Genomic DNA, 204,741 nt, shown 5'->3' on the forward strand with positions numbered 1-204,741 from the left:
GGTCACACTTTAGAATAGGGTCCATTTCTCACCATTAACTATGACGTTTGCCTCAGGAAACTCCTAATTACTGGTTATTACTAGTTAGTAAAGTAGTTATTAAGTTTTGGTATTGGGTATAAGGGATGTAGAATATGGCCATGCAGAATAAAGCATTAATGTGTGCTTTATAAGAACTACTGTAATAAACAGCCAATATTCTAATATGCATGCTAATAAGTAACGTAATAGTGAGAATTGGACCTTAAACTAAAGTGTTACCATATTTCCTTTCTATGTAATACCCCCCCACCCCCCTTTATTATAATTATTTTTCTGCTTGTATGTCACAATATGAGGAACACTGAGCAATCTGTCTACTTCTTTCTTGCAGTATTATTACATTAATGGTACTAATATTTGTATATAAAAATTGCATATTTTTGTTCTTTCATTTTTATACACTTTTTCTAAAAACATAATTATACTGTAGCGTTTATATAATATTTTTCTTTATATCAATTTTTTTTTAATTGTTATTGTTTCAACTATTACTGATACTAAAATATAAATATTATCTCTAGTTGCTGATAAAGCACATTGAAAAAAAACTGCGAGCGACAGAGAGTGAGAGAGAGAGAGAGAGAGAGAGAGAGAGAGCGTCTGTGCATCCGCTGCATGTTCTCTGTGCCTCAGTCATTAGTACAGCAGTGTGAGTGAGCGTGTGAGACCTGCTCTCTCTGGCCGCCCTGCTCTCTGCTCTGTTGTTGTTTATGAGGGCCGAGGTAGGGCCGGGGAGTTGCTGAAATGACAGGACATGCCAACAAATTGCATCACTTCTGCCTCAGTAGCTGGGGACAAAGCAACGCCATATGCTCAGAAGCCGGCGATGAATGGGGCTCATTTCCATGGCCGCACCAGGCTCCCAGCATCCCCTCTGTCCACCCGGGAGACAGCTATGCCAGGACATGTGACACAGATGAACCAGTGTACTCAATCTCACAAAGACAAGAGAAAAAGAACTTGAATGCCAACTACTACTTGGATGCACTCATTAAAACGATAATAAAAGTTTATGTAAATTACTTATGCCAGTCCTGCATTACGGTATGTCAACACGAAATCCCCCCCCCCCCCCCAAAAAAAATATTTATTTTTTATTTAATAATTTGCACATTCTTGTTCTCTTTTTTTGCTGATGTCACACACACACACACTGTTCACTAATTTTATAGTACGTATACATACTGTCAACATCGTTACCTTGGTAACAGAGTTTGACGGTAACAGAATTGACAATTTAAAACTTTTTAGCCAAAAACTCCACTTGCTAGCATAAATGCTAAGAGCACATGGCACTAATGAAATCATGATTAAAAGACTTCTAAAGTCCGCGTGAACCGGAAGTTCCAAACGACTTTTCTCAAGTGTTGTGACACATTTCCGAGTGAAACGGAATATTGAACAGAGGGCAGGGTTTTACTTCAGCGCTCCTCCTCTCCATCTCTCGCCCATAGCAGAGTAACAGTTTGAGGGGAGTGGTTAAGCGATTAACCAACCCAAGCCGTCAAGCCTATGTCATCAAAAAAATAACCATTCCAGACCCGGAAGTAACTTTTCAAACTTTGATTAAAGATAACTTAGGCAAACAATTTTTTCCCGTGTATTAACTTGCACGGATTAATTGTTCACCACAAGACTAGTTATATCCGCTAACAAAGTAAATAGGGTCAATTTTGATTTCATGCCGACTTTAAACAACCCACTGTGTGGTCAGTGATAAATTCTGGTTTCCTCTTGATATTGTGGTAACAATTTAGACGATTTACAAAATAACTCTTGGTTTAAGAACTTTTTATTTTCAAATACTTCAAATATTTTCTCAGAGAGAGCACACATACCTTTTGGTGCTTCAGATCTGATCAGATATGTAAAGTGACATAGGCCTACTTTACTGTATCTTACATAATTGTGTGAGATAATTCCACGAATTTAAAGGCGATACGTAAAGTGGTAACAGAATAGACGCAATATTTATGGACACACATCTTTATAAGGAAAAAGTTATTTTTAAACAATTTAACGTTGTAGAATTAGGAAAATTACTATTTAGGGCTATTAAATATTACCAAAGGAAAAAAATAAACTTTTTACAGAAAATATTTTATTGTTATGGCCTGTTACATCTTGTGATCCATGACAATGAGTAACAAATTATTAAAATAATTAAAAATATAATCATTTGAAAAAAGCTGAAAAAATTATTACTTTGGACACCAAATGTAGCTATAGAATCACTCGTACTATAAATAAATAAATAAATAAATAAATAAATATATATATATATATATATATATATATATATATATATATATATATATATATATATAAAATGGGAAAAAACTGCTGCAAAAATACTATTTAGGTTGACTAAAATTAATAAAAAATAAAATGACATATTTTAAAAGCGTTTTACAATATTTTTTATCCAAGATTCATATATTATATGATTTTACAGTAAAAATAATTGTAGTGATATATTTTGGTATAGAAATATGGTTCATAAGGTTTTTGAACATGATATATGTTTCTGAAATATGACTAAACAAAGATTTTGCCAATCCAAAAATTGCCTTAAAAAATATACCACATTTCTTGTTTAAGGACACTGTACCGTTGAGCTGTCCCAACAGAGGCGCATCCCTCTCTGTAGCCAGTCTCTGCTCCTAATAATCACTCTAATTAGAGTCGTGTGCTGATAATCAATCAAAACGATGGGGCTAATCTGTTAACCTCTCTCTCATTCTGCACCTAATCCACCAGCTCATTAGCAACTGCTTACGTCACTAAAGCTGTTTAAATCGCAGAAACACTCCAAAACCTTCAACAGTGGCCAATTTGTGTATATATGACCGCTGATTAGTTATTTTGAGCGCTTAGTGACAAAGCCAATTACGAATGGCGAGAGAGAGAGAGAGAGAGAGAGAGAGAGAGAGAGAGAGAGAGAGAGAGAGAGAGAGAGAGAGAGAGAGAGAGAGAGAGAGAGAGAGAGAGAGAGAGAGAGAGGCAGAGAGAGATATGATTCTGTCAGTGTTAAATTGAGCATAGAAAGTCCACAGGGTTTAGGCATGTCTGCGCAGATGTTGTATGGCTGAGTTGTATTCATTACTTCCCTGAAATGATTTTAGATAGCCGACCTCCGAGCTAGGCGGACATTGATTAAATAATTCTCACATTTCGGGATCAAAACGGAAACCGACATTGATGGAAAGCGATTCAGTGTTCGGGCCTGTATAAATAGAGAATTCTACAACAGAAAAGATTCAAACATCTTGCAAAATGCGATAGGAAAAAAAAAAAACTCTCTTCTGGCTTCTATGCATGTGTTCTCCTCACTACTGTAACTTTTAGGCCAGAACTAGTTCAAGGTTATTTGTCAGCATATGTTTACTCCGGGGTGGAGGTGGGGGGAGCGGGTGGGGGGCTGACAGGGGTTGGGTCGGGATCCTGAGTCAGCCTCGCTTATGATGTTCGCTGGTGTATTCTCCAACCTTCTTCTCTGGGTTCGTGCCAGATGCTCTGCCAATCCTCAGCTTGGCACAGGTTGAGATCAGGCATGCAGGTGCTCACTCTTTCTGTCTCCCGCCACTCTTTATGCCAGGAGTGTGACCCTGAGGTAATTTTAGTGCCAGGGTTGTTGGGGCGCTGCCAGACAGTGGTGGTCATGTCAGATATGGTCATTAGTGTTGTGAAGATCTTGCCAGAGGATTTCCTTCTATGACCCGCTAAATGTTTGGGCTCTATGGTTTCGAGTAAATCAGGTGTCTGGAGGGTGAATTAATCTATCGTAGTGTTTGAAATCCCCAAAGTTAATGGCATATGGCACTTATTTCTGACACTGAGGTTTACTGGTAATGGGTTGTAGACTGTACACTTATGGAAATGTGGTTGAAAATGAGGTTGTTTACAGTCTTTAAAAGCGTATTAAGAAAAAATTAAATGTATTCATTTTATTCCATTATAACTAAACCATTAAAAGGTTTTCATTACATTATAGACCTGTTCTGCTAATTTATGAGAACCAGAAATTGTCTAAAATATTTATTAATTTATTCATAATTTTTTGAGTTTGAGTTTTAGAATATTAATTAAATATAATACATCATATTTTATTAAATACATAAATTATTTTATTAAATATATGTAATATTTATTATACAAAACCCCATTTTAGTGGTGAAATTACTGGAGAAATTGATGGGAAATGGGGATATATAAAGGTGCACACTTATATTAATTTCCCATAAATTCCTCCAGTAATTTAAACAGTAATGCTAATAAAATTATATAAATAAATTATATAAATGGATTTATGTGTGAGATTATATATAATAATATTTCATAAAATATCTAAACTAGACCATAGAAGACCTTACTGGAACTCCTGGCCTCTTTAGGGACAAAACTTGATTTTGTTCCCTCATACAAAAACGAATTACTATTTTAATAACATCCAAAATTAGGCTCCGTGGGGCAAAAGGAATATGTCCGCACACTGAAAATAACACTCCAAAGTAAGTAAGTAAGTAACTAAATAAATAAATACATTTATTGAAATGTTTTGATCTGCGATTTGAAGTTCACTACTACATGTTGCATCACAGATCCTTTTCATTTTTTTTATTTGTTAAGAGTTTTTTTGTTTGTTTTTTCAATTAAAAATGTGACTTTCACACCTAAATTAATTTTGTACAAGGGGATACAACGACTAACTATGATGTACTCTTTGATACTGCACAAGTAATAAAGAACAGAAAAACTCATGTTGGGTTTTCTTTCCCCTCTCCCTCTTTTATTTTCTGAAAGGAGATTAAATATTTCTGCATGAGGAAGTCTTTTTAAATCCTGCAGTCACTACTGCACTGGCCCCACACTTATTGCTTGGACACACCGAGATGCAGTGAGATCCTGAAAATCTCCCCCTGTCCCAGCTGTCCACAATGCATGGGGGAAAAAAATCAAAGTCATTTTCATGGGGGAGGCAGAGAGCCTGTAAAAACAAAGTGTTTTATGACCTGTTGCTTCTTTACAGGTGATACAACGCTGCAGAATGCAATATATGTAACAATATTATTCTTAATGAGGGTTTCAAGAAAACTAAACATTGATTCTCATGAAATCACTACAGCACAACAGAGTTCATATGGAAAGATGTAAATGCTTTGACGTGTTGCGGTGGGAAAGGGGCGGATATGCTTGTGTTCAGAGATGATCTCCTGACATCTCCATTGTGATCTGACGGGAAGCCGAGACTGCCAGAGTAACTCAGGACACGCATTTATGGCTGTGTGAAATAACGACTTAATTTTGGAGAAAGGCAAATGTTTTCCCACCCACTTTCCCCCCCCCCCCTCCGTCTTTCAAGCACACCAGCTGACTAAATCCATGAAGTCAAACACAATGTTTATCATTGCAGTAATGCTCTGTTTCGGATGAACGGCGGCGATATTATCACTGCCGCATTTTTAGCATAACTCCACTTATACAAACAGCATTTTGAAAGACTTCAAGTCATCAATCTCTGGGACCCACGTCCAGCTTTACAATGGTGTTTTATGGCAGATGGGCTGTCCGGGAAACTCAAAGGCTCTCAAAGTCAACTTTTATTCCTTTGGGATCCCCCCCCCCCCCCCCCAACCTTTCCAACTTGGATTTTAAACATGATTGGTGTTTCCAAGGAAAATTCGATCTAGAAGCCTAACTTGCAAGTGATTTTACCCATAAGCCCCCGCACCTTCTCACTATGAACACTTAATCTGCTATGGAAACGTCCGGCAGTGCTGTTTCACGACTCTAGTCATATTAAACATACTAAGCCGTATCCATATTGTCTACTTCCCCATGTACCATAAGGTGAAAGTTAACAGTTAAGTCTGTAATCTGCATAGCGGAGTGTGTATCTCTGTTTTATCAAGTATCAATTGTGCAAATTAATGACATCCCCAACTCAGCTCATGGCCACACTTGTTTATGACACCAGTCTATCAAACACATCCCAAGATCCGGATCGATCCGGTGTGAGTGTCTGCTTCTATCCCATTATCAAAGCGCTCTTACTGTACCAGACTATTGGGGATTACCTCTATAGACCGTAGACTAGATAGAAAGAACCTCACCGGCACCCCTGGCCTCTTCAGAGACACTTGGTGGGGGACAAAAACTTGCTTTTGTTCCCTTGGACAAAAATTAATTACTATTTTAATAACACAGCCAGACTTGGTGAAAATCGGCTTAGAGAAATGGTGATGTAATGATTGCTGGAGAGGAGTTTTGTAAGGGGGCTGCCTTGAGGGCCCTCCAAAATCTCTATTTGCCACATTGAAAAAGTGCACAAATCAAAGTGATCTGAAGGAAAATGAAACCCACACAGTAGGTTTAAGAAACCCCAGCTCATTGAGTGAATTCCTGTGTGTCGTTGTGACATCTGCACACAGTGTGTGCTTCCTTTACATCTCGCGTAGACTCGCGCATGCACTTCAGATTGCGCAGCTGAAAGAAATCAAGTGTGTTGAAATTTCACAAATGCAAATACATTTTCCGTTTATCCCCATTTGAAGCACTTTCGGGTTCGCGCTGGCCCGCCGAGTCTGCCGAGAACAAGAGGGAAAGTGATAAGCTCGTTTTTGATGAGCAACATTTCAATTTGCATGTGAACACACACGAATGGTGTTCTCTCTCTCTCTTTCCCTCCCTCGCTCTCTATTTTCTCTCCCACTCTCTCTCTTCCTGCCCCTTTCCCCTGACCGTGATTAATACACACATGTTGTACAAAGGGCTCCTTGTTAGCTTAATGGCAAGGCCTAAATGGAGACTTATATTTCCAGGATTATATCTGTATTCAATTGCAAATGATTTTTTGGGGGGACTTTTAATACCCTGCTCTCTTGTCTATGAATAATAGTATCATTTAAATGTAGCAGACACCTGGTGCAGGGAGGGGGGAGCTCAAGGCACCGAGTCTGGCTGGGCACTACTGCCAACTTCCCTCTTTCCCAGCCTTGCCTTATCCCCAACGACCAGCCTCCGATTTCACTCGCTTACCTTCAAATGCCATGCACTTGAAACTTTATTCTCCCTTCGGTAAAAAACGCAGGCTCTCCTGAAAGGGAGAGAGGGATGTAAGAAAGAAAAAAAGAAAAGCTGAAGAGATTTAAAAGAGGGAGGAAAGAAATTCTTATCAATCTTTTCTTAGATTTGGGGAAAAGTCATCTGAAGGAGCCGTGTAACGTTTCAAGGGACCCTTCCAATTAAATACTTAAAAAAAGGTACAATAACAGAAGCCTCTCCTATACTCAACGGAGACATTAATGCTCTTTTGTTGATTTATTGTACATTACCTTCTGAGGCAGAAGCGAAACAGGGGGTACTTTAGACGGGGGAGCCATTTGTATGCACCCTGCGTCTGTCCCGCGCACAATCCGGCCTGTATTGCGTTTTGCAAATTTATACCAGGATGTTGGTTTAGAGTGTTTCCCTGAAAAAAGGGAAAGTTTTTCAAGTAAGTGTCTGCTTTCATGAGCACAAGTGACTGAAGCTTACAAACAAAGCTTTGTTTCAAAACTCACAGATGTATGGCCGGAGCATGCTTTTGTCCTCCAACCCTGAGATTTTTTTCTTTTTTTTTTCTTTTAGATTGTCTGTACAGGGAGAACACAGACAAAAAAAATACTGGTGAGCACAGATATTAGCCTAAGCTTTCCCAGGGTTATATTTTCCCTTAAGAGCTAGTTTTCCAGCGTAACATTTTTTCTTGTTCTCAGCACTTTAGCTAACGGGAAACAATTAAAATAACTATTGTTTCCTTATTTGTGAGGCGCTTTGTATCAAGGATCTGCTAAATTAATAGATGCACATTTTTATATTAAACGTGAAAGCATTAACTATAAAATAATGCACAGTCTCAGAGAATTTTATTCTGGCAAACAAGTTTAAATTAAAGCATAATATCTTGAAAAGAATATATTATTTTGGAATGACCAGCCAAATATTGTTTTTTGAAAACGGTGGCTGATATCAACACCTCACATTTACATTCTTTCTTCCTCAAAAGTTTTGTCGGAGTCCGTTAGCTGTACGCAAACAGCATGTGTTAAGACTCGGCTTGCCAACGCTTCTTTTGTTGTGTCTAGACTACAGGAAATGCAAAATTGCATTTGTTTACAACCGTTAGGAAGTCAAAGCCAAGGCAACGATTAAAGAGCTGCTCCCAGGAAAAAAAAAGAGAAAAAAAAGGCTTGAACACGGGGCACAGATTTTCTTAAGAAAGAGAGCGCGAGAAAAAACACAAGGAATATACGAAGAGGGACTGCCTCATAAAAACATCTGTAAATCTTATCGCACTGAGCTTCATTGTTCTTATTCACTGTCCTGACATTTGCTCCTGAAGCTTGTAAGTGCTGCTGTTTTCAGATCTAATCTCGAATCAGTCATTCTCTCAGCTTTCTTAATGAGTCACATAAGGATGTGAGGGGAGGAAGTCGATCCCTAACCAGAAATTTCAGGTTACCACAGTAGTAGCCTTCACTTCAATTTTTTCTATTTTAAGAATGCTCTTCCACAATGTGCGGATCACGGCCTGTCATCTACACACCACCGCCTGCTTCCATTTGTTTGTTTAAGTTCCTGACCGTGTCTTACATATGGGACTTTACGTTTTTCACCCTTTGGGAAAATAACAGTGAATGACAGTGGCCTTGTTCTGTGTTAACGGTGCAGTGAGATATGTGTCTTCTCTGTGCCATGAGAATTAGTTGATATGACTGAGCTTCACCAATTCAATGTCGGACCAGACAGACGGCAAACACTACACTGTTGACTGACTGTGTCTACGTACTTTACACTGTCTGGTTATTCTGCTTATTCACTTAAGTAACAAAGTTTTATTTTAATTGTCAAGGCTGCCCGAAAAAAACAACTACAGTGACCCCCAAAAAATAATTGGTAACTTCAAGGAATTAGTTACAAAATATCAAACCAAGTAGCAAGAAATGATGCCAGACATTTTCTCAGAACTAACTTCACTTTTCTATCCAAGTTCTGCAATGACTTTTAAATGACTGGTCTCAAGATCATTTTTAGTGGATGTACAGTATGAAGTCAGTTCCTCTCAAGTTCACAAAGGTGTACTAGCAGAGTGTCAAAGTTTGAGGATGCGCTTTAGCCGTTCATTTACACGACAACCCTGTTTGGGGTGCCTGAAAACACTACGTTTTTGAAAACAGTCTCTGTGTCTCTGAGCAGAACCAAGCGTTTTAGTCGTTTTTGCGGACCCATGTGAATGGGGATCGTTTTGACAATGGTGTCGTCTGTACGCGAAAAACTCAAAGGAAAAACTTCTCCGTTTTAAGCATATCATTGTCGTGTAAACGTACCCTTACTCAGTTTGGACTTGTTTTCCGTTTGCACCATTTCCCGCCACTAGTTCGTTGTCATGGTTTCATCGCTGTCAGCTGTGTGTCGTTAATCACCTCATTTGCACCTGTATTTAAGTTCCCTTGTTTCTGTTTATCGCTGTTGGGTCTTGTCTTTAATACGGTTGTGTTGGATTGTTTGCCTCTATGTCGGAGTTACCCTGTGTGGATAATTAAAAACTGCCTAACTCTCATTTTCATGTGTTTTTACAACCTGATCCTGACACAGGTAGTTCATCACATTAACTTTGAACAATAGACAATTGTCTAATGCCAACAACTTTAAAACAAAGTGAAATACTTTGATTGAAAAATGTCCAAATTGAAAATCCCTTTTGAGTTTAATTATGGAATTGATATCAAATAAATGTATCACAATGTGCATGCACATTTAAGCCAATCAAGAATTTGGAGAGGACGCAATCAGAAATGATATTGGTCTTGTGTTTTAAAGTCTCAAGGCCACCTATACAGAATTGTTTCACCTGCCCAAGTTAGTTAAAATAAGTGGTACATATATGAAATTTTTTTTTTATCCTTTCTGAGGACAAGCTATAGTCCCAGCGCATTCAGAGAAAGCTTTGCCACCGTTTACATAATAGTGCGGATAGAGAAACAGGAAGTGACCTATAACAGCTGATTTAAAGCTATTTTTATCTACTTTTAAACAAAGCATTCAGACGGTTTATCAGATCTCAAAGTGTGATATATGTAAGATGTATTCCTTACACTGAAAGCATTGAGAACATTCAAGAGCATCTTATATGCTATATTGAGGTAATCTCAGGTCCTCTTCCATCAGGGACATGTATGGTGACTTCTCTGCGGTTTGCCTCAAGCGTCTGTTTAAGACATGGAGAGGAAGTCACTATTTCGGAGAGTTTACACAGATGGAGCCCACTCTTCAGTCAACACTCACATAAAAATCGAGCAAAGACTTGTTTTTTCTTTTCATTTCAGTGTACACAGATGCTTATGGCGACATGGAGGTGCCACAGTTTGTTATGAACTAGCAAACGTATACAGTGAGTTAGGCTCAGTCGTAAAATGCTATGGATGATTATTATTTTCATGTAAAGACACCTTAAATCATAACAGATCTTGATTATCGTTCAAATCAGTTTTTCTGTGTAACCACATTTGTAACAGGATAGTTGTTTACAAGCCAGTTTAGATCTCATTACAGCAATCGGACAGATCCTTTACTGTTTATGCCAGTGTGACTTTTGTTATTCATTCTGCCATTAAATTAATGTTAGACTTTGCCTTTCTGTTGCTTGTGAGCGCCTCTTGGTTTACTGAACTTTTGTCTGTGGTTTTACAGCAGAATGCTGGGAGACTCACATAAGAGGTGACTCATAAACCAGGCATACACGTCCGCTAGTCACTGTCTGTTTACTTCTGACAGCTCTTTACAATCGTTAACTGTAAATGTCACATGCATCTGTGATCTAAGGCCAGTGGCACGCAAGAGATTGTGCCATTAATTTCTTTTACTTTGTCAAGACAGCAACAATCATGGCCCCGAGCCCCTTCAGTTTATGCATTCAGAGGACTATTCAATGGCAACAGGCTTAAGTCAAAGCCACTAGATGATGAATGATCATGCTAACCTGGTTTTGCATCTCTCTCAGCATGTTCAGGGAAACAGCTTCCTAATCGTTATCTTGTCCCCAGCCTCCAACTGAGAGAGTAATTTTGGACATGGAAGGTTAGATGTCCTCCCATATGCTCCTTTATTGAGCTGTCAGTGAGGTTTGACTTACAGTTTTGTCACAGTGTCGAATACATCCAAACTCAGCATAACAAAAAAAAAAAACATCACACTTAATTGGTACAATTGGTAATTTCCACATTGTTCACTTTTTGCTATTATAACCAATCTTATACTGGCCAATTATCTTTTTTTTTTCTTTTTTCGTCTGGATCTATAAAATTAACAAATTTCATACAAATCAAATGACCTGAATACACCTCTATAACAATATGTTTTCAATTTCCTGAATTCAATTTTATTGTTATATTTTTGTTTATATATTAAAGTAAAAAAGGGTGTAGTGTGGGCAGTGTCCCTGGCAGATTTGAACTTTGGCATAAAGAGTTTAAAATGATATAAAATAAAATAAACAGTGAAGCATTTTTGTTTAAAAGTATTATTTTTTAAAACACTTCTGTCTGCCGAATCAGAAACAGTGTAGTGTGGCCAACATGAAGGAAGCATTTTTGTTGTCATGTGACAAGAAAGCAACAAACCAGTAAAGTTTATCACAGACCCTGCAGACTTATAATTGTTTCAAGGTCAGTAAGTTTTTCGATATATTCTTTTTTATTATTATTACATATGATATATGTAAAAACATTTTTTTTACCTTGATAATATGTTTGAAAACGTTTTAAAACCAAATTCTCATAAATATTTATGTGTATATTTTATTCCATTACTTTTTACATGATGTTTAACCACAATTAAATAAAATTGAACATGGTAATACAATATAATAATACTAATAATATAATAAATCAAATAATATAATATAATAAAAAAGAAAATATAAAATAAGATGAATTAAAAAGTTTCTATCAACTTTATAGTTTCTAATTTCTATCAACTTGCCAAATTGTATTTATAATTTGATTTTTAAAAGATTTCTCATTGACCTTAATGTGTGTTGCAAAGACATGTAAAATGGCGATAAACTTTAGTCTTAACACTGAGAAGTCATATGCAGTGTTTTACTTTTCTAATATATTCCCCATCAGAACCATCAGGAACATTGCATTACTTCCCATTGATCTGCCGAACTAGTGCGTAGATATCATATTTGTATAAAATACGCCCTGTAATCTCAATAGTATATTTCTAAATCCACAGACTGTCCATCTCTAACATTAGTTTTACCCTTGGATTAGATTTCACATCCTATGTCAGAAGATACTTCCTGTGAAGCGTTCAGAGAATCTGAGCTGATGGAGATTAAACTCATTCGTTACATGCTTTTCCTCTATAGCATGCCAATAAATGCTAATAGCAGGGTCTGTTCTTTTTCAGGTCATAAATGTAAGAGAATTACTTTGCGCCTGAAGTCTTCCCTCTGCCATCTCAGACTGCACACACTCGCAGCCAGTAATTAACTACTGTTTTTACTGGCTTTACTCTTGTTTTTGCTCGTTATTCCCTCGAGAACATAGAATACATAATATCCTGTTTGTGCCTAAAATTTGCTGTCTTTCATAAAAATAGTCGGTTGTCATGGCGACTCGGGTTAACAGAACTGAAACATCTTCTTTGCACGGTTGTTTACAAAGCAAAAACTTTGTGTACGTATTCAGCGGAGCGCTTTTGCAGAAGTGTTTGTAAATGACTGTAAGTACGGGGATGAAATCACTACACGTGGTTGCATATCAAGGCACACAAAGCAGCGAGAGTACTGATTTCCATGCTGCTTTGTTGGGTATATAGAGAAAAAGTACAACAACAGTGTTTTTTCGGACAGTCGGATACCATACTGTACCACGGTATCGCCAAGGGACCCGTATCTCACGGCTAAAAACGTTTATTTCGCCTTAGATGTATCAGGTCCAACTGGCCCCACAATAGACCCTGACTCACCCCTCATACATTGAGATTCAGTTTCTTTTCCCAGCTCAAGTCTCTCCCGCTCGTGTCAATCACAGGCTTTATTGGTGGAAGCGGACCTGACACCCCGGACCTCATGTGAAACCATGGTCGACAGGAGGCAATAAGCCGGAGAATAGCAGCCATCTCAAAGTAGTCCTCCATTTAGCAAGTGCTTTTTTTTTTGCTCTCTTTGCTCCAGTCCTGCATTAAAGATAGAGAAGAGAAATCAATAGAGGTTCACAGCATTAGATAAAAGTCGCGGACTTGAGAAGCAGCCGCGTTAGATGTGGTAAATTAAACCAATCAGAAATTTCCAGAGGCCCTCGGCACACAGAACAGTGCTATCTCACATCTGTCCATCTCACTGCCCCGTCTCTGCTTTGTTTGTTCTTCATGTAGTTTCGCCCTGACACTTCATTTGTTGATCTATCTGAGATGATGTGCTTTATACTCGGAGTCAAACCCTCTTCATCGTGTTTAGAGTAGGGAAAGATGTTTTTTTTTTTAGCTGTGGGATATGTTCTTGGTTAAAAAGCTACATTCGGGGCTTAAAGGAACATAGAAATAGCATGGACCATGAAAAGATTCTAAACATGATTTCGTTTTAATGGACAGAAAATGATAAATCTCAACAAACAGGACAAAATTCTTCCTTCTTTCCAGCAGAATTCCACGCTGGGACAGAAACAGCAGTTTTCTGCACCAACTGAAACTATTAGTATTTATTTATTAAAAGCTAAGATCTTCATCAAATGTTTGTGAAGATATAATCTGAGATTACAAGGTGAGACCCAGAGTACTGACGATTCATTTAAATCAGGCTCGTCTCATTCTTGTGAACGCAGATGGGGAATGTGAAGGAAAAACAGCACGAAAAAATAAAACAAAAACACAATTAACAACAACACAGGCAACAATTCCCTGTGGGAAACAAACATTCAGGGTTTCATATGCAGAATTTTAAATATTTTGTCCTTCTAGGCGCTCGTCTTCATCTGATCATTTTGTTTCATTTTGAAAAGCCCGTTCCTAATCCTACATGGCATGGATAACAGAAAAGCCGGGATAACAGCAGCCGTTTTAAAGACTTCCCTTGGGGGTGGATTTTGACAATTCCCACCACTTTGTAATTTTATTGATAATGAAGAGGATGGCGAGGAAGGGACTTTTGATTTTTGCCAGAAAAGCTAGTTAAGGACAATCAATAGTACATCATTGGGAGAGTTTTGTGATAAAAGCCCTCGGTTACCCTGGCAATCCATCACTTGGCCATACAGATAGGTCAAACGAAATTATATTGCGCTTATCTCTCTACACCAGAAGAGTAACAGAGACGCCGATCAATAGGCTTATATATTGTTCTACTTGTGTTGTAATGGAAATGATGTATCGCTGATTTAGAGCCCTTTGGCCGCTATACACCAGCGATACTGGTCAGATGTGAATGCTGTCTGATCCCATGAGAGCAGCTCAATATCATGATAGACACATAACTGAAGTTTTACTGTGTTAAATGTATAAAGTGCTACACCACAGATAAAAAAAAGTGTTATATCCTTTTTCTTTTTAAATTCAGTAGGCTATCATAACAGATGTGAAGTTATGCGAAAGGTTAACAGGAAAAAGAGCAGGTTGAATAGAGGTCCATCATTCTGTGATATCCTAGTGGTCGCCTAATGCAATAAGCTTACACAGAACAGCCCTTCTGCATTTCTCCAGGACTTCTGCTGGGTTTTACACGCACATTTCCAGCTCAATATCAGCGAACACTCGTTTCAGTGCAGCTCCTACATCAATATATCCACCTTATGGGACTCTGGAATCTGCAAGAAAGCGCATAGTTTTGAATTGGATGAACTATTTGGAGGATGCGTCCTCGGCATGAGTGAGAAGCAGACGGAGAACAGAGAATAGAACGAACAGTGTTTGTTGTCAATAGCCTACTTAACAAACAGTCTGCGAATCATTCGATAACAGTCAGCGAATCATTCGATAACGTTCTCGAAGTCCCCTCAGTATGCTAACTTTCTGGATTTTCCGCGCGCGCGCGTGGTTCGCCTCGCGCAACCGAATTCTTTAGTTTGTTCCTAATACAAAAACTAAAACAAAACAAAAAAGAAACGTGTAAAGTTAAAAAACAGTTTTTCTGTGTGGTATGTAAATGTCTAGGAAGCTATAAATGCTGGCTGTTACTTTTGTTTTGCGACGTACCGTCCCATACAGATTCTAACGGAAAGCGCTGGAGCTGCATACTGTTGCTATGGTGACCTCCTCAGGCGAACGAGACGTTTGCGATTGTCTAGTGCACTCTAATCTAACTTTTGTGGTTTATGAAACATTGTTTGAAAGAATATATACATTTAAAACCCCTCAACATTTTGTTTTGACGTTGCCTCTGGGGGTTTAAGCTTTAATTACACTCTCAAAACCCCTCAAATAAAAAAACAACCAAAAGCAAATATTATAATATATTCGCTTGTCAGAACAAACTTATCTTGCATATAAAAAATTTAACAACTTATTTAAGAGAAGAATATGCTTAAACTAGAATTAATACACTTTGAAAGAGCCTGAGAGGTGCTTGACTGTTATTCATACTGTCATTTATTTGAAAAGAAGGCGTGTGAGCGTGACAAGACTGGTTTTCCGTACTTACGGTGGTGTTTAACAAACTACGGATGGACTTTATGCCATGTGAAGTGCCACCAGAGCTGTAGACGCACTTGTTTGCGTCCAGTTTGTGGTCCTACGTGAACAGAGAGCAAAAGGGGGAAAAGTGAGGAAGTGAAACGGGCTAATTACTCAGTCCATCCCTCATTTCCATATCCAGAGAGAGTGTCTACTGGCGCGCGGCCAATCCCTCATGCAGCGCAACGTAATACATGACCCTCTATCATTATAACGCCGACATGCGCAATCTGCACAACGGTAACAACATCTAATATCTCTTATTCACTGACCCCGGGACTGTACGGGACTGCCAGCGTCCGATGTTTCTGCAGATCGGAGCGCCGACGCGAAGCGCAGAGACATGTCCCGAAGAAAGCAAGCGAAACCTCAGCATCTCAGGTCGGACGAAGAAGGAACACAGTCGGACAAAAGTCCGGATAACGGTATGTGAATTGAAATACGAATCTTTTATTCGGCTCTTTAGATACAAACAAGTTTCTTTTGTCAGAATGTTGCGATGTTATATTGTTAATTTTGAGCAGTGCTGAAGACACGATAGCCTTTAGAACATAGGCTATTACATTATCAATTTGAGAGAATAGGGGAATATAAAAATAACTTGATTTAGCAAGCAAGTTTAAACGATGCTCAGTTCAAGTAGACTATACGGAACTCAAGACAAAGTTTTACACCCTAAAAATAACGTTCTTCGATGGTTGCTACGTTCAACAAAGAGTCTTTTTAATATAAAAAGTTAGGTTTGTTATTTAAAACACCGGTGCGTTCTCTAAAGAACCAGAGAATAAAAAGTTAGTCTAGCCTACTTGTGGTTGTCTTATGACATGATTGTAAAATTCTATTCGAACCTTTATTTTTAATAGTGTTTCATAAATCACAAGTTAAGTGTGTTTACATAGTAAATATAGTGTTTATATAGTAGCCTACATGGAACCTACAAATATGTGCGTTCGGACATTTCGTGTCAAACGTTGATTATGTGTCATTTGACAAAAATGCCGAACACTTTTTCCCCCCATGCAGTCGTAATTTCTAGTCTTTCCAGTCTTCTAGCTGTTAACTAACCATTTCTGTTAATTCATTAGAAATAATTAAACATTTATGGACATAAAATGCTCTCATTATTTTTTATTCAATTTGCTTTAACTGTTCACGTAGGCTAGCCTAGGCCCTATATTTATTTATTTTAGTGTTTCGTGTAGACTTTCAAAAATAGTTTGATTTAACATGATTTAAAATAAATTATTAATTATAATCAGTAACGGTAGATTAGAGTTGTGCATCTAGGCTATTTGTGCTTTTGATAAAGCACCAAAATAAAAGATCTGCAAACCATACAAAAGTGTCCCATTGCAAGACCCAAACAAAACCTTCAACATTCGTCTGTTTGCGTGAGAATAAATCCTTTTGTCATGGTAATGAAGTTACTTATGAAAAAGCCTCACACTTGGTCTGGTGTCGAAGTTGTGTCTTTATTTAAATCGCGTTAAAGTATTTACTGCAACACAAAGATCGAACTAAAAGAACTGAATCAGGGTATGGGTTGAAATCAGACAGTGAAAGACGTGTATTGTTCTTCAGATCAGTTTTAATCAGACGAATCCATTATAAACAGGCCTAATCTGTTAGAAGAGTAAAGAAATTGAAGTGAAAACCTGATGCAACAATATTGATGTAGACAAAAATTAGCATAATGTTTAAATCTTGATTCTTGATCATTTAGCCTATAAATATATTTAAACTGTGGGTTAGTTTTCTTTATTATATATATTTTTAACAAGTTAATAAAAAATGACTTCTTTAGTCAATAAGCAAATCATTGCATGTGGGAGTTTTTTTTTAAAACTTTGAACAAATTAATTTTTTTTTTCAGAACATAAAACATCTGTTGTATATTCTGAAATTGACTAAAATTAGTGTACAGTAAGTGCAGAAATTTCAGAGCAAGCTCAAACACACATGGGCATTTCAATACATATTATTATCATTCAAAAAATATTATTAACAAACTTAAGTAACTTATGGCCTATACTTTCACCATCTGCAATTAGTTAAAACTCTATACATTTCTTCATTTCTACTTAAATTCATATTAAATTATGTTATATTCTAAGTTAATTTAAAAATGAAAAATAAATCATGATGATTTGACTTCAGAGTGTTATCCATGTATGAAATAGGTACTTTTCTCTTATTTTGTCGACGCCAACACAATTGACTTTCGTGTTTGCCCTTGTACGTCTTTCTGTTCGCCATTCATCAGGCCTCTACAGTAACGGTTGTCTAATAGCATTTTAGCTTTCTTCGTTTGGGGTCTGAGAAATTTATTTTAAAACTCTTATGTTCTAACCTTTGTCTGTCTCATGTCGAAATGATCCAGCTAGCTAACAAAACCACGGTTACCAACTGAGCACCCTAGGAATCTCCCAAGTTTTTTCATCTTAGAGGCTGATGTAGTAGGGCCCCACAAATGCCTTTTTTCTGATTGCTTTAAAAATATATATATCTCATGATCACAGTTTTGTCCGTCTTTTCACCGGGGTTTCGCCATCGTATATACTTTTTCTTTGTAAATCTATATCGACTATTCAGTGAATGCTAATATATCTGAACTAATGTATGAACATTTTAAGATGATTTGTGGCATGGCCTTAAGTTAATTGGTCGCCTCACTAGATCAGTTTCAGTTAGCTCTCACCTTTCGGTGTTAAGAGTTTTTCAGACCACCCACACAGTTACTGGAATTAGACGAGCAAATGACCCACATTGTAACTCCTCTGAGGAAGGCTTACAAAAACTGAGAATTTACGCAAACAACACCTGACCACTAAATTATTTGAGATATTCTGCCATCTTCTCTTTACTCATTTCATTTCTCACTGTCACTTTTCCAGAAATTTGTATTCAATATTATTCTTAAACGCTGATGTCATAAACACTCAGTGTGGCTATATCAAGGCGATAACGATGGGTAATCATACAGCGAATACACCTATACAATCTTCCATGGCATCTTTTATAAAAAATATATATATAAAAAGATAAAAAAAAAAAAACACTCACACACAAATAGAAACAGGCTGAAAATATAGGAAGATTTCTGTTTAGACACACTTTGACATCTCACTAATCCTTTTATGTGTAAAACTATTTCTGTTTATATTTTCCTCTGAATATTTCTGCATAAATTACTCAAAAAAACAACCCCTTAAGCGCTCACCAGTGAACCAATGACCTAAAACAGTTTAAGATCTTATCTGAACTTGATGTAGGTATTTTATGTGCTGTCTAAATTCAAATATCAGAACAAAAATCTCATCAAATGCTGCTGATTTATTTTAAGACAAATATAATATTCTTGGCTCCCATGATCATTACACTTTTTTGATTTTTTAACAACTTTTTTTAAGTTGTATATTCTTGCTCATTATTGATATACTTTATACTTAATAATATTATTGTCGTTATACTGATTCCATGAGAAAATGGCGCTTAACAGATTTATTAAGATAGCACTGCAGGCTTTGACTTCTAGTGAAAGGACAGATTTTTATTTTTCATTTTGACAGTTTTTATTTTTTATGATCAAATATGGTATGATTTAAAACAGTTTGAAGTTAATTGTGCATGTTTACACTTTTAAAGCTGAAACCATTTTTCAAGGTTGTACATCTTTAGCAGTGAGAGATAAATGTTTCACTCAACAATGTCAAGTGGAGGAATTAGTTCTTCAAATTCATCAGGAAATAAGAGTGTTTGATAGCAATGGAGAGTTCAGATTAGTCAATCAAAGACTCAATTTGCCCTCAACTGACAGTGCAGCTGTGAATTGTATAAAAACATTGGAAATCAATATCCCCTATAGAATTTCATTAAGCTCCCGTATATTCAATAGATAGGTCGCATAATTTGATGGATTGTGCAAAGAAAATTATCGTCTGAGTCTTTGGAGCATGAGCACAAAGAGGCTGGCTTTCAGTAATTGGTAAAGTGGTACAATTGATTTAGTTTATCTATATTGTTCACTCCTCCAAGAATAGCTGTGAAAAATCTATCATCTCAGAAATTTCTATTCACACGCTTTCTCTCTGTCTTTATCTCCCAGCACTTCGCTTGAGGGGAGGCGATGAGGAGGACAGCGGCACTGAGAGCCGCAGCGGGGGTGAAGAGACACACGTGTGTGAGAGGTGCTGTGCGGAGTTCTTCAAGTGGTCCGAAATGCTGGAGCACCAACAGAAGTGCACGGAAGACCCCCCTGTGCTGATAGTAAAAGAGAATGAAGAGAACGCCATTTGCCGGGAATCACCGACAGAGTCCCTTTTGAGTGCCCACAGTGACTCAGCAGAAATGGAGTGCGAGCTCAACTCCGAGCTGGCTGAGAAAGTCGACGAGATGCCTGAGGAAACCCACATCATTAACCTGGATGAACAAATGGATATAAGTTTGCCCGAGCATAAAACATCAAACCTCAGCCCTCTACAACTTGACAATGAAAACCCCACCTCTTCTCCTGCACCACCTACAACCAATCACTATGACATGCCCAGCACCAATGTGACCCTGGAGATTCTTCACAGCACCCGAGTGGCCGTTGCTCAGTTTTCCCAGAGCATTCACTGTGCAGGGTCTGCAGGCAAGCTGAACTCAGCTGCGATACCCATGATTCTGGAGCAGTTGATGGCGCTGCAGCAGCAGCAGGTTCAGCAATTGCAGCTCATTGAGCAGATCCGCAGCCAGGTCGCTGTAATGAATAGGCAGCCTACGCAAGCCGCCCTTAATCCTGCCTCAAAAAGCCTGCCCTCTGACTTGAACACTTACAATTTCCAGGGCATCGCTCCACCCCCTGTACTTCCATTATCTGGGGTCATGCCCTCTGCAGTGAATGGGCATGCCTCTGTATCCCAGGCGTCTATGCTTTCGAGACCACCGTTGCTGTCTTCCCAGCCAAGCAGTGGACAAATCGTCTCTAGAGCATTAGAGAGTGCCACTGCTTCCTTAACAAGCTCCAGCCCTCATCTCTTCAGCTACAGCGGGGCTTCCCCACTCTTACCCACTTGTAGTGGATCGCTCTCTAACGTTAGTAACACCCAGTCCGTAAGCACTCCCAGTCCACTATCAGCTTGCCAGAGTAGCCTCCTTAGCCCTTCTGCCAACCTACCATTACTACCTCAAAGCCCTCCCAACGGAGTCATATTTCCCAATCCACTGGCCAGCATTGCAGCCACTGCCAGTGCATTAGACCCACTTGCTGCTATGATGAAGCAGCGTAAGGGCAAACTGCCCGGCGTCTCAATTTTTGACAACAAGCCCAATTCTGAGGACCCATTCTTTAAGCACAAGTGTAGGTTCTGCGCTAAAGTGTTTGGCAGCGACAGTGCCTTGCAGATCCATTTGCGCTCACACACAGGTGAGAGGCCCTTCAAATGCAACATTTGTGGCAACCGTTTCTCAACAAAAGGAAACCTCAAAGTCCACTTCCAAAGGCACAAGGAGAAGTACCCTCATGTCCAGATGAACCCTTACCCAGTCCCAGAGTATCTTGACAATATCCCTACCAGTTCTGGAATTCCCTATGGGATGTCTTTTCCTCCAGAGAAGGCAGGACCTACTTGGTTAGACAGCAAACCTGTTCTTCCAACTGTGCCATCCTCAATGGGTCTGCAGTTGCCGCCCACAGTACCAATTATTGAAAGCTTAAGTGATTCATTTACAAGCACACCCTCTGAAAGATCTCCACATAGGCCATCACCAGCCAGAGGTGAACTTGCCCCATCGTCACCCAATCCCACCGGCACTGAGACAGATATGTCTACCATTGCAGCCTCCCCTAAATCAATCAGAGAAGAAGAGATCACACACAGCTTCAATACAGAGGAAGTGCATCTGCCATCAAACAGTATGACTAGAAATGGTAACAACCCCAACAGCCTGCTTTTACAATCCATGTCGACAGAAACACCTGTTAAGGGGAATGTATCAGAGCCCACTGATGTTCCTTCAGCTGTTAATAAGTCACCCTCTCCTCCACTCATCTCGGATCAGTTCAGGGCCAAGTTCCCATTTGGTGGTCTCCAAGACTCTATGCAAACATCTGAGACATCGAAGCTCCAACAGCTTGTGGAAAACATTGACAAGAAGATGATGGATCCCAATCAGTGTGTAATCTGCCACCGCGTGCTTAGCTGTCAGAGCGCGCTGAAGATGCACTACCGCATCCATACAGGGGAGAGGCCATTTAAATGCAAGGTTTGTGGACGAGCATTCACCACAAAGGGTAACTTGAAGACTCACTTTGGTGTCCACCGTGCAAAGCCTCCTCTTCGGATTCAACATTCATGCCCGATCTGTCAGAAAAAATTCACAAATGCTGTTGTGTTACAGCAGCACATACGCATGCACATGGGTGGGCAGATTCCAAACACTCCTTTGGCAGAAAGCATCTACGAGAAAGACACAGATATGGAGAGTTTTGACAGCATGAGCACTTATGATGACGACTGTCTTGATGATATTTCATTTGAAGAAGAAGCGGATGTTGTGGAGAACAGTGAAAACACCCTGAGCTCTTTTACAGACAGTCCACCACCTATCTCATCTCTGTCAACCAGTGTATCAGAATCTCAAAATGTAAGGAGTGACTCATCCATCAGTCTCAGCCAATCAAATGGAAAAAAGATGGTCAAGTACGGACATATGGATAATGATCTTCATGCTCTGGGTCTCTTCACCACTGGTGAGATGGAAAACCATAGCATGGGAACTAGATTAATGCCACATTCATCTAGTTCTATTCACATTCCACCCTATCTCAACAGTCAACCTGAAGGCCAACATGAGCACCCACTCTCTCTGAACCTCTCCTCTAAAATCTCAGAGGAAACAGCTTTAGTAAAATCTGAAACAACAGATTGTCCTGCAGCAAACGCAGTCAATGGGGTGACTCTTAATCAAACAGGAATACAGCCTATCAAGTCTACAGTAAAGAAAGAAAACCCTTTCAACGTGCAATGTTTCAGCAAGGAACATGGTAAGCTTAAACTGCAATATGATACAAATAAAATACCCTTCAAAATTGATTTGTTCAATGAGTTTAACTATACTGAGGAAAGCTTTTCCACACAATTATTTTAGGTTAGCACAACAAGACAAGAATAACTGAAATAAGCACAAATGGCAGGGCATGTCAAAACACCTCTAGGGCCCAGAAAATGTACCCCGTGTTAAAACAAATAATGTTTTGTTGAACAAACCTAAATTTAAGTTCTTGTGTTAGATAAATTCTAGCTAGCATTAGTGCATGTTAGCATACTAAATATATATGTAGGCCTATTATTATATGTAATGTATGGAATGATCATATAAGAAGAGATTGGTCTCAGTACTGACTGAAACAACACACACCATAGTCGTCATGTAGCCCACAACCTAAGCACAAGCTACACTCTTCAGTACATACCTGTAAGTAACCACACAGAAACTATAACATAACATTAAACACTAATACGTATTTCCCTTTACTCATAAACATCAAATAACTCTTAGATATCATTTACTCTCCTAATGCAGTCTATGTAAATTAGGAATCCACTGTCCAGTTAATAATGTCAACAAAAATGATTTATGCAGTCTCAACACAAAGGATTAAGGTAACATCTGTTTTACAAATGTAAGTGATTTTAACGTAATGAAATTAAGTTGTGGTGAAATTTTTAAGTAAACTGAACAATCAGCCAATTTTTTTCATTTATTTAATTACTTAAATGGTGAAGGTTTTTTTGTCTAAATTCCTATCCTAGACAACTGTAAGTAAGCCGTATTTAATTCACCTGAAATGTTTAAACACTGTGGTGGTACACATTGCCCAGCACCACAATATAGCTCAGTTAATGGTTCGAGTTTGGGGCTGGACTGGTCTGTTTGTTTAAGTAATGGAGGACAGGGGAGTGTTTGTAGAAAATTTAAAAATATATATTAATATATTTAAATGATTAAATGATTATTAATTATTACCAATTTTAAAAATATATTTGTGCAATTCTGTTTGCTTTTGCAAGGCCAGAAATGACACATTTCCCCTTAAACACCTAATGCATAATATTGCAGTATTTGTTTATTTGATTTCAGTGTTCATTTTTATTCTTTTTTTTTTTTTTTTTTTTAGAAAATGCTCAAAGGTTTACTGAACAGGATACAAAAAATTCGCCGACTGCAGTGAAACTGGAGATGAGTGCTTGCAGTAGACCATACATGCTAAAAGAAGGGCCTTTCCCTTCATTCGGCCTGCAGTCTCCCACCTCACGCTCTGAGGTGATGATACCGGGCGTCACCACACTCACTGGACCACCCCCTCCCCGACGGACCCCTAAGCAACACAACTGCAGTGCATGTGGGAAGAACTTCTCTTCTGCCAGCGCCTTGCAGATTCATGAGCGCACACACACAGGCGAAAAACCTTTCGGCTGCTCTGTCTGCGGTCGAGCGTTCACAACCAAGGGTAATCTCAAGGTATGTGACCATTGTTGATTATGTTATTTCCGATGTTCACTTATTCACAAGTATACTAATTAATATTTGTGAAATAAGGAACAGCTTATATAAATGAAACAGATGCACTTTTTCAAATCCGTTTTTATTTTATAATTTTCATGTAATGCTTACCAGTGTTGAGGTTGTGCGTTGCTCCCAACATGTCAAAAGCTGTTGTGCACGTTTCCTTTCAGTCCTCCACCATTCTGTCAATTAAAGGCAAAAATAAATAAATAATGATAAAAAAACAACAACAATGCAGATACACATGGCGGCCATCACAACATCATGGTGGCCATTTTTTTAAAAACATTCTTTAGGCTACAGATTAATACACACACATCTGCCATAAAGAGCGTACAAATATTTGTCATTGATTTCTCTTTAATTTCTGTTTGTCAACAGGTGCACATGGGCACCCATATGTGGAATAACACTCCAGCCCGTAGAGGTAGACGACTGTCTGTGGAAAACCCAATTGCCCTTCTGGGCGGTGACGCCCTGAAATTCAGCGAAGCGTTTCAGAAGGATTTAGCAGCACGGGCCATGAATGTGGACCAAAACTTCTGGAGCCGATATGCAGCAGCTATAACTAATGGCTTAGCAATGAGGAACAATGAAATATCCGTCATTCAGAGTGGAGGAGTCCCCCAGCTTCCTGCCATTACTGTGCCCACGGACAAGGCTAGCACTGGAAACAGCCCACCAATCACAGCCATGGAAAAAACAGGCTTAGAAAGGGGTACTGGACAACACTTCTCCATGATGATTGAGGACAAAAAAGACATCGGAATCAATTAAAGTAAAGATGACATATTCTTTCTCCTTGCATAAGGAACATTGAAAATAAACGTGTCTTGATTTTTGAAAATCTGAATAAACTCTTTAGAATGTGCTTGATTCATGTGGGAAAAGATTCTTTATCTTATACTATAATGGCACTTGTTTTTTTTATTTTATTGTTTAAACTGAGGCCACGGTTAGTTTTTCAATTATGTCCACTGACTGAAACCTTACACTTGATTCAAGGGCATTGCTTTGAGATAAAATGATTATTTTATGTTGTAAATATGTATTTTATTTTATTTTATTTGTTTTATCCTCTGATTTTGCTGTCAAACATTGCTCAATTCATGGGAAAGGGAACATGTTTGCATATATAATAGAAACTTTTCATTCCCACACTGTGGTCTTAATATAGCTACAGCTGAAAGTATGTAACTTAAATCCCCGAGCAAAAGATAAAGAGACATTTCAGAGTTTTTGAAAAGAGATGTGTTCTTCTTTGACATCCCACTGCTTTGCTGCTATGCATTAGATGCAAACCGTTTATTTTCATGCAAATTAGGTACACCACCATGAAAGCTAGTGTCATTTTAGCTGCCATCAACAATCAAACGTTTCATCTTACCAGCCTATGTTATTATGTTATTAATTTCGATTATGTGTTTTATGCTATTTTCTGCCTTATTTTACTTTTACATGCAAAATTAACTAGTGGGCCAACATGAGACTATGAAGTATAATATGAGTGCTAATAAAGACCTTGCATTAAAAACACCTTTACACTTCAGTTTAAAGTATAGTTATAAGGCCTTGTGATGCGGGACTATTCTATTTCAAAATTTAGAAGTGTTTTCCTATTAAGAACAAATTAAATAAATGTTCCAGAAACATTTTTGAACACGGGAAAAGAAAAGAAAAAGTGAAACAATATACTTGTCTGTAATGGTAGCTTATGTCTTATTTACTAAGCGTGTCATGTCAGGTCATTTTAGTGTTTTTTTATTTTATTTTGTTATTTTATTTTGTAGTGCTATTTTCCTTAAATAATATATTGTTTAGTGATGGGAGAAAAACATAAAAAATATGAATGAGCAGTTTTTTTCATAAAATAGGTAATGGTGAAAAGGGACGGGGTATTTGATGTGTCCTCTGCATGAAAAAGAGACACTATTTTTGTACTCAGATATGTTATAATGAATAAAAAGTACACCAGGTTTTCTTTTCTGTCTGAACATCAGTATTTTTTCATGGAACAACTGAGGTGGTCTCTCAAACACACTGACTGAACTGGATTTATTTCTAAGATGCAATATTGCTGCCACCCTCAATAAATAAATCTTAAACAAAATATTTTGTTTGTGTCACCTTTTTATTGTAGATATGAGATTATATTTTAGAGTATATGGGAAAAGGCTTCACTCTCTATCTCTTTCTGTCTCTCTGTGTGTCTGTGTTAAGACAAACTTTAGGCAGACAAAGTTATTAATAGTGTTATAAATAAAAAAATCATTAATTAAATATACTGTTATTTAAATGCAAAATCTTGGTCTCATTTGGGAAGTCAAACTTCAGCAGCAGCAAGACAGCAATGTGAAATGTGAAATAACCAAAGATAGCCAATTCAATTCAACCAAGTTAGATATTAAAATACAAATTAATAAAAAATAAAATACCTTCAAACCAATATTTCCTGATTACAGCAGATATTTCGATATTTCCCTCACTTTGGTCCGGACGTGACGACATTCATACGTAACCAAGTAAAGATGGCAGACAGCATCCTTTTGAATCCTGTACGGACGAATTCGAGAAAAACTGCGTATTATAATGCTGGTAGACCTTCCAGGTATGTAGACGGTTGGATATTGATCTTAAACACCTCTTTTTCAACACAAGACTGTCAGTTGAGTTGTTATAATAATGTATGTTTTGATATTGGGTTTGTTTATACCACGGTTCCGGGGTTGAGTGCTAACGGGCTAACAGTCTAGCGGCAGTGTAAATTCAGCAGCGCGAGCTGTCAGTGTCAGATTACAGCTGATAGGACACGAGAGGATACAAGACTCCCCGAGAGATGCATGTGGTGATTAAGTTGTGATAGTCATGTGAGATATTTGTCATTCCGGTTCCTTTTCATAGAACATCTTAGGTACAACATCCATTGAAGCATAACTTACTCTTGCTATGAGCTAACTTATTCTGTAGTTGTCAGTACATTACATTTATGGAGCATCTCATAAATTGAAGCATGAAGCATATGTGATGTTTAATGAATGTACCTAAGGCTCAGAAGAACCTTAGGTACATTCATTAAACATCACAATTAATGCTTCTTGTGCATTTGGTACATAAAACACAAAACACAATTCACGGTATATTCATAGAACATATCATGAACTTTGGGTGACCATCATATGAGGCTTTGTTCCTTCTATAGCATATCTCATACAGCATCTCATTTGCCTTCGGTATATGCATCACATGCCATGGTCTGCTGATGCCGATCTTGTCAAGATATCTCTCTGCAAACTTTTTTTTCCCCATGGTTTATGTGAGGCAAATGTATTAATTTAGAAACTAATGTCTATCTGGTTTTCCTGAACCGCATAAACAGCCTAACAGCAGACAGGATCTGTATTTATGGCATCCAGCTGTTTGTCAAATACTGACAGTCTAAGGACCACTTGGGGTGTTGTTGAGAGTATGGACCTAAACCAAAGTGATTGCTTAATTTGATTTCATTGTTTGGGGTAATGCTATTGCGCATAATAACTTTGCAAATCGTTTTGTTTTATTGAGGAGGAAAGAGAAGAGCAGAAGAACTGACCACAGTTAGGAGAGATTAATTGGACCACCAGCTACGTTTGGCTCATAAGTTGCTTATTCTGTTGTCCTTCTTGATCTATATGGGTGGTTAAGCAGATTTGATGATCTGATTTCCTTTAAATACAAATATCAGTGGCGGGCCTGCAGGCTACAGATCTCTTACATCGACCTAGCTAGACTGTATCGATTTGGTTTATGATTACAACGGTCGGCTAACTTGGTTGTCTTTTTTTATTACACCCATGTCTGCTTGACCACTGTCAAGACAGTTTAACCAAAAATGTTTTTTAATGGACATCAAAAGCTTAAATCCACATAGACACATGTCAGAGTGATGTGCTTTTGTTGACATACCTCAATAATAACTTGCCTATTGTGGCAGGAACCGATTAGCCTTTGTAGAGCTAATAGCCTATTCAAAGTCTCTTAAAATGGTGAATCTCACGAAACTTGTCAAGAACATGTCTGGAGCCTGGATCATATTTCACCCCCAAACTCAAAAGAAATGAGTTTTAATTATTATTAAATTATAAATTATGATGCAGAGTTAGCTACAACTAAGCATATTTGCAGGTCAATTTTTTAAGCATCCCGACCACCAGTCTGACTTTCTCATTTATCCTCATGTCGTTTCAAACCCATAAGACTTTTGTTCATCTTCGAAACACAAATGAAGACATTTTAATGGAACCTGAGAGATTTCGATCGCTCTATTAAAAGTCCATTCCGCCCAGACATTCACTATTCAGAAGGAAATAGTTATGTAAATCATATGAATCAAGCAGTTTCAATCGCTTGATATGATGAACATATTTAATTTAGACCATTATTCACACATTGATCATGCATTGACCACATTAAATATGAAACAGAAGGTCAAGCATACTGATTGTTAAGCAGATTTGATGGTAATATCTTTTTTTTTTTATCAGTCAGTGCAGTAATCTTCACTACACAATGTGAGCGTTCAGTGTTTTGCGGAGGATTAAATATGATTCACACTAACTGATCACTCAAATCTATTTCTGCCCTGTTCATTCTTTTAGAAGAAAAGGGACTGCTCCTTTTAAAATCCTTTGGACTAGAGTTTGTAGGTTGTTAATGCCTGCCATTGTAAGTGTATGTAAGAAATGCTTCTTTAATAATTTATCCAACTCAATATCACTAGCTTAGGAGGGCCTGTTCAGTCAGCATGGTCTGAATCCGGTCCATTTTTATACTTATTTCAGTGTGCAACTGCAAAAGGCTGTCAGTGTTTACAGTGATCACAGAGGCCTAATTGCATGAATTAAGTCTATCCACGGACAACTCTAAAATGAAAAGGGAGCTTGCAGGTTTTGACGCTAATGCTAAAGTGGATCTGGTGCAGAAACGGCCAGCCTTTTGTGTGGGTGGAAGCTGATATCCTCTTGGGACGTCGGCTGTTTCAGAGTGTCACAATAGCATTCTGCTGATCTGGGTTTGAGACTCGTCTCGATAAATGAGGAACACAGTGCGAGAAAGGAACAGTTCCCTTAACTTCTGCATTTTTTTTGTTTTGTTCCACTAATTCATGTAGGCGCCTTTAAAAATGTCCTTATTTCATTGCATAATGTCTTTTTATGTTTGATAGGTTATAATGAAAGTAGGAATGTTTTTTTTGGGTAACAATTTACAAACAGTGTATTTATTACGTTTGATATCTAAAACCTATACCGTTTTTGTAGCTTAGCATGTTTTTTAGCTTTTTGTGAATTTATATAAAAGAGAAATGATCCTACACAACTTTTATAATTTGTAATTTTGGCTAAAAATTAGGATGATGCCTAACATGAGGTGTAATGCCATCCTTTTTTGTAACAATGTTTCAGGTATCAGATTGAAGACGAATCCTTAAACCTTGATGAGATGCCATTGATGATGTCAGAGGAAGCTTTCGAAAATGACGAAAGTGACTATCAGACTCTGCCCAGAGCCAGAGTGAGTCAGAGACACAGAGGACTGGGCTGGTTCCTCTGTGGAGGATGGAAGGTCCTGTGCATCAGGTAACAGCCTACATGAGAGCTCACGTTAATATTTAAGCATTAATTTGCTTCTTTCAATATCTGAGTGCTCACAAATGATCTGGTTATACGTAGTATTTGCTTCTCCAACGTAAACCACTTTTTAAACGTTTACGTTTACCACTTTTACCGAAAACAAAACAAAAAAAATAGCACAGAAGGAATGTGAGAACCTGTTCTGTGTGAATGCCCTCATATTTACAAAACTCGACTGCAAATTAGGGATGTCACGGTGAGGAATTTTTCACACCAGTATATAAACTTGCTACAACATCGGTATTACCGATAACACTGGTTTGCTTATGAATGCGCACTCGCTTTTCTCTTTCGTTTTTAAATCGCGATCACACATACTCAATATGGCCAATAATTTCTGGGCATAAGGGAGGTGCTATCAATATGGGGGCTATCAATTTTTTTAATGCATGCTTGTTTTTCCTTTCACTTTTTAATTTGCTATCAACTGTACTCTGTGTATAGGGATTTCTGTTGTAAAAAAAGTGATTCATTTAGTTAATTTATCTATACAGTCTCTCTGAAGAAAACAGTGATGTAATTGTCCAGCTCAGTTCAGTTCTCATAATGGTGTCAATGCAGGCAGATCAATAATATTGTTGAATATTAAGTGTCCCCAACTAAGCAAGCCAAATGCGACAAAGGCGACAGTGGCAAGAAAGCAAAACTACATTGTGCTTTGTCAGTTGTCGATGACTCTCAGGATCTGTTGTGCACCAAATCCTCTGCCATCATCCTGTCAGTCATCTGTCCTTACTCTTGTCACGTGATAAGTGAAATCTGACTCCTGTTGCACTCTGCAGCTTGTGCTGTATATGGAGCAGAGCAGAGGCTTTCAGTTCATTATTTTAGCATCCATTGTCCGACTGAACTAAATGGGTTTTTATTTCCATTAAAAAAACAAAAGGACAGTTAACCTTATTAAAGTAAAAAAAAAAAAAAAAAATTATTCAGTGAAGAGCATGGAGTGATTCTTTTGTAGCGTATTAACATTAAAAACACAGACAGCAGCAGGAATATTAGGCTGCTGTCCCTTTAAGACTAATGCATGGATCAAATATACTCATACACATGAGTTCTTTCTCCATAGCCATAACCAACTATGCTTACCGTACTTGGATACTCACAAAGGCCATTTTGTGAATTTGTCCGTTTTAGCGCAAAGAGACGTGAAAGAGAATTAACTTTAATATTTGCATGCTGTCTCAGACACGCAGCTGTGTGCGCTTCGGGTGTGTGCACAAAACTTCTCACACAGCATGCGCGAGTTCTCTTTCACTTGAATGCTTAAATTGGCAAGGCTTGAAAACGCGTGCAAATTATAAACTTAACCTGTATCCGCCATGTTCATGAAAAAGTGGAAAAGACTATAAGATTAACGTCAATCAGATATTATGTTCAACGTTTGTGGAAATACATATGGAAAATCAATTAAAAAAAAAAAAAACCTTTTCATTGAAAAATCTATTATTTTTGCAAATCTGACTCCTGTTGCACTCTGCAACGCGTGCTGTATATGGAGCAATTTTGGCGTCTATTCTATTGTCTAACTGAACTAAATGTTTTTTGTTTGTATTTCTATAAAACAATTACATTACAGTGGCCAAGTAATGTAATCGGTGTGCAGCTGAACACCATGTAAGACTGGTAACACAGACTACAGCAGCAACCCTAATGCAAATGGATTGTTCTTGAATGTAAAGGGACTTTCACACCATGGGGACATCTATGAAGTTTTAATATTCATTCTAATTCTATGACAAGAGAGAAGTCAACGCCACAGCTATAACAATAACGACATAGAGGACTGATATTGTTGGACTTGCTTTCAGAATGATTTTTTCAAACTGATGAATGATAAAAACATTGACTGCCAATCAGAATCCATCCAAATTTAAAAAGAGCTGAAGCTTTCAAAGTGGCAGACAAAATAACTGCAATGCACACTTGTAATAATAAACAGAATGTTACTGTGCGTTGTTGTGGAAGCTAATAGTTGTTGATAAGCCAGGAATATTTTTTTATTTGATGGCTTTTATGAGAACATATTGATCAATTTGATTACTTGTGATTAATTTTATTGGTATATTTATTAATGATTTTAAATAGATTGACAGTCATAAACCGACGGATGGATGGATGGATGGATGGATGGATGGATGGATGGATGGATGGATGGATGGATGGATGGATGGATGGATGGATGGATTGATAGATGGGTAGGTAGATGAAAAGATTGATAGATAGATTGATGGACTGATGGATGGATAGTCAGACAGACAGACAGACAGGTAGATGGATGGATGGATAGATAGGTTGATAGACAGACACATAGGTAGATGAAAAGATTCATAGATAGACTGATGCACTGATGGATGTCTAGATAGATAGATAGATAGATAGATAGATAGATAGATAGATAGATAGATAGATAGATAGATAGATGTTTTGCTGAAAACGTTAAAAAAGATCTTGGCCTTCACCTTTTATTAATAAAATGTCACCATTGTTATGCAGCCTATTGTGTGTGTATGTAGTGCTTGTGCCAGGTTGGCTCAGCTCCTTTCTAACGCACCGGTAACTGTGCATGAAATACATGCACAAGCACAGGTTGTGTTTTTTGGTTGAGGTGCTCTCTGCGCATCATCAGTCAGAAGGTCAAACACGCCAACCGAAAATGTGCTTATCCAGCCAACAATATCAATAGGCTCAATGTCTATTTGGACGTGCATTCCCAGAATATCTCAATGCCTTTTGTGTTGCATCAATGACATGTGACGCAAGTGTGATTAAAAGATATATTAGTAATTTATGGTTATGAAAGTGTGTGCTTGACTCTTCTCCACTTATGCACTAGGTTATCAGCAGCGCATCTCAATTGTAAGCTTGGTATTGATTTTTTTCTTCTTCTTCCCCTAATGAACAAATGGGATTTCACACAGCTGACCAGTTTGCTGCTTTCCAGTAATTTTCTGTGTGCTTAGGCAAAGGATTATGAAATGAACAAATAATTCAAGCAGAATAACTCTGCTTATTCAAACGGCCCTATTATTTGAACTACATTCATTTGAGCAAATAATCTCTCTTATGAATCAGGGAGCTGGCACTTACAGACAGGAGACAAAAGGGGCCAACACAAATATTATTATATATTTTTTCAAGGTTTATATAATTTAGTTCAGTGCCAGCCAAACCAATCGGCATGACTGTGTAAACTGCGCAGAGTACCGGCAGAGTACCGTCACGCCGTTCAGCAGGGATGGCAACCGCTAGAATATAAAATGAATATGAAGGTCAACAAAGTGTTTGGCGCTCTCTCTGACCTTCACAGCGAATCGGAGCATTCGTTTACTAGGGAGGGGTTTATTTGACAGGGGTGTTACAGAGGACATCATCTACAGGTTTGTTGTTCCCTTTAGGTATCGCTAGGCCTGCATGGAACACACAGGAACACAGTTCACCAAAACTAAACACATCTTCAGCCCCCTTGATTATTTGCTTGTCTTTATTATCGATATGCGTAGTATTCTCAGTCGACATATATTCAAATATAGTATATTACGGAAGTAAAATGAGTTGCTTGTTGACATAAATACACAATTGCTCTGTTTAAGGGTTTCGAGAGCGTTCCGCCTCTTCTTATACTATTTTCTGCCACTGCCGTGTCAGTGTTACTTCTTAGTGGAAGTTCTCTGTATCGTCTGCTTGAAGTTCTAGTGAAACTAGGCTGCCTTCACTCTCTGTAACATCAGTTACATTAATGTTGCATTAACGTCAGTTGTATTTCAAGTGGAATCAACTGGATACGCCTGACTGGTGATGAATTACGCAAAAAGTCTCAGTGTTCATTTTCAAGTGCATTTTATGTGATTAACAGGGTGATAATTCACCAAAATCACCGTTTTTCAACACAACCCTTAAATTAGGAGTTATGACCAGCCTTGATATTTGTTAATTATTCGGTCAGGGATATTTTGAAATGAAGACCGTTTACTGGAATCCAGGCCCGAACTGCGCCTGTAGCACTGTGTCTCCTTTAAGTGAATTTGTCTAATCACTGGATGATCTTTTTCCTCCCGTGGTCTCTGTCACGCAGCTGTTGTGAATGTCTGGTTCACACATGTCGCAGGAAGAAAGAGCTGAAGGCTCGGACAGTGTGGCTGGGAAATCCCGAGAAATGTGAAGAGAAGTACCCCAGAAATGCCATCAAGAATCAGAAATACAACATCGTCACTTTTGTGCCAGGGGTAAGGCCATATATCTCTGATGCATGCGGTTTGTTGAGAATGCTAACTTCTTTTTTTAAATGCCAAAGTTTTTTTATCACTTGTTGCCGTCTTATTATTTTTGTGTATTTATGCCATTAATATAATTTTTTATATTTATTATTTCTTTTATGGTGCCTGCGTTTATTCTTTATCTCTCGCTAGGCTGTTTAAAGTGAAATCTCTACCCATTGTACGCACAGCAGATTTGCTCAGTAATCAGGTTAATGTGTAACTAGCTGTGAAGGAAGGGGGTGTAACAGCAATCTAACGGATCTTTTTCCACTGAGTGTGTAAGCGATCTACTGTATTATGACTGCTGGCGATGTCTTATTCAGAGGAACGCACCTTGTGTATGTGTCCTTGGCAAAGTATTTGCAGCTTGTACGATGAATTATGTATAAGCCAATCAGGTGTGCCACCAAAAGCTGTGTTAGGATGTCACATGTATTACTGTCATTACAAGTACTTGAATGCTTTTCGATTCATATTGTCATGGGCATATTATCAAATGTATTGCTGGTTGTTGATTTATTTGTGGTGCTTTCTCTTTCTTTTGTTTTAGGTTCTTTACCAGCAGTTTAAGTTCTTCCTCAACCTGTATTTTCTGGTAGTGGCTTGTTCTCAGTTTGTTCCATCGCTTAAGATAGGATATTTGTACACTTACTGGGCCCCGCTGGTGAGTACGTCTAACCTTATGAAGGTGGAGATTGAACTCCTAAAGTAAATTCATTCATCACTTTTGTTGTTCCTTTTTTTCCCGCTTGTCTTTCAGGGTTTTGTGTTGGCTGTCACCATGGTGAGAGAGGCAGTTGACGAAGTTCGCCGTTGCAGGAGAGATAAAGAGATGAATTCCCAGCTGTACAGTAAACTCACAATGAGAGGTGACCACAATGTGACACATCCTGATGATATTATACTTGTGTCATATGCACATGTTTTGAGCTCCATTGACTAACTCCAGGAGTTGCAGCCCTTGAAGCCTATACAAATAATTGAATAGTGAAAAGAGTTGATACTGTGTGTATCCAATTTTTTTTTTTTTTTTACATCATAGGTAATGACTTGATGTATTCAAATCCTCATCCAGTGGAATCTAAAATCATTTACCTCAGGTTTTGCAATTGTTGTAAAATGATTTAATCTATATTAATCTTACATTTTTTAAATGGCATTTAGTTCATTTTTAATATAAGTACAAAAAAGGTTCAATATTTCTCAAAGTACATCCAATTGCTGAAATTGAGTAACTATGCAATTCAATAATTTTATGACCATAATATTACCTGTATGAAGGTGCAATTCTCCTCATTTCTGTGAATGAGAGTGTTTCACTCATGGATGATATGCAACTGGTTGAGCTTCGATGATAATTTAATTTTACCATACAAAGAATGCAAATGACTTTTGTTAAACGCCCTGTCTGGGTTTAATTTATGAATAAATGATCCGTAAAGAATGTCTTTCTCCATCTAGTGGGAAACAGGAACTCTGCTAGGAGCTTTTGTGTGCATGTGTGTGAAGTCTTAGCGACTCTGTTCAGTCCCACTTAGCTCTGAATGTTCTTTTAGAAAAATCGAATTTAAAATAAAAATGAATTAAACATAGTTAACCCATCTAGATATGTTAACTTTTACAACCCTAATATTTTGATTACATGTAAATTGCCTAAGGCTTAATAATTCATTTCTAATTACAATTATTTGTCCATCTTGCTTTTCAGGGAAGGTCCAAATAAAGAGCTCAGACATACAGGTCGGAGATTTAATCATTGTGGAAAAGGTTTGTTGTCCTTTTTTATCCCGTCCTCTCTCTTTTGTTGTTCAAGGTATCAGCATAAACTTTCTGCTATGTGATCTGTCACATGAAATCCTGTCATTCTTTCAGTGGGACATTGTGTCTGTCTCTCCTCTTACTGTCTGTGGTTCGCTTTAATTGCTTGCTAGGGAAACGACCTTGTTCAATTATTCAACGCAACACTAAAATAGGTTAAGAACACTAAAAACGTTACAGAACTGGATTCACTGACACGTGCATATACAGTGCATATACTGTATATATATGAATAAATGAATATCTCTAAAGATTATAAGCTGTGTAGGTGGCCAGCTCGCTCAGTTTTGAAGCAAAGGTAGCATGGACACATTTTTAACGATGCCTGATGTTTTGTTTTGTAGAATCAGAGAATTCCTGCTGATATGATTTTTCTGAGGACTTCTGAGAAGACTGGTGAGTTTCACTCTTCACATACAAACAGAGTTTTTAGTCGTCCCTGAAAACTACTTGCCATTAAGCCAGTGGTTTCCAACACTGTGCCTGTATGCAGCCTGGAAGTCACTTGTAGAATTTTTTTTTTAAATACACATTTTATTCATTATTTTCTTTCTTTTTTTATAATGTTGATCAGTGTTGGGGAATGTTACTTTTAAAAGTAATGCATTACAATATTGCGTTACTCCCTTAAAAAGTAACTAATTGCATTACTTAGTTACTTTTTTAGAAATGTAATGCGTTACGTTACTTTTGCGTTACTTTTTCCCCCCACCTGGGCTGGGCTTGTTTTTTTATAACACAAAAGTTATATTTTTGGGCAAATGTAAAGACCCTTTCACACCAAAAGTGAAATAATAATCCTCAGGCTGAAGGAAATGTGTACAGTAGAGGAGAGCACACAAGCAAACCTTTCTATCTATCCATCTATAGTCATTTTTGCTTATTTAACTGCATCATCGAAGGTCAGAAGCAGGTACATTGGTCATTAAAGTGAGATTAAATGCATAAAAATGTATGTTTTAATTAATATATTAAGTTTTTGGAGGTTTGCATAGTACTCTGATTCTGCATTTCACTGATTTTACTCATTTTGAGGAATATTTAATATTTTTTTCTCTGCACTTTGATTTGTCTCAACATGAGGACAGGAGAGCTGTCAGTCAATAAATGGGAAAACAAAGTAACTTGCGTTACTTATTTGAAAAAGTAACTCAGATATTTTGTTGTAAATTTTAAAAGTAATGCGTTACTTTACTAGTTACTTGAAAAAGTAATCTGATTACGTAACTCAAGTTACTTGTAAACACTGATGTTGATATAGATATTCATATATTTACACACACATACATACATGCAGTAGGCCTTAAAACTTTTAGACATTTTATTCACACTTAAAATCTATTAACGTAATTAAATAAGATAATAAAAATATCAAACCATGTGGCCCAAGGTGAATACAAGTGTCTTACAAGAGTAACCACAGGTAGTTCATCACAGGAACTATATACAAGTTCAGCATATTATGTTTCATAATATTAAAGTGTTCAAATACTTTCTTAATTTTCATTTGAAACCTTACAAATATCTTTATGAGAGCTGTTTCTCTTGAAAAGTGTGCTTGTAAATTTTTTTCTTTAAGTGCAACTTTTTAATATTTTGTTGATGCTTTCTTGTTAAACGTATAATTTCTTGAATTCTGAGGAATGATGTTCTCTGTGCGAGAGTGAGCGAGAATGTGTGTGTACATTTACCAGCATTTGCCTTGACGCTGAGCCATATAAATGACTTAAGTCACATTATGACACATTAAGTTGTTGTACAGTTATTCATTGTACAGTTTTCAATAGCTGCTGAAATTGCTGTGCTTTCCATAGTGAAATTAAAATCAGAAATGTTTTTTGTCTGATATGCTTAACCAGTGTTTCTGGTTCTTTAGCCATGGTAGACTCTATATGGCCCTTTGTATTTACTTAAATTTGAAGCTTTTTAACAAATTGGATTTAAAACACAATTTATTCACTTATTTTCGTTCTTCATTTTTCACCTAATTAATTTTCTCCTGTTTGGTTTTTAGTTTGTCTGTGTCTATAAATATTTTACAGAGTTGATTATTAATCATTTCTTAGTAAGACATTAACCAAGTCTTAGTGAGCAGATCCTTTAATGTGTTTTATGGTTTACTGAAGCATGTAAAACAGCATATCCATATTTCACCCCACCCTCAAAAGATTATTATTATTAATTATTTTTACAGTCAGTGAAGTCTATTTTAAGATTTTAGGTTTTCATTGTGGCATTATCTTTATGACAATTCTTATTATAATGCAAAATCTCATTTCATGAAAAAAACAATTTAATGAAAATTATGTATGTGTGTATACATATATATATATATATATATATATAATTTTTTTTTTTTTTTTCAAAGAAATGACCGGACATGTTTTGACAGGCTGTACTTTGATAATGTAGGCAAACTCAGTACGGTATATGGAACAGGATGAACACTGAAGCATTTGCACTGAGAGCGACCTTTCCTGTCTACCGCCTACCGTTATATCAGTCTTGTCTGAGATCAATATGAACAATATGTTAAGCATTCAGAGTTCTTTAGTGTATAGGGGCCAAAGTTTTGGCTCATAACAAATGTGTCCTTCACACATTCATCTCCAGCCCTCTCACTATTCTGTCTGTGAAAAAGATTCAGAACACTCCAGAACAGGTCACTGCATGGTGGCAAGTTTAATTAAGAGTTTTGAAAGAGTAATGTGTTAAAGTAATGTCAGATGTAAGATGCAAATGTTTTGTTTTTCCAGGTTCATGTTTTATTAGAACAGATCAGCTGGATGGAGAGACAGATTGGAAACTGCGAGTCACTGTTGCTTGTACTCAAAGACTACCTGCCTTAGGGGTATGAGCATTTTCTTGCTAAAAAACAGTACATACTACATATTGCTGTGATCTTAACATGCATTAATAATACATTATACAAATATTTGCTGATATAAGATGCTTGACTAGTATAAAATACAACGTTATCATCTAGTCCGAGTCTTTCACATCTTAAGTCTATTAATGGTGCATTCATGCTTGGCTCATATCAATGTTTTTTTTTACCAAAGTAGTCTGTGAGGTATGAAGAAAAAAATGTCACAGTTGACCCCCCCCCCCCACTCCCACATCTTTTTTGTGGCATACATTTAGCTTGAATATGCTTCTGTATAACTACACAAATGGTTTTATTGCTCAAAACAAAGTATATTAAAAAATATAAATCATTTAAAAGTAAGATGATTTGAACCGTCAGACACATCAGCACCCACCGTCTTCTGGAGCGAAAGCAGCTGCATCCAAAATCACATTTCAGCTCCTTCTGTTCTGTTCGCGGATGGGTCGGTAACTTTACCCCCGTAGGCCCACGCTCAGACTCTCTCAGGCTGATGATACGTAGGCTCATGTTTGATATCACTGTGTATCTGATTTACTGGCCGGAGGGTTTGTTTCACATGGGCCGGTAACTTTACCCCGAGAGACAACTGGAATCCACCAAACGGTCTGTCTCCCAGTGCCATCAGCGTGGAGATGACACTCACCTCGAGCGAGGGTTCACGTTTGTATTTGTCTTTCCGAAACCACTTAATGTGATCACAGAATTAAAATTTCAGCAAGTCGCCGAATGATTGGCGCAGTAAAGCGGCGGGAGCGGTCGGATCGGGTGTCTGGTGGGCTTGACAGTCAGATCGCAAACATCCCTGTTTTTCATACTTGCAGAATGTCATCAAATGCAAAAGTCATTATAATTTGTTGGCAACCCGTCAGTGTTTTAATTGCGTTGTTTTGTCTGCATTTTCTGTTTGAAATTCAGACTTGTGGCAGGATGTCAGAATGGGCTTATTTTCATGAGAATCACTCTGATTGCTAGTCACTTTGAGTACTGCCATAACACTTGCACGAAACAAGAGGTTGGGTTTGGGCCGAGCCCAGAACTTTGCTCATTGGATGACATTTCTGCTGCTGATTTATTGCGTTAATGTTTTTCTTGACCTTTCCGTTTGCTTATCCGCAGGATCTCTTCTCCATCAGCGCATACGTTTACGCCCAGAAGCCTCAACTGGACATTCACAGTTTTGAGGGGAACTTCACAAGGGTAAGAGAAACTGCTATTAATAAAGGAATTTTTACGAGGCTTCGTTTAGCATGCGCTGTGACGTCACGGCCCCAATTTAAACCCGCTGTTAGGTTTTTGTAGAGGCATTTAATGTTGTGTTGTTGCCCAGTAAACTAAACCTAACCGCTGTTTTTAATTGCACATTAAAATAACATGGATTCTCAAAGTGTGCCTGTTCACATGACTATGAGCTGAAGTGTCTCTGGAATGTAAAACCGGCCAACGAGGCGCATTCCTCACAAGGCTGATGACATCACGGGTTGTTAGGCTCACTCCCAGCCCATTGGCCGAGCACAGTTCCTTATTAACAGCAGATTAGCGCAGCACCGGAGAAAGAAAGAGGGAGGAAAAAGGGACCCCCCACATGAAGCCTGTCTTTGTTTGAAGTCTTCGCTCTTGGCCACACAGCATGCAGGGGCAGAAGATCACTTCCTGCGCTGAGTCACCCTCCTGAGCCTGCTTTCACAAACCTGCAGCTATAGGGACACACTTCCAAACGCTGTTTCCCACAGTTCTTTACTGCCCACACACTTGCTGCACCTTATTGCCACTTCAGTGCTTTGTTTATTTAAAGGAGTATGTTGTCATTATTTACTCACCCTTTTGTTGTCCAGACCCATACGAATTTCTTTCTCGAATATTCTCTTTTTAATTAAAGCTAATTTAATGTCAATTTAAAGCTTTAAATCTCTTGCCCTCCATTCGTTATGATTGCATAGAAAAGTGCCACCAGTACATTATTCAAAATTCGATGAGGGTAAGTAAATCATGACAGGATTTTCATTACTGAGTGAACTATCACTTTAATAAAGTTTTATGATTCGGACATCAATACAGGCCCTTACAGTGACATTTAAATCCATTGATTAATCACTTGATTGATCTCTTCTGCTTTTATTATTCTCATTTGTATGTCACTTTGGATAAAACAATCTATAATTGTTAATGTGAATATGATCGTTCTTAATGCCTCACATGCACACGCATCTGTGTTAGTATCGCAGAGATCAGCCTATTTAAAATGTGATGCTCACTCTTTGTTTTTGTTTTTTTACACTTGACTCTACATGACTGTACACTTGAATTTCTTTCTTTGTTAGGATTTGGATTTGGGGGAAATTTCTAGTATGTATTATTAGCTGTAGCCTATACAGTATATACTACCATTAAAAAGTTTGGGTTCGGTAAAATTGTATAAATGTTTTTGAAAAGAAGACTCTTATCATCACCAAGGCTGCATTTAATTGATTATAAAAACAAAACAAAAAAAACCCAGTAAGATTATGAAATGTTATTATAGTTGTGCTGCCTAATTTGTATGAAAACCATGATACATTTTGTATGATTCTTTGAATTCAATCATTTATTTAAAAGAGAAATATTTTTTAACAATGTAAAATGTAATCAAAATAAGGTGTCCTTACTGGATGATAGTCAAAAAGTGCTTTTAAAAAAATAAAATAAAATAATAATACTAAGTTGACTCCAGGCTTTTAAACGGTAGTATAAAAATAATGATGTTCCAAAATAAACAAAACTTTTTCTCATTTACATAGCTAAATAAATGCATGTGTTCATATATTTGTAGAAAGAAAGGGAGTTTAACTAGATTTAGACATACATCGACCAGTTCACATGTTATAGTTCAAAGGGATGGTTTACCCAAAAATTAAAAGTTCTATCATCATGTTCATTCTTCTGCAGAACATAGAAGCTTTTGATAAATATTGGTAATCAAACAGTTTTGATGAGCATTAACTTCTATTGTGTGGACAAAAATCACAGGGACATTTCTCAAAATATCTTCTTTGATGTTCCGCTAAAGAAAGGAGGTCTGGAACAACATGAGTAAGTGATGACAGAATTAAAATTTGTGGGTGATCTATCCCTTTAAATTATGACGCAAATGTTTTTCATTAAACTGTCAGATTCACAGCTGCAGAAAAAAAACGATGAATACTCATCTTGGAACTGTTCCTTTCTATTTCAACGAAATCTTATAATTTGACCTAAAAGTTTTATATAACTTTTATCCTACGTGTGGAGTTATGATTTATGGTTTAAAACACTCCCATTTCTTTAAGCCTGTCTTTTGAGCCTTATCATTGATAAAAGGCCTTTTCTCTTGATAAACCTCTCTTCAGTTTCTGTCAGGTTGGCATTGCTACATCTGTGTTGTCCAGAAAGAGACAAATGACAAAGCAAGTGGGCCGTCTTGAATAGAGGACACATCTCTCTCGCTATCTGCATCAATGCGCATGTCTCAGCAGCCGCGATGTGTGTGGCCCTCTTTCTCACTGTATATTATGCCCTACTGACAGCGGATAATTAGATATCATCCGTATTCACCCAGCCGCAACATGTTATGTGGAAAAAGGCATTTAAAGATTTAATTTCTGCGCTTCTCCCCTGATTTATGGCCTGGGGTCAGAATTTCTGTTCTGTTCTGCTCCGCACAGAGCGTGCTAACACTAAACAAGGTCTTATTATGATGTTCAGCATGGTGCTGTTTTTGTAAACAAGGCAAATCAAGTCAACCCGATTTCGCCATTCCCTCTAAATGGACTGTGTCGCTAAACCGGGCATTAGTGTAATTCAATCTGTTGTCTAATTCCCTACTTGCCATTCGTCGTGATGAAAGTTCATCGATTCATTATTTGTGCTTTGAGTCTTTGTCATTTTTATTGACCTGCTTTTTAAAGGCCATAATTGATAACCGCTTTTCCCTGTGCTAGATAACCATGAAATCAAAACAGACTGAGATGTATAAACCCAGACTAATGTACGACCTCTGTTCCCAGGAGGACTGTGACCCTCCCATCCACGAGAGTTTGAGCATTGAGAACACCCTGTGGGCCAGCACTGTGGTGGCATCTGGTAAGCAAAGTCTTTTCCAGCGTGAATTTTCTTTCATAGAAATGTAAGAAAAACACAAGCCCTCAGAGGTCTGAAATATTCATCACAGGTCAAATATCTTTTGAGTTTATTGTGTTGTAGAAGAGTGTGCCGTTGATACTGAGGCAATCCGCCAGCATCACTCAAGACCCCCTTCGCTCTCCCGTTTGTTTGTCACTTGAGATCACCAGACTCATCTGCTACTATTCAAACAATCTCATGAGCGGAGAAATATGAGTAGCCGTTAATGGGAAGCCGAAGTGTCTGGCTTTTTGCAGTCCTATCCCTGCGGTGTCAATGAAACGTGTCCCCAAAGAACAGGTCCGAGATCGGTTTTTGCCGCTACGCTTTCTCCGACATCTCCTAGGGGTCTGTTGTTTAGAATCTGATCCCAGTTCAACAATAATAGCAGGGCTATTCCTTCAAGCGGCATGCGTTTGTGCCAGCGATCGGCCCTTCATTGATCTGTGGTTGCCCGTGTCTTGGTTCTCCAGGGGTTTTTAGAGGTTCTTCATATTCCCCAGCATGGTGTGACCTTCAGCCGAAGAAAGTCCTTCCATATCTCCCCGCAAAACACAGTCTGGTGACGTCATCCCATCCAACCAAGCAGACCCAACACAAAACACCATGGGGCGAGAAACCGATATGCCCTGTAGTCCTAGCCCATTAAAGACCCCCTTGAGAGCAGCCTAGGTTTCGTTGCTTTCCAAACATGAAACGATATGTCGAGCTTAAAGAAAATGAGAAATATTTAAACTCTGTTGCAGCACTTTATATATTGTGTTACAGTGTTTAAACAAAAGTTGGACTTCGGCACTTCCTCGTTTAGTGGTAGGCTGCATACTCCATCAGTAATTAGTTTACTTTAATGAATCAGTCCATTACCAAAGCAGCACCATTGATCTGACTATAATAGGCCTCATTGTAACGGTTTATTTCTGGGTGTCCCACATATTGAATCATTTGTCTGAGTCTCAGCTGCATCCGTTAACTGGAAACACACTTTTTGAGCTAATTGTTCGTTAGGCCGGTCATAGACACACGGCCTGTTTATTTATTGTTGTCCGTTTGCAATCAGCCATCCAATTTGTTTTTGTTTTTCCAGGTACTGTCATAGGTGTGGTCATATACACAGGGAAAGAGATGCGAAGTGTGCTGAACACGTCGCAGTCCAAAAACAAGGTGGGTTTGTTTGTTTGTTTGGTTATGAAAAGTATGAAATACTTGGTTTCTTTAATTTGTTTTTCTCCCAAAGGCTGATTGTTTAAAAAAAAAAAAAAAAAAAAATTCAATAACATAAGTATGAGTTGTGATATCTACAGTTGCATTGTCAATATTCACTAGACATTACCCAGGGATTGTTTTTCTTTTTCCTTTTAACCTTTCAATTTAAACCAAATAAAAATAGCGAACAGTTGAGGTGGTTTTCAACCCTGATCTTAGTGATGAATTTGGACCTGTCGATGTGAAAGGACAACCCCAGAGAGATTAATCTAGAGGGAAATTAACCAACCAAGGGCTTGCGTGACATTTGTGGCAGAGCCTTAATCCTGCAGAATTCCCCTTAATGATTAGATACAGTGGACGTCAATGCTGTAAAAGTAAACTTAAAAACGTCAAATCCCATTACACTCATTACCCCTCCCCTAACTGACCCCTGCTGTCTTTGGCCTTTTTTTCCTTTTTTAAACTTATCCACATAGTTCAGAGCTCTGGCTTTGTTCTACTCATATGTACACGACTGGTCCAAAATGTAGGGGTTGGTACCATTTTTTTATGTTTTTGAAAAAAAAAATTTGTCTTACTGTCACCAAGCCTGCATTTATTAAATCAAAAATACAGTAAAATCAGTAATATTGTGAAATATTACTACAATTTAAAATGGCTGTTTTCTGTAGGTATGGTAGGCATTTTTTTTAATATTTTATAAACACTTTTGTTATACTGGTTGACACCCTCTTCATATTCTGAGAGCAATCAATAATAGAAGTGGTCAAAATATTGTTTTGGTGCTCAAGAAACATTTCTTATTATCAGTATTGAAAACGGCTCAAACTGCTATTTTTGTGGAAACCACAATATACATTTTTTAGATTTTCTAAAATATGAATAAAAAAGCATTCATTTAAAAAAGAAAAGTTATAAATGTAACAAATATTGCTGACCCCAAACTTTCATCTACCCAACTCTTGTAGTGTTTAATGACTTGATCGATCTTAAAACAGCATGTCATGGTACTTTCTTAAATCTTACTTGCAAGGTGTGTGTTGTTAAGCCTTAAAGCCCCGATATACTCAAGGCAAAGTTCTTTTTCATCTTTCGCTTAGGGGTAAAACGAAGTTTGAAATGTGTGACCAGGGATATACTGTTAGCCCACACTGATGAGAGCAGCATTTAGAATACGTAAATATGTGATGCGAGCTTTCCTATCAATAACAAAATAAGCACAAAACTAAAACTGAGAAAACATCAAGATTATTTTTTAAAAGGATAAGAAAAGCATCTGATCATAGCAACAATATATTTGAACGAGCTCTGCAATTCAGCACATCAAGCTCATTTATATAGCACTTTACACAATAGATAGCTTAAAATCAAGCAGCTTTACCTTATTAAACATTAAATTGTGTCAGTGTGTCGTTTCATCAGTAGTACAACTTAATTTTTTACTATAAAGCAGCTCTCCAGTGTGTTCACGTTTTTACTCGCAGACGTCTGACCTCGACGGACTGAACAGGAGAAATTAAGCGGAAAAGATTTCCATTTGAAAGAAGGGGGAGCCTCCGCGCACATCTACCTATTACGTAATCGCCACGGGTCAATGGTATTACGAGGGTGTTTACCAGCCGTAGCGTACATTTACGGAAAGTTCGCATTGGCAAGCTGTTTCGAACTCCCAAAACAAGCGCCAAACCAAGTTCGTTTTGGCATGATTTTATTCTAAATGACGTCGCATCAGTTCGTCCATTGATTTCGCTTGAAGTAATTTGTAGCCTTTAAATGTATTAAATCTGATATAATTTTGCCAATGTTAAAACGTTTTCCTATTGAGTGTAGTTTAATATCGTTTAATATACAAAGTCAACTATAATCTAAACGTAGGTTGATTTCTCCCAAAAAAAAGTGTGAACACAGTAGGGCTGTCACAACATAAGATATGTACATTATTAATCTCCCAATTAGCCTTACATAGCAACATTTGCTTGACTAATGGTATTAGTTTGGGTCTGTTTTATGACAAATGGCAGACGAGAAGAGCGTTTGTGGAAACCTGTGTGAAAACAATCATCAATTTTGCAATATCATTTGATATATCATATGTGGATTTTCTATTTACAAATATTTTTTTTGTAAATATTAAAGTAAATGTTTTACTTATGTATTTTTTTTTATCATTTAATTTAGTGCCTTTATTTTCATATAATTTGTAAACGTTTTATTAGCCTGTGTGCTAGATATCATCCGAGAAACCCATATTGGTTAACCACTATTCTTCATGTCATGAAGTGTTTCAGACCCTGTCATGGATGCTGCAAGATGTGTGTGATAGCAGCAGCTCTAGCGGAGCTCATAGCTCTACCATGTTCTGTGTGCGAGAGTGGAATTCAATATCTCAAGGAGATGATGTCAGAGGTGCCAATACAGGGAACGAGACGGGGCGGGAAAGTCGATACGACTCGGCGAAAGTCACTGAGAACGTTTTCGCCTCTTATAATCTGTTGTGACATTCCTTGCACAAAGCTCTAAGCTCTCACTTGAAGCTGCTGACAGCACATAAGCTATCACTTTACACTGTGTGTGTGTCTGTCATTGTTGTAATATGGAGCGATATTCTCTTTGAGGATCGAAACCTTGGTGGTCTGAAGGATGTGACAAAGGGTCGGACAACCCTCTTCGCTGACCAGACATCTCACTACTTGAAGTGTTATATTCACTGGTATATTTAAGCAGTGTAGAAATGTACAAGCTCAGTTGGATATTTTATTTTATTTTATTTTATTTTATTTTAGCAGTGTAGATGCTCAGATAGATTTTGATTGATCTATTATTGTATTGAAAGCAATGTAGAAGTTCAGTTTGATTTTATTGTAAGCACTGTACTGTCGATGTCCAGTTAGATTTTATTTTATTTATATATTTTTTTTTATAATTTTTGCAACATTATTGGAAAGAGAGTGGCAAGAACACAGGAAAGTATAGAGTGGGAGGCACCACAGCTTAATAACCCAGCAGGTCACGGATATGACGAGAAAAAAAAAAAATCCTACCAAATTAATCAATAAATGAATGCCAAATATTGATTTGAGTTATTTTATAATGTGAGAGGAGATTGGTTGCCAGGGACAACAGTCAATTATGCAATTTAGCGGTCATATACAAAATTATTTGACCACATAATGCAGTGATTGACTAATCAGAATCAAATATTCGAGACATGTAATAAGTTGTGAACATACGTTTTTGAATGTGAAAAAATTCGGTAACTTTGATTATTTTAGTTGATATATTCGTTTCGTAAAGTGAACAAACTTCTTCTAGGCCTCGTCTGCGGCCCTGCGCCGTGAATGGCATGTTGCATTTAGCTGTATTGCATATCCAGTTTCTGGAGCACTAGCATAATGCCATATTGTTGTAACAGCCTCCGTATACTTGATGGATTTCAACCAATGAATATTCATTATGCAGGCACAAAGTCGTCATCAAATTTCACACACAAAACATACAGGCAGCGAGGGCAGGTTGAATCATTCCTTTCACTTTAAACGAGGCCCGGTTGAATAGAGTAAAATATGCACTCTCGATTCATTGATAGCATCTTCAGCTTGAGGTAATTGAGTCGCTTTTTCCTCTCGGCCTGAATGAATAACGGCTTCACCCGATCCCCGGCCAGCTTTGCAAAATTCAGCCTCTGCATTGTTTTGCCCCCATAAAGGGGGATTCCTCCCTTTCAGCTGGGGAACTATGTCCTCTGTCTTAATTTTTCTTCATTTTAATCCTTCCATTCCCCCCTTTTTCCTCACTAGCTGAAGCATGAAGCTCGGAGTGGGGCGGCAGGCCATCGGAGGGGTTTTAAACTACAGCTGATAAATCAGACAGCAGCTCTTCTCTCCCAGTGTCTCCCAGTTTACGCAGTTCTCCAGGGACTGGGGGGCCATAGCCAGTTTGGGGGATTAATTTTGCTTGCATTTTTTTTTTTTTGTCTTTTCTGTTCAATTTGTCCATCCCCTCTCCCCCCTCCCCCCGTCCCTTTCACGCAGATTCCTTTTCTCAGGGGACGGTGTTATGTGTTGCTGTTTTTATTAGCGCGCTGCCGAGATGAAAGACCTCAGTGTTTTCGCGCAGGCCGCGCTGTCGGCCCTCGCCAGAGGGAAACAAGAAAAACTTCTTTTTTGACATCATTTTCCCACATATTCCATTGGCTGAGGGGACATACTTGAGAGAAAAAGGGGAAAACTCCAGCTCTTTTGTCAGGGGGCCGTTTCTATGAAGAGGCGTTCTGCTTTTATTTTTCCGGTTTTGCCTCCTGTGCTTTTCACAGAGAGACGACAACAGCAGTGGGCTTCTTGGTTAAATGCCTCTCATCTCTTCTCTCCTCCACATACACTATTAGCATGAGAAAGGTCTGCGGTCTGGAACGGGCCTGGGGGGGCATTGATCAGTGCTGGCTTATGGGCAGGTTGTTTTATTTTTCATAAGAGTAACATTTCAGATCACTCCAGATGAGAGGAACACTTAAGGTTCTTGTTCTCAGAGGGGATATCACATGCTTTGGCTAAGAGTGATTTAACCACAAACTCATTCATTTTGTGATTTAGTCCTAAACAAACTGTAATAATATAATATATAAATCATAATAATCACTATAATGATCACTTTTTCCATCAAGTTTCCCTGGAAATATTCATTACTAAATATTCTTAAATATATCAATATGTATTGTGCATAGACTATTCTTAAATACTTCATCTAATTGGTTAGTTGCAGAATTCTGTAGTTGTCTCTATGAAGCCCAACATAGATGCCTCATTATCGTTTCAGTGGGCCGCTATACACACATTCTCACCTGTGAAAGGTTATCCCATTTCTTCGGGAATTAAAATCTGCTTTCATAACCAGAAGGTGCGTAATGTTGTGGCATCATTGATTCTTACTGTGGGTGACGACACACTGACCCTTACAAGATGGCAGGCACACCAACGTGTCTGGAGCGGTCGAATGTGGCATCTACGTATACATATCTATGGAAGCCCCTCCTTCCGAAAAGCACAATGTGCTCTGATTGGTCGGCTGGACCAGTGTGTCGTGATTGTTCAAACCGCTTCGAGCGTGTTACAGAAATGTCACACCCCTTACTATAACTGCAAGTTTTAACACATTACTAACGCAACTAAACCAGGCTTCGCTCCTTTTTCTTTTGCATATGCCGTGGACAGTAATTATTAAAATTAGGAATATTGTGATGTGTTCTTTCCCGGAAGAAAACTTAAAACTACAATTGAGGAATTTTAGGGAGTTCAGAAATGTTGCTTCCTGATTTAGAGAATAACTCCCTTTGGAGTTGACTTTGTGCTTTGTAATTTTGCAGACTTTTTTTTCATGCTCAGACAGTAACATTACACACTAAAGAAAGTTAAGTACGGTAATCTAGTAATAGGACACAGGTCAAGCAGATGATTTGCATATGAGGTCAAGAATTTGATTTCTATCTTTCACTCTTCCTCTGCAGGTGGGACTGTTGGACCTGGAGTTAAACCGCCTAACAAAAGCTCTGTTCCTGGCTCAGGTGGTTCTCGCTGTTGTTATGGTCGCTTTGCAGGGATTTCTTGGGCCCTGGTTCCGAAACCTGTTCCGTTTTGTTGTTCTGTTTTCATACATCATCCCCATCAGGTACAGTTATAATAATATCACCCAGATTATATTAATGTGACAAAGTACAGCCAAATCATCAAAGCTTCAGCTGTGTGGAATGAGATGAACAAACTTATTTTAGTACGTCATTTATATGTGTTGTGTAGTCTAAGAGTAAACCTGGACATGGGGAAGTCCGCATACGGCTGGATGATTATGAAGGATGAGAATATTCCAGGTACTGTGGTTCGGACAAGCACCATCCCAGAAGAGCTGGGCCGTCTGGTCTACCTGCTAACAGACAAAACGGGTACTTTAAGATGCCTTTTTTCCAATTATAATGGCACACATCTAACTTTTAAGAAAGATAGTTTGTGATTGTCTACTCATGAATCACCTTAAGTACCAGAAATATTTCCAGAAGTCTAAAATAACGCACCCTCATTATTTTATTTTTTTTACTTATGTTTTATTTTTCTTCTTTCTCTCTGTTGCTCGGTTTATTTTCTTTTGTTGGAACTACTCTGCCCATCCAAAAGCTTTATAATAACTATTGATTTCTTTCCTGATCTTAATCTTTGTGTGCTGTTTTTCCAGGCACTCTGACCCAGAACGAGATGGTCTTCAGACGCCTCCATCTCGGCACCGTGTCATACGGAACGGACACCATGGATGAGATCCAGAGTCACATCATCCAGTCCTACGCTCAGGTGTGATTGACATCTGTCACCTTATACATCACTGTTAAGACATTCTCTGTCATTATAGTGAAAACTGAAGTGTTTCACATCCTTCACAAACTGCTGTCGTCTTTGTGTGTGTGTGCGCTTATGTTTTGTGCCAACAGCTGGGTGACACAATGTTAAACCCACAGTAGCAATTGATTTTCATGCTTCACGGTCCTTCATTACTGTGATGATGGAGTGGCAGGCAGGTTTGAAATGTACCCATGATATGAGCGATCATAGCCTTATTATATCCCCCCTCAGGACATGTCAGAGTCCGTGTCCAACAACTTGTGTGAAATTGAGTTTGACAGGAATCAATAAACATAATGTAATTTACTGCTTAACATGCTTTGGTGTGCACAAGGCAGTTATAGCTCCGATTCTCTCTGGAGTGTTATGAGTATAAAGAAATTACTATTAAAAACAGCTGCTGCTTTGTAGAGGGCAAAACCCCATTGTTTTATGTGAGATCTTGTCTGTCCTACTGGGATTTTGAACTCGAATTGTGTTTTGAAATGGAAAAAATCTGATATTCCTCTATGTAAAAGACATGGTTCAGTTTAGAACCTTCCATTCACAAGCTTTTTTTAATTGCATTGTCACTTAAAATATTAGCTTTCTTAAAAAATTGTACTTTAAAGATGCTGTATGTATTTTTTTTACTGTACTAAAGCAGAAAAAAACAATGTTTGCCGAGTTTTAGGAAACATGGCAAATTCAAATACTTGTTCCAGATCGGAATGTCTGTTTTAGTTTTTGGTATGTGACTTGATCTCTCCAATATTTAGAATTTGACTGCGGTACCCATTTTAGCTGCTAGTTGTCAATAAGTTGGTCATTTTTGTGGCACTAAATGGAAATTTAGTTAAAAGAACTATAATGTAGAATTCAGAAATCCTTGTTTATAGTGACACCGGTGGCCATTAAGTGAACTGCAGCCAGCAACTTAATATGCACAAGAGACTGAACATGATTCAATTCCCCGATATATTCACGGCAAAGTTCTTTTTCATGCTTCGCTTAGGGGTAAAAAGAAGTTGGAAATACCTTTGCAGCGTTATACTATTAACGAACATCCAGACACTGTCTGAGAGAGCAATGTTTAGATCAATATGTAAATATGTGCTGCGCACTTTCCTCTCAATAACAAAATAAAGCCACAACAAACATGCCAGTGGTGAGAAAACAGCAGTTAAAAAAAGCATCTGATTATAGAGATGTGGATATATTTGCACTTGCTCTGCAATTCACCGGTATCATGTCGAGATGAGTTAATTAAAATGACACTGTTATTATAGTTCGATTATAATGTATCAAACTTTTCTTTGCATGTCACATTGACATTTTAGTAAAGAATAGCGATTTCAGCATAATCCTGTAATCTGGCATAAAACCGATGTAGGCATTCATTTCATGTATCAGTGAACGGAAGAGGATGAGCATGCGTAAACATCACATCCTTTTGATTTTCTCATTTTTTTCAAAATGGTCTCATTTTTTGTTTCGTTAAAAGCTATTTCCATATTGCCAATAAAAAAGCAATGAATACATACAAATCTTACATATTGCACCTTGAAAGTCGACATGAAACTGAAGTGATTTCATGTGAGTGACTGGTTGTCCCGATCTCGTGCTGAAAAACCCATTATCAGAGGAAAAAAAGAGATGTTGCTGGAAAAGGAAGGGGGAAGTAAAACATTTTTTATCTGCACAGAAAAAATATTCCCTTCAACCAATAACATTTGTCCATTTTAATTTCATGGTGACTGTAATACAAAGGTATAATATGAACATTTGGAGAACCTTCAGTTCACAAGTAATAATGACTATTTAGTAGCAGTCTGGCTTAAAAATCTTAGCTTTTCCATACAATTTTATTTCTCACACAGTGATAGTTTTGTCACCGTATCACACTGTTTTGCTAACATTTGAGATAAAATTAAAATATACATTTAAAGACAATAATTCTGACCAATACCAATAAGCTGATAATAATTGTAATGTTATGGCTGATAAACAATAAATGGCCAATATTTAATTAATCGTTTTAATTGCTACACGTGAATTTAGGCATAACAACATTATAATGTACACTATAAAAAAAATGATATTTATATTGAGGTATGCTAAAGATCAGTGTTATTAAATTATTGTTTTTGAATTTTGAAGATTACCTTTAAGTGAGCATTAGATGACAGCACAGGTCATCTAAATACAAAAATAGGGCTAAGTACTCAAATCAATATTTAAGACTGGCTGATTTTACATCTGATTATCCCATCACAGATTTACTGTATATTTATAAACATATTCAGATAGTCAAAAGCGGGAACCTAGCATACGTTTTGAGTGAGCCAGCAGTGGGGTGTCTTTATGTACCTGCGTCTGCAATTTGGAGGCAATGTGCAGGTTATCATCTCTTCCCCTCAGCAGAGCTCTGAGGAAAGAGGAGTTCATCAAGAGAAATCTCCTGCTCCAGTGGAGCACAGCAACCCCTGTCAAACACACACACACACAAAGACTCACAGCGGCGCTTATGTAAATTGATAAGTTTCAGAGACAGTGTGAGATTCCGACATTGTGTGGGGAGACACTGATGAAATCTTCACGCTTTTTTGCCCAGTGTGTCCTGAGTGAGAGCGAGCACAGGAAGGTGAATTTTCAGCATTCACTTCCTGACCCAGTCCACCTGGTCTTACACATAACGCTATCAGATTCTGCCATAATTCAACTGATTTCTGTTCGAATGAAACCTTTTTTCAAACAAATATTTCTTGTCGGGAAAGTATGTTTTTTATATATATATATATATGTATATTTGTGATCAGATTTTTTTGGGAAAGAAATGAATACTTTTATTCAGCAAGTATGCATTAAATTGATAAAAAGCTTGTTTCTGCCACAGAATAAAACATTTTAAAAGATAAACGCGAAAAGATAAACTATCTCACAGTTGCGAGTCAAAAAAACTGACTTTTTTCCTCAGAATTGCAAGTTTATATCTCACAATTCTGACTTCATAACACACAATTGCGAGATATAAAGTCAAAATTGCATGTTATAAAGTCAGAATTTTGAGATATACACATGCAATGAGTTTATTTTTTGCAATTATGAGTTTATATCTCACAATTCTGACTCTTTAACACAATATTGACTTTATATCACGCAATTCTGAGATAAAAAGTCAGAATTTTGAGACAAGTCGCAATTACCTTTTTTATTTTTTATTCTGTGGCAGAAACAAGTTTCTATAGTTTTCAACATTGATAATAATTAGAAATGTTTCTTGAGCACCAAATAACAATTTCTGAAGGATCATGTCACACTGAAGACTGATGTTAATGGCTGCTGAAAATTCATCGCAGAAACAAATTACATTTTACAATATATCAAAACAGAGAACAGTTGTTTAAATTGCAATAATATTTCACAATGTTACTGTATTTTTGATCAAATAAATGCAGCCTCGTTGAGCATGTGATGTTACTTCTGAAGCTGGAGCTCACTCTTGATATTTCTGCTTTGTGTCTCTCCAGGTGAGCTCTGCTAATGGCAGTAGTGCGAGTTCAACTCCCTCACGTAAACCACAGCCACCCGCACCGAAGGTTCGCAAGAGCGTGAGTAGCCGAATCCACGAGGCTGTGAAAGCCATCGCCCTCTGCCACAATGTTACACCGGTATACGAATCCCACGTGAACGGTGCCAGCACGGAACCGGAGAGTACAGAGGCCGACCAGGACTTTAGCGATGACAACCGCACTTACCAGGCCTCCAGTCCTGATGAAGTAAGAACGATGGGACATCCTGAAAGATAGCTAACATATATATTTATTTATTTACATACTTGTTGACGTCATAAAAATGTAGTACGTTTTTGCTAGTGCTGTCAATTGATGAAATTTTTTTATTAGATTAATCTCACATTTTTTTTTTCTGTGATTAATCGCGATTAATCATTATTAAAAACACTAAAGTTTTTAATATATTTTATAATGTAATAATTTCACAGTTAATCTTCAAATATCTTCAACATAAATATACATAAGTATATTTTAAGTACTCGTTTAATGTTCTCTTTTTATGAATGAAGGCCAGTATCCCTGATACTAATACAGCTCCTGTTGTCTCGATGAAAATAATTCCCCCCCCCCCAATTTTAAACATTAATTATAACCATTCAACATTAAAGTGTATGGAAAGCTATCAATTGTTTAACATTTTAAAAAAAATATTATAAATTAAATATAGATTAGTCCTATTATATAGATTAATCCTAATTAAAGCTATGAAAGTTCTTTAGTCGAGAGTTGTAATTTTCTCTATTGCCTTTGTTCTTTGATTAACTTTAATGACCGACAGGATTAGTGGCTGCTGTTCCTTTAAGACCAGCCGCTGCTGCACATCACGTGGATATCACATGCCTCTCAATTTCTCACAACTTCGTTCAAGCGCAAAAGAGAACTCTACTCTGGCGCTGTCTGTGCGCATGAGACTGGCACGTGTCTTTCTGACGTGCGTCGTGTGTGTCAGGACATTCACAGACAGTGTGTTTTCTTTTGTCTTATGGTGCTTGAATGGTTTAAAAGCATTTGCACGAATAAGAGCGTGATCATATAATGTAATGCTAGCCAAAGGATGGCAGAAAATACGGATGCTGCGTTAATTGCGATAAATATTTTAACGCGTTAAACTGGACAAAAATCAATCGCATGCGTTAAAGGGCCCCTATTATGCTATTTTAAAGTTTCCTAATGTTGTTTTGGTGTCTCCTACAACAGGTTTACATGCATCAAAGGTCAAAAAACTGTAATATACATTTGCACATCACCAGATTTTCAATGATTCTCAAACGAATCGCCAGATGAATCAATCTCTCTAAATCCCTCCTTTCCACGAGCTACTCTGCTCAGTCTGTTGTGATTGGTTTACCGCGTACAGCACGCGTCGAAAACTCTGCGTGTCCTGAGGCTTCCTACTAGGGCTGTCACTTTTGTGAAAAAATCCTGTTCGATTTTTGAGACATAAGTGTTCATTGAATCGATTGTAAAATCGATTTTCCATGTCTAAAGACGTTTCCATTTTCCAACCAAATATAGGCAAATCCACGGACAACTAACAGGCATTAGGACGAGCGTAAAGAGGGCGCTTGAGATGCGCACAAGTCAGCAATATTTCTGATGATTTATTGGCGTGAAGTTTCGTGCACAATGACAAACAGGAGTGCAACATTCAGGGATTGAAATTAACACCTGCCAATCCGCCAAATGCGGGTAAAAATGAACTTTGGTGGGTAACGCTATCAAATCACGAGCCAATTTGGCGTGTTTCTATGTTTACTCACTTTGCTGGGGAAGTTCGTGTAGCCAAATCTGCGCGGATTTAGTGCAAATATGCAACTCGTGAGTCATCATGATATATTAAATACAGCGTATTGCGCAGAATCTGCGCATTTCTGGCTTACTTGAACACACACGTCACTAAGCAACAAACAACGGTGCGCTTGCTCACTTGCATAGAAGTAATAGCGAATATTAAAAAGCATTTGGTTAACAGAAAAGACATTGTTATTTTCCAACAATGTTCTGTGTATTGTATTGATCTGTCCACCTAAAACAACTTTTTTGGTAAAAAAAGGCCTTTAAAATCGATTCCCTATTTTCATTTTCGAATCTTGGGTTGGTTGGTCCGATCGATTGTGCAATCGATTTTCGAACGTAAAGTGACATCCCTACTTCCTACACATTACACTAAAGACAGTAACAAACAATGAAGTCGATTTTACCATATCAATGCGAGCGCAAGTCCGATGATGATACATTAGAAGAGCTATTCATTTAACCCGAACCTCCATCGCAAGGACGTCTCGAGCAGGACGTTTCTCAATGATACACATCTCATAATGTACCTCAAACTGAGAAGTTGCAACTCCTCACCATCAGCATTAACAAGTGTGTGTCCATCAACCGGTTTTACTTGTACTAATTTATTTACAGAGTATTTTTCTAATATATATATAGCGGTGAACACGTGGAAACTTTATCAATAACAGTGCATGTATGCAATGTTACATTAGCCGAGCTGTAGCGTGAATGACTGATATAACATAAACGTTGGTAAAACAAATCTCGCTCCATGCTTAACCCTCTGGGGTCTAAGGTGTTTTTGGGGTCCTTGAGATGTTTTGACATGCCCTGATATTTGTATTTTTTTCAGTTGCTTATAAATATATGAATGGCAAAGGTGTAATTACACTCTATTTAGCACAAACATGGCTATCATAATATGTGAGCAACATGTATGTACATGTTTGCATTTTTGAGAGAATATTATTTATGCGTGGTTATTCAAAAAACTCAAACTTAAATTTTCTGATATAAGACCACAAACGACCAACTTCACATATTCCCACAATACTTTTGACTAATGGATGTTGTCGGCTAAAGTTTTTACTTCAAAATGATCTGAAAATCATCCGGGCTAATCGTTCACATTAAACAATAGATTGATTTAAATTTGTAAGACACTTTTTGTTTGGAAAGGCAATATGCAGGTGGGCGTGAATGATCCAACAAGGTCATGAATAATGTCCTCATTCACACCTGAGGAGACAAAGACCTGCTAATGCTGCATACTAATGAGCATTTCACTGAGCCACAAGAAAGAATGCAAAGACAACACACACACATATATACACACACACACACACACAGATATATATATATAACTACAGAATTGGTTCAGAGTTGGAAACATCTTGAAAAAAAGTGTATTTTTCCACAAACTTTGTATGCTTGCAAATTGTATAATATCCAAGGTAAACATTTCTAGTAATTGTGCAGTTAATTCTCATTCGTATTTTCAGAAAGTTTTGCAATATGTAGGCTAAATAATTTAAAGAGAAGGCTTATATTGACCTTTTAAGATTTTCTTTGCACCTTGTAAATTAGGTTTTGATGTGGCAGTAAAAACTGTTGTCTTTCATATTTCGTCTGTAACATATCATATTTTATACATTAGGGCATAAATGTTAATTTGCAGTTTAATATGTTGCTTATACAAAGACATTTTATTTCAATGTATTCAGTCGATTTTTACTCATCTCAGTAGGCAATATAGATAGTTTGCTAAAAGCGATATTCATTCACACAGACACGCGAGAGCTGTAGTAAACAACAGCATGTGCCGTTCATTCATTCAAACACAGAAACGCGATTCAAATTTAAACAGTCTTTTGCGGTTTACAGACACCATTTCATATCGCGATTAGAACAAAGCACTTACTGATCATCTGCAGCTGGATCCGTTGTTAGGCTACTCCAGCACGTTTGAGGTAAAATTTACAGGATTATCACGATATTATTATTCCTCACAGCGAGTGTGTTATCCAGCTGTTGTGGGCGTTGACTGGTTTGCATGTGTTGCTTCAGGTTATCTAGCGTGCGCTCTCGATGGGCGTGTCACATTAGCAGAGTAATGAGGCGAGAGAACGATAATGAGAACGGCTGATCTCTCGCTCTTTATATATAGATTACATAAACAGAGAATATTTATTTTAGTTTTGAATTAGATAATTTAAAACTACACACTTAAATGATTATAGAGATGTATATCTCATGTCTGAGTGAATAGTATTCGCTGAGTTTTGTTTGAGTTTAGAGACGTGCTTCAGAAAAAAAGTTCACGGAGACGGAGAGGCATAAAGCACTCCCTGTTTACTTTCTTTATTTTACAAAAGCACAATGTTTTATTTCGATTGTAAGTGGACACATAAAAAAGTAGACATTTAACAGCTTATTTTTTCATATTTCTTAAGGCTGTATGACCAAAACTGACGGAGTATTTTAGGTCTATTTTGCTGCCATGTAAAAAAAAAACGAGCAAAACGCGCCCGCGCGTTTGCCGACCCCAGAGGGTTAATCTTTCCTCAAAGTAGTGAGAACGACAATCTGCATTAATAGACACAGTTTTAGGTAATAGAGTCCCACAGCTGATTAGCAGAAGTATTTCAGTAAGACAGTGATAACACGAGATGGCCAGTTAGCAGGAGACCTACGGTACACAATGTAAAACTCAAAACTAAGTATTTTCAACACCATCTTTCAAGAGCAAGCGGTTTCCGAATCCTGCATTGAACTCCGAGATTTGAGAGGCAGTCGTCAGTAAAATAAAGAGAACACAGCAAAAGTTTAGGATCTGCTGTGGTATCATGGTAAAGATTAATTTTAACCACTGATTCTTCACATGCTCGTCCTCGGGCAGTGGAAAAAAAAAAAGTGGCTTTACCTTCACATTGTAGAGCACAGCGTCTTCTCGACATGATGCTGTCCAGTGTCCACAGGAATCAGCTGCAGTGTTTGAGGTTCAAGTTTCCCTGGTGGACAATATGCTAATGTTTCGTCTTGACGTCGCGATGAAACGACTTACGACTCGTTTGAAAAACAATTCATTTCATTGACTCAGAGTCGACTCTTACTTTTAAAAGACAGTAACTTTATATACGGTGCACTTTCAGATTTAAAACTTTGCAGGATGTTTTCATTCACTTAGAGCTATGTTACACACTACATGAAAGGTCATTTTCAAAAATCCATAATAGGGGCCCTTTAACAGCACCAGTTTTGGCAAAGAAAATACTTGCTTTTTTTATTAGTATAATTTTGTTTTTACCATTTTTAACCTCTCTTAGTCATTTTTGTCATTTTCACCTTGAGCGGTTCCAGAAAAAAAAACGACCCCCCCCCCCCCACACACACACACACACACACACACACTTTAGCAAAAAAAAAACTATTATATAAATATTTTATTTATTTTTTATTTAGAAAACAGACAGATTGCATTGACACTGGTCTTCTCATTCCTCTAACGGTGTAATCCTATATATCGCTGCTTTACTATTTATGACTCCCCCACTTTAGCCTTGAATTTACTGCTTTATTGGATGGTAATATAGACTCTGTGTTAGTAGAGAAATCTGAGAGGGCTCAATAAATATCAGAAGCAGAGGGGGCATGGGTAGGTCACACACCAGGAAGGACTCGGTCATCATTTGTGTTGAGAGATCGTAGATATTTATAGATCCGTTGTAGAGCAACAATATTTTGAATGAGTTGTTGGTAAGAAAAGCACTAAATAAATGGCAGAAAAGGCATTGAGGCCAAACATATGTCACAATGGCAGCGACCCTCAAATAGATGGAGGGATACTACGTCAGGCTCATTATAGTTAAACATATTTTTTTTAACGGAGAGGAATGAAGACCTGTTAAAGGTTCGGCTTTAAGGAATAATTCATCCCAAAATTACATTTCTGTCAAAATCATCCAAACCTTTGTGATTTCTTTTATTACTGTGGAACACAAAAGGTGAGGTTTAGCAGGATGCTTGTAGTCATACAATGAAAGTGAATGGTGACCAGCGCACATCCCTAAAATTGACAGAAAACACCATAAAAGTATTTTAACAGTAGTCTACAGTATATGAAATAAAGGTATACAAAAGTATAACCCATTGTGAAGGTATTTTTTTCCTTCACAGCCTCGTTTTTATTAGCATATTATTTCTTTAATCAGCTTTTTTGTCATTTTAGGAGCTTCACAGCTTATGGAGCATTTCTTTCTTTTCTTTTTTTTTGTGTGTGTCTGTAATAAAGAGAACCATATTGGTCTTGAACAAGGTGGGGTCAGTAAATGATGACAACATATTTGTGTTTAGGTGAATAACCCATTTAGATAATTCTGTACAATGTTTGCAGGATCTAATGAAGACGAACTAATGAAGAGCAGTCGTTTTCAAAAGCATCGATTGTTTTAAAGACAATGCTGCAGTCATTACATAAATTGAGAATATTACGGTGCTCTTTCATTTTTCCTTTATACAACCCAAGCATCTTTTTCTTCAGGACCTTCTGTAGAGGTAGATATCTTTTGAGAGTGATAAAAGGAAAAAGAAATCTGTCCATCTCCCTCTTTAGTGGAATTGCCTGTCCTCTCTTCTCCCTTGATGTGTCTACTTATTTATTTTCTTTAATGCCCAGGTCTTATCTCTCCAACGTCTTCACTCCGGGATTGATCAATATTTAATTTTCTCTGAGAGACTAGCGGTTAACACTAGTCTTTCTCTACGTGTCACTCTCACCGGCGCCTGTGTCTATGTGCGCTCGCTCAAAGACCTCCAGCCTTTTCAGCCTTTAATATGACAGACGCATGGCGATAATATTCCTAAAGAGAAGCCGAGTTCAGGGATTGAATAACCCAGATGCCTTTCCGCACACTTACTTTAAGTCATTTGTGACCTTTGACCCCCACAGTGTCAAGGGTCAGAGGTTTATCATGACCTTTAATGATCGGACATTCTCATGAGCAAGACCGTTTGTTATGTCCGATAATGAAGTTTTACTTATGGAGGGTAATGGAAGTTCACTGATGGTTTTATTAGTGGTTTTAGCTTATTCAGATGAGATGACAGTGTTCAGTGGCTGTTGACCTTTGGTTCTTCTAGGAAAAATATAGTATTGACCTCTAACCTTTAGCCTATTAAATAGAAGTTGTCACAAAAAGATGGGCCACTCGTACAAGAGAGTTATGGTATGCTCAATTTTTTTTTTTTACAATGTTTTTTTGTGTGTGGTTAGAATGAGGTTAAAGTAAATACGGTCTTGGTTTAGTTTTGATTAATAGAATGACCCAGTCAAATTTTGGAAGTAGAATTTGTAATCTGACTTTTGACTTAAATTTTGACTTAAATTCTGCAATGCAATGACATTTAATAATAATAAATGAATGACAGTTAAAAAAAAAAAATCTAGTTTTGCCTAGCACTAAAATGCTGAGCAAGTTGTCTCTAGGTTTTTGTTTTGTTGTTGTTTAAAAGGCCAGTAACCACAAACAACTGAAAGTCATGTAAAAGTCATTGTAAAAGTATGAAAAATGTATTGTTTTAATGGCGATAAGCGAAAGATAGACTTCAGATAAACGTCTCTCAGCATATTCCTAGATGAAGCTGCTCTGTCCGATAAAGCCATCTCCACTATGCCTTCTTTATGACGTTGTATCATATTTCCTGTCACATCTGGTCTCTTTATTAAATAACAGCCACGTCTTCATGTGGTCGTAGGTCACATGGTGCGGTTCCAATCCTCTCCGCTTCTTGAAGGCGCAGTGATCTTGGTTTATGATTACAGCTTTTCTTCCTGTACTGCTGAAATGATTGATGGAGTGTATTAAAGGCTCTCCCCTGTGTCGTAAAACAGTTCCCTGCTCGTCTCCTGAAGGCATTTCCCCACCACCTGAGTTACTCTTGTGTGTGTGTGCTCTTGAGGGCATCATTTAGCACTGTCAGGTTGATAGAAGACTGGATAATTAGTCATATCACAATGAAATGTCATAAACAAGAGTTCTAGCTGTGTTCAGATGTGTGTAAGAGCAAAGAAAGCAGATTTAATCACAGGACTGCAAAGGCATAATTTGCAGTGATGGCTACGATCTTTCAGCCTTGAGATAAACAGTAGGGTCAAGAAATCTGAGACGGAGGAAAAAAAGATTTATTTCATTTATTACATTTACTTCTAATTTACTTTTCATCATGACCTGTATTGTCAGTGTAACAGCTAGATCAACAGTTGAATTATTAACAGAAAGTCTGTGTTTGGTTTGTCCCTCTTTTGCTTTAAGCACTAAAGCTGCATGAGCTCCACAAGTTTGAGTAAAGGCTGATGATCATGAGCATGATTTGAGAATTATCCGAACAGTCATGTGCTCCAACGGAAGCAAGAAAATCAAGAATTCCCATGATCAATGTCACAAAAGTAATTTTGAGAAACTCAATTAGTGACCTTGTGAAGAACATGACATTTTTCCAAGTATCCGCCTTTTTTTTAAAATTACGTTTATTACTTTAGTAAGAGTGGGTGCAGCCATTTGTAAATGTTATGTGTCTGGCTTCCGGTGTCATCCGCTTCCAGTTATTAGCTGTACAAAAAAGCTTGTTATCCTGCTTGATATTGCAAACTGGTATTTCTTACCATATTATTTTAATGTAGTGGCTTAATTATAAACACACTGGTTTGTAGCTCAAGTTAAGCCATTTATTGCACTTTGTTATTCTTCTTGTTATTTCCCTATAGCGGCTAATGAACCGTAAGTGTCATTCATAGAAAATAGCTTACTTCCGTGTTGTAAAATAAGGTGGATAAATGTATTTTTGAGAAAAACAATTAACAAAAACAATCACTTGCATCCACAGTCAAAAAACACTTTAATTGTCTCATAATATACATTCTAATTTCTCAAAGAGTTTGAAATGGTTCGATAAAGGAGTCTTTCAACCCCTCCTTTCCGAGAGCCTACTCTCCTCTGATTGGTCAGATGGCTTAGTCTGTTGTGATTGGTCTACCGCTTACAGAGCGTATCGGAAGTGAAAGTCCATTACCAAATTTGAATTTCCACTTGAAAGCTTGCATGCAACTGGTCACAAAACCACACATCTTTCACAAAAAATAAAAAAAGATCTTTCACTTGTTGTGTAGGTGGCTCTGGTGCGCTGGACTGAGAGTATGGGTTTGACTCTGGTGAACAGAGACCTGACGTCCCTCCAGCTGAAGACCCCAGCTGGACAGATCTTGACCTATTACATCCTGCAGATCTTCCCCTTCACCTCAGAGAGCAAGCGCATGGGCATCATTCTCAGGGTACGTCCCACACTACAGCACTGTGTGTGTGAGCTTGTTCGTACAGTACGTGTGCAAAATTACATTTTTCTCAATTCAAACGTTAAAAAAAATAGAAATCTGGTTAAAATATAAATGTGAAAATGTGTGTGTATTTGAAAATGCTCCCTTTGCAGTCTGACTTTGTGTCCTTTAGTCTTTGCGGAGTAAGCTATTATATACTTCAGAACTCTACTGTGAGTGTGTTCTGCTTGTTTTTTGTTTGTTTATCTGCTACATTTCATGCATAAGAGTATTTATGACTAGCTTTTGACGTATTTGTGTGGGAGCAAATCACCTCTGACTTTTTCACTGATAACTTTAGGAGTGTTATCCTGTTGGTCGTGTGCTCTACAGTTGAACACACTAATGATATAGACATATTTTTATGTTTTTAAAAGTGTTCTCTTTTGAATCGATTATGTTTCAGGAGGAGGCTACTGGCGACATCACGTTTTACATGAAAGGGGCAGATGTTGCTATGGCGAGCATTGTACAGTACAATGATTGGCTGGAGGAGGAGGTAAGAATACATGAACCATTGTTGATGGAGAAAATCGCCATTCTGCTTTTTCATGCAGGCTGGTGAGCTTATGAATAAACCTAATTGTCTGTTTCTATGACCCTTCTTGTTTTTGTTTGTTTATTTGCATTTTTAATTGTTTTTGTATCCGATTCATAATCTGTATTTACACACACACAATCAAATGCAATCAAAAAAAATTGCAGTACCTATTATTTGTTCCTCAAATGTAATGTATACACACACACACACACACACACACATACAAAAGAGAAATGTCCCTAGATCTTACAAATTTGGATGTAGGGGTGACTAGTGCTACAGTAGTTGTCTAATTTTTTTTAGCTCAATTTAAACAATAAACAGTTAGGACACACAATTACGAAACTATAAAAATGTTAACAGGAATACAAAAATATTAAACCATTTTTACACATTGTATGCAAGTTATATACATACACTCATGGGTGTAATTTTCATCTAACAATAGGGGGGGACAATAAACAAAACATTTCTAAAGAGCAATTTTTGAAGGGGACACTAATAATACATCCAATTTTGTACTTGTAGCTTACACAAAGGGATAGTTGTTTAAATATGAGTCAGGTTCATAGGTTCACCACGCGGTCGTATTATAATTTTTTTAAATGATCTTGTGTCCTCCACATTGTATTTTAGGTTAACAGAAAAGCCCACTGATCTGCCACTTAACATCATATTGAGCAAATCCCAATACAAAGGTAGATCTACAAAATTAACCTAATATCAGTTCACACATAGGCTTATCACCGTGTTAGTTGTAGTGGGAGACTTACTATCCAACAAGCTACTGTATTAATAAACAAGCTAGGTAACATTATAATCGCTGACATGACTCATGGAAAAAAGATTGGATATCATAATTATTTTTTGTCATGACTAATTTATTAATGACAGCATCATCTGTATTAAAGAGAATAAGATAGCCTTGACGGCCGACTTAATGAGCACTGTGAGGCAATGGAGGGGGGACTCAAAATGAATCGTTTGTAACTTAAATCGTTTGTATTGTTTTACCAGGCACACAATTATGTTTTACCAGGTACACAATTATTTTAAGTGTATATCATTATTTTATTTACAATACACAGCATGGTTTTTAATGATATTTTTAGGGGGGACGACAACCCTTAACCCCTCGAGCATATGCATACACTACTGTTCAAGAGTTTGGTGTCATGAAGACTTTTTTTCTAAACAGATAATACTTTACCTCAGCAAGGAAGCATTAAATTGATCAAAGTGACAGTAAAGATTGGGAAAGAAATCATGGTTTTCACAAAATTATTAAGCAGCACAACTGTTTTCAAAATAATAGTACATGTTTCTTAAGTACCAAATCAGCATATTAGAATGATTTCTGAAGGATCATGTGACACTGAAGGCTGGAGTAATGAAGCTGAAATTCAGCTTTTGCCGTCACAGGAATAAATTACATTTTAAAATGTATTCAAATAATAAAGAAACAGTTATTTTAATTAGTAATAATAATATTCTACAGTATTCCGGTTTTTACTGTATTTTTGATCAAATAAATGCAGATTTGGTGAGCATAAGAGACTTAATTTTTTTTTAGAAAACTCCAAACTTCTGAACGGTACTGTGTGTGTATATATATACATGCATACATACATATTCTAAGTTATGAATTTATAGTATAAACAATATGTATAGTATATGACAACTTATGTTTACTAGCCCAGGTTCCCCCATATCTGTAATTCCAACACACTTCCTCAGTAGCAACCTGATGTGACGGCAGTGTTTTTGGTGTTGAGTCCCTTGAATGAATGACTTTATGAACAGATCCCTGTTGAATTAAGAATCAACACATATGATAAGGTACCGCCAAGCATAACAAGCAGCTTGTCCTATCCTTTGTGATCAAGGACAATCAGCTCAGCCCATCATCACACATGCATTTCTCGCTTTGATGATTACAATTTGTATTGGCAATATTCAGTCGATGAGGGGCGGAGATGAGGCTTATTAATTAATGAATGACCTCAATAAAGGCGTATGACTGGGAGCATCATGTCATAATCCTCATCGGCCTGTTCACGATGCGCTGTGTGTGTGTGTGTTAGACGCAGTTATGAGGACGGGTCAATAAGTAATCACTGCATCACTTTCGCCTGTTGCATTTTCATATCAAAAATAAACCGCTGTCCCACATCTTTTACAGTCTGCTCAAAGATTCCCATGGGCACTGTTGTATTTTTCACAATTGATCCATCCTGTGCGTGTGTTTGCATTTATCTATTTGTGTGACAGTGTTTTGATGTTTCCTGTAAATACAATTGTGTTAAAAGCATTGTTTATATCTTTGTTCCAATGCTTTCTGTATACCAATTGAGTTCATTGTCTCACACACCGTGGCTGTCGCAGATGTAACTGTAGTTGTGTGTTGCATTATGTTGTCTCAGTGTGGGAACATGGCCAGAGAGGGCCTCCGGACGCTGGTGGTGGCGAAGAAATCACTGACTGAAGAGCAATACCAGGACTTTGAGGTATGATAGACCAGCTTTGCTTCTACCCTCAGTTAGTGAAGTAAATTAAAATGTAGGTTAATATATAGCTTGATATTTTTCAGCTTTTTAGTATTCATGGATTTGCTTTTGAAATAGTTTGAAGTTGTGATTTTTGTACTCGGGCAGAGGAACCATCATTTCAAGCAAACAGTTATTGTTGACAAGTAGATTCAAATTGTTTCATGTAATAAATAAAATGCAGTTAGAGATAATTATAAATGATCTAGGCATATTTCCCACATGTTTTACAAGGAAACACTATATTTCATTATTTTTATTAATTTAGAACTAATATACTGTTCATATACTCTACTCAAAAATTTGGGGTGAGTAAGATTTTTTTTTTTTTCCAAATATTTTTGAAAGAAATTTCTTATGGTCACCAAGACATTATTTATTTGATCAAACACACACACAACAAAAAAAATAATACTGTGATATACGTATTAGTAACACTATTTTCTATTTTGATATATTTTAAAATGTAATTTATTCCTGTGATAGCAAAGCTGAAATATCAAACTCCAGTCTTCTGTGTCACATGATCCTTCAGGAATTATTCTGAAAAGTAGATTTGTTGCTCAAGAAAAAAAAATCTAATTATTATCAGTGTTGAAAACAAACAATGTTTGGAACAATTTTTTACATAAATGTATTTACAATAACTTTTGATCAATTTAATGCATCCGTACTGAACAAAAGTTGTTTTAAATCAGCAACCCCAAACTTTTACAGGACATTTTTATTAAATAATTTTAATATATGAATAATGTCACGTGTTGCTGTTGAAAACAAATCATTGAATCAGATTTTGGAATTGATTCATTGCTCAGTTTGAACCGACTCTAATCAAATTTACCAACGCTAATGCCTTTTTCTTCTGAAGCAAGGCAAATTTAAAATCCTTATAACTTATCTCAGAGTTTATCCATCTCTATGATCTATCCAGAGTCGTTATAATCAGGCAAAGTTGAGTATCCATGATCGCGCCCTGAAGGTGGCGGCAGTGGTGGAGAGTCTGGAGAGAGAGATGGAGCTTCTGTGTGTCACTGGAGTGGAGGATCAGCTGCAGGCGGATGTCCGGCCCACACTGGAGCTGCTCCGCAATGCTGGGATCAAGGTACACATACATCATACGGCCAAAAGTATTTGAACACCCAACCAGGCCCATATACATATTGAGAATTTAACCTTATAAAGCCTACTGTATATGTACTGTACATACTGTCTTTTTGATGTGAAATCAATAATATGAATTTTTATGAAGTAAATGTAAGAATAACTTTTTATATTGTTAGTAATATTTCAAGGTGAACTCTTACTGGAGTAAACCTGCTTAGGTTTACTTGATTATCCATGATTTATTTTTTTGTGTGAAAAATCTTATTAAAATGTGAGTATAAAATATGATGCATCTGGCCTTTGAGGAACACTGATTTGTACATCTCTCGGTCATCATTGTATTGTATTGCATTATATGGTTTGCCCCTCACAATGAAAACTGCAGAACATTGATTATAAAATCTTACTAAGACATAATATTGGGAGATACAACCAATATTTATAAACATCTCATTGATTTACATTACAAGCTATCAGAATTTCATCTTAATTTTTGGCCATATACATATCAGAAACTGCACTAAATTTAATTTTTTGCTAAATTTGGGTCTCTTTGAGGTGTTTTTTCATCCTTGAATATGAGCTCCACATAAAATGCTCTATATAATACTCAACAACACATATGCAGACGTTTTAATTATGATTTTATTTTTAATATTTTGTCTAAAGTTTCAATACATTTTTCCATAACATTTTTTTCTATGATTTCATATTTCAGGCTTTATAGGGTTAATATTGACCCTTGGGTTCTTCTTAATGTTTCAGATCTGGATGTTGACCGGAGACAAGCTGGAAACTGCTACATGTATCGCCAAAAGCTCCCACTTAGTGTCCAGAAATCAAGACATCCATGTCTTCAGACCGGTAAGATCAGAACCACTGATCATTTGGATTTTAACTGTAATGGATTTAGAGTGAAACCTCTGTGGTGTTTAAGCCTTGTTCAGACTGTCAGTCCAAATCAGATTTTTTTTCACGAAGAAAGTGTGGGCAAATCCGTTTCAGTCTGACCAATGATCGGATTTCATGTAGCTTTGATCTGCCTTCATGGCACTTTTTCATGCCATGTCTGACGTCAATGCAGAAACAAGGTTGTGTTTTACTGTCAATGTGCAGGTCACACAGAAAATAATAATATAATGGAGACTTCTCAGGTCCAGTGATGAGGTGTTTTTACTTCTTTCACTGTGCATGGAATCAAGCCTCTCATGCCATGTTTCTGCTACTTCTTTAGACATAGCAGACCTGCACATTGTCTGCCCATTATTGTTTTATTCTAAGACATTGCGGACCCCTCCATGTGGTTTTTGGTGTAGAAAACCAACGTTTATATTCCAGAAAATGAAAAAAAAAATAGCCATGAGACGCACAAATCTGATCTAAACAGTTGCGATACACAGTTTGGAACCAGGGTTGTCAAATTCTGTTGGCAGGTCAATAATTTAGGCTATGTTCAGACTGCATGCAAAAGTGGCCCAAATTTGTTTGCTCATATGTGACTCAGTTCTGTTTTGTTGCTGTTTTGTTGTTTCATTACATTGTGAACCGCGCAAACCACATTGAATCAGATTTTTCTAGATTCTGATTTGGGCCACTTCTATATGTGGTACTAAATCAGATACAGGTTGGATGTTTTGCAATGTGACCTGAATGGTTATATCGGAATTCATGCGACATTTATGTCATTAGATCACAGGCATCACAATTAAGTGCTCACGGGAGTCACTCCAAAGATTTTACATACCAGTAGTTCTTTGGTCACTCGGTTAATATGGAAGACAGCCGTGATGGTAGCCAGTGGAGGGACAGTGAGGTCTAAGTATCACAGTGACAGCTCTATATAAGCGAAACTCGAGGGAAATCTAGAAAAACTTTGCTCTCTTTCTCCACATCCTCGTCTTCATCCTCCTTATCAAATTTGCGGACTTCCATGGCACATTATAACTGAACTGGAAGGGCTGACTTCAGTGCTGACCTCCATGTTTACTTCCAAATGACAGTTTGCTGCGTGCCCAAACAAACAAAAAATCATATCTGAGCAATAAATAAAAATTGAGCATTAAGGCTTGCAGTGTGAACATAGCCACAGATCAGATTTGAGATTTCCATTCTATAGATCAGATTCCAATAAGTGGATTTGGACTGACAGTCTGAAAATGGTTTTGATAATAGGACGTGTCTTATGTATTTTTGGTAGGTGTCCAATAGGGGCGAGGCTCATCTGGAGCTGAACGCCTTCAGGAGGAAACACGACTGTGCACTGGTCATATCAGGAGACTCTCTTGAAGTAAAACACCTGAAATATTCCATATATTCAACACAATCATGTATGATCATTCAGGATTGATATACTCATACTGATTATATCTCTCTATGCGTGTCCCATCAGGTCTGCCTGCGGTACTACGAGCATGAATTTGTGGAGCTGGCGTGTCAGTGCCCCGCTGTGGTTTGCTGTCGCTGCTCTCCCACGCAGAAAGCTCAAATAGTTCGATTGTTACAGCAACATACAGCAAACAGAACATGTGCCATAGGTCGGTCCTCTTCGCTTCTCTCCTTAGTCTGTTGAGCTTTAAGTCCCATCATCTAGTAGCTGAGACAAAACCCACTTAAACCGAACTCTCTCCAAGCACATGAATCTTTCAGAGCGGTAAAGATGACTGTCTTCAGAGTGTCTTCTCATGTTTTCCCGCTATCATCTTTCTCATCTCTGTGCTCAGGCGATGGAGGAAATGATGTCAGCATGATCCAAGCGGCAGACTGTGGTATTGGTATTGAAGGGAAGGTAAGGTATTTCTCATTAACTTAAGATTGTCTTTTCCTGTTGCTGTAACTTTTCAATTCATCTTTAATGAACCACATTTTCCCCTACAAATAAATTCTCACTATCTTAATGTCTTGGTGTTTTACTTCTTTGCATCTAATTATTTTTGCTTTCATTGGTGATATCTTATATTGGTGATGCTCATTAGATTCTCACTGTAAAACAGACATTTTTAAATAATCTTCTTCCTCTTCCGCCATCGAAGTCTATGCAGCCCATAGAACCGCTTGTAGAAAAGTTATTTGATGTAGTCAAATAGTAGTAGTTCTTATAACATATGTGTTATAAGAAATTTGGCACACAGATTGAGGGCAGTCACCATAGCAAAAGTCTCTAACTCAAACCTTCTAACGCCACAAACTGTCCAAAGTTGCACTGATGTTTATGCTAACAACTTTTTAACCATAAGGGCTGGACACAAAATAATTTCCCTCGGATTCCTTGGCTCAAGATGATTCGGATGCAACCTGTAACATTTACGAAAAAACTATTTAAAAAACTCGTCATGCTGACAAAAATGTGTGGAATTTAGGTTGATTTGTCAAACCGCTTAGGAATAATGTGCAAATTACTTTGATGAAGAGCACACCAAAGTGGACGTGAGGCTATATATCCATAACTCTTTAGTGTATTCAGACCAAACTTGGTGTGTGTTATGACAACCATGACCAGTTGCATGTACCTGCACAGTTTTGGCACAGCACCACCTAGTGGTCAGGAGATATACATTTGTTTATTTTTTGCTTCTGAATATCTAAAATAATCTAAAATGGTCTAAGTATTAATTGTTGCAGTTGGTCTGATGCTCCCAGGCATGCTTGTATGATTCATGTCTTTTTTGTGCTTGGCCCCTTAATTGCTCTTTGCAGCTATATTTTTTTTACTGGGGATGCGCCGCATTTTCAGCCGCAGAAAATAGTATTTTCGTTTTTTGGCCAAAAGAGAAAAACTGCAAAAAATATATGCCGCCCTGCCCAGGTTTCATTCTCGCTCTAGCCGTTATCACTGTGTGACGCTCACCTCAATATTCTACTCTATGCACACTCTGCTCAGTTGGTCATGGCCCATGCGAATGCTCCACTCATGTACCGCTCATGCTTTTCGAAAGAAAAAAAATTCCGCTCAAGTGTTGCGCGAACATGAAATTTCTATTTAGTAGTAGACTTGCTTCTGTTTGCAATAGCCAAACTGTGTTGTAACATGGTTTGAGCCATGCTGGGCAACTCTGTTAAAATGATGCTACCCTCTCATTCACTGATACACTGATACGCTTATATATGAAATAATAATAGCTTTCTAGGACTATACATTATTTGGATAATTGGTCAAAAAAAAACTAAAAAATCTGTTAAATCTGATAGTTGCAAAGATCTAAATAAATACTAATATATTTAATATTAATATATTTTCTGTCTAATTTAACTGTGTTATTTTCAATAAAAGTGTGGTTATTTTATTGGCTTGTATTTTTTTTTAATTCATAAAAAAATTATATTAATACAATTATAGAAATTTTGTTAATTTTTAAAAAGCATTTTCGGTTTCAGCAAATGTTTTATTTTGTTGCATTCCTTTTTTGCTATTCTTTTTTTTGATTTTGAGGTCAAATGTGAAAGGTTTCGTTCCATTCTTCTTAGTTTTAGAAAACATAATTTACAGAGACATTTTCATATACAGTACCTTTAATAATTGTTCCTACCTAGTCTAAATAAAATGTATTTATTTAATAAATGATAACAAAAGAACAGTAACACTATACTATTTCAGAGTTCACATAAGTGCATTATGTCATTTTAAAACTAAACTTGTGTTTCAGGAGGGAAAGCAGGCGTCTCTGGCGGCAGATTTCTCCATTACCCAGTTCAAGCACATCGGCAGACTGCTAATGGTACATGGCCGCAACAGCTACAAACGTTCAGCAGCTCTCGGCCAGTTTGTCATGCACCGTGGCATGATCATCTCCACCATGCAGGTAACACACAGAGACAAGTAGAGCCTCATGTAAATGTTGTCATATAGTCTTCACTGAAGTGACCAGAGTCAATACAGTAAATTGGCTCGCATCTTGTGCTGACATCTTGATTTAAATTTGTGTTTTCCCGTTCAGGCTGTGTTTTCTTCTATTTTCTATTTCGCATCTGTTCCTCTATACCAAGGTTTCCTCATGGTGGGGTAAGTAAAGGCTACACGGCACTTTTGGACATCATAGTTGCCTTTTACCATGATTTCCTAACATTTAGCTTATTTGTTCCCAGTTATGCCACCATCTACACCATGTTCCCTGTCTTTTCTCTGGTGCTGGATCAAGATGTAAAGCCTGAAATGGCTCTGCTGTATCCTGAGCTCTATAAAGACCTCACAAAGGTAACAACATATCAGACATAATAACAGTAATCATCAGAACTAACCATCAGCTCAAATATCTGCATGATAAACATGGTATAAGTTATAGGAATGAAGGCATGAGTTTGTGTTTGCTGCATGACAGCGGTGCTGACTTTGGTTTTCCCTCCACTAGGGCCGTTCCCTGTCCTTTAAGACCTTCCTGATTTGGGTTTTGATAAGTGTATATCAAGGTAAATGGATGAACAATGTTGTTGTTATATTTTTGTTTGACTGTAAACAGCAACTCAACAATAACCTTTACTCTCGTCTTATGTTATGTTATTGTTTTTTTGGCATGAACTTTGTATCCTAGTTGGACCGGATGTGAAAATTAGACTGTCTAAACTTGTGAATTCTCAGAGCCACAGAAAGGGGGGATTTTTCAGTTTAAAGGGAATTAAATACATCAATTAGGGAATGTAATAGTCAATTATAATTACAATAATATATTGTTGTGCTGATACAATTATATATCAATATGTTGTGATTCTTTTTTTTTTCCTCACTGTACTTAGTCAATACTTCAGGTTCTTCTTCTTATTATTATTTATTATGTCTAAACATAATTTTATACAGTTCAATTAATAAAGAAGCAGGTCATAAATTATTATTTAAAACGTTAAAAAATAACTAATTTTAAATTGTTATAATATTTCACAATATTACAGTTTGTTTACAGTATTTTGATCAAATAAATGCAACCTTTGTGACCATGAAACTTTCAAAAACATACATTTTTAAACAAAACAAAACAACCCCAAAGTTTTGAATCGTAGTGTAAATAATCAATTTGTTTCAAATCCAATCAAGTCATTACTAAAATTTCAGGCAATTTAATCGAGAATTGTAATGGTATTGAAACGATCAAAGAAAATGAACGAGCCTGGTTCGAGTTTATATTTTTCTCTGAGTATTATGCTAGGAATTATTTCAACATCGAAAAGGTTTACACCAATTTCCTTTTAGGCTTAGGTTGGAATCCCAGGAGGAGTGATGCATGAGCAACCACCATTGTGCCTGGGTTCCTCCAGGTGGATTGTCTCAGTACCCAAAATTCACTGAACAAACATAAAAGAGAAATGTAAACTTAAAAAAGCCAGTCCAATCTGAGATAACATGACATATATAAACTAACCATAAACGGATACGTTCTCTTCAAATAGATCTGTGAACGTTTCATCAAAGATATAAACCTTGAAGCGCAATGTATCGTGTCTACCGCAAATTCAGCCGAGTTCTTTTCATGAATGTGATTTTCGGACCGCCGCCAGCTCTCACGCGCACACGGCTGCCTTATCCGCACTGTAAATCGATCCGCGCAGCGAGCAAGAGAGATCAGTGTCCCCGTCTGACAGCTCCTGCTTTTTAATTAAACCTTAATACAGAGAGACAAGAACAACAGGGAAATATGAGCAAAGATTTCATTTAGTCCAGAGAGTAACCCTGAGGAATGTCCTCCGTATGAAGAGAGGCAATTATGTGATCAGTTAGAGGCCATTAGGCTGGATTGCGCTGGCGTTTATGATTAAAATGAAAGCAGAGACGGTTACAGTAGGCTGAGGAGCCGAGTGAGCGTGGAGCCGAGTGAGTCGGGGTCAGGGCTCGACGCGCTCATGTGTGAATTGGGATCAGACCATGAGCGAGGGTCAAGAAATCACGGAAGAAACTCATTCTTGATGGACATCAGTAAACCTTATGGATTTGTCAGGTCTTGCAGTCTAAATGAGGATCTTTGATAGGATCTTTTTTTTATCGTTAGCTATTCCCGTGTTTCATTTAATAACCACTAATGTGTTTCAATGCACATGTTTTTATGCTCATTATCCCCCCGGTTAATGAGCTTAAGCCTAGTCCTAGACCTAGAATGCATGTTTGAGCTGTATCAACTGAACGCAACTTGCACTGACATATCTAAACATATGCGAGTGCCATTGTTTTGTCTCAAGATGCACACCAGTAATGTTTTTTTCTTTCTAAGGCACGTTTATAAAAGCTACTTAAATGTCCTAATTGAACTAAGGCCTAATCCTGGATTATTCTAAGCCCTGTCTGTGAAACCAGGCCTATAACACTAAACTGACATCTTAGCAACATCTCAGTCCTTGTTAGTTCAACTCAAACACATCTTCTGTCTGTCCACCAGGGGGCATCCTGATGTACGGGGCCCTGGTGCTGTTCGATCAGGAGTTTGTGCATGTGGTGGCAATCTCTTTCACTGCTCTGATCCTGACGGAGCTGCTGATGGTGGCGCTGACTGTCCGCACCTGGCACTGGCTCATGGTCGTAGCCGAACTTATAAGTCTAGGCTGCTACTTTGCTTCCCTCGCCTTCTTAAACGAATACTTTGGTAAGAACGGACAGCAGTGCAACACATTTTTTGAAAATTCTTATTTTATTGTTTAATTTATCTAAATGATTTAGCATATTATCGATATATTATTTACCTATCTACATGTTCTTCGCTTTAATTTACTTTTTAATATTTTCATTATTTTCATTTATACAGTGCATAATTATAATGCAAGTTGATGTTCTGATATTATTTTTTTTCCGAAGCACATTATACCAATTCCAAACCACATCAATCTTAATAACTACTATTCATTTTGTATTTAATCATTTGTAAGTGATATACAGGTAAGACTCGGAAAATTTGAATATTGTGCACAAGTTAATTTATTTCAGTAATTCAACTTAAAAGGTGAAACTAATATATTCTATAGACTCATTACATGCAAAGTGAGATATTTCAAGCCTTTATTTGTTATAATTTTGTTGATTATGGCTTACAGCTAAACCTTTTCACAATATTCTAATTTTGAATTTGGGGTTTTCATAAGCTGATTACAATCATCAAAACTATAACAAATAAAGGCTTGAAATATCTCACTTTGCATGTAATGAGTCTATATACCGGTAATATAGTTTCACCTTTTAAGTTGAATTACTGAAATAAACTTTTGCACGATATTCAAATTTACAGAGTTTCACCTGTATGATTGGTAAGGAAGGCTGGAAGTGAAAAGCGCCTTATATTCAGGTGTGCATAATTATCAAGCAGGTTTTCTTTTACAGGTAAAATGGGCTAAAGAAAGATTTAACTCGCTCTGAAAAGTCAAACGTGATTAAATGCTCATGAGAAGGTTGCAATACTATTGCAACACTGGAAATTGTTAAATTAAGGTGTGACCAATGGACAGCAAAACGCAGAGTCATACATAAACAAGCAAAGAAGAAAAGGCAAATGTTAACTGCAAAAAAAATGAGTAATTAGGGTAAATAATTCGGTGTGAAAGCATCAGGAACCCCTTAGTCTCCAGTGCCACTGTTTTCCAGAAGTGCAACCTACCTTGGAGTCCTACCAGGATCTCAAAGACTTTGCTAAGGGAAGGAATCCTGAAATATGACCCACACTTAATAAGAATCACAAGCTGAAGTGTTGTGAAATACATTTTTTTATTGGCTTTATAGACAGATAGGTTGGGAATGACTCTTGAGGGACCAGCACGACATCCTCCAGTACCACTGTTTGAAGAATTTATCTGGCAGTAACTTTTGAGAGTTGTTTTTTAGTCCATCTCCTACATCTTGCTCATTCAGACAGATAGGTTGTCTATAAACAGTCTTCATTCACGCTTAAGCTTGTAATTTATTATTAAATGTGGGCCATATTTCAGGATTCTTTCTGAAGATCCTGGTAGGACTCCAGTTGCAGGTTTGGAAAATGCTGGCACTTGAGACTAAAGGGTTCCTGATGCTTTCACGTCTACTGTAATTCTTTGCAGCTAACTTGTCTTTTCTTCTTGGCTTGTTTTTGTATGACTCTGTTGAACCAACGAGCGTTTTGCTGTCCATTGGTCACACCTTAATTTAGCAATTTCTAGTGTTGCATTAGTATGGCATCCTTCTCATGAGCATTTCATAATTTTTGGCTTTTCAGTGCGAGTTAAATCTCTTTGTATCCCATTTTACATGTACAAGAAAATCTGCCTAATAATTATGCACACCTGAATATAAGGCATTTTTCACTTATAAATGATTTAGTGCCAAATTTCATTGTAGTTATTAAGATATTGATGTGGTTTGGAATTTGTAAAATGTGCTTAGATAAAAAATATGATCAGAATACCAACTTGCATAATAATTATCCACGCACTGTACAGGTAAATTCAAACCAAGAATATGATTATATTGTCTATATATCCATCCATTTATTTGTCTGTCTGTCTGTCTGTTTATCTATTCACTTATTTATTTCTGTTTATTAATATTGTTTTTAATTTTAATATTAATTACATTTTTTTTTTTTTCTTGCCTAATTGATTTATTTCTTACCAGTCTGCCTGTTCCCATATATATATATATATATAGTAGTAGTAGTAGTAGAAGTAGTAAGTAAATTAAAAACACAATTCTTCTTAAAAAATGTATTCTTTTTATTGATTTATTGATTGAATATTATTCTATCTGTCTGCCTCTCTTCACCTTTAATGATATGGTCCGCTGGTCTGTTTCCTTCACACGTAAATAAAAGGCCAAATAAGTGAAAATGTCCTCTGTAACCGATGCCCTATAGGCTCCGGTTTCAGTGTTTCAACCAAACACACACATTAGTTGAGACTGGTGCGCTCACTGTAAGCTCAACTTTGAAGCTCTTTCTTCTTTCTCTCCATCTCTGTTTTGTGACTGTGCTTTAGGCATAGGTCGTGTGACCTTAGGAGCTTTCCTGGGTAGGTTTGTCTTTCCCCCGTGTTCTCTGTTGTTTCACCAGCCATCATTTCCTGCCTCCACAAACATATCCGTTCTCCTCCCTCGGGTTTCACTCTCGTGTGGTGTGGGCCCCTGAATGTAAAGGAGTCATTCAAATGTGCCGTAACCCCGTGATTACTCATTTTTCAGAACATTCCATCGTTGCAGTGCATCCCATCCACTTCATCCATAGCTTTTTTTTTTTTTTTTTTACGTGACAAAAGGCGCTAACATACGCCTTGATGATATAAACGAGCATGAGACCTGACGTTTGATTTTCTTCTTATGTTTTGTTTGTCTTCAGATATTTCGTTTATCACAACACGGGCGTTCTTGTGGAAGGTGTGCGTCATCACGCTGGTCAGCTGTCTGCCGCTCTACATCATCAAATACCTGAAGCGGAAGTTCTCCCCTCCCAGTTATTCCAAACTTTCCTCCTGAGCTCTCCATACGGCACGGTGTCACAAGGCATGCAGACACATTTATAAGCACATGTGACTGCTACATCAAACACTTTTGAAACGGATCTGATCCTTTTTTATTATCGCTGGATTTTATTCACCCAAAAATGCACAGCCTGATAATAATTTACTCGCCCTCATGTTGTTTTTGCTGTATTTTCTGTGGAACACAAAAAGAGAAGTTTAGCAGAATGGTCACGCTGCTCTTTTCCATACATTGGAAAAACTGTCATACTAAAATTGCACCTAAAACACAATCTTAACTTTTGTGTTTGATCTTAAATGAAACTCCTATCTGTTTGGACTGACATGAGGGTGAGTAAATAATGACCACATTTTCATTTTTGCGTAAACTATCCCTTTTTAGGTGTCAGCTCAAAAGTGCTTCATAATGCGGTTTATGTGCTAGTGACATTGTGATTTGTTTGTATATATGAACTTTGCCGTTGGACTAATATGAGTGTTCCTGTGCTCATCATTTAAAGATGGTGGGACAGTTGTAGGATAAAACGATGAGTAGTATTGAGTACTTGAAAAGGCTAAAACACAAAAAAGACAAGATAGAATAAAAGGGTTGTTTTGGGCACCCACACTGGAATGACTGGAATGGTCCCAAAACTGTCACTTTTTACTTACCGTAAATGTATGTCAAGGCAAAATCTGTTTTTTTTATCAAATAGATTATGGATTTTTAACTTTTTTTTATTGTTGGTATATAATGATACAATTTCATCTTTAATGAACGTAAAGTATTATTAGTATAATCATACCCATCAGCACTTTTCCGTCTGATTTTGGCAAATTTTTGCGTCGTTAACTTTATTATTAATGAGATCTGTGTGGGCGGGGCTTGGTAAATACCTGTGGTTGTGATTGGAGTGTTCTGATTGCATGAGTGTATACTGAAGTTGAATTCGGGCAGCTCTTGTTTCCTGTTGTGCTGTGGCTGCTGCTGCCATATGATCCTGCTGCAAAAAAAAACTGTGTAAATGTAAACCAGAGCACAGCGTGTGTTCTTACAGCGGGAACTATTTGTTCTGGGAACAACGGTCCTCTCAACCTGACATCCTAAATGACATTGTGTAAACTTCACAATCGACGTTTTGACATTTGACCAATCAAACTTGATTGATTGTGTGACTTGTAACGCCAAGTCATTGAAAACAAGAATGTACTTTTGTTGGATTGGTGTTATAAATGAATTATTTAAGATTGTAAAAACTGAATTGTACTGAAGTATTAGGATGCCCCGAGCTGCTTAGAGGTGCACTGTAATTTTTGCAATTCTTAAATCACCTATGGCACTTGCTCATCATCAGTTACTTTTTTATAGACAATGGCGCCATTTATTTCGGAGTTTCGCTATTTTTTGCTTTGACTGTTGGCTCAATAATGTGTAAGATCATCTTGCCTTATCTTTATGAAACAAGTCAGCTGGTATGAGGAATGAGTTTTATCATTCACTTTATTTTCTATACTGAGCGCGTGAGTGTGTGTTTACAATGCTGAATGAGACGATGCCAAGCAACGTGTGTGCCGTACGCTGTTCCTTTCTTGCCGGTGGATTCCGTTTGTGCTTTGAAGACGCGGAGTTGTACTGTACTCAGGAAAACCACTGATTTCTTACTATGTATAAACCTTCAGTTAACCCTGTAACAGCCTAACCACAATGGCTTATTTATTATTTGAGTATTCTGCTTTCGTTTCTCCTGCTTTTTTTTATTGACTGACACATAATGGAAAATGTGATGTTTCTGGGGCGTTACTGCGACTGTGCGTTCTCTCAGTGTCATCAGCACGATGGTTTTGGCAGTATAATTTAACATTTTAATGATTATTGATGTCTGATTATTAAAGAGCAATATGTTTCCATCTGGTCTAGTGGGTGCTTTTTTAAGGGCTCTGAATGTATACATTAGTGAACTATATTAGTGAATACAAAGTATACATTAGTGAACTAATAGGCACAAATCCCATGTATTTGTTTAAAGAGAAAACTATTACATGAATCAAATATACTTCTCTAGTATCAAATTGACTGTATGAAATGCAGCTAGTTTTAGTTATTTAATAAGCTTGTCAAATTAAAATGTTGATTTGACTTTATCAAGCTCGACCATTCAACTCTTTTTCTTAAGAATTGTCTTGTTTTTGGAGGGTTTTTCTATTATGGGAAATTTGAGTTATCAACTAAACCAACATTTGGTCCCAAACTCTTTGGTCCAAATAAGTTACAGATCAATGGCTGAATCTGTAACCCTGTAGCCATTTTTGTTTGATTGTTTTACTATCATACATTTTTTGTAATTTAATTGCTAGAAAATGAATACTGAATACCAGTTTAAAAAAAGATTGCTTCATATACACTCTTAAAAGGTTCTACTGTATATAGAAGGGTTGTGTCAGGAGCTTCGTATATAGAACCTTTTAGGGATTCCAATCATGGAATAATTTTATATACCGATATTTTGTTTTAAACTATTTTTAATTTTGATTAATTTGTATTAGTTAAGCAGCTCATAGACGTACCTAATCAGTTGGAACAAAATGAAATAAATGATTGCATAATACTCATGATTATCAGGTTAAGACATTTCTCCTTGTATAGAACTTTTTTGGCATATAGGGTTCTTTAAAATTGAGTCAAAAACCCTAGGGTTCTGAATAGATCCCCACCGATTTTTTATTTTTTGCTAAGAGTAGAATGTGAGTAAAAAAAGGTGTTCTTAAAAATGTATATTTCAGTTTCAGGCCCTTTTTTAGCATACTCGTGAAAAGTTTATTTCAAAATATGTCAGAAACGATGACAAACATACATGGGAAGTCGCAGTTTGAGTGAGTATAAGCTTGCATTTCTGAAATCTTTACATGACAGCACTGCTTAACGTACTGTGCCACACATTTATTTGTATGTATTGCTTCTCACCACTAGAGGGCGGCATTTACACAGTTTCACTGAAGACAAACTTTGGGCCCGCATGGAAACTACATCTGCTGGTAAGATTGCTGTTCAGCAATAGGCTTTCAGAGTTGTGTGTCCCAGGTTTCTGTCCACATGTAAAACATGCTATCGCTTGTAGTGTGTTTAGTCTGCTTTGTCAATTTTGCTCTTTATTTTATTTTAGTCTCTTTGAGGGATGTCAACATAATCTGATGTTATTGTAGTTTTTTGTATACCCAGACAGCAACATAGTGTCGGACCACACGAATCAGATGTGGACCGGATCTGGGCTGACACTATGTTGCTGTCTGGGTATTTAATCTGCATTTATATATATATATTTTTTTTAGGTATTAGACCAATATCTTCTTGGATTTTTACTTGGATTTTTCAATTAGATGTTCATCACCAGTCAGAAGAGTAGACACATTTGACTGAATAATCTAATCTAAAGTCTTTCATTCTTGAAATTAGCTTTGTAGAAAAATGCATATTATTATTATTATTATTATTATTGATATGGGTAAGTTGGATCAGATAGTGAAGGAAAAGCATCCAACAAGTGGCTTACGTACCGGTATATGAACATCTCAGATGATACAAGTCCATGTAGAGATATTGTGACTATTTTTATAGTTTATCTTATATATACACATACTGTATATATTCACTATAGTGTAAAAATTAAATGCAAAGTAAGTCATGAAAACATATGTTCTCCAAAAAAATAAGTTAGGCAATTTCAACTTTTTTAAATAACTCATATGCGATTTATTCAACTAGTCAGTTAAATATAATTTAAGTTGAAATTACTTGTACAACCAAATTGATTATACTTAAAAATGTAATTGAACTTTTTTTTTGCTAAATGTTTTTGAAAAAAGTGTGCTCACCAAGGCTTAATTGGAAATAAAGGGAAAAAATATTGTGAAATATTACAATCTAAAATGTGCTTTCTATTTTAATATGTTTAAATATATATATTTTTAATCTGTGATGGCAAAGCTGAATTTTCAGTCTCTTTACTTCAGTGTCACATGATCATTCAAAAAATCATTCTACTTATTTGATGCTCAAGAAACATTTATTATTATTAATGTTGAAAACAGTAAAATAATATTTTTTACGAATTCTTTGATGACTAGAAATTTTCAAAAATCAACATTTGTTTGAAAAAGAAATCCTTTGTAGCATTATAAATGATTTTTAACTTTGAATTGCATTGTTTTGATGTACAAAAGTAGTAATAAAGAACAAGCAGGTGTGTCCAAACCTTTGACTGGTTTATTGTACTTACTGAGATTATCAGCCTTGAAACACACAGACAATGTTATCGAGCCCTCCACCCAAACTCACCCACACACACTCTGTAGAGCAGGAAACGTGTGGTTTACTGCGACCCCGCTCTAGATGTGATGGTCCACTGACACTAACATGCCAGGAAGCTTTCCCTTTCATCTTATCTGTCTTTCTATCTTCCTCTCTTCCCCTTCTCTCTATATCTCCATCTACCTTTCTTCACTTACATCAAAACTCAATTTAGCTGTTCCTGCTTTTGCTTAAAATGACCCAATCCGCTGCACGTGCCAGTATAGAGTCTCCACCCTTTGATGTGTTTGTGCGCTGGACATTTCCGCAGAGGTTGTGGGGCAGTTGTGTTGTTTTATCAGCCACATGTGGGGCACAACACGCGTCACACTGTTTTTCTGCGGTCTCTAGAGTGTCTGTTTTTCCAAAGCATTGTGTTTCCTGTAGGTGGACACGGATTTGGGATACTCCTTTAGCTAAGCACTTTCTGTTGATGAAAACCTTCAGCTCTATTTGTCAGAATTATTTCTACAGTGAACATGTCATCTATCTATCTATCTATCTATCTATCTATCTATCTATCTATCTATCTATCTATCTATCTATCTATCTATCTATCTATCTATCTATCTATCTATCTATCTATCTATCTATCTATCTATCTATCTATCTATCTATCCATCTATCTTTCTATTGTTCTGCTTGTCATTCTATTTGTCTATCATTTTGTCTATCTATCTATACATTTTTCTGACTGACTATCTATCTATCTATCTATCGATCTATCTATCTATCCATCTATCTTTCTATTGTTCTGCTTGTCATTCTATCTGTCTATCATTTTGTCTATCTATACATTTTTCTGACTGACTATCTATCTATCTATCGTTCTATCTATCTATTGTTCTATCGTTCTATTGTTCTATCATTCTGCTTGTCATTCTATCTATCAATCTGTCTATCATTTTGTCTATCTATCAATTTTTTCTGTTTGTCTGACTGACTATCTATCTATCTATCTATTGTTCTATCTATTGTTCTATCTATCCATCTATTTTTCTATCGTTCTGCTTGTCATTTTATCTGTCTATCATTTTGTATATCTATTAATTTGTCTATCTATCGTTCTATCTATCTATCGTTCTATCTATCTATCATTCTATTGTTCTATCTATCTCTAGCTATGGTTCTATCATTCTGCTTGTCGTTCTTTCTATCTTGTTCTATCGTTCTGCCTGCCTGTCTGTCTGTCTGTCATTTTGTCTATAATTTTTTCTGTCTGACCATCTATCTAGCTGCATCTATCGTACTACAGTATATCATTCTATCGATCTATCTGTCTGTCTGTCTGAAAGTCAATCATTCCGTATCTATCGTTCATAAATCATTCTATCTGTCTGTCTGTCTTTCATTCTATCTATCAATCTATCTGTACTTTAAAATGTTGTGTTTTGTGATGTTAAAATTCTCCAGAATTCTTGCAGGCAAGACTGAGAAGGTCTATATGTTTTAACGATTAGGTATAATTGTTTTTGCCGAGTTTACTAAGTCACATGAAAGTTGGGGAATGTATTCCCAAGGGCAGCATTTGCTCAATACCACTCTCTTAAAAATCTATTGAAATGACTTTCCTGCCATTTGTTGCTCAGCTCGCTGTGTTGTTGATAAGTTAGTCACTGTTGTGTCTGGACCCCACAGTGGAGCTCTGGGCAGAGGGTCTGTGTTTGCTCACTCAGCCTGTGGGAGCCAATGAAATCCCTCCCCTCTGGAACACAGACACAGTTGCCCGGCAACAACCTTACACAACAGGAAACAGACTTGGGGATTCCGTCACTGTGCCGAGTCAAAGAGAGCATTCAGTGGAGACAGGAAGCCCCAAGGTACAGCGGGGGGGGGCAGTTCTATAACCAAGGCCATGTCATGTAAATACCACCTCAAATTGCTGTTGCTGTTTCTACTTTAAGCACTTTATATGTTCATCAGCTTACTTTTAAATGTGGTCTGGGTTTTATGACATGGACTCATAAGGCACTTCGTAAAAAGGCTAAAATAACACATTTGATTACAATCCCATTGTGACGCAAAAAACAACATGCTTTTCTTGTTCTGCATTATCGTCTTTGCATAGTTTTAGCCATGGTCACGTTTAAAAAATGATACATATTTTCAGTTGCTCATGGAGCCCTAGTCATCTGAAATTCAACGTCTGCATCCAAACCTGGTTTTATCTGTTTTATCTATTAAGAAGAAGAAAAAAAAAAGCTGGAACCTTGAGGTCTTTTCCAGAAGACCACCATCAAATCAGTGTCATTCCCAGTATACTCACCCACAACTATGATGATGAGGCCTGCCAGCCAGACGGAATAGTGACTTGTAAGAAGAGGTGAGTAGACCTATGACATCAATGACTCCCCCTTTCTTGACCAATCACGCCACAGACAGAGGAACGGTTTGGGTGCACATGGGGTTTGAATGTGGTTTTGGTTTATTTTAACAACTTTTAAACGCTGACACATCATTAGTGATGCACATGCATATTATGATTCATACCATTGTTATGAGTGTGCAGTCTTTTTTAAACATCTCCGAGACAGACAATTCAACATCTGTGGCATTAGTTATGGACTCGTGTTACATAGTCCCTAATGTCTTTGCCGTCTGTGGCGTGCCATGCGTTGATACATATATTGCGTTATAGCACATTGTCGCCCATGTATCCTGTTTGGAAACACACCGGTAATTTGTCATTTGTGTATTCTTGAAAACCTTATAGAGTAAACAGCAGTGCATCATGTTGACACACGAGCCAAGCTAACCGCATTATCACTCATTGTATTATCATTATCATTAGCGTTAGTAGTTCTTGAAGTCATAAAGTCACTGCCACTCCTGGCCATAGCAGTTAATAAGGTGTCTTTCGAATATAAATGAGAAATGTATGGCTAAATTTTAAAGTCCCAGTGTTGTAGTGTGAGCAAACCGGCTGACCTGCCTTTGTGGGCGTCTAATCAATTATTCATCTGCTCTCTAGAATACTTCACTCCGATTGGTCAGTCATGCCATCCAGTAGTCTGATATCCACTGTCCGCCATGGCGTGATTCCGCTATCCAGAAGCGCAAAACCGCCAAGTCTGCGATTCTATAGATTTCATTGAATTACTGTTTGATGTTATCTCTCATCTATGATTTTTCTGATCTACGCCTATAAAGTCTGAACTTTTTCTTGACAAGTGACTGTGAATTGACCAATGAAATCTGGTGGGCGGGGTTTACATCAAGGTTTCTCGTATGCATCTGGAGATGTCTAAAGCCTATGGCTGTGTCCACTCCTAATATAGTGCATTATTTGAAGGCACAGCCTTTTGTAGTGGTTTCCGAAACAATAGTGCACATTATTGGATGCACTCATTCTGTCCCATAATGCACCGCAATAACAAGTGTGCAACCTATACACCCAGCTTGTACCAAACGCTGAATTCCCATGTCTTTTTAGAAGATGGCATTCAAATGACCTCTGGTGACTTCAATTCATTTTAGTAATATTATTTTAATAGTGTATATTTTTCTTTGATTTTTCAGAATTTTTATTGTAATTCACGGTAACACTGATTTTTTTTTTTTTTTGAACTTGTAAATAAAAGAAAGATTATTAGAGTACGTTTTACAAGAAAAAGCTATTTCAGTCTTTCTATTTCAAAAAGTCCCATTCAATTGAATGGTACTTGCCATTTCTTTGTAATTATTTGTGAAATTTGCTAAAACTGATTCAAAGTAAATCCTACAACCACATTTTTACAGTGTGAAATAATAAAACTACGGAGCCCTGCACATGACATGCAAAAATAAATAAATGAATCGTGTGCACAATTTACTAATTTGTTCCCTCATTTTATAAACCGTGTGCACGATATAGCAAATCAATGGAACAAAATAGTACATTGTGCGCCCACCATTTTTTTTCTGCATGTCATGTGTGGGGCTCCGTATAAAACAATTCAAAGCTTAAATCAATATTTTATGTCCATGTCTTTACTTATTTGCTAAGCAGTCATTGTTTTTTGTTTTGTTCAGTCATTGCATTCAGTTTAATAATGCTGATGTAAGTTTAAATCTAAATCCGGTAACATGGACAACAAAAAGTCTTTGTAGGAACTATAAAACACACCAGCTTTTTTGGCGTATACTGCAAAGCTGAGGTGAACAAAATATCCGGAACTGTCCGGCTGTTGCTTAAAAACCCCTGCCCTCAACAAAGGGCAGACAGAGTGGAAAAACGACAGGCCAACTGACGTAGAACTAGGCGCACGTCAATCAGCACAGTTAGTGCTATTTATTACCTTCAGCCTGGAAGCTGTGTTTACTGCGGCACGAAGCTTGCTTTCACATAGCTGGGGAGGACAGGGAGGCCCTGCCCACATCCCCTCAAGCCCACTTAGGGCCCCTAACCAGTGGGTGAGAGCTTTCCATGAGGTCAAACAAATACATTTGACCCACAGAACAGCAGGAGAGAGAGGACTGTAAGAGAGGGTAATGGCACAATTACCATGTTCCCATGATGAAAGAAACAGCTAGTGTTTCATAAATGCACTAATTCCTGATGCAATTATATATCATCCTGTGCGTGTGAGGTGAAGGCTATTTGGCTCCCTTTTGTTACTCGACCTGGATGAATTCTTGGTGGGGGCAAACACTATGCAGCTACTTCAAAACATGCCCATGTCATTAGAGAGCTTGCAATGCTCAGCCACGTAAAAAAAGAAGCTATTTTTTGCCTAATGAGAAGACCATACTGTATTTGCAGATTATTTGCGCAGAGATTAAAAATACAGACTTATCTTTCTTGAACATATATTCAAATTACACAACGGTTAGGGTTAATTGCATGAATTATAATTGTATGAGAACCCTTTACATTGATGCAAACATTTGCCAACATTTCTTGGCTTTAAAAAAAGTCCTGGATGATTTCCGATGACGCAGCGAATCACACCCCACTGGAAAATTGTCAAAACCGAAATCATAGTTGCCCGAGCTGCCAACAACATCTTGTGATTTTCAGATCCCATTTCCCTGCACTGTGATGTCCTAAAAAAAAAACAACTGGAGCTGCAAGTCTGTTTATTCAATCACTATCAACGCACTGCTGTTGCTACGCGAGGATCCGTCTATTGATGGGACAAAATATACAATTAGCATGATAATGGTTTCTTTAACTGCCTTTGTTTTCAAAACGGACACATTTGATTTCCCTTTATTTCCAGTAGATGCACATGTGCACACACTGGCTCTTTCACTTTGCATTTTAGCTATAGATCTTTAACGCCATATTTAGTTTTTGACATGGATGAAAACGAGGCTGTGAGAGATAGAATTACAATGAATTTCAATGGATTTTTAACAACATGCCAATTGTTAAGCTGACGAAACGTCTTTCAGAATTTTTTTGTCTGTAGACAAAACTCCATGAAACAGTTTCAAAAGTTGTGAAAATTACGTGAACTAGGACCTTGGTACAGTGTAAAGACTGCAAGTCTATCCCTCGCAGCCTGGTTTTCATCTGTTGAATTCAATATGGCGTCTAATCTGAAAAAGATTTGTATGCGAGTCGTTCATTTGAATCGGTTCTTCTTTATGAACCTCTGCACAAAACTGGTCTAAAAAGATTTTTACACAAATCAGACTAAACGAATTAACAAATCAGTCTGAATCGGTAAAAGGGCGGCTCTGGAGGTTTAAAAAAAAAATTATTGCGTGCGGCGCTTACATGTCCAACTTGCAATGATTCTGGTTTATGTGTGGTTAGCACCAAAACTCGTTGAACTGAAAGCTGTCTCTTTTGGTGTAATTACCCAATAAATTAAAAAACTAATGAGGTGAAAAGTAGGTTTACTTAAAGAAATGTTGACTTAAATATATGACTTTATAATAATAAAACACAATTGGGTTTAATGAATAAGTAGCCTATTTTATTAGCCCAAAACATTTCAGCCAAGATAATTTAGTAGCTAGTATTTATTGTAAATACAAGTGATTTTTTGATTCTAAATTAGCTAAATTATGGCTTCAACTGGGAAATTACATTTTACATCTTTTTAAAATAACCTGCTATACCCGAATAAACTCATACTAAACAGTCATATTTACCTTCATATGACTAGGCTATACTTGAACGTTTTAGATAATGTAATATTCAATGCCAGGATGTTAGGGATATTAAAAACCCGCTGAATCATTTTTGAACCGGTTCTTTAAAACAAACTGTTCGAAAGAACCGATTCTCTGAAATTACATTGGACTTCGCTTCACAAGCAGATGCGCATGCGCACACGGCCAGCTCTTTTGCCTTGGGTTTCAACGACTCCACATCTGGAAATGTTGCGAGGAGAGAATCCCTCTCTTCATCTGCCGTTGAGCTTGAGACGTGGTGCCTGCGTCACTCCATAGAGGGGCGGGGCTTCTCGGAGGTGTTTCCCGGCTTTATATAGATACAGAGACCTTTCCATCGCAAAGCAGTGCGTCACCAGAACCCCTGGAAACTAACATGCAAGTCCAGAATAGTAAATATAACGAGTTAGAGAAACTGAATTAAAATAAGATTAATAATTGTTCTGCGTGGTTATTGCATGCGCTTTTAAAGTGCTGTCTATCAGATCATTTGATCTTTCAAATAACTTACAGTTTTTACGTGACTGGAATACACCTTTATTGCGGTAGAAGTGAACATTTTTTATCACAGATATCTGGAGTCAACATTATACTGGGACATAACACGGTGATCGGACACTGCGTTTTGGGAAAGTGCGTTGAACTTGGTGTGAGTTCACTCTACACTTCGCAAGCATGAAATCGGCAGAGGAAGGTAACGTATAAGAAGATTAAATGCAACTCACACTGTCGTATTTCACTCGAACGTGTTTCTGTATCATTGTTAGGTATAAAATATTAGCCTAATATTATCGAACCGTCATAATAATGGATGCACGTTTGCTTATGAGTTTACCTGTAGTGATAAAAAAAAAAAAAATCTACGATTGCTATCGTGCACTCAACCATTAGTATCTGTTACTAAGGGAGACTTGGGAGTGTTGTAACACTGTTGGTTTCAACGTCTCTAACGCAATGTCGTATTATGCCATGGCTCTCCAACTTTGACATAACGTTCCCATATTTGTCTGTTACAAATTAAAGTAATTTAGAAATGTACTGTATGTTCCTAAACTGTGAAAATGAATGTTAAATACAAAGACTGCTGTTGTAAACAACCTCACTAAAGAGGTGAGTTGTAACAGTGGGGAAGATAACACTGATAGAAAATAGACTTTTTACTAGTTATAATTATTATAGCATATCACTACCCCAACTTATATTTATAGCAAATAAAATACAAAAACAAGTATAGGAATAGGATAACAATTCTAAACCTATATTGTCTCGTTTCTCTGCAATCTTTATGTGTCCTAGGATTTTGGAAAGTTGTTGATACCTCCCAATGTATGATTTTGATGATGCATTTCATCCCAGTAGCTCATTTCCGAATGGTTATTGGTGGTTACAGCTCAACCTGTGATCAGTTTGGTGAAATTGAAGTTATTTCTTATGCAGTCGATGGACTGAATGAGTTTTCCTTAGTTTAAGAGACTGCAGAAGGGAGTGGGCCGGACGAAGATGAATAAGCAGGGACGTTATTTAGATTGTGGGTTTTTGCATCCCTCTCTTTGCAGCAAATTTGCATTTCGCAAGATAACTTACATTATAGTTCATAATGACAGCTCTTATACAACAAAACCAGTTCTCATTTTTTTTTGGCTGAAAAAAAATAATAACTTAAACCAGCTTTAAGATGGTGTCCTGGTCTTAACTGGTTTAAGATGGTCTCCAAGGTTGTTTAGCTGGTCTTTGAACCTGACCTGCTGGAAAGTGCCTAAAACCACTTTAAAACCAGCCAACAGACCATCATAACAAAGCTGGGAGACTAGAAAACCTGCTTAAGCTGATTTAAGGTGTTTTATTTCAGCAGGGTTACTAATGTACTTTTAGTAATCAGTAATTTAGTACTTTTATTTATTTTTTAAGCTATCAGAATCACATGGTGTAGCTATACTTACGGCTTGCTTACAAAAATCTAATATGTAGTTGTTAACTTGATTCAAAAACGATACATACATTAGGGATACATTAGCATGCTATCAGTATCCAGGGTGCTGTGTTGCGCTGTGGTCACATTTTCAAGTATCCGTGTTTTTAATCGTCCTCTAAAGTAGCGAGAAATCATTGCAAATTTTATTGCAAGCAGAGCCAGTAGTGAGACTGCGCCAGTTTGGGCTAACTTACATTACATATATTTCCACCAGGTTGGACTCACTGACTACACTGGCTCACTCAACTCGCACACAAATAAAAATAAATGCGTTCAAAAAAAATTCTGTTATCAGTAAAAATATGTCTTAATGGGATAGTAGATGTACAGACTTAAAAACTTGAATAGGCCAGATGACGCATTACTACTGCTTTTTCAAATGTTTTAAAAGTTTTTGGATCAGCTAAAATTGCTAAAGTGGTAAATGATTCATCTTGTACTCTCCAGAAAGCACTAAGCATTTGATTTTTTTTTCTCTAGTCAAGACATCTTCTCTTAGTCATGTTGCACTTCAAATGTTGTGTTGTTCTCGAATCTCAATATATACATTGCATTGAAGCAAATGTTTGCCCCTGCTTTTCGACAAAGATTGCTTATGAGTATTGGTTTTCCGTCTGGTTTTGTCCTCAGGAAGATATTTTTAACGCTTTGTTATTTTTGGCCTGGTATTTGTGTATCACTCACCTTGCTTCCTCTGCAGAGGTTGTGGCTTTTAACCACTAACGTTGTTTTTTTTACTCACAGCTATTGCTAATAAAGAGTAGAGTGTCTTTTTATAATGCCACCATTTTATACAAATCAAATGGCAGTTCATAAAAAATAAAAAGCTATTAATTAGAGGTGGAGGATTGTAAAAGTGCAGCTTTATGCACATTCTTCAAGAAATATCCTGCACCTATGCTCTTTTGTCTCTGTAGCTTATTTTTTTGTTGCAGTATCTCATGAAATTCTGATTGCACCTTACAGATGCCTACGGTTACAGCCAAAACACCAGCATTTCACTTCCTCTGAGCAACCCCTGCCCATCTTCCCAGTACCACAATCTCCAGACCAGCCCTTCATTGTCAATATCCATCAGTCAGCCATCCTCATTCTCCCCTCAAGATGACATGAGCTCGGTGGGCTACTTCCAAACATCCGGCCCCCGGTCCAATGGAGCTCCCACATTGGAGAGTCCACGCATTGAGATAACGGCTTACGGGCAGTTCCCCGAGGATGAAGTAGAGGAGAACAGCGTTCCCGTGGCCAAGCGACTCAATTCCATAGTGACATTAACATTGCCAAGTATCGACGGTTATCGTGATCCCACTTGTCTCAGCCCGGCAAGCAGCGTGTCTTCTCGTAGCTGCCATTCGGATGCATCGTCATACGAATCGGGCTTCTCGTACAACTACGACAACTCGCCGCAGAACTCGCCCTGGCAGTCCCCATGCGTCTCCCCGAAAGGTTCCTCATCGCTGCAGTCCTGCACCCTCGGGGTGTCTCCGCGCCATTCTCCATCCGGTTCTCCCCGTGCCAGCATCACAGACGACAGCTGGATTGGCACCAGAGGCTCTCGACCAAATTCTCCTTGTGGCGGTAAACGGAAGTACAGCTTTAACGGCGTCCACTCGCACAAGTACCACCCGTACTCGCCGAATCAATCCCCGGGGCTATCGCCACAAACCTCACCCCGTCTCAGTGTGACTGAGGACACCTGGCTCGCCAACACCAATCAGTACACCAACTCTGCCATTGTCGCCGCCATTAATGCCCTCACCACAGATGGATTAACAGATATTGGGGAGGGGATCCCTTTGAAGTCCCGCAAGACCAGTCTGGAGCACAGTGCCTCGATGAACCTGAAAGTAGAACCAGGTGGAGAGGAGACAGGATCCCTGGAGCTTTGCCAGGATGACTTCTCAGCACGCCTGCCCTTCAAAAAAGAGACCTACTGTAGTGGCTTCTTGGATGTACCCCAACACCCATACTGGTCCAAGCCGAAGCCTTACATCAGGTTGGTTGCATATAAACATTTTTTTAATATTCATGCACAAGTAGTTTGCTCTTTTGTCTGTGCTAACCAAAGTTCTCTCTCTCTCTTCACCTCATTATTGGACTCTCTCACTCTTATTCTCGAAGTCCATCGTTGCCTGCTCTTGATTGGCAGTTGCCTTCCAGTTCAGGGCCGTATAGCCTACAGATTGATGTCCAACCAAAGTCCCATCACCGTGCTCATTACGAGACTGAAGGCAGCAGAGGGGCCGTGAAAGCACTAGCCGGGGGGCATCCAGTGGTCCAGGTACAAGTTCATAATCTCTAAAACGCAGTAGGGTCTCTCAAATGCATAGTTCACTCTGTCATTATTTATTCATCCTCATGTTGTTCCAAACCTGTACAACTTACATTCTTCTGTGGAATGTTTCAACTGGTTTTAGGATGATGCAGGAACTGATTAGTTAGAATAAATTCAAAGTTTTCTAGGTTGATCTCTGCATGACAATTTAGAAAATATGTTATATACAATAGGTAAAAAAATAAAAGAAAAAAAATAGAATAATAAAAAGTTTTTAGGGTAAGATTTAAAAAAAAAAAAAACAGTAATACTGTGAAATAATATTGCAATTTTAAAGTAACTGTTTTCTATTTTAAAATGTAATTTATTCCTGTAATGGAAAAGCTGAATTTCCAGCCATTACTCCAGGCTTCAGTGCCACACGATTATTTAGAAATCATTTTAATATGCTGATTTGATGCTCAAGAAATATTTATTATTATTATAAATGTTGAAAACAGTAGTGCTGCTTAATATTTTTTTCTTAATTTTTTTTTTTTTATTTCTTTTTTTTTTTTTTTAATATATATATATATATATGCACTTTAAAACTGAAGCTGCCATTCATTGTGGAAACTGTCAGAGAATGGTCTTATTTTTAACTATTTATTTATAGTCAACATCCTGCAACATCCTCTCCATGTACTGTACTATGGTAGTATATTTTCACTCTCTCATTGTTTTTGTTTTTGTTCATGTAAGGGAACTTCCTTTTATTTGTTTTCTCTAAAGTCACAGTGACACACTGTGATTTAAACCCTTATATTGTCCGTTCTGCTGCCAGTTCAGGAAGTGTGAGTTGAGGTCTTCTGATATTTCACAAGACTGCAGTGTCTTGGTGTCAGTCCGTTCTGCTCATCGGTGAGTCACACACCTCATTTGCGTTCGTAGCTGAATCATGGGTATTCACTGCTCCAGTTGGTTGCAGATGCTCCCTAATGGATAACAGAATTCCTAAAGACAGGAGTCGTGGTTTAATCTGAAAAACATCAGTGTGGTTGGACGTGACTCTTGGGGTATGCGGACCACAGTCTCCACGACCACTTTATTTACTAAAATCGCTGTTAAAGGTGAACTCAACTTTTCAGAATACATCTGTGGCTGCTGGGTACTTCAATTCAAAATAACGAGGTGCTAATGATTGTGAACACGTGGCTCAGTGCGACTCCCGTCTAAAAAAAAAACAAGGTCCTCTCACCCTCGCGTTTTTTTCAGATCCATTGCCGTTTCCGGCCTAGTGCACAGACTGCCTTTTGTTTAGCTGAAGTTCGTCGTACTGCACTGACATCATGTGCAACAGCATCTTGTGGAGGCGTCAAGTCTTCGCTGCACACAGTTCTGGCAGGCAAGTGAAGGGGAGTGTTCGACGGAGCCTCAAACAAGCTTGTCCCATTCTGTAAACCATCAGATTAGAGAGCGCTCTCAGCTGCACATGTTCTTCTTTTATTGTACAGCACCTCCCTTCATGCTCTGTCACCACCGTTGTCCTCCTCCGAGGATCTCAGTCAGTGTGCAACTTCTTTTGTGACCTTAAGGGGAGTTGTTAAAGTAAAACATTTTGGACTTCAATTTCAATTGAAAGTTCTTCTCAAAAAAATCTAATTGACATGTGGCCACAGTTTCTCTAACATTCTTGTTTTATGTAAATCTTTAATGGTGAGTGGAAGTCAGATACAGTATATATACTTTTAAGACCTCCAGTTTATTTTTAAGACTGGAGAGTTAGGCTTCCCAACCCCCATTAATTCCGTCCTGATCTCAACAAATTAATCAGATTTTCAGAATTTTAAAGACCTACTTGTATGTGTTGCCTACTGTGTGAGTCACTATATCTTCATATTTAGTCTTAGAGCTCCCCTCTTCCCTCCTTCTGTCTCTCCACTTGGGGTTTGGTGGTTTCTGATGGTCAGGATTTTTGTACCCAGGCTGCTAGAGCCCCATCTCTCTTTTTCTCTCTCTCCCCCCTGCTCGGGTTCCTGGTGGTTTCTTTCAGATTTTTTGTATCCTGAATGCAGTTTGACCACATGTGCCGTCGGATTGACGGTAGACGTGAGTGTGTAGCCTCTGAAGTAAGCCTGCCGCACCACAGCTATGTGCTTCCACGTCTGCGCTTTAGTCTCTCGGGAAGTTAACTTCTTTAAGAACAGCTCTGTCAACAAAAATCACCGCTGTAACTGGAAGAAGTGACGAAATCCCTAAATATAGGTTGCTTTGTAAGGGCAGTGCTTCCACATTTCTAATATTCAGACTGGTTTTCATCTCGTAGGCCAACTGTGATGATCTTTATGCCTTTTTTTTTTGTACTATTAGTAGATTTTCTATCTAGTTAAGTCTTTTTATGACTTATTTTATCATAGTAATGTGTCTCATTCACTAATAATTGCGTACTCAAGTGTTTTTTCTTAAGTGCGCAAAAAGAAATACATTTGATCTTACCCTCAATATTACCCTTAATCATAAACTATTTTTAGATAGACCCTGACTACACATGATTGGCTGCATTCATATTGCAATGCTTATGCATACAGTACAGAGATGAGCCAAAACATTATGACCACCTGCCTAATATGCTGTTGCATGCAGCCAAGACCCGCCGAGACATGGACTCTACAAGACCCCTAAAGGTGTTCTGTGGTTTCTGATGTTAGAAGCAGATCCTTCAAGTCCTGTAGGTTGCGAGGCGGACCCGCCGTGGATTGAACTTTTTGGTCCCGCACATCCCACAGATGCCCAATTGGATTGAGATCTGGTGAATTTGGAGGACAAGGCAACTCCTTGAACTCTTCATCATGTTCCTCAAACCATTCCTGAACAATGTGTGGCAGGGTGCATTATCCTGCTAAAAGAGGCCACTTCTAACAGGAACACCATTCCCAAGAGGTGTACCTGGTCTGCAACGATGCTGAACGTTCACATGAATGGCTGGACCCAGAGTTTCCCAGCAGAACACAATCTCTCCACTGGCTTGTCGTCGTCCCACAGTGCATCCTGGTGCCGTCACTTCCCCAGGTAAATGGCGCAAAGGCTCCCCTGCTCCAGTTCTGACTTGTGTGCCCATTGTAGGAGCTTTCGATGGTGGACTGGGGTCATCATATGCGCTCTGATTGGTGTGAGGCTACACAGCCCCATACGCAGCGATGCACTGTGTGTTGTGACATATTCGTCCCATAACCATTATTACAATTTTGTGTGACTTGTGCCACAGTACACCTTCTGTTGGCTTGGACCAGATGGGATGGCCTTCGTTGCCCTTGTGCATCAATGAGCCTTGGGCGCCCAACACCCTGTCACTGGTTTATGGTTTGTCTCTCCTCAGACGACTGTTGGTAAAATCTTACCACTGCTGCCATTTCAGAGATAGTCTGACCCAGTCGCCTTGCCATAACAGTTTGGCCCTTGTCAAAGTTGCTCAGATCTTTTTTCCTTTCCATTATTACGCAAACTGATTGTTTGCTTGCCATTATTGGGATTTTTTTTAGAAGATTTGTATAAATATAGCCACAGAAGTCTGCAAATTCTTGTTTTGTTTTTTTACTTTATTTTTTTTTTGTGTGTAAGTGGGTTTTAGTTTGTTCTAAATTTGACCTTCAATTTAGAAAAAAAATGTGTCAACTTATGAATCAGGATTTCAATGTTTTAATGTGCCAAATACAGGCATATGCACTGTTAGTGAATGAGTTCAATGAGAAGAGCAGTTGGTCTTGCTCAATATCACATGAGACATAACCTTTTCCAGTAAGAATTTGCTCACTGGATGTGGCCAGTAACTCTTCAACGGAGCCTGTGTTGTAGATGTACTTTTTTTCCTCAAACTGTTTCCCGCAGATGTGCCACGGAGGTTGAGAGCTTGAGTGGGTGAGAACTGACCCACAGCACTTGGAGGTGTGGACATACGGCTCTGAACTCCGTGCCATGGGCGGATAGAGTTTTGGCATTCCTCTAGTGGGTGATAATGTAATGAAGTGAGGGGAGGGTTCTGGGAGTGGGATCTCTTTGGCCTCTGTCTTTCTGGCCTGTGCACTCCCTACTGCCTGAATAAACACAAATGCCAGGCTCAAGCATATCTACTTAAATAAATATACAGACTAGTCCAGACTTTCACCACAGATGCTGACCACCCTCTTTGAGGATCTCCATACATCAGCTGCTTAGACCAAATGAGCTTGAGCTTTGAATATAAATCTTCAAATTTAAAATCTTACTTAAATATTTACGTCAACGAATTATGTTTTTGTGTGTGTGTGTGTGTGTGTGGTTTTCCTTGCAGAACTTTTTTCAGCTTCTAAAATCAGTCTCTCTTAGTATACAATATAGTTGCTAAACAAACTCTGCCATTCAAAAGTTTTGGTTCTATACGATTTTTTTATGTTTTTCAAAGAAATCTCTTATGTTTACTATGGCTGCTATTATTTGATCAAAAATACAGTTTTTACAAACAGTAAAACTGTGAAATAATATTATGTAATATTATTACAATTACAAGTGACTTTAATATATTTTAAATTAGTCTTCAGTGTCACATGATCCTTCAGATATAATTCTAATATGCTGATTTAGTGCTGAAGAAACATTTCATATTATTATCAATATTAAAATGTTATAATCAATGTTTTTTAAAAATGCTTTTTTTCAGGATTCTTCGATGAATTAAGTTTAGAATAAAAGTATTGATCTGAAATAGAAACCTTTTGTAACTTTATAAATGTCTTTACTGTCGCTTTTGATCAACTTAATGACCTCTTGTTGAATAAGTATTAATTGCTTAAAAATCGTACAAATTTGTTTTTTGGTCTAATGAGATTTTAATGTGGGCGGGGCTACCTGCCACAATGCAAAATAAATAAAAATAGTGACAAAATGTAGCATCACATGTTAATTAGAGCATGGAAGTGATTAATGTACCAGACAAAATTGGCAATTCAAAGTTTGTTTTTCTCTGTACAGCAGTTTATTTTGTAAATTATTCAGTGTCTATTTATGCAGGGTCATGCTGGGTAGCCACGCCCACTTTGAAATCTCATTTGTCTAAAATCCCACTTTGCATCAAACATAAAATATCTTCTTATTGATTCTAATTGTGTCATGTTGTACATCAGTTTGTTCACACTGAACTAGAAACTGCTTTTGGCTAGAAATGGGTTACACCACTAAATTCATATTTGTATCTTTCAGCTTCACGGCTACATGGAGAGTGAGCCTTTGACCCTGCAGCTGTTCATTGGCACGGCAGACGACCGTCTTCTCCGGCCTCACGCCTTCTATCAGGTCCACCGTATAACCGGGAAGACCGTGTCCACACCAAGCCACGAGGTCATGCAGTCCAACACCAAAGTTCTTGAGATTCCTCTCCTGCCCGAGAGCAACATGAGGGCCATGTGAGTATATATCTCAGAAAGATGCTAAGCAAAAGATAAAAAACACAGAAAAGCCCGGTGAGGGAAATGTTTGTACTACATAATTCTGTATATCCACATGCATCCTGTGCATATTTCCTGCAATAAACAACACTGAAAAACCCCTCCGTTTTACCGCCAATTCCCCTGTTGTGAAGGCAGTTGCTAAGCAGAAGTGTGTTTTTGTGCGCGCACGCTTTCGACAGTGTCCCAGCGCTGTGGGTTTCCCTTGTATGAGCTCCAGGGCTTGTGTTACAGGAGGCCTCTGGTCGCGTGGTGCCTGTAATGGCGCACTGGGGTCTGTTCTGCAAGCCAGGCGGTAGCGGTCTTACTAGCTCAGCATTTTCTCTTCACTCTATAATGGATGTAACGCTTAACTTATACAAAAAAACCCACACCCCCCTCTGGATCCTGTTTCAGAGCTTTCTGATTAGCGTTCCCTCTTTGCCACGTTTCTGTAGTAAAGCCAAAAAATAGTGATGCCCCATGTTTCAGTGCAGTTTAAACAATTTTAAACTCTTGAGTATTTTATTTCATATTTTCCTTTGATTGGAGAGAAATTTATATTTTGTGCCTTGTAGAGTTATTACGCAGAGTGCTGGAAACTCAACACGGGCTTCACACTTTTCAAAGCAGTTTTTTTGAAAAAGGAATGACGAATGTTATTCAACAAAAAAATCAGGACGACAACTGGAACACAGTGTGCTCGTCCTCACCACGTAAACATGGGAATGTTAATATCTGATGTTCTATATATACTGTGTTGACAGATCACTCATACTCGGTGATCGTTTCTCCAGTTTTTCAGACTTTTTGTTTTTGCCAAAAAGTAAGCTTTAAGATTATTTCACACAGATGAATCGTAAATAAAGGGCTCTACATGTTTCTTCAATGAGATTCAAAACTTTTAAAGGCTTTAAAGCAAGTATTTACACACGTTGGCTTTCTGGTCTAGTTGGAGGATTTGAACGTTTAATGGAGTAAGTAAACTTTTCATGGATTTTTAACAACATCTCTGCCATGTCAGGAGCAGGGAGAGAGAGAGAGAGAGAGAGAGAGAGGGCATGTATTTATGCAGTGCAGAATAAGAGCCAGGCATAATTTTGGCAGAAGTGATAATAAAAAAAAATTCAGGCAATAAATTAAACGTTTACTCTGTTCCGAAAAATTGTTTATTAAACAACTGTCTAACGATATTAACCACACATTTTTGCACTTCTGAAAGGATTTGTTGAGTCTATTCCTCAAACATTAGCGTTCTTTCTCTGCCACAGAATCGACTGCGCTGGAATTCTCAAGCTGCGTAACTCAGACATCGAGCTCCGGAAGGGCGAGACAGACATCGGACGGAAGAACACGCGTGTGAGGATGGTGTTCCGTGTCCACATCAACCAACCTAATGGCAGGATGGTGTCCTTACAGGCGTCATCTAACCCCATTGAGTGCTGTGAGTCATGCCACTAAATCTCACTAAATCTTTTTTTTTTTTTTTGCATTTTTCTTTTTTTCTTTTATCCAATGCGACTAACATTGCAATCAAGGTGTATTTTTTTTTTATCAGTTCAGGGGATATTCACCCAAAAATAAAAAGTATTTTATCATTTACTGGTTACATTGTCAGTAACCAAACAGTTGATGGGACACATTGACTTCCACAATATTTTTTTTCTATACTATGGAAGTCAATTGGTCCCAACCACTGAACCAGCCCATGGAATCAAACCCATGATCTTGCTAGCACTATCCTCTACTGACAAGAATGCTTTAATTAGATGGATTGAATCAATAAATAAAAGACCGATTTTGCTCATTATATAAATTAGATCCCCCCCCGGGTCGATCAATTGCTATGAGGTAAATAAGAAATATCACTGGAAAATGAGCTCAGCTCATAAAATGTGATTGATTTCTGGATTATTCCCAGTTAATGGCAGAACATGAATGAAAGACATATGGAGCTATGGAAGAGCCCTGTCAGGTGTACAATTTCTGAATGTTTTAGAAAGTACAGAATGAACTACTACTGTATAGTGTAAATAGTTTGCAGTGTTCATGTTACCATTGCATATACAGTTATTATATCATGTCAATCATATCATATATCATATCATAATATATACATTACCATTCAAAATATTAGAGTCAGCCATTTTTTAAAATAAATGAATACTTTTTTTTTAGCAAAGATGCATTTAATTGATGATAATGTCAAAACTGACATTGTGAATGATCATGTATGTGAATGATCACAGTGTCCACACAAATATTAAGCAACACAGCTGCTTTCAACACTGATAATAATGTTTCTTGACCAAATCAACTTATTCAATGAAGGATACAGAGAATCCTATTTCTGAAGGATCATGTGACATGTGACACTGATGACTGGAGTAATTGATGCTAAAAATTCAGCTTTGCCATCACAAGAATAGCATTTTCACAATATTATTGGTTTTACTGTGTTTTTGATCAAATTAATGTGATATTTGTATTTTATAGTTATACTGAGATTTTAGCTCTTTACCCTACCATTATAGAAAGTACAGCTGTAAATATGTAGAGTTTTGAATGGTTTTGCACATTTACATTTTCCTCACTTTATTTCTCTCTTTGTCCTTACAGCCCAGCGCTCGGCACAGGAGCTGCCCCTCGTGGATAAACAGAGCATGGAAAGCTGTGCCGCCTCAGGGGGGGAACAGATGCTTCTCAGCGGGCACAACTTCCAGCCCGACTCCAAGGTGGTGTTTGTGGAGAGAGCACAAGGTAGGGAACACACTTGGAGGTGTGTGTGTGTGTGTGTGTGTGTGTGTGTGTGTGTGTGTGTGTGTGTGTGTGTGTGTGTGTGTGTGTGTGTGTGTGTGTGTGTGTGTGTGTGTGTGTGTGTGTGTGTGTGTGTGTGTGTGTGTGTGTGTGTGTGTGTGTGTGTGTGTGTGTGTGTGTGTGTGTGTGTGTGTGTGTGTGTGTGTGTGTGTGTGTGTGTGTGTGTGTGTGTGTGTGTGTGTGTGTGTGTGTGAGAGAGAGAGTGAGCAATTGGAATTGTTTTGAAGTGGCCTCTCTGTTGGGAGGTTTCTGAAGATAAAGCTGTAGGGACACAGGCTGAATCCCAATTCACATACTTCCCATATGTACAAGGAAATGCGTAAGGTGCTGACGATGGTACATAACATAGTTTTTAAGTATGATGTAAACCTGTACATGAGCATTGGTTTATAATTAGGCCCACAAGGAATCTCTGCATCATTTGCAAAGTATATCTCCCACCCCTTGCATGTTATTAAAAAATGTTTGCTTATTGATTATGCTTTTAGTTACCCCAATGCATGTCTAGTACACTTAATTCCATTTAACACATCACATTTGACCATATATAAATTAATTTAGCAGATTTCCCTCCTAAAAACAAAAACAGATTCTGTCTGGGCCTGGTTTATTATTATCAAGATATTATGTTTCGATCCATTGCAAACCAATCCTCTTGCATAGTGCTAGGGGATCAGGACAATATTAGGCCAACAATCATGTGTGGGTGCCATATGGCCACATTTGGCATGCTGTTTTCAATGCACCATGATTCGGGATGGATACTACTTGCATACTGTTTATGACAGACAGTAAGCAAACTGTGTGGAATGAGGCACTGCGTAACTACATTTAAAGTCTCATTTCTAGGCCACTTGCAACACCAAACCAAATTGCAAATCGATCTATATTTCGAAATACATATAAATGAGTGACTATTAGAATACAGAGAGGTTCAAAATCATTCTACAGCTATAATACATTTCAGCAGCTTCATTTCATTTCCAGTTCCCCTCTTCACAGGTAAAACAATGAGGCCATTTCCTTCAGCTTTGTGTTACGGATCGCCAAATATCCAGTGTTTCCCAAAACCTGTTCGCCATTGTTTGGATGAACACTTAATCCCCTCCCAAAATTATCCCAATGGGTTTAGCCAATATTGTGATGCGCTGCTCAAACAAACACATTTAAACTATTTTGATTCCACTAGTGGTGCAGAAATCAGTTCCAGTGGATAGTCCAGTAGAAGTAAAAAGATCCAATATGAATATCTGCCTCCCTGGGCTTGATGCGGTAGTTTATCTCTCTGTTATAATCATGGGGGTCAATGTTTACTCATAAGAGCTTTTATCCTGTGACGGGCCCCTAGAAGCTGTCCAGTATATGTGGAAAAGTCCTGCTTTGTCCTTAAACTACTGTCAGTTGTGTAGTAGTAGTTCAGTATGTGTGTGTGTGCTTTCTCCAGATAGAAAAACCCTCCTACCACTCTCTCTATCCCTCCTCCTTCCCCGTCAAAATATCGCTCCCTATGCCAGAGTGCCACATGTGGAGCACATTAATGCGCTGTATTTTTAACCCAACAGATTTACATTTCCAGAACTTTCCATTGCCTGTGCTGCCCAGGAATGGAGCCCAAATAGAGAGAGTGTGCAGTCTGGGCTGTCCCTTGTGTCTGGGCGTTTGTTTTGATTTTTTTTGTCTGTCTTTATTCAGATCTCTCTCTCTCTCTCTCTCTTTTTCCATATGGAAAATAGAAGCAGTAGCCCTTGACTGTTGATACCTGAGATTTACAAACAGTCATTTCCTTGATGAGTTTGTCAAAAATAAAATAAAAAATGAAAAAAAGAGAGGAGGTGCAGACAAGGCCGAGGCCGAGTAATGTAAACACTCTGGATATTTGGCGATCCGTAACACAAAGCTGAGGGAAATGGCCTCATTGTTGTACCTGTGAAGAGGGGAACTGAAATTAAATGAAGCTGCTGAAATCTGTTGTAGTTGTAGAATGATATTGAACCACTCTGTATTCTAATAGCCATTAATTTAAATGTATGTATTCTCATATAATTGTATAGATAGATGGATGGATTAAGGTTTTTGTGGATTTACTAATGAATGAACATTTGTTTAAGTTACAGCATCAATAACATGCTGTCAAACCCAGAGACATTTTTGGCTTGTGCATATTTGCGTAGGTGTTTGTGTAAAGGAGAGAGTGAGATAAGAGGGCATGTGTGTGCTTGCCGACAGAAGGGTGTGTGCTCTTGTTTTTGAGAAGGGTTTCCCCGTGTCTGGCATCCGCTGTGGATTCTTGGGCACTCCTCACATGGAAACACCCCTGAGCCAGCCCACCATTGGCATCAACAGCCCCCCCCCCCCCCCCCCCCCCCCCTCTCTCTCTCTCTCTCTCTCTCTGTCTCTATCTCTCTCTCTCTCTCTCTCTCTCTCTTTCTGTCCAGTTTTCTAAAGACAAATCTTTTCCACTATCATTTTTCATTAGCTCGGTCACATGCTCCTGCCTCATTGCCTTATAACATATTCCCCTGTATTTGCAATTACCATCATATATAAAACTTTGGCTTCTTTAAAACTGGGGAACATTCAGTTTTTTAGAAAGGGAAAGAAGCGTTCAATGGTTAAAAGTTATTAGATTAAAATTAGTTGTTGTATCATGATTTTTAAAGTAATAGTTCACCCATAAAATTCTGTTATTATTTACTCACCCTCATATTTTTTCCAAACCTGTATGATTTTCTTTCTTACTTGAGACACAAAATGACATTTCTGGAGAAAATATCCATATAATGCAATTGTATGAGGATCCAAAATGAAATCCATGAGGTCCAACTTGTGTAATATATTTAAAGTCTTTTGAAGCCATACAATAGCAATTGTGTGAGGAACGGAACAAAATATAGAAGAGTGGCCAACATATACTAAAACGATCCACATCATACTGGTTTGGAACGACATGAGGGTGAATAAATGATGACAAAATTGTAATTTTAGGGTGGACAGTTCCTTTAAAGCATATTAGACTAATATTTTTGTTTATCAACATCATGACTGTCAATGAAAATGTGTTGAAATTAATCTGCGCTCTGTAGCGCTGTGCAGTCTGTCTCTGTGGGTTCAATCTCGAAGGACAGGGTTGTTTTTGTTATGAGTAAAGAGGGGGCTCCTACATCATGACTCACACACAGGGAATCCCTCTGTCTCTCTCTCCCTCTTTCTGACCATTGCTTCCTCTCAGCTGCAACGTGACTTCATGGACTCTTTTCCCATCTGTTCTTGGAGCGTATTTTAAATGGAAACTCATAGACAGTATAATTAATATGCAAGAGGAGAGGAAAAATAGTGAGACTGAGAGAAAGAAAGAAGTTTAAGGATTTTCCTTTTTTTTTTTTTTTGCTATTTAAGAAGTAAAAGAGTAGAGTAGATATGTAGGATTTATTTAATTTGATTAATGCAGTTTGAAGAGAGATTTTAAGGAAAGCTACAGTATGGGGTTTCCAGGATGTTCTGCTTTAACTGCTTGACAGTTGCTAGATTGCTTGCATGGAGTTATGGGTGGTTGCAAGGGTATTGCTGAAACTGTAGACAGACAGATGGATGAATGATGAATGGATAGATAGATGTATGGATGGATGGGTAGGTAGGCAGATTAGATAGATAGATAGATGGATGGATTGATGGATGGGTAGACGGGTAGGCAGATTGGATGGATGGATGGATGGATGGATGGATGGATGGATGGATGGGTAGGTAGACAGGTAGGCGGATGGATGGATGGATGGATGGATGGATGGATGGATGGATGGATGGATGGATGGGTAGGTAGACAGGTAGGCGGATGGATGGATGGATGGATGGATGGATGGATGGATGGATGGATGGATGGATGGATGGATGGATATGCAGATTGGATGGATGGATTGATGGGTAGGTAGGCAGATTGGGTGGATGAATGGATGGATGGGTAGGTAGACCGGTAGGCAGATTAGATAGATAGATAGATAGATAGATGGATGGATGGATGGATGGATGGATGGATGGATGGATGGATGGATGGGTGGATGGATGGGTGGATGGATGGATGGGTAGGTAGGCAGATTAGATAGATCGATGGATGGATGGATGGATGGATGGGTTGGTAGGTAGGTAGGTAGGTATGTAGGTAGGTATATTAGATTAGATATGTTTCTAAAGCGTTGCTAGGTAGCTGCTAAATGATTACTAAGGTGTTCTAGGTGGTTGCCAGGGCATGATAAATAAATCAAACCAGTAAAATAAAAGGCCACACAATAGAATAGAATAATATTCCGATTAATGAAAGACTTTGAATGCAGTAGCTGCTCAGCTCCTTATCTCTCGTCATTAATACTTCAGTGCATAAGTGTACTGCAAGTCTCTTTGTATAAATATGTCTGCTGAAATGATCTGGGCACCATCCACATCAGAGTCATCCGTGATTAATATGTGTGTGTTACTAATTTGAGTTCACTGTCTAGTCTAGACATAATCAGACACCTCAGAGAAGTCTTCATTTTGGCACACGCTGACTAAAGATAAGACATCTCCTTTTCTTTCTCTGTAGACGTAGACAGAGAGGAAGAGGGAGTGAGAAGAATTGCTCAACTTTAAAGTTCTTCAAGTTGGCATCCTCAGATACATATCAGGTTAATGGTGTTGGAGAGCTCACGGTGTCAGTGGTGGAGCGGCTTGTTGACTTTGTATGCAAATTCGTAACAACAGAACTTAATGATGTTTTTGTTATCTTTATTTGACACTGGCCAGGGATGTGATCTATGGTGGTTCCTCTGCAAATCTACATTTTTCCATTGACTGGAAAAGGGCTATGTGTTTGTGTATGTGTGCTTGGCCCTGATGTGTTACAGTTAATATGTGTGTGTGGGTGTATTAGGGAACAGTGGGGATTCCTAACAGAAGGGAAAATAGAGGGCAAAAAAAGAGAGAAAGAAAGAGGCAGACACAAAGAAACTCCCTCATGAGAGAGGAGCGTTTTCACATCTGGACTCACTGGACTTCACTGCCTGCTCAGCTGCAAAACCACTTAAAATTCTTTTTCCCCTCTTTCTTTGTGCATTGGTGTGTGAGTGCATATGATAATGTCTTCAGAGGTTGCATGGTCACATGCCAATGATTTGACCTGGAGCTTATTATTCTTACCCATTAGATTAAGTTATCCAGGTATAGATGTGTGTGTGTGTGTGTGTATGAGTCAGTCAAGTAGATCAGTCTGCACTCATGGGTGGTTCCAGACAGCTCAGGTGAATATTGTTCTCAGCTTTTGTCCATAGAAACCTTCTATACCAAATACTTGGTGCTTAATCAAACAGGCAGATGGTAGTTTATTCACATTTTAAATGCATCACCCAATTTTGTATGTTGCACAAGTGAACTAATTTGAATTATTGGTCAAGGCTCAGGAGTTGGTTCCCAGTAACTCCAGATTTTTCCCCAAAAAATAAAATCCACTTGCGGAATCTTTGTTTGTGTCCATCTCTTTTATCAGATATCTTGTGCGGTGCACGTAACAGTCTGAGAAGTGACGTACTGTAATCTGGTGACTGACACCATTGGTCGTGTCTCTTGGTGCGGTGTGAATTAGCCTTAACTCACTCATGAGTTAGTGGTTTGATTCAGCTTCACTATGTCAGTGAATCAGTCAAGTCACTTTCTGTATTGTAAAAAGCGCTATATAAATAAAGGTGACTTGACTTGACTTGACTTTCATTTAGATAGTGCTTTTAACAGTATGGATTGTTTCAAAGCAGCTTTACAGTGATAATAGAAATTAGCGTAACAGTGAAGTTGCGAAGATCATTAGTCATTAATTTAGAGGCCACTAACACGACACCGTTCTAACAGAAAACCCTTAACGCGCTCCGGCCGCCCATCCGCACAAAAAGTGCCTGGTGTCTCGAGAACGTACTCCCTGAAATAGGCTTGAAGGTGCAAACGGCTATCCGTTTTCTCTGCGCAAACCTCAAAAACGCAAACCTGCGAAAACGCAGACGGCGCGCACATGCGCATCACGTTTCCGGTCGATAGGTATGCGCGTTTGAATATATATGTGCGCAGGCGTGTAGTCCTTCACAAATCAACCCTCAACAAACTACTTGTTAGGCCTTAAAAATGTATAATTCAGACTTTTTTGTCGCGTCTGCGTAGCCACGCAAACCAGAAGCCATGCAAACCACTGCGTAGTCACGCAAACCACTAGTTGACACTTCTTGCGTTGTCGTCATGTCATGGCGCTGGTCCTTCATCAGATCTGGATACGGCCTGGATCTGGTAGACAGCGGTAAACCTCGGGATAAACAGAGAGGCTAATATTAGCGTAGACGCCATCCTTCTTATGATATACCAAGTACATTAGGATTTATGGGAAGTGTTCCCAGTCCCGGCTGATCTAAACTATGCAGCCTAACATTGAATTATAGAAGTCTATAATGTGTTGTGTGTATGCTAGGCCAAAGGTGTTTACAGCTCACCACTACCGTGAGTCATTTTTACTGCAAGAATCAGTCATTTTGAATGAAACTGTTGAAGCAACGATTCAGTGACTCATTCATTAAACCAGCCATTTGCCATTAATGGCCTAACAATGTAATTTGAAGAAAATATACTCTGATAATTAACTCAACTAACTGTTGTTTTTAACTAATCTTTTCACTCAAAGGGCTTTTCACCCTGCACTTTTTTTTCTGCGCTTAACTCCGGGTTATCGTTGTTCTAAACCCCACTTTAAACCCTGGGCACAGGAACATTTCACACTTGTAATTTCGGAGGAGGGTTAGCATTGTTCTTGCTGTGTTAACCACGCATTGTAGTGCCAAATTCATATGATGTTAAAACGATGCAGTGTTAGAATGTTACGAATAGCTTGGCAACGGACAACCAATTCTTTGGACAGTCACGGAAACACTGCGCGTTGTATAAACAGTAGCTTCAGCGGTAGAAAAATGTCAAACGGTGTCAGAAAACGTGACAATTAGAACGAAGAAGATACCGTTTCATTCTTACTTTTTTTTTTATATTCGGAAAAGTCCATTCAGTGTAAACTTGATAGTACAGTCGGCAATATATAATATGAGGATGCGCAATGTTAGAGCCTTTGTGTAAACACATTTGGTGCAGCATTCGTCCAATCAGTGACACTGTCACCGCATATAGGCAAATAAGGAGGGTTTAACCCTGAGTATAGGAAAATACTGTGAGAAACAACAGCTTATGAATACCAAGGATTAATTGATAACATTGGTTAAATTATGAGCAATGTGAAACGTGAATCAAGGTAACCCTGTAATTTGTTTCCCCGGGTTAACAATGAGCTATAGGGTTAAATATTTAAAGTGTGAAAAGCCCTAAAGTATTTTCGATTTGTATTTTATCATATGGCCTACATAACTAGTTTTCAAACTATTTGGTACTAACGGGTGTATAATCAAGTTCATGTAACTTAAACCATCATAGGCCCTGTCCCAAATGGCATAATTCACTTTGTGGTCGATATGTGCCCTCGATACACACTTTTGTGGAGCAAGTTTTGTTTTACCATCATCCACCTGGCAAAAATCGAAGAAGTTTTATAAATCCCCAACCTTCCATATTAGCAATTGTAATAGTGCTGCTTGCCTTCACAAACATTACTAATAATGTTGTTAGTTGCAAGTCGTTTCTATGGGTCTTCTGTGTTAGATGAGTTTGTTCTGGAGAAGCTTCGTGAATGAAAATCTCATGTGGGTGTCCGCCTTTCACACTTCAGAACAATAACCTCCGTGTGAAGGAGCCTTGAGGTTTGGCTCGTCCTCAACAACCCTCGGCAACAATGGCGCACTCTCACAAACAAACCAATCGTGGTCGCAAGCCTCAGGGAATCCCTGCATTGTCTCCTCATTAAGGAGTAACAAAAAAAATTATATTATACATTTATAAAGAGACCATCCACAACAATAGCCTGGCAGGATTTGATGGCTTTTATTGTTTTTTTCATTTAAACGCAATGAAAATTAAAAACAATTTTCAAGCACATTGTAGCGTTTTAACGTGGCATTGAAGAGCAGCGCTACTCGCCTGAAGACTCCACAGCTGCTGTTCATTAGCACGTTCTGGAAAACTGGCTCGCTTGAGCATCTGCAATTAGGGTCATCCCAGCCTGAGCTCCCCTTTCTCTCTCGTGCCATACGCTGATCCCTTTTGCCCAGAGGAGGAGGGGGGAGTCGCTCTCCGCTGCAGGAGGACAAGGGAGTCTATTCACAGCGCTGTGGCGAGCAGGTCTGCATTGCCGCATCTGTGTGTGTTTACAGTACAACAGTCTGAGGGAGGCTTTTGGACGCGCACTACCACCACCCATCTTCCTGACTGCCCACTACCCCGACCGCCTGGGGTACTAAGATTTCTTTTTTTGTGGCCCTCCCTAATCAACTACACAACAGTGCTTTTGATTCTGAACTGGGCTTAGGGGGAGTTTGACAAGTGCAAGCTGATCCAGAAACTTGGCTCCGGAAGTTAGCTTTTGAGTAGTATTCGGCTCTTTTAGAGGTATTTGCTAAGACCTAATACTTAAAGGGATAGTTCACCTAAAAATCATGATTTGCTCGCCCTCATGTCGTTCCAAACCTATATGACTTAGTTTCTTCTGTCATAAAATAAAATAGTTTACTGTGAAAGTCCAGTGGTGTCCAGTGTTGTTTTGGACTCTTCTAAAGTTAATCATAGACCCTGCATAATTCTTCAAAATATCTATAAAAAAGTCATAAAGGTTTGGAACGACATTAGGGTGAGTAAATGATGACACAATTTTCATGTTTGTGTGAACTCTCCCTTTAAGTATTAAACTTCGATTTGTAGATCATTGTGAATCCTTCGGGTTTCTAAGCAATCAGACTTATTTCACCTGGTGGACAATTTTTTTTTATTTAAAGGCCATATCTAGGGACCAGAATATCATAGAGACTTGGGATGGGCTTTTTTTAAAACTTGGATCAGTAATCAACCACTCTAGCAACCCTGCTGAAAACCACATTAGCGATTGCATAGCAACACCCTGGCAAGCCTCTGTTAAATCCTAGCACACGCAAAGTTTTATACATAGAAATACCACATGTAAAATCTTGTTAAAGTTTGGTATTTGAAATGTGTCACGTTGACCTTGGCTCTTAAGTAAAGTAGTTCAGGATTTGTATTAGTAATGGTCTTGAATGCTTCTCTCTGAGCAAGCAGTCTGATATGACGTGGTCAAGGCGAGGCTCAGTCTTATAGGCAGGAGGATTTTCTGAGCACCTCATCAAGATGAAGTACACCGTGTCCTCATCCGTTCTTCAGCGTAGTGAGAGTGGGCAGGTATTCCACTCATGTGGCTCAATCAGAGTGGAGATGAGAGCTCCTATGACCACAGGCTCCACAGTCCTGCACTAGTACTTAAGGACGTCCCACTGGCGGAAAGGCTCTGAGAAAAAGTTTCACCTCTGCAGAGATGAGGAGAGTAAGAGAAAGCACAAAATGGCCCTGTCCCAAATAGCACACTTCATATGCACTTTTTTTTGTGGATTTACAGTGGCATCCGCTTGATCATGAAGTCCACGGGACTGTAGGGTGTCCCATTTGCGGCTGATATGTGCTCTCGTCGTTGCACACTTTTGTCGAGCCCGCACAGCAGCCTTCTTCCTAACAGTCAAAGCGGCGTTGCATCATGAAAGTGCGGTCTCGTAGGAAGACCGCAAGTGTTTAGGTGCCATTTGGGACAGGGCCTATAAAGAGAGATTTGCTTATTGAAATTAATTGAAATGAATTAATCAGTTGGTTAAAGTATTTCTTTAGTCAATCAGATATTTTACATCTTGCCAAACAATGTGCAAATATAATGCATGCTATGTATTGTAGGCAAAAAAATGCAGAATAATTATGCAAAAAATATTACATCATAAAAATAAACTGAATGTTAAAATTGAATATTTTTTATTAATATATAAAATTATAAATAATACTACATATTATTTTAGTAACGTTTTTCATAATAAAAGTATTAACAAAAAAGTTTTTTTAAACAATACTGTTGCTTTTTAGACAATTTCTGCATACAGTATTTAAGCACAAATTATATTAACTTTATTTTGCACATACATATTTCTCCAAAATGGTTGTTACTTGCTGACCACCAAAAGAACTGAGGTTGAGAGGAAAGTCTAGAGTAGAGATCTGAAAAAAAATGACAGTATGACATTATGCTGGTGTACCGCAGATCTCCATAATTCGGGGCCCCATCCAAGTAGTGATGTCATATACAAGAGTTTGTATTAGGGGTGAAATAGTATCACTGATGGAGACAGACAGTAATTTTGGTCAATTTGGCTCTCTCGAGTAATTTTCTGTTTATTTTTTCAGAAACACAATTTCAGTTCATCTTTCTTATTTTGTCATTTCTTACAAGTAGTGTATATGTCTTAGAAAAATGGAATCATAAAGTCTGTGTGAACAGTATATGTGCCACTTTGATGTGGCGCAACATCGCTGTAGATAGACTAATTTAACTATAATATAGTTGGTAACTTCATGAAATTGATCTAAAAAGGAGCAAAAGAGAAAGAGAAGGAGACAGTGGCAATGGAGGTTCCCTCTAGCATCGCATTACCTTCCAGCAGTAATGACAGACCGTTCCACCACATCACAGACCACAGCTCGACTAGCCAGGGATGCCCTCACTGTCTGCCCACGAAAACTAAGCTTTCTTTTAAAATGCAATCAAAATAGTCTCAGCATTCCATCTTTAAAGTCTGAATAATATGTCTGGAATAGTTTGAGAACCTCCAATGGAAAATGTCCCCCGATGCCAGATTCATCGCAATCAGACATTACTACAGTATTGTTAGCGCTCCTCTAGATCTGACGCTGGATCAGCCATTCCTTGCATGTGCTGTTGAGTAACGTTGAGAACTTGACAAGTCATTCGTCTTAAAATCCGACAAGCAATTTGTCTGACTTGAAGCCTGAGACCTCTTATAAATATTTCACCGAGGTGAGAACAATACATTTGATCTTTCTCAGTGGTATAAATAAAGCACTCAATGTCTAGGAATACAGTCTTCAGGGTCTCCTGGAGCATATTTGTCATAGAAAATTACCATGGAAAACCAATACAGTCTTTTCCACCGCATTCTGTTTAAACCCATGAGCATAATCAATGTGAAATGTATGATAGCAATATGCAATTATGTAAAAATATGACTGTAGACAAGCCAATGGAAAGTTTAAAAAGATGCGTTGTCTATTGTTCTAGATAATATTAGACGAATTCCCTTTCTTCTGCTTTCTTTCTTTGCTTTTAATCTTTCTTAGAGACAATGATGCTTTGTTTTCGTGTGTGCGTCTGTGGTTTGCCCTAGCGGGTCGCTGCTGTGACCAAACTACCCTGCGGTTTTCTCCTGTTTTTACGGTCGAAGTAAAAACGTCTTTTCAGTGATGTCTTAACTAAAAATAGCAAACGAGACCTTAATATGTCTTTTGTTCCCAAACGTTTGTGTGGGAAAGCCTGTTTGCGTCAAAAAAACGGAGGCTGAAAATAGTTACCGTAAATAAAACGTTTTATAATGAGGAGAGATTGGAGATTGAGAGAAAGGACAGATGAGACTCTGTGACGCGTAAGCGCGCCTCACGCTCTTTAGCCAAACAGCCGCTGCTCATTATCTGAAGCCGAGTTTACCAGGCCTTTTATTGGACCCTTCAGACACTATTTGTCATGAGTTGCGAGATTCCACAAGGGGCTGATGTAAGCGACTGGTCCCTCCATAGCAAAAGCACGTCACACGCACACACTTCTTGGCTATGGTAAGATCATTAGGATTGCATCAGCCCCCCATCTGCCCGAGCGGGTCAGAGGCAGACAGGACATGATGTAATCTCAAGGCTGACTGCAGTATAGCGATTGCTCTCGAAAGACTTTTGGGATTTCTGCCTCTTATGTTGTACTGATGTTGTTTACGGCAGCGGGTCTCAACTGGTCTTGCCTCAGGACCCAGATGTCCAGTGGTGACTCAACACAATACCAAAATCATATTTTCTTTCATAAGCAAAAATTTGTTTAACTATATGGTAACACTTTACTTAAAACCTTTATATACAATACATTCTAAAAGTATTCATAATGTATGTTATAATGCATTACATCCTTTTAAAAATAAGTAACCAAAGTTAAAAGGCCATATCTGAAATTGGTGGGTTGTCATGTGTTTTAATGCATTATACTTTTTAAAGGTGTGTTCAGTGAATAGATAAGTCATATAATGTATTTTAACTGTGATTACAATTATTCATGAGAACATACAATGCATTATACGATGCATTACAAACTCGCATAATTAATGAATTACAAATACTTTTAAAATGCATTATGTATGAAAAGTGTTACTAAATATGTTGTGAGACTCAATCATCAATTCAAAAAAGTTCAATTCAATCATCTACTGTAACTGGTGATAAATTAAATGTTTTGCTTTGATCAGACTTCCATCACAGTGTGATATGTTGATTTTAATATCAAAATGTATCTTCTATTCTGAATTGAAGCTCACTCCGTGGTGTATTGCTTCACATATGTGAGGTGAATGTTAATAATATGCTATAAATGTCAGCTCTTTTTTATTTATTTTTTACAGATGGCCATCACATTTGGGAAATGGAGGCCAAAGTCAACAGAGAATCCTTTAAATCTGTAAGTCTTGCATTTTACACAACGTTTTTACACTTAAAAAAAGGCAGCAAGGAAATCTTGAGAATTTTATGAATAAAATTATATAACAAATTGTTTAAAACTAAGAAATGTTTGTTGTATTGTTGTGTTTGAGGTAAACAGGTTGTTTTTTGTGTGTAAAGCGGATATAATGTATGTGTAGAGCCCTACTCTCTTCTCTCGGGAGGAAACACACACAACACTCGCACACGCAAACCTGCTCCTTGTTTTCTCTATGGAAGATTCTTTCTGCGAGAGCTCAGGGACCACAGTTTAGACTCTGGGATTAGACTGTGTTTGTGTGTGAACACTGCACCTGCTCCCCTCACCACACACACTTGTTAGGTAGCACATGTCTGTCCATAGAGCTCAGACTGTTGGATAAAACCTATTCTAAAGGTCTTAACTGGCAGTATTGTCCAGATAAGAAACACAAGTTCTGGAATGTGACAGAATGTTTTAATCAAAGCATTAAAACTGCACCAGCTATTTACCATTTCATTTGTAGATTCTCGTAAAGAGAATGTATAATTGCGTAGTGACTCTTTAATTGCTTCTCGGCAGAACTTTCAAGTGCGATTTTTGGGTCCCGCTATCAAAAAAATGAGCTAGCTAAAATTCCTTAATTTATGGCAAAATTTTAGGAGCTTCTGTCTGAGCTCATGTGTTCATAATAAAATGAAGAGAGCACTATGGCTGTCATATTTTTTTTTAGGATGAATTGATGTTTGTTTCTTCCCTTCCGGAGCCAAAAGCTCCCTGAAAGCTAGCCTTTGTCTGGTGTCTCTTGGTTCATAACTTTATGAGAGCCTCCACGCCTGGTTTCAATGCTTAGCGAGTGAATGGGGACCATCTGTTTGAATGGAGCATTAATGTATTAGACCATTTTTTTTTACAAGGACGCCTTTGATTTCTTCCCCTCCCTGCCCGGCTGTGTGTGTATATGTATATTTATTTAATGTGAACCATTTTTTTCACACAGTCTAAACCACATGGCTCTTTTATTTTGCTATGCTGTCTTGTGTCAGTTTTTGGAGCGGTTTTTGGGGTTGGTTTGTCTTTTCACAAAGCAAGATTTTCTTTAATGTTACATTACTTTTTCATATAAACAGCAACATTTCAAATAGTTTGAATTTGGTGTTTGTAAATAAGGGGTCGGCGCTTGACTTTTCAGTCAGTAGGTACAAGCTCCAGAAAATGGATTAAAATTAAAATTTTAGTTTTCTCCTCAGATCCATAAATAATAACACTATGTTCAATAAGGCCAGTCAAATAACTATAGTATCATATCATTTGTGCAAATTCTCATTTATTGTCTCAATTCTAATATGTAATCACCAGTTTCCACCATCCATTTTTAATATTTTGTTTCCTCTTGGATGTATACTACCAATCGAAAGTTTGGGGTTGGTAAGATTTTTTTATGTTTTTGAAAGAAGTCTGTACTCACCAAGGCTGCATTTACTTGACAAAAATACTGTAAAAGCAATAATCGTGTGAAAAAACTATTATAGTTTAAAAAAACTGTTTTATATTTTAATATATTTTAAAACATAATTTATTCCTGTGATGGCAAAGCTGAATTTTCAGCATCATTACTCCAGTATTCAGTGTCACATGATCCTTCAGAAATCATTCTAATTTCTTCTTTTTTTTTTTAAACGAAAAACAAACAAACATACAGACCCCAAACTTTTGATCACTGTGTGTGTTTTGTTTTGTTTTAAGCATGATTTAAGCTAAAGAAAGAAAATGTATGATACCATTATGAGATTTTATTACCTTTTTGATTTTTTTTTTTTGAAATGTCATCTTGACAAACAGTTTTGGAGATTCTTTCTCAATGACTGTTACCTTCATAGAAAATTACCCCTTGGAGGCGTAACCAAGATCAGGCCGCCAAATGACCTAAATTGCCTTAAAATGTTTCACCGAATAAGTTTTTCACTCAGAAATACCTCACATTACAAACGTAAAACGGGTTGCCAATGACAGATAGATAGATAAATGGGTGTGTTGTTGGTGTTTTAACACTTTTAAGTACATTTTTACTGAAGTAAATCTGAATTTTTACAAAGTAGAGTTGGAGTTCGCTGCAGGCCAAGGGTCCCGAGCACAGCTGCAGATCAGACTAATAGATGAAATTCCCTCAAACACATTGTGCTTGGTCTGGCATTGCTCTGCGGCTAAGGCGATGTGCTAATATAAATAGTCTGGGAGCTCACCTGCACATGGTTCTAAAACCTGCAAGAAGACTGATGACTTCCTCTCTGGCTACTGTACAGCACTACCATCAATTTCTTCTCAGCCACACAGGGTTCATCTCAGGGTGGAGGAAAAGAGGTTGGGGGGGGGGGATAGACAGTTTGACACTCCCAGCACCTTTCTCATACTGTAGTTATAATCGCAGACGGCTCAGTGGTCAAAAGTTCAGTGGCGTCTGGAGACAGAGAGGGGAGAAATAAACTGTCTGGACGGAGTCCCCGGACACTCTCTCATTCAGGGTGAGAAGCGCAAAAAAAAACACCGTCTGCTGCATGCAGTTTGGTTTGTCTGAACCTCATCTGCCTCGAGCTCACAAAGCCACAATCGCTGGATGCGTGTGCGGCTGTTGGATGCTGCACTTGGCGTGAGGTTGAATAACGGAGACGGTGCTGTTAAGGTTTTTGGCATTTAGAAACAGTTCTTTTATTAAAATGCCTGATGAAACTATTCCGCCTGATGAAACTATTCCAACTGATTGTAGGAGGTGTTCAAAAACGTATTTCCCCCCTCCCCCCCTGCTTAATATGCATGGGAACTAGAAGCAACCCAGACAGTGACTTTGTAGTATTATAAAACTTTTTTTTTTTTTGAGCATCAAACCCAGCCCCACACTGCAACATCAGCTGACTGAAATCATGTTCATATATTGCATTTCAGGTGGCTTTGCTTGTGGAAGTCCCATCATATCGTAACCAAAGAATATCCAACCCAGTTCAAGTGAATTTCTACGTCTGCAATGGCAAACGGAAGAGAAGCCAGTACCAGCGTTTCACATACCTCCCCACAAACGGTAAAAAAAATCGCCTCTTTCCCCTTTAATTCACGCACGCTTCTTTTTCCAATCTGTGACTGAATTAATTCAGAAGAAATTTCTGAAGCCTTGTTTAGTGGATGGAATTGTGGCTAGTTTTTTTCTTTGTTAAAAGCATTTCCATAAAATTTGTTCTTTTCCATACCTGCTCTGGGAGCAGTGAAAGGGCAGTGACAGGGTGGGGTCCAGTATGTGAATGCTATCATTCAAATCCAGACTGGTTGCCAGGTGAAATAAAAAAAATGACTTGACTTCTGAAAAGTCCTAACCACCGCTAATTCCCTCAGGCCCAGTGTGCGTAACCAGTGGGTGGTTCAAAGGCTTGAGTCAGACCCAGCTTGTCCCAGCCCTGTCTCCTGAAGTGTGGGCACTGCAACTGCAGGCCGTCCCACTCACACTCCAGTCTTTTTTTAGACTGGACGCTGTAAAGATGATGCAGGGAAATCTGAAATCTGAAGTTTTCAGACCAAAGACCCCTAAAATAATCATTATTCAAAAAAATAAAAAAATAAAAAATAAAGGTAAGCTTCTTTTTAGGGCAGAAGTCTTCAGAAGGCCAAGAACCCTTGAAATAAATATTTTTATTATTATTATATTGTTCATTATTTTTTTTATTTTTTTTTAACTGCACATAAAATTGCATCCTTTTTAAAATAACTATTATTGATGTGTTGAGTCATATACTTGTACATAACATTTTAATTTATGTACCTAAAATGTACTTTTGACATTTTATTGTTTTATAGTTGGTTGGAACCGTGTTTAATTGTTTTGCAAATCTGTTGCAGACTACTGTTACTATATATATATATATATATATATATATATATTTAATGTGTATGTATTATTATTATTACATTTTAATATGGCGTATATTAAGTGTTAAGATTCAGATGGAAGATTTAGAGACTATTTACCTCATTCGATTTTAAAGAAGAAATTATAACCCTGAGTCTGTGTATTTCATATTAACACAGAATGATTCATTAGTATTATAAGTCTATAACCTTCAGTGGTAATTGTTAGAAAAATCTGAATCATCTAAGATGTCTTTTGGTGGTAACATGAGACAGAGTGACAGATATCTACCTGCCTGTATAGTCATGTGCTAGAAGCCTCATTTCCCCTTTTAGAGCTTAAAATAGGTGTCTAGGCTCTATTTTAAAACTGCGGTCTGTCTGGGCGGCACAGAGAGTTCCCTCTTTTCTCTGTATTGTTGACAGAATGCAAACTAAAACTTCAGGGCTTCTGTGGAGGCATGTTTGTGTGAGGGATGTCTCATCGATGAAAAAAAAATAAACTGCTGCTGACAGTCTGTTGAGAAACGCAGCCAGAAGTTAAAAGGTGAAAAATGTAACGTCATGTGGATGAAGAGTTTGTCAACAACAGATGAATTCTCCCCAGTAGCTCAACATCTGTTCACCAGAATCATATACACCAAGAAACAATCGTTTTTAGTTGTTATATTATCAGGCTTTTTAATGCTTACAAAGAAATGGATGTTTAGAAGAAAAAGACATGGATGACTTTGTGAAATTGCTGAAGTATAGTGGTCTTCCCTGCAGTTATGCAGTTCATTTTGAAACAGACAGGCTTACATTTATGTAAGTCATGATTTGCAGTTTGCTAGTCAGATGAAGATGGTGTTGGGGGAGGGACATTCTCATTCTAGAGAGCACCTGATTGGGCAAAAATTGGTCATTGATATTTTGGAGCTTTTTTCCTGAAAGAGAAAGATTAAAATTTTAAGATAAACTGAAAAGTTGGTAAAAGTTAATGTTGTCATAAAGCATATAAAGCTAAACGACGTGAACTGAAAGTATACTACACATTTTTCTTTAAAATGTCTCTAAAAGCACCTTTGCTACTTGTGTTTATGTTAAAAATGGGCTGCCTCTCTGCTAGTTTCAACTCCATGCACTCGATATGTAGGATCTGCTGATCTGTTTCTAATTCAGTCTCAGTCCAATTCTTAGCAATTTGGCTCTTAAACCTGAGATTGCATCTTAAAATGACACTCTGAAAAAAATGCTGGATTTTTTTTTTTGGGGGGGGGGGGGGGGGTAAATCAGTGGATGCGAAACTACTGTAGCAGTAAAATATTTCATAATGCACGCTTATATGGTATTAGCACTGGGGGCAGATCCAAAAAAAATAGCCCTTTTATTTTCGAAAGCAGCTGGAAGGCTCTTGTGGTGATGATTCATCCCTTTTTTCCCTCTTTCTTTAAATATTTTCAGTTGGGCGGGAGCGTGTAGCCTCAGACACATAGTCTCATTGATGAGAATGTTTGTTTCGCTGTGGGTATCCTAGCCACAAACCCACTCACTCGCGCTAGCTCGCATAAGTCACATGAACCCGGAACGTATTTTTATTAGTTTTTCTCCTTTTCCCCCGTTTTCTTCATCTGATCTTTCTCTTTGCTCTCTTTTCGCCTTCGCTTCCCCAGTTCCGACCATAAAAACAGAGCCGCGCGACGACTACGACCTCCCCCAGGTATGTGCGCCGCTCCATCCTGTTGGGTTGGCGCTGCATCCGAAGCCCTACTACAGCCCCCCGGCGATGACCCCCATGATACCCTCAGAACTAAGGCCCTGTGTGACGGGCTCATTCGCGTCGAGCCCTCAGAGACTTGCGGCAAAGCCCACCTCCCTGTCCTGCTCGTCCTCCCCCAGCACCAGCCCCAAACTGCAGGATCTTTCCCCGCCTCACATCTCCACTAAGTGCCTATCAGTGGGACTGAACTTGGGCTCCCAGTCTCCTACGGTCCCACACGTCTCCACCATCCAGCCCACACCAGGACGCTACCCTCAGTCCATGCTCTACCCAACAGGAAGCGCTGCATCCTCTCCAGGGTCCCATCCTTCCACCCCAAACTCTGCACCAGAACTCCCCTTCACTCCCAGCCTCAGTCTGACCCAATCACAGGCCACCAGTGAGGCCTCTGCGTTAGCGGCTCACATAACCAAAGGACCAGTGAGGAGCGGGTCCTCCCCCCTCCTACAGGAGGAGGAAGACGCCCCCACCATGCTGGCTGTCAGCATCAAGCAGGAACCACAGGAACTGGATCAAATGTACCTAGATGATGGTAAGTGACAGCGCAATATTCAAGCGAAATTTAGTGTCCGTGTGCATCGTAGTCTGGTGATGTAATGCCCAACAGATGTTTCTAATTGCTTGATATTTTTTGCCTGAGTGCTCCCTCACAAAATTAAGACTGTTAAGATCCAGCGCTAACCGTACTGCCACAACGACAGCGGCCCCGTCCCATGATGTTTAATATATCGAGAAAGCAAGTTAAATTAACTGGAAAGTTAATGAATGACTTCATCGCTTTCCCTTCAACTTTTTGTGTTAAATTTTAAGCATCTGTGGAAGAAAAATTCAACAGATGGAAGAATTTTAATATTAGATCTGTCTATTAAATCATAACAGCTAATAGATAATGGTTTTATAGTCAGAGCCAGACCTTTGACTAAATGGCAAAAGGTCTGATCTACATCACAGATTATTCTGGCCCAGAATCGCCGACTTAGACCGAAAGAGACTGAATGATATGAATGACATATAATGCAACAAATCACAGTTTAACGATAATAGGCTGCTAATGAAAAAAAACAAAAAAACAACAGCCTCCGAGAACAGTTTTACAAAAATTGTGTATAGAAAATGTGTATACAATTTTGTTTGTAAAAAGAAATGTTTTTTTCTTCGCAGACAAAAATCGAACAAACCATCAAACAAATATAGAAAAGGAATACACTAACTTTCGAAAATTGGGGGGTCAGTAAGGCTTTATGCACACCAAAGCTGCATTTACTTTATTTGATCAAAAATACCGTAAAAAAGTAATATTGTGAAATATTACAATTTAAAATAATTATTTTATATTTAATTTATTTTAAAATGTAATAATGCCATGTAAATGTACATATTTATTTGTATCTTTATCTGAATTTGTATCTCTATTGCCATGATCTAACAAAGACTTCTTTCATTTAAATCCTATGAAAGTCCCTTGGACTACTATATTTTATATAATTGAATATCCCTTATCCAAAAAGTGTACCAGTAAGTACAACATGATACCCAAGTAGCACCCTTTGCATACTTTGCTTTTATTTATCCTGGCAAACCTTGGCAAATCCACTGAATATTTCATACTTATAAACCCAACTTTTTTCCAGGCTGACTAGTTAAAAAACCCTTTGTGCCATGACTCCGGAAAGTTGTTTACAGTCAGCCAATCAGATTAGATCTTGCCAGATTGAGAAAGTTCTGTCCAGTTTTGTGTGTAATATGCATCAGGCGTCCGTGGGTGTACAGACATTGAGACTAATGACTCTCTAGTGTATTTGCAGAGACCCAAACCTTAGTGGTTATGAAAAGATCTGCTGAAACATCAAATGGTGCTTCAAGCCCAACAGGAGGTCACTTTTCAGCACTGTCATTTAGTTTGTATCATGCTGATAGACAAATAGTCTGGACATCCCCCCTCAGCTTTTTAACACTATAGAACATGTGGCAGGCCATCAGTATTTCTCAAACTTTGTGTTCTCCAAAGTCTTCACAGTGCTTCCTTGCTGCTGCCCTAAGAGCACATATGCTAATTTAGTGAAAGAAATGGTCTTAAATCATTCTGCAGACAACAAACATCATGCTAGCGATCTAAGATCCTTCCTTGGAGTTAAGATGTCAGATAGCAGATTATGGATGCCATAGTGGTTTCCTTAGGTTCCAGGCAAGGCTTAAGTCTTCATACATTCGAGCAGTTGAAATATAGTCCATACTGCTTAAACTAAGCGGAAACATGGACAAGTAGTTATGCATGGAGTGAGAGCGGGATTTTTTTATGGGTTTGCTTGTCAAAATTATTACCTGTCATTTCTCCCCTGGCAAAATATAACACGTTTTAGCGAGCACTAACACGGCTCCCTGTGTCATAAGTTCGGATTGCATTTCTTCTAGATTGCCGCTTTAATGGACTCTGTCAGGTGTGGCATTCAGGGAGCTTGTCAACCACTCTCATTAATTTGATTTGAAACAGAGGCACTTTTCTACCAGCACAAAACCGTCATCCGTCATGCACTGCTGTCAACATATCTAGTATTGAGGTTTTCTGAGGCTTTAGTTGTCTTATTATCATTGAAGATGTTCTTACTTCTTATTATATACTTGAATAAGCTGTCGGTGTGATGAAGGTACTTTCAAACTTCACAACCAACCACTTATCCAATGCTTCAGTCTTCATTTACTGCTCACTCTTTCCTCTGATACGGTCCTTCTGCTGTTTTCCTTTGCTTCTTTGAGGAGGGGTTACAAACCCTTTTACTCATGGAAACTCTTACAAAAGCTGGCTGCGAGCCTGGCTCCTGGCCTTCACCAGCCATAAGCTTTGAGGGGCCTCACTGCAATAAAGCACACTGACTTGGCCGCTGCCGACGCAAGCCTGTGGCTTGAGCGCTGCCAGGAGGAGCGATCCAGCTCGGGCCGAGCCAAAGCAGTAGATCCTGCTGTAAAGGAGGGGGTCACTACGGGAACCGCTCCATACCACGTGACCCACGAGCTGGGTTCCCCATAAGAAACCACAACAAACTTTCCAATTCAGCCTGTGGGGCTGTTAAGAAATGTATGTAGGAGTGGTGAGCAGTTTGAACATTCAGAGCGTTGAGCAAGTACAGTGAGGACTTGTGAAACATATTTATGCAAGATGGGAAATAAATAAAAAACACAATTTTTCACCCAATACACTGTTCATTTGTGAGTAAATAATAGAAATGTTCCCCATAAAGTGACTAGCATTTTAAAATGTAGTCCTGTTTATGAGTTATTAAGGTGTCTTGACCCGTGCTTGAAGTAATAGTCGATAGTGGTGATGAAAACTCATCATCATGTTGTTCCAAACGAAGCCATTTGACTCAATGTATGGGCCCGTCACCTGAGAGAACCTGAGAATTTCCTCCACAAAAGTAAAGGATGACAGAATTTAAATTTTTGGGAAAACTATCACTTTAAATAATGTAATTTGTTTGGTGCTTGCATAAGAGTGTGAATTGAAGAGATTGGGTTGACATTGGTAGACACCATCAAGTCGATGACTAATGGTATCATAATCTTGTGGTCATACTTGGTTAGGCTAACATAGCTTTTGAGGAAGATATACCCTCGTGAGTCAATTATGAGGCCGGTCATTGCGTAGATGACAAATCCCAGTGTGATTGTGATCCTGACCTGAGGTCTGTTTTTCTTGTCTTCTGCTGATTAAAACAATTAGGACTACTGGGAGTTGTGCCGCTTGTGGACCCCTTAATGAGGCTAACAGTGATGGTGGGATAATTGTTTGGTAGTTCCTTGTTCCCCCATTGTTTCCTGAAGGTAGAGAGCAGGCCAGGTCTCTGGGCTCTATCACACGGATCCAGCTGCTGCTTATCCTGGTCCAGCAGGAAGCAGGTTCTTGGATTACCTCACATCCACATATTCACTTCCCAGTCAGTCACAACAGCAATCCCAGAGATACAAGACCTTTATATCAAGAGGTACATTTGTCAAAATAAAACAAAAATCTATTTGTTTATGAGCTATTGTAAGACCTTCATTTCTGAATTTAGTCAGAAAGATGCATAAAATGTATCTGTGGTTGCTAAAATGGTCATTGGCTGTAATAAGGAAGAATCCTGAGCTTTTTATTTCAATGTCAGAACCACTAAATGTTATGGAACGTGGAATGGACTCTGACTCGGGTCTGATCTGAATAGTTTTGTTTTAAATATCACTTAATGCCAGTGCTATTTTAGTATTGTTCCGGTATTAGTTTTTATTAATATTTTGAATTAGCTATTTTGTTATTAACTATAATTGTAAGTTACTACAGTATTTAGTTTTAATTTATTTTTGTTTTGGTTTTCAATTTATTTCCAGTTCTTAATTTTAGTGCTGTTTCATTTAGCTATTCATCTATTATTTGTGTTTTATTTTATGTCAGCTTTATTTCAACAACATCAACGGTTTTAATATTTCTACGTTTTAACGATAATAAGCCTGCTTCATGCATTCAAACCTGCGAATCGAGCCCACGATCTTGGCATTGCTAGCACCTACTGTTTGGGCTATTGTTTTAAATATCCTCTACTGTTTTCGCATGTTATTGAACTAGAAATGGCGTCTAACGCCCATATTTCTTTTTCCATGCAGAGGGCTAATAAAAACCTGGCTGGCTTATGCATCGATTCATGAACTCGGTCTCTGTCGCACAATATAAACTGTGTTCATGCATCATCTTCACTCTGAATCGTTTATCACGTGTAAATACCTCTTGAGTCATGCTAAGCTTATCGGGTTATGAAGGGTAAGTCTCGGCTATTCTTTGCCAACTCAAACGGCACCAGGCTGAAATCAAAAACACTTGTTAGTTTGGTATGAAGCCCTAAGTAGCATCTCATATTGCAGCTTTATTATAGTGTATCCAGTCACTTATCACTTGTTGAAGTCCTTTCATTAGACTCCTCATTCGAAATGTGGCAGCAAATTGAGATGTATCCTATGGCGACTGCCAACAGTTTTCTTTTCAAGCCAACGGTGTACAAAAGCAGCATCGCAGTACATGAGTCACTAGCTGCTATCCTTAGCCAAAACCCCAAACCAAAATTGTTGACCAACAGAGACTTGAAAACAATCAAAGTTTCCTTTGGTCTTTTCAAAATGTTAGTGCATGTGTCAACACCTACTGAGGCTCTCTTTATTTACCATGAGCACTCCGAACCAGATGAAACCTCTTCAAATGTAAGTTGTCATCTTGGCTCAAAATAACAGCGTCACTTGAGTCTCTCCGGTCAGCATAAATATCCTGATATCTTTGGATATGTTCACGTTTCTCTTTTGTACTCTCTTTTGTGGCATGCTCTCCCAAGAATGAGTTAACAAGAAATCTGTGTGTCCTGTTATTCACGCCAAGGAGGCACACGGTTCAAATGGATTTGAATGATCAGGTCAATGTAAGGTGAAGTCTCAAGGGAGCTGTAAAAAGTCAAAGTTATGCTGCTTGCACTGAATCTGGTGCAATTCGAACACGTGGCGAATGCTGTAAAGTGTTAGTAGACGCTTCGTCATCGTAGAAAAGATTTTTATACCAAGACACAATAGGTCATGGCTATTAGAACTCACATGTTTGTACTACCAGTAATATTACAGGAGAAGAACATATTTATCTTACAGACGTTCCATTGATTTACTTAAATATATAGACCGTTATAAATATAAGACCGGTTTGAATGTAATATCGTTCAAAAGTTTGAAGTCAAGAAAGAAGTTTTTGTTTTTGAAAGAAGTCTCTTATGCTCACCACAGCTGCATTTATTGGATTCAAAATACAGTAATAACGTGAAATAGTATTACAATTTAAAATAACTGTTTTCTACTTGAGTACACTTTAAAATGTTGTTTATTCCTGTGATGGCAAAGCTGAATTTTCAGCAGCCATTATTCCAGTCTTCGGTGTCACATGACTCTTCAGAAATCATTCTAATATATCATTCATTCTAATATAATTAATTTGCCATCACAGAAATAAATGACACTTTCAAAATATATTAAAATAGTAAACCGTTATTTTTTAAATTGCAACAATGTTCTACAATAATACAGTTTCACTGTATTTTTTTATTTAAAAGAAACTAAACCCAAATATTTGCTTGTAGCTCTCTGGTTTGGACATTTTACCCATTTTTACCCTTAAAACTTGTCTGTCCCTTCAACTCATTCAGTAGTCTTTCGCATCGAAAAGATGTTTTCTTTAGTGTCCCGCTCACCATAAAACTTTACTGCACGTGTGCAGTCCTGCAGATATTTCTTCCCAACCTCCTCTGTTTTGACAGTTGGGATCCTAGTGATTCAAGAGACCTGCGTTTTAATGTCCAAACTCCCATGGCAGTTGTCAGTGCTCGCCAAATTTTTCACGAAGATGTATTGGCGTAATTTACTCCCAACTGTCAAAGGTCCCTAATTGTTTCAGTATGGAGTGGTGTTTGTGTGGCACGTCCATGTGTGATTTTCTCCCCATAATTCAACCATCTCGTTGATTCATTTCCTGTTCGCATATTAGTGCTACTCAATCAGAACGCTACTGGCAGTAGCATATCATATGGGCTTATGCCCAAGGGAATATGAAATCTTAAGGGATTGTAATATTTAGACGGCTGTGAAAAATAGATCTCCAGCTTTAGTGGAGCTTCGGTATATTTCAGTATATTAGTGGTTAGAGTTGTGATATTTTGAATATCAGGGGTAAATTTCAGTGTAGATTTTGGTGTTTTGTCAGCTGACGGTTTCCCGAGGCGTATTTCTTTTAGTCTTTCAAGAAAGATCCTGTGTCAGTTTGGTGAAAAAGAGAAACCAGGAGACTGGGAAGAGGCTGTGTCAGGCCGAGGTCAGGTAGGCTGGGTGCGCCTTCCCCTCATGAGAAGATGAAAGACAGATTCGGCTTCATTGTTTAGAGGGAACGTCAGCATTCCGGACTCTTCTCAGTCCCTTAGGCAGTTTTGCAGTGGGAGCACGAAGACCATGGTTCATTTGCAGGGAATTCCTCAGCAGGCTTCCTGGTCTTGGCCGAGAGAGACACTTGAGGGAAGGAAATACACCGCCTTCAGCCACATGTGTCTTCTCAATCTCTCTCTCTCTCTCTGTCACACTCTCAGCTTTTAGATTGTTGGGATTTTAAGGCTTACATGATTTGTAAGGGTCGTTTAAGGATGTGACTTATACATTACTGTTCAAAAGTGACAGTAAAGGCATTTATGTTGCTATTTCAAATAAATGCTTTTGAACTCTGTTTATCAAAGTATCCTGACAAAATTGTATCATGGTTTCCGAACAATATTAAGCAGCACAACTGTTTTCAACATTAATAATAATAAGAAATGTTTATTGTGCAGCAAATCACCATATCAAAATGACTTCTGAAGGATCATGTGACACTGAAGACTGGAGTAAAGATGCTAAAATATTACATTTTTATTAAAATAGAAAACTTATTTAAAATTGTAATAATATTTCACGATATGATTGTTTTTATCCAGCCTTGTTGAGCATAAGAGACTTTTTACAAAAACATTTTTTTTTTAAATGTACACGACACAATTTTTTGTACATTTAGGTAAAATCCCAATATCTTGAAATTGAATACATGATGCTGATTGACGATAATGCTAATGTTATAAATAATTCCATATAAGAACAGTAAATGAGGCATCAATTACATGTTTAAAAGGAAATCATTCTAAAAATCATACTCAACATTTAATCAAAATTCACGAACAGTAAGCCTGAAAAAATAAAATAAAAATTATTGTTAGATTTTGTGTTGAATACTTTTTCCGATGGTGATAATCTCAAAATGACCAAATATGTTTGCATGTTTTGTTTTTGCTTATCACAACTATATATATTATAGTTTAAGCCGTTTTATGCCGTTAGAAATATGCAGAATTCTGCTGTGATGATATACCTCACCACAAATGAGGAAAACACACACAGCTTGTCTAATAGTTATCAAATGCTTCCTGCAGGTGCTTGCGTCTGTGCTAAAGAATTCAAAGGCCAACTAAAGCAGTCTGCGCTGATCGTAAGGGTAGAGGAATGTGCTGTTTTGAAACAGATAGAGCAACCGATAGAGTTGCTATCTATGGCCCTTAGAGGTTTAAGAGCCGTTAGCAAAAAAAACGTGAAAGCGAATCGCTTTTCTCGGAGCTAAAAGGCTCAAATGTTTTGCAATAAAACCATTGAAGGCTTAAAAACTGAAATACAGACATTTAGGGAAGGGTAATGTGCTGTGTGTTGGTCATACAATGCTCCCTATGGGGCTGCGAGTAAGATAATATGTCTACCGCTAATATGCTAACATGCTAACTCTAAGAGGCAGCCTCATCCGGTTTCCCCTGCTATCACACAGCGAGTGAGTGCCAGGCTGTTTGTGTAGCTTGAAGCCACGCTAAGTCACTTCCCATGCTCAGGCCAAAGAATACAGCTGACAGAAGGAGCCAGGGTCCTGGTGTGTGGGAAAATGCAATGACAGATAGAGGGCAGGAAGATAGCAGACGGCTGGAGTTGCAGGGTCTTCCGTAAGAGGGCATGAGATGATCTGATCTTTCTTCCTCTCAGGGAAGCCACTCAAAGAGATTTGATTTACTTTATTCGTGTTATTTATATTGACTGTTGTTGTGTTTGGGGTCACAGATGCTGTATATGTAGAAATTATAATCAAACTCTTATTTTACCTAATGACCTAATTAAAATCTATCAAACTGACATTTTGTTTATAATCCGGTCTATTAGGATTTGCAAAAGAATGTAAAATGATCTTAAACTTCAGGTAGAAGTCAATCAAAATGGATAGTATTTACTTCCTTAATGCATGTTTCATTTTTTATTTTTTATTTTATTGAAAATGAGTCACATCACAGAAGCAAAATTATTTTCTGATCAACATTTATTTTAGTCATATCAACCACCTGATGAGTGTATGTAAACTACCGTTCAGAAGTTTGGGGTCAGTATGTTTTTTAAAAGAAATTAATACTTTGATTAAAAAGGGACACATTAAATTGATCAAAAGTGACCGTAAACACTTCAATTATGTTACAAAAGATCTTTCTGTTGTTTTGAACTTTCTATTTAGCAAAGAATCCTGATGTTTTTTATTACGGTTTCCGCCAAAATATTAAGCAGCACAACTGTTTTCAACATTGATAATAATAAGAAATTAGCATATTAAAATCATTTCTGAATGATTATGTGACACTGAAAACTGGAAGTTGCTGAAAACTCATCTTTGTTATCTGGCTTACAGCTTATGAAATCCCCAAATTCAAAATTAGAATATTGTGAAAAGTTTTTCATAGCTGTAAGCCATAATCATCAAAATTATAACAAGTAAAGGCTTGAAATATCTCACTTTGCATGTAATGAGTCTATATAATATATTATTTTCACCTTTTAAGTTGAATTACTGAAATAAATAAAGAGTTTCACCTGTATATTTGATCAAATAAATGCAGCCTTGGTGAGCATTTCTTTCAAAAACATTTCAAAATCTTACCGACCCCAAACTTCTGAATGATAGTGTATGTTGGGGAAAACAACTGTATCTAAGACAGGGATACTTTTAGTGCTCTGTTACAGACGACCAATACATCATCTTTATAAATCGTCCACATATAATAGATGTCGGGGACATACATCTGCAACCAGGGCATGAGAAACATTTTAAGAATGAACAGCATTTTGTAAAAGTGCATTTAGCTATATATTTTCCTGTGCTGCTACAATTGTTTGTTTTGGGTGTAGCCTAAAAGTAACATGCTTTCCAATTGCATTCACAGTAAATGAAATCATCAGGAACGACCTCTCCAGCATCTCCGTGCACAGCCACGCATAGCGGCCGAGGGTCCCTCTGAGAAGACCACGGCAATCGTGAACTCTTCAGCATACCAAATTTCATACAGAAGATCTGAATCTGCAAGACCTGACTCTGATAACACCGACTCAACAAACAAACCTTGTGCACTCAGAGTTCCACTTGATGCGAGGCCGTCAGAACTCACCGAACCTTGCTTGTTTTATTTCCACGGGGGACCTGAAAACCAGCCTAAAAGCACAGAAGAAAAAAAAAAACAAGTGCACTTCACTTCAGAATTTATCAGCACATCCTGCCGAGACGGAGCCGTGTGCTGTTGTGGACCAAGTTGTCTCTCCTTTTGCTTTCCTATTTACTCTCTTGTACACGATGTAGCTTTTTAAATTATTACCGTAAGTGCAGTTTGACATCTTTCTCCATCCACGACCATGTACATTTCTAAAAAAGAACATTTGAGTCTGGTCACAAATCAGAGTGATTTTTGCAGGCCAAAAGCCAGGCGTGCAGTTGACGCATGCACAATTGTAAATTATAACCGAAACTTTTTGTTGTTGTTGTTTCGGATGCATGCGTATGTGAATGCAGCTTCTGAAAACTCAACTTTGTCTGTGTTTTTGTTACATTTCATCATCCGGTGGCACAAATACGTGTGGTTAAAATGAAGTATCTGTTCCTCATGAAGAAGAAAACATTGACGACTGTTTGCCTTTATGGAGACGTTTGGTCGAATATCATTTTGAAGCCTTGACCTTATTTGTAAGCCCGAGCGGCCTTGTTGATTTGCCTTAAGCTTATGCCAAATTGTGGTTTTGTTCATCATTTGACAGCAGATGTCTGTGCTTATCTCTGAATAGCCATTCCAATGTTTATAGCTTTTTAATATCGGGTATGATATGTACTTGTTAACTGGAATTTTTATGAATAGAATAGAATTATTTATTTGGAGTGAGCTGGAATTAATCACACGCAAGCCATAAGGGAATATAGTCATTCTGTCCCCTCTACGGTCACAATGGTAGCAGATCGTGTGACCAGAATGACTGGACTGGCATTTGTCAACCATCCAATATTATTCTAGCAATTCTTCAAGGCAGGATAATGGTTTCCGATTAGGCTACGCTCTCTTGAACTGCCTTTAAAACAGCAGAATATATGTTTCACTATAACTGCCTCTATGACCTGATGGTTTACTGCACTGTGCCTTAAAGTGTTTATTAAGCAGGAATACTTTTATATATGTATTTGTCCTCTCTAATTATAAACGTAATGCATGTTTCTCAGCATATAATGAGATTTTCGTTACAGGGGGTTTTACTTCCTGTACATTGTATCCTGTCTGTAGGTTGTTAGGTAATGTATGCACTTTAATTTGTATTTTTCTGTACTGGGATCTCAGAAATACCACGTTTTTTTTGTTGTTGTTGTTGTTCTTGTTCTTTCTTGACAATCAGACCTAACATGATATATTCTTCCGCAAGGTATCGATGACAACAACAGAGTTTTTCTTGCAAGTATATGTATTCAATTACCCATGCTTGTTACATTTCTACGGAGCATTTACATTTCAGTACCAAAATATGCACAATAAATTCATGCTTTGTTGGCTCTTTTAGAGTTGTGTATAGTTGAATGGTGTAAAAATATGCATACAAATGTATAGAAAGTACCAGTTGTCACAATGTATATGTCTCAGTAACCATAAGACTTACTACAATATTTCTTTGTAAATTTAATCCTCCAACCTAAGTTTCAATATATTGGTAAGACTTTAGTTTAGGGTCCAATTCTCACTATTGACTAGTTGCTTATTAGCATGCATATTACTAGGATATTGGCTGTTTATTAGTACAATAAACAGCCAATTATTATTAGACAATTACCTACACAACCTTTAAAGCACATATCAATGCCTTATTCTGCATGACCATAATATACATCTACATCCTCTAATATACCCAATACCTAAACTTAACATTCTACCTAACTATTAATAAGCAGTAATTATGAGTTTATTGAGGCTAAAGTTGTAGTTAACTGTGAGAATTGGACTCTAATCTGAAGTGTGACCGTATTTTTTTTTCTTTTCTTCTTCTTCTTCTATAGCTGTTGGTAACAAGTGAACAAAAAACACTGACATACATTCAATAGGAGTCAACTGTAATTAACTAAGATTTTAACTGCAAGGTGTCCTTAATATTTCATGAATGTCAGGTTATCGCATGTTTTTAATGTGCTAAATATATATACAATTTATTATTTCCCCCCAAAAAAATGTTTGGCCAAAACATTGGTTTGATATTTTGATTACTTTTGACATTTTAATTTCATTCGTTTCATTAATTGTATTTCTATTTCAAATATCTAAGTTGTCATATTACAGTGTTTAAATTGAGCTGAAAAGCCTTTAATAATATCTTATTTAATGGTAGGTTCCACTGAGACAACTTTCCCCATATATTGGCCACTATCGGGGCATGTTGTCACAAAATAATGTTTTGAATGTGCCTTCAAATTTCTGATTACCAACATTCTTTCAAATAGCATTTACCATGCATATAACACACACCCAGCATTTGCAACTTTAATGTGTGAGGCTATAGCATCCGCTTCCAGTTATTTTAGCTATAGGCCCAAACTCTCTTTTTTTTGTTTTGTTATTAATATCTATAGCGGCTAATGAATTCTGCACATTTACAGAAAACTTATTTTGCAAGAAGTTTGCAAGACTTCTTTGCAAAAGAAGGTGGATGAAGTAACTGACCCACTAAGAGAAATATTCACTGGAGTCAAACGTGTAAAAAGCCTCTATTATGACAGGAGACTGCAAGTAATTGATATTGAGTTTTACAACAAAATCAAATGACAAAAGACTTCAAGATGTTTCTTACTGGTCATAGAGAATAAAAAAACGGAGATGATTTATTTGAAAAAGTGTTTTGTCCAAACTTTTAAAGAGTATAAAACGCTGACCCAATGTTCCGTTTCACAGATCTAGTTTCAACCCTAGTCACAACGGCTCATTAAAAATGCGGCAGCGTCGTCTGAAAAGGAATCGTGATAAATTCGCAAGATCTCTTCCCCATGTGCGCAGGAGAGCTGAACTTCCAGAGTAGTAACTAATGGATCAAAGTAGAAGCAGCTGTTGTATCCAGGCTTTGAGCCAAGCACCCTGTGACACCTGCTAGGCAGACAAGAATATTTTCCATGGGTTTGAATCCCCGGTCACACATAGCCATGGTGACAACGCACAGTCAGGGTGGGGTGTATCATCAAAGCCAGTGCCCACAAATAGCCACTCTATTAGTAGGCGGCCCGTGTGAGGATTGTTAGAGAGCCAAGAAGAAGAGTGGCCCTTGCTCTTCTTAACGGTCTCTGTTATCATTGTGTGAAATCTGTCCTGTTGAGTGAAGAACTTGGAGTCTTAAAACACACAGATGTGAGCTTCACATCCCAATACATATAACTGTCATCCTCCCATTATGTTCTCTCCCTTGAGACGATAATGGATCAAAGCAAGATGGAGGCTGTTCCGCCCAGACTGTCATCTGTCTAGTGTTTAAAGGGGTGGTATAATGCCCTTTTCACAAGATGTAAAATAAGTCTTAGATGTCTCCAGTGTGTATGTGAATTTTTAGCTCAAAATACCCCACAGATATTTTTATATAGCATGTTTAAATTGTCACTTTTTGAGGGTGAGCAAAAACGCACATTATGTGTCTGTTCCTTTAAATGCAAATGAGCTGCTGCTCGTGGCACAGAGGGCGGAGCTTCAACATCTTGCACTCACACAGACATGCACTGAAAAACGTTTAGCCTTTTATGTTCAAACCGGATTCAGGCAATGATGGAGAGACTCAAGAAGAGGTGACAACATGTAGAATGCAACAGGACATTTATGAATGAATGGTTAGTTGATTTCATTTAGCCTATATGTGTAGTTATCTTCTAGTCATTGATTAGCATATTCTGTCTTGATAATCTATAAAATGCGTTCCTGGGGCCGGGGTTTATGTAAATTCTAGGGTTAGTGATGTTACTAAGTCCCTAACAACCATTTGTTGTAGTCTTTAAAAACCTATTACTTTAAAAGCAAATATCTCCCTTTGCTTTGAACTTTGAGCATTGTAACTTTGCAGATGTTGTTTATGCTCAAACAGCAACATTACACATTTTCTTACTTTCTATTAAGTTTACACTGTATATTTGTTTTACTCACTATAAACCTGTAGAGAAACAAACTAAAGAGCCATCAATTGATTGAAGACCTGTCATTAGAAATCAAAATAAAACAGCAATAATGTCAAATTCTGTGACTTATTTACAGTTTTAGGGAAAGTTTTTAAAAGTAATGCTTTACAATATTGCATTACTACTTTGTATGTAAAGTAATGTGTTACGTAATGTGTTTTACCTGGGTTGGGCTTGCTTGTTTGTTTTTTAATAGCAAAAATAAGTTATATTTTTGGCAAATGTAAAGGCCCCGCCCTTCACACTAAAAGTGAAATGAATAAGGCTGCAGGAAATGCACATTCACACCTGTACAGTAAAGGGCGCAGCTCAACGTAACTTTTCAGCTGTCCCGCCATTCTGGATTGAAGAAGAATAGGACACAGGAGAAGTTCCATTCACTTCAGCAATAAATAAAAACACAAGTCATGTGTTTGCTTATTCATGTGGTTTATTTGGATCATCAAAGGTCAGCAAAGACATTAATAAAGTGAGATTAAATACATTTTAACATATTTAATTACTGCAGTTTTGTAGTAATACCATGAGTTTTCATTTTACTGTTGTATTCATTATTTCAAATGCTGAAGTGAGATGAGTAAATGCATGCTCAAATTTAGTCGACAATAAGCATCATGTTTACTCAGTTACACAACTCTGCACTTACTCCTGATTCTCTCAACATGGGGACAGAAGAGGTGTCAGTCAATACATGAAAACTTGTGTTGCTTCATTTGTTGTGAATTTAAAAGCAGTGTGTTACTATCAAGCGTACTGTCAGGTCACATAGGTCAAGCTGACTCTCAGTAAGCTCCTATCAGCAGCTATCAGGAGCGATTTACTCCCCTCCATCCCCAGCTCCTCTCGTCAGTCAGGATTTGGTATTATGATTCCCCTGTGAATTGTTGTACATAAAAATATTGACATTAATGATATCTGCAATACATTCATGTTGGTTCCGTTCTGTTTACCCCAAGGGGGGTTGTTGCTGCTCTCCATGCTATAGGCTACATGCTAGGCTGCATGGATGCGCAGGGAGTTCTTGCCCAGAACAGAACTATACCGCCAATCCAAACTATGCTAATTGTCAATCCTATTTGACGATAGTGGTCGTGACAGAATTACTAGTTACTTGAAAAAAGTAGTTTGATTATATAACTCGCATTACTTTTAATGCATTACCCCCCAACTGTGCTTATTTAGCCTATTTGGTTTTATTTGATCTATTTTCCTATTTAATTTTTTTTTATACCAATGTCCTCAGATTTTTTTTTTTTGTGGACCCCCAGGCCCCCAGTTTGAAAACCCCTGTATTAGAATATTAGCAGTTAAAACATAGAGGAGACTTAAGACTTTAAATTGTGATTTGCAGCACAATAAAACAAATTTATAACACTGCAGATTATTCAGATTCTATCAGCTCAACTCAATGACTTTGCATACTGAAAAGAGACTAATATAGATATATATATATATATATATATATATATATATATATATATATTTTTTTTTTTTTTTTTTTTTTTTCTCTCTCTGTTGAAATTATGACAAAAAGGTTTTTTTATTAACAGAAACAAAGGCTGTTCATACATTTAAATAATCATGAAGAATCATGAGTGCCTAAACAGGTTGTTCCATTTTTTTAAAAGGAAATAAAACAATAAGTGCTATTGTTTTGATGCAGAAGTTCTTTGCAGGATTTTATTTCCTGACATAATTTATAACTTAAACTTAACTCAACTGTAATATTGTAAAGGCAACTCAAGTAAACGTTTATATTGGGAAATTCATTAGAAATATTTTAGATCACTTTATACAATTGTTGAGGGGACGAATTAAAACCCTTCCTGATTTTTCTCCATAAGAAATCCAATGCATGCTATGTTTCACTTACTGTATACATTCTGTGAGATTTTACAAAAAATAAAATTTAATAATTAATAATTTCAAGACATTCTGAAACTAGCTTACTGAGGTCCCCTAGTAACCCTCAGCTCATGGGTGAGAAGAACTAAACTAAATGAACTATATTCACTGTAGACTGTTACCGCCTCCTAGTGGACATTGGATGATTCTGGCTAAACTGGCATTGCAAATAGTACTCCTATTCATGAAACCATGTTAATTTTTTTTTTTTAAAAGATGTGAAAAAAAAAAAAAAATGGATATGCCAGCAAATAAAAATATGAATAATTAAAGTCAGTGTAAAACACTTTAAAAACATTGCAAAAAAAAAGTCAGCATAAAAAAACTCTTTACAAACTTTGTTAATGTAATAAACATATGAATAGCATGCAACAAAAATTGACAATGAAAGCAAGATTATTTTACATTAATTAAAATATTTGATATTAGTTTTAAACAATTAGCTTTTCTGACAAAAATTGTAATAGAAAATTTTAATATTTTACATATGCTCCACAATTAAGTATAATATTATGAATAGTATTTACAAATCACATTTCTCATTGACAATTAGTGTTACATGGGTCACCTGAGGTGAAAAATTCAAATACATTGACCAAAGGAAACATAGTCACTGCCCCCAACATTGAGCCCAACTGCACTACAGCTCCACACCACACGAGAGCGCTGTGGCCTTCATCTCGCAAGATGACAGCAACAATCACCTTTACGTAGGATAGGACGAAGATAAAAAAGAACCATGCCAACACCTGAAAAATAAAATATGACTAAATATACAAAAATAAACAATAATATAGATCAAGCAAATACGCTTCTTATAAGATATAAACAAGTATTGGTCCCCAATACTCACAATAATGATGGCTCCAGAGGTCTCATTAACTAGCAGTGGACAGGGACTCAACACAGCCATGCTCATAATGAAAACTCCAATTAGAGAGCCAACAGAAGTGAGAACTCCCATCAGCACTAAAGACCTGTTCAGAATGTAACAGAGTTGAGGAAGAGTTAGTTAAAGGGATACTTTACCTCTGGAAAGATGAATGTGTATTTAAAATGGGTAATTTATGTAGCAGAAATGTGAAATTATTTTTGCATTTGGAGCCTTCTAGACTGAAAAATTTATTTTTGGCTTATGGGGATGAAAGACAACTCCCAGAATGCACTTGCTTCGCTGCCCTACGAGGCCACTCTCAAGCCACGCCTACCGTTAAGAGCGCAGTTAAACAACAAGGCTAGGCTACTAGTGAGTCTCCGTGACAAGTCTGCCCGGGATCTCGAGATCGCCCAAAATGTCCAGGATTCTGCTTTTGCGTTCTACAGTCGCCATTCATCATGTTTACTGTGGCGAGCAGGACGAGGCTAGGGCCGCGGGAGAACGACATGAGGCCGGTGGCACCTGGCCTCATGTGATGAGCGGCACCTGTGAGACGCACCGGTCTCGTATCTCTCACGGAGGAGCGGGAATTTTCTTACCAATGGTAAAACGCACATCAACCGATCACTTGTTTAGCGTTCATGTAAAGACTACATTCAGATTCAGTTAGATTGAAACAAAAGATGTGCATGTAAACAATGAATGGCGACTGCAGAAAGCAAAAGCTGAATCCCGGACATTTTGGACGATCTCGATGGCCGGACATGTCCGGGAAAAAGAGGATGTATGGTAACCCCTACTACTCAGCTTTCTCCACAGAATAAGAACCTTAGCTTAGCTTCCAAATAAAAGATGGCTGACGCTGTTTGTACATTCTGTGAGTGAGATCTATGGGCGGGTTGAAAACATGCAGAACAGCTCCTTTTACAGCTCCTATTTTTTAAAAATAGATCTATCTATCTATCTATCTATCTATCTATCTATCTATCTATCTATCTATCTATCTATCTATCTACACTTTTTGAGTAAGCATGTGGTGGCCGACTTAAAGTTGTTAACTCTTTATCGACAAAGATTGGAACTTGTTCACTGTAAACCATAATGCTCAAAATAATTAATTGGTTTGAGTAGGACAAACTTAAATTAAACTAATTAGTTCAGTCACATTAACTTTTATGAGTATTTTGTTCTTTTTTTCTTTCAAGTTCACAGAACTGATATTTAAGTAAACAATGGTTCTCTTACGTAGAGTTCTCTCGTACTGCGTCGAAGAACGCTACGGGAAAGATATTTCTTTGTCGAGATTGAAGCCTAAAATTAATCCTTAATTTTGTAATAATGTAAAACGCTTTTCTGAAGCATACAACCTAGGCGGAGCAATACAGCTCACCCATTGGCTGCTCTGCCAGAAAAGCACAGCCTATGCGAGGCCAGGACGCTGACCAATGAGGGCGCTTCGCGCCCTTCTGCGTCACCTCCCGCCCAAACAGGCGTGGCCTAGGCCTATAAATACGAGCATAGCTGTCTAACACGCCGATTTTCTTAAATTCACGAAGCTGCACGCATCGTTGGATTGGATTCGAGCCGCCACAGCCGTTTGGAACAAGCACCTCAGCAGGACGCGCCTCTTACCTGAAGCCGCTGGTCATCGCCGCCTTCAGCCGCCGTTCCCTGCTGCGCTTCTCCGGCGTGGAATATCCTTTACATTATGTGTGTGTGTTTTGTGTGTGTGTTCGCCGTCGCGTCACACAGTTTTTTCCACACTAAAAGAGCCGAGCGTCTTTTTCAAGATGTCTCGCACCTCCTGTGGCTCGTGTAGAGCCCCGCTCAGCGACGGGGACCACGTGCTTGTGTTTCCTGCCTGTGAGTATCACGCAGCTTCAGCTCTCGTCGATGGCGGCTGCCATCACTGTGATTTGATGCCTACGGTGACTCTGCGGACTCGCCTGGCGTTCATTTACTGAAGCTGCACCCTTTTCCGCCCGCTGTAGTGCCGCGCCGTGAAAAGCGCCGTGCTTAGCGGAGCCCGGAACCTCCCTTCACCACGAGATGCTCGTCGCTGCTGCCGCTAGCTTCTCCGCCCGCTTCGCTCGACTCTCTGACCGACGGACAAGGGCCGCTGTGTGCCGCCGCGTCCGTCATGGATGAGGAAGATGAAGCCGTGTCTGTGAAGGACGACTGCTGTTCTCTCCTCGCTTCGGGTAGCGAGGGATGGGCGAGCTCCGAGGATCTCCCCTCCCCCGCCGCTCGTGAGCGTCGACGGAGAAAGACCAGCATCGATGCGCTTACCGGCTGGATGGCTGCTTTTCTGCAGAGGAACGTACGTTACCGTCCTCACGACCCGCGCCTTTTTCTTCCTGAATTCACGAGGAAATCGCGGAGTCCCGGAAAGCCCCGTTTTCAGCCAGGATGCGCATTTCTGCTTCGAGGAAAGCTACAGTGTTAAAATCCCGCCGCGGCCGGATTTCACTAAAATGTCTCGCTCGCACAGTCCCAACATTCGCGACCGTGCCAGTGTATTTTGCAGTCACCAAATCGGCATCAATGCCCGTTTGCCTGCACACAGACGCCGTTTTCACGACGCCCCAGGTAAATCTGAAAATGTATTTACTGGTGTCCCGGCCACGGCCGATGGTGTAATGTGTGTATCCGTAATGCCCACGACCTAGTGCCCATTCGTACACACAAGCACAGCCCTACACAATACAGGGCTTGCACACATAAAATCGACCCGTGTCGGTTGTGCTTCACATGTAAGTTAGTGAACGTGCCCGCTTTTCAGTGCCCACAATCACTACACACTGCATGTCCCGTGGTTTCTGTAAAAACGAAACGAATGCACGGTCAGTCGGTTCTGATAGACAGTACTCTCTGTGCTACACGGTGTCCCGGCCACAGCCGATGATGTAATGTGTGTATCCGTAATGCCCACGACCTAGTGCCCATTCGTACACACAAGCACAGCCCTACACATACAGGGTTTGCACACATAAATCGACTCATTTCGATTGTGCATTATATGTAGTGAGCGTGCCCGTTTTCAAGCGCCCACAATCACTACAAACTACATGTCACACGGTTTCTATGAAACGAAACCAATGCACGGTCAGTCAGTTCTAATAGACAGTACTTCCCAGTGCTATAAATGTACCCGCGTTCACGCACCCACATTTATTCTCAAACATGCCGAGCCGTACGGGGCTCGCACCGCGCGCTCTCTCTCTCAGCTGAGAGAGCTGAGAGCGCGCGCGGGCTGCCCGCTCGATTAAGCGCGCCCCCGCATCACGCTGCAATGGCGCCCATGTTACAGCACACGACTGCTCTCGTGTCGCCGCCATTTCGCGACCAGAGCCCGGTTTTTCAACCCGTGCAAGCACAGCCCCGTTCAACACAGGGTTTGCACACATAAAATCGGCTCATGCCGGTTGTGCTTTACATGTAGTGAGCGTGCCCACTATCCAGTGCCCACAACCACTACACACTGCACGTTCCGCGGTTTCTGTAAAAACGAAACTAACGAACGGTCAGTCAGTACACAAACACAGTGTCCCCGGTGTTATAAATGTGCCCGCCACCAAGCGCCCACGTTTATTCACAAACATAACGAGCCCCGTAGGGCTCGCCCCGCGTGCTCTCTCTCAACTCAGAGAACAGAGCGCGCGCGGGACGCATACTGTGTTAAACATGTCCCCCGCCTCAGACGCCACGGCGTCCATGTTACAGCACACGGTTGCTCTCGTGTCGCCGCCATTTCGCGACCAGGGCCCAGATTACATTCAACCCCTAGTCACACGTGCACATGCATGGGAAAGACTTCCCGGGGTCTCAGAATGGGTGCTAGAGACTATAAAAAGAGGCTATTCGCTACAGTTTCATCGACGCCCTCCCCGTTTCACGGGAAAAGTCGAAACCACGGTAAAAACAGAAGTAGCACATCTACTTCGAGCCGAAATAGCGAAGCTATTGAGCAAAGGGGCCATAGAGCCTTTATCTCAGAGCGAAGGGGGTCTGTACAGCAGATATTTCCTGGTACCGAAGAAAGACGGGGGTCTCAGACCCATTTTAGATCTAAGGCGTCTGAACAAAACGCTAACAAAGCGGAAGTTCAGAATGCTCACGACCAGAAAAATCCTCGCGCAAATTCGCCGAGGAGACTGGTTTATGGCGATAGATCTGAAAGACGCGTATTTTCACATACAAATTGCGTCACGTCACAGGCGATTTTTGAGATTCGCCTTCGAGGGCCGGGCATATCAGTACACAGTCCTGCCATTCGGCCTATCCCTAGCACCTCGTACATTTACAGTGTGCATGGACGCGGCGCTGGCACCCCTGAGACTCCGAGGCGTTCGAATTCTGAACTATTTGGACGATTGGCTGATTCTAGCTCAATCTCCGTCAGAACTCGCTCACCACAAGACACTAATACTCGATCACCTCGAGTGCTTAGGTCTGAGAGTCAATTGGGAGAAAAGTTCACTGTTTCCCAGTCAAAGGATCTCCTTTTTAGGACTGGATCTGAACTCACTGTCTATGACAGCACGCCTGTCATCACAGCGCAGGCGAAATACCCTGCAAATGGCGAAATCCTTCCGCAGCGGCCACATAGTGCCACTCAGGAGATTTCAGAAAATGCTGGGCCTCATGGCCTCAGCCTCTACAGTGCTGCAGTTGGGCCTGCTGCGCATGCGCCCACTACAGTTCTGGTTGAGAACGCGCGTACCGCGCCGAGCATGGTTACACGGTCGTTATCGCCTCAAGGTCACTCAGGAATGCATTTCAGCCCTGACACCATGGAGAGCGTCAGACTGGTACCGGTCAGGTGTAAGCCTGGGGACTTCCTCGAGCCTGAAGGTGGTGTCCACGGACGCGTCCACCTCAGGCTGGGGAGCACTGCTCGACGGCAGACCGCTCTTTGGCCAATGGGCAGAGCGAGCCAAACTACCGCACATAAACTGCCTGGAAATGATGGCGGTGGACTTTGCGCTGAGGCGTTTCTGTCCCCGGATAAAAGGACACCACGTCCTGGTCCGCTCGGACAACGTGTCGGTAGTAGCCTACATAAACCACCAGGGTGGCCTGAGGTCCCGAAACCTATTCAGGTTAGCGGAACGCATACTGGTGTGGGCCCAGCACAACCTGCGCTCGTTAAGAGCAACACACGTGCCAGGCCACTTGAACGTAGGCCCGGACAGACTCTCACGGAACAATGTTCCTACGGGAGAGTGGTCCCTACACACACAGACAGTGCGTCTGCTGTGGAAAAGGTTCGGCAGAGCGGAAATAGACCTGTTTGCAAACCAGGAGAACGCTCACTGCCCAGAATTCTTTTCGAAGAGCGCGAACGCGCTGGCCAGAGTCTGGCCCCGCCGTCCGCTCTATGCCTTTCCTCCTGTCTCACTCCTGCCTCAAGTGCTGGAGCGTATCAAGGAGAGCGGATGCTCGGTACTACTGGTTGCTCCATACTGGACGAATCAGACCTGGTTCCCAGCTTTGATGCGACTAAAAAGTACTGCCCCGTGGCCGATTCCAGTGAGGAGAGACCTCCTCTCACAGGCCAAGGGCGCGATCCTGCATCCTCACCCCGAGCTTTGGTCCCTACACGTATGGGCCATAAACGGGTACCCGCTAACCTCCCAAGAGGAGTGTTAGACACGATCGAGCAAGCTAGGGCTCCGTCTACTAGACGGCTCTACGCTTCCAAATGGTCGGTGTTCTCTGGATGGTGTTCAGATCAAGGTCTGTCACCACTTCAGTGTGGAGAACCGGAGATTCTCTCCTTCTTGCAAGAGCTATTGGATAAGGGAAGAACCCCATCCACGCTCAAAGTCTATGTGGCTGCCATATCAGCGTTCGTTAATCCAACGCTTGGCCGTTCACTAGGCAGGAACGACCTGGTGGTCCGTTTCCTTAGAGGCGCCAGGAGGTTAAACCCCCCAAGGCCCCCCTCAGTCCCCGTTTGGGACCTTTCTACAGTGTTGAACGCTATGAAAGGGGCCCCTTTCGAGCCTATTCACTCAGTTGACATGAAACACCTGTCTTTCAAGACCGTGTTTCTTTTGGCTCTCGCTTCAGTGAAGCGTGTGGGAGACTTGCAAGCGCTCTCAGTGAGAGCTTCTTGTATGGAGTTCGGGCCAAACGACTCTGTAGTCGTATTGAAACCGAAGCATGGGTACGTGCCTAAGTCCCTCAACACACCGTTCAGGGCTCAGGTCATCTCCCTGTCGGCTCTGCCGGCTTCAGAGGACGGAAATAGCCCCCTTTGCCCGGTCAGGGCATTAAGAGCTTATGTGTCCCGCTCCGCTGTTTTTCGACAGACGGAGCAGCTCTTTGTTTCGTTCAGCGGACGCTCCAAGGGGCGAGCCGCGACGAAACAGAGTCTGTCTCGATGGGTAGTGGACGCCATTGCGCTAGCCTACGCATCTAGAGGTTTGGAATGCCCTTTGGGCATCAGAGCACATTCCACGAGAGGCATGGCCTCTTCATGGGCTTGGTATAGCGGAATCTCGTTACAAGATATCTGTATGGCGGCAGGCTGGGCCTCCCCGTCTACATTTATTAGGTTCTATAACCTAGAGGTTCCTGCGTTGCAGGCTAAACTGCTCTCGGTCTAGAAGACTATGTATTAGTGTCCTGCCCCGCGCTGCGGCCCAGGTCACTTCAATGTTAATATGTATAAGTGTTTCTGCCCCGCGATGCGGCCCAGGTCACTTCAATGTTTAATGTGTATAAGTGTTCCTGCCCCGCGCTGCGGCCCAGGTCACTTCAATGTTTAAGCATCACTCACTGACAATGTGTCCCATGAGCATGCTATTACCCCTCATATATATCTATATTTACATATATATGCTATTATGCCTTAAGAGGCACTACTATAAAGGGATGATGCTAATTTAGCCGCTCTCCCTATACTTCTTGGGGTAGGCACTTGTATACCAGGGCGCGCGCGCCCTTAGGTGTCTGTGTCGGTCCAAGAGCACGCACGGCGTTTTACATGGGGTTCCCGTAGCGTTCTTCGACGCAGTACGAGAGAACTCTACGTAAGAGAACGTACTCGGTTACTAACGTAACCTCGGTTCTCTCTAGAAGAGGGAACGAGTACTGCGTCTCATGGCCGTGCGTGTCCGCGCTGCGTCGCTTCATTGACGAAAATCGGCGTGTTAGACAGCTATGCTCGTATTTATAGGCCTAGGCCACGCCTGTTTGGGCGGGAGGTGACGCAGAAGGGCGCGAAGCGCCCTCATTGGTCAGCGTCCTGGCCTCGCATAGGCTGTGCTTTTCTGGCAGAGCAGCCAATGGGTGAGCTGTATTGCTCCGCCTAGGTTGTATGCTTCAGAAAAGCGTTTTACATTATTACAAAATTAAGGATTAATTTTAGGCTTCAATCTCGACAAAGAAATATCTTTCCCGTAGCGTTCTTCGACGCAGTACTCGTTCCCTCTTCTAGAGAGAACCGAGGTTACGTTAGTAACCGAGTACGTTTTATTGTTTGAGTTTTATGAAATTATTGCTTTTAATTTAGACCAACTTAAGTTTAACTGAAACTGGGCTGGGATTTCTATTTCCCAGCATGCTTTGCCCATGGCACTCAAAAGGGAGTGTAAATGCTAACATTAAGAGTAATATAATGTATTTTTGTGTGTGCAAGATTAATTTTACGTGGGAAATTTAGTAGTGATTAATGTTTTGTTACGCTAATTTAGAAGAGTTTCTGTTCATGTTGGTTTTAGGAGAGTTACGAGTTTAGGCTTGGTTTAAGAGCAAGTATGATAAAAGATTAATATTGCTGCACTGATACAGCAAGTGCTATTCTCTGCTATTGTTAGCATGTTAGCAAATTAGCAAGTTAACATTTATTGAACTAGCTTGTTATAGCTAGCTAAGTAATACAAATGTTCACATTGAGGTTACATAAAAGTTTTAAGTAAAATGTATGAGTACAAAATAAAAATCTGCCAGTTCTGCTTACTTAAACTTTGAATTTCTTAACTTAATAATTTAGGAAACTGATTGCCTTACATTTTCAGGTTTACAGTGTGATTGGCTGACGTTAGACTTTGTGCGACATTGTATCCCTAATGAACAAATAATTGAGTATGAGAATACTAGAATAATGAAATATCCAAATTAAAACATGATTTGGACTAAATTCATAGTAATCTCAGTCTAAATTTGAGGATAATTTTAAATTGGAATCAGCATGGAGCTAGAATAAAACTAAAACTAAATTCAAATAAATTAAGTTTGTTTTAATTTTTGTATATTTTTAAATCAATTCCTGTGATGGCAAAGCTTACTCCAGTCTTTAGTGTCAAAAAATTTATTATTTATTTTGAACCTGATTTAAACTTTAATAATTTCATGTGCACATATTTGTTTGGGAAGTAGCCTTGTAAAAAGCACGATACAATATTGTAGAGCTACAATATATAATCAAATATTGTTTAAAAGAACAAAGAAATCACATTACAACCTATGAAATCATTGTTTTTCAAGATGTAGCTCACCTTTGAGTGTAAAACATGGTGATGAAGCAAGCTATAGGATTGGCAACATTCGCCATAGTGGCTGACCAGTGATAGGCCTGGTCTCCATATGGTAAAGATGCGTACGACTGCACTGACGGCAAGCCAGTATTGGTCAGAGCGTTTACCCAAGCCAGGATAATGTAGATGTACACTACTTGTATCCACGTGTACGTCCCGGTCCCAAACGTGCTCCTGCGCTTCTCAATGACCTTTTGAGAACGCATCATTGGTTTCTTTTCAGATCTCTTGTTTTTCCTGTGGGATGTATTGTCTCCATTTCCATTTGTGTTATTGGAGTGCTCTCGAGCCACAGCTGGATGATAGTTTAAAAGTAAGAACGCCACTAAACAAACCACCATCATAGCAGCCAGGAAGAAAAAATAGGCTTCGACTGAAAAATTAGCTGGTTGGTAGTGAGGCACGAGGTAGTTAGCGTCTCTTTCAGACTCATTAAGATGTGTTTCGTTGGATCTGAGGATTTGAGATGCATTTACACATTCCATCACACCTACACCCTGAACCATCGCCATTAAAGCTGGTACAAGACCACTCAGGCCTTCCCCTATATAATAAGTCATGAGATACTCCGCTTTGAGGTGCGCCATGAAGGGAAGGAATGTCACAGAAGAAGTGCAGTCCACTATGGAGATGAAGAAGATGAGGAGCAGGAGAGGAAGGCTGCACTCCACACCTCGCACCGCTACCGTCTCACTCCAGAAGAAAGCCAGGAAGAGGCTGGCCAGTATCCCGAAACCAACAATAAAATAAATAACCGCTGTCTCGTTGAGAGCTCCTGGGCGGAAGCGGTGCATTAATGTGACAAACAGAGGTCCGATGTTGGCAATTTGGACAATAACAGAGAGGTAAGAGGGAAGGTACCAGCCCTCAGGTACATGTGGAACGATTAAAGGAAGCTCCACCCACACACCACAGATGGTGACCCAGGAGCCCATGCCAAACAGACTGGCCAAAACATGGGTGAGGATGGACATGGCCATGATGATTTAGATCAGTATCCCTCAGAATTCATAACCTAAATGTCTTCAGGAAAGAAAAAGGATACAGTTAGTAACCAACAGAATCATCATTATTAATGGTATAGTTCACCCAAAAATTAAAATTATTTAATCACTATCAAGTTGTTCCAAACCTGTATGAATTTATTTCTTCAGCTGAACACACAAAAATATATTTAGAAGATTATGAGTAACCAAATAGTTGTTGGGCCCCATTGACTTTCATAAGCCACGTTTGCACCGCAGGAAGTCTCTCCAGGAACTAGGGACTTTGGGGCTGTACTCCGTGTGTTTAGACGAGGTTCAGGCTTAATTAAGGGATAATTCCGGTATTTAACACCTTGAGTCTATATTGTAGTTTGTTTTGGATGAACAAGAGTGGTGGACAACATTTTTTTGACAATGGTTCCTCTCTCGAGTTTTTGACTATATAAGAATTGGCCATGGACCCGTTTAACATTGGAGTCAATGGGCATGTCCGAAAATGTCATTAAAACAACCTTTAACATTAGTTTTCAAAACTGTGCAAATCACCAAGTGATTAGTGATGTTAGTTGATGTTCCAGAAACAAAAAGTGTTGCGAAATACAGTTTCTGTCGTGTTTTATTCGTCATTGAGCGGAAGTTACACGGTTGTGAAGTGTCTGAAAAAATAGTTCCACTATAGCAAAATAAACGGATTGGAATCATATATTGCGACGATATATTGTTTATAATCATCAACGAACACCACTAACCACTCGGTGAGTTTAACAGTTTTGTAAACGAACATTATTGGCTGTTTTAATGACATTTTCGGACATGGCCATTGACTCCAATGTTGAATGGGTCCATGGCCAATTCTATTATAGTCAAAAACTCGAGAGAGGAACTATTGTCAAAAATATGTTGTCCACCACTCTTGTTCATCCAAAACAAACTACAATATAGACTCATGGGGCCCTATTTTAACGATCTGAAACGCAAGTGTCAAAGTGCAAAGCGCAAGTAACTTTGTGGGTGGATCCCGGCGCTGTTGCTATTTTCCCGGCGGATAAACGACTCTTGCGCCCGACGCAAATCTAAAAGGGGTTGGTCTGAAGTAGCTTCATTATTCATAGGTGTGGTTTGGGCGTAACGTGAAATAAACCAATCAGAGCGTCCTCTCACATTCCCTTTAAGAGCAGACGCGCTTGTTCCATGGCGGATCGCTATTATAACGGCAGATTTGCCTGCGCACGCAGGAGCGATTCACAGCCGAGGAAACCGACGTTCTCGTCAGGGCCGTAAAACACAGAGAAGTGACATTGGGGATGATGGGAGAAACCCACCCAAATTAGGTTAAACAGGCATATAATTTGGGTAGTAAATGTGTAGCCTAATCTAGATTTTTTTTTTTTTTTTATCTAGATAGATCTTTTTCACATCTTCACGGACACAACAATGATTTCCCTCGTGTGTTAATATTTTTCCTTGTAATAATGTATGATTTGCAAAAATGAAAACTGCTGCATCTGTTTATATTAGAGAATCAAAGTGGATGCGCGTTAACATTATGGCAAGCACGCGCCCTTAAAATACTACATCACTAACGCGCAACGCGCCACTGTCTTTAGACTGTTTTTTCCCTGGTCAGTTGCGCAATTGCTTTCTAAAACTGGAAAATAGCACCATTGAAGTTTTGCGCCGGAACACGCCTCCTCTTTGCGCTGAACCGCCCCCGCGAGCGCAAGTTCATTTCCTAATTTACCGACGTGCGTCTGTGGAGGGAAAAGTCCGCTGTGCGCGGGTGCAGAATAGGAATGATACATGCGTCGGTGTTCAAAGTCAATTGCGCTGGGTGCAAGATAGGGCCCAAGGTGTTAAATACCGGAATTATCCTTTAAGCTTAAATTCAGAGGATGAAATCCAGCGGCAACTGTAAAGTAACACGCAGTCCTACGTCACCGGACTATTTGCCTAATCTTCACGGTACTTTAGACGGGTGGAAATGCAGACAGCAACAGGTCTGGTAGGAAAAACGTTCCTGGAAAAACGTTTTTGCAACTCCACTTGGTGCCACTAGTGGAGTAGAAATTACACACTTCTTCTTTAAATTCCAATTTGGTGCAGTTAAGTTCTTTCAGCTGCAATGTCAGAAAGGTTCATCATTATGCCCTCAAGCAAAACATTTAATCAGGCGGATTGACCCTTCATTGAGTGCACTTTCACTTTGGACAAGAATCATCTGCTAAAGTAAAGTTATTCAGTAACATCTGTAGCATTGTCTAACTAACACTTTGATGCCGTGCCAATGTATTTTAAGAACAAAGTCAGGAAGGTTGTGCATTTTGCAGAAGGGATATCAAAGTACAAATCAGAGTGCAGTTATAGCGGGGGGGGGGGGGGGGGGGGGGGTGGGAGAGAAGAATATATTCACTTCAAAAATAATTTTAAAACATAAATAAATATATGCAACAATATGTACACAAACCTCTTACAAACACATTTTTGCAGCTTTTTGTCGAGTGTTTGCATTTGTTGCCCAGATTACTTTTGAGAGAACGTTATAATCCTAATAACTGAATATAAATTGTGCAGAAAATGCAGTGCTAGGCTACTTATTTAGCTGTTACTGTATTGTGACTTTTTGTCATTTTGAAAAACTCATCTTTGTGCTGTTTTTAGTTGTCGCTGTCATTGTGGTTTGAGTATTTGGCTAAATGATTAGGTATGTGTCCATCGCTGAGTTAGCGACTACATGTAGATCATTTAGTTACAGCGGAACAATATTCGGTCACTGATTTATCAAAATTCATGATAATTGTGTGTGTTTGTGTTGATAGTTTTGACATGTTCAATATTGACATATTCTGATTACTTTTTTTTTAAGAGGCGAGAATCCTAAAGCAAGCACAGTTTATAAAAAAAGAAAAGAAAAGCACAAACACAGTCACAGATAATCCAGTCCTGGAACAGTGGAACATAACTATAATCCACACAAGGGAATCAGAAACATAATCCAAACAGAGAAAGCAGGAGTGCAACAATTTAGAACACACACATACAAGAACAACAACTGACAAAACACGACTGAAACACAAGGGTATAAATATGCAGGGATCACAAGGTACCAGGGGCAGGTGAAGGATATTAGTAAAAACTATAGAAACTAACAAGGTAGCCTAGGCAATAAAAACAAAGGAAACAGGAACTAAACACAGGAAGACAGATCACAGGAACAATGGAAACAAAACTAAACTATAAAATAAGAGTCAATTAAACAAGTTCCATACAATTCACATAAATTACAGTACAACTATACAAAACTCTATTGTGATTATTGTTGATTGTCATAAGCAACAAATATTTATCAGGTAAAATATCAGATGTAACATATAGTAAATGGTCCATTAATTATGCAGCATAGAGCAGTTATTCTTTTACGATTATACTGATAATAAACCACATACCCTGCAACATTTGAGAAGTTCATTTTAATTTAATAATAAATAATGTTATATTAACTTATGGGAATGTGAAAGTAACAGAAAGGAGTATGGATAAAAAAGTAAACGAGAGAAAAAAAAAGTTAATAATAACGTGTAAAATCTGACAAGTACTCACATGATCTGAGGCTGATCATATGGACACAAAGTCCTGTACAGTGAGAGAAATGTGTCTTATATCCTCCGCATGAGTGGGTGTGCCCATTCTAGCCAACCATGGCACCCGTCTGTTGATGTTTTATTAAGGAAACGGATAACGGGATAATGTGTAATTTGAAGATGATATATTACGTATGAAAGTCAGAAAAACCTGAATCATACATTTTATAAAAATGCAATAGTATATGTGTACTTTAGCATCATCAGTAAATGCTGAGAGCTGTTTTCTTGCATGAATTCTGACAGCAAATGTAAAACACAATATGCCTTTGATAGACAGACCGATCTCAGTTTCAGTAAAAGTTTAACTATGAACATATTAACTATGTGACTTAAAACAAGTGCTGAATATTGTTGAAAAATACATAGTGTGGTCTACTATAATTTTACATAGTTTATATATTAAATATTTATTTAAAATAATTGATTTAGTGTTGTTAACACTATTATTGACATGTACATTTTCCAAATAATGTTAATAACAGATTTTTTTAAATAAATGTATCATCCGTACTTTTCTATGAACCTACTGACACCAACATTAGTAACAACTAAAACAACTGCTGTAATAAATGATCATCATGGTTAATTGGCTAAACGCATGCAAGGACACACAGACAAGTAAGTAATCAGGAAGACTGAATAGGAAGAAGATTTTAGGATTTCAATATGGGGGGCTCAGCCCCCAATGATGGTATGGTTTAGAAAAATGTATGTAATATGCACTATATTTGTGGGACACTTCAACTTTAATGACATCCCATTCTTAATCCATAGGGTTTAATATGGAGTTGGCCCATTGCTGATAACAGCTTCAACTCTTCTGGGAAGGCTTTCCACAAAGTTTAGGAGTGTGTTTATGGGAATTTCTGATCATTCTTCTAGAAGCGCATTTGTGAGGTCAGGCACTGATGTTGGACGAGAAGGCCTGGCTCGCAGTCTCCACACTAATTCATCCCAAAGGTGTTCTATCGGGTTGAGGCCAGGACTCTGAACTCAGAACTCTATGTCTTTATGGACCTTGCTTTCATGCTTTTCAAGTCATGTTGGAACAGGAAGGGGCCATCGCCTAACTGTTCCCACAAAGTTGGGAGCATGAAATTGTCCAAAATATCTTGCTATGCTGAAGCATTAAGAGTTCCTTTCACTGGAACTAAGGGGCCAAGCCCAACCCCTGAAAAACAATCCCACCTCCACCAAACTTGACTTTATTTTGGCACAATGCAGTCAGGTAAGCATCGTTCTCCTGGCAACCGCCAAACCCAGACTCGTCCATCGGATTGCCAGGCAGATTCGTCACTCCAGAGAACACGTCTCCACTGCTCTAGAGTCCAGTGCTAGAGTGTCCTTCACACCACTGCATCCGATGCTTTGCATTGTACTTGGTAGATGTAAGGTTTGGATGCTGCTGCTCAGCCATGGAAACCCATTCCATGAAGCTCTCTACGCAGTTTTTGAGCTAATCTGAAGGCCACACGAATTTTGGAGGTCTGTAGCTATTGACTCTGCATAAAGTTGGCGACTTCTGCGCACCTTAGCATGTTCTGACCCCGCTTTACGTGGCCAACCACTTTGTGGCTGAGTTGCTGTTGTTCCCAATTGCTTCCACTTTGTTATAATGCCACTAACAGTTGACCATGGAATATTTTGTGAGGAAATTTCACAAATGGACTTATTGCACAGGTGGCAACCAATCACGGCACCACGCTTGAATTCACTGAGCTCCTAAGAGCGACCCATTCTTTCACGAATGTTTGTAGAAGTCTTGATTTTATACTGTTGCCATAGAAGTGATTGGAACACCTGAATTCAATGATTTGAAGGGATGTCCCAATACTTTTGGCAATATATAGTGTATTATTTGTACACTAGGACATGCATGAACAATACAGTAGGTTCTACTCTATTTGTGTCATAACAAGGACTGACTGTGTTGTAAGAGCATGTACAAACACGGTGATGAAGTCAAAGGTAATCTTTAATAAATCTACAGGTAGGTAAATCCAAACAGAGAACAGCTTTCAACACAGGTTACGTGACTCGACAACAATGAGCAGAAACAGAGGAACTTAAGTATATGCAAACACCTGAACTAAATGACGAAATCAAGTCAATAACCATGACAATCAGTTCAATTCAGGAAGATGGTGCAAACTGATAAAAACAAAGTCCAAATGGTGTGTGACTGTGGCAATATATAGTCAATCACCGAATACTGATTTTGTTTGCCTATAAATCATTTAAAATAATCAGCTTATAATCATAAATATTTATTAAGAACATAGACAAACCTTATATTACTAGAGTGGCCATATGTTTAATCTGTCCAGTATTAAATCATATTTTTTGGTGTTTTGTTTATTAAAAAAACAAAACAGCACATGAATCTGTAATTCAAACTTGCATCAAAACCACAATTGCCTTTACTCTAATGCTAATAAAAGTATGTCACAATCAGCTGCTGCATCAATATTTAAGATGAAATAGGCCTAGCTCCTCACATGATGTGCAGACACATCGGGGCCGAAATGGGGTATATTTTTAACTCTACATTTTGTGCAGCAAAATTAACAATCTACATTTCTCTCTTTCATTTATTGAGGCAGGCAACATGAAAAAATGTGCCATAATGGAGGATTTCGGTCACCTGGTGGAAAACACTTTTACATTGAAAATTAAATTAAAGTTTTCTTCACGTGTTTTGCTTTTTATAAAATTAATAGCAATTTTTAGCTATTTTGTTGTAGGCTACTGAAGCAAGAAGCAGCTCTATACCATATAGAAAAAGTCACAAAGTCTCGAAAGTCTTATTATTACTTTATTATTTAATTAAAAATGAAATAAAATAGCTTTTTCTAAAGTGTGCCCGCCTTCATAGCTGTGAAGCGCTCCATTTTCGCAGGAGGAAAACTGTGTGATGAGGGATAGGTACTATATGCAGCCAAAACTTTTTCCAGTTGACGATCTTGTATCGCTCCCCCATCATAGTACGTCAACTGCATTTATAACAAACAACTAAACAGAGGCAGATGCCATGACAATCTATTAATAAATGTACCTTTTCTCTGCTTCTGGCGCTGCTGCGAAATGCGGAGTAAAGAACAGGCTGAATAAACGGAGCAATTCCAAGAGGGTCCTCACACCATCGGCCCTGAGTCCTGACGCAGACTAATACGGAGAAGGAGACGAAGCCAAGTCGACGTTTTTATATGAGACGATGACGATTTATTGATTAATCATACATTTTTAGGGGGGCTAAAATCCCTCCTAATTTGCGCCCCAGAATAAGCTGTTTTCGGTCAGCAACAACATTCCACTTTTGTTGAAAGAACAATTTATTTACAATGAGACCTCATAACGATGACATATTAAAAAGGGCATAAGAATAAGTGAACAGAAAAAAAGAAGAAAAAAAAAGCATATAATAGTTATATGATGTCATAATATTTTCAGCCCCTTCACTGCCTTCAGCCCCAATGTCATTGAAGACATGAGGGGAAATTCTTCATATTTGTATAGCCTATTCAAAGTTTCCACAGCATGATAATACTACTACTATGCAATATTAATACAACAGGTCTTAAATAAAGGCTTTCATTAGAGATGTCAGGAATGCATCTGAATTCTTATTTCAAAAATAATAATACAAACATAAAATAAGTGATAACAGCAGCTGGAGAATGCATGAGATCATTTCACGAGTTCACACTTACATATAACTTGAAGGGGTAAAGTTTAATGCGTATTTGGCGTGCTGTCCGGAGGGAGGGCTCCGAGCTCGGAGTTCGGCCCGAACCCAGAGTACTCCCCCCTATGTAAGTGCTTAGGACTAGAAGCGTGGAGAAGGGGTGGTGGAGGGATGCTGCAAAACTGTCAATGGAATGAGGTGAGACTGCTGAGTGTATATACCTTTACCATTGATTGCTGAGTGCTCTCCACTTAATTATCTGAACGTGCTTCTCCCGAACCTTGTTAATAAAACATCATTAAATAACGTAATTAAAATACTGGCCTCACATCTAAAATTATCAAAATCAAAAAGGTAAAACATGGCAGAAACACACATGGCAGATATTACAGGTTTGACATGTTGTCGACTTAGACTTGTGTAGCCTACATTAAATCAAAATTTTTACAGATAAACAAAACTAGATATTCAGCAGAGAGACAAGGTTGTGCTTCTAGATCTAAATCCAACTGTAAGAAGCCATTAACATGGAATGTGGCAATGCACATTTTTCGCTTGTGGTCAACAAAACAGTTTAATCTTAGAGTCATTGAAAAAAGTTTTACCTGATTTACATTTATCAACAATGATCAGCTTGCTAACAAACACATGCTGTGTATAATACTACACGGATTAAACATACACCGGTAAGAAAGTCTTACTCACTATAAGTCTACTCATGGAAAGATTGCTGATTTGATTTCTGGGCTAAACATTTGCTGACATGCTGATATTGAGGTTTTCTATTATAAAATCATGCCTGCTCTGATTTTCAAGCACAAATGTCTTATCTTAGTGTATGAAACCAATTCATCTAGACTAAGGTGTCCCACACACACACACACACACACACACACACACACACACACACACACACACACACACACACACACACACACACACACACACACACACACACACACACACACACACACACACACACACACACACACACACACACTGTGCCATCAGGTAACACAGAGATTTGCTATGTGATCAAGAGCAGCTCATGTTGCATTGCCATTAACTAAAATGTCCTGTGAAGGCATCAGCTTTACCATCTCTTTTCATCGTAGATTCCCACGTGAAGAGATACCTGCTATATAAAGGCATGGTGTGAATGTAAACTCCAGCGTTGAATTATTAACTGCAGACATCAATGCAGTCCTTGGCTGGCTGAAAGACCTGGTACACACTGACTAAAGGGAACATTGTAAAGGCTCCGATAAGAGAGCCAGCCTGGATGAAGACTCCACACCAGAGCAGAGCTGCATGTCCTGCTTCATGAAGCAGAGTCCCAACTATCACCTTCAGGTAAGAGAACAGGCCAGTGAAGATGATCCAGGATATGATCTAAATGGTAAAAGTATTACAGGCTTTGATTAAAAAAGATAAAGTTTCATAGAATTACTGTAGGCTATTTACAGATAGTTTGTGTATTATGTGTAGTAAATGAATGGGTGACTGTGCATATTATGGGATAAATAGAACTAAAGTCAACAGCATCTGTGGCACATTGTCATTTACCCTGGAAAACATTTAATTAGAAATAATATTAAATATTATATAACAAAAGTTGGTATTATAATTAATTATATTATTATTTTACCAATTTTCTAATTTTATTAAAAAATATTCCTTTCATTTTTGTTTTAAATGCTTTAACAATTAAGCACTTATAATGGAAGTGTAAGGAACAAGTAAAACAGTTGCACCACAGACTTCCATAGTTTTTATTACTATATATACTTTTATTAATATATATATTAATATTTTAATTATATATATATTGTATATAATGACCCGTTTTTAAAATAATTATCTTTACTAGCAGATTTTAAGGTTTAGGATTACTTTTGACACCTTTTTATCAGATCTTTACAGATGGTAAAATAATGAGAGAGTGGCGAATCCTTAAACAGTTGCACCACTTTTGCATGTGGTATTTGCACGTGATATTTCAGTTCTTTAGTAAAGAGCACTTTCAACATTTTAAGAGATTCATTCTTAGTAAGTTCCTCTTCAACCCAGTAATGAGATAAAGTTACTAACCACTAAAGCGTCTCCAGACTGACTTCCTAAAAGTGGTGGGCAGGGGCTAAGTGCTGCCAAGGCCATGAGATAGGCTGCAAAAATACAGCCTACTAGTGACATCATACCAAGACCAACACTGGACCTGTAATGAAACCTTAATTTCAGTTCTAAAATCAACTAAATTAAAGGGTTAGTTCACCCAAAAATGAAAATTACCCCATGATTTATTCACCAGTCATCCTAGCTGTATATGACATTCTTCTTTCAGACGAATATTAAAAAATGTCCTGGCTCTACCAAGCTATATAATGGTAGTCAATGGAAGTTTTTGTTTTGAAGTCCATCAAAGTGCATCCATTAATCATAAAAGTAATCTACAAGGTGTAAAAGGTTTTTACACCTCAGTTTTAAAGGCCTTCTGAAGTGAATCGATGTGTTCGTCATTACATTGTGCGTCGGGTCAGGGGTTAGTCTTCCTCCGAAAATCGATCCGTACGGCCGTCTGCCGGAAGCTAGTTATTTGAGTCGATAAAGTTTTATATGTGGATATTTTTCTTACACGAACACTTCAGAAAGCCTTTATTAACCCCTGCAGAGCCGTGTGGATTCATTTTATGATGGATGGATGCACTTTGATGGACTTCAAAACATAAACTGCCATTATAAAGCTTGGAAGAGCCAGGACATTTTTTTTATATAACACCGATTGTATTTGTCTGAAAGAAGAATGTCATATACACTTAGGATGACTTGAGGGTGAGTAAATCATGGGGTAATTTTCACTTTTAGGTGAACTAACCCTTTAATGACACTTACATCACACAATTCAATGACAAATTGTACAGGAGCAGAATTTAAAAAACAGAAAAACTTTTTTTTACAGTACTGTTATGTACACCAAAAAACTCAATGAGAACTTTAACTCACTTACCTAAGTAGGACAAACATGGCCACAAAGCAGGCCAGAGGGTTTGCAATGTTGCCCAAGACGACAGAGAGGTGAAAGGTCATGGTGCCATAAGGCAGACAGGAGAAACTCTGTACTGATGGCAGCACGCCGTTGGTCAGAGCATTGGATATTCCTAACAACAGGAGCAGATAGACATTGCGTGACGTCCAGAAGGCCACAACAGGTGCCTGTTTTTCAACTTCAACTTGTTCCTCAGAAACAGGCGAATCTCCATTTTGTAAAGGGTGTGCCTCTTCCTCCATTTTCCCTATTTCCTGCTCAGTCTTTGGAACTTCCTCTGCCGCAGTATGTGACACCACTCTGTACGTCAGAGCCACGAAACAGAGGGCCGAAAACGCCAGCATTACGGACAAGAACCAGAAGAAGTTTTGGGCAGGGAAGTTTTCTTTGAAATAGTGGGGCTCTGTGCCGTTGGACGTCTTAACACACTCTAGTTTCCCTACACCCTGCCCCAAAGCAACTACACAGGGAAAGAGTGCGCTAAGACCCTGTCCGACGAAGAACGTCCGGATGTATTGCGAGGGGTAACGGAACATGAAGGGTAAGAAGGTGACATTGGAAGTGCAGCAGACAAATGACAATATAAAAGTAAGCAGCAGGAATGGGACAGACCTGGGCTCTCCAGCAACCGTGACCACCTGGGACCAAAAGAGAGCAAGAAATCCAGCTGCAACCACCGCTAGCACTTGTATGATGTGGATGACCACTCGTTCATTTAGCTGTCCTGGAGCAAAGTGGTGGGTTAAAGTGACAGCCACTGGACCCAAATTCCCAAATGCAATCAGCACTGAAATATAGGCTGGTAAGTTCCACCCTATAAAGAAAGGACATGTTTTAAATTCTACTGTTATCAGGATAATAAATACAGCATCTACTAGGTACAGCTGTGTGACACATTCAAGTTTTATTAAAATAAGTTACTATGGTATAAGTAAAAAATAAAATAAATAAATAAATAAAATTACCTTCAGGTAGAACACCTACAACAACTGGCAGTTCAAGCCATAATGAGTTCACAGAGATCCATGAGCCCATTCCAAACAGGGCCACCAAAATGTGTGTAACGATGGCATGATTCCACCATGTATCTGCCATTTATACGTCTAGGAAAAGGGCACGGGTAAGTTAGAACATTGTACGTTTCCTATTTCTGGTGAATAGGAATGAACAGATAATTCTTGTGATTATCAGTGTTTACTTAAACTCCGTATTCACTTGCAATGAGATATAAAAGATATATTTAGTATTTTAATTTAAAAATATGAAAACAAACTGTTTAAAACAAATGTGTTAAAACAATATACAGTCAAACCAAAGATTATTCAGACACCAGATATAATGTTGTATATATTTTTTTTACTAGTGGGTGCAGGACACTATAGTTCATTTATGTAAGTGAGGATAGCTAAATGTAGTAAACTATGACATATTTTACCCAAACATTATTCATACAGTGGTCTACCAGTAAAACTTACATTTGTAAGACCAAAAATTATTCAGACAATTTGACCTGACCATGTTTTGTTGCAAGTGTTTTTTCTTTAATTGCTAACGTGACCTTTTTACACCACATACTGACAAAATTAAGCATTGCTTGGTAATTGGTTGACCTAAATTCGTATTATCTAATTATGTACTTAAATTTAACAGCTGACAGCTATTTAACCCAATTAATTTGTGAGACAGTCTAACAGAAGGGTGGCAAAAACCAGTGAAATATCAACTGATTTAATAACTGAGTTCTTGTCATATTTTATTACCATTTTCTAAACTTTAGCGAATAAACTGTGATCATGTGAGAAATGTTGAAGGTGTCTGAATACATTTTGGTTTAACTGTATGTATGTATGTATGTATGTATGTATGTATGTGTATATATATATATATATATATATATATATATATATATATATATATATATATATATATATCTTTTTATCCATATATATAATGAAGTATTGCTTTTTGAAATGACCATTTCCTGTTTTATGATTTAAAATTAAAATATCTCAGTTTAAATGAACAGTACAGTACAGATTTAGGGAAAGTAATTTATAACATTAGAAATGATTTTACTGCACTTTTTCCTCAATGCATCCTTGGTGAATAAAAGTACATGTTTGATAGTGATTCCAAACAAGTATATACGGTATATATACATATTATATTATATAAATATATTCTACTTTGATATAGAGTATAGAATGCAATATAAATATAATACAGTTTTACACTATTGGTAATAATAAGATGATTGTCATTACTGGTTGTAGTAGTAAAAGTATTGTTGTTTAATAAAAAACAGGACAAGTAGGTTTCTAAAAACGGTTTTATTTTGTAATTCAATTTCTAAAAAAAAAAAAAAAATGTCGAAAATCAATTAATTAATTACCTATTTTGATACGTATAGAAAAAAACAAGTCTAGCAATCTCTTACTGTAGGTATAAGAGATCAAGCTTATTAATAACAAAACATCTGAGAACAAAAATCGTATCCATATGCAGAAAAATAAAATCAAGAAACTAATGCAAGTGTCATTTATTCAGTTGCATTAAAACACAATCAAAGAAAATCAAAGTTCTCCCTGTAACAAGGGCCAAAAACATTTCTTTTCTTTATATCAATATTGCTTTGTTGACCAGTGGCTGTGCTCTGAGGGTCTGAGGATGTTGTTTGCATCAGGGTCTCTTGAATCTCTGTGTGATCAAGCACAGTTTCACCTTGTGGTGTAACTATAACTCTCTCATTTGGCAAGATGTCCTTCAGTGTAGAAACCATGTCATTCAAAGAGAAACCAATGTGATTTAGCTTTTTGTCTCTGGAACCCAAGATGCTCTTTTGGTAGTTCAGCTCACAGCGAATAACCTCGCGTGTATGTGCATGGCTTGCACCTTGGAGTTTTGCAAGCAATCGTTCAACATCTTGCTTGCTTTTACATGGGCCGCCATATTTTGAAACCGCTCCAACAATCAATTTCTTATAAATGTGATCCTGAGCTTTTTGCTTTAGTCTAGACACCTTCATTTTTTTAGCAGCATTGAGATTTGATCCTTCTAAGATGGAGTAGCGTTTTGACTCTTGTTGCTGCTTTTGAATGGTTTTGGCAGGTGATAATGTGAACGCTGGTGATGTCGGTTCATCTGTCGTCTTTCGGGAAGCAGGTTCTTGTTCTGTCTCTTTGGAAGCGCAACCTTCGGCTTGACTGAGGGGTTTATCCGGCCTGTTCTTCTCATAAGGGTACCCATGACCGAAGGGGTACTCACCCATCAGCTGTGAAAATGTGCAGTTTGCCATTTGAACCGCTATATCCTTAGGCTGATCTTTGCAGTACTCACCGCCAGGTAAGAAATCTTTGAGATTGTCCTCCAGTACAGCTGCGAGGGCTTTCATCATCCTCTGTAAACAAGCTCTCATGAGAGTACCGTACTGGTTCTCTGCATTAGCACGGCAAAATCTGAACACTCCATCAAAAGTCCCCTCTTGCATTGGAACCTGTAAGAATACATTCACAAAAGCTTCTGGTTGGAAAAGGCAACTGGCGTCTTGCGACCATTCCAAGAGCTTGTCATACAGGCAAAGGATGTACCTACTGAAAAGAGGATATTCTCCATCACTCTTCAGAAGCTGCCAAAAGGGTCCCAAGACTTTAAGGTAGACAATAGCAACCACACAGACCAGCGCCTGCAAAGCCTCGTCGTTTGCATCAGCATTGACGCTCTCCAACAGGATATTTGAGTTTGAGTTCTCATTCAGAAGCTGCAGGTCAGATACAAAAAGAACAACATCTTCATGATGGTGAATGAGTCCGGCAGCTGCCTCAAAGTAGTTAATGACACGATTCGACCGATTTATAGGTAGTCTGGAAGGGTTTTTTCTCTCGAGGCAAAAAGCAAGCCAGTACCTGCGGTAGTTTGGGTTGGTTTCCTCACTTGGACATAAAATTTCAGAAGCTGTGTGAATGTAACGAGCCACTGCGCTCTCATCGAAGTTGACAAAACTCAGAAATCTGGGGTGCTTGTCGCGTCCCAGTTTCTCGCCTGTGGTGTTCACAAGATCTCTTCCGAATGACAACATTTGCTGCTCAGTTACATCAATAAGTTCGAAAAGAAATTGGCAGATGTAACGCAGGAAATTCAAAGGTGGCACAAGTGGATGGGTGCTTTCTTTGACTTTGTCAACGAGAGATCTCAGGTTGGCATCTTCCTTCAGCATTGCCGAGAAGTGATTCTGAAGTAGATCCATTGAAGCCACCTTAGCAGCTTCGTTCTTTCCTCCACACACGTCTGCAATCTTTTGCCAAGACAGCACAGAGATATCAAGAAGCGTTACATTGTCGCCCGTGTCACTTCTTGGGTCTTCTTCCACATCTTCTAGTGACTGTATCAATGTTTGATGGCTCTGTTCCCTTTTTACACTGATCACATGGGGAATTTTCTTTGGTTCACGCTGAAAGTGAGGTTTTACAGTGGCATCTGCCAGCAAAATATCGAAGGGTTCATCCTCCTTCTTGACTGCAGTGGTAGGTGTATGCACGGAAATGCTGCGTTTCTTCCTTAGATGTGCTTTGATCATTGCCACCCTTCTGTATTCAATATCATCTGCATCCCCTTCAGGAGCAAGATCAAATGGACTCTGAAGAAACTCATCTAGCAATCCACGGCTCCGCTTTCGGCTCCTCTGATTGTTGCGGTACTGTATTCTGAAATTCTTGAGATTAGCTCGTAGGAGCTTGTAGGCTTTTTGGATCTTGCCATCATAACAAAATAAAGGCTCAAAGTTACGAATCCAGGAAACTAAGACGACCGGGTCTAATTTCTCTCGTGAAATAAAGTTAGTCAATTCGAGAATTAGGCCGTTTGTGAGACCAGTTAAATTTGCACGATCAGAAAAATCAGACATTTCAAGTAAATCTCTTCTTCCGATTCCAATACTATCACATATAGGTCCAACAAATTCAAAGTTGACATCCGACTCAAGAAAATTTTCTCTGGCATCTCCAGTTAAGCTTAAAGCTGTCGTGGTGTTTCTCTCAATCAGGCTTTGGAAATCAGCAGACTGAAACATTGGGATAATCTTTTGGAGCCATTGTATTAAATCGACCCATGAAAGATCTTGCTCCTCTCTCATCAGCCCAATCTGGACCAACATGCGGTTTTTCCAGGGCTTTTCATCCAGCTCCAACAGTTCTCCGTAATGAGCACCAAGATAGTCGTCAACAAGCTTGGAGTAAAAATCATCCTCTGCAAGACATAAGACAACACAACTATTATATATGGGTCAATGACATGACCTGCATATTTTTATGTCCAAGTGCATTATTTTCTTTAAAATTATTATTACATATACATATATCACTTTATTCTATAAAACCTATTTAGCTTGAATACATTTTTAGTATATTTAAATAATACATATTTTATGTTTTGTTATCTTAAACCCCCAGAATGTCAGGTGGTGCAACTGTCTGAACAAATGAACAGACAAAAAAATAATACAACTTCTTACTAATAAAACATTTTAAACTAAATACTAAAAAACTAATTTTATAAATATCAGTACTAGTTTTACTTGTTTACACTACAGCTATTTTTATATTCTCAAATGTCAGGGTGGCACAACTGCAAATATGGCTCTTTTATTATGAATTGACATGGTAATAACAGAAAACCTGATAATGCATCTCCAGAGGATCCCAACTGATCCTTGTGGCAGAGTGAAAAGATGTGTAGATCTCTTTCAAATACTGGTAAAAAAAATATATAAGCTAATTTTTAAGTATCTACCAACTAAACCTTGTTTAAACAAATTGTACATGACTCAAAAATATGCATTACATCAGTTGAGATTTTTAAAAAGACGTTTTTTTTAAAGCTTTAGGCCTATTTGTCAATAACCCATATATATATATATATATATATATATATATATATATATATATATATATATTCTTTCTTTTATGTATAGAAAATAACTATATGAGTTTTCACATATAAGGCAGACACTTAAAAAAAGTAGTTTGTTTTGATTGCAAGTCATTGAAAAACAAGACAAAAAGTTGTACTCACTGAGCTCAGCAGCAATGGTCATAGCACTCGCACTAGAGGAACCAAAGTCTTGCAGATCCTCCATTGTTGAACATCAAAGTGGCTTGGCTTGTTTTTTAAACCATCCGGTGAGCACACTTCCAAATAAAGGCCAGATAAATGTTTTAGTAATAACGACCAGAGCATGGTAGTCCACAGCTAATCTTAACCGTGCAATAAATATTATTCCTCAGGTTATTTTTTTCTGATCACGTTACAACAGGAGTTTTCCTATTGGCATTACAGGGTTCTAAAAATTTTCAACTGAAAAAATGTAACTATCATCTTCCGCCTTTTCAGTCCTTAGATTTACAAGACATATCCTTTGGTACACAATATATTATAAAGATATTATGGTAACATGGTAAGTTAAAGGTTTATTAACCAATATTAACTGCTATCAACCAATGCTATGTTAACATTATTTTACATATTAATTATTTCACCATTATTTTACAGTCGTGATAATATTTATAGTAACTATAAATATAATATTTATATTTTAAGATAATATTTATAGTAACTATAGTATCTGTGATTTCCTTGGAAAAACATTGGTTATGAAAATTACCAGTTGCTCATGGGACAAAAATAGTAGGAAAAGAATAGTGGAAAAAGTTCAGTTACATCACTGCTAACTTAAATCAAGGTCACACACTCTGTAAACTGGGTGAGTTAGCCGGTTAGTTATCCTTGAATAATCAAGGAACAAAATGTTCACGCCACATTTGCTCACGCGGCTGCTTTTTGTATTTATATAAAAATATATTATTGACTAAATATCAATTTTGATTGTTTTGTTTTACTAGTTAAAACATAAGCATGGGGGCTGAAAACTAGTTTTCATATTCGTGGTTTGTTTAGCGCGCGATAATGCACCATATCGTGAAATTTGAAAACATGCCCGCCGTTTGTGTTGAATTGGTATTTCTGTGGAAGATTGCCATTGATAAAACTTTTAAACAACGTTATTTAGTAAAACTGTTTAAACCGAACAAGCATTCACAAAAATGTACCAAGGGCAATGCATTTTCAAAAGACAACAATAGTACTGCTTAAGTGAGAAATGTTAAAATGTAACGTTACTCACCAACGTATTGTGCTGCAGCGGTACTATTTGCTTTCTAGTAGATGTAAGTTAGGTGTTTTGTGTAGCGCGTTTTTCTCTTTGGAACCTTTGCAGTGTGTAGACTGTAGAGAGAGAGAGGGGGTTCCGTTTTGGTAATAACTTTCATGTACCTAGGATCGTCCACTCTCGTCCACTTCCCTGTTAAGTCACGTGTGCATTGGAGGAGTCGATGATTGGATATATACCCCTTTCATTCTTCGTATGAAAAATAGTTTTACGGAGTTTCGCAACTCCGTAAAGCATTAAAACTATTAACAAACCATACGATCCGTCATAATGAAATCATATGTAGGCACTTATAGTTGCTTATTATGTTTCCTTTTCAATTAACTTATATAAACAAAAGCGTTTTATTGTAATTTAAGTTTTATTTAAATTTACGTGCCCCCGTTTTGTTGCAGGATTGATTCACCACATAAAACATGAAGACAAGTCAGTCATAGCATAAAGTGAAATGTTAACATTTAAAAGAAATGAATGTTCTTGTTCCTGACTCGCCAACCCATCGGACCGGTTCAGTCCGAGATGAACAAAAGATTCAAACCGATTTTGTTTCTGACCAACAAAACAAACAAAACGTAGCCTATATATATATTTAAAAATGACGTTTGTGTTATGTCCACATCAGCAATGCAGTAATATTTTGTGATATCCTCATTTATTTATTTATTTATTTATTTATTATATGCGTTTTGTACGGAGCCCCTAAAGGGACCTTTGCAAAAATAAAAATATAAAGACTATCGCGTGCTCACGAGAAACTATTGCGTGCGCACGAGAAACTATTGCGTGCTCACGAGAAACTATTGCGTGCGCACGAGAAACTATTGCGTGCTCACGAGAAACTTTCGCGTGCGCACGAGAAACGTATCGCGTGAGAACGCAATAGTTTCTCGTGAGCACGCATTACAATTTCCGATTTGCGTTGCGTCACTGTCATTACTATGAGGAAAACAAGAGCATGGATGTGGATGCGCATGAATTAATCGAAAGACTTCACACTAACACAAACACATTTTCAAAACTGTAAAAGGTTAGGTTATATAAAAATAAAACATTAACAAATTATTTGATGATAAACAGTCTATTACTGTCTTAAGTGAACTGCATTTATAGTTGGCATATAAACGCTAATACTAGGCTAATTATTATAGGCCTACATTTAGGCTACATATTTAGACGGTTTTATCCAAAAAAGGAACAAATAATTCGTCAAATGTCAGTCATAATACAGGTTAGACAATAATAATACAGGGCTAAGAATTAAAATCAAAATTAAAATGCCTAATTATTTTTTCTGACACATTTGTTATCATTATCCTGCTTTTTCCGATGCTTTACGGCAAAATGTATAAGCGCTTGAGCGCGGAATAGGTTATTCCTCCATGCACCCAGGCCTGGCTTAATTTGAGCCGGAACACGCCGGAACATGTTCCGTCACCTCCGACATTGGATCCGGAACCTTTTTTATTGGATCCGGCACCTCCTGTGTCACTAAAATAATGTCAAAAAGACAGGAAAGTTTGCTTAACTTTTTCAAATACGCTGGACAGTCAGATCCCAAACAAGCAAAAATCGTTTCCGCTGATCAAAAAAGAGACCACGGTGGACACAGTAGCCTAGTATCGATATCTCGTTATTTCGACATAAATAAGGGGACATTCTAATCTGCATTAAGCCACATTAAGCGTTCTTATAGCCTAATGGTTTTCTATGGGAGGAAAATGCTTAACCGTTCATATTATGCGCTCATCTGATTTTTTGTACATTGATGATGATTTTAGTATCATAATGATTAGGCTAATAAATGCACGCACAATTATCCGTGAACTTGATTTGAACAAATGCCTTTCAACTTGTGTGTGCAAAATTCAGAATTAAATTAATGTGCAGAAATTTGTACAAATAGAGAGTGCTATGTAGGCCTACTATAGCCTACTGTTGTAGCCATTAAAAAAGCGCGTTTCATATTTGTTAAAATATTATAATTGTATTATTATTTTTTTCCATTTATGTTGATTTATGAAAAGTGAACAGCACGACCGAGTAAAATAGGATGCGCAATATGAGACATGGAGCGGGTCAGACATGATTTTGACCGTTGAAGTTGAAGTTGTTATAGAAAGCCTTTCTTTAAAGTGAATTTCGTTTTGTATAAATTGTATCTTAATTTTAATCAATTTTTCATCAACCAATTGCCTGTATTTAATGAATAGGCCGACGAACCAAATATAACGGAGGCGCCCGCGCGCTCACTTGCATTGCACGTGAACTAGAGCACATCCTAACTTAACGAAACTCAGTGTATGCCTCACACAGACATGACAAATACATAAAATACACAAAGCTTGAAATGTCTTTAAACGAAATAATTCAAAACGAAAAAAGAAAAAGGCTACTCTCTGATTATGTAATCCATAGGCTTATTTATGTGCATTTCTCTCTATAAGCGCGTTCACACGGAGATGGCGATCGTCAACTTTATCTTTGCAGCCGAATCGACACTTTTAGAGAAAACACTTGTTTATTAATAAAAATCAATATACGCGTCACCGGATTTACAGATGCACGCACACATATTATTTCGAAATAACGAGATATTGTGTTGAAATAACATTATTATTAATAATAGCCTACTTTGTTAAAAGAATTTAACAAATGAACGTGAACTAGTTCATTTTTAGATGTGTGAACTTAGTTCATAAAAAAAAGAACTATGAACATGAACTAGTTCATTATCATATTATTATATATATTACATATATATATATTATTCTTTTTAGAAGCTACATAGGCATTGTAATTTTTTTTGTTCCATTACCTCCAACCCCCGTTTTGAGTCGCCGGATCCACCCCCCCTCTGCGCTCCGGGACCTCCCACTTTACAAATTAAGCACTTACCTATTTAATAGATTTGTGTACTAATTGCTACTAGTCGACTAGAAAAATCTTTAGTCTATGGCAACTTTAAATTGATATTAAAGTATTATGACTGACATTTGACGAATTATTTGTTCCTTTTTTGGATAAAACCGTCTAAATATGTAGCCTAAATGTAGGCCTATAATAATTAGCCTAGTATTAGCGTTTATATGCCAACTATAAATGCAGTTCACTTAAGACAGTAATAGACTATGTTTATCATCAAATAATTTGTTAATGTTTTATTTTTATATAACCTAACCTTTTACAGTTTTGAAAATGTGTTTGTGTTAGTGTGAAGTCTTTCGATTAATTCATGCGCATCCACATCCATGCTCTTGTTTTCCTCATAGTAATGACAGTGACGCAACGCAAATCGGAAATTGTAATGCGTGCTCACGAGAAACTATTGCGTTCTCACGCGATACGTTTCTCGTGCGCACGCGAAAGTTTCTCGTGAGCACGCAATAGTTTCTCGTGCGCACGCAATAGTTTCTCGTGAGCACGCAATAGTTTCTCGTGCGCACGCAATAGTTTCTCGTGCGCACGCGATAGTCTTTATATTTTTATTTTTGCAAAGGTCCCTTTAGGGGCTCCGTAGTTTTGTAACGCATGGTTTGCAAAAAAGTTATTCTCCAAACGAGAGTGGGCAGGCTATGAGCTTCTCACCACTGCGCATGAAAGCGGATATGACGACAGTCATTGTTACGCTAGTGCATCATGGGGCTCGGATAATAACAACAAAGCAGCAAGACGGTACTTCGAGTATGCTTCAGTAATGAAGCTGTAAACGCTAAATAAATTCGCATGATTGTCCATTTTTTCAGCGAAGACCTGACAACTGCTGTTGGACCTGTCTGCAACAATGCAAATGATTATAAAGTTTAAATGAACTATTTGTAAGTTGTGCGGACATGCCAATTTTCAATATTTCCTTTAACGTTACAATCTTCTTCATGAAGATTTGTTGAATTGATTTTTAAGGACTTGTTATAGAATAACGCAGGTTTCCTATTCAAGCACAGAGCCAGATTCACTCCAGGCTCCTTCTGCAGAAATGTCGTCAACCACCCAGGGGGACATTCCAGGGACGTCCCAGACTGCACCTGCAAAAGCAAAAAGACCTTTGAAGAGGAAAGCTGATTCTCTTAAGGATGACAAAAGCAAAAAGAAAAAGAGAAAAAATGTCAAGCGAACTGTGAGACCAAATTACACCATCCAGGAGGGAGAGGACATGCTTTTGATTATATCAAATATAAGTAGTGGTGACAGTATATGGAAGCCCAAGCGGAAGGGATCTAAGAAAAAAAAGGGAAACAAAAAAGGCAAGAGTAAAACCTCCTCTTCCAAAACTAAAAAGGCACCAGTAAGAGTCCGCAAAGTCACAGAAGAAACTATTGATAAAAATGTTGATTTGGAAGCTGCACATTCTGTTAGTTTAGACCACTGGGGTCAGAGTTTACCAATAGAGGTCCTGGTGAAAATCTTTCAGTTTGCAATTCACCAGGATGGAGCTGTTCCTTTTCTGTGCAGGTGAGGCCCATACGGCGTATTTGTGCTATTCAGTTTCTGTACAGCCTTTATAACTTGCTACAGATACTATATTTGCTTTATGTTTATAGTTGCATTTGTTTGCTATCTTTTAAAGGGTTGGTAGAGTTTGCCATCTATGGAATGGAGCTGCGTCCTCTCCGGTCCTGTGGCGCAATGTGTCAATTGGCTACTGCTGGATTGAACCCAGTAAGACTCAATTACCTGGGACAGAACAGAAGATTAGGAACACTATAAACTGGCTAGCTGAAAACAGGTCAGTGGTTTAACAAAATAAAATGTTGTTGTTGTTGTTGTTTTTACACTGGAATAACTTACATGGCAATCGCAAAGCATAATTCATGCAAATTATTCAAGTTTTGTTGTGTTAATTTCCTGCAGATTGTCTCAGCTGAGAGAGTTCTCCCTTTGCCACTGGAAAAAACATGTTGACTATGTTATTCAGGTAATAATAATAAATCTGCTTTGGAATTTTGTTTCTGGTATCTAAATCTGTTTCTAAAAATGTTTTGGGAGTGTTGTTCTGTATTATATAATCAGGGACTGTGCTCTGTTTTTCTAGAAAGTTTCTCAATCATGCCAAAATCTTCATTCGCTCAAGCTGTCTTACTGCACGGGAATGACAGAAAAAGCCTTCCAAAGCCTTGGCGCTGACTGTCGTTCATTGGAGAATATAAATGTGCAACACTCAGAGGTTTGTATGTAATTAGATTATTGTTTACCTAGATTTAAAGGGTTTCTTACCCCAAAATGAAAATTGTATTTACCCTGATGTTATTCCAAACCTGTATGACTTTCTGTGGAACAGAAAAGAGGATATTTTGGTGTATATAATGTCATATGGACTACTTTATGATACTTTGGTGTGGGTTCCCCAGGATCCCCACTCCCCAACATTACGTAACATAAGTAACAGTAATATTCAATACAATTAAGTGAGAAATGTAAAAAATATATTTATTTTATTTTACACTCAAAACAAAAATTGTCTACACTTTAATACTTGCTCCCTTAAGCTTTAAGATATAAAACTTCTTGGTTTTGGATTCATCAAGAGTCATCATTTTGTCCGTTGTCTTCATTATTTAAAATTACACAATGTATTTCTGACATGAATAAAATGTGTCAAATTAAAAGAGTTTTAATTGCAGCTTCCATAGACATCACATCAGTGTGTATTTTACAAACAAAATATGAATTTTTTGCTAGTATTACGTGTATTTAAATCTAAATATGACAAGCACTGAGCGTGTCCGTCTCTGGCTCATCACCGCCAAAGCGTGCACGCCGATTTGGTTAGTGTTAGTTCACCCATAGATGAAAATGCTATCATTTACTCAACCTCATGTCGTTCCAAACACATATGACTTTCGTGCATCTTCAGGACACAAATGTGAAGATAGCCTACTTTCTGTCCCTCCATTGAAAGTCTATACACCCATACTGTAACTCTGACGTTTCAAAACGTTTTTTAAGAATCATGAATCGAGCAGTTTAATCCAAGAGGAGACATGATTGCTTTTAATGATGAGCAGATTTAATTTAGGCTTATTCACATTGATTAACATTGATCAGCGAACAATATTTTCAGCATTCTAAATTTGGTTACGGAAGCAATGTTTATATGTAATAAATGAGGTCAACAGCGCTGCTGTAACAGCGGCCATCAACTGATTTTATTGCTTGGTCAGCGGGGGGCCACTCAAATCTGCGGGGCCCTAAGCGATTGTGTGGTGTTTAACAACGTTACTGCAGGTGATCCATTCTCAAGTGGTCAGTCAAAACACATTGCTATTTACACGTGGTAGTGACGTGTTTCAATAGGTGTGTATGACTTAAAGTGGTGCTGCGCAGACCGATCTCTGTATCATGACATCAAAGTACAGTGAGAGCAGTTGCAGCCATATGCTTTCGAATCGCTCTTGCGATAATTTGATGTCGTACACACCGATCAGTCTGCACAGCGCCGCATCAAGTCGAACGCACCTATTGTGTCTCCTGTGACCGCTCTATGTTATCAATTGCATGTTGATAAAGTGCAAAATTCTCCTAAGACCGTTTCTCCCCAAATATCCATGAAGTCTTGTGCATATATATCTGCTTTTAGGTTAGGTTAGTAATCAGCCATGCACTGTTGTTCAGTTGCATCAATGTTTATGTTACAAGCACAATGTGGTCAAAAGTGGTTTTAACCTCCAGCTGTGTGGAATTGGATGAATCACTAAAATATAATCGGGCAAAACAAATGTTAAAACCACTAAATGAAACCACAGTCAAAGGGGTTTTGAATTTTCTTTTTAATGTGAAGTTTTCTTTTAAGAAAGTGACTCCTGGAGTATTTTTGTCCATTATGGTAGTATGCCTCATTCTTCCTTTTTTACTTTACAGAGCGTGTTTCACTGATCCACCATATGCTACCCCTTGTTACCATCACATGCTACCTGTTTTGTGTTCTTTTTTTAATATAGTTTAATGTGGATGGTCTGGTGTCCTTCCTTGAGGCGTACGGCAACCAAATAAAGAAAATTTACTTCACACACAGCACCAAAAGTGACAAACTGCTCAGTGTGTTGTCTGTAAGTTAATATTAATCCTTTTTACTTAATGTGACCCAAGTTGTTACTGTATGTCTGTTTGTTCCTGATATGTCTCTGAATTTATAGAAAGGTTGCTGTCCAGAGCTCAGGCTTCTGGAGATCAATACTAAATTAGATGGAGGATACTGCCAGCTTCCCATCTGTATTCAGGCTTTGCAGATTGGATGCCCTAAACTTCAGGTATTTAAACTAAAATGTTTTGTGATCTTCATGTACATGTACACAAACCAATTCAATATACAAGACAGTGCACAGGAGGTGATGTATAGCTGTATTTTCTGAATTGAGTGCACAGTTATTGTTTGTCATTCTAAAAAACATTTGCGCACATTCAGGGTTCCTGTGGATCCTGAAGTATTAAATTCGATTTTTAAAATTTGAGGGAGGTCTTAAATTTCCGTGAGGTCTGAAATTCTAAATGGCATTTTGACTTAGACATATCTAAATACTTTGTATACGTTATACTGTAGCGTTATACGCCACCTACTGGTGGTTTTAGTTTCATATTTAAAGTACCTTAATTATGTTGAAAAATTAGAAATCATTTCATATTTAAATATGAAAATGTGCAGCAATCCTGACATTCCCAGAAGTCAGGTATTGGCAACTTCAATCCTGGAGGGCCACTCTGCTGCTGAGTTTAGCTTGAACCGTAAGCAAACACACCTGAACCTGCTAATCAATGTCTTCAGGATTACAAAAAAAAAAGAAGCTACAATCAGCTGAGTTTTTATCAGGGTCGGAGCTTAAAGGATAATTCCGGTATTTAACACCTTGAGTCTATATTGTAGTTTGTTTTGGATGAACAAGAGTGGTGGACAACATTTTTTTGACAATGGTTCCTCTCTCGAGTTTTTGACTATAATAGAATTGGCCATGGACCCATTTAACATTGGAGTCAATGGCCATGTCCGAAAATGTCATTAAAACAGCCAATAATGTTCGTTTACAAAACTGTTAAACTCACCGAGTGGTTAGTGGTGTTCGTTGATGATTATAAACAATATATCGTCGCAATATATGATTCCAATCCGTTTATTTTGCTATAGTGGAACTATTTTTTCAGACACTTCACAACCGTGTAACTTCCGCTCAATATTTGAATCTGAAGCGTTAGCACACTCCCGACCACTTGATGGCGATAACCGATGTTTATGTCTCGCGGGACACTCACGGTCACAGTCGAGTTCAACTTCATATTGCACTGGTCAGTGGTCACGTCTTTCAATATTTTCAAGGTTTTGTTTGTTTATTTCGCTTACTCTCCCGGAGCACAGTTGCTCTGCTTCCTAGCCTTATGAGAAACGGAAGCGAGCAAAAAGACTACATCGACCAAATGTAAACAGCCCGCTTTCCGTTTCCGGTAGCGCATTTATATTAACGAGCACTCAGTCCTTCAACAGAATTCAATGGGATTTTACAAAATGATGAATAAAACACGACAGAAACTGTATTTCGCAACACTTTTTGTTTCTGGAACATCAACTAACATCACTAATCACTCGGTGAGTTGCACAGATTTGAAAACTAATGTTAAAGGTTGTTTTAATTACATTTTCGGACATGGCCATTGACTCCAATGTTAAATGGGTCCATGGCCAATTCTTTTATAGTCAAAAACTCGAGAGAGGAACCATTGTCAAAAAAATTTTGTCCACCACTCTTGTTCATCCAAAACAAACTACAATATAGACTCAAGGTGTTAAATACCGGAATTATCCTTTAACTCCGCAAGAGAGTAGCCCTCCAGGACCTAAGCTGCCCTTCCCTGCTCTAAGTGTTATTAATGGTGATGTTGTAGAATGAGAATTTATACAAATTCTACTACAAATATAAAATATTACAATCTTTTTTTTTCTTCTCTTTTAAATGATTTTATAATTTAGACTTTTAGATTGATGAATGTCACTCCAGTTCCTAAAATGATCCGCAACACACCTAGTTCAACGTCCGGTTTTCCCATGCTAGAGGAGCTGTGCATTGCCACTTCTTCTCACTCTTTCATGACGGACAGTGACCTGAACAATGTGCTGCATGGCTCCCCCCACCTGCGTGTGCTAGACCTGCGTGGTGCCTCCCGCATCACAGCCACTGGACTCTACGCTCTGCCTTTTGAGAGTAAGTTTCGATTTTGAAATAACGAGAGAGTAAGCATTGATGTACCTCACACAGTAGTGAATGTAATATTTAATCCACACACCGCTATGAATAGCACATGGTTTGATGGACTTTCCCTATTTTTATACTTATAGTTTGCAATATAGAAGAATTTGATCATACCTATGAATTTCAGGGATGCAGTAATATGCTGGTTTTCTCTTAATTTGCTGCCCTGTCTTCTGTAGAACTGGAGTGTTTGTATTGGGGCCTGTACTTCAATAGCAATACCATGGTAGCATCCAAGAAAGGCATACACATGCTTGCCCAGAAATGGAGCAGCACCCTCAGGGAGCTTGATTTGGCCAACCAGCCATTTTCTGAGGAAGATATGGAGATTGCCATGGGATATCTTGCACATGCTACTGGAGTCGATTTGTTTCGCTCCCTGAACCTCAGTGGTACAAAAATCACTTCATCTACACTCAGGTAAGGATTACCTGTGTAGTTGCTCACATGCTTATAGTGCCTGCCAGAAGACTCACCACCCATTAACACTTGTTGACAAGAGTTTATAATTATAATAGAGATTACAAGGCTTTTCTTAATTTTCAGTAGATTGGTAAAGATGTTCTTGTACTTATTATTGTTTCATAGGTTACTAATAACCCAGGCACCAGCTCTGAAGTACCTGAATCTGTCGTCATGCCGGTATCTGCCCAGAGGGCTCAAAAGATTATATCATGGTCAAGAAGACATTCAGCTTCTCCTGGACAAATTAGGCTGAACATGTAGCCTATTTATTGTAGGAACTTTAATAGTTCATTTAATTCAGTTGTTTTTAAAGTGTACTTAAATGTGGTATTTGTGTGTGAGTGTTGTGATTTGTATATAAATTAAAAGCCTTTTCCCATTTAAAGTTAGACTTGCCAGTAAAGAATCCATATATATTTGTGTTTCTTTACTGTCCAACTCTGCTAATATTTTTCTCATGTGCTGGTATGCAATAAATGTCAAATGTTGTGAAATTATGATAATGTAAACAAGCCATGTTTAATAAAAACACAATCTTATAATGAAATACATTACTGACTTGAGAGTTATAAAATAAAATGACATGTTGCAGCTGTAAGTTTATTTGTATAGTTTTGAACATGTAGCCAGAAAGCAGCGTATTAAACAACACATTGACCGACTACATTGCAGTTTTAAAGTGTAAAACTAGAAAGTGAAGTTATCTTAAACTCTAATATAAACAATGCACACTGAAACTGAAATGGTATACACTTAAATGATACACTTACAGATTTGCAAATAGAATAAGTAGAAAGAGAAGAGTATGATTGTAGTTAATAAAGCATGAATAGTTTGCATGGCATATATTGCATCCAATCTTAACTCTTTTTTACTCTTACTCTTTTTTTAACTCTTTTACTTTTTTAAAGCAAGCAGACTTAGCCCAGTCTTTGGGTCTTTAACACACCTCTCCACAAGTTGCAAGTATGTCAGGTTCTCCTGTGTGTTGGGATCAAAGAAACCCTTGGTGTCATCATCTGGATCAGAAAGGATCTTGTTCATCTCCTCATCAAAGTACCCTCTTTGGTAAGCCACCTCCACAGGGACACGATGGCTGTGCACAGGATCAATGATGCCCCCTGTAGCAATCTGAGCTTCTAGCAGACGAATACCATGATCCTTGACAATCAGATCTTTTTTTAAGGCCTGGAATAAGGAGATTGTTTTGCCTGTGTAGGGATCTGTGTACCCAGTTACTGCCCGTTCTGCAGACATCAGTTTGCTTTTCCATTCCATCCCCACAATCCCTTCAGTCACCGCCTGCTCTACTGACAGTTTTTTGTTCTTCACTGGGTCAATCATAAAGCCAGTGGCAGCCTGTGCCTCAAGTAAAATCAAAGACGTTCCCTGTGTTAGAAGTCCCTTATTTTTGGCTTCGATTATGCTCATGGTCTGTTTGGTAGACTGCACAAATACACCAGCAATGCAGTTGGTCCCTTTCAGGTATTTTCGCACAGAGTCTATTTCACTTACATGATCAACTGTGACTTTTCCAGTAGTTAGGTCTTTGTACATTTTCTCATCAATGACTTTGGATAGCAGCAACTCATCAGCACTCACATCCTTTCTGATACCTTGGAAGTTGTTCTTTTGGGTTGTCTCTGTTGTTGCTGTGGTGGTGGTGGTAGTAATTGTGTGGGTGCTTGTTACTGATTTCTGTGATATTAAGGTCAGAACAATTTCTAAGAATTGTTCAATAGTTATTGTACCTGACTTAAACTGCTGCACCAGTTCTCTCCTCTTTTCCTCGGATATGTAATTTGAATACAGCAGATCCCAAAGTGTCACCAGCTGTCCTTGGAATTTACCTCCTGCTTTGTTTGTGGTTGCAGACTTGAGGATATTCTTTGTATGTTCATCGATGAAGAAGTAGTACTCGCCTTTTTTCACAATCACAAGGAGGCTCAGGCCAGTGATTGGGTCTTTAACACACCTCTCCACAAGTTGCAAGTATGTCAGGTTCTCCTGTGTGTTGGGATCAAAGAAACCCTTGGTGTCATCATCTGGATCAGAGAGGATCTTGTTCATCTCCTCATCAAAGTACCCTCTTTGGTAAGCCACCTCCACAGGGACACGATGGCTGTGCACAGGATCAATGATGCCCCCTGTAGCAATCTGAGCTTCTAGCAGACGAATACCATGGTCCTTGACAATCAGATCTTTTTTTAAGGCCTGGAATAAGGAGATTGTTTTGCCTGTGTAGGGATCTGTGTACCCAGTTACTGCCCGTTCTGCAGACATCAGTTTGCTTTTCCATTCCATCCCCACAATCCCTTCTGCCACCGCCTGCTCTACTGACAGTTTTTTGTTCTTCACTGGGTCAATCATAAAGCCAGTGGCAGCCTGTGCCTCAAGTAAAATCAAAGACGTTCCAGGTGTTAGAAGTCCCTTATTTTTGGCTTCGATTATGCTCATGGTCTGTTTGGTAGACTGCACAAATACACCAGCAATGCAGTTGGTCCCTTTCAGGTATTTTCGCACAGAGTCTATTTCACTTACATGATCAACTGTGACTTTTCCAGTAGTTAGGTCTTTGTACATTTTCTCATCAATGACTTTGGATAGCAGCAACTCATCAGCACTCACATCCTTTCTGATACCTTGGAAGTTGTTATTTTGTGTTGTCTCTGTTGTTGCTGTGGTGGTGGTAGTAATTGTGTGGCTACTTGTTACTGATTTCTGTGATATTAAGGTCAGAACTATTTCTAAGAATTGTTCAATAGTTATTGTACCTGACTTAAACTGCTGCACCAGTTCTCTCCTCTTTTCCTCGGATATGTAATTTGAATGCAGCAGATCCCAAAGTGTCACCAGCTGTCCTTGGAATTTACCTCCTGCTTTCTTTGTGGTTGCAGACTTGAGGATATTCTTTGTATGTTCATCGATGAAGAAGTAGTACTCGCCTTTTTTCACAATCACAAGGAGGCTCAGGCCAGTGATTGGGTCCTTAACACACCTCTCCACAAGTTGCAAGTATGTCAGGTTCTCCTGTGTGTTGGGATCAAAGAAACCCTTGGTGTCATCATCTGGATCAGAGAGGATCTTGTTCATCTCCTCATCAAAGTACCCTCTTTGGTAAGCCACCTCCACAGGGACACGATGGCTGTGCACAGGATCAATGATGCCCCCTGTAGCAATCTGAGCTTCTAGCAGACGAATACCATGGTCCTTGACAATCAGATCTTTTTTTAAGGCCTGGAACAAGGAGATTGTTTTTCCTGTGCTGGGATCTGTGTAACCAGTAACTGCCCGCTCTGCAGACAGCAGTTTGCTTTTCCAGTCTGTTCCAACAATCCCTTCAGTCACTGCCTGCTCTACTGACAGTTTTTTGTTCTTTACTGGGTCAATCATAAAGCCAGTGGCAGCCTGGGCCTCAAGTAAAACCAAAGACGTTCCAGGTGTTAGAAGTCCCTTATTTTTGGCTGCGATTATGCTCATGGTCTGTTTGGTAGACTGCACAAATACACCAGCAATGCAGTTGGTCCCTTTCAGGTATTTTCGCACAGAGTCTATTTCACTTACATGATCAACTGTGACTTTTCCAGTAGTTAGGTCTTTGTACATTTTCTCATCAATGACTTTGGATATTAGCAACTCATCAGCACTCACATCCTTTCTGATACCTTGGAAGTTGTTCTTTTGGGTTGTCTCTGTTGTTGCTGTGGTGGTGGTAGTAATTGTGTGGGTGCTTGTTACTGATTTCTGTGATATTAAGGTCAGAACAATTTCTAAGAACTGTTCAATAGTTATGATACCTGACTTAAACTGTTGCACCAGTTCTCTCCTCTTTTCCTCGGATATGTAATTTGAATACAGCAGATCCCAAAGTGTCACCAGCTGTCCTTGGAATTTACCTCCTGCTTTCTTTGTGGTTGCAGACTTGAGGATATTCTTTGTATGTTCATCGATGAAGAAGTAGTTCTCGCCTTTTTTCACAATCACAAGGAGGCTCAGGCCAGTGATTGGGTCTTTAACACACCTCTCCACAAGTTGCAAGTATGTCAGGTTCTCCTGTGTGTTGGGATCAAAGAAACCCTTGGTGTCATCATCTGGATCAGAGAGGATCTTGTTCATCTCCTCATCAAAGTACCCTCTTTGGTAAGCCACCTCCACAGGGACACGATGGCTGTGCACAGGATCAATGATGCCCCCTGTAGCAATCTGAGCTTCTAGCAGACGAATACCATGGTCCTTGACAATCAGATCTTTTTTTAAGGCCTGGAATAAGGAGATTGTTTTGCCTGTGTAGGGATCTGTGTACCCAGTTACTGCCCGTTCTGCAGACATCAGTTTGCTTTTCCATTCCATCCCCACAATCCCTTCTGCCACCGCCTGCTCTACTGACAGTTTTTTGTTCTTCACTGGGTCAATCATAAAGCCAGTGGCAGCCTGTGCCTCAAGTAAAATCAAAGACGTTCCAGGTGTTAGAAGTCCCTTATTTTTGGCTTCGATTATGCTCATGGTCTGTTTGGTAGACTGCACAAATACACCAGCAATGCAGTTGGTCCCTTTCAGGTATTTTCGCACAGAGTCTATTTCACTTACATGATCAACTGTGACTTTTCCAGTAGTTAGGTCTTTGTACATTTTCTCATCAATGACTTTGGATAGCAGCAACTCATCAGCACTCACATCCTTTCTGATACCTTGGAAGTTGTTCTTTTGTGTTGTCTCTGTTGTTGCTGTGGTGGTGGTAGTAATTGTGTGGCTGCTTGTTACTGATTTTTGTGATATTAAGGTCAGAACTATTTCTAAGAATTGTTCAATAGTTATTGTACCTGACTTAAACTGCTGCACCAGTTCTCTCCTCTTTTCCTCGGATATGTAATTTGAATGCAGCAGATCCCAAAGTGTCACCAGCTGTCCTTGGAATTTACCTCCTGCTTTCTTTGTGGTTGCAGACTTGAGGATATTCTTTGTATGTTCATCGATGAAGAAGTAGTACTCGCCTTTTTTCACAATCACAAGGAGGCTCAGGCCAGTGATTGGGTCTTTAACACACCTCTCCACAAGTTGCAAGTATGTCAGGTTCTCCTGTGTGTTGGGATCAAAGAAACCCTTGGTGTCATCATCTGGATCAGAAAGGATCTTGTTCATCTCCTCATCAAAGTACCCTCTTTGGTAAGCCACCTCCACAGGGACACGATGGCTGTGCACAGGATCAATGATGCCCCCTGTAGCAATCTGAGCTTCTAGCAGACGAATACCATGGTCCTTGACAATCAGATCTTTTTTTAAGGCCTGGAACAAGGAGATTGTTTTTCCTGTGCTGGGATCTGTGTAACCAGTAACTGCCCGCTCTGCAGACAGCAGTTTGCTTTTCCAGTCTGTTCCAACAATCCCTTCAGTCACTGCCTGCTCTACTGACAGTTTTTTGTTCTTTACTGGGTCAATCATAAAGCCAGTGGCAGCCTGGGCCTCAAGTAAAACCAAAGACGTTCCAGGTGTTAGAAGTCCCTTATTTTTGGCTGCGATTATGCTCATGGTCTGTTTGGTAGACTGCACAAATACACCAGCAATGCAGTTGGTCCCTTTCAGGTATTTTCGCACAGAGTCTATTTCACTTACATGATCAACTGTGACTTTTCCAGTAGTTAGGTCTTTGTACATTTTCTCATCAATGACTTTGGATATTAGCAACTCATCAGCACTCACATCCTTTCTGATACCTTGGAAGTTGTTCTTTTGGGTTGTCTCTGTTGTTGCTGTGGTGGTGGTAGTAATTGTGTGGGTGCTTGTTACTGATTTCTGTGATATTAAGGTCAGAACAATTTCTAAGAACTGTTCAATAGTTATGGTACCTGACTTAAACTGTTGCACCAGTTCTCTCCTCTTTTCCTCGGATATGTAATTTGAATACAGCAGATCCCAAAGTGTCACCAGCTGTCCTTGGAATTTACCTCCTGCTTTGTTTGTGGTTGCAGACTTGAGGATATTCTTTGTATGTTCATCGATGAAGAAGTAGTTCTCGCCTTTTTTCACAATCACAAGGAGGCTCAGGCCAGTGATTGGGTCTTTAACACACCTCTCCACAAGTTGCAAGTATGTCAGGTTCTCCTGTGTGTTGGGATCAAAGAAACCCTTGGTGTCATCATCTGGATCAGAGAGGATCTTGTTCATCTCCTCATCAAAGTACCCTCTTTGGTAAGCCACCTCCACAGGGACACGATGGCTGTGCACAGGATCAATGATGCCCCCTGTAGCAATCTGAGCTTCTAGCAGACGAATACCATGGTCCTTGACAATCAGATCTTTTTTTAAGGCCTGGAATAAGGAGATTGTTTGGCCTGTGTAGGGATCTGTGTACCCAGTTACTGCCCGTTCTGCAGACATCAGTTTGCTTTTCCATTCCATCCCCACAATCCCTTCTGCCACCGCCTGCTCTACTGACAGTTTTTTGTTCTTCACTGGGTCAATCATAAAGCCAGTGGCAGCCTGTGCCTCAAGTAAAATCAAAGACGTTCCCTGTGTTAGAAGTCCCTTATTTTTGGCTTCGATTATGCTCATGGTCTGTTTGGTAGACTGCACAAATACACCAGCAATGCAGTTGGTCCCTTTCAGGTATTTTCGCACAGAGTCTATTTCACTTACATGATCAACTGTGACTTTTCCAGTAGTTAGGTCTTTGTACATTTTCTCATCAATGACTTTGGATAGCAGCAACTCATCAGCACTCACATCCTTTCTGATACCTTGGAAGTTGTTCTTTTGGGTTGTCTCTGTTGTTGCTGTGGTGGTGGTAGTAATTGTGTGGGTGCTTGTTACTGATTTCTGTGATATTAAGGTCAGAACAATTTCTAAGAATTGTTCAATAGTTATTGTACCTGACTTAAACTGCTGCACCAGTTCTCTCCTCTTTTCCTCGGATATGTAATTTGAATACAGCAGATCCCAAAGTGTCACCAGCTGTCCTTGGAATTTACCTCCTGCTTTGTTTGTGGTTGCAGACTTGAGGATATTCTTTGTATGTTCATCGATGAAGAAGTAGTACTCGCCTTTTTTCACAATCACAAGGAGGCTCAGGCCAGTGATTGGGTCTTTAACACACCTCTCCACAAGTTGCAAGTATGTCAGGTTCTCCTGTGTGTTGGGATCAAAGAAACCCTTGGTGTCATCATCTGGATCAGAGAGGATCTTGTTCATCTCCTCATCAAAGTACCCTCTTTGGTAAGCCACCTCCACAGGGACACGATGGCTGTGCACAGGATCAATGATGCCCCCTGTAGCAATCTGAGCTTCTAGCAGACGAATACCATGGTCCTTGACAATCAGATCTTTTTTTAAGGCCTGGAACAAGGAGATTGTTTTTCCTGTGCTGGGATCTGTGTATCCAGTAACTGCCCGCTCTGCAGACAGCAGTTTGCTTTTCCAGTCTGTTCCAACAATCCCTTCAGTCACTGCCTGCTCTACTGACAGTTTTTTGTTCTTTACTGGGTCAATCATAAAGCCAGTGGCAGCCTGGGCCTCAAGTAAAACCAAAGATGTTCCAGGTGTTAGAAGTCCCTTATTTTTGGCTGCGATTATGCTCATGGTCTGTTTGGTAGACTGCACAAATACACCAGCAATGCAGTTGGTCCCTTTCAGGTATTTTCGCACAGAGTCTATTTCACTTACATGATCAACTGTGACTTTTCCAGTAGTTAGGTCTTTGTACATTTTCTCATCAATGACTTTGGATAGCAGCAACTCATCAGCACTCACATCCTTTCTGATACCTTGGAAGTTGTTCTTTTGGGTTGTCTCTGTTGTTGCTGTGGTGGTGGTAGTAATTGTGTGCGTGCTTGTTACTGATTTCTGTGATATTAAGGTCAGAACAATTTCTAAGAATTGTTCAATAGTTATTGTACCTGACTTAAACTGCTGCACCAGTTCTCTCCTCTTTTCCTCGGATATGTAATTTGAATACAGCAGATCCCAAAGTGTCACCAGCTGTCCTTGGAATTTACCTCCTGCTTTGTTTGTGGTTGCAGACTTGAGGATATTCTTTGTATGTTCATCGATGAAGAAGTAGTACTCGCCTTTTTTCACAATCACAAGGAGGCTCAGGCCAGTGATTGGGTCTTTAACACACCTCTCCACAAGTTGCAAGTATGTCAGGTTCTCCTGTGTGTTGGGATCAAAGAAACCCTTGGTGTCATCATCTGGATCAGAAAGGATCTTGTTCATCTCCTCATCAAAGTACCCTCTTTGGTAAGCCACCTCCACAGGGACACGATGGCTGTGCACAGGATCAATGATGCCCCCTGTAGCAATCTGAGCTTCTAGCAGACGAATACCATGGTCCTTGACAATCAGATCTTTTTTTAAGGCCTGGAACAAGGAGATTGTTTTTCCTGTGCTGGGATCTGTGTAACCAGTAACTGCCCGCTCTGCAGACAGCAGTTTGCTTTTCCAGTCTGTTCCAACAATCCCTTCAGTCACTGCCTGCTCTACTGACAGTTTTTTGTTCTTTACTGGGTCAATCATAAAGCCAGTGGCAGCCTGGGCCTCAAGTAAAACCAAAGACGTTCCAGGTGTTAGAAGTCCCTTATTTTTGGCTGCGATTATGCTCATGGTCTGTTTGGTAGACTGCACAAATACACCAGCAATGCAGTTGGTCCCTTTCAGGTATTTTCGCACAGAGTCTATTTCACTTACATGATCAACTGTGACTTTTCCAGTAGTTAGGTCTTTGTACATTTTCTCATCAATGACTTTGGATAGCAGCAACTCATCAGCACTCACATCCTTTCTGATACCTTGGAAGTTGTTCTTTTGGGTTGTCTCTGTTGTTGCTGTGGTGGTGGTAGTAATTGTGTGGGTGCTTGTTACTGATTTCTGTGATATTAAGGTCAGAACAATTTCTAAGAATTGTTCAATAGTTATTGTACCTGACTTAAACTGCTGCACCAGTTCTCTCCTCTTTTCCTCGGATATGTAATTTGAATACAGCAGATCCCAAAGTGTCACCAGCTGTCCTTGGAATTTACCTCCTGCTTTGTTTGTGGTTGCAGACTTGAGGATATTCTTTGTATGTTCATCGATGAAGAAGTAGTTCTCGCCTTTTTTCACAATCACAAGGAGGCTCAGGCCAGTGTTCGGGTCTTTAACACACCTCTCCACAAGTTGCAAGTATGTCAGGTTCTCCTGTGTGTTGGGATCAAAGAAACCCTTGGTGTCATCATCTGGATCAGAGAGGATCTTGTTCATCTCCTCATCAAAGTACCCTCTTTGGTAAGCCACCTCCACAGGGACACGATGGCTGTGCACAGGATCAATGATGCCCCCTGTAGCAATCTGAGCTTCTAGCAGACGAATACCATGGTCCTTGACAATCAGATCTTTTTTTAAGGCCTGGAATAAGGAGATTGTTTGGCCTGTGTAGGGATCTGTGTACCCAGTTACTGCCCGTTCTGCAGACATCAGTTTGCTTTTCCATTCCATCCCCACAATCCCTTCTGCCACCGCCTGCTCTACTGACAGTTTTTTGTTCTTCACTGGGTCAATCATAAAGCCAGTGGCAGCCTGTGCCTCAAGTAAAATCAAAGACGTTCCCTGTGTTAGAAGTCCCTTATTTTTGGCTTCGATTATGCTCATGGTCTGTTTGGTAGACTGCACAAATACACCAGCAATGCAGTTGGTCCCTTTCAGGTATTTTCGCACAGAGTCTATTTCACTTACATGATCAACTGTGACTTTTCCAGTAGTTAGGTCTTTGTACATTTTCTCATCAATGACTTTGGATAGCAGCAACTCATCAGCACTCACATCCTTTCTGATACCTTGGAAGTTGTTCTTTTGGGTTGTCTCTGTTGTTGCTGTGGTGGTGGTAGTAATTGTGTGGGTGCTTGTTACTGATTTCTGTGATATTAAGGTCAGAACAATTTCTAAGAATTGTTCAATAGTTATTGTACCTGACTTAAACTGCTGCACCAGTTCTCTCCTCTTTTCCTCGGATATGTAATTTGAATACAGCAGATCCCAAAGTGTCACCAGCTGTCCTTGGAATTTACCTCCTGCTTTGTTTGTGGTTGCAGACTTGAGGATATTCTTTGTATGTTCATCGATGAAGAAGTAGTACTCGCCTTTTTTCACAATCACAAGGAGGCTAAGGCCAGTGATTGGGTCTTTAACACACCTCTCCACAAGTTGCAAGTATGTCAGGTTCTCCTGTGTGTTGGGATCAAAGAAACCCTTGGTGTCATCATCTGGATCAGAGAGGATCTTGTTCATCTCCTCATCAAAGTACCCTCTTTGGTAAGCCACCTCCACAGGGACACGATGGCTGTGCACAGGATCAATGATGCCCCCTGTAGCAATCTGAGCTTCTAGCAGACGAATACCATGGTCCTTGACAATCAGATCTTTTTTTAAGGCCTGGAATAAGGAGATTGTTTGGCCTGTGTAGGGATCTGTGTACCCAGTTACTGCCCGTTCTGCAGACATCAGTTTGCTTTTCCATTCCATCCCCACAATCCCTTCTGCCACCGCCTGCTCTACTGACAGTTTTTTGTTCTTCACTGGGTCAATCATAAAGCCAGTGGCAGCCTGTGCCTCAAGTAAAATCAAAGACGTTCCCTGTGTTAGAAGTCCCTTATTTTTGGCTTCGATTATGCTCATGGTCTGTTTGGTAGACTGCACAAATACACCAGCAATGCAGTTGGTCCCTTTCAGGTATTTTCGCACAGAGTCTATTTCACTTACATGATCAACTGTGACTTTTCCAGTAGTTAGGTCTTTGTACATTTTCTCATCAATGACTTTGGATAGCAGCAACTCATCAGCACTCACATCCTTTCTGATACCTTGGAAGTTGTTCTTTTGGGTTGTCTCTGTTGTTGCTGTGGTGGTGGTAGTAATTGTGTGGGTGCTTGTTACTGATTTCTGTGATATTAAGGTCAGAACAATTTCTAAGATTTGTTCAATAGTTATTGTACCTGACTTAAACTGCTGCACCAGTTCTCTCCTCTTTTCCTCGGATATGTAATTTGAATACAGCAGATCCCAAAGTGTCACCAGCTGTCCTTGGAATTTACCTCCTGCTTTGTTTGTGGTTGCAGACTTGAGGATATTCTTTGTATGTTCATCGATGAAGAAGTAGTACTCGCCTTTTTTCACAATCACAAGGAGGCTCAGGCCAGTGATTGGGTCTTTAACACACCTCTCCACAAGTTGCAAGTATGTCAGGTTCTCCTGTGTGTTGGGATCAAAGAAACCCTTGGTGTCATCATCTGGATCAGAGAGGATCTTGTTCATTTCCTCATCAAAGTACCCTCTTTGGTAAGCCACCTCCACAGGGACACGATGGCTGTGCACAGGATCAATGATGCCCCCTGTAGCAATCTGAGCTTCTAGCAGACGAATACCATGGTCCTTGACAATCAGATCTTTTTTTAAGGCCTGGAACAAGGAGATTGTTTTTCCTGTGCTGGGATCTGTGTAACCAGTAACTGCCCGCTCTGCAGACAGCAGTTTGCTTTTCCAGTCTGTTCCAACAATCCCTTCAGTCACTGCCTGCTCTACTGACAGTTTTTTGTTCTTTACTGGGTCAATCATAAAGCCAGTGGCAGCCTGGGCCTCAAGTAAAACCAAAGACGTTCCAGGTGTTAGAAGTCCCTTATTTTTGGCTGCGATTATGCTCATGGTCTGTTTGGTAGACTGCACAAATACACCAGCAATGCAGTTGGTCCCTTTCAGGTATTTTCGCACAGAGTCTATTTCACTTACATGATCAACTGTGACTTTTCCAGTAGTTAGGTCTTTGTACATTTTCTCATCAATGACTTTGGATAGCAGCAACTCATCAGCACTCACATCCTTTCTGATACCTTGAAAGTTGTTCTTTTGGGTTGTCTCTGTTGTTGCTGTGGTGGTGGTAGTAATTGTGTGGGTGCTTGTTACTGATTTCTGTGATATTAAGGTCAGAACAATTTCTAAGAATTGTTCAATAGTTATTGTACCTGACTTAAACTGCTGCACCAGTTCTCTCCTCTTTTCCTCGGATATGTAATTTGAATGCAGCAGATCCCAAAGTGTCACCAGCTGTCCTTGGAATTTACCTCCTGCTTTGTTTGTGGTTGCAGACTTGAGGATATTCTTTGTATGTTCATCGATGAAGAAGTAGTACTCGCCTTTTTTCACAATCACAAGGAGGCTCAGGCCAGTGATTGGGTCTTTAACACACCTCTCCACAAGTTGCAAGTATGTCAGGTTCTCCTGTGTGTTGGGATCAAAGAAACCCTTGGTGTCATCATCTGGATCAGAGAGGATCTTGTTCATCTCCTCATCAAAGTACCCTCTTTGGTAAGCCACCTCCACAGGGACACGATGGCTGTGCACAGGATCAATGATGCCCCCTGTAGCAATTTGAGCTTCTAGCAGACGAATACCATGGTCCTTGACAATCAGATCTTTTTTTAAGGCCTGGAATAAGGAGATTGTTTTGCCTGTGTATGGATCTGTGTACCCAGTTACTGCCCGTTCTGCAGACATCAGTTTGCTTTTCCATTCCATCCCCACAATCCCTTCTGCCACCGCCTGCTCTACTGACAGTTTTTTGTTCTTCACTGGGTCAATCATAAAGCCAGTGGCAGCCTGTGCCTCAAGTAAAACCAAAGACGTTCCCGGTGTTAGAAGTCCCTTATTTTTGGCTGCGATTATGCTCATGGTCTGTTTGGTAGACTGCACAAATACACCAGCAATGCAGTTGGTTGCGCCAAGGTATTTTTGAATGGATTCCATATTGTTTATATCTTCATCATCTACTTCATCATATATAAGCTTACTAAACATTTCTTTTGAGATGATTTTTGCATCAAATAGTTCACTTGCTGACACTTGTTTTCTTAGACCTTTAAAGGAATGCCTTTTTGTGCTTGCCTCAATTGTCAATGCTGTCACCATTTCTGTTATCTCCTCTATTGATAGTTTTTCTTGTTTGTATTGGTCAAATAATTCCTTTCTCTTCTCTGCAGATATATACTCTGAGTGTAGTACATCCCAAAGTGATACCCGTTTGTCTGCAAACTTTCCAGCATTGATGATCACTGATTTTTCTTTGAAGACATGTACTATTTGCTTGTTATTGAAGGTTGAGCTTTCAGCACTCTTTTCAGTTATTGGGAGAAGCAGTATTCCGGTTGTTGAATTCTTTTCACATTTCTTCATGAGCTGATGGTAGGTAAGAGGTTCTTTTGTTTGGGGGTCTGAAAACCCCTTTTCACTTTTACTAAGATTTGCCAGAAGATCACTGGTCTCCTTATTCAAGCATCCTTTCGTAATTGCTTTTTGAACAGGCAACCGATAGCTTCCAATTGGATCAATAATTCCCCCTGTGGCAAGCTGTGCATCTAAGAGGTTCAGTCCATGTTTCCGAGGGATGAGACCTTTATTCATTGCTTCAAATAAGCATATCTGCTCATCTGTGTATGGGTCTGTGAAGCCAGTGACAGCACGTTCAGCCAATAGCAAGTGCTCCAAAATCTCTGGTCCAATAAGTTGAGCTCTGACAGCCTCCATGACTGAGTGATGTGTGTTTTTGATTGGATCGATAACATATCCAGTTGCTGCCTGAGCCTCAAGCAACAACAGTGCTGCATTGGAAGTGAGTAAGCCTTCAGTTTTTGCCATGTTTAAGCTTAACACTTTTCCTGATGGATGAAGCTTCACCCCAGCAATACTTCCAGTGCCCTTCAAATACCTTTGAACGGATTCAAGTTTAACCACATTTTCAAGCATCTCCTTACCATGTTGAAGTGCTTTGTAAGTACTGGTGTCAATGATTCCAGACTCATGCAGCTGTTGCACAGAAACAGGTTTTCTCAGGCCCATTGTTGTTTGAGGAGCTGTTTCTTTCTGTTCTAGTGTTTGAATAGTTGTGGTAACCACAGTGACAACATCCTTTATATTTATCTTGCCCAAACAAAATTGTTCAAAGTACTGCTGCCTCTGTTCATCTGTGAAGTATACAGAATTAATTATCTCCCAAAGAGACAGTGATTTTCCAGAGAAACGGCCAACAGGAATGACAACTTTGTTTTTCTCAAATTCTTCCTTAATCTCAAAGTCTGAGATGATTTTTTGTGATTTCTCTTGTGTTTTCCCTTTTTCGGCAACTGGAAGAAGTAAAAGACCAGTATCAGGATCCTTGATGCATCGTGCGATCATCTCCATGTAAGTCAGATTTTCTTGTGTGGTGGGATCAAAAAATCCTTTAGTGTCATCAGTTTGATCAGCAAGGATCTGGTTTAAGTCAGAATCAAAATAACCCTTGCGGAAAGCAACATCAAGTGGCAAATGTAAACATGTTAAGGGATCAATGATGCCACCTGTAGCAATCTGGGCTTCAAGCAGACGAATGCCATGCTGCTTTACAATAAGTTCTTTCTCAATTGCTTCGAAAAGTGATATTGTCTTGCCTGTGTATGGGTCTTTGTAACCAGTCACTGCTTTCTCTGCAGCCAGGAGTTTTTCATACAACTCTGGAACAATGATTTTCTGCTTGAGTGCCTCATCAACGGTGTGTTTCTTGTTTTGTATTGGATCAATAATAAACCCAGTGGCAGCCTGTGCTTCAAGAAGACACAAGGCAGTGCCAGGGGTAAGATGACCTTCTTTTTTGGCTTTGTAGATGCTCATTTTCTGATTAGACTTTTGTAATATTACACCTGCTATACAGCTTGTTCCGCTGAGGAAGTTCCTCAAAGTTCCCGTCTCAATGAGATCTTTGATTGTCAGCTTGCCCTCAATAACATTTTTGTATTTATTTTCATCTATTATTCCCAAATTCAGCAGCTCCAAAATGGAAACTTTTCCCCTGAGACCATCTACACTGAGGTCAGCATTTCTTTGTACTTCTTTGCGCTCAATGATCTCTAAAATTGTTGTGATGATTTCTTCAATTGTGATTGTTTTTGACTTGTAACATTTTAACAGCTCCTGTCTTTTCTCCTCAGACAAATATTCAGAGTTGATGAGATCCCAGAGTGTCACTTTCTTGCTGCTGAATCTGCCGTATCTCACAGAGACATACATGGTGTGGAAGGCCTCTTTGGTGCTGTCCCCTATCTTGACTCTCTTGTCATTCCCTTTGATTATCAAAAGGCAAAGGCCCGTGCTTTGGTCGGTGACACATCTGGACATAAGCTGCATATAGGTAAGGTTTTCATGAGTGTTTGGGTCAAAGAATCCTTTTGTGTCATCAGTTGGATCACAAAGGGTCTGATTCATTTCACTATCAAAGAATCCTCGTTTATAAGCAATATGAACTGGAATGCGATGGCTATTTACTGGATCAATAATGCCCCCTGTGGCAATCTGGGCCTCTAGCAGACGTATACCATGATCTTTCACAATTAAATCTTTTTGTATTGCTTGGAACAATGAGATTTTCTTGCCAGTATATGGATCATGGTAACCTGTCACTGCCTTCTCGGCTGAGGATAGTTTTGCATGAAGATCAGCCCCTACCACCCGTGCCTTCACTGCATCATCTACAGAGAACTTTAGATTAGCAATTGGATCAATTATGTATCCTGTTGCAGCCTGGGCTTCAAGAAGAACAAGTGATGTTCCTGGCCTCAGAATTCCTTTTTGTCGGGCTTGGTAGATTGACATCACTTGTGAGTCAGGAAGCAGAACACCAGCAATGCTTGGTTTTCCTTGTAGATATGTATGCACAGATACATTCTCTGTAACATCTTTGACAGTCTTTTTTCCTTCTCTGAGATCTTCTAGATCGTGCTCTGTGATGATATCAGCCTCGAAGAGCTGGTTTGCACTTACTTTTTCTCTTATACCTTCAAAAACTACTTTAGTTGTTTTCACTGAATGTTCAATGATCTCCAGGACTTTAGTGACTATAATTTCAATCGTGACTGTTCTGTTTCTGTATTGCTGGATAAAGTCTAGCCTTTGCTGTTCAGTGAAGTATTCAGACATAAGTAATTCCCAGAGTGAAACAGTCATTCCAATGTATTTTCCATATGTCACTTTCACCATGACACCCTTGAATACATTTTTGATGTCATAGCCAATGAATGTGTGATTCAGACTACCAGATGTATCCTGAATGGGCAGCAATGTAAGTCCTGTAGAGGAGTCGATGACACAACGATCCAGCAGTTGTAGATATGTCAGATTATCCTTTGTGTTTGGGTCAAAGAATCCTTTAGTGTCATCTTCAGGATCCTTAAGGATGGCATTCATTTCCTCATCGAAGAAGCCACGCTTGTATGCTACATCCACAGGAACTCTGTGACTGTATATGGGATCAATAATTCCACCAGTTGCAATTTGTGCTTCAAGCAAGCGGATTCCATGCTCCTTCACAATCAGTTCCTTCTTCAGAGCTTGAAAAAGAGAAATGGTTTCACCAGTGTATGGGTCCTTGTAACCAGTAACTGCACGTTCTGCTGCGAGCAACTTTGCATGGTATTCTGGTCCTACAAGTTTTTGTTTAATGGCCGCATCTACAGTGAATGTCTTGTTTTCAACAGGGTCAATCATGAATCCAGTTGCAGCCTGTGCTTCTAGCAGAATCAAAGCAGAACCAGGCATGATTATTCCTTGTCTCATTGCCTGATAGATGCTCATTTTCTTATTTGTGGAGAGCACAGCTACTCCTCCAATGCTCATTTTACCTTCTAGACATTCTTTAACCGATTCCATTAACATCACGTCCTGGGTGGTGGTTTTACCATCATGTAGATTTTGAAATGTCTGTTGGTCAATTATTTTTGATGCCAGAAGCTCAGCAGAGGTTACACCTCTGCGGAGGCCTTTAAATGTGATGTACATCGGGAAAAGCAGTAAACCTGTGTCTGGGGCTACAATGCATTTCTTTATCAGCGATGGATAGGTGAGGTTTTCCTGAGAGTTAGGGTCATAGAATATTTTTAGATCATCCATCTGGTCTCTGAAAATATCTTTGTCATAGTGACCTCGTCCATTGGCTTGTTCTTCTGTTAGGTAGCATTTTTCAATAGGGTCGTAGATCCCTTTGCCAGAGATCTGTGCCTCAAGTAGTCTAATCCCATACTCTTTTGGAATGACATCTTTCTGCATGGCCTGGAAGAGTGAGATTTGTTGGTTGGTGTAAGGATCTGTGTAGCCCATGATGGCCCTCTCAGCGAATTGAAGTTTCTCTTTCATTTCACGTCCCACAATGCCTTCCTTTACCGCATCTTCCACGGTGCATATCCTTTTTTTGACTGGGTCGATGATTCCTCCTGTTGCAGCTTGGGCTTCTAACAGTGCCAGACATGTTCCTGGAGTCAACAAGCGTTTCTTGTAGGCTTGGTATATTGTGATGGTTTCATTTGAATGTTCAAAAAACACCCCAGCTACTGGCCCCTGAGAACTGCAATTTTCCTGAGCTGGCATTTTTTTGTGGATATTTTCTTGCACCAGCTTCTGTGGATTACATAAGAATAATTATTAGAAATACATAAAAAAAAAACAGTCCTGATACATTTAAGTTATTGTATCTAATAAATAAATATAAAAAATAAATATAAAAAATCTAATAAATATTAAAAAAAATGTTTTAATTTTTAAAGAAAAATACAAAAAATGCTACAGTATAAACATTTTGCAAGATTTTTTTTTTACTGTTTTAAACTAATTACCACATAATTTATGGTCTAAAAAAAATAAATGTAAAAGGACATTCCCAGAAGTCCCTGCATTACACATCACATATTTTTATATTTAGATTACATTTTTTATAAATAATTTTGTTTCTTCTTATTTTTGTCATCAGTGATGTACATTGTTACATTGTGTTATGTAAATTAATTTAAACATATATTTCATTATTTTAGTGTCATGTGTGTTACCCTGATGGTGTTTTGTCTTTGTATGTATGACCCTGTGCACCATCTATATATAAGTATTGACCATATTTTATGAACAGGCTGCTTATGGTGAACTCTGATTCATCATGTAGCTTTCTATTGTTTCACCTGGATTATTGTGGTGGTTATCAGTACATTTTTAGGTAAAAGGGTAGATTTTGGTAGTTTGGTACCCTAGAAGTAGGTATATTAATATTATATTACTTAATAAAATATACTGTTCTAAGTTGTAAAATATACAGGCATCCTTTAAAACATTGCCATAGCATTGTTTATGGTGAATTTCTGGCAACCACAGCAGCAGTTTATTTTTTTCCCCTAAAATTAATAGGATGTTTTTTTACAGTGTATAAAAAGCACATGGCAAAACTGTGCAGTGCAGGTACACCACAGAAACCCATAACATAAAGATGAATACCCTGTCAAAACTTGAGTTTGTGCTAGCAATGAAAGCACTCTTCACCTTTATCATGACTTGTCCTGACAAGAAAAAAAAACTTTTTGAGCATTGCATCATTTGGAAAGTTTCTTGCAATAACCTAGCAATGGAAAACTGGAAATACAGTATGCTGATGTATTTCTGAAGAATGTCGGATAAAGAATCAATGACCCAGCTTTTAACTTGTCAGTTACACAATCATGCACAAAAGTATGAGGCAATCATGCACAAAAGGGCATTTTCTCTCTCTCTCTCTCTCTCTCTCTCTCTCTCTCTCTCTCTCTCTCTCTCTCTCTCTCTCTCTCTCTCTCTCTCTCTCTCTCTCTCTCTCTCTCTCTCTCTCTCTCTCTCTCTCTCTCTCTCTCTCCTCTCTCTCTCTCCTCTCTCTCTCCTCTCTCTCTCTCTCTCTCTCTCTCTCTCTCTCTCAATGGCAAAACAACAAAAATAAAGATACTGAAGACAAAGATATTACATATATATGCAATATTATGTGTAAACGTTTTTGGTGTTTCACAATTGCATTAGACGATGCATGTTCTGACATTCACTCAAGCCATGTCACTCATCCATACAGACACATCCTGAAATGTAGTAGTTTTAAAAAATAGCAGTGCGTTAATAAAGTTGACAAAGTGTCATATATCCATGTTTGGAACATTGCCATTTTACTTACCAATTAGGAAGGAAATATACTGTATTTTATAACAATATGCCTTAATAAAGAACAATTAATGGCACCTGTTTTTTCACAGAATGAATTAAACTCCACAGTGCTATTATTTTGAACACATCCCTTTTAATGAATGATTTAATTACTCAGGACAAGCAGCGTGCATGTTATGATAGTTATATTGTATATTACACTTTACTTCATCTAGAAGTAAATTATTTGCAATGCAGAAATATCACAAAGGTTCATCAGGCTACTGATGTGTTACTGCTATCAACATTTTAATGATTTTATAACAAGGACCTGACATCCTTCTGTAAACACGGAATGTTTTATGCAAACTCTTCTGCAAGTATGTTTGCTTTGCAGCAGTGAGACTTTATGGCTAAGATATGTAATCAGCCATGAATAGCTTTAGCAGGTTTTAAAAACAACAACGTACACAATGAAAAGGGGCTGCTAATGGCCTCTTCCCGTCCAAATTCCTTGGATGCAGACAGTGTTCGGTATAAATAAGGACTTCTGAAACCATAAGGTCACATGACTTAGACACTTTCTAAAAGAGCACTCAAATGAACACAACTTCAAGTACACTTTCTGCAAAGCTGTTTATACAATGCATTATAAGGTTATTTTTATTGAATCATAAAGGTATGGTAGATGACTAGTGGCTACACTATTTGTAATTTTGTCATTCATCTGAGTATCAATATTTGTGAGATTTAGACAAAGACAGTTTTGAGGTTAATTTATCTAATTTTGTGTCTATGACATTGTATTATGTTGAATATCATAGTTTACACCCCGTATAGTGTTATTATTTTTAAATGTAATAATTATTGTAATTAATGGGGTTATGAATTAGATGAACATTTCAAACATCTTCACTTTCATTAAAACTGAATGAGTGAAGTAATTAAATTTGCATTTATAGTGTTGCTATTAAGACATCTTGAAGTAAAATATAGGCAATTAAATAAGTAACTATTCATATGCCTGTATATATGTCACATTGTTAATGTGTTCTGTTCTGTGTTGTGATCTTGTTTCCCCCTGTCTTTGTGATTTTGGGTAAGTCCTGTCAGTTTTTCCCTGTCTGTTTAATTAGAAATTCCCGACACCTGTGTCTTGTTAATTTTCCCATTAACCCCAGTTCTTTTAAGCCCTGTGTTTTCCCTCAGTGTTTGTTGGTCGTCGTCGTTGTAAGGTTGTGTGTTTTGGAAGTTCTTGAGTGTTTCCCTTTGTTCCTGAGAGTTAATTTAAGTAATAAACTAAACTGCATTCAAGTACCCGTGTCCTCGTCTTCGGCATTCTGCACCAAACCTGACAACATAAGTCGATTTTATCTTTCAGGTAATTCTCATTGTCTGCCATCGGTTATTCAATTATTATCAACTAAATCGTCAAAATAAAATAATTTAGTATTTTACATTAATGACACTTTAAAATATATATAAATATTATTAATAGTAGGCCTAATATCAAAAGTCATTTATACATTCTATAAAAGTTTAGCCATTTTATGCTATAACAACTAAATTAGCAAATGTTTCTATTTATTTCCTATAATAATACATTGGCTGATGGATCATCATCCTGCACATATTGAAATATGTTACAATTTGAAAGTAAGTCCACATTGTTCTTAAAGGGAGCATCTTCCCCAATCCATTTTTTTCCTACACAGTTTTTAAATCCAAATTATATTATTTGACCATGGTTAATTGGTGTGATGCATAATAATACACAATAACTGTACTTTTAAAAACATTGAGAACAGCTACGAATATTCATGTATAGGTGTACAATACTTTCATAATGCATAAAGTAGGCCTACTCAGAAAGCCTATTTCCATAATTTTGTGGATAGCTCAATTTTCGATTGCCCCATGAAGTTGGCAACATTATTTATTTACTTTCTTGTGTTTTAGACTTCTACTATTGAAGTAAATTAATTACAAAGGTTAAAAAAAAAAAAAAAAAACTTTTGCAGTAATTGAAAAAAATATATGCATTGCATTAACCCTGATTGCATTTTAATGCATTCTATTTTTAGGGCTTGCATTTTTATGGGAGGAAATTCAACATGGTTCGTATATTTAAGCTTTGAATATTTCAATTCAAAACATTTCACACACTTTTTCACCTTTCATATTTCACTTCCAACATATTTATTCTGTTTAAAAATACAAACTATAATATTCGACAGGCAATTTTCGGTCCATTTTATTTCACTTTACAAATTTGCTTCCACAAATTCAGTGGTTCAAATTCGACAGAAAATACAACATTTGACATCCGGGACCGGCAGGAATATCAGTAGATTGATAAAGCTAAGAAAACTAAACAACCGAGAGAAATATATGACTACTACCTCAGATTTAACGTTTTATCTGTACATCAGCATCGGCCGGGGAATAACATTATAATCTCGTTCACGGTAGAGAAAGCTGCTTAGATATGCAAAACTAACTGTGAAGACTTAAATGTAAACACAGCTTTTGTGTCTTCATCAGCTTTTTCATAGCTATACTGGCCCTGATCATCATCACAAATACTCACCGCTTGCTCCATTTCTGTAAATCCGTTTTTATGAATGAATGACTCTCTCACCTGTTGCTCTATAGTTTTCTTCGTCAAAAGCCGCTTGCACCCCCTGCTGGTGAGGATGACTAAAAGCTATAGAGATTATCAATTGGCAGTCTACTGATATTCCTGCCGGTCCCGGATGTCAAATGTTGAATTTTCTGTTAAATTTGAACCACTGAATTTGTGGAAGCGAATTTGTAAATCGAAATAAAATGGACCGAAAATTGCCTGTCGAATATTATAGTTTGTATTTTTAAACAGAATTAATATTTTGGAAGTGAAATATGAAAGGTGAGGACTTCCGGTTGGGCAGTGAAGCACGATGGCAGGTTAAGCTGTGAGCTCCCTTAAGTCAGTTTCAAAACTCCGCTAAACTCGATATATTGTTGAGAATTTGTATATGCTGAGAGATGAGCGGAGGGAACAAATCTAAAGCTAAAAGAAACCTCGAAAAGCAAGGTAAAGACCCCAAACGAACAGAGACAGACAGCATGCAAGAAAAAGAAGAAAATGGCGACCGAGAAACTTCAGACGCTCTGCGCGCGGGTTTAAATGCTATAAGCAGATACAGGAATTTCGCAGCGAGCTGAAAGCGGAGCTCGGGACATTTAAAGATGAACTCAAAACCCAGATGAAACGCGAGCTAGAGGAGTTTAAAGAGGACAAAAAATCGTGGCAACAACACAAGAAATAAAGACGCAAAATGAAAAAGTTGAGGCCACTCAGTCGCGTGTTGAAGAAATGGAGTGCTGGAGCACCGAGACTGATGGTCTACTACACGACTTCATACAAGAACACAAAAAGATGACTGAATGACCTCGAGTCACGATCCAGAAGGAATAACCTGCGAATTTTCGGAGTGCCAGAAGAGACAGAGAAGGAGTCTGTTACTCAGTTCGTCGAAGAAATTATTCGGAAAAAACTCGAAATTGAAGCCGATCGACTGTCAAATTCAGCGGGCGCACAGGGCTCTGGCGCCGATGCCCAAAACAGATCAACCACCGAGGGCCATCTTGGTGAATTTCCTACAGTACAATATGAAGGAGAAAGTCCTGAGAAGAGCCTGGGAAAAGAAAATAATCACACTTGGAGAGCGGAGGATTTTCTTCGACCATGATTATACCTCGGCTATGGTGCAGCAACGCAAATCGTATGTTAAAGCCAAGAAAATTTTGAAAGAAGCGGGGATCCGATTTCAAACTCCATTTACTAAAATGAGAATTCATTGGGATAATGGAGTAAAAACATACAACGAAGCGGGAGAAGTGGAGAAAGACCTGCGCGATAGAGGATATAAAGTGACGGATTCCGAAGATGCAGCCGGCCACACAACGTTACTGGAGCGACTCGAGGCACGGAAAAGTTCAGCATGGCAGCGGGTCGGCAGAGAGCGGAGAGCAGAGGCAAGCAGAAGGGCACGGAAACGGCTGGAGGATTTTCGGCGCACGAACCCGAATCCGGTGAATTTGTAAGAGACCCTTTGTATGATGACGTGAATAAGGGACTAATACATAGAGTTAAGGGGAAACAATCTTGCGTGATGACCGTAATTTAGAACAATTCAATAATACAGTGAGAGGCGTTTGTATACGTTAACGTTACATGCATCGACTTAAGGGAGACATGGACATTGACAAAAAATATCTAGTATGGGTGCAAAAACATTTTTCAGACTGCATCCCATATCTAGAAGGGGGCCCTCAGTTCAACTGAGGCTTTCCCTCTCTATGGAGACAGTGACTCAAAACCCGAAGTTCTGGGTAAACATTCCCATCTGGAGGTCAGTTGATATCTTTTCAGTTCATCTAATATGTTTTGGTGTATGTAAAAGTTTAGTAGTTTGTACTTGTTCAAATGTTTGCCAGTGGGGTTATCATTATACAATGATTATTGTAGAGATAGTTGGATGCAGGAGAGAGACATTGAGATAATGTCTTTGAATGTTAAAGGAGAACTCCGGTCAATTTTAACATTGAGCTTAATTTTTAGTAAATTTGGAGTGCTGTCAATACAGAGAACAATGACAAAAATCGGTGTTGCCTACACCGTGTTATCCTCTTTTTAAAATTTACACCCTATTGACTTGAATGGGGCAAGTTTTAAACTTAACCAGTTCTTAGTCTTATCATCCTTGATGTGTCATACAAGTGCCATGTTGAGTGATTCCTTCAGAGTGAACACGAGTGAATCTGACTGCAGTAGATGTGAAAGATATGAATAAAAATGATGTTATTTCAGCCAGCGCAAATACCTGTATTTAGTTCCTGTTTTCGGTCGAAGTCCAAAGTAGTCGATTGTCGAGTTCACGCGCATAGGTTTAGTTACTATGATCACGCGCGTGAACTCGACAATCGACTACTTTGGACTTCCACCGAAAACAGGAACTAAATACAGGTATTTGCGCTGGCTGATATAACATCATTTTTATTAATATCTTTCACATCTACTGCAGTCAGATTCACTCGTGTTCACTCTGAAGGAATCATCTAACATGGCTTGGCACTTGTATGACACATCAAGGATGATAAGAGAAATAAAAGCAGGTTTAAAAGTTGCCCCATTCAAGTCAACAGGGTGCACATTTTTTAAATAGGATAACACAGTGTAGGCAACACCGATTTTTGTCGTTGTTCTCTGTATTGACAGCACTCCAAATTTACTAAAAATTGAGCTCAATGTTAAAATTGACCGGAGTTCTCCTTTAATGGACTAGGGAACCCAGCCAAAAGAGCTAAAGTTATAGCTAAATTGAAAAAGGAAAGGAAGCATATTTATTTTCTGCAAGAAACACATTTATCAAATGAGGAACATGAAAAACTGAAAAAATTTGGTTTTAAAAATATATTTTATAGCTCATGTCCAAACCATCGTAAGAGGGGGGTCATTATTTTAATCCCAAAAGGTGTTCATTTTGAGTGTCACAAAGAAATAAAGGATAAAGAAGGGAGATATGTTATTGTTAAAGGAACAATTAATAATAACACGGTAACCTTGATAAATGTCTATGCCCCACCGGAAAGCAATAAACAATATTTCAAAGTATTATTTGATATTGTGGCGGACTGGCGGAGGAGATGGAGGGGGTTGGTATATGTGGAGGGGACCTAAACATAGTACTTAGCCATGACCTGGATACTACAAGCCATAAAAGAAACCAAAAACATATAACAAAATTCATGAATCACATATGTACAGAAATGGGCCTAATAGATATCTGGAGGGAATTACACCCGTTAGAGAAGGATTATAGTCACTACTCTGCCACGCATGCTGTGTATTCTAGAATAGATTACTTTCTCTTAGAGGAAAACAGACTCCGGATACAGAATTGTCGTATTGGGGTAGCTGACGTATCGGACCATAGTGCTATTTATGTGAAGATCTCTCTGGGAGAGGAAAAAAGGAACACGTTGTGGAGATTAAATCTAGGAATATTAAATAATAAATCAGTAGTTGAGCAAATTCGAATAGAAATAAAAAGATACTTAGAGGAAAATAACAATGGAGAGGTGGACCCCTTTATATTATGGGATGCACTTAAAGCAGTGATTCGAGGAAAATTATTAGCTATTACAAGCACTTTAAAAAAAGAAAGGATAGCTCACTATGAGAAATTAATTTCAGAATTAAAACAATTGAAACTAATGCAAATAAAGAGGTGGTGGCTCAAATGGGAAAATTGAGAAAGGAAATTAACAGCTTGTTGCAGTTAGAAGTGGAGAAAAAAGCCAGATACTTGAAACAAACTTACTATGAATCGGGACCAAGAGCACTTAAATTATTGGCAAGACGAATGCGAAAGCAACAAAACGATAATTTATTCTCCAAAATACGAGACCCCAAAACTAATCAATTTAAATGCGAACCAACAGATATTAGAAATATATTTAAGTACTACTATGAAGAATTATACAAACAGACTTCTGATATGAATAGAGCAAAAGTACTAGAGTTCCTTAATACATTAGATATGCCCTCTATTGGTGAATTACAAAATAAAAGTCTAACTGCAGAAATAACCACTGAGGAATTACAACAGGTCATGGGCAAATTAAAATCAGATAAATCACCAGGGAGCGATGGATTCCCTTCAGAGTGGTATAGAACTTACAACAAAGAGCTGATGCCATTACTAAGGGACACGTTCAATTGGGTCATAAAAGAAGGGAAAACTCCTCCATCATGGAAAGAGGCTATCATCTCTGTTATCCCCAAGGAGAAAAAAGACAGGGAACATTGTCAAAATTATAGACCCATATCACTTCTTAATACAGACTATAAAATTTACAGCTCTATTTTGGCATCCAGAATACAATTGTTCTTATCAGACTTGATAGATGAAGACCAAACAGGTTTTGTTAAAGGTCGACAAACATTTGACAATATAAGAAGAACTCTCCATGTAATAGATAGGGCTCATCGGAATAAACTACCTATAGGTCTAATCAGTCTTGATGCCGAGAAGGCCTTCGACAGGGTCAACTGGGAATTTCTTTACTTAGCACTAGAAAAGTTGGGTTTTAATGACAAATCTGTCCAATGTATCAAGTCATTATATCAAAACCCAACAGCTAGAGTAAGAGTAAAAGACACAGAGTGCGCTATTCAACACTCCAATTACCTAAAGAGAAAGGTGGTATGGCTCTTCCAAGTCTTAAAAATTATTTCTGTGCAGCACAGTTGCGTCACATCTTATATTGGTGTACTTCTAGTTACATAGCCAAGTGGAAAGACATAGAAACAAATATACAAGATCTTAAAGTTCAGTCACTTATAGGGGAGAGTAAAATCCATGGATATATTAAAGACAAACTGGACCCAATAACGACATTCTCATTGAAGGTATGGCATTCTATTGTTAAACAATTCAAATTGGAGAAAGAAATTGCTATTCTTAGGTGGATTACTCATGATGAGGAATTTAAGTCAGGAAGGGATGACCCAATATTTCAACAGTGGAGGGATAGGGGAATAACAGCATTGTGCTGTGTAGTTGCAGAGGGTGAAATTAGAAGATTCCAGGACTTAAAGGAAACCTTTGGAATAAGAAATCAGGATCTGTTTAGATACTTTCAGTTAAGGGATTACTACAACAAAAAAGGAAAGTTAGAGTAAATTATATCCATCCCCTTACGAAAATGATGATGGGCCCTTATGAGCATACACTACCTAGAATACTTTCTTTTTTGTATGAAGTGCTGATGTGTAGCAGCCCCTCCTCTACATTATATATAAAATTGAAATGGGACAAAGAACTAAAGATTGAAATACCAGAAACGGATTGGTATGGCATGTGGTCAATACACCAAACTACTACCAGTTCACAAATATGGAGGGAGTTTTGCTGGAAGTGCCCTATCCGCTTCTTTATAACACCTAAAATCAGAAACAAACAAGTCTCGGTACAGCAAGCTTGCTGGAGGCAGTGTGGACAGTTAGAAGCAGATCACACACATATCTTTTGGAGCTGTGAGAAAATTAAATCTTTTTGGGATGATGTGCAAGTAGTTATGTCGGAAGTGTTTGGATTTAAAATACCTAGAACCTCCATGTTTCTACTTATGGGAAATATTAAAAACATAGTTCCTAAAAGTGATCAATATTTATGTAAGATCCTCCTTGCGGCTTGCAAAAAAACTATAACTAGGAACTGGCTTAAAGATACTACTTTGAAGTGTATACAATGGTTCGGAATTATTGAGGAAATCATGGTTATGGAAGAACTTACATATATTCTAAAGATGAAAAAAAGTGCTTTTAAAAGGGACTGGGAAAAGTGGTTGGTATATAAAGAATGTAAAGACATCCTCAACTAAGTAAACCGTAATGGTTATTAGAATGGTTAACCTCACCAGTTTGGCTTTGTTGTTCAGTGTACTTTTTATTTTTATTTTTTTATTATTATTATTATTATTTTTTTTGTATATAAATAGGGGGGTCAGTGCTTACGTATATGATGTTTGATATTTAAGAATATACGTGGATATGTATAGGTATTAAGCTATGTATGCTATATAGCATATATCTGGGATATATTTATGCATAATTCATTCTCCTTCCTTTTGTTAATATTGTTTTTACTTTTATTGTTCAAGTGTTTTAAGTGTTAAAAAAAGAAATATGAAAGGTGAATATGGATTATTACATTTTTGAAAATGAAAATGTGAAATGAAATATGCACAGCTTAAATGTAGCCAACAACCATGTTGAATTTCCTCCCATAAAAATGCAAGCCCTAAAAATAGAATGCATTAAAATGCAAGCAAAGCAGGGTTAATGCAGTGCATATTTTTTCAAGTAATGCAATTCGACAAGCTTTTTTGTTTCAAAAACATTTGTCATTATTTTACTTCCATATTCTTAATTTGAAAGTCACTTTTGATAAAAAATAATCTAATCTCAAAATGTAAATGTTTATTACATTACATATCCATAAAGGTTTCCAACTGTGCACTGTTTGCAAATATTTGCACTTTCATAAAGCATTTTAGCTCTTTATTACTAAGAGGTGTGGTCGATCAAGTGAACATATGTTGAACATGACATTCTTAAGACATAATGAATTATGGCACACACATGTTCAGTTACCTGCAAGTCCTTGCTTTACAATGTTACCACTGCTACTTTTTTTTTTTTTTTTTAAAGAAAACAGCAATGCAATTACAAGAATTCTTTATCTAAGACAAACAAAAAAAAAGTCTCACAGCGAACTCTTTCTTACCTTTTTCACTGTTGTTTCAGGGTTTCAGTCGGAGTCCAGTTGAGGGTGTGTTTTTTCCTGTTCACTAAGACTTGATGTGGGTCAAGCACACTGCGGACACTCAGTAAAAGTGTATGCTTCCTTCCTTTCTTTCCTCTGTTTAATATACTGATCAGTCAGTGGCCAAACTCCACCTCCATGAACACTCCTCCCTCTTGCTTCAGATAAAACAAACTTTGCTGCCGAGTGAAGGAATGGCCCTCTCCTTTTCCATTATATGCAAACAAGCCAAAGCATTTACAGTAGCAGTCATAATAAATGAACTCATTACCCACCCCACCCCGCACCCACATGTGCTAAAGCAACGTGTCAAGCTCATGTTCAAACTGACAATGAAGCCCTGTTCTCGTAAATGATTTTATCAGTGCATTTCACTAGTATTCTCTCAAGTTTGTGCACAGTTTCTGTTAATCATTTCAAATGCTGTAATTGCATGTGATATCTTATCTCTTACACAGAAGGCATGGACATTAAACAAGAGCCCGCTTAACCTGCAGCTTTTGCTTTTGTTGTGCAAATATCCAAGGAGGTGGAAGTATCATACATTAAGACAGTATTACAGTCCTTGACAGTATTAATAGATCTTATTGAACTGAATCTTCACTTAGCCGCATTATTTTGAAGTTGATATGTTTTCTTCTGGATTTGTTGATGAATAGAAAGTTTAAAAAGAGCAGAAATGATTTGAAATAGAAATCGGTAGCAATTTATTTTTACAGTCCTGTTCCGCATACTATGTACTGCAATTACAATAACTGGATTATAACTGTAGGTACTAACCCTGAACCTAACCTCAAACCATAAAGTTAGTTACCACATATTACCAGTACTTTCTTGGGTAAGTAAACCGTAAGTAAACCTACTGTAAAATTAAGTGTAACCTAGAAATCTTTTTTAACATTATTAATGTGTTTACTGTCACTTGAATATCCTTGCTAAACAAAATATTTTAATTTCTCAAAAAAACAAATCTGATTCCCAAAATTTTGAATGGTATAGTAACTCAAATTAAATTATATTAAATTATATTATGTACTTAGTCAAGTGTTTATGTGTTTATCTTAGATAATGCCTAAATTAGGATATGAACAACGGACACTTTATTTATTCATTCATTCATTTTTTAAATAGTTACTTACTGAAGTTTTTTCTTATAAAGGGCTTTATAAGGGTCCAATTTGAAATCTGACCCATTTTTTAAACCAAGCTCCATTTCAAGTAAACTTAACATGAACCTTCAATAAATTCCTGTACCCCTCCTACATGTTTCGCAATACACGTTGCCAGAGAAATTAATACCTTTTAAAACTTTTTTTAAATAACCCATTTCTTTAAATCGCTTGAAGTGCAAAATATTTGCATATTGGAGAGAAGATCATGTCACTGATTTGACAGAACAAGCTACATGTGTGCGTGTTGCCCAAACCACACCGCACCTGAAGCAACCAGCTGGAGCTGTACCAGACTTCTCAAGTATTTCGAATTCCTCATCTTTCAGTGAAAGGGTTGGTATGTTGACACCCCCACACTGCTGCAGGCAGAAGTGACTAAATAAGAATACACTTAAGAATACATTGGATTGCATGCAATGTCTTATCTCTGTTTCTTGGAGAGAAACTTTCACTGGGCGTTGAATGAGGTCCTGCTTTACAGCTGCTCTTTGTTTGTGGATAAACATTGAAGAAAGTAAAGATACCATAAGATGGACCGTTGACTAATAATGTCTGCGCCTAGAATTGATCACATGTTTCAAGAGAATGATTGGTGAAATGTGTTTTTTTGACTTGTTAGGTTGGTGATAAAATGTAATTATGATGTTTTTTCTGATCAACACTGTATTTTTCAAACTATCGGTCTTGATTAAGGAATATCTGCACAGATCTATTAAGGATGGTGAAGTTAGGAAGGGAAATCATACAATGTAGCAATTCATGTTGAAGTAATCTAAACCTTCAGGGCAAATCAAATCTTTTCAACTGTATTGTCATTCTCCGAGTTTGCATGTTACGGTAAGGATCTTGTAATTATCTGAAGAGTCAGATGAGCAGAGCTCTGCCAAAGTGAAAGGTGGTTTCATGCTTGTACTTTCATGTTGAGAGGGTTGTATTCAGGTGCCAAAATCAATTTATCTCTGTTCCAGTTTCTTTTGTTAGAGATGTTCACCATATTCATGTTTAAACCACTCCAGAATTTTTTACGATGTCTTGTTTGTCTTTCCTCTCACTTTTCATGTCTACTCCCACACTTGTTACGCAGTCGAGAAGAACTGACGGAACAACTATGCGAGGCTTGGCCAGAAGAAACGAGGTGTGGCTGTTTAGAGTCTGTTTTCTTTCCTGGGAAGAAAAAAAAAACTGATACGGGTTAGATCTCTCATTTTGGCATTTCTCCTAAAAATAAGTTGTGTGAAAAAGTGTTTTTCTTTTTTTTCCAATGCTATTTGCATAAGCTGTTTTATCTTTTATTTATCTTTTTCTAATATTCACAACCCCCTAGCAAATTTGAGATGTGCCTAAATTTTTAATAAAACGTATAACAAAAAATAATTAAAAGATTAAAGAATAAAAAAAACCTATGCCAGAAGGTGTCGATTTAGCCTTAAACTCTCCCTGTAAAAGCTGTTATTTTGGGTATAATTGACTAAATTAAATGTTTTCATGTTAAATCCTACAATTAACTGAATATTAACAACACATTATGTGCTTTTAAGTATTGCATTCAGTAGGGATTAAATCCTCTGAGGTGAGCAAGGCCAATTATTTTGATCCCACTTTATTTGAAATGTCTTTAACTATTATGTACTAACATTTGAATTAAGCATTTGATAATGCACATTGTGTACATGCATGGTTTTAATTTAGTAAAATACCTGCATGGCATTACATTAAAATGATAACCCTTCACTCAAAAAAATTACTCTTTAAAATAACTTAATTCAATTATGGATAGTGGTTCCACACAAGCAAATTAAGTTGTATTAACATTAATGGATTTGTTTGACTCTATGTAAGCTCCTTGTGTTGTTACAACACAACTGAATTAAAAAATAGTAATGAACAATCAAATCCATGAAATTGATTCTCTATAACTTAAACCGGTTAAGTTTAGCGAAAATGCTTTGTTTATTTAAAACTGGACTGAACAAAATAAAGTGTGATGGATTTAAATTATTTCTCAATTGAACTTCTAGACTATAGCTATGAAAGAGCACTTATTAACATTTTAAATGTTAAGTTTTGCAATGCTCCTTCAGCCACAGGAAATTAACTTACTGGAATCAGTCCGCACCCTAACCAAATGCTCTACTCTTCTCCACAATGGTAACCCACTGTAATTTAAATGGTTCTAATAATCACAATGTAATCGAATATTAAACACAATTACACACTATCAAGTCTTCCTCTTTTCTCATTTTCTCAAAAACACATAAAATAACACTTAATTTCAACATTTATTCTCTCTTAATTTA

At 38.4% G+C, this 204,741-nt stretch overlaps 7 protein-coding genes across 16 annotated transcripts; 4 read left to right on the forward strand and 3 right to left on the reverse strand.

The window, feature by feature from the left end:
* Window positions 1–15,956: 15,956 nt before the first annotated feature.
* sall3b (spalt-like transcription factor 3b) lies at window positions 15,957–26,412 on the forward strand. The gene is made up of 4 exons (XM_079590802.1): window positions 15,957–16,181; window positions 19,862–22,783; window positions 23,918–24,261; window positions 24,688–26,412. Exons 1-4 carry the CDS (start codon window positions 16,100–16,102, stop codon window positions 25,081–25,083), a joined length of 3,744 nt encoding a protein of 1,247 aa, XP_079446928.1. The 5' UTR covers window positions 15,957–16,099; the 3' UTR covers window positions 25,084–26,412.
* Window positions 26,413–26,766: 354 nt separating this feature from the next.
* On the forward strand, window positions 26,767–79,843 carry atp9b (ATPase phospholipid transporting 9B). Of its 2 annotated transcripts, XM_079591318.1 has the most exons (30): window positions 26,767–26,914; window positions 29,745–29,918; window positions 34,048–34,198; window positions 34,782–34,895; window positions 34,992–35,100; window positions 35,940–35,998; window positions 36,394–36,445; window positions 38,806–38,900; window positions 40,056–40,136; window positions 42,959–43,034; window positions 44,158–44,234; window positions 49,780–49,940; window positions 50,069–50,211; window positions 50,499–50,611; window positions 54,169–54,417; window positions 63,158–63,319; window positions 63,768–63,860; window positions 66,326–66,409; window positions 67,380–67,550; window positions 68,318–68,416; window positions 69,750–69,839; window positions 69,942–70,086; window positions 70,273–70,337; window positions 72,193–72,348; window positions 72,484–72,548; window positions 72,632–72,740; window positions 72,895–72,952; window positions 74,905–75,108; window positions 77,459–77,491; window positions 77,815–79,842. In XM_079591318.1, exons 1-30 carry the CDS (start codon window positions 26,835–26,837, stop codon window positions 77,949–77,951), a joined length of 3,405 nt encoding a protein of 1,134 aa, XP_079447444.1. In that variant the 5' UTR covers window positions 26,767–26,834; the 3' UTR covers window positions 77,952–79,842. The 2 variants fall into 2 exon arrangements, with proteins under 2 accessions (XP_079447444.1, XP_079447443.1); XM_079591317.1 differs by lacking the exon at window positions 77,459–77,491 and having other exon boundaries at window positions 77,815–79,843.
* An 8,860-nt stretch (window positions 79,844–88,703) lies between these two features.
* On the forward strand, window positions 88,704–130,704 carry nfatc1 (nuclear factor of activated T cells 1). Its single transcript, XM_079590059.1, has 10 exons — window positions 88,704–89,079; window positions 91,324–92,353; window positions 92,479–92,638; window positions 97,844–98,046; window positions 99,339–99,511; window positions 100,687–100,827; window positions 113,538–113,593; window positions 116,534–116,666; window positions 119,137–119,775; window positions 129,059–130,704. The coding sequence occupies exons 1-10, from the start codon at window positions 89,061–89,063 to the stop codon at window positions 129,112–129,114; spliced, it is 2,610 nt and encodes an 869-aa protein (XP_079446185.1). The 5' UTR covers window positions 88,704–89,060; the 3' UTR covers window positions 129,115–130,704.
* A 4,149-nt stretch (window positions 130,705–134,853) lies between these two features.
* slc52a3-2a (solute carrier family 52 member 3-2a) lies at window positions 134,854–152,473 on the reverse strand. Of its 3 annotated transcripts, none has more exons than XM_079589975.1 (4): window positions 152,352–152,473; window positions 144,631–145,692; window positions 136,100–136,223; window positions 134,854–135,995 (listed from the first exon to the last, which is right to left on the reverse strand). In XM_079589975.1, the coding sequence occupies exons 2-4, from the start codon at window positions 145,647–145,649 to the stop codon at window positions 135,786–135,788; spliced, it is 1,353 nt and encodes a 450-aa protein (XP_079446101.1). In that variant the 5' UTR covers window positions 145,650–145,692; window positions 152,352–152,473; the 3' UTR covers window positions 134,854–135,785. The 3 variants fall into 3 exon arrangements, with proteins under 3 accessions (XP_079446101.1, XP_079446102.1, XP_079446100.1); XM_079589976.1 differs by lacking the exon at window positions 152,352–152,473 and adding an exon at window positions 149,253–149,273 and having other exon boundaries at window positions 134,859–135,995; XM_079589974.1 differs by lacking the exon at window positions 152,352–152,473 and adding an exon at window positions 145,802–145,935 and having other exon boundaries at window positions 134,859–135,995.
* Window positions 152,474–152,899: 426 nt separating this feature from the next.
* Window positions 152,900–163,425, reverse strand: slc52a2 (solute carrier family 52 member 2). Of its 2 annotated transcripts, XM_079589973.1 has the most exons (5): window positions 163,199–163,391; window positions 156,990–157,127; window positions 155,986–156,838; window positions 155,073–155,196; window positions 152,900–154,373 (listed from the first exon to the last, which is right to left on the reverse strand). In XM_079589973.1, the coding sequence occupies exons 2-5, from the start codon at window positions 157,117–157,119 to the stop codon at window positions 154,164–154,166; spliced, it is 1,317 nt and encodes a 438-aa protein (XP_079446099.1). In that variant the 5' UTR covers window positions 157,120–157,127; window positions 163,199–163,391; the 3' UTR covers window positions 152,900–154,163. The 2 variants fall into 2 exon arrangements, with proteins under 2 accessions (XP_079446099.1, XP_079446098.1); XM_079589972.1 differs by lacking the exons at window positions 152,900–154,373; window positions 155,073–155,196; window positions 155,986–156,838; window positions 156,990–157,127 and adding exons at window positions 158,344–161,265; window positions 162,091–162,206 and having other exon boundaries at window positions 163,199–163,425.
* A 3,151-nt stretch (window positions 163,426–166,576) lies between these two features.
* fbxl6 (F-box and leucine-rich repeat protein 6) lies at window positions 166,577–173,489 on the forward strand. Of its 5 annotated transcripts, none has more exons than XM_079591713.1 (10): window positions 166,577–167,058; window positions 167,180–167,692; window positions 167,808–167,966; window positions 168,092–168,155; window positions 168,273–168,404; window positions 170,179–170,286; window positions 170,374–170,487; window positions 172,194–172,425; window positions 172,653–172,893; window positions 173,062–173,489. In XM_079591713.1, exons 1-10 carry the CDS (start codon window positions 167,048–167,050, stop codon window positions 173,189–173,191), a joined length of 1,704 nt encoding a protein of 567 aa, XP_079447839.1. In that variant the 5' UTR covers window positions 166,577–167,047; the 3' UTR covers window positions 173,192–173,489. The 5 variants fall into 5 exon arrangements, with proteins under 5 accessions (XP_079447839.1, XP_079447840.1, XP_079447841.1 ...); XM_079591714.1 differs by having other exon boundaries at window positions 166,811–167,058; window positions 167,144–167,692; XM_079591715.1 differs by having other exon boundaries at window positions 166,845–167,058; window positions 167,185–167,692.
* A 122-nt stretch (window positions 173,490–173,611) lies between these two features.
* On the reverse strand, window positions 173,612–201,382 carry eppk1 (epiplakin 1). Of its 2 annotated transcripts, none has more exons than XM_079591690.1 (2): window positions 201,234–201,382; window positions 173,612–190,368 (listed from the first exon to the last, which is right to left on the reverse strand). In XM_079591690.1, the coding sequence occupies exon 2, from the start codon at window positions 190,339–190,341 to the stop codon at window positions 173,836–173,838; it is 16,506 nt and encodes a 5,501-aa protein (XP_079447816.1). In that variant the 5' UTR covers window positions 190,342–190,368; window positions 201,234–201,382; the 3' UTR covers window positions 173,612–173,835. The 2 variants fall into 2 exon arrangements, with proteins under 2 accessions (XP_079447816.1, XP_079447815.1); XM_079591689.1 differs by having other exon boundaries at window positions 173,612–190,371; window positions 201,234–201,379.
* Between the last annotated feature and the right edge of the window lie 3,359 nt (window positions 201,383–204,741).

This window comes from Phoxinus phoxinus, assembly GCF_949152265.1.
Source record: "Phoxinus phoxinus genome assembly, chromosome: 19".
NCBI lineage: Eukaryota > Metazoa > Chordata > Actinopteri > Cypriniformes > Leuciscidae > Phoxinus > Phoxinus phoxinus.

Coding starts and splice junctions, on each gene's coding strand:
- slc52a3-2a (XM_079589975.1), bottom strand. CDS start 145,649: ATGGCCATGTCCATCCTCACCCATGTTTTGGCCAGTCTGTTTGGCATG. Junction 136,224..144,630: donor ACCATGTTTTACACTCAAAG/GTGAGCTACATC, acceptor CATTCTGAACAG/GTCTTTAGTGCTGATGGGAG. Junction 135,996..136,099: donor CCTCTGGAGCCATCATTATT/GTGAGTATTGGG, acceptor TTTATTTTTCAG/GTGTTGGCATGGTTCTTTTT.
- slc52a2 (XM_079589972.1), bottom strand. CDS start 162,154: ATGGAGGATCTGCAAGACTTTGGTTCCTCTAGTGCGAGTGCTATGACC. Junction 161,266..162,090: donor GACCATTGCTGCTGAGCTCA/GTGAGTACAACT, acceptor TATGTCTTGCAG/AGGATGATTTTTACTCCAAG.
- eppk1 (XM_079591690.1), bottom strand. CDS start 190,341: ATGCCAGCTCAGGAAAATTGCAGTTCTCAGGGGCCAGTAGCTGGGGTG.
- nfatc1 (XM_079590059.1), top strand. Junction 92,354..92,478: donor AAGCCGAAGCCTTACATCAG/GTTGGTTGCATA, acceptor TTATTCTCGAAG/TCCATCGTTGCCTGCTCTTG. Junction 113,594..116,533: donor ACAGAGAATCCTTTAAATCT/GTAAGTCTTGCA, acceptor ATTGCATTTCAG/GTGGCTTTGCTTGTGGAAGT.
- sall3b (XM_079590802.1), top strand. CDS start 16,100: ATGTCCCGAAGAAAGCAAGCGAAACCTCAGCATCTCAGGTCGGACGAA. Junction 22,784..23,917: donor ATGTTTCAGCAAGGAACATG/GTAAGCTTAAAC, acceptor TTTTTTTTTTAG/AAAATGCTCAAAGGTTTACT. Junction 24,262..24,687: donor CAACCAAGGGTAATCTCAAG/GTATGTGACCAT, acceptor GTTTGTCAACAG/GTGCACATGGGCACCCATAT.
- fbxl6 (XM_079591714.1), top strand. Junction 167,967..168,091: donor AACTGGCTAGCTGAAAACAG/GTCAGTGGTTTA, acceptor AATTTCCTGCAG/ATTGTCTCAGCTGAGAGAGT. Junction 168,405..170,178: donor TAAATGTGCAACACTCAGAG/GTTTGTATGTAA, acceptor TTTTTAATATAG/TTTAATGTGGATGGTCTGGT.
- atp9b (XM_079591318.1), top strand. CDS start 26,835: ATGGCAGACAGCATCCTTTTGAATCCTGTACGGACGAATTCGAGAAAA. Junction 54,418..63,157: donor AGGCCTCCAGTCCTGATGAA/GTAAGAACGATG, acceptor CTTGTTGTGTAG/GTGGCTCTGGTGCGCTGGAC. Junction 72,349..72,483: donor TGATCATCTCCACCATGCAG/GTAACACACAGA, acceptor TTTCCCGTTCAG/GCTGTGTTTTCTTCTATTTT.